We start from the raw sequence: 288358 nt of genomic DNA on the forward strand, positions 1-288358 counted from the left end.
CTGACCACAATAATTAGGACTCAGCAGCCATGATTACCGTTGTCAGCACACAGAGGGGGCACAGGAACAGGCAGGATCAACCAGGTTTTATTCAGCTTACAGAGGGACAGGTTAGACAGCACAAGCACTGTACGGTTTAACCTGCTATAAGGGAACAGGATCTTTTTTTTTTTTCTAGGGTTACAACAACTATTTTAAGTAAAAAAAAAATTCTTCCACCTCGTCCTTGTTAGTACAACTTAACTTGCCAGCTTTTTGTTTGCCTGTCCCAACTTTTTAGAGACATGGTGCTGCCATAAATTTCAAAATCACCTTTTTTCTTAAAATGGTAGAGATAGTGAGATTTGCAAATAACTGCATTTTGTTTTTATGTGGATTTTACACAGAATTACAATTTTTCTTTAATTTGGGGTTTTGTGTAATTTTATTATATATAAATACTGTACATACCAAGAATAACTGGAAAGATGGAGAGGAGATGGATGTCGAACAATTTCTTCATAGTCAATATCTATCCAACATGTTGATTTTCATTTTTGTTCCAAATTTTATGCATCACAACCCTAATGCATAGTATGTTGTATTGAACAACAGGATGTAAATGTCCACACTGTTGGTGCACCCTTTAGTACTGGTAAACATTAAAGAAAGGAGAGAAAATACACAAACTCCCATCTGCCACTTTAACATTCCAAACCCAAGAACACAAATTTAAAGCAGAATTCGAGTCCCTCCCCAACCTGTGACTAGACCGTGTAAGTGATTGACTTTTCCTTTCTGTCACTCTGCCATCTCATTTTTAGAGAACCGATTTTCTCTAGAAGCTGCTTCTTTCTCAAAAACTCCAGCTCTGCTCTCCCGGAACCGCAAAAGGCTAACACCAAGTCAAATGTGGGTACATACAGTGCTTGCACGTGAACATTTTGTTTAATATTGCAATGATTACAGAGTTCTGTTATCTTATTTCATATATACAGTGCCTTGAAAATGTATTCATACTCTCTGAAATTTTCCACATTTTGTCATATTCCGGTCAAAAAAGTTAATATATTTTATTGGGATTTTATGTGATAGACCAACACAAAGTGGCACATCATTGTGAAGTGGAAGGAAAAAAATTGTTTACAAATAAATGTGTGAAAAGTGTGGCATGCATTTGTATTCAGCCACCTTTACGCCGATAACCCCTAACTAAAATCTAGTGGAAACAATTGCCTTAGGAAGTCCCCAAATTAGTAAATATTCATAGTAAATATTCAGCCTGTGTGTAATTTAATCTCTATAAATACAGCTGTTCTGTGAAGCCCTCAGGGGTTTGTTAGAGAACCTTAGTAAACAAACAGCATCAAAAAGGCCAAGTTGTGGAGAAGTTTAAAGCAGGGTTAGGTTATAAAAAAGCCCAAGCTTTGAACATTTCACACAGCACTGATCAATCCATTATCTGAAAATGGAAAGAGTATGGCACAAATGCAAACCTACCAAGACATGCCCATCCACCTAAACTCACAGGCTGGGCAAGGAGAGCATTAATCAGAGAAGCAGCCAAGAGGCCCATGGTAACTCTGGCAGAGCCACAGAGATCCACAGCTCAGGTGGGAGAATCTGTCCACAGGACAATTATTAGTCGTGCCCTCCACAAATCTGGCCTTTATGAAAGCGTGGCAAGAAGAAAGCCATTGTTGAAAGAAAACCATAAGTCGTCCTGTTTACAGTTTGCGAGAAGCCATGTAGGGGACAGAGCAAACATGTGGAAGAAGGTGCACTGGTCAGATGAGACCAAAATTGAACTTTTTGGCATGAAAGCAAAACGCTATACGTGGAGGAAAACGAACACTGCACATCACCCTGAACACACCATCTCCACCGTGAAACATGGTGGAGGCAGCATCATGTTGTGGGGATGCTTTTCTTCAGCAGGGACAAGGAAGCTGGTCAGAGTTGATGGGAAGATGGATGGAGCCAAATACAGGACCAAACCTAGAAGAAACCTGTTAGAGTCTGTAAAAGACTCGAGACTGGGGTGGATGTTCACCTTCCAGCAGGACAACCTTAAACATACAGCCAGAGCTACATTGAAATTGTTTAGACAAAGCATATTCATGTATGAGTCAAAGTCCAGACCTAAAACCAATTGAGAATCTGGGGCACAGACACTCTCCAGCCAATCTGACAAAGCTGGTAGAGACATTCCCAGAAAGACTTGCCGCTATAATTGCGGTGAAAGGTGGTTCTACAAAGTATTGACTTTAAAATGTGGGTCAAACACCCTCCATTATTTTTGTTTCATGCATTATAAATAATAAAGTCCCCATTCACACCTGTGCGATTTTACATGTATTGGCCAATGCAGAATAACATTTTCTATGGCCCGTCCATACCTGTGCTTTTCATCTTCTGTGCATCTTGGGAAAAAAAAAAAAAAAAAGTACAGCATTTTTTTCCTTGAACAATGCATGTTTTTGGCTCTCTAAACTTGAATGGGAAAACATAAAAAATGCACACAGACAATTGTAAACCTTAAAGAAGAAATGTTTGACTACTCTGGTGGTATGCCGCTTTAAACATAGTATCTGTTTGTCTCATCTTTAAGCCCCATCCCAAATGTGTACAGCAAGGCAAAGCAAAGAAGAAAAAAAAAAAAAGGATGCAGGCTGCATTTCTGGTGAGACAATGCATGGTACAGATGTAAGCATCCGCCTAGCAACACTAGGGTTGTTAGTTCAAATCTCAACAACGGCACTACCTGGAGTTTGTATGTTCTCCCTGTGCCTACGTGGGTTTCCTCTGGGTACTCTGGTTAATGGCTCGTGTTTAAATTGGCCCTAGTATGTATGAATGCGAGTTAGGGACTTTAGGTTGTAAGCTCCTTGAGGGCAGGGACTGATGCGACTGTACAATATATATGTAAAGTGCTGCATAAATTGACAGCATATATAAGTACCTGTAATAAATAAATTAGCTTCCATTGTGACTGCTGCAGCTGTTATACTCTGGGGAACTTCTTAGATGTGAACTTGTTACCCTGAATGATATTCAACATTAAAAGGTGGGAATATTTTAGTCGTCTCCCAAAACTTGGTGACACAACCAAATACTAGGGGTGTATATGGAAGCATCACTGCACGTGTCACCAGCATCTATATCCTTTGTCTAGATCTTCTACAAGCATCTCTCCTCAGCTGCAATCAGCACTGTTCCAAGTTATATTACTTTGGTAATTTAGGGTAGCAAAGAGGGGTTGGCACTGAGGAGGCAAGGAACCCAGGTTTGGAATTTACATGAAAGCTTTTAAACTGGATAGCTACCATACTACAGTCAACAATGATCTAATTTCCGTCCATTCCACTGGGACCTTTAATACTTGTATATCATTGGATGTAGATAATAAAACGGCACAAACAAAAGTTCCAAGTGCAAGTTTTATTTGAGAACTACACATTCCAATCCTAGCTTACACGTCTTACAGACAGTTTTATTTCCAAGACCAAAGTATTCATCCGTGGCTTAGAACAAACACAAAACTTGTTTTTATATACTTACATAATTTACAATTGATACAGTAAAAAAAATACAAAAAATACTTTTCATTATATTACATCAATAGACAATACAAATACTTTACATGTTTTTGTTTTTTTTATTAAGCATTACACCCTGCTTATAAAATATATCCATAATTCAGTTCTGACAAAAATAAATATTTCTGAAAGTGCAGTCAGTTTATTTACAGCTATATACATCATTAACTATGAGTGGAGGGCTCACTTGGACATCGGATTATAACTATCTGCTGACCCTAAAGTGACAACTAGTATCCGGCTGCTTTTATTATCACCTCCACCATCTAGTTTTATTCAAAAAAATTATATTTTTTTATGTAAAGATTTATGCTCGCTATATGTGGCTCACTTTTCTCTTATTCAACCCATGGGCTAAAAAAGAGAAAAGCAATGGATTCCCCCCATCCATGCTAATAGTGTGGATATAGGAATTGCCACTGCCAGGCAATGGGGTTGAGTCAAATGGGGAGTGCAAAATCTGGTGGAGCTCTGCATAGAAACCAATCAGCTTCCATTTTTTTTTTGTCAAAGCTTAAAGTGATTGTAAAGTCAGTTTTTTTTACCTTAATGCATTCTATGCATTAAGATAAAATGCCTTCTTTGTACAGCAGCCCCCGTCAGCACCCCTAATACTTACCTGAGGTCCCTATAGATCCAGCGATGTTGCAGGAATGTCTCGGCTGCCCAGGACTCTCCTCCTCATTGGCTGACAGCAGCGCGGTGCAATTGGCTCCTGCCAATCAAAGTCAGTCAGCCAATGAGGAGAGAAAGGGGGCAGGGCCAGGCCGTAGCTCCGTGTCTAAATTGACACAGGGAGCTGTGACTCGGCTCAGGTGCACCCATAGCAAGCTGCTTGCTGTGGGGGCACTTGACAGGAGGGAGGGGCCTGGAACACCGAAGAGGAACCTGACAAGAGGAGGAGCCGGGCTGCTCTGTACAAATACACTGCACAGAGCAGGCGAGTATAACTATTTATTTTGTTCAAAATAACAGACAAGAGACTTTACAATCACTTTAATTTAACAAGCAGAAGTTAGAAGCTGATTGGCTACCATGCACAGGTGAACCAGTTTTGCATCCTCCAGTTTTAGTAAATCAACCCCAATGTATTTGGCAGCTATGAAACCTATGGCTTCCTAAATACAGTGGCACTGCCAAACTGCATCTAATAGTATACACCGTTCGGCTGATAATTTTCCATCCAGTTCAGATGATTATTAAATCAATGTTTATCAAGCCTGGAAGGTGCTTGCAGGACCCCCATGGTTGAAAGTTTGTTCAATTCAGTCAGAATAAATCAAAATATCAAATGCAGTCCTTTTCAGTCATGTAAAAAACAAACAAAAACAAAAAAAAAACAAAAAAACAAAAAAACACAGCAATATGCATAGTGTTGTACTGAAACCAATAAATCTGCCAGAAAATATTTCAGACCAGTATTGGTAACCTCCATATTTCTATCCTCTCAGGGTCTCTGCAGTGTAGGCTGCAGGAAGGTCTAGGATGAGGCTGTATTATTATCTGGCAGCACAGTCCGAATCACAAGACTGCCTCCAGAAACAGTTTGTGTGTTTCCAACAATGGATTTAGTGGTTTGCCCAGATTTCATTTATAGTACATTATATTCTGAGAACCAAGGTACCAGCAACCAGGACACCTAAAATTAGTATGCGCGCCCGACCAATTCCTTAGCAGCTGGCGGATGCAGATTAGTCACACCATCTCTAAATTACAGAAATAACATTTTTACAAACTTTTTCCATTTTTTAGAGACAAATACATATGCAGTCTTTCCATTGATAAAGAAAACAATAAAAGGGCTTCATGAAAAGAGCTGTATCAGTTTTCACCTGAATTAGTTATGACAGAGAAAAATGGAAACAAAAGACAACATGACGAAATGTGATCACATCCAAGTTTAAATCAAAGTTAAAGCGGACCTTCACCCTCCCCACCCACTTTCCAGTATTCCACTCCTAACCCCTTACTCCCCCACACAGTCTGAATTATTTTTTTTACTTTATTTTTCCCATTACCTTTTTTGGGGCCACATTCCGCACTTCCTAGCTTCTCATCTAGATGAGAAAGATGTATTCAATTGCCCGCAGCCTCCTGGGATACTTAAATCATGCATCCGAGGAGACTCCGGGGCACACCATGGCATCAATGGGTCTGATTATTGCAGTGCGCAAGAATCTGGAAGTAACAGCCAGCTCCCAATGACATAAGAGAAGATGGCGCGGGACCAGGTAAGCATGTGGTGGATTCACTGCAGAATATACCGGATTCACTAATCACGCAAGTTTTTGTGGATAAAGCCTCGTACACTCTTGTTCATTCAACTCAGCGGGCTGGATGATAAAAAAAACAAACACTTGACAGATCACTGTACTACACAACCAATGTTAGTACAGTGATCTCCCCCCAATGTGCCTCCCCCCTGCCAGAACATGCTGGTACAGCACTGGCAGCCATTGGCTGCAATCACTGATCGGATGCCAGTCGGCTGCTGATTTCCAAGAATGCTAGTTCGCCAGATGCCAGTCATGAGATCCGCTTCTGTCAGACAGGCAGCTGTACACAGGGGCCGAAAGCTCCTCTTTAAAATCCTTAACACAAACCTGTAATTTGCCCAGTCAGGGCACGCTAAGAGGTTCGCTATTCTGGTACTCACCTTCGGTTAGCTCCCTCAGTCACACAAACCTGAACCTCATCAGAATATTAATATTGTTCAGTAAATGTGACCCTGCCCCTTTACTCTAACAGTGCAGCATTGGTTACTTGCCAATGCAGTGGAACAGTCGTTAGTACTGTGCAAGCAATGCCCCAGAGCCAATGTGGAAATTACATGTGAATTTTTTAGTTGACTCTGGCAGGCGAATGGGGACACACAGACTCTTTAAGATGCTCTTTTTGTACCAAATTATGTTACTGACCTTTTTGTCAATTAACCCAATTAGTTAAATGTTCTTCCAGCTCTTCCTTGTTAGTACCAATTTTAATGTAGCTCTAAAAGCCTGAAAGTTTTTTTTTACCATCATGTATTCTATGCATGAAGGTAAAAAAAAAAAAAAAAACTTCAGTCCACAGCTCCCCCCTCAGCCCTCCCTTATACTCACCGATCCCAATTGAGCAATGTGCCTGAAAGCAGACGCTCTTCCGCTGTATCTCTCTCTCCTTATTGGTTTCTGATGCCATCAATCACACTCATTGAGGAGGGAGCAGGGGTGGGGCCAAGCAGGGCTCTGTGTATCCCTGACATGCAGGAGGTGGCTTGGGAGTGAGCATGCATGCGTGGCCCCAGAGCTTGCTCTGGGGGCACTCAGCAGGGGGGGGGGGGGGAGAGGCCAAGAGCGCCTACAGGGGACCTAAGAAGAGCAGGATCGGGGCTGCTCTGTGCAAAACTATTACATAGAACAGGTAGGTATAAGGTTTTTAAAAGAAAAATTTGAACCTTTAAAAACACTTAAATTTGCCAGCCTATCAATTTGCCAATCAATTTCAAAATGACCTTATGTTTTCCTTAAAATAGTACATTTCCTCAGTTTAAACATTTGATGTGTTTATTTATTGTGAATAAAAAAAAACTTTGTTTTTTGTTTTTTTAATATAACAAACATACTTACCTCCACTGTGCAGCTCACGTTGCATAGTGTGGCCCGATCCTCAATTTCTGGGGTCCCTGGGTGGCTCTCGCGGCTCCTCCCCACATCAGATAACCCCCTAAGAGAAGCGCTCTCCCTTTCGGGCACACCCCCAGAGTCCAGTATTTGCATCCATAGACACGAATGTCAGACTCGGCCCCACCCCCGTGTCATTGGATTTGATTGACAGCAGCGGGAGCCAATGGCTGCACTGCTATCAATCTATCCAAACAAGTGCCGAGAAGCCTAGGCAGAGGGACAGCGTGTCCTTGCTGTTGGAAATTCCAGGGCTCAGGTAAGAAAAACAGGGGGGTGATGACTGACAGAAGTTTTTTCACCTTAATGTGTACGATGCATTAAGGTGAAAAACCATGAGGTTTTACAACCCCTTTAAGCTCTTATGGGAAGACTGTTATAATGAATGGTCTGGTGACATTGTCTCTTTAAGAATAGTATGCACATTTACCTAGCAAGAGATTAATCATGCTTTAGCACAGTGGTCTCCAAACTGCAGCCCTGGGGCTGAATGTGGCCCTTTGCTTGCCAATATTTGACCCCTGAGGCATCATTCCTGCCACCAACAATGGGGCATAATTCCTGCCACTGACAGTAACAATAGGGCACTATTTCTTTCACTGATACAAACAATGGCATATATTTGCTTCCACTAACAAAAATGGGTTACTATTCCTCCCAATGACACCAACTATTTCTCCCCCTAATACCAAAGATCGGGCATTGTTTGCTCCCACTGGGTACAATCTGGTCCCCCTCAAGTCTGAAGAACAGTAAATTGGCCCTTTCTTAAGAAAGCTTGGAGACCCCTGCTTTAGCACAACAGGATCAAAAATGTATTTCAATAAAAAAAAAAAAAAAAAAACACAAAAAACAAAAACATACGAAAAGGGACTGAAAATATGTGCCTAGAGCTGATGCATTGACTCTCGTTTCATAATAAATAGAATTTTAGCTTTGCATTTCATCATTACTCAGAGGTTCCAGTAGCCATCAGAAAAATCAAAACCATTCCTGCTGGGCTTTGGCATTAAATTGTTCATTTTTGGAGGTATTTTGGAGGTCACTACGCATATCTCACCAGCACCAATAAGACGTACAAAATGTGTAAATTAGCTGTGTTTTTTTTTTTATGTGAGTACCGTATGTCAGGTTTTGCCATTCACCAGCACAGGCAGTGGGACCCGTTCGAAAAAGCACATGGCATAGCTCCCTAAAATTTGCAAATCACAAGAATGGGGTTGATACTTTCATATTTCTTTTACTTATCTTGCTTAAAACCTAAAACCATAGCTGGCACCCTCTTTATGCTATATATTTCTTGAAATATACACATGTAGTTGGCATTTAGAAGAAGCTACCTTCCAAATTACACTTTCATACAACAAATTGTTGTCAAAATGTTACTATAGCAAAATAATTATTTTACACATATTTTCATGTAAAGCCAGTGTATAGTCTGAAAAAGCAGCAATACTGTCTCGGTTCTAATCCTGAAGCACTTCACAATTCAGATTCTTTGTCGTTTTCATTCAAGTAATATTCATCATCAGTTGTTGTATCAGTATCAGATTCTGAATTGGGAGGGACCACGCCCTCATATATGTTTAGAGTCCCTTTCAGATCATCATCAGGTTTGCAGCCTGATTCATAAGAATCCTCATTCCTCAAGGAGTTTGGATTTTTTAGAAAACTTGGCCTCCATAACCTGCCTTCAGTAAGTGATCTCTTTACATTGTTTAAAAGTGCTTCCTGTTGTTCCTTTCCAAAAATTCCATAGTCAACAGCCTTAGCAGTGTATACAGGGTTTTTTTCATTGCCCATAATGCTATCTGGCCAATTATCATTCTCATCAATAATCTCAGCTGAATGTATCCTATTAAGTGTACCATTGTCACAGATGCCTGAAGGACTTCTGCCTTTCATATTTCCACCATAACTTTTTGAAGAAAAATTTCCATCACTTTTTCTTCTGATCTCAACCTCTTCCTCTTTGTAATCATGATTGATGCTTTTCAAACTTTTGGAGCGAAACATATTGGAAGATTGAGAAGTTCTGCCCTCAGCTAAGCGTCCCTGTTTATAATAATGTTTGTCTGCATATGAAGAATTGCCCTTTGGTGAATAGAATACAGATGGTGAATCAACGTCAGACTGCCCAATACTTTCACCAAATGATTCAATTGACCGAGAGTTGCTGTTTTCTCTTTGTCCATTGTTGTCGAAGGAAAAAGTAAATCTCTTGGCATTTATAGGTTTCATTTTCTTCTGAACAAACTCAGAGTTGTAAGATGGTCTAGTAGCATAAGGATTGCTTTGAGATTGGTTACCGAGTTTGGTTTCCATGCTTGGTGAGGTGTCTCTAGCATGGTGTGATTCACGTCTATTTAAAATTTTGGATTTATAGAATGACGGAATATCTTCTCTGTAAATTACTCCACCTTCAAAGGAATCTTTGTTGGACAAATTGTCTTCTTTTTCCACACAATTCTGGATATTATTCACCTGCCTTTCCTGAGTGTCAATTGAATTGCAACCTCCAGTAAAATGAAGATTATCGTAACCAAACGTTGGTGATAAAATTACATCCTGGAATTCTGGAGTTACAGGAAATGCGGCTTCTCTTTTTGAATATACGTTACATCTGTCACGTGCCATAGCAACATCATTCTCAAGAATACTTCTTTCCAAATCCTGGAGATTACATTTCCTATTTGGTAAGGTGTAGGAAGTATTTTGGTTATGCCGGGGTGAAGACCTTGTAGGACTATATTCATTTTGGTTTGTGGGATTTCTTTGTATCTGTAAGTCATTACCTCTGTGACCGCAACTACTCTGGGAGATATGCAATGAACTAAACTGGTCCTCCAAATTGAACTGATCTGTCAAATTGAAATCAGGTGGAGTAATGTCTGCACCAGGAAAGGGTGTGCTATTCTTATTTAGATTAGTTTGCAAAGGAATGAGATTGAAATTTAAAAGATGCTGTTGGCTTAAAGGAGTTTCTCCTGAATCCAGTTCTTTGGTCAATACATTTTCAGGCGTGCAATGGGACGGTGATATTTTTCCCTTATTTTGGTAACCAAAGTCATGGTTTTCTTCAGCTTCTGAGCACCTATTTAATATCCTCTCCAAAAGAGCGCTGGGAGCTCGACTAGTTTCAAGAGTCTGATCAATGTTTTTCAAGTTGTTCTGGGATACATTTGACAATCTTTTAGAAAATTTACGAGGTAAGGTGTAATAGATTGAAACAACCTTATGATATTCAACAGTATCAACATCAGGCTTTGAGGAATCTGTGTAACACGTTTCATAAATTTGAGTTCTTTCTGTCACTCCTTCAGAAGTGTATGTTTTAGATGTCTGTTGAATTTCAGAAATGGTGTTGTTGATTTCAACAGATCGGATATCAGACAGATTTTCACAAGTATAAATGTTTGGCTTCAGCCCGCCTCCAGAAAATGGGGGGTTGGTGTCCTCTTTGGTATTAACACTCTTTTTGTATGGCTGTGGTGCCAGACGCAACTGCTTTTTAAGCAGGTTTGAGGACTTTTTATCTGTGTTGTCCTTTCTTTGTAAATTCTCCTCCACAATCTGCCTGTTGGGAATGACGGTTATGCTTTGAATTCTGGGAGGCTCATTGATTTCAGTTATCTTGTCAGTTCTTTGTGGATTCAAATTGTTTTGGGACATTTCTTTTCCAGTTTCTAAATTTTGTGTTCCTCTATCAATATTTTGTTGATTTGTTACTGAAACAAACACACTGTTTGACCCATCAGCTTCCCTATGTTCCTTAGGAGTTTGCACTGTTTTGGGTAATGATCGATTATTATTTGTATCAGCTCCGCGCTGGACATAATTTGACCGATTATTAACATACAATGCTTTATACCTTTGATATATGTCTAAATTAGGAGGATCAGTTTCTGGCATATGTAAGGCTTTTGTACCATCAATTTCTGTTACGGTGTCTGTCAAGAATGATACCCTTTCCAGCAATGGGATATCTTTTTCATTTGACGTTCTGTCAATTGCTGGATCAAAAGAACATGTATTTAACATTTCTAGAGAATCCGAAGTTATTAAATTTGAATCTTCAATCTGGCTTGTGAAACTCTGGGAACTGAAGTTATTTCCTGAACTCATTATGTGTGCTTTATCAGACAGTTTTGTGTTGGACACAGTGGTTAAGGAGCCATTTTTGATTGTTGGGGAACTGTCATCTGTATAACAGCATTGCTCATTTTTCATATCAATTAAATCTGGAAGTGAAGATGCATTTCTTTTCTGATGCTTCAGCATATCTGACCTATACCCTTCAAAGTTATTGTCCTTTGAACCCCGTCTTGAGTTCAGCATTAAAAGTCTTTCAGCAATATCAGTGGAGAGATTTTTTGAAGTTGTATCATTCCCACCAATGGGTTTTGAAGATGTAAACACATTTGTAAAAGGAGAATAATCTCTCTTTAGATTAGGTTCAAATAAATGTTTAGAACTTTGAAATGAAAATGTTGCTTTGTCCTGGTTAGTGAACAAAGGTCCAGTGTCTTTTTGATTACTGTTGCCAACTTGTCTCAAGTCTTCAGCAGTGGATGAAAAACTCACTGTAGATGGAAGTGAAGCTTTCGGAACATCAACCTCCATGGGCTCCAATTCCGATAGGCCACCACAATGTGTCTCGACGGATTCTTTTGTTTTGTTTTCAATTTTATGTGTCATTGTGAAGCCTACTGGAATGTGCTGACCCACATCCAAATTCTCTCCAAAAGGTTCAGTGTCGACTGCTGACATATCTGATTTAGGAGAGATGTTCTCAGTTTGTGAATTCAAAGCATGTGGATCAGATATATTGCTTGTGAAAATAAAGTCTGCTACTTGATCCTGCAAGTTACAAACATTATCTAGTGCTGGATGTTCATGTAAAACTTCCATGGGTTCTGTATCCTTGTCTGTTTTAGTCCTAGCACAAGAAGGTGGCTGGCTTGTGACTTTGTTTAACATAATAGAATTTTCCTTGTTCTCTTCTTCCCAGTGACTGCTGGTTTTTGTTGCATATTTGGGTATGGATCCATGACCACCAGAGTTTGTTGTGTAATATCCAGTAGGGCATTGATCTGAACTGTTCTGAGATGATCTACCTGTCAAGTCAATTTGATGGTTGAGTTTATGGAAATCAGAGCCCAAAGAAGTAACTCTGTTTGAATTGTAAAGATCAAATATTCGATTTTGCCGAGAAGTGTTACCGCAATTTGTAAGATCCAGAGCAGACTGTGTTCGGAAAGGCCTTCCGGATACCTCAGGGTGGCTAGAAGGCGATGATGTATTCCATCTGATTGAGGTGATGGGTATCCTCCTTGGCTTGTGATGTTTGATCCTCTCTTGTTTTAAGCTCACTGATGGTAGATCCAAGCTGCTTGAAGAAAATTTCCCAGAGATGGGTACAAAACCTGGTGCTTTACTGTGGGTGTCAGAGCACAAAGAAGGGCTTTTATCATAGATACTCTTCCTGTAAGCCTCTGATTGTGATGTTGATTGATGCCTGATTGAGTACATTTCGTAAAACCTCCTTGGCTGGTATGTGGCGTGGGTGGTATGCATTTCTCCCAAAGAGACTTTTTTTCTTTCATTATGAGAGGATAAAGTGCTGTATTCTTTCCTTGAGTCTGATGTATGGTGATGTGAGCTTTCTGTGCTGTATGTTTTGCCATATTTATAAGTTGATGCTATGCTAGTCCTCAATGGGTGGCTGTAACTTTGTTCTTGGGCAAGTTTTTGGTCCAGATCTCCTAAAACTAAATATACAAGATGGTTAATGTGCATCCTACCATAATAATTTGATCATCATTTAGACAGTATCTATAATCTTCTATGCATTTTTTAGCTATATTTGTCATTCAGCTAATGTAACCAAGATCAGCTTAAGTTAAAGAGACCCTGTGATTAGAAACAAAATAAAAAAAACTGCAAAAAAGCATCATCTACATTCCTGCTTGCACAGCCTGACAGGCAAATCTTCAGCACTTTCAGGCAGTGTCTGAATATGCCACGACCAGGCCCGGACTTGCTATAGGGCAGACCGGGCATTTGCCCGGTGGGCCGGGGCCGCCCGCTCCATAGAATGTTGCTGTTTAGGCCGCACAGCGGGAGGTAAGCGGCGACTGCGGCCTGAACATTGTTAACACAGGCCGTGGCCGTCGCTACCGCTATGCGGCCGTTCCGTGTCTCCTCCGGCGGAACTGGCGGCTGCATGGGATGAGCTGTGTGTCTCTCACACACAGCTCAGCCTCAGCGCCGCACTGACAGTTCTGCTCTTTGCTCCCAGGGGCTGCTCCTCCTCCTCCAGCCAAGGTGTCCACACGGTGAGGCAAGGGGCGGGGCTGCTGTCAAGATGTTTCCCCCGCTCGTGCCCCCCCTTCTCTTGTCGGCAGCACATGTGAGGAGAAAGCTTCCCTCACCATTGGCCACAACAGAGGGCCAATCGGAGACCTAGAGGGGCATCATGGGAAATGTAGTCCCAGAGATAGGTAGCTCAACTGTTTTCAGCAGGGAGCTTACTACACTCCCCAGCATGCACACTGCTGGGGGTGGGGGGGAGGGAGAGAGAAACCTGGAAACAAGCAGAAGTGCCTGTAGCAGCTACTACAGAAGACATACAAAACGAAAGAGAGGACTGTGCTGGGGAACTAATAGCCCCAGCACCACCAGAGACAGAGCCACGCTGCACCGCACCACCAGAGACAGAGCCACGCTGCACCACCAGAGAGAGAGAGAGAGCCACGCTGCACCACCAGAGAGAGAGAGAGAGCCACGCTGCACCACCAGAGAGAGAGAGAGAGCCACGCTGCACCACCAGAGAGAGAGAGAGAGCCACGCTGCACCACCAGAGAGAGAGAGAGAGCCACGCTGCACCACCAGAGAGAGAGAGAGAGCCACGCTGCACCACCAGAGAGAGAGAGAGAGCCACGCTGCACCACCAGAGAGAGAGAGAGAGCCACGCTGCACCACCAGAGAGAGAGAGAGCCACGCTGCACCACCAGAGAGAGAGAGAGAGCCACGCTGCACCAGAGAGAGAGAGAGAGCCACGCTGCACCAGAGAGAGAGAGAGAGCCACGCTGCACCACCAGAGAGAGAGAGAGAGCCACGCTGCACCACCAGAGAGAGAGAGAGAGCCACTCTGCACCACCAGAGAGAGAGAGAGAGCCACGCTGCACCACCAGAGAGAGAGAGCCACGCTGCACCACCAGAGAGAGAGAGCCACGCTGCACCACCAGAGAGAGAGCCACGCTGCACCACCAGAGAGAGAGCCACGCTGCACCACCAGAGAGAGAGCCACGCTGCACCACCAGAGAGAGAGCCACGCTGCACCACCAGAGAGAGAGAGAGCCACGCTGCACCACCAGAGAGAGAGAGAGCCACGCTGCACCACCAGAGAGAGAGAGAGCCACGCTGCACCACCAGAGAGAGAGAGAGCCACGCTGCACCACCAGAGAGAGAGAGAGCCACGCTGCACCACCAGAGAGAGAGAGAGCCACGCTGCACCACCAGAGAGAGAGAGAGCCACGCTGCACCACCAGAGAGAGAGAGAGCCACGCTGCACCACCAGAGAGAGAGAGAGCCACGCTGCACCACCAGAGAGAGAGAGAGCCACGCTGCACCACCAGAGAGAGAGAGAGCCACGCTGCACCACCAGAGAGAGAGAGAGCCACGCTGCACCACCAGAGAGAGAGAGAGCCACGCTGCACCACCAGAGAGAGAGATAGCCACGCTGCACCACCAGAGAGAGAGAGAGCCACGCTGCACCACCAGAGAGAGAGAGCCACGCTGCACCACCAGAGAGAGAGCCACGTTGCACAACCAGAGAGAGAGCCACGTTGCACAACCAGAGAGAGAGCCACGTTGCACAACCAGAGAGAGAGCCACGTTGCACAACCAGAGAGAGAGCCACGTTGCACAACCAGAGAGAGAGCCACGTTGCACCACCAGAGAGAGAGCCACGCTGCACCACCAGAGAGAGAGAGCCACGCTGCACCACCAGAGAGAGAGAGCCACGCTGCACCACCAGAGAGAGAGAGCCACGCTGCACCACCAGAGAGAGAGAGCCACGCTGCACCACCAGAGAGAGAGAGCCACGCTGCACCACCAGAGAGAGAGAGCCACGCTGCACCACCAGAGAGAGAGAGCCACGCTGCACCACCAGAGAGAGAGAGAGCCACGCTGCACCACCAGAGAGAGAGAGCCACGCTGCACCACCAGAGAGAGAGAGCCACGCTGCACCACCAGAGAGAGAGCCACGCTGCACCACCAGAGAGAGAGCCACGCTGCACCACCAGAGAGAGAGAGCCACGCTGCACCACACCACCAGAGAGGGAGCGCCACACTGCACCTCACCACCAGAGAGAGCCACACTGTACCGCACCACGAGAGAGAGAGAGAGCCATGCTGTTCCCGCACCACCAGTGAGAGAGCCACGCTGCACCGCACCACCAAAAAGAGAGCAGGTCAGTGTCACTTGGGCAGTGGGGCACAATAGGAGACAGACAGTACTAGCGTTGTATGGCCACAGTAGGACTGGGACACTGTAATATAAAGGGGACTGCACTGTAAAGGGGCACTGTAATCATTGCAGTGCCCCTTTACAGTGCAGTTCTCTTTAGATCACCGTGTCCCTGCACATTACAGTGTGGAGGACCGACACCAGCCACCCCCCGCGAATGTCTACCAAATCCCCCCCCGGTCCCTGGAAAAGTTGGCTGCCCTGTATAAAATGCCGGGCCTATTTTTTTCCCAGTCCGGGCCTGGCCACTACCTCCTGTACTGCTCACATTGAAACTATCCCCATTGCTATGTTGGACTGTCAATGAAAATTGGCATGAAGCAGCGGACCAGCTTCATCACCATCAGGGAAGTTTTGCCTGATATACTGGCCAGGGATTTGGCCAAAATGGCAGATTTTTTTTTTTTTAAGGCTTAGCAGGTGCCAAGTTGGTGGCTGGAGCATTTTTTTTTTGACAGATTCTTTTCAAGGTATAAAAGAAACCCGATTTGGTTTTCAGTTTTTAAGTACATATTTTAAGCCATGTTTTATATTATAAACACAGGGCTGTGGCTCTGTAACAATGTGCACTGACTGGGTTTTACTGCTCTAACTATATCCATGCAAGTCAGATCACACCTATATAATCTGTTGGACATCCCATTAGAAAACCATGAGCATTTCTATACTGTCTGCCTCTTTAGGGATACAACATCCTCCATTCTTCTGGAAAGTCTTTACACAAGATTTTCAAAAGTTGTCTGTGGAAATTTGTGCCCATCCAGCCATAAGAGCATTTGTGAGGTCAGGTACTGATGTTGAACAACCAGATCTAGCCCTCAATATGCATTCCTATCTGACAAAATGATCAAATCGATGAATGATCAGAGACATGTATAGTCGATTTATTTTAAAGTGATATCGAAGTCATTTTGTTTTGTTTAAAATTAACAAACATGATATACTTACCTGCTCCGTGAATTCGTTTTGCACAGAGCAGCCCAGATCCTCCTCTTCTCATGCCCCCCATTGGCACTCCTGGCCCCTCCCTCCTGCAGAGTGCCCCAACGCCAATCGGCTTGTTATGGGAGTGCCCGAGCTGAGCCGTGGCTTTGTATGTACATTCAAACATTCAGGCCCCGCCCCCTTTCTTTCCTCTGTCTTTGATTGACAGCAGCAGAAGCCAATGACACACTGCTGCTGTCTCAGCCAATGAGGAGGAATAGTTCCGGACAGCCAAGACTTCTATGCAACATCGCTGGCTCTAGATGGGGCTCGGGTAAGTATTAGGGGGGCTGCTGTACACAGAAGGGTGTTTAAGATGTAAAAAAAAAAAAAAAACCTTCAGCCTTTAGAACTGCTTTAACTAAATCAATTGATTCAATCAAAATTGCTGATAGGTCTGGATGGAAAAACAGATTAAGCGTATGGCACATCAAACAATCTTTTTGATCTTCCAATCATATTTTTCTCCTAGACAGTAAATGGATTGACGATACAATTGTATACATAATCATTCTGTATTTGGTCTCTATTTGTATGCAGTACCCCTCACTGAAAACACAGAATTTTTACATCCACACACCCCTGTTAACATGTCAGGTTTCTGTGATGTAAAAAAATTATACAAAGATGAATAATCTTAGAACTTTTTCCACCGTTAATGTGACCTATAAACTATATAACTCAGTTGAACAACCAAACTGAAATCTTTTAGGTGGAGGGAAGTAAAGATGAAAAAATTAAAATAATATGGTTGCATAAGTGTGCACACCCTTAACCGCTTGCGGACCAGCCGTCACAGTTTTACTGCGGCAAGTTGGCTCTGCTGCGCAAAATCACATTATTGTACGTGATCTCGCAAGGCTTGGCTAGCAGTCGCACGTGCCCGCCACGACCTCTGCGAGTCCGACCACGGGTCCTACGGACTCTACGTCCGCAGGGATACCTGCGATCGTCTCACAGAGAGGAAGTACTCAGGTTGAACTGAATGGACTGGTGTCTTTATTCAACCTTACTAACTATGTAACTATGTAAGTTCTGCCTAGTGACACTGTCACTGATCACCGCTCCCTGTAATCGGGAGCGGTGATCAGTGATGTGTCACACACAGCCCCCCCCACAATTAAAATCACTACCTAGGACACACTTAAGCCCTACAGCTCTGCCTAGCGGTAAACCCCTTTCCTGCCACATTTACATAGTAATCAATGCATTTTTAATTGCACTGATCCCTGTATAAACGTGAATGGTCCCAAAATAGAGCCAAAAGTGTCCGATGTGTCCGCCATAATGTCGCAGTCACGATAAAAATGGCTGATCGCCGCCATTACTAGTAAAAAGAAAATATTAATAAAAAGGCCATAAAACTATCCCCTATTTTGTAGAAGCTATAACTTTTGCACAAACCAAATGTTTATGTGATTTTCTTTTACCAAAAATATGTAGAAGAATACATATAGGCCTAAACTGAGGAAAAAAATGTTTATACATTTTTTGGGGATATTATAGCAAAAAGTAAAGAATAATGCTTTTCTTTCAAAATTTACGCTTTTTTTTTTATTATAGCGCAAAAAATAAAAACCGCAGAGGTGATCAAATACCACAAAAAAGAAAGCTTTATTTATGGGGAAAAAAGGACCTCAATTTTGTTTGGGAGCCACATTGCATGGCGGCGCAATTGTCAGTTGAAGAGACGCAGTGCCGAATCGCAAAAAGTGCTCTGGTCTTTGACCAGCCAAATGCTCTGGGGCTGAAGTGGTTAAACGAATACTTTGTTAAAGCACCTTTTGATTTTATTACAGCGCTCACTCGATATTGGTGGGGGGTGTAAAATTCCCTGTTACATGGTGGTCAGTGCAAATTCCCACTCACATTGGTGGTCAGTGTAAATCCCCCCTCACTTTGGTGGCGATTGTAATTTTCCCATTACATTAGTGGTCAGTGTAGAATCCCCCACTATATTCTTGCCAAAGATTCCCAGCTTTGCTCTACATGATTCAGAATTTGTCAAAGTGTACTGCCTCCTAACTAATCCCATCACTGCCACCGATCCCATCAACCCCCCAGCATTGTCACTGATCCCAGGAGTCTTCTGTCTATTGATGGGTCCCCTCACCTGCTCAGTCCATGGTGTTCAGGCAGTGAGATGATGTGCACTAACCTCTTGAAACCAATCACTGAGCAGTAATAATGCTCAATAACTTCTAGCAACCAATTAGTGAACGGTAAGGATCTCTGGTAACATCTAGCAACCGATCAGTGATCAGTGTTGATGTACAGTAATCCCTAGCAACTGATCAACAACCACAAGTGCTGTAACTGCTATCAAATAATCAGTGAGCCATAATGTGTGCTTCAACCTCTAGTAGCCAGTCAGTGAGCGGCAATGATACACTGTAACCTCTGGCAACCAATCGCAATTTCTGCCTTATCTGATTCTTTAAAACGATTGAGTCTTGCTGCTATTTATTGTATGTCTAAGAGCAGGTGGAGAGTGAAATTGCATGAGGGGGAGCCAAGAAAAAAAAACACGTTTGCCCAGGGTCCAATCGTTATTATATAGTGTGTGTGTGTGTGTGTGTGTGGGGTGTGTGTGTGTGGTGTGTGTATATATATATATATATATATATATATATATATATATATATATATATATATATATATAAATTACACTTCATATTGGCTGAATGGTGGTGGGGCAGACTGTGGGCAAAAGAATAAACCTAATAAGGCTGGCATAAAGGTTGAGAATAATCGATGGATCTGTAGCTGTACTGGCAAGTTCAAGTTTTAATCACAGTACACGTGACCACCCAACACCCGAAACCTTAATAAAAAATGAAAACAATCCACAATGTGTAATAAAAAGAAAATGAGCAGCCAAGGAAAAGATGTGAAAATAATTATGTTCATGTGATGATGCTATAAATCACTGGTCATCAAACACATAATACAGAACGTTACACACCCCACAAGCACAGAGTTGTTCCATGCTCAGTACTGCAGAAAACATTTTTATTTGTTGCCGTTCAGCTGCTATTCTAATGGGACAGCGGTCCCTCCTAGACTAACCTAGATAAAAAGGAATGTATGAGTCACTGTCATAATATTGCTCTTGTACTATATTTACCAATTATAGCACAGAGCCTGGATTTGCAGAGGCTGAGAAATAGATTCATTCACGGGGGAATTACAAAAAAGTCGTGCAGGAGCTGCAAATGCAAAATATGCACTATTTTCTTGATTGAATCCAACTATCATTAATCGTATCCTTAGAGAAAAAAAAATGGAGATGTGATGGAAATTTTTTCCCATTACAAAAAAAATAAAAATAAAAGTGTATAACTATTAAAGCTGAATGCAAGGGAAACCTCAAAACACACGTGAGCAAATCTGCCAAAGGATGTGTAATTCTGTCCAGCCAATTTTGTACTCCTTTGCCATACAGCACAGCCAGAAATGTGATACTACTTCCCCCCCCCAAGGGTAAAACTGCACCTACAGCCCTCCACTCAACAGTTCCCGAACCAGCAAGATACATCATTATACGCACATGAACTTTAAAGACATCCCAGTCTCAGTCCATAGGGCTCAAAAATGAGTTGGCCTACCCTTTGCAGCTATAACAGCTTCAACTCTTCTGGGAAGGCTGTCAACAATGTTTAGGAGTGTGTCTATGGGAATGTTTGACCATTCTTCCAGAAGCGCATTTGTGAGGTCAGGCACTGATGTGGACGAGAAGGCCTGGCTCACAATCTCCACTCTAATTCATCCCAATGGTGTTCTATTGGGTTGAGGTCAGGTTGAGGTGCAGGCCGGTCAAGTTCCTTCACCCCAAACCTGCTCATCAATGTCTTTATGGACCTTGATTTTGTTGGAGAGGGATCATGGTGTGGGGTTGTTTAGGGGTTGCACTGGGCCCCTTAGTTCCAATGAAGGGAACTGTTAAGGTGTCAGGTGTCCATTTTGGACAATTTTATTCTCCCAACTTTGTGGGAACAGTTGGGGATGGCCCCTTCCTGTTCCAATATGACTGCACAATCAGTGCACAAAGCAAGGTTCATAAAGACATGGATGAGCGAGTTTTGGTTGGAGCAACTTTACTGGCCTGAGTCCTGACCTCCGCCCAATAGAACACCTTTGGGATAAATTAGAGCGGAGACTGTGAGCCAGACCTTCTTGTCCACATCAGTGCCTGACCTCACAAATACGGTTCTGGATGAATGGTCAAACATTGCCATAGACACACTCCTAAACCTTGTGGACAGCCTTCCTACATGAGCTGAAGCTGTTATAGCTGCAAAGGGTGGGCCAACACAATATTGAATCCTACAGACTAATGCAGCGTACATACGTTCCGTTTATGGTACGACGTATTGTTCGCATTTTGTTGCATAAAATGAATATCAAATACAACAATGCAAAATGTGCTCTACGAAAAGTACGATTTTTGTCGTAAGATTTTGGAAAAACATTCCGCTGTGCGTAGCTATGTATTTGAAATGATGTCAAATATACGTGTGACCCCTTTGTCCTTCTGGTTTATTTTCGTGTTTCCAATCATGCGTGGTGGTCGTCTATCCATTTTTAGCGGATGCATACTGTACTGATTAAACGAATGTCGTACCATGGGCTGACGTCTGAGCAAAGTTTTTCCTTTGGATTTTGCTGGACGGACTGTCGTGATCGGCTGTTGAAAGCGGTGTACTAATGATCATATTATCCAACAATCAATCCGAAAGCGATTTTTATCATCTGATAATTGGAACGTGCGTACGAGGTATAAGGCTGGGATGCCATTAAAGTGCGTGTAAACGCAGGCATCCCAATGCTTTTGGTAATATAGTGTATATACAATGAGGCTGCACATTGGCTTGTCAAAATCTCAACTGGCCCAAGGGTTCCTTAGCCCTTCTGAGTACAAGATCATACTTCAGACTAATGCCTAGTACACATGATGAGAAAAATCAATCAGATTGTCCTATAATCTGATCGGTAGTACACCTCTTTCGAGAGCCGATCATGACATTTCATCTGAATGTATTCAGGAGGCACAAACGCTAAAATTACAGTATTCATCCAAAAGAAAAAAAAAATCCGAAGACCAAGACCACCTATGCTCAGAAGGGAAAGAATGCATTACATTACAACACATTCCAAAGTTGTTTTTTGTCATAACCTATTGATTTTAAATATGAGACTAGCATGCAAAAAACAAACAATCATTTGTCCGATAGTCTCATTGTGTGTACAAAGCTTAATTTGTCATAGGAACACATGTGCTGGGTCAGCTGGTAAAATTTGGCCTCATTGCCTAGGGTTTGCCGATTCAGTGGCAGGTGAGTGTAAGACTGGCTGGGCAAGGAGGACTATAATAAGAATACAGTATTAGTCATCTCTGCACCTATAGAATTTGGATTGAATAATAATGGAGCAGCAACAAACTGTCAGAGCTGGCTTAGCCCTTCCTTCTCTGGGCTGGCTGCTCAGCTGTCGGCTAATTGCCAGCTCTCATCTCTCTCCAGTTACCAGCTGTTCCCGATCCTGGCTCATCTGACCTGCCTACTTAAAGCTGTCCATCTCACTTCATCTCTGCCTTTGCCTTGGTCACATCACAAGAAACCATCTCCTGCGGTTCTGTTTAAAGACTGGCTTACTGACATCCCTTCCGGCTCCTTATCCTGCTTGCTGTTGCTCCACTTGGATCCCTGGACTGGCTGACTACTCGATCCGGTCACTGGACTCTGGCTATGCTTTGACTACGCTTACTCTATTTACCTTTTTATCTTTTTATTAAATAACAAGTGTGATTTAAAGTGGAGGGCCACCCTGAAAAAAATACGTAAAAAATTAGAAAAAAAATCATAAAAAAAAAAAAAGAAAATTCTTTTATTTTTTTAACTTACCAGAAATGCCTGTTAATAGGCACATCATCCTAATCTGTCTCTTCCTCCTCCGCAGAGATCATCTTTCTTCTCTCCTCGTCGCATTGTCTTCTGGGTAATGGGTCGCGCTGTGTTCTGGGAACTGTGTGTCCCAGAACACAGCGCGTCCCATTCACAAAGCGCTGCACGACTCGCGCATGCACAGTAGGAAACGGGCAGTGAAGCCGCAAGGCTCCGGGACCCGAGACCGAGGGACGGGTCAGCCTCGGGCGGCCGACATCGCGGGCGCCCTGGAGAGGTAAGTGTGATTATTAAAAGTCAGCAGCTACAGTGTTTGCAGCTGCTGACTTTTAATTTTAGTTTTTTTTTTAAAACCGGCCCTCCTCTTTAATTGTACTTCTGTCTCGGTCTGGTTCATGATTTCTGACAAACACGTTTAAGTCTGTTTCTCCTGCTCTCTCCCTTTGTTGGCACCTACTGCTGCCCCTCTCTCTCCAAGTCTGATGGCTGCTTTGTAATGGATAGCGGGAGGTTCATGTCAAGGCAGATTTGTTTGAAGTGGTTATAAAGGCAGAAGGTTTATCTTAATGCATCCTATACATTTGTGTGCAGGAGCCTCCCTAATACTTGCATGAGGTCCATCTAGATCCATCGATGTTGCACAAACTCGGCTGTCTCTCTCATTGGCTGAGACAGCAGAGCAGCACCATTGGCTCCTGCTGCTGTTAAAGGCATTGAGCCAATGAGGAGAGAAAGCGGGCAGGCCGAGCCATGGCCAGGTTGTGGCTCTGTATTTGAATGGACACAGGGAGCTGTGGCTCGGCTCGGGTGCACGCAACAAGAGGGAGGGGCCAGGAGCATCAAAGAGCGACCTGAGAAGAGGAGGATCTGGGCTGCTCTGTGCAAAACCACTGCACAGAGCACGTAAGTATAACATGTTTGTTATTTTTAACGGAAAAAAAAAAACAGACTTTAATATCACTTTAACTTTATTATTATTATTAAATACTTTTACAACCATATTATAGTGTATTTTTTCTATCTGCCCAAAGTTGAGCATTAAATTGTTTGTAACCCCAAAAAAATAAAATAAAAATAAGATCCTTTTCCTTTAAGGCATGAACAGCAGCACAGTGCCTATGCTGTGCAATTCTTCTATTCCTAACTGGTAATAAACCTGGTTGATCCTGCCAGTCCCTGAGTCCCCCTGCCTCTGCTGATTACGATAATCATGGCTGCTGAGCCCAGACTACCGTGGTCAGTTTATGTGCCTTGTCCCCGTAGCTCTCTTCTCTCCTATGACAGTCTCTCTCTCTCCCCACCCCCCTGGCAGCATGAGATCGATTTACTCCTCACCCCTCCCACCTCTATTCAGCTTTATAATGCAGTACATATCAATATATGCCATGCAGATATGCAGCCATTAATAGTGTAAGCGTTTGTTAGAAATGAAAGGCGAAAATACCGTTTGAAACTGCAGCTGTGTGATCACGTGATTCCCCCTGTGCTGGCCGGCCTCAATCTATGGAGAGAAGCAGGAGGGGCAGAGATTCCCCTCTCTTTGTAGATCAAGGCTGGCCAGCACAGGGGGATCACGTGACCGCACAGCTGTGGTGTCAGAAATGGTATTAAGCCTTTTCATTTCTAACAAACACTTACACTATTGTTAATGGCTGCATATCTGCATGGCATACATGTAAAGTGACATAGTGACTTTACAAACACTTTAACACTGTTTAACACAGTGATGGCAAACCTTGGCAAGCCAGATGTTTTGGAACTACATTTCCCATGATGCTCATGCACTCTGCAGCGTAGTTGAGTATCATGGGAAATGTAGTTCCAAAACATCTGGGGTGCCAAGGTTCGCCATCATTGGTTTAACAGCTTAAGACAGGCCATGGATGATGCGGCTTTTCTTTCCAGCGATTACTGCTGTTGGCTGTAGCCGCTGGAAAGAATTGCGTATATAAAATCAGACAAGCGCTGGTTGGATGGATCGACTTATGTACAATCAGCCTGCCCATAGATGGTTTGAATATCTGCCGGTTAAGCAGAAAACTGCCAAGATTCTAACCATCTACGGTCGGCTTTAGAATGTTCCAAAGTATATTCAGACTAGCTTGTTTTTTTCATTAACAGTGTTTAATAGTGACTGGCTGAGAACAATTAGTTTACCTTGGTTGTAAAAATCTGTAAATGATAAAACTTTCAATAAGAAGATTTGGAAAAAATAAATTTACAAGCCAGTACTGTAATTTTTCCAGAGGGCGGATGTCCAAAAGATAATGTTGTGTGAAAATTGCTAAGCAGCATTATCCCTGGAAGTTGTTCCAATCTAAGCAGGTACAAGCTGATTTCTCTGGTTTGGTGTAAAATAATAAACGATTTGCAGTTTTCTAATGCAGAACTAGTTTCTTTATAACAGTAGATGTTAAAATGGCCCCTCCTTACCTTGGAAAGCTTCTCTCTGCAGCTGCACATCAGATGGGATATTTTGATTCACTTTTTTCTGATGGGACTCAAAAAAGCTGGCAATCTGTTTTACGCTTCTTGCTGACTGGTAGATTTCAAACTACACAGAAGAATATAAAAGGAAACATGATAAAATCAGTCAACTATTTATGCTCCGTTCACAATAGTGCCATTTCAGGTGCGACTTGAGTCGCACAGAATTACATGACAATGAAAATCACATTGTTTTTAATGATGCCCACTCGCATCAATAAAACTAAGCATTGCGCGATTTTGGAAAAGATTCCTGTACTACTTTGGTGTGATTTTGGCCTCATAGAATATGCAAGCCACATCCAATTTGCATAATACAATTGTACCTAAAACTGGATCAAAATCATATGGCACCAGTGTGAACTTAGCCTTAATGTTCAGAAACCAGTCTTATAGGCCCCAGATCTCTCCATAACCTGTTGCATGCCTATTGCCATCACAAAGATGTTTACATTCCTTGTGACAGCAATAAATGTGATAAAAAAATAAAATTACAGCAAAAGTGTAAAAATAAATAATTAAAAAAAAAATTGTAAAGTGCCCCTATCCTCCCATGCGCATAGGCGGACGCATGCGTCAGTCCCGCATGCATGAAGCGATGGTCCCACACAAGTGAGGCATCCCCGCGAACATTGGATCACGTGCAGTAATTCTAGCATTAGACCTCCTCTGTAATTCTAAAGTGGTAACCTATAAAGGCTTTTAAAGCATTGCTTATGGATAGTAAAATTTATGTTTGCCACTGTTGCACAGGTGTCCACAATTTTAAAGTTCGATATCTTTACTTGGCGTAACATATTTTACAAAAAAATTGGGTTATGTATTTTTTTTTGCATTAAAAAGTGAACTTTTTTCCCAAAAAATTGCATTTGAAAAACCGCTATATAAATACTGTGATATAAAAAAAACACCACCAATTTATTCTCTAGGGTCTCTGCTTCTCATTTATAAAAATATATATATATACTGTTTGGGGTTCTAAGAATTTCTCTAGTAAAAATACTGATTGTTACATGTAAACAATAAGTGCTAGAAAAGGCCTGGACCTGAAGTGGATATATTATTCACCAAGAACCTTTTTTATAGATTTATCATTCACAACGATAAGCTTGAAGAAGCTTGTGCTTTTTTGTGCTCTGGCATCTTTATTGCATTTTTTGTGAGCTTTTTCGAGCATAAGGGTTTGTGTTCCACAAACCCTCCCCTCATCTAATTTTTCCAATTATTTTTTGTGCTTTTTCATGTTTTTTTTTTTTTTCCAAAGCCCCTCTCAAAAACGCAAGTTTGGTGGGTTTTTTTTCTGCCTGCAAGCTCATATGCCTGTAAATTCCTGAAAACACCATAGTGTGCATGGACACATTGACTAACATGGAGGGGAGTTTCCAGGCAGAAATAATAAGAGCTCAAAAAAGCTTAAAAGCCTGTAGGAGCAGCTTATTTGAGATGCAGTGTGCATGAGCACCATGTCGGTTATGTGTTTTATAAACCCCAATTATTGGTTGTAGGCCCTATTGAACTCCACTGCCTTTGGGTAACCGTTCTGTCTTTTTGCCTTGCAGATGCAGAAGTCTCACAGGTTCCATAGTAGACTTCAATGGGACCTACTGGCTTCTGGGGAGCACAAACATTGAGAGTGTAGGCTATACATTGTGTGTCACATCTAGATCTCTAATTCCACCTATAATATAGAAATGCCTATCAATGACAGAGAGGCATTTCAAAACAAAGCAAACTGTAAAATCAGCCACCTTCCAATACTGGTCCTCGTGTATGAAGCACCTCTATGATGATATGTCCCTGTTTTTCCCCTATCAACAAGTCTCCCTTTCGTGTTCTTAGTGAAGAGAATAGATACCCGATGGCATGGAGGGTACTGAAACCCTTATTTAAAGCACTTGATATGTGAGGCCTACAACGATAGTTACAAATGCTTCAAATGATGGAATTCAGCCAATTGTGGTAGAATCTCTGGCAACCTCACCCACCTTCTTTTTCACTGGCTGAGTGTTCGGAGGCGGCCGGTTTAAGGTTGAGAAGATGTTGAATCTACAGGGAAAAAGAGACCTTATGATGATGATTTTTCAAATATCATACCAAGAACCTGGTACGAAATAAAGCAGTGTAACAAAAGCCAGTCAACATTATCAAATAGTACAAAGCAATTATAAAACACCAAGCTAACTTGCAGTTATATGTAGTAAGCATTTACTGTAAAAGACAATATTCTCCAATGAAGAAGCCAGTGCACTGGTGAATAAGGCTGAGTGCCCAAGTGTGGTGACCTAAATGGGCACCAGAAATTTTGTATTTGCAGAAATGTAAGTCCACATCAAGACAGTAAAGGCGTGTAACTCTTGAATATGGATATGCAGGAGGGAGGTCTATATAGTGATAGCAATACATGTGCAAATGCCTGCAAAGTACATGCATAGGTTTGAACTATGGGATACAGAAAACATACCACAAGCACCTCCATGCTGTTTGAATGTTGTACAGCCGAAGCTGAAAAATGCAGGATGAATAAAAGGAATACAGTGGGGAAATTATTTGATCCCCTGCAGATTTTGTAAGTTTGCCCACTTACAAAGAAATGAAGAGTCTATAATTTTAGCATACCGGTAGGTGTATTTTAAATGCTAGAGACAGATTATTAACAAAAAATCCAGAAAAAACACATAATACAAATATTATAAATGGAGTTGCAGTTCAGTGAGTAAAATTAGTATTACATACCCTACCAATCAACAATAATTCTGGCTCTCTCAGACTGGCTACAGTATGTGCTCATATGGTACACAGATTAGTCCTGTCAATTTAAAGCGGGGTTCCACCCTAAAGCGGAACTTCCGCTCATCGGAACCCCCCCCCCCCCCCCCGGTGTCACAGTTGCCACCTTTCAGGGGGGAGGGGAATGCAGATACCTGTCTAAGACAGGTATTTGCACCCACTTCTGGGCATAGACTCCCACGGGAGTCTATGCCTCTTCCTGTCCCAGCGTGCTGTCTGCTGGCACACACACTGGTCCCAGAAACAGCGCGGACCATTGCTATTGCGCTGTGCAACTTGCGCATGCGCAGTAGCGAACAGGGAAGTGAAGCCGCTGCGCTTCACTTCCCGATTCCCTCACCTAAAATGGCGGCGGCAGCAGCCGAGAGCCGAGCGATCGATCGGCCTCGGCTGCTGACTTCGCTGGATCCTGGGACAGGTAAGTGTCCATTTATTAAAAGTCAGCAGCTGCAGTATTTGTAGCTGCTGGCTTTTAATAATTTATTTTACAGTGAAATCCCTCTTTACAAATGTGCTCCTAACGTCAACCTGTTATGTGTATAATAAACACCTGTCCACAGAATCTCTTGTCCACGAACCTTGCGATCATGTGCAAGACCAAAAAGCTGTCAAAGAACATAAGGGACAAGATTTTAGACCTGCACAAGAATGGAATGGGCTACAAGACCATCGGCAAGAAGCTTGGTGAGAAAGACAACTGTTGGAGCGATGATTCAAATTAGAGACCCTTAATTTCTTTGTAAGTGGGCAAATATACAGAATCTGCAAGGCATCAAATAATTATTTTCCCCACTGTACATATGAACACACCATCTCCAAAAATTCACTTCTTTATCTCTTGCCTAAACTACCGCAACTCCCCTCCTTGTTGACCTACCTCTACACAGGCTCTCTCTCCTTCAATCAATCATGAATACTGTCAACAGACTCCCCTACCTTATTCTTACTCTGTTTCTGCCCTGAGCTACATCACCAACCTCACCTAAAAATAACACTTACACCATCCACTTTGCTCCTTCCAAGACCTCCTGCTCTCTAGCTTCCTTGTCAGCTCCCACATTTGTCTCCAGGACTTCTAAGGAGTCTCTCCCATCCTTTGGAACTCCCTACCCCAAATGTCTCCAGCTATCTTCTACTCCATCTGCCTTTATGCAATGCCTGAAAACACATTTTCTGGGAAGCTTATCCTGCCTCTACCAAACAACTGAATTTTTCCTTTTTTTCCATTAACTCATCCCCATTCAGTCATTACCCTTTTGCTCCCTTTGAGATTGTAAGCTCTCACGATCAGGATCCTCCCAACCCTTTTGTCTTGAACTGCAATGTATTTATACGGTCCGTCATATTTTTTGATTGCTGTGCCCTGCCATGGTGTGAAAAGCATTTTGTGTCACACAGGGTTCTCATCAGGGTAGGTTAAGGGGCTCCAGGGTGCTTGTCTTATATAAAGGAAACTGGATTTGCAGTTTCCTTAGAAGTTGGTAAAACCTGGCTTGGGACCTGAAATCTTGAGATTTCGTAGAGACTTGGATAATCCCTGTGAGGGAAACCCAAGAGTTAAACTGGAACTTTGCTGTATAAAAGCCTTAATTCTCTACTGTTTGAAACTGATAGAGATATATATATATATATAGATATATATATATATAGATATATACATATATATATATATATATATATATATATATATATATATATATATATATATAGATATATACACACATATACATACACACACACACAATTTTTTTTTTTTTACGTATATGAGAGAAGTGTCAAAACTGGCCTGCTAAGCAAGTGGTTAAACTAGTGACACTATATAAATCATATATAGTAACAGTCCAGCTAATTCAACAGGAGATATCAGAAGACAGTACGTGATTCTTACTAGCAATGAAGCATAATTTGCTTATTAGGGTGCAGCTAACCTTTAATAAACCATATATAAAATTGTTGAATTAAAAATCAAACATAAAAGGAGACAGTTTATAAGACCCTACTAACCTTGTTTGCAGCAAGGTACAACTAGCATATACAGAAAACCTTTTTATCCACAAATTAATCTGCAGGAAGTGAAGCCAAAGCCCAGACAACAAATCAGAGTGGATGGTAATACTGTCCTTCCCTGCCTTCCAGCACTCCACAACTTTATTTTTTTATAATTATTAAGTTTTTCTGGAGGGAAAGGCACAGCCGCTTTGCAGCCTGTCAGTCATCTTGGTGATCAGGTTCTTACTTGCTAAAGTGCGTCTTTATCGCCATGTGCATAGAAATCAAGAGACAAGTCATAGAGCAGATGACTGTGATCACCAGGCAACACAAACGCCCAAAACACAAAACATGTTCAATACACTGTGCGCACATTCCTTCATGTCTGCAGCAACAATAGGCACAACACTTCAGCTAACAGTAGGGGAGAGCAACTGCTTATGTCGGTGTTGGTACCCTTACCCCTAAAAAAAAATCCTATGGCTTCATTGTATTTTTTTTTTTTTTATTAGCTTAGTTTGATTACTATTGTTAATTTGAACCTCAGGTTCTTTATATGCGTCATTTACATGAAATGGTGGTGGTCGTTTTGAGGTCCGAATTCAGCCAAAAACTTGGGCTGAAATTGGACCCGAAACTGTAAATGGAGATGTACCGGACTCCTGCTGTGAGCTACATGCATTCTCCAGTATGAACCTAGCCTTAAAGTAGTTGTAACCCTTGCTGTTACCAACTGATAAAATCAAGCTGGAATGGACTGAGTTCTGTTTTTTTAAATACACTTGCCTATACAGCACTGTATCTTTAGCAGGATGACGCAAGATGTAAACTGACCACGGTAGCATGGATTGGCTGCCATGCTACCATGGTCAGTTTACTTGGAGTGGTGCAGGCAGGATCAACCAGGTAAATTAGAGCATCGGCAAACAGATAAACAATACAGACAGGAGAGATTACATAATTTTAAAAAGAGAATGCACCGTTTATTTTAACCTTTAAAAACACTTTAAAAACACATGCTCATTAATATGAATAGGTGGAGAGAGAACTATGGAGTTGCCCCTCAATACATAAGGTATGATGAAGAGGCTCAGCTGTTTGACCACACATTGAATAGGAAAAGACACAACCTGTAGGCACTCAATGGATACCCTTCTGCTAGGAACATCTATTTTGCAGAACGTAATAAACTATTGTAGGACAGCACATCGAGTAAAGTTTAAACAACTTCTTTATACATATAAAACCATAAAAATGGTTACACTAATGAAGACAGTGACCCCTGGTATATTTCAAGCTTAATCATTAAGCAACTTTACGATTATTTTGCTTTTTGGTGGTAAATATGTCAGAGGTCTCGGTTTTTCTTTGTATACCTTTAAGAATAGGCATATATGAAAAAAAAAAAAAAAAAAAAAAAACTTTACTGGAAGCGTGGTCATCTACTATTTTAATTCTGTTTCGCAGTAATGAGCTGGGTGTGCACCCAGGAGTAGTGTGAACAAAGGTGGACCAACCTGAAGAGGTTTCTTAATACAATTTGTATATTGTTGTTCTTACTTGGCTTAAAATATTGTGACTGTGTAAATGAGGGTGCATAAAATGGCTACGGAACCTATATACAATTCCTACTGATAAGATAAAGCACGTATGGTTGATAATAACAAAAAATGTTGACTCTCCTGCCTATAGGCACTTGCCTACCGTGCCGGGTGGTAAATCAGACCCTGCTAATGCAATGGCTCTAGCATTAAATCAGTTACATGGAACAAGTAAACACACATTTCCAAATGCAATTGACCCAGTTTCTGTTACCCCCTCACTGGTGATCACACTCTATGGTGGTCTGTGTAGCTTCTTCACTGTTCTATGGGAACGGGAGAGCCCAGCACTCCAACACGCAACAAGACTCTATCCCTCTGCATCCTCTAAACCAGGGGTCTCCAAACTGTGGCCCGAGGGCTAGATGTGGCCCTTTGGACACTATTCGTCCCACTGATACCAACAATGGTGCACTATTTCTTCCCCCAATACCAATAATGGGATACTATTCCTGCTACTAATTAGGAACACTACTCCTCCCATTGACCACCAAACCTAAGGCCATATTTATTCTCACTGATGCCGGGCCAGGGACATTTTCTGCCCCCGCTGGGCACAATCTGGCCCTCCTAAAGTCTGTAGACCAATAAACTGGCCCTTCATTTGAAAAGTTTGGAGACCCCTGCTCTAAACTGAAACAAAGCTCCATCCCAAAATCCTTTATTGTTCAATAACACAGGGATCAATTTACACACCAATGAAGTCTGTCCCTGCATCGGCTCATAGCAAGTGATGAGGAAGAGTACTAGACACCTTCTTACACGTATAGCTTAATCAGATAAGGCACAATCACAAACTTGCTGTCCCCTGCCAGGTGTTTTGGTGGAATGTACTTGATCTTTTTCAAGAGCCAAAAGACGAGTAAGGTGGAGACAGCTCTCCACCGGTTAAGTCAGGTCCCGGTTCATCTACATTTACTATTATGGTTCCACCTAGTGCCTAAGTGACTATATATATTACAAGAATGCAGAACTGCATAGGTGTATCAAACTGGGAATACAGGAGTGCAACAAACTCAACCATGCTCTAATGAATATGTCACTGAACATAAAATCAAAAAAGAGCTGGTAGTGAGCCAATCCTATGCTTATATAGCAATTAAACACGGAATAGACTATACAATTATCCAGCATTTGATGCTGCCGCATAACACAGAGCATTGTTTACAGTCCATGAATATTAAAAACAAATCTTTTTCCATGGCTTTTAAAGTAGCCTTATATCATAAACCCCCCACCCCCATCCCATCTACCCTGCTCCTGGAAAGACATAAAAGCCAACAAAAAGTCCTAAAAGGCTTACCTTGCTCACAGAAAGCAGTGCTGTGGTAGCCAATAATATGATGGCATCCCTTCAGCATAAAACATGTGGGTCTGGGGTCCAAAGTCACATGAATGCCCGCTATAGTGTCTTAGAGCAAAGGCTTTCTCATGTTTATTATTTTAATAGAGTGGACAGGAAATCAGGGGATGTATTATATGAGGAATGGGTTGCTTTAAAAGAGTCAGCCCATTCAAAAATAATAGTTTAGTTAGTTATGGGTAGAGCATGGTGATCTCCATCTACCCCAAGATTTTTTATAAGTCTCTAATATCCCAACAGCAATTTCTCCCTGCCAAAATTGCCAACTCTGTTGCTTTCTGCTTGGAAATTTTGGCTCTTTCCCCTCAATTTTGTGTGTTCCAATTCCTTCTGTTGCATTTTCTATCATTTAAAAAATATCCAATATCCACCACACCATGGCCACAGCAAGTGTGTATAGTCAGAAACTCAAGCGCAAATATCTCACCTAACGAGTTTCTGAAAGATACCCAAGCATAGCCACCTGCTACAATACTTACTTTCCTCCTCAAAACAGCAATCTTTCCTGCAACAAAGTCCTGACTGGCTCCTATTCTTACTGTGCCATGGCTCCATTCATTTTTAATTCCTATGCATAAGCCATACTCGTAGAGGTCTCTAGTGGTCCTATGCAAGACAGCTTACCAATGGACATGATCTATCCCAGAGTGCACATGAAGGATGAAGAGAACCTGGTGGGGACCTCAGAAGAAAGATCACTGACATGGGGAGGAAGGTAAATGTTATCCCAGGTCCCCCACAATTGGGGAAGTGGGGGAATTTCTGTGAAGTTGTTCTTTAAGCTAATCAAATGAATATATATGTTTGCTGAACCGGAATCTAAAAGTGTTTTTTTTAGCAAGGAACGCAAAATTGTGAAAAAGGTAGTACAAGGATGGTCATTTATTACAGCAGTACCAAACCAGGGCTCTGCACTCCAGAGAGTAGAAAACGATGGTCAATTCACCACACTCCATGACTGTCAAAGACTTGGAAAATCAGGTCTCACCATCAAGGTGAGCAATGATACTAAAGACTAAAAGTGATTGTAAAAGGTTTGTTTTTTTATTTTTAAATAACAAACATGTTATACTTAGCTCCTCTGTGCAAGCGTTTGGCACAGAGCAGCCGATCCTCCTTTTCTTTGGTCCCCTGGCAGAGCTCCTAGCGCCTCCTCTTCGAGTGCTCCCACGGAGAGCTGCTTTCCATGAGGGGCACACGTGCGGGCACGCTCCCAAGTCCTAGTGCTGTGTCCACTGACACAGACAGCAGGACTCGGCCCCGCCCCCTGGGTACGTGTCACTGGATTTGAATAACAGTGGGAGCCAATGGCCCCTGCTGCTATCAACCTATCCAATGAGGACCCGAGACAGCGGCTGGAGCTGCTGTGGTCGTCCCCATCACTAGAACGATCGGGTTCAGGTAAGAAAAAGGGGGGCTGCAGCACAGAAGGTTTTTCACTTTAATGTATAGAATGTATTAAGGTGAAAAACCTTGAGGGTTTACAACTCCTTTAAGCTGGGTACACACTAGGAGAAAATGCAAAAGAAACATTCTGTACAAGGCATGATCATTTGATTTTCGTATAGTGTTTACACAACTTTCAACATCTGATTCAGACTTTGCAAATTAAAATGTCCGAAGGGGCAAACAATTTCCATTTAATGTACACCGTTTTTGTATGAGAAAAATCAGATATGAAAGACTGCGCATGATCAGATACAATAAACGTATAAAAAAAAAAAAAAAAAGTGTCATACCAGAACTTTTGCACATTATTTCCTCCTTTGGACCCCACTTGCTGTGAAATAACGAGAAAAAAAAACAGAGGATAGTTTGCTCGATTATCTCATAGCGTGCACCCCGCTTTAGGCAAAGATTAAACCCAGCCTCATTCCACCCAAAACTAATACAGCTTTGGGCACATTTTATTTTTTTTTTTTAAATAAAGTGACCCTACTGCTGAACAATTACAGGTGACAGAGCACTTGCAGCACACAGATATAAATACAGACTTGGAATGTTAAGTATTTGCTGATGTTCTATTGTTCATTTTACAGCTCAGAAAATTTAGAGAATGAAAATTTAAAAAAAAGAAGACGACGATATTGGACTGAGGTCAATGGGTGTCAACCATGTTTTGTTTTGTCTGGGAGGAATTTAACTTAAAGGCTTTGATGACCCCTGCATCTCTACTGAAAGTACCAGTTAGCCAATTTGTGGTTTCTCTATAAAAAAAAACTTCTATGGTTGACCCGTACTGGCTGGTCAACAGCAGAATTCTTTAGATCTTTCATAGCTTCATAGTAGTTTCATAGTTAGTAAGGTTGAATAAAGACACCAGTCCATCCAGTTCAACCTGAGTGTCTACAATTGCCCCTGTACATTGCACACTCACATTGGACCCTACCCTCAAAGAGCCCACAATCCAAGGTCCCCATTCATATACTAGGGTGAATTTTTTGGACAGAAGTCAATTAACCTACCTGTATGTCTTTGGATTGTGGGAGGAAACCGGAGTACCTGGAGGAAACCCACAAAGGCACAGGGAGAACATGCAAACTCCAGGCAGGTAGTGTCGTGGTTGGGATTTGAACCAGCAACCCTTCTTACTGCTAGGTGAGAGTGCTAACCACTACACCACTGTGCCGCCTTTCGTAAATTGACATACATTTCTTTGTTGATAGCTGCCACACATAATAATCTGAGGTATTCCAGGCGATTTGATTTTTAATCTCCTAGTGGCATTATGGCCACAAATATCCCCATCAGTCACACTGCCAGAACGTCAGTTGATGAATCACTCCCTTTTAATGGGATATGCCATTAATCATTAGGATTAATCACAGCAGAGGGTAAAACGTATCCATATAGTGTGTCCCTGTTGTAAACGTCAGGCTTTCCTGATAGAAGTAATTACTCTTGTTTCCACGTTCCTCAGCGCTGTAATAACGTTAGATCCCCTAATGGTTCTGCCTGGTTTAGCAGAGGACACAGTTCCCACTAACAATGCATGTTCCATTTTAAAATGTTTGCTTTTCAGTGGAATTAAAAATATAGCTTACAAATTGACCTGTACTCAAATATTATCTTAAAGTGTAGCTGAAGGCACATAAAATGACAGCGGAATGGAAAAGCACACACTTCCCAGAATACCTATCAGCAGAGAAATATTTCCATTGCTTACCTCCATGACTGCCAGGTAACTACCGGTAGTATTTTCATTCTCCCAGGCAAGTCCCTTTCCAGGGTAGCCTGTACTGACAAAATACACAGGATACCATTTCCCTTTTGAAAATGGTAATTTGTTTTGAAGTTGATCCAAATGCTTTAATACTTTCGCAATCCCTGATCTAGAACAAGTCTACAGTTCTGACCACTAGCTGTATGCTTTTTCCAGCTCTGTGCCCCTTCTGCCCATTTTCCTACTCCATACAAAATATGAATGTAATTTTGATGATGAATAAAGAATAAGATCTTGGACTGGGGACAAACACAAGACTTGGGTTTCTTGCTTGGAAGGAAGAGGGTGGGCGTGTGCTTAAAGTATGACTAGTTGGAAGTATTATCGATCCATTATATGGGTTAGGTTTCATAGTAGGCAAGGTTGAATAAAGACAATAGTCCATCTAGTTAAACCTGTGTAGGTTAAAGTGATTGTAAAGGATCGCGTTTTTTTTTTAAAATAACAAACGTGGACTACTTACCTCCACTGTGCAGCTCATTTTGCACAGGGTCCTCCAGTGGCTCTTGCAGCTCCTCCCCACTACAGATAACACCCTAGGAGAAGGGTTACCTTGCGGGCAGCATTTGCATCCACAGACACGAATGCCTGGACTCGGACCCGCCCTCGGCACCTGCGTCATTGGATTTGATTGACAGCAGTGCAGCCATTGGCTCTCGTTTCTGTCAAATCAAGAGTGGAGAGAGGGAAAGTGCGTACCTGCTGGACATACGAAGGGGCTCAGGTAAGTAAAACAGGGGGCTGGTGACTGCCAGTTGTTTTTTCACCTTAATGCATAAGGTGAAAAAATACAAGGGTTTACAACCCCTTTAAGTGTAATTCTGGCTATTCACATAGCAATCTGACTGTTTTTCAATATATATCTTATTTTTCATTAAAAAACAGAAAGAAAAAAAAGAAAGAAAAGAATCATTGCTGGTCAATCAAGCTGAGGAAACATCTACCTGCTTTCTACCATACTGTTTTATGATAGTTCCTGTTGTGGATCAATTTATGTTTGATCTCAATTATTCTCTCGGTTTATTAAATCTGTTTCAATACATAAAAAAAAAAAATCTAAACTTGTCAGAGGTCAAATTTTGTAATAAATTTCCTTTGTATTTTCAAACAAACAATCTTGATTGTGTTAGCGATTTGAAATCTGGTTGAGAGTGGCTGAAATGTCCTGGAAATGGCTACATGTATGGGCAGCAATTATAGCGTGGGTAGGGAGTGCTGTTTTGAAGCAGTTTTTGGCAGTTGTCTACCTCCAAACACACACACAGGGGAGGCAATCTCCTCTCATGTGAAATATTGTCAATTAAAGGATTGACTGCTGGGTAGACCCGCATTATGTTTAGTATTCACTATGGTTTGAAGAACTCAAAAAGATACAGAACGCAAATTAAACTAACATCTTAAAGCAGAGCTCCACCCAAAAGGGGGGGGGGTCGCTCTGCTTGTTCGCACCCCCTCCACTGCCACATAGGATGAGATAGGCATTATTAATAATCCACCAATAAGGGGTACACGTTCAAGCAACACGTTTCCTTTATTTATTCAGTTAACCAATTATAATGATACATATATTTATTTACATATCTGGAGCTAAGAAAACTATTATGTCACTAAAATATATATATACACACACACAATAAATATTCAACACAAGCTTACTTGTTGAGCAGCAATATATTTAAAACTTACTGTTAAGCAAAATAATAAATTTAAAGGAGCAATCCAGCCTTAGGTTCCAATAACATTGCAAAACACAGTATAGACATTAGGGGGGCTTTTACAAGACCCTTTCAACCACCTCTTTTGTCACAAAAGAGACCATCACAAACCCCGTTGCCCCCAATATGCCCTTAACATTCACCTGAATTACTTTCGCATAAAAGTACCACTATCTCAAGCATTAAAAGCCCCTTAATTTCTTCACGTGAATGGGGCTGGCTAGGGTGGATACTACTCATCCAACATGAATAACATTAGTGATTTTAAATCTCGTTAAGAGTGGCTGAAATTGCCTGGAAATGGCTGCATGTATGGGCAGTAATTATAGCGTGGGTAGGGAGTGCCGTTTTGAAGCCGTTTTTGGCAGTTGTGTACCTCCAAACACACACAGGGGAGGCAATCTCCTCTCACGTAAGAAATATTGTCTATGAGGATTGACTGCTGGGTAGAATGGCATTATGTTTAGTGTTCACTATGGTTTAAAGAACGCAAAGCTACAGAATTCAAATTAAACTATCATCTTAAAGCAGAGCCCCACCCAAAAGGTGGAGCTCTCCACTTGTTCACACCCCCCCCTCCCTCCACTGCCACATTTGGCACTTTTTGGAGGGGGGAACCTGGATTTGACAGATACCTGCTCCCACTTCCAGGTAAGATTGCCGATATACGACATTTACGGCCCCTCCTCCTTGTCCCCAGAAGATGGGAGGATCATTCAGAAACCGCAGTACAACGAGTGCATGCGTGGTAGGAAATCGGCCCGAAGGCTTCACTGCAGATTTAACTTACAATTTACGATTAAAGAGTAGTCTCGGGGGGCCAACATTGCGGGGTCCCTTGACAGGTAAGTGTCCGTATATTAAAATCCTTTTAAATTTTTTTTTTTTTTATATTTATGTCAGATTTTATGTTTGACATTTTTGAAAATCTGTTTGAAAATTACAGACAGAATAAATATTAACAATTTCTCTTTAATTAGGCTCAGTAGTGTCCAACCAAAATGTTTTTGGATACAGTGTGGAAGGGTCAGAACCTCTCTCTGATTTTTACTGCTATCTGGAGCTGTGTTATAGAGAATTACGCTTTCTTCCTAACCTGCTGACAATGATTTACCAGGCAGCAAGTGAGGCAACAGCAGCACAGACAGAACTAAAAAATGATTTGCTTTAGTAGGAGTAGAGGAAGGCCAGGGCTTCTAAGAGACTTATTTCTGTCACTGTTGCAAAGCTACCCTTACATAGCATCTGGAGAAACCATTGCCAGCAGCACAGTGGGAAATCTCTCTAACAGAGTGGTGAATACCTGTAAAAACCCAATAGGAGTTCTAATCCTTCCCTTTCAAAACTAGAAAAAAACATTTTTGGCTTGGCATCAGCATGTCTAAATTAGACCTTCTCAACCTTTTTACCCCACAGCAACCCTTGAAATAATATTCAGTTTTTGTGGAACCATTGCAAAAATCAATTTATTGGTGGTCAGTGGGAAAAAACCCCTTTACATTGGATAGCTAGTGAGAATAGTGCCCCCCTTTTCAGTGGTGGCTAAAAGGTCACCCTACAAATAGCTAAAAAGATCACTGGTTTTATGCAGCTGACTCTTCCAAGTGGTGACCCCCAGAACTATGGCGAACCATCAAAATTGAAGGTCAATCAACCACAGCTCAAGGAACCCCTAGCAGTCTCTGGAGGAACCCTGGTTAAGAGAGGCTGGTCTAAATGATACAGCCGTTTCTGTCAAATGGGACAGAGATAACAAAAAGCTTGCACACTTTTATACATTTATGGCTAAATGTCATGATTTTTCTGACATCTCAGAAGTTCTTTCCGAAAACATTTTGGTATACAGTAGTACAACACAACTTGCATCCCCTTTGTTTCTAAAGACTACAAGTTCCGGGTGCCCTGTGGCCAGGTAGCAGCTGCCAGCACACGATGTGGCTTGTGGTTGCTTGCCAGCTGATGCCCCTCCCAATTTCAGTGAGACTTGGGAAAGGAAAATACAGATTATATAACCAGGATCATAACACATTCCTACCGGTAATTATAACAGCCGCACATTGTACAATACCCAGACAGATAAATGTCTTCCATTACCTCTCGTTTTGTGCTGGGAGTTTCACTTCATGCTTTGACTTCCTAAAGGAGAACAAAGATGCAAATGGAGAGCGGATCTTCAGGAAGGAAGGTCCAGAGTTAGAGCTCCTCGGGGACTGGTGAGTCCTAAATGAGGACATCCTGGACGTTTCCGAGTCTAAAACACAGTAGAATATTTTTTCATTAATAATTTATTCTCTGCCTATAAAAACATGTTGAACTTTTAGCAGAAGAATGTAGAATATATATTACACACACACACACGCGCTATACATACACAGTGATTTTTTTAAAATCAGAAGTTGAAGAAACAATTTAGCGGATACCTTGGTTTACGATTTGCACAAGTTTGGGCATACCTCTCATTTCCCCTTGTTCTGCTAAAGGAAGGTCCATGTATGAGGCGTCCTATATAGTATGGTGCCCTGTATCCAATTAATAGTGACGGATATCCATCACAAAATGTGTCCATCGGTGCAGAGGATCTCCATGGAGCCGTGAAAAGTCACATGCAGAGCAAGAGCAGCACATGCTACCTGAGCCAACTTATCAAATAATAATCACAAAGTGTACGATCAAAGTACAAAGTATCTGGCTATTGCTAGAATTGCTTTTTATGGGCAAACCCAGAGCCAAACAGATCTGAGCCTAGTTACAACACATACTCTAAATGTCAGTGTGTCTGAGGGAGTGGATGAGATTAATAAATGACTGCACCCGTCACTGAAATAAATCTTCCTGACGAAAATCACAAGACTGGGTACAGTACTATACAAATGCCTGGCTGCCATCAGGGACAATAAAGGATTTGTAAGTTATATATCTGCACTAATTTATGCTCTAAACCTACCCATAGGAATACACCAAACACCTACCTGGAAAACAGGAGTACAAAAGTATCTCTAGGAGTATTTTTAGAATGTAAATTAGTGAACAGACAACCCATACAATCAATGGACATGGTCTTCTGCTCTTCACTACAGACCTCAAATGCCTATGTGAAAAACTTCTGGTCACACAATTTGTACGGATGTTATGCACCTGTTTGATGGTATTCGAAAAGGAATCGTCAGATCAATCTGATGAGGAACAAGCTCTTAGAATTCAAGAAACCTAAAGACATCGTAAAGAAGGCACGTGACAGAATAATATGGTTTTGAACCAGATGTCACAAGATGGTGGTGTTGTTGGAGCTCCATTTGTTCAGATGTTTAACCACATCTGAATGGATTAAACTGATAAATCCATGGCAGTATTCTTTCCTGTGACAATACACACATTCAAAGTAAAAAAATCTTAGAGAGATTTACTGATCAGAGCTGACCAACGAGAACATAGTTCAAAGTTCCCTTTTTATTTCTGACAAGAAGAGTTGCTTTAGATGCCAAGAACTGCAATATTTGTAATTTGGCTATTTGTGGTTCAATTTAATTGCACCCTCACGCAGGCCACAGTTGTAGAGATGACAGCACTCAATAGGGATGCCGGCATTCAGGGGCTGGACGCCTAGGCAACCGTCAGAGGAGGAGTAAAGATTCATCAGGCTATGCACATTACCTGGGATACGCAACATTCTTAGGATATTCTATGGGCATAGCCAGATATTGTCTTTATTCTTCTAATTGTTATTCTTATAATTTGGCTGAAAAAATGGGCTGCTCAGTCTAAAATGTTGTGCCTATTTTTTGTTCCCGTGTGGGCCTGGGCCACACCCTTCAATTATGCCAATGCTACAACTAACACAGATTACAGTGTCTACTAATTAAAATGCCTGATCTCTGGTGTATGTTGACACAACTACAGGTATCTTCAACTGCAGATTTTCAAAAACACTGGAGCAACATTTGGATGGTCCTGGAGAATAGCCATCAAAACAAACCCATCAAGATAATCAAGATAAGCCAGTTTCAGACCACTTGTAATGCTCAGCATGAAATCCATAAACTAAAAAGGAATAGTAATTGATCACATTCCGGCCTAACCATGGTCATGACAAGAAAAACGTTCTACTACAGAAGAATTTCTTTTGGATTTACACCATACAAACCAGAATTCCTAGAGGCCAGTTTTGTACCGGAAAGTTATTTTGTACTATACCATATTTTGCTTTTTTGGAACAAGTGTAATTACATTAAGTATTTATGCTCTTTTTATTATACTAGAATGGGTGCTATTTGTTCTATTGCTTGCTCCTTCCTGGTGCTACCCCACTGCTGTTTTTCCTCAGACCTTTAGCTTTAGATCTTTGGCCCTTCCTTTTGCAATTCATACATGCACAGTATGGGCTTTCTGTGCTTGGAAAGCGCGTGCAATGGCAAAACTTATGGTGATATTTACAGGCATCAAATGGAACATTCAACGCTCACAGTCCTGAATCTGATTATATACACAAGTAGGAGGTGTCCTCTAAATGTAACCTCTCTGTTGATCAGGAGCACTTTGTCAAAGGGCCCTGAGCGCAGCATTTTATACTAAATTGTTGGAGTGGGTCTTTTTGGATCATACCGGACAGTAACTTAGATAGAACATAAAGAATCATTTGTTTGTTCTGTATGCTACATTGGGAAAGAAGGCCTCTCCTTCCCAAAAACATCATTTTGGCAGGGCCGGACTTACCATTGGGCTTGACTAGGCTCAAGCCCATGGGCCCCGCCGAGATACATAGCCGAGTGTACTCAGCTGCGCTCCACTCACAGTCATGCTCAGTTCCGCCCTATGATGGACATAACACAGGGACTGGGCATGACCGTGAGCCGAGCCAAGTACACTCGGGACTGCGAGAGGACCCGAGAGCCACCAAAATACACATGACTCTGTATATCGGCTGCGCCATTTTTAAACTTCAAGACTGCAATGACAAGGTTGCAAATGGCAAGGCCACACTGACAAGGCTGCAAATGTCACTGACAAGGCTGCAGATGGATGGGCAAGGCTGCAGATGGATGGGCAAGGCTGCAGATGGATGGGCAAGGCTGCAGATGGACACTGATAAAGGCTGCATTGATGGGCATTTAAGTGTAAGTTTTTTCCTTAAACTTCCCTCCTAAACATGGGGTGCGTCTTATACGCCGGCATGTGTTATGTGCCGATAAATACAGTGATGTATAGAAGGTAGGGCCCGAAAGTGACTCAAGCCCAGGGGCCTCCACCACTCTAAGTCCTGCCCTGCATGTCGGTCAGTATAGAACTCCAGTAAACTGCTTAGCTGGAACTAGGAGTGCTGACATTTTTCTTTAATGTATGAAGTACAGCCATGAGGGGGGTGTCTGAACATACCTGCATTGTGCTTCACACCAAAGCCTGGGCAATTCTCACAGGCCTTGGCTTGCAACACATCAAGGTAGTGTTGAAGCTATTCAGGTCTGTCACACCCTCCAAAACACATTCCTATTGGTTCATTGATATGATAGGCTACCGCTACTAGCCAACAGGAATGTTCTAGAAGTAGAAAGGGGCAGCTAAGCTTTAGCATTATAAGAAGGACCAAAGTTTTGCCTGACAGCCTCAGTCCCCATTGCAAAGAGATTCACCCTCTCGATTTGTCCTTGGCACCATTATTGACAGGATTAAAATTTACAGGATATCCAAAATATTACATTTGGCACTAGAAAAAGAACAGACACAAAATCTTACACATGTTCTGGTGATTACAGAACACAATAAGGATTTTCCCTTACTTTAGAAAGATTTCTTCTCTCCTTCTGGTGTGTTTCTGTGCCAGGAAGTGAAGGGAAGTCACCTTAGTGGGACACAGGTAGCAAAAAAATAAAAATGATCAAGCTTTTGTAATCATTCCCGCTCTACCCAAAAAATGTGCCTTGAGATATACTTTAAAGAGGAGTTTCAGGCAAACCCTTACTAGCCTTAACCACTTGCCCTCCAGAATATTTACCCGCCTTCATGACCAGGCCATTTTTTGAAATATGATACTGTCTTACTTTAACCATCTCAATACAAGGCACATACACCCCTTTCCTGCCTAGACCAATTTTCAGCTTTCAGCTCTCTCACACTTTGAATGACAATTACTCAAGTCATGCAACAAAAGTACCCATATGAAATGTGCATCCTTTTTTTTCCACACAAATAGAGCTTTCTTTTGGTGGTATTTAATCACTAGTGGGTTATTTATATTTTTGTGCTATAAATAAAATTAAAAAAAACAGATTTTGTGAAAAAATACCTCTGTTTCTGTCATAAAATTTTGCATTAGTAATTTTTCTTCGTAAATTTGGGCAAAATTTATACTGCTACATATCTTTGGTAAAATAACCCAAAATTAGTGTACATTATTTGGTCTTTGTGAAAGTTATAGAGTCTAATACCCTCCCCAAATGACCCCTTTTTCGAAATGAGGCATTCCAAGGTAAGTAGCATTGTGAGTTTTTTTAAGTTGTATTTTTCCCCCCACAATTCTTTGCAAAATAAAGATTTTTTTTTTTTTTTTACAAAATTGTCATAATGGGTTATTTCTCACACACAGCATATGCATACAACAAATTACACCCCAAAATACAATCTGCTACTCTTCCTGAGTATGGTGATACCACACATGTGAGACTTTTACACAGCCTAGCCACATACAAAGGCCCAACACTGAAGTAGCACCTTCAGGCATTATACGAGCATAAAAGACACATCTCATTTCTCAACCACCTATTACACTTCTGTAGGCCCTAGAACACCAGGACAATGACCCCATTTTGGAAAGCAAACACCAACGTATAATCTATGAGGCATAATAAGTCTTTTTTTGAATGGTTCATTTTTTCCAGAAGTTTTTCATACATTCTGCTACACTTCCTGAGTATGGCGATACCACATATGTGAGACTTTTACAGTCTGTCCACATACCGAGGCCCAACATCGTAGTACCACCTTCAGACATTCTAGGAGCATAAATTACACATCTCATTTCATTCCTACCTATCACACTGTAGAAGGTCCTTGAGCAACAGGACAGCGGAATTATCCACAAAATGACCCCATTTTGGAAAGCAAACACCCAACGTATATTTTATGAGGCATGGGCTGCAGATAGCTACTCAGATTGCACGGTTACAGGTACTCAGGTACTCTGATGGCCTAGGGACAGGTACGGGTAGACAGACAGGTACTCAGATGAACTATAACAGGTACTCGGTTATTCAGAAGAACTGTGACAGGTACTCGGGTACTCAGATGAAGTCACGGCTGATCACGTGGTAAACAGCCATGCCCAATGGCTATTCGCCCCCCTCGGTGGCGAGCGTGTCTCCGTGACACGCCGCCACCGAAGGTACAAGGCTGCGTGCACACAATCGCACGCATGCCCTATTTAATAGGACGGACATCATATGATGCCCGCCCAGAACAAGAGCTGTGCTGCCTGCCTGTCATATGACGGCCGGCAAGCGCGGTCATGCAACGCTGCTCCCAAATAAAATTATGTAATTTTTTTCACACAAATAAAGCTTTCTTTTGGTTGTATTTGATCACCACTTTATTTTTTGCGCTATAAAGAAAAAAAAATGAAATTTTTGGGAAAAAAAATCGATTTTTTTTACGGTTTAAATAAATAAATAAAATTAAATCAGATTTCTTCATGAACTTTGAAAAACGTTTTGACGTCTACAAACGATATGATATATTTATCAATTTATTTATACAAAACTCCATCCCAGTCTTACTCCGTAGGGTTCAATATTGAGTTGGCCAACCCTTTGCAGCTATAACAGCTTCAACTGTTCTGGGAAGGCTGTCCACAAGGTTTAGGAGTGTGTCTATGGGAATGTTTGACCATTCTTCAAGAAGCTCATTTGTGAGGTCACAAGGCTTCACTTCCTGATTACCTTACCGAAGATGGCGACGGTGGCACCAGAGAGCCGAGTGACAGATCGGCTTCGGGTGCCGACATCGCGGGTGCGCTGGACAGGTAAGTGTCCTTATTTTAAAAGTCAGCAGCTGCCGTATTTGTAGCTGCTGACTTTTAAAATAAAAAAAATTCCTGTACCTTTCTGTGATACCATAACCCTGCCATGTCTGTCAGTGCCCCAAGGCAAGGAATCCAGACAGCCATATATCACAGTTAAAGACCTTAAAGCGACAATAAACTTTGGTTTAACCATTTGACCTTCGGAAGATTTACTTCCTTCATCACCGGGCATTTTTTTGAGATATGGCACTGCGCTACTTTAACTGACAATTGCACACTGTAGCCAAATAAAAAGGTGGCATTTGGTCACCTCTGCGTGTTTTATTTTTTGCGCTATAAACAAAAAAAGCACAACATTTTGACAAAACAAACAAACAAACATTTTCTAACTTTTTGCTATAAAACACATCCAAAAAACAAAACAAAAAAACAAAACAAAAAAAAATAAAAAAATAAAAAATATCTAATTTCTTCAACAATTTAGGCCAATATGTATTCTACTACATATTTTTGTTAAAAAATAAATCCCAACAAGCCTATATTGATTGTAATTAATATAACTTTTGCGCAAACCAATCTAATCTATGGGATATTCTTATTCTTTTTTTTTTTTACTAGTAATGGCGGCAATCAGCGACTTATAGCAGTACTGCAATATTGCGGTGGACATTCTGACATGGACAGACATTTTGTGGACCAGTGAAACCAATACAGTGATCAGTGCTAAGAAATATGCATGGTCACTGTACTAATGACACTGGCTGAAAAGGGGTCATCAGGGGCGATCAAAGGGTTAACTGTGTGCCTTGCCTGTGTACTGTAGGGGAGGTGCCTTTAACAGGGGAAGGCATGGATCCATGACCCTGCTTTGCAGCAACACAGGATCCATGCCTTCCCTCCTGACACAATGGCAATCTGCTTTGTTTACATAGGCAGATCGCTGTTCTACTTCTCTACTGAGCTAACGGCGGGTGTCGGTGGACATCAAGTCTGCGATATCCGCCAATCAGCTCCTGCTGTGTATAATCACAGTGGGAGTTAACCATTGGCCGTGCACATTCACGCACCCTACATGGAAGAGCTGGATCACATATATATTTGTGATCCGGCACAGAGGTGCCACCATGTAACAGTAAAACTACTTTTTTTCCCCCTGACCTGCAAAGTAAAGGCATACTATTTTGTGAAACTTATCGGAAAACAAAGCCCTTGTTGGCACCGCTGGAGGGCGCATCCCTGTTCACCCATCTTCCTTTCGGGTCAGCGGACTCCGGCTGTGTGACAGGCCAGAGCCGCATGATGTCACTCCCGCGCACGCACGTGGGAGCGGGTGTTCACGGCATGGGGCTCTGAAGAAATGGCATGGGTGCACGTTACTTCGGAGAACATGTACCGATGACGTCATCGGAGGCATATACAGTAAACCTCTCGTAAACTGTGCACATTCAGGAGAGGTTTACAGTACCTATTGGTAAGCCTTATTATAAGCTTACCTATAGGTACAAACAAGCAATCGATAGAAGTTTACTTCCACTGCCTTAAAAAAAATAAAAAAATATTATAATATATATATATATATATATATATATATATATATATATATATATATATATATATATATATATATATATATATATATATATGTTGCAAGCGTGTATCCTTATTCCTGACTTCCTGTTAGAGGGTGGCTACGTTGGTTCTCCATGGCCCACTTTATGTAGCAAAGTAATCACTCTCTCTTGCTTGCTCCTAGGATGGACTAAGGGCTTTGTAGTGTGCATAAAGCAGTGCACAGGTTGTGGGTGGGATTGGGGTTCAGCAGCTCATGAAGGACATTACAAAGAGGCAGAAACACATTATGAATGAGAACTCAAATACTAGTCTGCAATGGCTAGTGCGGTCCTGAACATACCCAAAAGCCTTAAATCACAGGTACGATTTTGTTGTAGTTAATCAACACTTTAGTTTCCTGTAACTAAAAAGCAAAGAACAGACTCAGGTTAGTAGCTTTACCTTTAGCTTGTTTCCTCAGCAATAGAGGATTTCTACCAGTCTGTTTACAACCTTTTTGACAAAGTAAACCAAGCCGTGCCTGCGCAGCTCGGTGTACAATGCTGGTATCTGCAGGGAACAAACTCCTGTACACAAGCACAGTAGTTATATCATCCCGGCACAGCCAAACAAGATTGCCAATAATCCTGAACCCCAGAAGAAGACCAAGCAAAAAGATTTCAGCATTGGTAAGGGAACTCACAGGTGACACTTTTTTTTTTTTTTTTTTTTGGAATTCCATAACAACTTATAATTTCTGTCATTAAAAACATACAATTCTAGACAATAACAGGAAATAATGTAATTTAATGCTGGGGATATTCTGAGTATTGGATTTATAGAATGCTAATATATTACATGTAATCAAATTGGATAGTAGTTGTTAAAATATTAAAGATGACCTGTCAGGATCAAGCTTTGAAAGCTGCCGCTGCTGACAGAGCTGGAGGAAAAGTCGGCACTGGGGATAACATTAACTAGCGGTCGGGGCGGACTGACAACTCATGGGGCCCCTGGGCAATAGGAGATTATGGGGCCCCCAGGCAATCAGAGATTATGGGGCCCACACAGTAGACACACACATATTATACAATCACACAGTATACACAAACATGTTTCTATTGGCTGAGAAGGTACTGGAGAGGTGGGGCAGCTATAATTTCAGGATTTATAGACCAAAATGATGTCAGTAAGGGACATTTCAGAGACAGATGTTTTTTTTTTTTGTTTTTTTTTTACATTTTTACATACTGTCCCTGGTTTTACTGAGGCTGGCAACCCTGATGGGGCCCCCTAGTGGCATGGGGCCCTCAGGCAGTGCCCGAGTGGCCCAATGGCCAGTCCACCCCTGCTAGTGGTCTTCCTTTATTGAAATAACATGAATGGCATGGAGGCGCTCAGCTACGAGGAAAGATTAGAAGAACTGAATTCTGTTCACTCTTGATAAGAGGAGATTAAGGGGGGATATGATCAACATATACATAAGTGGTCCATATAGTGAACTTAGTGTGGAGTTATTCACTTTAAGGTCATCACAGAGGACAAGGGGGCATTCTATGTCTAGAGCAAAAGAGATTTTAATCTCCGAATACGGAAAGGTTTCTTCACAGTAAGAGTTGTGAAAATGTGGAATAGACTCCCTCAACTCAGTAGATTGTTTAAAAAGGCCTGGATTCTTTCCTAAACATATAATATAACTGGATATGAACATTTATAGGTAAAGTTGATCCAGGGAATATCCAATTGCATCTCGGAAGGTATCAGAAAGGAATTTTTTCCCCTGCTGGAGCAAATTGGATCATGCTTTGCTTCTTTTTTTTTGCCTTCCTCTAGATAAACTGTGGGTATAGGATTGTGTATATGGGATTGTATTTTTTTTCTCCCTTTTATTGGTTGAACTAGATGGACTGTCTTTTTTCAACCACACTGTGTAAATATGCATAACAGCTGTAAAAACAGCCAACGCATTTTGGCCGTCAGGCCTTAATCATGGTCATGTTATTTCAATAAAGGAAGACTGCTAGTTGATGTTATCCTGAGTGCTGACTGTTCCTCCAATGATTCATGACAGAGGCATCGACAGCCTGACAGTCTGAGCAACAGATGGAACTGGGAATTTGGAGAACTGCTGACAGAGCTGCCTTCCCTGTGGTCATCATCTTTATCCTTACCTCACTACTTAGTGAGTTACTGACCTAGAAGAAGATGGAAGGCAGTAAAGTGTAGACACTGGATATACCCATGCTTGTTCCAAGCCAGAAGGATAAGGATGACAGTGTGGGATTATATACCTTCAGAAACAGGTCCGTAAAATCTCCCATACTGCTGTCATGAATGGTTCCTTTTGATAACCCCAACCAAAGCATCATAACCATGTTGGGGTCTGTTAATCCTTTAAAAACAAAAAACAAATCAGGTTTCGAGGTGCTGAGTCGATGGTATCACACACCTGCCAAGCTTCATAAGATGTTCCCTGATGGCTCGGACTTACGCTGGAGGTGTGGGGAGGAGACTGGTTCCCTTCTCCATATCTTCTGGTTGTGCAGTCACCTGTAGTCATATTGGACAGACATATCGCATAACCCAACAATTCACGGACTACAATCTACAATCTACTGAGAGATCTTGTACTTTTCCCTTCTGCGTCACCACTGTTTTTCCGGTAGGGCCTACAGGCACTTTATCCTACCACTAGGATTTCCCCTCTTTTGGAAACAGACACGGGCACCATCTATAGCCGTTTGGTTGAAAAAAAAGTGAAGGAAATGAATGAGCTGGAGGACCTGGTGTCCACGGAAAGAGGCCTTCAGGAAAAAATGCTAAAAAAAAAAAAAAATGGTTCTACTGGCACAAATTTGTTTACTCTGAAGATTACAGGGCACCGCTGACTTGAATTATCCAAGCTGGAAGCAGCACTGCTGGGTCTTTCCTGTTCTGGGCGGGATGAATGAGTGGTTCCCTAATTTCTTTGCCCTGTTCCTTTCCTTACCCCCCTCTTTTTTTTTTGTCTTGTTTCAGTGACTTTTTTTCTTTTTGGCGCTCTTTCAGGTGCTTATCTGGTTTTTAAAACCATCAATGCTCCCTGCTGAAACCATTGCCTGTGGATTTGAACTCCACATCCTTGCCGCTCTTACAGTAAAGGACCCTCTACCTAGTTTAAGGTTAGACCTCTTTTCGTCTAATCTTATGTAGCGGATGACATTTTGGACAAAATGTCACTCATGTGTAAATTTAGTTTTTGCCTCAGAATCATAGGGGTTCTGAGGGTTAATTAGGTAGGTTGACCTTGGCATCAGTTTGGCTGGGCTGTGTTGGAAGTTCTGCTTGGTGATGCGTACAGTGAAGTGCACATTACAAGTCAGAACCAGGTCTGGTTGGACGTTTTGGGTATGAGCCTTCTCGGAACAAATCAGTGGGTGTGCCAGGCCTCGCTGAGGAGTCTGGGAAGGGGCACTCAAGATGTGGAGGTCACGTGTTAGGCAGAGTTCGTGAGGCCCGTGTGGTCTGTTCTGGTTCCAGGACCGGGGTAGCCCCGCGAGGGGTCCCGGTTACGGGGTGTTAGACATCCCGCAACATGCTTCTGTTGGTTACCCCCTATGGACCCGCCTGTTCCCGAGTCTTGGAACCGGCTGGTCGGAGGTGCAGTAACTGAGGGAGGATTCAAGGTGTCCATGTGTGCTCTTGGCTTGGAGGGGCACCCCAGCTCGTGAAAGTGACCGGGGGAGGACTCTTTGGAGGAGGGCCGGCAAGTGGCATCCTAAGAAGTGCCTGGTTTCTGAGTTGAGAAAGACATTGACAAATCCACACTTTTTCCAGTACTGTCAAGGAGACAGAGAACGTTGCAGGTACTGAAGAAAAAAGGTTCCTGTCCATTTCCAGTTATAGCTTGTACACGTTCAGAGGTTTTGACAAGTTCCGGATCAATGAGCTGATTGCCATGGTCTCTGGCTAGAGTTCTGTTCAGCCGTGAGGTACCCAGCTGCGAGTGGCTACCAGGGCCCTACCGTGCGGTTGGCGAGACTGGCGCCCACCAGGGGTGCAGGTCGAGGGGGGGCGCTGTCTCTCAGTCACTTGTTGTTAGGCCAGGCTTCAGCACAGCAGCGGTGGTGGGCTGGCGGCGCCACCAAGCACTGCTGCTGCTTGCTACTACTGTCTACTGGCACTGCCGCTAATAGGGGGGCGGGGGGAGTCTCGGTCTCCCTCCTGAGTCGCTTCAGCTGCTGGAGGGAGAGGGAGGAGAGGGATATACATCATGTGGCACTGGCACAGCGCTGCGAGTGGGCGGCGCCGGGCACACTGCACTGACCCTCCTCCTGTTCAGGCCACATAGCCTACACACACACTATAGGTCAGCAGGTCAGCTGAGCTCCCCCCCAGCGCTGCCTGTTTTTTCTGCAACAGGGGGCATTGCACACCACAGAGCACAGACAGGCACTTGTGCGAACTGCCCAGCCCAGGGGGTCCTAGGTAGGTCAGGTGTACGTACAACTTTCTGAGCAGGCAGTACGGTCATACAGGGGGTCTTTCCATACCGGCTGGTCCCTGCCTTGATGGTGTCCTGTGGGGTTGTATTTGGAATTTTGGATGAAAAGCTTTAAGCTACAGTGTGATCCCCATCTCCTTGTCCTTCCTGAGGTAACATGGCTTGTTGTAAAGTTCGCTATTTATTATTTTTCCAGTATTATGGAAGTATTATGGCAGTGGATGGAAACCCTAATAAATGACATTATGTTTGCCAAAGCACTCTGTTATAAACAGTTCCCACATTTTGTTCTTTGTTTATTTTTTAACCACTTGCTTACTGGGCACTTAAACTCCCCTCCTATCCAGACCAATTTTCAGCGCTGACGCACTTTGAATGACAATTACGCGGACATACAACACTGTACCCAAATGAAATTATTTAGCATTTTTTCCCCCCCAAATAAAGTTTTATTTTGGTGGTATTTGACCACCAGTTTTTGTTAAAAAAAATATAGAAAAAAAACAGAATTTTACGGGTAATTTTTGTCCATCATTGATGTATGCTGATGAGGCTGCACTGATGCGCATCGATGGGTGGCAGTGATGGGCACTGATTGGTTACACTGATAGGTGGCACTCGTGGGCACTTTCAGGGTGCAATTATGAGGCATAATTGCCTCTTCCGTTTCGGGACCGATGTCCCTTTAAGATAAGCCGGTGATCACCGAGCTTTTGTTTTGATCATGTGATCATCTGTCATTGTCTGACAGCTGATCACATGGTAAGGGGCCGGGACTGGATCGATGATCCCCCGATCGATGATCCCCCGAGTCTCAGTGACTCGGTGATCACAGCGCGCTCCGCACGCGCCCTGAGCGTGCACAGGGGAGGCCATCCTATGATGGCCTCCCGGGAATTCACATCCACGCTGTGGCCTTCATTCGGCCATAGCGCGGATGTCAGGTGGTTAAACTTTCTGCTGCTGATCTCCTGCAGCCTCTTTGTTTGCACACATTACAGCAATGACTGCATGGCCTGCCTCAGGGTCTAGTTTTCCCCAAGATGACAAGGGGTGGGGGGTGGGCATGTCTGTGCAATCAGTGTTGGCACATAGCTGCTTATTATCTCTGCTGAAAACAGAACTTGGAACATGGAGGAGAGGGAATTCAGCTTGTTCAGTTAGGCCCCTTTCACACTACGGGTGTCGGCGGTAAAGCAGTGCTATTTTTAGTGCCACTTTACTGTTGTTTTAGCGGCGGTATTTCAAAAGTCAAAACAACTGAAAAGTGACTGTATATTCTAAACATTATCTTTAATGGATATGCAGACAATTTAAAATGAAAGGAAATTGATGTAAAAAAATAAATAAATAAATAAAAAACACGACTGAAATTTGAAATCTTTAATGAAGGGGGGGGGGGGGGGGCGGCGCCGATACAGATTCTCGCAAAGGGTGCTGGAGACCCTAGGTATACCTCTGGTGGCTACTCTCTGGGTGGTGTTAGAGACTTTATCATGTCTGCAGTTCAAGGTGCCTGAGTTCTTCACCCTTGCCCTCTGTTCCTATACGAGACTGTGTTATTTGGATGTTACCCCTGCAAAATAAAACCTTTCAAAAGGACTTTATTGGTGTCAGCGTCCAAGTCGTTGGTTATCAACCCTGGGAACCCCTAAACGTGGAACAACAAGCCAAGCTGAGGTAACCGATAAGCCCAATAAGTCAAGACCGCCCTACAAAGGGTTATGGCCGCTACACTTAATGAGTGGCCACGTGTCTTATTAAACTCCCTTCCACGGAACAGTATTATCACTATTGTGGGGTCACCAGTACGGTATTTGTAAATTAAAATGATATCCCCTCTCAAGCGTCTCTTCTCCAGAGAGGATAAGTAAAGTTCTCGTAACCTTTCTTCATATTCAATATCATCCAGACCCTTTATTAGTATTGTTGCCCTTCTCTGTATTCACTCCATTTCCAGTACATCCCTCCTGAGGACTAGTGTCCAGAACTGGACAACATACTCCAGGTGAGGCCGGACCAGAGTCTTGTGGAGTGGGAGAGTTATCACTTTATCTCTGGAGTTAATCCCCTTTTTAATGCATGCCAATATTGTATTTGCTTTGTTAGCAGCAGCTTGGCATTGCATGCCATTGCTGAGCCTATCATCTACTAGGACCCCCAGGTCCTTTTCCATCCTAGATTCCCCCGAGGTTCTCTCCCCAGCGAGTAGATTGCATTCTAATTTTTGCCATACAAATAGTGAAGCAAAGAGGACTGTAACGATTAGTGTTAGGAACTGGTAAAGACTGTTGTCATAGGAGACAGCAATCCTGCACGTGCAGATGTGGCACCTTGCTGGGGGCCTTTCCCTGAACGGCTGTCCTCCTATTGAAGTCTGAGTTTGCTAAATTAAATTGCAACTGCCTAAGGGTGTCCTGGCCCTAACCCTCTTACCCTCTCAAAATATAAAACGCCTTTTACAACCAAGAGGTGTCTGCCGCCCAATAACTTTATCCACCTTGCACCCACTATGCCTCACAAACCACCACATACAGAAGGATGTCAGCTATCTTTGGTCCTGAGGGTCCTCATTAGACTGGAGGAGGTTAAAGACTTTTCTACAAATGTTAAAAAGGGAATTAAAGTTAAAAAAAAAAAAAAATAATAATAATAAAAATAAAAGCATGCCGTCCGCAATTCTTCAGCATTGCAGGGATCTGCAAGCTTATTGTGCAAAACAATGCGGAAATTGGTGGATATGCAAAGCATTATGACTGCTGATTATATGCTATGGGTCACTGTACTTTGCACCTCATTCTGCAAGCTATAATTTACTTGCAGGAAGTTTTCAACTGATTGTTCAGTTCTATATCTCAGTTCATGTGCTGTACAACAGAATGTGCCCCATAACCTACCTGTATATAAAAAATAAAAACAACAAAACAAAAAAGTGGCCCACCATACAAATACATTTATTGCTAGCATGGGAAAGGTGCACATGGGAAGGACAACACTAAAATTCCCCAACACTCCATTCAAACAGCCAGCATAAAAAGCCTGAAAAAAGTAATCTGGTTACTTAGGCAATTGATCAGACATTGACCGCACATGTTCTGCACGTTACTTTATGCCTATGCCTCTGTTCTTGGATGCATCTCTTATGCCCTGTACACACGGTTGGAAATTCAGATGGAAAAGGACCGATCGGATTATGTTGTCGCAAAATCCGATCGTGTGTGGGCTCTATCGGACTTTTTCCATCTGAAATTCCGACGGAAAAAGTTTGAGCGCTGAATCTCAAATTTTCCATCAACAAAGTCCGATCAGACTTTTCCCGATCGTTTGTAGAGAATTCCGACGGACAAAGTGCCACGCATGCTCAAATTAAATTACGAGACCAAAGCTATTGGCTACTAGCCTCTACATAGTCCCGTCGTACGTAATGAATGTCACCTCGTTTCGAATGATCGGATTTTCCGACAACTTGGTTCAACCGTGTATGGAACACCAGTTTTGGACAAAATCCGTCGGAAACAAAAAAATCTGACGGATTTTGTGGTTGGAATGTCCGACCGTGCGTACAAGGCATAACAGTTTTAATTATGACCCCACGTTTAATATAGAAACTTGTATTATTCTGCTGTTGTGTGAAATAAGATCCTTAAATAACAAAAAAGCCTTAAAAAAAAAAGGTTTAACAATTATCTTTCATACAGAGGCTTTTGTTGCACGCATTCAATTTTAAAAATACATGTAAAGTGAACCTTCGGTGTCAAGATCCCTCTGCAAAGTGCAGTCACCTACCTGGAATATATTCAGAATATAACCGTGTGTACACTAAAGGAAGGCTTACTTTAAAAAAAAAAAAAAAAAAAAAGACCCGAGGTTGGGGCTACCTATAATTTTTTATTCAAATGTTAAAAGTTTAATTACATTTTATATTTTGACTAGGTCCACTGAGTGAATTTTTGCATTGTTATAAACGTTAAATGGAAATAAACTTACAATTCTTAATGATTTTAGGATTTCCACCCCCAAAAAAATAATTAATAAACCACGTACTTAGCCCCGGGATTAGTATAATTTAATTCTTCGCTCCTTTGCTCCTATGGCTAATTCTCTTTGGACAAAAATCCTAGACCTCTTAACACGAATGTCAATCATTACATGTGCAGTCTGTCAATTCCTACTTTACAATTGGTGAAAGCCCTTCTTCCCCTTTGTTGTTGAAAGAGAACCCACCACCACCTCCCTTTCTGACTCACCTCCCTTAGGGGATTTCTTCTTAAGATGATGGGTCAGAGGAGGTCTCACCAAACTTCTGACGTCTGGGTCATCCTTAAACTTCTTTTTCTGGATCTCTTCGAACCACTCTCCAGACACGGCGTGCAGCCATTTCACATCTCGCTTGGAGGTCTCGAGTTTGCTGAAAAGACAGAAGAGGGTTTGTCTAGCAACTGCTCTCTGTCTGAGTTTTCCTCCCAATGCTGCATGTTTATTAGAATAATTAGACATTCTGCAGACGCGAAAGACACAAACCTGTTGGACCAGATGTTTTGTAACGTCACTGGCACAGCTCGTGAAGGTGACACTCCTGTTGGACGAGGACGATTGCAGATGTTGCAGGGGACAGGGATGTCACATAACACGGGTGATGCTAGTTAGGTGATCCATGGGGGAGTGTAGACAACTGGGAATATGTACACCGGGACGTACAGGTTAGCGCGAGGCACATCTGTCACTGTGGCAGATTATTTCAACTTTGTGTAATGTTTACAGCACAGATTGAGAAATCAGTTTGGTCATTGCCAATGCCAAAACAGATTTCTAAGGCTCTTTGCTGCTGATTGGGAGTATTGAGGCTCAAATACAATATTATACTGGGGGAATACCCAAAATTAAAAGGACTACTCAGATAAACACTGGGTGTTAGAATCAGGTTTTTTTTTTCAGCAGTAACGCGGGGGAAAACAGTTCCGACATCTCCAGAACTGATGCTATGTAATGGCATGGGGTGCGCTGGAGTGTCAATTGATGCTGGCTACTGGGTAAGCTATTGATGCTGGATGGGATCCATTTTTGCAGAGGAAGGGAGTCTATTGTTGCTGGGGAGGCCTTCTGTTGCTTGTGGGGATCTATTTTTGCTGGGGGGGGGTCAATCATTGCTGGGAGGGATCTACTGTTGAGGGAGGGGCCTTTGTCGCTGGCTGCTGGAAGGTCTATTGTTGCTGGTGGGGGATCTATTGTTGCGGGGGTCAATCATTGCTGGGAGGGATCTACTGTCGAGGGAGGGGCCTTTGTCGCTGGCTGCTGGAAGGTCTATTGTTGCTGGGGGTGGGTCTTCTGTTGCAGGGGGGTCAATCATTGCTGGGAGGGATCTACTGTTGAGGGATGGGTTCAATATTTGTGGCTGCTGGAAGGTCTATTGATGCTGGCTGTTAGGAGTCCATTGTTGCTGTGATGAATCTATTGTCTCCGAGTTTCCATTGTTGCTAGATCTATTTTACTGCCTTTCTTGTGATCAACAAATTACATACAAAATACTTCGCACTACAAAATGATACTTGGTTCTGCATTCAATAAAAAGGGGTTGTACTGGGAGATGGGTAAGGGGTAGAACTAAGGCATGGTGCTCGGAGCGGGGTAGAGGCAGAGTCAAGGGGTGACTCAGAAGGGAGGAGTTGCGGCACCCATTCTCCCGAATAAAAAAATCCCTGGTTAGAATAAAGAGATTTGTGGAGTTATGCTAAAAAGAAGGATTATGTATTAAAATTGTTTAAGAAACCCTTTGCATCCCTTTTGTAAAAAAATAAAATATTATATTTTAAACAGAAAAAAGCCATTGCCACCAAATCTGAAAAAAAACATTTACTAATTTGATTGCAGCAAACTAAAATGTGATGGTTGTCATGAACAAAAACATTTTATGCAGTTCAAAAAATACACATTTTTTATTTTTATTTTTAATAAAAAATAAAACATGCAGGGCTTTACCCACAGCTGTGTGTGAAATAGCAATGGCTGTGATCCCTAAACAAACGGAACGAATCCATTAGCGTAAAGAAAGTGAATGCCAGACGTCTGCACTTAGCCGTCAAGCTCTATTCAGTCACCACTTTGTGGGTGTGTTCACCATGACAGTCCCACGTGAATGCCCAGACTGTGAGCGAAACGCAGAGTATGAGCTGTCTGCACACAAATGAGTTTTCTGAGGTTTTCAGCAAAAGTACTTTATGCTTTGTCTTTCAGAAATGAGCTCTTCTAGCACACCCAGGAAAGATGTCTTTGTGGTTAATATGTTGTTGCTTAGTACTGTGCTAATCATATTTTCTCTGCTATCAGACACAGGTAGAATGTGTAGTAGACCATACCATTGTTTTAGCTGGATACTGATGAGTTGCATCTCACAGCTCCTTTTCTGTACTGGGGACTATAGCCGGCTATACCTGAATCAAATTTCAGCGGTGACTGTCCGAACTTCGATCTGTGTATGGACAGGCTGATTGTACCCAACCAGCCTGTCGGATTATTACTGCTGGTGGCTATAGCTGCTAGAAGTAAACATTGTGTTCTCGTGACGGGAAGGTTCCCTGTGCTGCCCCCCACTGGCAAAACACAATAGCGCTGCAAGGGCACAGACTGTGGTGTTGGTGGATTTTCTTTCCTTCTACCCAGCAGTGGAATTTTTACCGCCCTTTGACCACTCCCCCTCAAGCTGTAAAGCCAGAGAACAGGGTTGTACACATGATGCTTTGCTTTATGGTGTAGCTGTAGCAAAGCCCCGGGCCACTTTAGGCCTAATGGTGACCTCCAGAGTCAGGGATAGCTCACATCCTTCTGTGTAGAGTGGGTTACAATGTATGGTGGGTGTAATGCAAGATAAAACAGTGGGCTCCAGACACTTTTAAAATGCAAAAAGAGATGTATTGTCTCTTGAACTGAACTGAGAGAGAGGGTTAGGGCCAGGACACACTTAGGTAAATGCAATGTCAATTGGCAGATTCCGAGACTGTATGTATGTATGTATGTATGCATGCATGTATGTGCATGCATTATATTATGTATAGGTCAAGGTGTGTTGATCTATGTAATTTGTAAGCTGCAGTCTTACTGTACACTTGTTAATATGCAATGCATTCTTGTTTATTATTTGCAGATGTTTTTCTGCATGTTCTGCAACAAATCGCATATATCCCTGATGAAGAGAAAGTAGGTTTTGTAAATCTTGAAACGCGTCGGGTACTTCTGTGCTCACCATTAGCTCAACAGATTCTGTGCGATTATTGTCTCTACATTGACATTGTATCTGTGTGTTTACCAGGGCTGTCTTTAATATTGATTGGGCCCTGGGCCAAAATTCTCATGGGGCCCCCAACGCCAAAACTCAATCCGCCCCCCCCCCCATGCAATTTCGCTCTCCACCTGCTCTGAAATACACACACGACCTACATCTTTATCCACTCTGTCAGTACACCTTTGCATCATAAAACCTCGGCACCCCAAACCTCCCCCATCCTCTCCACACCAACCCTCCACCCCCTTTAACTCTACCTGCCTACTCTGCTCATCTTTGGACCCACCTATTCGCTTGCCTTTGCAGAACAGGCAGATGTTAGGCTTAATGACCACAGTTGTAGGCAGGACTTTCAAGCATGCCCCTTTACCTCCCCAGTGGGCAGCATTCAGTATAGGTGATGGTGGATTTGACCTGAGGGTGGCATGATATACATATGAATGCCGCCACTATTTACATGTAAACACAGGGTCTGCATGCGAGTCATCTGTACACAACAATAGGGCAGAGCTGGGCAGCATTAGTAGCAGCACTTCACACTGAGATATTGGGACATAGCACGGGACTAAAACTTCAAGGAACAAGGGAATTTAAACCAGGATAGTTGGCAAGTATGTGGCAGCAGCTTTGGGCCCCACAACAATGTCAGGGCCCAGGGCAGCTGCCCCTTTTGCCCTGCCTTAAAAATGGCCCTGGTGTTTACCAGTTTCCAGATTATCATATGATGTTTTTGTATATTATATACGTGCTGTATATTTTAAATATTTTTCATTAAAAGATTTATACTTTTTTATACTTTTTTTACATTTCATTAGCTATCTGTTCTATGCCAAAGTTCCCTTCAGAGAGGAAATCTGTTGTTCAATTGTCTATAGGCAGACAGCCATACAGGTGAAGGCCTCTAGCCAGACACAACTTCTGTATAGGAAGGACGCAGTCTCCTATGGCAACAGTCTTGTAGAAGTTACTAACTATAATTGTATCCAACCATTTGCAACACGAACAGTTCTCAACTTACTCCACAATCACTCACTGTTGGTCTTCGTTCAATGAGCTCCCAGTCTCTCTCACTAGACTTCAGATCCAATAGCCACTGGATCCCCAATTTCTTCTACTGTTAGCCCTCAGTATCTTCCTCACGCGTCACCCCCACTGCCCTGCTGGGTCCCTGGCTTGGCACTTAAAGATACTCTTCAAAATGTCACCCCTGCTGACACACTAGGTCCCTGGCTTGGCACTCACTGATGCTCCACAAGCATAACCTCTGCTGTCTCGCTGGGTCCCTGACTTGGCACTTGCTGAAGTTTTCCCACTTCACCGTCCCCGGCTGGTGAGAAGTCTGTTCTGGCCCCAGCTTACTCACAGTGGTCTCCAGTAGCAAGGTGGATGGTCCCTTAGTGGTGACAGTTTCCCCTCTACCTCCGACCAGGACTGATTTCCCAGCCGGAGGAACCGTTACTTCTGGTTGGACTACAAGCCTGCAGTCCCAACCCTATGCTGCTCTCCTGCTTCTGGATAGGTGCTCAGACAGCCTAGCAGCCAGATGCCCCAGTGATAGGCCTAAGGTTTACTTCCTAGCAACCCGGGGCAACATAACACACGTCCACCCAGACAGCCATCCAGGTGGCACAGAACCCCGATCACCTGACTCCACCCAAATAAATAGGCTCTCCCAGCGGGCCAAGGGACCAAAGAAAATCCCTGCCCATTGGCTGAGACACCCCCCCATTCATTCATACTCTGTCCTTGCTATACCCTTGTCTTATGCAATGTCACTAGATACCAGGCCACCTAGTGACAGAAGAGAGAAGTGCAGCAATTGCAGAATTAGGGGGAAATCAAATGATCTAACAATTGACCAAGGCAACTATCGCTTGGCAACTAAATCTTGTTTTAAGTTTTATTAATTTATGATATAGTTATTATACAAAAAATAAAATGAAATCCAAGAAATACAGCTTTACAATACCTAGTGTAATAATTTACAGTGCATATAGTGTCATTACCCTACCCACCCGCTTCCTCCCTCCCAACCCTCTGCCACCCGCACCTTTTCCTCACACCACCAAAACTTTTAACTAAACATCAGGGTGCTACGTAGCAAAAAATAATTCCCCCATCACGTTTGGTGAGCAATACCACCTGACCTGATGAATGCAACCCATTCAAATGAGCTCCCTGAAGATTAAAGCCTAGTACATACAGGCATAATGTCACATGACATCGGCTGGTTCAATAAAAACCGCCCGACATTCAGCCCATGTGTATGACAGCCGGTCCAACAGAAGCCGCCCTGCGGCTGGCTTCTGTCAGATGTACATGCTGGAAAAACAGCAGCCGACTCCCAATTGACGCTCTCAGCCAATGGCTGAGAGCGCTGACCGGAGTGTTCTGGCGGGGGTTGCCAAACCCCTGTCAGAACACAATAGAACAGCAGGGGAGATCACTGTACTAACATCGGATTGTTAGTACAGCGAGTGGTTTGTACTAAGCTTAACGGTTACATCCTTCTTTAATTAACCTTAGATTAATTTCCCCATGTGGGGATATGCCACAGATCACTTTTCTGAGGACGCAGCTTATGTAAACAAGCCCCTAGTTTATTTGAAATTCAGGTCAGTCTTATCATAAAAAAAGGGAGGGGGGGTGTTTGCATAAGAGTCAAGTAACAGAGGCAGCAACATTATTCCAGGTAAATATTGGAATAAAAGTATTTTAAAAACAGATTGTAGACTCTAAAATGATTCACATAAAAATGATAAACAGCTTTCTGCTTGTTGTAAAAAGTAATAATTGAAAAAAAAAAAAAAAAAAAAAAGAAAAAAAAAGTGCCCTAAAGAATGAGAGGTTTATTAGAGGAATCTCTGATAGGAAAGAGACTTCCTGGGCAGGAAGTATGACAGATCTGGCATTGCGCTCACCTTTCTTACCAGTGCATGTGGTGCAGAGCCAAATCAAACAGCACAGCACATTGTCCTATCTTTATATGCAACATAAAATTCTCACATCTCCTTCCCTCCATTCAGATTTTACCATGTTATCTGAAATTTTAAAAAGGAGCTGCCAGATTTTTTCAGGTATATATATCTCATCAAGTTGTTTTTTTCCCCATCAAAGTGTGCATATCCCTTACGTCTGATTAAAATATTCCTGGTGACAGATGTCAGTCCGGGAACACTTTATACAATATTGGTGGCACCAGATTTATGTCTGGCCAAAAAAAAAAAAAAAAGCAGCACAAACATTTTCTCATGTTGTACACACGGTCGGAGAATCCGTCGGAATGCGTCCAATCGGACCGTTTTGTCGGATAATCCGACTGCGTGTGGTATGCATCGGACTGTTTCTGTCGGAATATCCGTCGGACCAAATTTTCCAACTTGCTGGAAATATTTTGCCACAAACTGGTCCGATCGGACATACTCCGATCATGTGTAGAGAATTCCGATCGGACAAAGTGCCACACATGCTCAGATCAAATTCCTACATCAAAGCTATTGGCTACTAGCCTGAACGTAGTCCCATCGTAACGAAATTACGTCATCACGTTCTGAAAGATTGGATTTTCCGACAACTTTGTCCGACCGTGTGTATGCAACAGTTTCGGACAAGATCCGTCGGAACAAAATCGGACGGACAAAATCCGACGGATTTGGTTGTCGGAATCTCCGACCGTGTGTACAAGGGCTTATATGGGCATGGTCCATCCACAGATCTCCTTTCTATGATGTAATCGCTGGTCTTTTCTACTTAAATTCTGGATGCCTGGCCATAATGCAGATCCAACAGCTGCAATACTTTCACTGACTGGGAAACTACGCAGATCAGGAATTCTGATGCCACTCCTGACATGCATGCTGGTACTCGCTCAGCGACTCTGAAAATATGGCAGCTGGAGACTGATAAATAGTATTTTTAGCAGGTTAGCAATGGCAGCCTACATATTTATTTCAGTGTAGGCTTCCTTTAGCATTCCATTGTACTAGAACAAGGGTGTCATTCAATTTCATCATGGACTGCATCAGCATTGTGGATGCCCGCAAAGGGCTGGTTGTATCTGTAAGACTTTATCAAATGTATCTACTCTTATAAATGTATCTACTCTTATAAATGTATCTACTCTTATAAATGTATCTACTCTTATAAATGTATCTACTCTTATAAATGTATCTACTCTTATAAATGTATCTACTCTTATAAATGTATCTACTCTTATAAATGTATCTACTCTTATAAATGTATCTACTCTTATAAATGTATCTACTCTTATAAATGTATCTACTCTTATAAATGTATCTACTCTTATAAATGTATCTACTCTTATAAATGTATCTACTCTTAATCATATTAAGTAATTGCCTCTGTATTCAATTATTACTCATTTAGTAATAACTAAAGGCTCAAGCTGTGAAGGACAGGTGCAGCTCCTGTGGTCAAAAGTTTAGGTAAGCCTCTGCTGAGCACTAGCGAGACAGAGGACAGACACAGGCTCTAAGGCTGAGTTCACGCCCATGCAAATTGGATTCAGGTTTCATCGCATCCACTTCGCATGACAGGAGATTGTGACCAGTTTCTCTAGAGAGCTGGTTCACATACCACCGTTGTGGCTATTCCTCTGTTTCAGGGCCGAATTCCGGCCAAAATACACCCACCGATTCGTTCCTGAAATGAAGAACAGGGGTGCACCGGACCCCTGCTTCGAGATGCATTCGTCGGTGGTGTGAACCCAGCCTCAACAGGAGCTGGTTGAGATCTGCATTACAAAGCACCCTGGGTTTCAGTGCTCCAGAATGGGTTATCACATTTGAAAACTAAAGGTTATGTTGTTGTATATTGTGCTTTAAAAGGGGCTTATGCAGCATAAAGCTTAGATATATTCATGCATGATCATGCTCCCCTTGAGGGCAACCATTGCACAAAAATCAGCAAGAGAATGGGGAACTAGCTGTACTGGTAGATCAGATGAAATTGTTGCAAAATCTTTATTCTTAGGGGCATTTACATATTTTATCTAAATTCCAAAGAAATATAAAGAACCCTTGCCAAAAGAAAACATGATCACTAAAGCCATAGTTTTGTAGAAAATAGTACAAAAATATAGAACATCTCAGCAAAAGATGAAAAAATAAGGAAAGAATGGCTTTCTACAGCAATTCTGTGTAAATACATAACTCTGTGTAAATACATAACTCCATTGTAACCAGAGGTCCCTGAGAGCTTCAGCTAACCGCAAACCCTAAATCTAGCAATTTTTTTTGTACATATGTTGCTTATATGATTTATGTTTCATTATGCTGGTAAAGGGATCAGCGCAAGAACGTTCTGACAATGCCTCTATCATACAGACCAGAGTCTGGGTTGACAAACTGAAAGAAGACCTTGGAAAGAAAATGTAGTGAAAAGGAGGCCTGTAGTTGTGAGCTCAGTGGGTTGCAGATCGTACAAAACCCCTAACTGGCCAAAGAAATTGGTTAACACAACTTGAAGGAGGCCATAAGTACTAAAAAGCAGGAAGAGCTGGAAGCCACCAGCGCCACCGGACCTCTGTCCATATACAGTAATTTCTACATCAGTGGCTTTAGTACATGGAAGAGCACCAGAGTCCTGCTCGCCTTGCAAGACAGCCCTCGCATATCAAGTCAACATTTAAAAAAATAATAATTATATGTCGTCTTTCAAAACACTCGTATACCACGTTACTCGCAAACCAAGGTATTACTGTATTTAAAGTGGTTGTAAACCCTCCCCAACAACTTTGTACCATGTAAATCAGCATAAAAACCCTAATGAACACTGCTTGTAGATATCTCTTTACTTGCTTAGTATTGTTGTAATCCTTTTTGTTCTGTAGAATAAAGTCACTGAGCACGTCTATGACTATGTCCATCTGTTATCAGGACTTCCTACGGCACAACACTGAACTCCCAGGAGGCTGCTAATCACCCAGAGCTTCCTCCTACACACCATGTGACCTCACATACAGTCTAAACTTGGCCATTACTGCAGTCTTATCAGCTGAAGCTGATAAGTCTGACAAAGGCAAACATTAGACATCGGCACAAGTAAATACTATGAAATAAACAAGTAAGCTATGAACAGGGAAGCAGGGTTTCCATAGAAACTTTGGATTGGGAAGGAGGCTTGGTTACCAGTACAGGAAGTGCTCAATGTAAGGGCGGAAATACACTACACTGTGGACTCAGAAAACAATACTTGGAGCTGCCTAACCCCTGGAAACAAGTTTTTTTTTTTAAGTTTCTTTAAACAGTAATATGCGATTTGGCCTGGATTACAGTGGCTATAGTCTGATAATGACTTATTATAATAGACTAAATTAAAAGAAGCATCAGAGTGGGAGAGTTTACTTCCTCTTTAAAATCGATCAGTTACAAACAAGAAAATTTGAAGGAGCAGGTTGAAAATGTTTCCTCAGATTTCTAAAAGTAAATAATAATTTCGTTCAGGCACATACATTCCAAAATTGAATGTTAAAATTTCAGAATACCTTCAAATGACATTTGCCATGTTATTTGTTATTAAACATACTGATACTAAGAATTTTCCAATGAACATGGATTCATATGGCCAGCTTTTAGAAGCACCTAGCTAGCTACACAGGACAAAGTACTAAATATACTTTATAACATGGTCAAACAATGTAGAAAAAAAAATTGTAACAACAGTTCTTCTTTAAAGCAGAGTTCAACCCGGTCTTCGACAGGTATCCTGTTCCCATGTCCGGGAACCACAGCTACGGCTATTGACGTCACCGCTCTGCTCCCCCCTCCCCCCCCCCCCCCCGTCGCCAGGCCAGTAGGAGAGAGGAGTGGCGCATCCCACATGTGCAGCAGGGTTCCTGGCAAGAACAATGCCAGGTTCCCTTACCCCCAATGGTGGCAGCAGCACCCGACAGCTGATGGAAACATCAGCTGCGGTGCCAAAATCGCTGGACTACAGAACAGTTAAAGGGGAGGGCCAGCTGAAAACTTTTTTTTTTTTTTTAAAGTCAGCAGCTACAAACACCAGGGTGCCTGTGATGTCGGCTGCCCGAGGCCAACCCGTCCCTTGGCACTGCCATTCTATCTAAGGGAAACAGGCAGTGGAGCCTTGCGGCTTCACTAACCGTTTACTACTGCGCAAGTCGTGCAGTGCTTTGTGAATGGGTCACGCTGTGTTCTGGGAGAAACGCAGTTCCCAGAACACACCGCACCCCATTCCCCAGAAGACAACGCGTGTAGGAGAAGACCGAAGACCAGCGAAGATCACAGCGGGGTAGGAAGAGGCAGATTAGAAACGATCTGCCTAGCAACAGGCATTTCTGGCAAGTTTAAAAAATAATGTTTTTTTATATTTTTTTGGAACATTTTAATGTAGTTTTGTTTTTTAGGGTGGCCCTCCACTTTAAGTGTCCTATTAATAAAAGCCAGCAGCTGCAGTATGTATAGCTGCTGGCTTTTAATTTAATTTTGCAGCGGTGGGCGGACCTCCGCTTTAAAAGTGCTAATAAATTCATGGGCATAGGGCAGCAACATAGCACACATAGTTGCTGGATTGCTGTTCATTTTGTTTTTCAACCCTTTATTTTCTGCATGCTCACCCAACTAGGACTACAACTTTATGTGAAGATCAGTGAGCTAGAGTAGCTCGTGATGGCATAGATGGCTTCAACTGTAAAACAAATCCCCACTACACTCACCACCAGGATTGACAGCTGGTTCCCTTATATGGAATGTACATAGCAACATGTAGTTCCAATGCAGATAATCACATGATGATTTACCAATGTGCACAGACAGTGTGCCCGGACCAGATGTTCATGGAAAGAGTTTGGAAGCTTGGAGCCTTACAAAGCAGCAGAAAACTTCCAAACAGGTGAAATACAGGTGTTAGACAAAAATATGGAAACACCAGGTAAAAGACTGAAACAGTTAAGCAATATGGTGTTAGACCACCTTTGGTATCCAAGCCAGTCTGAATTCTCCTGGGAATAGACAAATTTAAATCTTGTATGGTGGATAGTGGAATTTTGCAATCGTGCAAAAAGTTCTCGCAGAGATGACGGAAGCAGAAAACGAGCCAGAACCATGTTCTCCAAAATTTACAATAGTGGCTCTATGATATTGAGGTCAGACGACTGCGGTGCCCAGGGAAGGTGTGAGATTTGTCTGCATGCTTGTCAATGCCAGATGTGTAAATCAGAGCATTTTCGTCTTGGTAAATGGCAGTCTTCATGAAAGACTGCACCATGGGTGCACATGGTAGCCAAACATTGGTATGTAGTTGCTGGCAGTGACTCTACCTTTCAAGGTCATGATGGGGCCTGTAGAACAGGGGTCCCCAACCACCGGGCCATGGCCTCTCTGCAGCCGGGCCACAAAAGAGGCAAGCAGCATGAGAGACCCGACAAGCCAGTGGGTGGGAGGGCAGCATGGCAGAGCTGGCGGGCAATATGACAGAGCCGGCAAGCATGCAGCCCAACAGAGCCGGTGGGCAGCATGAGAGAGATGAGAGAGCAGACAGAAGACACTTAAATCCCCGCTGTCCTGCCCTCACTGTGCAGCTGCGGGCAGTAGAAAGATTACATCATCTCTCACTGCCCGCCCTCTCTCTGGGACCCAACCAATTCACAGGTGCTGCATCAGGTGGCAGGTGATGTGGCAAGGGACAATCCGCATCTGGTGGCAGGCGACCTGGCAAGTGACAGTCCACATCTGGTGGCAGGCGACCTGGCAAGTGAAAGTCCACATCTGGTGGCAGGCGACCTGGCAAGTGACAAGCTGCATCTGGTGGCAAGTGACAAGCTGCATCTGGTGGCAAGTGACAAGCTGCATCTGGTGGTAAGTGACACACTCAGGGCTCCCACTGATCCTGAATTATGGTGACTTGAACCATTTCATTTTATATTACAATAAATTCATTCATCCTGACACCATATCAACCATGGTGCCGTGATGATTGAAGCGCCAATACCAGCCATTGCCCTGACAAATTACCCGCGAAAACCCACCACACTTTACCGTTGGGACAAGACAGTCCTGGTTGTAAGCTTGGGGCGGTGTTCACCACGTGTAAACATGTCCGGTGGTTGGGAAAAGTGTGAAGCTCGATTCATTGGACCATATTACAGTCTGACATTGATCGACAGTCCACAAAATTATGGGTGATGCACCACTCTCTCCTCTTGAGCATTACTATCGGTCACTAGTGGTTTGGCAATTGCAGCTTGCCTATGAATGTTTTTGTGGACACAGACTTTGGAAAACGTATATTGAGCTTTGCAGTCACTTATGCAGCGGTTGTTTTCGTATTCTGGGTCACAATCCTGCACAATGGCCTTTTGTCTGTTTCAGTCAGTTGACCATATCGACCTTGCTTATGCTGATCAGATAATGTTTTCCCAGAAACTGTATATACAGTCATAACCGTTAATACTGTACCTCGCAACACCACAAATAGATGGGCAACTTCATTCACAGAGGCACCAGCTAAGTGAGCAGTAACAATTTGCCCCCTTTGAAGCTCCGTAAGCTCTGACATGACTCCCTATTACTAGCAGGGCGCACAGCGAATGACGAAAGCGAGGGTTCCCACCTGTTAGCTAGGGGTCTCATCACACAGTGGAAGCAAAAGAATGTTACATCACTTCCGCTTACAACGCCAAACATGTCATCACTTTCACACCCGCAAATCATGTAGTCCTTCCATATTTTTAGCAAAACCCCTGTAAATGTTTGGGGCCTAAATAAACTAAAACAATGTGCAAATGCAGCTAAGCATATGAAGCTGGAGGAAATGTCTGGTTATTAGCTGAGGGTTTAAGGCAAGCTCCAGTAGTTTTGTGTTATATTAAAAGTCAGCAGCTGTCCCACGATCCAGCGAGGTTCTTAGCCAAACCGTCGCTTCTCTCCATTTCCTCTACCAACCATCGCCAGCATTTCAACTGTGGGCATCCAGGTGTGATAAATGGAGGCTTCACAGCCGGGTGAGAACTAGGCATCCCCGAGTCGAGCAGCACCTGCTGAATGGTCCGGCAGTCTTCTGGGACCGGATTGCAGAAGACTGCAGATAAGGAGGTGATCCGAGCAGAAGTGAAAGCGGGTACCTGTCAAAACTAGGTACCCGCTCCCCCGCAAAAAAATTACATTCCAAATGTTACACCGGGGGGGGGGGGGGGGGGGGATGGTGTTTAAAGAGGAACATCCCCTTTTGGCTGGAGCTTTGCTTCAAGTAATCTTGTTATGTATGAAATGGATGACCTACTCCTACATATGTTCATTCTTAGCTGTTGTGCTGCTCATCTGGCTTTATTATTTATCGAGTCACTGACCTCAAACAAATTTCCAGATGGAAAAAAGTCAGACTTTTATATCTGTATTCCTTCATAAGTGACACACTCATGAAGGAACGAACAATCAGCAATGGCTACCTCCATGTTTATTTCATGATGGGTATACTTTAAATAAAGACATTTGTTCAAAGTGCGATGTAAAAAGTATGCATACTCCTTGAAATTTTCCACATTTTGTCATGTTACATAAAATGTAAAAATAAATGTATTTTATTGGGATTTATATGATAGACCAACAGAAAGTAGCACATAATTGTGAAGTAAAAGGAAAATAAATGGTTTTCAAAATGTTTTACAAATAAATATGTGAAAAGTACGTTGTGCATTTGTATTCAGCCCCCTTTACTCCGATACCCCTAATTAAAATCTAGTGGAACCAATTACCTTCAATAGTCACCTAATTAGTAAACAGAGTCCATCTCTGTGTAATTTAATCTCAGTACAAATACAGTTGTGAAGCCCTCAGAGGTTTGTAGAGAACCTTACTGAACAAACAGCATCATGAAGGCCAAGGAACACACCATACGGGTCAGAGATAAAGTTGTGGAGAAGTGTGACCGCTTCCCGACCAACCGCTGCAGTTAGGCTGCGGCAGGTTGGCTCCTCTGCGCAAGCCGTTATAGCTATATGTCGGCTTGCCGGGTCGGGATAGCAGGCGCCCGCTGTCAAAATTGGCCGATGTGTCCGCCATAATGTCGCAGCCACGAAAAAAAAAAAATAAATAAAAATTTGCTGCCATTATTAGTAAAAAATAAATGAAAATGCTATAAATCTATCCCCTATTTTGTAGGCGCTATAACTTTTACGCAAAACAATTAATATACGCTTATTGTGATTTTTTTTTACCAAAAATATGTAAAAGAATACATATCGGCCTAAACTGAGAAAAAATTTGCTTTTTAAAAAAAAAAAAAAAAGGGGGATATTATGTTATAGCAAAAAGTACAAAATAGTGTTTTTTTTAAATTGTCGCTTTTTTTGTTTATAACGCAAAAAATAAAAACCGCAGATGCGATCAAATACCACCAAAAGAAAGCTCTATTTGTAGGGTGGAAAAAAAAGAATGCTAGTTTTGTTTGGGTGCAATGCTGCACAATTATCAGTTAAAGTGACGCAGTGCTGAATCGCAAAAAGTGCTCTGGTCAGGAAGGGGGTAAATTCTTCCAGGGCGGAAGTGGTTAACCACTTTCAGACCGGACCAATTTGCTGGTCAAAGACCAGACCCCTTTTTGCGATTCGGCACTGCGTCGCTTTAACTGACAATTGCGCGGTCGTGCGACGTGGCTCCCAAACAAAATTGACGTCCTTTTTTTCCCACAAATAGAGCTTTTTGGTGGTATTTGATTACCCCTGCAGTTTTTATTTTTTGCGCTATAAACAAAAATAGAGCGATAATTTTGAAAAAAATGCATTATTTTTTACTTTTTGTTATAATAAATATCCCCCAAAAATATATAAAAAAAACATTTTTTTCCCTCAGTTTAGGCCGATACGTATTCTTCTACATATTTTTGGTAAAAAAAACCGCAATAAGCGATTATTGATTGGTTTGCGCAAAAGTTATAGCGTTTACAAAATAGGGATAGTTTTATAGCATTTTTATTAATTAATTTTTATTTTATTTTTTTGCGAGTAATGGCGGCGATCAGCGATTTTTATTGTGACTGCGACATTGTGGGAGACCCATCGGACATTTTTGACACATTTTTAGGACCATTGTCATTTATACAGTAATCACTGCTATATAAATGCAGTGATTCCTGTGTAAATGACACTGGCAGTGAAAGGGTTAACCAGTGGGTGGCAGTGTAGGGGTTAAGTGTTCCTAGGGGCGTGTTACTAACTGTGGGGGGGTTGGGCTTTCATTTAGTGAACACTGATCTCTGCTCCAATCACATGGAGCAGAGATCAGCGTCACTAGTTGCTAGGCAGAATGGAGAAATGTTGTTTACAACGGCACTTCTCCATTCGGCCGCTCCGTGAGACGATCGCGGGGATGCCCGCGGCGATCGAGTCCGCGGGTTACGCGACCGGACTCACGGGGGTCCCGACCAGCGCGGGAGCGCGCCTCCGCCGGGGCGCTCCCGATGGCAGGGCGGCAAATTTAAAGGGACGTACATGTACGCCCATTTGCCTGCCCGTGCCATTCTGTCGACGTACATCGTCGTGCGCTGGTCGGCAAGTGGTTAAAGCACGATTAGGTTATGAAAAAATAAAATAAAAAATCCAGAGCTTTTAAACATCTCACAGAGCACTATTCAATCCATCAGCCAAGAGGCCCATGGTAACTCTGGAGGAGCCACAGAGATCCACAGCTCAGGTGGGAGAATCTGTCCACAGGACAACTATTAGTCGTGCACTTCACAAATCTGGCCTTTATAGAAGAGTGGTAAGAAGAGAGCCATTGTTGAAAGAAAGCCATAAGTCGTCCCATTTGCAATTTGCGAGAAGCCATGTGGGAGGACACAGCTTTTCTTCAGCAGGGACAGGGAAGCTGATCAGAGTTGATGGGAATATGGATAGAGCCAAATACAGGGCAATCTTAGAAGAAAACCGGTTAGAGCCTCCTAAAGACTTGAGACTGGGGCGGAGGTTTCCCCTCCAGCAGGATGACTCCTCTAAACATACAGCCAGAGCTACAATGTAATGGTTTAGATCAAAGCATATTCATGTGTTAGAATGGCCCAGTCAAAGTCCAGACCTAAATCCAATTAAGAATCTGTGGCAAGACTTAAAAATGGCTGTTCACAGACGCTCTCCATCCAACAGATGGACAGAGCTTGAGCTATTTTGCAAAGAAGAATGGTCACCCAGTTCCCCCCCCCCCCTCCCCCTTAACAAAAGGGAAGGTTAAGGAAGGGAAAGGGGGGAAAAAGGACCAATTCACTATATACAAATATTTAGGTGTTTTTGGTTTTTCACGTTTTTGCAATGGGGAGGATAACCGAGAATAAGCTAGGGAAATATGGGCCTTTTTTTATGAATAACTTTGAAGGCTTTGAAGACGATATATATTCTAGGAGTAATCCATTCCTATGTTTTTGAATGATTTGTATATATTTTTTTGATTGATATTGTTTTATGTGTATATAAATATTTAATAAAAAAATAAATAGAGACGAACGGTCAAAAAAGTCACTCTAGATGTGCAAAGCTAGTAGAGACATCCCCAAAAATACTTGCAGCTGTATTTGCAGTGAAAGGAGGTTCTACAAAGTATTGACTCTGGGGGTCGGAATACAAATACACGCCACACTTTTCACATGTTTATTTCTATAACATTTTGAAAACCATTTATCATTTTCCTTCCACTTCACAATTATGTGCCACTTTGTGTTGGCCTATCACATACTATAAAATCCCAATAAAACTCATTTACGTTTTTGGTTGTAACATACATGTATGAATAATTTTTCAAGGCACTGTATGATGAGATTGCTGAGGATAGTCACATTTTATACATAAACAAACTCGCAGGGAAATAAAAACGCATTCTTATTATTCATCCACCTTTCATAGGGAATGACTCATTACCTGTCGCCTGAATACAACACGCCAATCAAGCTATGAAGCATTAATTGTTGTTTTTCTCTAGCACGGTCATAAACTCCAGAAAATGATTAACTCACCCACACATACTGTATATATGACTCCGGCTTCCATGCCATCATTTACATCGCTCAATCAAACTTCACAAAAAATGTAAACTTTTAATGAGAAGGAGCCCTGGTTAAATGGACCAAGTCACATTTTAAATAAAGATTTAATAAGTGGTTTTACACTATGGAGAGGCTATTGTTAGTTTGCCTTAAATAAGCAATCTGGTACAAAATCGCACTTTAACAGTTTGAGTGTTGGTGTCCCTGATTGATTCAGGAGCGTCCTTAGTGCAGATTTGGGGTCCAATATTAATGCCCAAAAAAAAAAAAAAAACGCTTTATGACCACCCTTAAAAGGGGGAGGCAGGGAGTCAGTAAGCAAGCTTTCCAACTATTACTCTAGCTGAAGGTGTTATCACAAAGCCTTTGGGAAACCAGAAGAGACTTCACACTTATTAGTTTTGCACAGTGGATTGAATTTTCTGTGGACTCTTGCTTTATTCCCATTTGAACCTACTATTACCAAAAGTATTGTGACGCCTGCCTTTACAAACACATGCATTTTATTGGCATCCCAGTCTTCGTTTGTAGGGTTCAATATGGAGTTGGCCCACCCTTTGCAGCTATATAAAAGCTTCAACTCTTCTGGGAAGGCTGTCCGCAAGGTTTAGGAGTGTGTCTATGGGATTGTTTGACCATTCTTCCAGAAGTGCATTTGGGAGGTCAGGCACTAATGTGGACAGGAAGGCCTGACACTCAGTCTCTGCTCTATTTTATCCCAAAGGTTTTCTAAATCGGGTTGAGGTCAGGACTCTGTGCAAGCCAATCAAGTTCCTCCACCCCAAACTCGCTTATCCATGCCTTTATGGACCTTGCTTCTTGCACTGGTCCAAATAATATGGTGGGGGGGGGGGGGGCGTTATGGTGTAGGGTTGTTTTTCAGGGGTTGGATTGGCCCCTTAGTTCCAGTGAAGGAAACTCTTAAGGCGTCAACATACCAAGACATTTTGGACAATTTCATGCTTCCAACTTTGTGGGAACAGTTTGGGGATGGCCCCTTCCTGTTCCAACATGACAGTGCACAAAGCAAAGGCCATAAGGACCAGGATGAGCAAGTTTGGGGTGGAGGAAATTGACTGGCCTGCAGAGAGACCTGACCTCAACCCGAAAGAACACCTTTGGGATGAATTAGAGCGGACACTGCGAGCCAGGCCAGATCATCCACATCCAGCAAGTCTATAAGTATGTGGTCAACAATTTTTTACCAAAAACTGAGCTATAAGTGTAGTGTCAAAAACTGTGGCACATTCATGTACATGTGGCACAGGAAGAAGACTGTAGAAGGCAAAGATGGAAGGATCCACCAGCTAAAACAATTTATTAACTGTGCAACGGAATACGTGGTATATGGTATTATCTGTCTGTGTGGTCATCTTTATGTAGGCCGGACATCTCATCCTATGGGAGTAAGGATAGGTGAACGGAAATGTGACATCAATAACACAAGAGTTAGATATCCTGTGCCTTATCACTTCCAGGAAGTTCATCAGGGAGGTCCATCAGGCATGAGGGCATACGTTCCAGAGACAGGACAGGTCGTGAGGAGAGTCGCCAAATGGTGAAACGAAGGAGAATTCCTCCACATTCAGGCAGCTCATAGAGTGGATGATTGGCTTTGTGATGGCACAACGTCCCTAGCCCTCCTCCTTGGGGGTAGCAGTGATCAGTTGACTGGGCGAGTTCAAGATGCCTATTACTTTGCATTGAGCTTGCAGACCTCTCGTATAAATAACTAGGAAACCATTGCCATCAGCTGGCCCTGATCATTCTGACCATGCATATCAATTTCAGTATACTGTTTTCTATAGACATAGTTTATTGCCCTTTATTGCACATAAATGTACATGTAATGTTAGACAAATATCCCTCTGTGTATGAATTCTACTAAGTGTATGAGACATCTGTTTATTTACATAGATGTCATTTGGGTGGTGCCTCTAATTGCCTAGTGGGAGTTACCCTTTGGGCGTGAGCCACCCACTAATGTGTGTGGGGCCTCTGGATCTCTCTGGGAGGTGCCTCTCCAATAGCTCATTGGTGTATATGTATATATATTGGAAGCTGAAGGTGATAACACTGCTAGGCTCTGAAGAAGAAGGTATCCCTTCGAAACGCGTCAGCCAGCAGTGGCCTTTGAAATCTCCTCTGTTACCATCTGGAGTTTGTTAATAGACCAATTGCTGTCATCTGGAGATAATTTGTATGGTGAATCTTTTCCCACATGTTTGTGAGTATTTTTTTTACTTCCTTTTTAATAAAAATATGTCCAAGGATAGTGCACAAGGCTGGTGCGCCCTCTTTTTCTTCTTTTTTTTATCCACATCAATGCCTGACCTGACAAATGCGCTTCTGGAAGAATGGTCAAACATTCCCATAGACTCACTCCTAAACCTTGTGGACAGCTTTGCCAGATTAGTTGAAGCAGTTATAGCTGCAAAGGGGCCAACTCAATATTGAACCCTACGGACTAAGACTGGGATACTATTAAACTTCACGTGCGTGTAAAGACATAAAAATTATGGTTTATTTATGATAAGGTCCTAAGCACAGTCACTTTATAATTTATTTATCACTTGCCATTTTGGATTATTGGATGAGCACAACACAGTATTACCCCATTGGTATTCCTGGCTGAAATTTCTTGCATTTATTTTGCACATATGCATGTACGGGAGTACAATAAAAATTCTAGCTCCAAAATTCAATTTTTACCTCTTTAATTAACATTTTGCTTGCATATGCACATAAATTACTAACCAGCAACTGAAATTCTTATTTTTACTCATTTATACACAGTGCATGTGTACAGGCAGATTGAAAACAAGGGGCTACCTTTAGATCAATAAAAAACCCAAATAAACCTGTAGCACCCTGATGTTTAGGCAGGGTTGCTAGTACATTTACCTGCCAGGTATAATTGCCTTGGCCAATTGATGGGGTGGAAGCAGTTGATTCCACTCTAATTATGAAATTGCTGTGCTTCTCCCTTCCGTCACTAGATGGCCAGGTATCTGGTGGCATTAAACAGGACAAGGGCATTGCAAGGACAGACTAGGAGTAGATGGGGTATCTCAGCCAATGGGCAGGTATCTTCTTGGGTCCTTTGGCCTGCTGGGTGAGACTATTTGGGTGAGGTCAGGTAATCGGAGCTCTGTGCCACCTGGACAGCTGTCTGGGTGGATGTGTGTTGTGCTGTCCTGGGCTGATAGGCCAGAGCCGGAGGCCTATCCCGGGAACATCCGGCTGCTAGGCTGTCTGTCTGAGGGCCTATCCAGAAGCAAGAGAGCTGTGTAGGGTTGGGACTGGGGCTTGCTGTCCAACCAGAAGTGACGGTTCTGTCGGCTGGAGAACCAGTCATGGTCGGAGTTAGAGGGGGAAGCTGGCGCCACTAAGGGACCATCCACCTTATTACCAGGGACAACAGTGAGTAGCTAATGCAAGTACTGGAGCAGTATTGTCACCAACTCGGGATGCTGAAGAACTGGGAAACCTCAGCAGGTGTCAAGCAAGGGAACCAACCAGCAGAGGTGACACTTGCAGAGCAGCCATGTGTCAAGCCAGGGACCGAGCAGGCCAGTGAGGCGACGCTTGATAAGTATCTTGGATGCCAAGCTAGGGACCCAGCAGGGATGATGCTTGAGGAAGATACTGAACGAGAAGGTAGTAAGAGCTCAGGAGATTCAGTGGCAGTGGATCAGCAAGTCTAGTGAGAGAGACTGGGAGCTCAGTTGAGTGAAGATCTACAACAGGAGATTGTAGAGGAAGTAAAAGAGTTCCTTGTGACTTTTGTTAGGAACTGTTCAAGATTGTTGCAATAGGAGCGTGTTTACACATGCAGATGTGGTGTCCGGCTGGGTGCCTTTCCCTGCATGGCTGTCTACCTATAGAAAGTCTCCCAATGTGCCAATTAACATTGCAACTACTAAAAGGGTATCCTGGCCCTAAACCCTCTCCCCCACAGTTATGTTTAAGAGAAAATAATTCTCTCTGCATTCAATAAGTGTCTGGCGCCCATGAATCTACCGTGCATCACACACACCATGCCTCGTAACCCACTCTACATAGAAGGAGGTCAGCTATCCCCAACTGGAGAGGTTCACCTTAGACCAAAAGGAGACCCAGGACTTGGCTACAACCCAAAAAAAACAACAACAAAAAAAAATGCCTAAAAAAGCAGTTTTTTTTAGACAGCAGTGTGCACCAGGCCTAATATATAGGTTTTTCTGCAGACTTTATGCACAAGGATATCCTTTTCTTTTTTTGTTAGTTTTATGGCATGCTCCGATATGCTAAAACTTTATTTTTTAATAGGAGTAGATCTGAGGCAATTCCAGTGCTGCCCTGATCATGGGTGGTGTGAAAAAATAATATTGCAGATTGGACAGTTGTATCCACAGTAGCCAGGCTCAGAGAGGCTACTCCAAAAGCCCACCCCTACCTTACATTATCCTTACTTCGTCACTAGTAAAACATTATTAATGGGACAGGAAGTAAGGAGAAATCTCTCTCAAGGAACACCAGCTAAAAAATAAAAATAAATACCATATTTATCGGCGTATAACACGCACCCCAAGTTTAGGAGGGAATTTTAAGGAAAAAAAAACTTGAGGGAAGTCATGTCATGCAGCCTTGTCCACCATTGCAGCCTTATGCAGCCTTGTCCACCATTGAAGCCCTGTCTATTTAAATGGTCTCTTTATTTTTTTAAAATGCTGCCGCCTCAGGCCGCCTTCGGCTGTTCTTGGCAGCTTTCGGCTGTTCTCGGCCGCCTTCGGCTCTTCTCGGCGGCTTCCAGCCGCCGAGAAGAGCCGAAGGCGGCCGATAGCTGCCGAGAACGGCCGAAGGCGGCCCAAAGCCGCCGATAATGGCCGAAGGCGGCTGAAAGCCGCCCAGAGGCTCAGAACTGCGGGTGATCGGCGTATAACACGCATTTGCGATTTTCCCCTGCTTTTAAGGGGAAAAAAAGTGCGTGTTATACGCCGATAAATACGTAAAAAGCCCAACAGGAGTTCTAAGCCTTCCCAACTCTAGCCAAGAAAAAAAGGTTTGGCTGGACATAGGAGTACACTTTAAAACTTGATTGCGTTTGTTCTCTAATGGAACATACGCAGTCTCAAAACTATGATACGACAATGTAGACAAGTAATATTTTTCCTATAATGCAGCGTTGGAAGTGCTCTGACTAAAGCTGTGAGGCGTATATTTCACACACCCAGCTCTACTGGAGCCAACAACACTACATTGATGTGATTACTGTGTCTGAGCAAGTCTATCCAGTTCCCAATATTATAAAAGTCATTGCAAAATAAGAGATGGTAAAAAGTAAAAAACTGGAGCCTTGTCAGCAATCATATAGAAATGACATCTCTCTCTCACACACACACACACACACACACACACACACACACACACACTTGTTGCCTAGCTATGAGATAGAACAAAAAACCCAGACGGGGCAGAAATACAACCCCACACACCGATGGATTTTATTGTTTTTTAATTAAATATCTAGCTGGAGTTGCGCTTAAAACGTATTTTCCACTAGTTTACATCCTGTACTTTCTGGTGACTTTATGAGATGAACCATTATTCACCAACACTCCTAAGAAACAGACACAAGTGAAATGACCTGGACCAGGCCTCAGTCATGGCACTAGAAGCTGGTCAACTATGGGGCTGCATCTTCTGTAGAATGCTAAAATTGTCTACCACCATTTTACATATACCCCTTTTAGCTCAAATAAAAAAGCATTGAACACAGGTCAAGTAAGTTCTGGGAGGTATCAATAGAAAAAAGGTACACTCCATACAAACTTTATATCTAAACCTTGAGGTACATACAATGAGTACAGCCTACCTGCCAATTTTTACAGTAGAACTACCTGTATAGTCAATGCCTATGATATGCACCATAAGGAAATCCAGATTTCTTAATATCCCCTCATCACCCCAGCAAGCTCTCAGACCTGGCCTCTTATTTCCTGTAATTGGGCGACAGTGCTAACCTCCAGTTCTCAATTCAGGGCAGCGTTGACACCCTCATGTTGTGCCTGGAAGGACTTTAGCGGGACATACCAACATGGCGGGGTCATAATTATGAACACTGTCACTGTAAAGTTGTAAGAGGATGGAGGATGACCCGTAAGAGAAATCCAGCCACATTGTATGAAAAGGCCAATGAACTCAGAGCAGATGGTCGCCAAATTATTTGATGGGAAAATGACAGAATATGCCACTCCAGTATTATAAAATCCTTTATGATGTGTCTCGAGGAAGGTGAAATTAGGCAGAGACATGAGTGTAATGTGTGTAAATATCAAACTTGAAGTATACACTGTGTTCCAAAAATATACCAGCTACAGGATGTGATGCCACCAGAAGTGATGTAGGGACCGGAAGAACATGCCTAACAGCGTTTCGTCTGGATTGGACTTTTTCAAGAAGCTCCTGCCTTGCATGTGGTTTTGTTTTGGTATCATTAACACATTTGATGTATAGCCATTAAAAGGAGAAGTCCAGCCTGAGCTCATTTGGCTGGGCTGCTTCTGTGTGTCACAAAAGTGCAATTCGTTTGGCACTCCTGTGACCTGTTTTCAGTGGAGAGCGGTCTGAAGTCTGCTCTCCGCTGACGTCACTGCTGTCGAGGCAGCGAGTCATCCTGACTTCCAAAGTCTGGATCCGCCAGGTGCCTTGACCGATGGCAGTCTCAGTGAGCTGCTGAGGCGGCCGCTCTGCGCTCCTATGAGCACAGAGGAGCAGAGAGGAGAGATGCTGACTGACAATCAGCAGCTCTCCACTCAGGGAGGTGAGAGAACCGAGCCATCGGCGGTGTTCAGTGGCTCGGTTCTCAGTGCAGAGATGGCGGGGGACAGCTGCAGCATTGGTCTGATGCTGCATCCACCTAGATAAGTATGAATCTCAAAATAAAAAATAAAAACCCCATACGTTCCTTTTAAGAACACAGACACTTGTGGATATATGGACTGTTCATTTTATATCTCTGTATTATTTATTCATTATATAAAACAAGCACATAAATGAGTGGTATATTTTTGTTGTACATTATTGTTATAAAATACATTTTAGTACCAAACGTGCATTACAGGCACATTACTTAAGAGAAGTATGTTTTTTTCCTGAATCATATTTACCAAGGTGGATGCTGCATCTGTCCCCCGCCGGCTCTAACACTGAGAACCGAGCAATCAAACACTGCCGATCGCTCAGTTCTCAGAGCTCCTTGAGCAGAGAGCTGGTGACTAAGTTGATGCATTCCGGTGCGTTTTGGATGCAGTCCAGTGCATTTTTCCCCTCCTTTTTCTTAACCTTAACCACTTGCCAACTATGTAACGTACATGTACTGCGGCAAAGTTCCTCTATTAGGCGAAATCATGCACCTTTAAGCCATTTCGTGCAAAAGCCTCTAGGGGGCGCTCGCCCCCGGAGACCCTTTAGTGCACTGAATGGACAAAGGAGCAGCCAGTCAGCGGGTCTGACAGACCAAAAAAAAAAAAAAAAAAACGCTCATCGCCGCCATTACTAGCATAAGAAAAAAAAAATACAAATTCCATAAATCTACCCCATAGTTTTAGATGCAATAACTTTTGCGCAAACCAATCAATATACGCCTATTCAAATGATGGTGGGGCGGCTCTTAATCTGGGATGTCGTCATATGATGACGTCCCGAAACAGGCACTCAGCGCGGCAATCGCAGCCATACCATGTTGCTAGGACACGGCGAGACCCCGATCTCTCGCGTCCGCAGCTCTTTAACCATGTGCTCGGCTGTGTCCACTCTGTCCACTGACAGTGGCATCTCCTCACACGGGGACATGTAGGAATGTAATCAGGGCATTGATCATCAGGGCCCTGATTACAATAATGCAACAGTGTCACCAATCAGTGCCCACCATTACGCATCAATGTAAGCCATCAGTGGCAGCAGTGTCAACCACTGCTCAGAAGTGCCAACAGTGGACATTTGCGATGGCAATCAGTGTCTCCTATCAGTGCTGCCCATCACTGCTGTCAATGCCCATCAGCGCCACCCACCAGTTCCCATTAGGGATGAGCTTCGTGTTCGAGTCGAACATACGTTCAACTCCAACATCGGCAGTTCGCCGGCGAATTCCGAACGTTATGGGCCGTTCGCGCCAAATTCGTGTGGCGCTCACGGCCCACAATGCACTGCGTCATCGCAGTGCATTTCTGGCTCATGATTGACCAAGCATGCACTGTGACCCCGCATGCTTGGCCAATCACAGCGCCAGCAGCGAGGAGAGCCATGATTGGCCACAGGCAGGATGCCTGTGGCCAATCCTAGCTCAGGCTGTGTAGTACACGCCCCACACTAAATAAGGCCGCCAGCGCGGCGGCCTTGTGTAGTGTGTTGGCGTCTGAAGCAGTTAGTGGGTGTTCTGTGTACCTTCAACACAGTATACACCGATCGTTATCGGACGATTTTCGATCTTGCTCTTCTGTAGTGGTTGTTGTCTGCGTGCCCTGACCGCAGTATACACCGCTATATTCACCTCACCTATATAGCTAGTGATCTATCTTTTATAATAGAGCTTGCAGTCAGTAGTGTTAAGAGCTTGTGCGTGCTGTCTGCGTGCTCTGTACCCAGTACACACCGCTATATCCACCTACATAGCTCTTCTCTATTTGAGCCATCTGCAGGAGTTGTTAGAAGTTGTGTGTGCCTCCAGCACAGCACAGTATACATCTGTATATACCTCTTTATCTCTGGTGTTCTATAATAAAGGCATCTGCAGGAGTTAGTGGGTGTTTTGTGCCTCCAGCACAATATACACCTGTATCTACCCTTTATTGCTGTTCTCTAATAGAGCCATCTGCAGGGCTTAGTGGGTGTTGTGTGCCTCCAGCACAATATACACCTGTATCTACCCTTTATTGCTGTTCTCTAATAGAGCCATCTGCAGGGCTTAGTGGGTGTTGTGTGCCTCCAGCACAATATACACTACCCAACTGCTGTTTTACCCAACTCCCTTCAGGCTATTACCATGTCTGGAAGGCCAGCAAGGAGAGGCAGACAGGCGCGAGCCGATAAAAGAGGGCAAGCAGGCTCTGTGTCTAGAGACAACAGTGCTGGTCGTGGACGCGGTGCATTGTCATCAGCACGTGGCCATGGGACACGCTTGTCCTTTTTGGCAGCTGGACATGTTGAACCGCAACATGCCAACGACTTGGTAGAGTGGATGACCAAGCCCTCTTCATCCTCTCTCACCCAGTCTCAGGGTACTAGCAAAGCAGCTGCCAACGCATCGTCTTCCCTTGTCTCAATGTCATCATCAGTGACTCCTTCCCTAGACCCACCACGTCCTCCTGAGGAGTCTCCTGAACTCTTTGAGAACAGTGTTGGGTACATGCTCCAGGAGGATGCCCAGTGTTTTGTAGGCTCTGATGATGACACTCAGCTAGAGGAAGGCAGTAGCGTGAATGCAGAGAGAGGGGATGCTCAAGAAGGACAGCAATCTGGCAGTCATGTTCCACAAGCTGCAGCATACTGCCAGGTTTGCTACAGAGATGAAGAGGGAGGGGATGATGAGGGCACCGACTCCACGTGGGTGCCTTGCTTGGTAGGAGAGAGGAAGAGGAAGAGGAGGAGGAGGAGGAGGAGGAGGAGGAGGAGGAGGAGGAGGAGGAGGAGGAGGAGGAGGAGGAGGAGGAGGAGGAGGAGGAGGAGGAGGAGGAGGAAGAGGAGGAGGAGGAAGAGGAGGAGGAGGAAGAGGAGGAGGAAGAGGAGGAGGAGGAGGAGGCACATGTCCAACGAGGCAGGATGCCCTCCGGGGGCCAGCTTAGGGGCAGCACACCGACTGAATCATACCGCAGAGCTCCGCCTGTGCAGGGCGCTGCCTCTGCGCGTTATTCTAAAAGTTCTTTGGTGTGGGCCTTTTTTGAGACGAGTGCATCAGATCGCACCGCTGCTATCTGCAACATATGTCTCAAGCGTATCTCGCGTGGCCAAAACATCAGCCGCTTGGGCACCACATGCTTAACCAGACATATGTTGACCTGCCATGCAGCTCGTTGGCAAGCGTACCTCAAAGACCCACACCAAAGAACAAAGCGGACCTCTCCTTGCTCCTCATCAGCTGGCATCTCCAACCCCACTAGACCTTCAGTCCTCTCTGAAACCTGCTGAGAGGAATGAAGGTGTAGAATTAGGTGTGTCACAGCCAAGTGCTTCCGGGCACTCTGCTAGCGGTACACAACGTCCGATTATAGCAGGCAAATGTCCCTGCCCCAGCTGCTGGACCGGCGAAAGAAGTTCACTCCCAGCCATCCACATGCCCAGCGGTTGAATGCTAGCTTGGCTAAATTATTAGCACTTCAACTGCTGCCTTTTGAGTTGGTAGACTCGGCCCCCTTACGTGAGTTTGTACAATGTGCGGTTCCTCAGTGGCAGGTCCCCAAACACGCAAGGCGATTCCGGCTCTCTACCGGCATGTGGAAGGCAATGTCCTTGCCTCGCTGGACAGGCCGGTCAGCGGTAAGGTGCATATTACCGCTGACTCATGGTCCAGCAGGCATGGACAGGGACGTTACCTGTCTTTCACGGCCCATTGGGTCACTTCTGGCAGCTGGGAAGGATGCAGGACAAGGTGCAGTAGTGTTGGAGGTTGTTCCGCCACCACGCCTCCAAAATGCTACTATTGGTTGTGACACACCTCTCTCCTCCACCCCCTCCTCCTCTTCTTCCTCCATGGCCTCTTCCAGTGCTGTCCTCAGAACCAGCGGTGCTCCGTAGGCGTTCCAGGGGCTACGCAAGTACGCAGGCAAAACAATGCCATGCCGTGCTTGCGCTGGTTTGTTTGGCGGACAGGAGCCACACTGGGGTGGATGTTTTGTCAGCTCTGCAGGGGCAGGCCGAGAGGTGGTTGACACCACGCCAGCTTAAGCCAGGAATGGTGGTTTGCGACAATGGCACCAACCTCCTCTCCGCCCTTCGACAGGGACAACTGACCCATGTGCCCTGTGTAGCTCACGTCCTTAACCTGGTGGTGCAGCGGTTCTTGGGCAGGTACCCCGGCTTACAGGATGTCCTGAAGCAGGCCAGGAAAGTCTGTGTGCATTTCCGCCGATCATTTAATGCCTGTGCTCGGCTGGCTGAGCTCCAAAAAGGAGTTGAACCTGCCCAAGAACCACCTTATATGTGACATGCCCACCAGGTGGAACTCAACGTTGGCCATGCTGCAGCGGCTGCACACGCAGCAGAGGGCCATCAATGAGTACCTGTGCGTCTACGGCACCAGGACAGGGTCAGGGGAGCTCGGTTTTTTCTCACCACGCCAGTGGGGCATGATCAGGGATGCATGCACTGTCCTGTCACCGTTTGAGGAGGCCACAAGGATGGTGAGCAGTGACAGTGCATGCATCAGTGACACTGTACCTCTTGTCCACCTCTTGGAGCATACGCTGCGTGGAATAACGGACAGGGCACTTGAGGCAGAACAGAGGCAGGAAGAGGAGGCCTTCCTTCCCTCTCAAGGCCCCCTTTATCCAGACAGTGTTCCTGCTGTGCCACCCATCACACAGGAAGAGGATGAGGAGGAGGAAGAGGAGGAGGAGGATGATTGTGTCAGCATGGAGGTGGAGGCTGGCACTCAGCATCAGCAGTCTTGTAGGGATGATTTACAGTCCCAAGAAACACGTGGACTTGTACGTGGCTGGGAGGAGGTGGCTGCGGATCATGTTGTCCTTAGTGACCCAGAGGACTCCGGACCGAATGCCTCAGCTAACCTACGCTGCATGGCCTCCTTGATCCTGCAAAGCCTGCGGAAGGATCCTCGTATTCTTCGGATCAAGGAGAGGGACCATTACTGGCTGGCCATTCTCCTTGATCCACGGTACAAGGGTAAGGTTGCCGACCTTATCTTGCCATCGCAGAGGGAGCAGAGGATGAGACATCTCCGGGAGGCCTTGCAGAAAGGTCTGTTCAACGCGTTCCCAGAGACTGGGAGGTTACAAACTCCTGGTCCTGGACAACGTGTTGCTGAGGCATCGGTCAGAAGGAGCGGTGGAGAAGGTGGCCGTCTGACTGATGCTTTTTCAGACAATTTTTTAGTCCACAGCCACAAGGTATGATCGGTTCCAGCAACCATCGCCAGAGTCTGATTTACATGATGCAGGAATACCTAGGGGCAAGGTCAGACTTGGAGACCTTTCCCACCGAAAATCCTCTGGCTTACTGGGTCTTGAGGATGGATCACTGGCCAGAGCTTGCACAGTATGCAATTGAGCTACTGGCCTGTCCTGCATCCAGCGTTCTTTCGGAACGCACCTTCAGTGCTGCTGGTGGCTTTGTTACCGATCACAGGGTGCGCCTGTCCACCGAATCAGTTGATCGACTGACCTACATCAAGATGAATCAGTCTTGGATCACCCACAGCTACCAAGCACCTGAAGCTGATGTAACCAAATAATTTTTTTTTAAATATCACATCCCTTCAAGACTGCCTATGCTGATGCTGAGTGACTGTCCTGTTATGTTGATTGTCTATCCTCTTCCTCCTCCACTGATATGTTGGAAGAACATTTCTGGTTCTGGGTGATGCCATCAGCCCAATTTTTCTGCCCCTGTTTAACAGGGGCGTTTAATTACAATTTTTGATGCAATGCTTTGCAGCAGGGCTAATTCCTGCAATAAAACTAGAGTATATGGCAGAGGTTGCAGTGTCGTGGCACCAGCACCAGTGCCTAAGGCCCAATTTTTCTGCCCCTGTTGAACAGGGACATGTAATTACAATTCTTGATATAATATTTCACAGGAGGGCCCGTTCCTGTGCCCACCCAGAGTAACTGTGAGGACTTATAGTGTTGTGGCACCAGCACCACAACCACCAAAGGTCAATTTTTCTACCACTGTTCAACAATGGCATGTAATTACAATTCTTGATATAATCGTTCACAGCAGGGCGCTCCAGCGCCCACCAAGAGTCAGTTTGAGGGCTTACAATGTTGTGGCAAAACCAACACCTTGTTCCGCCATTTCTGCAGAGCATATAGGGCAGGCCCCTACTTTCAAAACATCCAACTTACAAACATCTCCTACTTGCAAACGGAAGGAGACAACAGCAAGTGAGATGAAAAAAGATGTGCGACAAAACAAATTATACAGGGTGATAACCCTTCCCTATGTTTTCCAAAAAGCTTAAAAATAGTTTTTTTGACTGGAGCTACACTTTAAAAATGTACCAGTTGAAAATTACAAACAGATTCAACTTAACACAACAAACATACACAGTCCCTGTCTTGTTTGCACCGCCTGTATACTGCTGTTCTGAGTATATAGGGCCTGGGGGCCACACGAATTTCCTTTTTTTAATATGGGTACGGGGTTCCCTTTAATATGCGTACAAGACCCAAAAGGGGCTGGTAATGGGCAGGGAGGGCTACCCATGCCATTTTTCTCAATGATTTTCAACCATATTGCAGGAAGCAGATATAACATTAAAACCTCAAGCAGTTTTAAATGATGTTATTTCCGTTTAATGTCATTTTGTGCAGGGACTGTTCTAAACACGGGAAACACATGGCACTTCACAGGCATACTACAGACACCCCCCAGGCACCATATTTAAAGGAATATTTCAAATTTTTTTTCACTTTAATCATTAAAATCAGTGCTCCCGTCAAAACGGCCATTTTTAAAAACATTTTAGGCATTGACCCATGTCCCCTGGGGCAGGAGCCAGGTCCCCAAACCCTTTTTAGGACAGTATCTTGCATATTAGCCGTTAAAATTAGCACTTTTAATTTCGAACGTTCGAGTCCCATAGACTTCAATGGGGTTCTAAAGTTCGTACGAATTTGGGGTCCGTTGGAAAGTTCTGGTGCGAACCGAACCGAGGGGTGTTCGGCTCATCCCTAGTGCCCATCAATGCCACATATCAGTGCTAATTATCAGTGCCCATAAGTGCAGCATATTAGTGCCTCATCAGTGCCCATAAGTGCCACCTCATCAATGTCTACCAGATCAGCCTATCAGTGCCTCATCAGCGCACATCAGTGAAGGAGAAAAATTACTTAGTCACAAAAAAAAGTAAAAAACAAACAAACATTTTCAAAATTTTTCCCTTTTTTTTGTAAACCCAGCAGTGATTAAATACCACCAAAAGAAAGCTCTATTTGTGTGAAGAAAATGATAAAAAGTTTGGGTACAGTGTAGCGTGACCACGCAATTGTCATTCATAGTGTGATAGCGCTGAAAGCTGAAAAATGGCTTGGGCAGGAAGGGGGTGTAAGTGCTTGGTAGGCAAGTGGTTAAAGTAACGCAGTGCCGTATCGCAAAAAAATGGCCTGGTCATTAAGAGGGGTAAAACTTTCCAGGGCTGAAATGGTTAAATAAGGCCACGTGCATTCTGGTTCGTTTTTTAAATAAATAAATAGACAGCTGCCACAGACTTTTACTAAATTGAGTTTACAACACAGGGATTTTTTGACCAGGAGCAAGCATGCACTCAAAGAAGTCCAAAGAAATCAAAATGTCACTGTGAATGTTTGTTCCAGGTCAGTGATATACCAGATAAAGCACACATGATCATATTACCAAGCCCTGGAGCCTACACCTTTAAAAACTATGTAGACAAAGGCAACTCCCATATCTCTGCTGTCACCAGTTCCCTTCAAAATAAATTCTGTTTAGGGAATAAAGTGCAGATATCGCTAACCACTCTCTGTTATATTGCGTAGAGTTATACACAGCCATGGCATGAAGCTCATAGCAACCCCAGGGTGTGGAGCTCTTGGCAACCCCAGGGTGTGGAGCTCTTGGCAACCCCAGGGTGTGGAGCTCTTGGCAACCTCAGGGTGTGGAGCTCTTGGCAACCCCAGGGTGTGGAGCTCATGGCAACCCCAGGGTGTGGAGCTCTTGGCAACCCCAGGGTGTGGAGCTCTTGGCAACCCCAGGGTGTGGAGCTCATGGCAACCCCAGGGTGTGGAGCTCATGGCAACCCCAGGGTGTGGAGCTCATGGCAACCCCAGGGTGTGGAGCTCATGGCAACCCTTGGGGTTCTCACTGTTAAATGCAGCAGAGAACACTACATAAGAGGGGACCTGGTCATGTAACTTCTCTTTTTTTGTCCCTCTACACATTTATTTTCACTTCACTACACCAGTTTCAAACTTCAGAAGCCAGTGGAGTGCAAAGTGGAAGGCACCCTGTTGTACTTTAAGCAGTATCAGCCACAGTATAGCCATGGTATGAGCATTTAATACTGCTTTTTAAACTGATCCATAAAAAATCTAAATGGCTTCTGCTTGGACCTGAGTTGATCTATAAAAGTAGTTCCTCGGAAATATTTGCATTGTGCTATGACGACATTGCTGGAGACAAGTTCAAGTACCTGTAATCTTCCAATTATCACACACTGGCTTATTGGGACAGGAATTCCCCTCTTATTCTGGCAAATTGAGCTCCAGGGACAAATCCAGTTAGACATTCTTGTCTGACATGCATTTCCTCAATCCTTACCAGGTTTAATCACAAACAATTATCCACTCCCAGTCACTGTCTTTCAGCTGGAAATGGCAAGAAAGCAAAAATGACTGTAAATGCCCAGGGATATAAAGCCCCTGGCTGTATTAACAGGATAACAAAGGCTAGGACTCAGGGTGGCAGAGCAATTTGCCCCTCTCTATGGGCATAGATACAGCTCAAAGTTGACCATCCCCAGTTGCACAAGCTCCATTTCTGTTTAATTCCCTGTTCTCTGTTCAGTCAATAGGAATGAAGAGGAGAAGTCCTGTGCAAGCTCCAACTGGATTTGCTTCTGGCAGTAGGCAATCACCAGAGCTGCCACATGGGAAGGAGGGGGGGGGGGGTATGTTACATGCTCCCCATACTCAGAAGTACCATATATTGCTCTTTGCTCCCTCTGGGTGCAAAATAGGTTATTTGTCAAGTGGGGTGGCCGTTTTTGATGCCCCTGCTCCCCAGGGCAACCAACATAACATAACATAATTAGATGCTGGGATGCAGGCAGCTGGGCCGTACATCATCATTAGTTGCAGTTGCCCCAACTTTACCAATGATCCTGTGTGGCCCATCTACTAGTGTCCTAGAAACCAGCTTAGGAATGCTGCCCTGTGTATACAGCACAACATTACTGGGCCACAAGTAAGGAGAGAGTGTCAGGTATGGACACGCCAGCCTTTAGCTGGTCATAGAGGGATTGTTACAAAAAATTATTAAAACAAACAAAACAAATAAAATGAAGGGATTCCCCAATCCACACAATCATGTTGGATGATTGAATCTTCCCCGCTGCACTATTGTATTGTGAAAGAAGGGACTCCTCCGCTGTCAGAATACACTGATCAACACGGCAGCCAATTGGCTGCAGCACTGATCGGACATGAATTTTTCAACATTCCAGTTCAAGAGGAGCCGATCATTAGATTGATTTCTCTCTCGTGAGAACGGCCACAGATGGATCAAAATTACACTGGTCCCTGCTGAACCGGCAAAATTTCTATCTATCTATGGTCAGCTTTAGTACCACCCCCAACAAAGTGCCACCTGATGCAGTCACCTCACTTGGCCTCATTGGCAGTACACCCAGGGCTGCTGTTAGAAATCATGGGGCTCCATACAGCCTAGCCGACAGGAACAGTGAATCATTCTTAGCAGGCGGCTTCAGCCATATGAACAAACCGCTCATTCCTGTAACCACAATACCTGTGAGAATGGGCCCTTCATTATAGTTTTTTTCTTACTTTTTACCCCCTCCCTACCCCCGGCACCCACTTTACCTTTTCTTACCTTCCAAGGACTATATGTTGCTCATACTGCATTTTATTTTTTACTGTGTTGTATTCCTAATTTTCTAGCTTTTTTTTCTGAAATCTGATATGACCTAATCCTGATTGCCTACCTGGGTCATGTGATGCTGCTACCCTTGTTGATCGAGGGGTACCAGAGCAGTGACTACAGTTGGGATGGTTTTATTATTTTATCTAGGATTTCTTTTTAGCAGGGGGGAATACCCAAATGCTCAGTTTTGTAACATACTTCTCTAAAACTAATAAACTCTTTGGAAAAACAATTCCTTATCTGTGCCTGTTGTACAGATTTTTGAACAAAAAAAAAAAAAAAAGTGCGTTATAAAATTTTGCAAACGGGTAATTTTTCTCCTTCATTGATATTCGCTGATGAGGCTGCACTGATGAGCACAGATAAGGCGACACTGATGGCTGTCACTGATGGGGACTGATAGGTGGTATTGGTAGGCAGCACTGGTGATGAGGCATCGAATGTTGACATTGATAGGTGGCACTGGCGGGCACTGGTGGGCACAGAAGCCTCTGCAGAGGCTCCTTACGACTGATGTCCCTCACAACCACCGGTTTTTAGAAAAAAAGGAATAGCAGATAACCGGCTCTGTTTACGTCACATAAACAGCCATCATTGGTTGACAGCTGATCACGTGGTAAGGGGTCGGGATCAACCCCTTGCTCCGATCTGTGATCAGCTGAGCATCACAGACTCGCTGGTCACAGAGCTCGTCGCGCGCAGGCACAGGAGGACATGTATGGAAGCCCTCCTGGCAAATTAAGTCCGCACTGCAGCCGTCTTTCGGATATAGCGTGCACAGGAGGTAAACTGAATGGGTTGTTTGACAAGGTGATCATTTACAGTAGGTCTTCAAATCTACTCCATCTGTAATGAAATATTTGCTTTTTGCTACTAGATTATTACATGAAGATCATAACATTTGAGTCGAGAACCATTTTATGTTTTGTTCTTCAGTCTCATCTCTAAAAGAAATACAGTGTTTGCAGACTGTAAATTACATCAATGCAATCCTTTGCTTTGAGAGAATGCAGCTGCATTACCATAACATTGAGGAAGAGGGCAATGTTGAGCAACATATAAATATTCTACACATCCACATACAGTTGTGCTCAAAAGTTTGCACACCCTGGCATTAATTGTGAAATTTTGTCTTTCATATTGAAAATATGAGTGATCATGCCAAAACACTGCCTTTTATTTAAGGATAGTGATCATATACAGCCATTTATTATCACATAGTTGTTTGGCTCCTTTTTAAATCATAACAACAGAAATCACCCAAATGGCACCGATCGAAAATTTCCATCCCCTCAACTGTTTGGCCTTGGTACAGACACACAAGGTGACACACACGTTAAAATAGCAATTGACCGCTTGCCGATCAGGCTTTTTGTTGGCACCTTTTGTTGTCACAAGTTTAAGTATTTTTTTTGCTAGAAAAATGACTTTTAACCTCCAAACATTATACATTTTTTAAGCAGAAACCCTAGGGAATAAAATGGTTATTGCAATTTTTTATGTTACACTGCATTTGGGCAGCGGTTTTGCAAACGCAATTTTTTTGGGAAAAAATACACCTTTAATGAATAAAAACAAAACAAAAAAACAACCAAACATGGAATGGCAACAAACTATGGTACTCAAAATCGCCATAGGCAGCACTTTCAAATTTTTTACAGGTTACCCGTTTAGAGCTACAGAGGAGAACTAGCACTAGAATTATTGCTCTTGCGCTAACGTTTGTGGCGATACCACACTGTTTACATATGTGTGCACAAATTACGAATGTGTTTGCTTCTGTGTGTGAGCACGGGGGATGGGGGTGCTTTAATTTTTTTTTTTTCTTTTTACACTGTCCCTTTAACCACTTGCCACCCAGGCCAATTCGGACATTTCTCTCCTATGTGTAAACCATTTTGTTTGCTAGAAAATTACATAGAACCCCCAAACATTTTGTTAGCAAAGACCCTAGAGAATACAACGGCAGTTGTTGCAACTTTTTATCTTGCACGGTATTTACGCAGCAGTTTTTAGAACTTTTTTTGGGGGGAAAAAAAAGTTTGTTTTGTTTTTAACACACAAAAAAAAAAAAAAAAAAAAGGAAAAGAACAGTGAAGTTAGCCCAATGTTTTTGCATATTGTGAAAGACGAAGTTACGCCGAGTAAATAGATACCAAACATGACACCCTTCAGAAAAGCACGCACTCGTGGAATGGCACCAAAGTTTGGTACTTTAAAATCCCCATAGGCGACGCTTGAAATTTTTTTACTGGTTACATGTTTTGAGTTACAGAGGAGTTCCACAGAAAAAAAAAATGATTGTTTTCGCTCCAACGTTTGCGTTGATACCTCGCATGTATGGTTTGAACACAGTTTGCATATGTGGGCAGGACTTACGTATGCATTCGCTTCTACGTGCGAGCGCACAGGGACAGGGGCACTTTACATTTTTTATGTTTTTTTATTGTCAATTATACTTTTTTTTCTTAGACACTTTTTTTGAAAAAAATAACATTTTTTTGATCACCTTTATTCCCATTACAAGGAATGTAAACATCCCTTGTAATAGGAATATGACAAGACAGGTCCTCTTTACAGTGAGATATGGGGTCAATAAGACCCAACATCTCACCAATAGACTGGGAAGCCTGAGAAGTCCCCTCTCACCTCCCGTAAGAACGTTTAAGCAGTGGAACAGCCGCTATGATCATTCTTATGGTGTAGGGAATCGCCGGCTGAAAACGCCCATATCTGAATGATGTCTGTAGCCACAGGCATCATTCAGATATCCCCGCTCAAAGTCCATGACAACATATGACGGGGGAGCGGCGGGCGGCAACAGGTTAATTTTCTTGTCTTTTTGATCACTTTTTTTTTTATTAGCCCTTGCAATAGAAAGGATGACAGGTCCTCTGTATGGAAAGATCTGGGATGAAAAAGACCCCAAATCTCTCCTTTACCTTTAAAAACAAAAAAGATGTCATGACGTTGCGTCAGTCCTTCAATGCCAATGAGTAGATCGTATTTGATCACTTCTGGGACCAACCGGCCGCACCGTCAGATTGTTTCCCAAAAGACACAGGTGAGCGGCAGGAAACGCCCCCCTCTGCCACTTCCGAGTGGCTCATGAGCCGGTCGGAACGCTTGCATTAGAAATCTATCCACCGGCTGTTAAAAAAAAGAAAAAAAAAAAAGTTATCGCGTCAACACCAGTAAACCACTTTAAAGCTGCAACGTATATCTATGTTTTGTGGGCTAAAAGTGGTTAATGGTTTATTTCCCACAACTGTGGCTTTTTAAATTGCAATTCGTGTCTGTGTATAGTCAATGAGTTTGTTAGCACTCACGCTGATGCACTGAGCAGGCTGGATAGGGAGCCTTGGAGAGCATCAAACTGTCAAAGGGCCTACGTAAAAAGGTAATGAAACTTTATTAAGATGGCAAAGGATATAAAGATATCCAAAGTCTGATCAATCACTTATTGAAAAGTGGAAAATTTGGGGATCCCTTGATACCAAACCAAAGTCAGGTAGACCAAGAAAGGTTGCCGCCACAATTGCCAGAAGAATTGTTCGGGATAATAAAAAAAAAAAAAAAACCACACACACACACACACACACACACACACACACACACACACCAGGTAACCTGAAGAAATACAGGCTTCTGTGGAACAAAGTTGTAAGGAGCACAATATGAGAACACGAACAAAAACAAGCTGCTTGGTTTAGTTGCCAGGAAGAAGCCTTCACATGCGCCAAGGCTACAAAAAAATAAATAAAAAAATGCCTGGTTACATTGAGTTGCATCTTGATATAGCGCGGCCCTTTATCCCGAAGGGTCCCGACGCGCTTACATACACATGCAACAATATGCCTGACAACAGCCTTAACACACCTCACAGCTTCCAGCACACTGTGAACTGGAGAGATGAGACCAAAATAAAGCTTTATGGTCACAACCATAAGCGCTATGTTTGGAGAGATGTAAACAAGGCCTGTAGCGTCAATACCACCATCCCCACTGTGAAGCTTGGTGGTAGATCTCTGATGTTTTCAGGGTGTGCGAGCTCGAAAGGCATGGGGAATCTCATGAAAATTGATGGCAAGGTGAATAAAGCATGTTATCAGGAAATATAGGCAGACAATTTGCATTCTTTTGAAGAAAGCTGCGCATGGGACCCTCTTGGAATTTCCAGCACCACAATGACCCTAAACACAAGGCCAAGCTGACCCTCCAGTGGTTACAGCAGAAAAAGTTGAAGGTTCTGGAGTGGCCATCACAGTCTCCTGACTAATATCATGAAGCCACTTTTGGGTGATGTCAAAAGTGTGGTTCATGCAAGACAACCAAAGGCTTTGTATGACTAGGAGACATTTTGCCAAGATGAATGGGCAGCTATACTACCTGCAAGAATTTGTGGCCTCATAGATAACAATTACAAAAAAGACTGCACATTGTCATTGATGCTAAAGTGCAATAAACAGTATTAAGAACGAAGGGTAGGCAGATTTTGAGCAAGGGTCATTTCATTTGTCTGCTTGCGATGTTTTGTTTTATGATTATGCCAGTCTGTTATGACCAAAAGTTACAGAATATGAATCCTATAAGAAATATAAAAAAAAAAAAAAAAAAAAAAAAAAAAATGGGTATATACTCTACATCAGGGTTTACTCCGTAACGAGCCTGCTCAGGGGAATGGTCAGATTCAACGTCTGCATCATATCTGGACCTTGTTGAGAAGGCTGCACATAGGGGTGAGTGGCCATCTTCTTTCTCAAGCCTGTCCAGAGTCAGTAATGGAAAATTTATGCAGCGGGTTGACGTGACCACTTCCATGCCGCACAATGAAAATGAACAAATGAAGTATGCAATAACAAGTTTGGATGACTAAGAAGTTCGGCAAGCCTACTATGGGAAAATATAGAATATGATAAAGCAATAAAAAAGAAAAAAAAATTAAAAACAGATTTATGAATTCTGCATCTAATTGATAAAAAAAATAAAAAAAAAACAATTTTTTTTGCTGTGTGCAGTCTGCACCCAGGCCAGACATGACAGCAGGCAGGGGATTACCTCCTCACACTCCTCCCAGCCACTCGTGTGGCTCTCCAGCATTTCGATGAACTGCTCCAGCCTCTTCTCTCCAACTCAGCTTCTCCTCCGTCCAGAGGGGCGGGGTGCTGTTGTGTCAGGAAACCCACCAACTTCGGAACTCCCATGTCCCTGAGCCGGGCCACTGCCTCCCTCAGCTGGGCCTGTGCCAGTAATACCCTGAGGGTGACAGCAGAGGGGGTGATGGGCCACCAGGGATCTCCAGCTGGACTGGGCTCAAATGACCACTTGCTCCTCCAGCCATGTCAGTGGCTGCCGGGCTGCTCTCTTACTGCTCTATCCCTGCTGCCGCCGCTAAACTGCATTCCCTGATGATGGCAGTGCAAAGCAGTGTTCTGTGTATGGAGGGCCTACAAGGCCCACCTTCATGGCCAAGACCCCACAGACCACCTGTAATAGCACCTGAGGCACTTGTCACTGACAAAAGCCCAGGTGCCAGGACGCAATTTCTAGTCGCCATGGCGATCTGGCGCCTGAGATTTGTCGAGCCCTGCTGTACATTACCAATTCTCCAAGGGTATGCAAATGTTTGAGTATAACTGTATATACATGCACACCAATAATGATTGTATTTCTACATTAGCCACGGTGGAGAACTCTGGCCAATGTGGTACTACAGGTACCTATGGAATCAAAAGATGAACCACATGAATTATTCTCTAGTATTATAATGATAGCAATCATGTGAATGCTACATTTTATTTGTTTATGGCACTAATGAATTAACTCTCAATGAATTACTCACAGCATACAAAATAGAAGACTCTTCAGTCTCTATTAAATCAGCTGTTCATTGATTAAATGACAAAGATGATTTGTTATACTAAAATTATTCAAAGTGCTACCAAAGCCAAATTCAGAACGGACTTACATGATTTAGTCTCCCAGTAGCATCCACAAAGCTGTCTATTTTTCTCAGACCCTTCCAAGAAAATAAAAACTCTCTAGCAATAAACACCAAACTGAGCATGTGCAGAGTGTACAATATGTAGTTCGCCAGAAGTCAGAGCATATACCTGGATTTGACAGGCATCTGCTCCCCTCTCCCCCCTGAAAGGTACCAAATGTGGCACAGGAAGCGGGTAGGGAAATCCAATCAGCGGAAGTTCCATTTATGGGTGGAACTTGGCTTTAAGGAGTCTTTCACTTGGGGGGGGGGGGGGGGGGCATTCATCTGAAGAGTGATCTGTGGAGTTGAGCTTTTGAGAGTTTGGCAGGTGATGAAGAAGTAACATTGCACATGGCTGGTGGGGTGTGTGTGGTGCAATACAATAGGCCAGGTTTGGCAGGTGGTAATGCTGTCCGAACATGATGAGATCATTTTTGTCCTCTCATGACACAAAGTGGCATGTGTGAGTGGCTTAAAGGGTTTATACTGGGCTTATGGCTGCAGCTGTGTGCCATAACCACAGTATTTTTTTTTTTGAGCTGGCAATGTGCTTTCATCTAAAAGCAATCCTAGTGGCAGATTTGCTGCTGGATTTCTTTTACAGATGGTGGGAGGGGACGTCAGCGTTTGTGGCCACTGATCCCAGCTCCACTTGCCTGCAGAATGCTAGCCCGCCTGGTGGCCACCAGCCATGCCTGGCTGCTCTTCCTCCCAGTCTTCCTGATTGACTCTCTGCCCCAGTACTGCCTGACTGGCGCACACACATGGAGATCTTCCAGGGCAAGGTTAGATGGAGACTTGGCACTACACGGTCTTCAAGAAAGCACTGTTACAGCCGACAGTCTTTCCCCTTGTCTTGTTCCTGCACTGTGCTGATCTACTGTCTCTGCTTGCGCCTTACCACCGCCTCATCCGGCATGAATCCCTCCCTTGCCTCCTGTGTTAGGAAAGCTGGCCTGGAAGGATCCTGAGCTCCCAGCCCGAGCTAAAAGCCATCTTCAGCAGGGGTCCCTCAAGGCACACTGATGGTCGCTCCTCAACAGTTTTCCACCTTGCAAACAAATTCCTGCAGGCATGGCCCATGTATATTTAAAGGCTCTGCCAGGCCCCTAACCTGGGGATTGGCAGCTCCTCCTCACCTCTGCCCGCTAGCTCCAGAACATTCTCCAATGTTCCAGATGCCAGGGGGAGGCCCCAGAGAGCTGCCAGGATGAGTCATCCAGCCCTGGCCTCTAGTTACCCTAACCCAGATCTCAGTAACTCAGGTTTATCCCTGGCCAGAAAAATGTTTTTACCTACTCCCTTCTAGTAACGCACACTAAAGGGTGCAACAGGTGTATAAAGGTCTTTCAAATCACTGTATCAGATAAGTGGTCAGGTAGCACATGCTTACTGTAAATCTTCGCCATTTATACCTATAGACCATGCAATGTATGTGCAGACATCACCATTACAACAGGAGGAAGCAGACATGACAGAACACATCGAAGTCTGGATGGCAAAGAACAGACACAAAAGAACATTTAGCTACTGTGTGATCTGTACACACAACAACTCGAGGAATCCACATTCATGTGTAAAATCCTTGAACGCTACAGTCTTGGCAGCACAGTTTTACATTTATAATTTAATAAAAGGAGCAAAAATTGTGCATGTCAGAACAAAATGTCAGTAAGCCTATTCATACCATCTCTCTATACAGAGTGCAACTTGTATCACTCAATGTAATACTACAGCTACGACTACTGAATCACAGCAAGCTCAGTTATCAAAAGAACCTGGTTACAATGGCTAGGAAATCGTCCATCCGCTCCACTTCAATTCATGTCAACACCTAACCACCTAGACAGACATTTCTACTGTGTGAAAATTACAAGGATCTTTGCAGATAAAGTGGCCAAATACACTGCAAAACTGGCATCATTGGGGACTGTAGGCACTCAATCAACAGACCTCCAAGCCCCATACTAGTTACTATACCACAAAAACCAGATGCCACCAAATGATTATCTCACATAATATATGAAACATACCAAAGAAAAAATCCTGACTAGTGGCTTAGGAGTCACATGTGGCTTGCATCCTGTACTTTATTACAACTGACGTTTCAGTGCAACACAGACCATTTACTGCTGTCTAGCCCTTTATTATTAAAAAATCTTTATCTTTATTATATGCCCACCCACCTCATTCTTAGTAAGTCCCCCTTTTGCCACCAAAACAGCCCTGATTCATTGAGCCATGAACTCCACTAGACCTCTGAAGATATGCTATGGTATTTGGCACCAAGCTGTCTGTAGCAGAGCTTTCAAAGCTCTAAGTTTTGAGGTGGGTCTTCCAATGATCAGACTTGTTTTCCAGCACATTACAGAGATGAGCAATGGAACCAAGAGCTAGAGAATTTGAAGCCCAAGTCTACACCTTGAACTCGATGCGTTTCTTGAACCATTTTTGCATTGTAGAAGGGTGCATTATCCTGCTAAAAGTGGCCAATGCCATCAGTTTCCATGAAGGGGGTGTACTTGGTCAGCAATTTTTAGGTAGGTGGTACATGTCAAAGTAACATGAATCGCAGGACCCAAAGTTTTCCCTGCAGAACATTGGCTAAAGCATTACACGCAAAAAATAAATAACGCACTAGGGGGGGAAAAAAAAAAAAATGCAAAATATATCCGTTTGCTGCAACCTAATATAGAGATATTACTATGTGAGTCAATCTAGTTAATGTATGCATATGACGAGGGTTGTGCTAACTTTATTTCCTATATTAATACCGTGCTTCCAAAAACAAAATCCATAAAGTCTAAACCATGCGTTTCAAATGCATTAATATCACTACCAAATAAACCACCACTTTTACAAACTATAAAACCAAAAAGGAAAGAAAATATGTGATGACACCACTGCAGTATGTGTCTGTTACCCAAACCACCAACTCCTGCACTGGTGTCAACAAATAAATAAAATTAAATGTAATTTATCTTGATCAGACCAAAACACAACTAAAGTGAACCAAAAGGCGAAAACACAGACTAGGTCTGGTGAGTGGCCATTCTATTCGGTGGTGGTGAAGCACTCGGTCGGTGTTTATATTAAGCACTTTGGGTTGAGATAGAAGCACTATCAAGAAAATTTCAAACACTGAAGAGACTGTTTACATTTATGCACTATATTTATGCACGTAGCACTTTTTCTTACAGGAGAAACTAAAGCACTTGTAATATTAATGTTATATTAGGGTATATCGTGGCTTATACTATATGTGGTATACAGAAAGTAATTTTTTCGTCACATTGTTGAAATCACTTATTGTGGATGATTTTTTTTTCACAGCAACCCTATATAAATTTGGGGGCTTGAGCACTTTAGTTGTTTGTGTTCTGATCAAGATAAACTATATTTAATTATATTTATTTATTTGTTGACACCAGTGCAGGAGTTGGTGGTTTGGGTAACAGACACATACTGCAGTGGTGTCAGCATATATTTTTTCCTTTTTGGTTTTATAGTTTGTAAAAGTGGTGGTTTATTTGGTAGCGATATTAATGCATTTGAAACACATGGTTTAGACTTTATGGATTTTGTTTTTGGAAGCACGGTATTACTATAGGAAATAAAGTTAGCATAACCCTCATCATATGCATAAAGCATTACACGGTCTTGCATTTCTCCCATAGTGAATCCTGGTGCCATCTATTCCCCAGGTAAGCAATGCACACGCACCCGACCATCCACATGATGTAAAAGAAAACATGATTCATCAAACCAGGCCACCATCTTCCACTCAGTGGCCCAGTTCCAATGTCCATGTACCCATTGTAGGTGCTTTTGTGAGAGTCAGAGTGAGAGAGCGAGAGAGTGAGAATCATACTTCGTATGAACACACAATCTGTCACTACTCCCCTGAAAGAGCTGGGATTTGAGCGTTTGCTCAGCCCTAGTGGCCAAAAGGTGAAGCAATGTAAGGCAACGTTTTGCCCCAGGCGTGCCATTCTGCGGCGGCTGGTCGGCAAGCAGTTAAAGTGCACTGCTAGGGTTGTATCGACTTACAGTTGTACAGTCGCCCCAGATTAAGCACTAAGTATACAGTATATAATCATGACTTGTCTGGCCACACAGTTCTCCAATAGTAAGCACTTACACTTCATTAGTATTTTGTCTGACAGCTTTCCTGAATACATCCGAATGAAGTCCATGATTCTAAAACAGAACTGACCAGACCTCCAAGTATGTACCAAGAGCACATGTATCACCACATTATTGACCACCACCTTACAGACACTGGCGAAAAAAAACCCTGAGGTCCTTCCTGTGTAGAAGGTGTTATATAGGGGAGTACTTCCTGTTTGACTAACTGCCAGTGTCCATCCATCAGTAGGTGGCGTATAACCCATATAGTCATTATTATGGTTTTCTGTGTCCCGTGATATATGATAAAGATTATTTTTATATAATATATATATATATACACATACATATATATACACATACACATATATATATATATATATATATATATATATATATATATATATATATATATATATATATATATATATATATATATATATACACACACACACACACACACACACACACAGTTTTTTTTTTCTAAGGCCATGCACTTCGCAGCCAAACAGTGCTGGTCCTGGGTGTCAAGAGCCCCCCAGGGTTGCATCTCAGGTGATTATAAAGGCAGATATGATGGGTGGGTGAAGGATAAACTCTGTTCTTTTGCATAAGTACATTTAATACCTATATAGTGTTCATTCTATCATAGTGATATGGGGGCATCAAGTATTTCAGAATACATCACAAAATCAAGCATAACTTTTGGAGACATTGTAAAAAAGTACAGGTGCCAAGTGCAGCAGGATACACGGGATGTTTATAGATTAAAGGATTAAATATTGCAAACTGTATGGTATACTTTGAAACATGAAAGCGGCCATAAGCATAGGGGGGTGGTCAGCTGTGCCATGTGACTTCCTCATAACTGCCATTTCCAAGAACAGAGGTGTTTGGCTATGCTATGTATAGTGTGGGGTGGAGAAGTCCCAAAATACTGCCAGCACCATCTATTCATGGGGTACAAGAGCAAACAAAGTTTCTCTGACCCATACAATCAATATTTACAACATCAGTCAGATGCCGGGCCTCTGCCTGACCTGGAAATATGAGTTTATTCCCATATCCGGCAACTCTTTTTTTAGTCTCTGGATACCCTAACACAATCACCGTTCCTACATACATTGCACAAAACCGAATTTACATCATGTATAGGTAGCGCCGTCTCCTGAAGAGCATGCGCTGTGTGTTTTTTCCTCCATTTAAAGTTCCTAGAACCACAGTTTGGTTTTGGGTTTAATGATATCAAATTATGGTTTCAGTACCAGTCCAGCTGGATTGCACTGTGTTCTGCTTGGCCACAGGTGGCGCTGTCATCACTGGCAAGTGTGAGAACGTGGTTCAGCTGGGCGCATTGAGTGCCACTTTTTCTCAGAGCCAGCCCAGTGGGTTTGTCATCCTGCTGTGCACTCTGGGAGAGGGTACTTAAGGTGCTGACATCACGTGCTTCGGGGTTCTAGTCCAGAAGAGCTTTCTGTCCGTTTGGTCCTGGTCCTCCTGACCAGCCCCCATAGCCCTCATGGCCTGGGGTGCGGATCCATCCAATTCCGAGTCTCTGGGCTGGCTAGCCCGAGGCAAAGTAACTGGGAGGAGGATTCAAAGGTGGTCCGGTGCCGTCTCATCTGTGGAAAGGCCCAGCAACTAAGGAAGCAACCAGGGGAAGACTCGTCGGGAGAAGGCCACGCTGAAGGCTGGCTTCTCAGAAAGAGCCTGGAGGCTTAGTTGAAAGACCCCAAGCGAATATACACTCGTACGGTATCGCCGGACCGGCTGCAAGATACTGGTACCGTATGAGGGCTCTCTAAATTTGTCTACATCCTTCAGTTACTACACGTGTTATACAACAAGTCTGTGGCAGAGACTTTACCCAAACGTTCTACATGCAAGTCTGTGGCAGAGGCTTTGCTTTATCTGAACACTATCGGCTGCTAGGCCTAGTGAGAGGAGGTCTATCCAGTAGCTGTGAGAATCCAGTTGCGAGTGGCTATTCTCTGGATTGCTATAGTGAGAGACTTCCTATATGAGCAGTTCCAAGAGTACCTGAACTTTCTACCTAAACCCTCTAAATCTCGTTGAGAGACTGTTTTGTCTACCCCTTTTTGCAAATAAAAATCCCAAAAGAGGATCCAGTGTCAGTTTCTACAATTCTTGGGCCATCTACCTCGGGAAAACCCTAGACGTACATGAGGTCAAGACGGTAACGGTAAGCCCAGCAAATCAGCTGCTCCTTCGGGGTTAAGAGCTACATATACTACACAAGACTCTGTGCTGATCTTCCAATGAAGATATAGGGAGCAGTAAAATCCAGACAGAGGACACAACTGCTGTGTCCTTAATGGAGAGATCTGTCTTCACTTCTTCTGCTGGAGAGCATGGTTGTCACCACTGTCTCCAATAAAAGAAATTAGATTAAATCCCCCTTGGGACAGCAAAAAGGAAATAACGATAACCTGTCATAGTTCTAAGCATTTTGGCCTGGATTTTCAAAACTCTGCACTCCGTGTATATATACAGTGCACTGCACCTGAGCTTCAGAGCACCGCAGCACACAGATGCAAATGTTCTGTGCATTGGGTTGTGCTTAAAAACACACCTATTTTTCCCATGCACTGATGTGCGTTTACAGCCCATTGAAAATTAAAATTAAACTAATGGAACATACCTCAAGGCACAAAAATCAGTATGCTGAAGTGCACTGTGCTGCGATTGGGCTCTTAAAAGGCAAACTGAAGACGTGCACACCTTTCTCTCTTCATGGCCTTGTATCCTTGCATATTATAATTTCTGACCGATTACTACTTGTGCATGCCTTTGGCTACCTTGCAGAACTGATGTCACTTATATGTTGTAGTACCTATCACATTCTATGGTGGCACTGTTGTGCCATATGTACACCTGAGGTCAGAAATGCAAACTCACATTACCTTCAAGGCAATACATAGAGAAGGGGTAGGCAACCCTTTGAGCACAGTGAGCCGAAAAAGGTTTCCAAAGAAATTGAAAGTGGCAATTTTATAAACAAAAAAACTGTAACCCCCTGCTCATCTGCCCCACCACTGTACCCCACTGCTCATCTGCCCCATCACTGTACCCCACTGCTCATCTGCCCCACCCATGTTCACCCTTTCTCATCTACCCCACCACTGTACCCCCCCTGCACATCTGCTCCACTGCCGTACCACCATGCTCTTCTGTGTCACAGCTGAACCATATTCTCATCTGTCCTAACACTGTAACCCCCTTTCTCATCTGCCCACCACTGTACCTCCTGCACATCTGTCCCACCACTGTTCCCTCTGCTCTTCTGCCCCACCACTGTAATCCCCTGCTCTTGTCTTCCTCCCATGTACCTCCTTTCATATCTGCCCAACCACTGTACCTCCCTGAACATCTGCTCCACCTCTGTATCCCCATGCTCCTCTGTCTCACTACTGAATCACCTTCTCATCTGGCCTAACACTGAATCCATCTGCTCATCTGCCCCACCACTGTAACCTGCTTTCTGATCTGCCTTACCAATGTAACTCCTGCACATCTGCCACCTCTGTACCCTCCTGCTCTTCTACCCCACCTCTGTTGTTCCTGCTCTCCTGCCCCACCACTGTAACCTGCTCATCTGGCCCACCAATACACCTCCTTTCACATCTGCCCCATTGCTGTGCCCCCCTGCTTTTCTGTCCCACCACATAACTTCCTTATTATCTGCTCTAACACTGAACCCCCCTGCTCCTCTGTCCCACCATTGTAACCCCCTGCTTATCTGCCCCAACACTGAACCCCCCTGCTTTTCTGTCCCACTGCTGAACCCACTTTACATCTCTTCCACCACCGTATCTCCATGCACATTTTCCACATCGCTGTACCCTCCTGCTCTTATGTCCTACCTCTGAACCCCTCTTGCTCATCTGCACCACCACTTTACCCTCTTCTCATCTATGACATGTGTGACATGCAGAGTGGTGAAAGGAAGCAGAGATGAGACACATCTACCTGTCCTGACACACTCATCCTACTGAGCCAACTCTCGCACCCAGCCCACGTGCTTGTATGTGATGTCACATACAAGCATCTGGAATGGATGCGCAATGATGAGCTCAGGTCAGGGGCATTTTCTGAAAGCAGTGGGCCTGTGTGCAGGATCATAAGTTGGGCCCCTGCAGCTGGGAAAAAAGTTTCTATGCTCCAGCAAAAGTTGGGTGCGATTTTCATTGAGCTGAATATTGGCTGTGGCTTAAAGGGACACAGAGTACAGGGGTTCAGTAGTAAGTGAAGCAAAAGTTCAAGAATAATTTTGACAAAGTTCCCAGAAGCTCAACAGTAATTCCACAAACTGTCACCCGATTGTGGTATTCCCCAATCACAGTGAAATCCCTTCTTTCCTGGATTGGTAGTGGCAATCAAGCAAGTCATCTTCCTCCAGGATGATGGACAGGGCTAGAAGGACTGTGATTGGCTTAAGCAGTGGGCAATGATAGTCCTCCTCCTTCTTGAAACGGGGACCGCCCCGCCCCCCCCCCATTCAGAACTGCACTCAAATCTCTTCCCCACCACAAAAGCAGATGATCGCAGCTAAAGCAAAGTTAGAGAATCAAACAATGTTTCCCATCTTTTACAATGTGTGGGGGCACAGTGCCTCCCCCTCAGTGCAGGTGCGGCATGGGGGGGGGGTTAGTCGAGCGCTGGCAAGAGGCTTTGCGTTACGGGGGTTTCCTACCCCTGACATAGAACATTAACTTGTGTATAGTGCAGCCCAACTGGCAACAAACAGATACATTGTTGTATATTTATATACATTCACTTTAGTATCATTAGATCCTCAAGAAAAAAATAATAGCTAAACCCAGAATGAACAGTGAATTTAAGTCTAAACAAAAACAAGTGATCTCAGCAATTTATGTGCTAAAAATCAGATAACACAAGAAAAAGTTACTCAGCTGTTGAGGATATCCTGCTCTCAGTCTTGCCTACTTAAGCTGTCCAGTCCAGAGGTTCTCTGCCTTCACCTTGGCCAACATCACAGAAACTATCTTCTGCGATCCTGTTCAAGACTTGCTTTGCTGACATTCCTTCTGACTTCAGATCCTGCTTGCTGTTCCACTACATTGATCCCTCACTTTTGGCTTGGCTGACTATCCATTCCAGGTTACTTAACTTTGGCTATGTTTTGACTAAGTTTGTTCTTTTTACTTTTATTATTAAACAAGAGTGATTTAACTGTACTTCTGTCTGTGTTTCTAGCCTGATTTCATGGTTTCTCAAAGTGTGGGAGTGATGTCACGCGGCTTCCGGCCAGTCACATTACCGAAGTCTACGGCCCTGGAAGGAAGGGGAGCAAAAATGGATGCTTACTGCAGCGGGGACAGCCCGGGCTTCGATTGCAAGAACACTTTTTAGTGCCAAGCAGCAACCAAATTATATATTTGCATTTCACTTTGTGAATTACTTATATTTATTACTTGTGGGATTTTTGTTGCACTGATCAAGGATGAGCTATTTGTAATAAATAGAACATTTTATTACTTTATATTCTGGGTCTCTTCTGGGTGTGAGACTTACCTTATACATTATGCCGATTTGTGCTTTTTTTCCCCCTCTACTTCCTTTACATATAGACAAAAAAAAAAAAAAAAAAAAAAACCTCAGACCTTGAACAGAGATGAGAAAAAAAAAAAAAAAAAAAAAAAAAAACACAACATTCCACTTGTGCATTACTGGACATTGATTTACAAAATTACTGAATGAAGATATCCATAGACATTAGATGCTTGTTATTCGCCTGAGCCAATAAAAGCTACTACATCTGTGACCACTTTGCAATGCTAACAAACACACTTGGCTGACTGGTTGGATTTTTATAGAGTTGGGTTTTCCTAGCTAATCTCACACCAGTTGTGCCTGTTGAATGGAAGGATATCTACCTAGAAGGATGATCAACAGATAAAATACCAAAACTACAGAAAGACACAGGCATTACTAGATGTTCAAAAAATATGGCAGTCCCAAGCACCACCTTGCCCCTGGACCCCACACCCATATCTGATCTGTAGTTAAAATACAGCTGCCACTAATCTGGGAAACGCAAACCAAGCCAAAGATGAAAAACTGCAATAGAGGTCACCTTCAATGAAAATGATCAGGACATCCAGAAATAAAAGGCTGCTGAAGTTATGAGTTATTTCCAAATCTTTACTTCACATGTCAGAGTCAACCTTGGTCTCCAACCCCCCAAAAATGTTTTAAAAACAAACAATGCAGTGGCACACCATATGAGGACCAATAGTCACAACATCTACCAGGTCGTCAAGATTTAGGCCTCTTTCAGACGAACAATCAGTTCAGGTCCGCCTGTCAGTTTTTTAGGCGGACCTGAACGCATGCTCCATAGACCTCTATGGAGCGTGCTCCATAGAGGTCTATGGAGCATGCGTTCAGGTCCGCCTAAAAAACTGACAGGCGGACCTGAACTGATTGTTCGTCTGAAAGAGGCCTAAATCTTGACGACCTGGTAGATGTTGTGACTATTGGTCCTCATATGGTGTGCCACTGCATTGTTTGTTTTTTAAAACATTTTTGGGGGGTTGGAGACCAAGGTTGACTCTGACATGTGAAGTAAAGAAAAAGCGTGACGGAGGAAAAACCTACTTTTCCATCCTTCTGCGGATCGGGTGACGGACTCTGTGGTTTGTCGTCATCCGATCTCCCATAGGGGAGAGCGGCGCCCTGACAGGTCCATCCCTGCGCAGTGTGCAGAGAGACCTGTCATCTTCCTGCTCAGCGTGGATCGATGGAGCGATCCCCGCTGAGCAAGCAGATGTTCACGGGGCGGATCATCACAGATCCGCCCCATGTGAAAGAGGCCTAAGATGTAACCTCATCTTCTATGTCCCTGGATGATCATTTCAACATGTGGCCTTACAGGTACTACCACTAAAGTTATACCTGTAGATTTATTTTTCATCACACAGCATGTATTTTTCATTAGTAACTAACATTTTCATATAAGGTGTATGTCTATTAAATGGAGGATCATGGCTTATACCCACTGTGGAGCAGTTTATGAAGTGGCAACGAGAAGCAGATAGAACATTCTCATTTCTATTAACGCACATATTCGCCAGCACACCATGGATCTTCAAATGCAGTCCAAAGCTTTTATTGTAGAGAGATCACATCATTAAAGAGCAAGTGCAACGTTTAAAAAGATGCGCAGGACAGCTTCAGAAGGCATATTGAAGGTACCTGTATGACTCCGAAACAATGCACTTGTTCTTTTGTGATGTGATCTCTTGGCAATAAAAGCTTTGGACTGCATTTGAAGATCCATGGTGCGCTGGCGAATATGTGCATTGATCTAGGATATCCAATGTCCAGCTGGTAGTCGCTACAGCACCCGCTACAGATGAGCCTAGTAATCCAGGAACATGTGCAACGGAATATATAGACAAGATTCTCATTTGGTTCTCACAATCCATTTTATTTTTTTATATACAACCCCGAATTTCAAAGAAGTCGATATGCTGTGTAAACTCTACATAACAGAATGCAATGATTTGCAAATCTCAAAAACCCAAACTCAACAAAGCCATGCTGCTGTCATAGATGCATTGTGCATTTTAGCATTGCTCTGCTGAAAAATGCAAGTCCTTCTCTTAAAGAGACATTGGGGGTTATTTACTGAAGGAAAATCCACTTCGCACTGCAAGTGCACTTGAAAGTAAAGTTGCTGTAGAGCCGAGGGGGACATGCAAGGAAAATAAAAAAATTGCATTTTAGCTTGCACATGATTGGATGATAAAATCAGCAGAGCTTCCACTCATTTCAGATCTACCCCTTAGATTTAGAGCGACTGCACCTGCAGTGCAAAGTGGATTTGCCTTTCGTAAATAAACCCCATTGTCTGTATGGGAGAATATGTTGCTCTAAAACCTGGATATATCTTTCAGCATTGATGGTGCCCTTCTAGATGTGCAAGCTGCCCATTTCATAAGCATTAATGCACCCCCATAGCATCAGAGATGCAGGCTTTTGAACTGAACATTGATAACAAGCTGGAAAGTCCCTCTCCTTTTTTTCAATTTGTCTGACCACAGAACAGTTTTCCACATTGCAACAGACCATTTTAAATGAACTTTGGCCAGGGAAGACGGTGGTGTTTCTGATCATGTTCAGATAAGGCTTCTTGTTTGCATGATAGAGGTTTAACTTTCATTTTTGGATGGCACTGTGAACTGTGTATTGCTGAGCTCATGCAGTGATGTTCATCACAGTATCATGCCTGTGTTTAAAAGGTAATGCTGTCTGAGGGTCTGAAGATCACAGGCATCCAATACTGCTCTTTGGCCTTGTGCCATGTGCACAGAGATTTCTCCAGTTTCTTGGAATCTTTTGATATTCTGTACTGTAGATGGTGATATATTTAAAGTCTTTGCAATTTTACATTGTGGAACATTATTCTGAAATTGCTCCACAATTTTTAGATGCAGCTTTTTACAGATCAGCGAACCTCTTGTCCTTCTGAGACAATCTGACTCTAAGATGCACTTTTTATACCCAGTCATATTACTGACCTGTTAAAAATAAACCTAATTAGTTGCTAAATGTTGTTCCAAACCTTCCTTGTTTGTGCCACTTTGCCAGCTTTTTGTTGCCCTGTGCACATGTGTTACGAGGGTGGCAACAGCTTAACCACTTGCCATACACTGAAAAATCTCTCTCGTTTAGAATCAGAGGACTCCTTAAATTCACCCTAAACAGAGTGAATGAAGGAATCTCTCCTGCCAGCTGGCACTGTTCCAATAACTTTATTCAACCTGGCCATCCAAGCCCAAATTGGGCATAATCTGAGGCATGTATGGCCAACTTTGTGTGTAATATTAATATATATGTGTATCTCTCTGACACACAAACGGGATGCCCAATTATGTTTTTTAGTAAGTTTTTTTTTTTTTTTTACAATGAGTAGATAAGAGAGCACTGTCTTCTTCCTAGGTTACATACACTTTAGAGGGGACTACAGTTCCTTAACTCTTGTCACTCTCCCAATCGGGCACAGACTGTTAGCAAATCTTTACACAATTTTATAATGGAAGCTCATCTGTATTCAATGTTCTACAAATCAGCTTGGCTGCGCATATATCCCTGGATCTAAGGATCATCTTGGCTGCATATACGAAATATCCCTGGATCTACGGATATTCTTGGCTGTGTATATATCCCTGGATCTACCGTTGATCTCAGCTGCTTAGGTCCATACATATATTTGGACACAGGTACAATTTTCATACTTTTGGCTGTATATGCAACCCAGAATAAAATAAAAACAAAACAATCCAAATGACTTTGAAGTTCAGACTTACAGCTTTAATTCAAGGGGTTGAACATAAAATATCAAGTACAAATTTTAGGAGCTGAAACCATTTTTTTTTTTTTTTTTTTTAAACACCGACCCCCCCCCCCCCCCACACACACACACACACACTTTGAGGGGATCAAATGTAATTGGACAAATTTATATCATCATAAATAAAATGTTAATTTTTAATATTTTGCTGAGAATCCTTTGCTGGCAATGACTGCCAAAGGTCTGGAACCCATGGACATTACCAAAGACTGGGTTTCCTCCTGATGCTTTGCCAGGCTCTAACTGCAGCCATCTTCATTTGTTCTTTGTTTGAAGGTCTTTCTGCCTTTGGTTTTGCCTTCAGCAAGTGAAATGCATGCTCAATTGGGTTGAGATCAAGTGATTAAGTTAGTCATTGCAGAATATTCCACTTATTTTCCTTCAAAAACTCCTGGGTTGCCTATGTTTTGCGTTTTGGATCATTATCAATCTGTACTGTGAAGTGTCGTCCAATCAACTTTGCTGCATTTGACTGAATCTGGGCTGACAGTATATCTCTAAACACTGTAGAATTCATCCAGCCGCTTCTGTCACATCAATTAACACCAATGACTCATTTCCACTGGAAGCCATGCATGCCCATGACATCACACTGCCTCCACCATGTTGTACAGATGCATTCTGTGCTTTGGGTCATGAGCTATTCCATGCCTTCTCTACACTTTTTCTTCCCGTCATTCTGGTACAGATTAATACTAGCACTTTATGACAATGCCTTGCAGGTTAAAAAACTCACCACACAACCTTTAACAAGCAGAAAATTTGTTTAGATTTCATTAAAGGGTTTGTAAAGGTAAATGTTTTTTCACCTTAATGCATTCTATGCATTAAGGTGAAAAAACATCTGACAGTGCCTGCGCTCCCAGCCCCCCGTTTTACTTACCTCACCCATCGAAAGTCCCGCGCTCGTCCCCCGACATCCTTTCCACCATTCAGCCTGGCAGCTGATTGGCTGGAGTGGATGGAAAGCAGCGCAGCCATTGGCTCGCGCTGCTGTCAATCACATCCACTGACGCGGAGCGCCGGGGGGTGGGGCTGTGTGATACAGCGAGCGGCTATAGCCGCCGGCTGTATCACGGGAGTGCGCCCTCAGATGCTTCAAACCATGCAAGGGAGCTTGCATAAATGTGACAAGTATCTGCGGGAGGAAGCAGAGACAGCCGCCGAGGGACCCCAGAAGAGCAAGTTCGGGGCCACTCTGCAAAACGAGCTGCACAGTGGAGGTAAGTATAACATGCTTGTTATTTTAAATAAAATAAAAATTTCACTTTACAATCCCTTTAACTTCTGTAGCTAGAGGCACCATGTAGCGATGAATTCTCATATGCATATTTTGAGGCACTGAGGTCTGAATCTAGTTTTTTTTCCTTTTTCTAAAGTTTTAACTTGGGGCCTTCACAATAGAATGCAATGCAGTAGAGCCATGTTCCCGTGCGGCTCCCTGCACCTCATTTCAAACACAATGCCCTTGCAATCTGCTGCGGGGGGGTCAGTGCAAAGCTAATGACACCCCAAACACAGGTCGCAAATGCAGTGCATTTGCCCACACCAGATCAAATGGTACAAATTACCATGCGATGTGCTTACTGTGCATGCACTACTTTTGGTGCGATGTGATTTCAGCCCATTCAAAATAAATAGGGCTGAAATCGCACTGCACAGAACTGCATGTGAACAGCACAAGGATCACAGTGTGAATTGGACCCTTATTCTCCTCCCTTTCCCTGCAGTAATCTGTCAGCTTTCCAGTGTAAGCATAGGGCACCTGTCCTGTGTTTACATTTGAAGGTTGGAAAGCTGCCCAGTCACCGCCCATTCACACGGCTGTTAAAAATGTAGCATTCAGATGCTTATCGTGCATGCATTTATATGTAACACCATACAAATATGACCCTTCAGACTTGTGTGCTTGTGGCTGCTACTTTGCATCTGAAAAAAAGAACGCAGAGTGGAGTCAATGCCCATGAAAATCCAGCGTTTTTAAACACATATAAAACCATCTGACTGCGTTTACATTCCAGCAGGTCCAACTAGATGTATACAGACGCAATATAGATGTAAACTTGTTAGGCACATGTAATTAGACACGTTTAAACACAATGGATGTAAGTACGTGTAAAAGTGTCAAAACGGATACATTTTTTTTTTAGCAGGAAGCTGCGTGCAGGACCAATACCTGTGTGAATGAAGCTGTATAGGAAAGCAAAAATACATAGTACTATTACCCTAACGCAGGGGTCAGCAACCTTTTTCCACTTAATGGGCGGATTCAATGTATGTGAATGCATGGAGGGCCGCATTCACCTGCTAATAAATTACATTACACAGCCCTCCCCCTCCAGTTCTGGACCCGTGCATGTTACACAGCCCCCCCCCCAGTTCTGGACCCCTGCATGTTACACAGACCCCCCCCCCCCAGTTCTGGACCCCTGCATGTTACACAGCCCTCCCCCCCCCCAGTTCTGGACCCCTGCATGTTACACAGCCCCCCCCCCCAGTTCTGGACCCCTGCATGTTACACAGCCCTCCCCCCCCAGTTCTGGACCCCTGCATGTTACACAGCCCTCCCCCCCCAGCTCTGAATCCTGACCAGATTTTCAACATGACACTCCAGAAAAGACTGTAGCCCATCTCACAGATTAACTATTTTAACAGAAAGGGTGCACTTGTGAGAGGGCAGGTAAGATTTGTGGGCACTAGCAGCTCATGAGGTTTAAATGATATGTAAAACTTTGTTTTAATAATTAAAAAAAAAAACACCGTGTCATACTTACCTCCTGTTTTGCACAGAGTGGCCTAGATCCTCCTCTTCTGGGGTCCCTCAGCGGCACTCCTGGCTCCTCCTCCTCTCGAGTGGCCCGTTGGAGAGACGCTCTCCCTCGGGGCACTTGTGTGGGCACGTTCCTGTGTCCTGCTGCATCCATTGCAACAGACAGCAGGACTTGATCCCTAGGTTTTATGGTCAACCCTGGGTACAATCTGTGTCTACTGGACTTTATGGTTAGCCCTGGGTACAATCTGTGTCTACTGGACTTTATTGTCAGCCCTGCAGTCAGTTACTGTTCCCTAGGCTTTATGGTCAGTCTTGGGTTCAGTTACTGTTCCCTAGGCTTTATGGTCAGTCTTGGGTTCAGTTACTGTTCCCTAGGCTTTATGGTCAGTCTTGGGTTCAGTTAATGTTCCCTAGGCTTTATGGTCAGTCTTGGGTTCAGTTACTGTTCCCTAGGCTTTATGGTCAGTCTTGGGTTCAGTTACTGTTCCCTAGGCTTTATGGTCAGTCTTGGGTTCAGTTACTGTTCCCTAGGCTTTATGGTCAGTCTTGGGTTCAGTTACTGTTCCCTAGGCTTTATGGTCAGTCTTGGGTTCAGTTACTGTTCCCTAGGCTTTATGGTCAGTCTTGGGTTCAATTACTGTTCCCTAGGTTTTATGGTCTGTCTTGGGTTCAGTCTGTGCCCCCTAGACTTTATGGTCAGCCCTGGGTTCAGTCTGTGTCCTCTAGGTGTTATGACCAGCCTGGAATTCTGTGCAAGCGCCCTAGGTTTTATGGCCAACCCCGGGTCTAGCCAGTCTCTTCTAGACTTTATGGCTCCATTATGAAGTTTAACAATCAGCGCTACCTGTTATCCTAAAACACAAACTAAATCAGTGACCTGTATACTAAAAACATACATAAATCTACATAATATTAATGAATAATAATATGAAATATGAAATATAAAATACGAAATAGCTGCTGTACACCCAGTGATTTCACTACACAAAACAAATAGAAAATTGCGCATATAAATGGTGCAGGCTTAAAAAAATGAAAGCCATTTTTTTTAAGCCTGCAACCGATGCTTCATCACTTTAACCACTTCTGGACCACCCCCCATCGTTATACGTCGGTACTTTGACGTTGAATAATGTTGTTACGGCAGCAGATAGCTTTGCAAAACTGCGGGGCGGTCCACTTTAGGATAAAAGTAGTCTCTGTGGCAGATTTGCAGCAAGATCACTTATTGGCTGCAGGAGAGGTGCCCACCCCCCTTCCATCACGTCTCGGTCATCTCTGCTGCTTAGCGGAGCTGTCAGTAATGGTGGAAACTATACGGTCCTTTCCCCTCTGAGGACGGAAGTGATGGCAAACATCACTTCCACCCAATGGTCTTAAATGCAATAATAAAAAAAAAAAAATTCCCCTTTTAAGTGTAAATATGAGATGTAAAGTCTTTTTGACCCTTGATCTCACATTAAAGAGGTCCCCGTCCTGCCGTACTCACGTGCAGAAGCGAAGCCATACGCAAGTTGCGCCCGCATATGTAAACGGTGTTCAAACCACACATGAGGTATTGCCGCGATCGTTAGAGCGAGATCAATAATTCTAGCAAGAGACCGCCTCTAACTCAAAATTGGTAACCTGCAGAACATTTTTAAACTTGACCTATAGAGATCTTTTAGGTGTCAAAGTTTGTTGGCATTCCACGAGCAGATGCAATTTTGAAGCACGTTTGGCATCAATTTACTCAGCGTAATAAAAAAAAAAAAAAAAAAAAAAAAAAAGTGCATCCCCGACCCCCCCCCCAAAATCAATTGCTTTTGTAAGATCGATGTGCAAATACGGTGTGACAAAGTATTGCAAAGACCGCCATTTTATTTTCTACGGTGTCTAACAAACCGGATTTTAAACTTGTAAATAACAAGTGTAAAAAAAATAGGCTTGGTCCTTAAGTGGTTAACACATGTCTGAACAATATCAACCCACTTCCAGCAATAAAAACCGACCTCCACCTAATCCAAAAGTAGAAAAAAAAGTTTTGGCTGGGTTGGGCTATCAAGTAGTGGGCAGTGAGGGTTTTGAATTTAAACAAGATCACATACAATTACACGTCGTACTGTTTAGCCTTTCTAACAATAAATGTACTTTTTAGCTACAACATGTCCGGAACAGTGCCATGCTGTAATATGCAGCCCTAGCATTTAAGCACGATAGCATCTATTTGCATGCATAAAGCAACTTCTTTTTTTACTGCGAGTGAACAATGTTGTTTATGTAAGGTGAATTCAGTACATTACTGGAGGCCAAATAGATACTTGACATAGGTTGCAGTGTTGTTTTGAAAGACTCAATTTAGTTTTGTAGACGAGTCCTACAATAGATTCATCTAGGGCTGCAACTAACGATTATTTTCATAATCGATTAGTTGGCCAATTAATAACCTTAAAAAAAAAAAAAAGTGTGGTGTATAATTTTGTTAATATGCAACGTTTAAAAAAAGGCAATTTATTCTTAAATATCTTGATGTAGTGGTAAATATAAATAACCAACTATATGGTTAGGGAGCAAAATATCGAATCCACGCTGAGAATAACAGACAAAAGAGATATACTGTATATACTGTTAGGGTATATACTATTAAAAGGGTGAATCTGGTAAATATCAGACCCAGAGATTAAAAAAAAAAAAAAAAAAAAAAAAACAAAGTCTTAAAAAATAAAAAATAAAAATATATATTTTTAAGAACATTAGTTCAATTTTCTAATCATTAGTGGGGTTAAACTGATGTTCATTTTCAACCAAAGTGACAGGAAACTTTGGAAATAGAAAACTTCTTGGTCAAAGGAATTTTCAGACAGTGTGGTTTTCGACCCGTGTGGCCAGCATAAGGCTCGATACCAGGGGCGGACTGACCATTCAGCCACTCGGCACTGCCCGAGTGCCCCGGGCCACTAGGGGGCCTCCCCATCAGGGTTGCCAGCCTTAGTAAAACCAGGGACAGTATGTAAAAATCTGTGTCTTTTTTTTTTTTTTTTTTTTTTTTAACATCTGCCTCTGAGATGTCCCTTACCGACATCTTTTGGTCTAAAAATCCAGAGATTATAGCTGCCCCACCACTCCAGTACCTTCTCAGTCAATAGAAAACATATCTGTGTACATGTATGTGTAACCCATGTGATTGTATACTGTGTGTGCGTTTGTGTATAGTGTGGCCCCATAATCTCTGATATTATGATATATCAGTCCGCCCCTGCTCAATACACACCTATGCAGTTAGCTTTTGATCTGTTTCTGCAGGGCGTTTTGATTTTGCTTCAATTTGCGTTTTTGCATTTTTTTGGCCAATTTGTTGTTGGGTAGATTTAAAAAAAAATTGCTGCAAAAATGCATTACATGCATTTCTGCAGCTTGACCGTTTCCAATACACAACGGCTAAATGAACCATAGTGCGTAACATAATGGGGTAAAAAAACAAACAAACAAAAAACAAACAAAAACTAAAAATTTGCTCTTTATAGTATAAAAAAAAAAAAAAAAAAAAAAAAGGAGGAAATAATCACTACAGTAAGGGGCTCATTATGTTACCGGCCGATTAATCGATTATGAAAATAGTAATCGATTAATATCATAATCGATTAGTTGTCGATTAATCGATTTGTTGTTTCAGCCCTGGATCCTTCGTATTTATAGCACAATTGAGCGCTGTAACGGCTCCCCTAATATAAAGGGGGTTAACGCCATTTGCGATGTTCCCTCTCCGAGACACACATCCAATCGGTACCAATATCCACAGTTAAACGACCCTTTCCTATAGGAGCCGATCTCTCTGGCAAAAAGACGAGACGCACTCTGTCTCTGCTGTAGCAGGAATGACTTTTATTAAAAACCAACATTGTATTTTTATACACACTTCAAGGGACATGCTTTAACATGAACAAGAGCCCAGCTCCACCCACACATCCCAAGACGTCTGCTATGCTTCAAACGATCCCACCCAATACACATCTTTTCACAGCCAGTCTGTCTGGCACTTTACACTACACACAAGGATAGACTTAAATGAACAATAGAAATGCAAAACAACTTAATTCCTCACAACAATGACACTTAACCCCCACATACAGTATACAATGTATTTGTAATATATGAAATAATACGATATTTCAAAGTCTTAAGTATATGTTGAAATCAATCAATCTTGTGCGACGAATTTCCTTAATTAGATCTGAGTCAGCGTAATTCAAAAAAATGTGTATTTATTTGTACACATTTAAATACAAAAGGATGCTTACAAAAATAGTACAATGATAATCATTTGTATAAAGTTATTGCATGTGTGGAATAACTCTTTGTCTGCTGTGTAAGAGAAAATGTATTAGCTTGCCTGTTTGGTCTTTCAAGAGTACATCTGCCTCGTGGCAAGAGCAGGAAACAACAGAACGTCTTCCTCCCAGGTTTACCATTATATTAACCAGGCTTCTAATTTTGCGCCAAAAAAACAGATCCTCCTTCCCAAAGGTGGGAGGGCTAAGAGTGGTTGTTATAACAGAGCTGACATGTGTTACCACTTAAAACGCAATTCTAGCTTCTAATGAACTGGCAGGAAATGGATATGAGAGAGGATTTCTGTCTAATACAAATATCGTCTCTTATTACATAGGAAAGACCTTCTAAAAACATATACATATATATATATATATATATATATATATATATATATATATAATGAACTAGATAAGTTTACATAAACAATATCACTTACATAGCCCTTAAAAGTATATATAAAATATACAATATTCATCAAAATCCTGACAGGTTTTAAATATTTACTTTTCCAGCTATGCAAGCCATAACACAGAATTAATTGACTCAAAGGTTCCTTTCACACAATATGAAAATATTATATTCTGAATAAAGTATAATAAAGCCAATTAAAATTTAGATATTAAGAATATAACAGTATTATACAGCCTTGAATATGGCTATCACAGACCATATCGGGGGTTTCTTTTATTCACCCTGTGTCCAAAGTGACCCCACTGTCACACATCTCCCCTTTCGGCAGGAGACTAACAGAGGAGGGGACCCCAGACGGGTTGACTCCGCAGTTGGTCCATGGGTCCATTCTTCCAATACTGGATAACCCATCAACATTGCACTAGGAGCCCGGGAGGGTGTCGGTTTGCCGGGACAACCCATCAGCATTGCCATTTTGCTTACCGGGTCGGTAGCTGATGGTGAAGTTGTAAGGTTGTAGGGCTAAGCTCCACCGCAACAACCTGCCATTATCTCCGGAGACCCGGTTAAGCCAGACCAATGGGTTGTGGTCGGTGACCAGTGAAAATTCCTGTCCGTATATGTAAGGGTTCAGCTTTTTAAGGGCCCCGACCAGGGCCAAACACTCCTTCTCCACTGCCGCATAGCTCACTTCCCGGGGTAATAGTTTTCTACTCAGGTATGCGACAGGGTGTTCTCCTCCATCCTCCCCAACTTGGCTCAGCACCGCCCCCAGCCCAAACATGGAAGCATCCGTGTGGACAAGAAAACGTTTGTTAGGTACTGGGGCAGCCAAGACAGGGGCATTTACAAGTGCTTGCTTGATGGCTAGAAACGCGGATTCACAAGCTGGAGACCAGAGGACTTGCCTAGGTAAATTCTTCGTCAGGTCAGTCATGGGTTTGGCGATAGCACTATAATTAGGGACAAAACGTCGGTAGTACCCTGCAGTTCCCAAGAAGGCCAATACCTGGGTCTTAGTACGGGGCGTGGGCCAGTTAGCTACTGCCTCTACCTTGGCTGGCTCGGGTCGCTGGTTCCCACACCCCACTCGGTGTCCCAGGTACTGCACCTCCGCCGTCCCTAGATGGCACTTGTCTGGTTTCAAGGTCAGGCCTGCGGCCCGAATTTTGTCCAGAACCACTCCTACGTGAACCAGGTGCTCCTCCCAAGACCCACTGTAGATCGCAATGTCATCCAGATATGCACATGCAAAATCCTGGAAGCCATCGAGGAGCCTATCCACCATACGTTGGAAGGTCGCCGGGGCATTTTTCATTCCAAATGGCATGACCTTAGACTGGTACAGGCCAAATGGGGTAACAAATGCCGACTTGGGGATAGCATCCTCGGCCAGGGGGGATCTGCCAATAACCTTTACACAGGTCTATTGTAGTTAAATAACGTCCCCTGGCTATACGATCTAGAAGTTCGTCTACCCTGGGCATCGGGTAGGCATCGGTGGTGGTCTTCTCGTTGAGTCGCCTGTAGTCCACGCAGAACCGGGTAGTCCCATCTTTCTTAGGCACCAGGACTACAGGCGAGGCCCAAGGGCTGTCAGAAGGCTCAATGACTCCTAACTGAATCATCTCCTGTATCTCCTTCCGCATTTCCTCTTGGACTGCTTCAGGGATACGGTAGGGGGACTGGCGGAGGGGTGCTTGTCCAGGGGTCTCTACCTTATGTACAGCCAAGGTCGTATAGCCCGGTCTTTGGGAGAACGTCGCCTGTTTCTCCCACAGAAGCCGCTTAGCCTGTTCCTTCTTTGTGGGGCTTAACCGGTCTCCTAGCTGTACAAGGCTAATGAGGTCGGTCTGGGGCTCTCTCTCTAGTAAGTCAGGGAGGGGTAAACCTTCTGAGTCGTCCGCAGCAGGGGCACATACTGCCGCAACATCCTCCTGCCGTTCCTGATACTCCTTCAGCATGTTCACATGAAAGGTTCGCTGGATTCTTTCATCTGCACAGCTGGCAATGACATAGGTAGTATCACATACCTGGGCTACTACTTTATACAGGCCCTGCCAAGATGCCTGCATCTTGTCAGTCTTCACAGGCTTGAGCACTAAGACCTTCTGCCCAACCTGGAAGACCCGCTGTCGGGCCCCCCGGTCGTACCATCTCTTCTGTCTTCCCTGGGCCGCCTGGAGATTCTCTCTTACCATCAGAGACAGTTGCTCCATGTGGTCCCTGAGTTCCAGAACATAGGGTACTATGGGGGTCCCTTCTTGCTCTGTCTCTCCCTCCCAGTGTCCTCTGATGAGATCGAGGGGTCCGCGGACCCTTCTCCCATAGAGTAACTCGAAGGGCGAGAACCCAGTAGATTCCTGGGGTACCTCTCTGTACGCAAATAACAGGTGAGGCAGGAATCTCTCCCAGTCTCTGCAAGAGTCCGAAAAGGTCCTCAGCATTTGCTTGAGGGTCCCGTTAAAGCGTTCGCAGAGACCATTAGTCTGGGGGTGGTAGGGGGAGCTCAGTAAGGGCTTAATATTGCACACCTTCCACAACTGCCGGGTGAGTACCGCGGTAAACTGGGTTCCCTGGTCAGAGAGAATCTCTTTAGGGAACCCCACTCTGGTAAAAATCTTAACCAGGGCATCAGCTACTGTCTCTGCTTCAATGTTGGACATAGCTACTGCCTCTGGGTAACGGGTGGCGTAGTCCACCACGGTGAGAATATACTTCTTTCCGGATGGACTAGGCCGGGCAAGGGGACCCACAATGTCAACGGCTATGCGGTAAAAGGGCTCCCCAATAATAGGCATGGACATGAGTTTAGCCTTAGGGTGGTCCCCCCTCTTCCCTATCCGTTGACATGTGTCACACGTTTTGCAGTATTGTCGCACATCCTGGCTAAAATTGGGCCAGAAGAAATTCTGTGTGATCCTATGGGCCGTGCGACGGAACCCTAGATGTCCCGCTAGCAGCACATCATGCCCGATTCGCAGAATCTCCAGCTGGTATTTCTTAGGTACCACCAGATGTCGTTTCTGCGAAGGGGCCTTACTTCTCTGAGATGGCTTAGGGATCCTATACAGTCTATCCCCATCCCATTCAAACAGCTCCCCATCTATTCCCCTTTCCTGAGTATCTGCCTTAGCCCTATACTTGTGTAAGGTCGGGTCCTCCCGAGTTTCCCTCCCGAATGCTTCTGGGGTATCCCAGCCTAGGCGCGCCTGATCTAAGGTACGTGTCGGGGAGGATAGTCCCACCTGGGTCTCTGCAGCAAGTGGGCCGGTTCCAGCAGTACGTGTCTGTGCACGGGTAGTCACAGGGTTGACTTCATCGGGGCCCATCGGGGTGTAAGCAGAAAACAGGGGGGCCAAATCATTCCCCAGTAGTACATCCGCAGGCAAGTCCTTCATCACCCCCACATTCACGTGTCCCGAACCAACCCCCCAATCCAGGTGAACACGGGCCACGGGTAGCCGGAAGATGGTACCTCCCGCTACTCTTACGGCTACAGTGTCTCCGGTGTGTTGGCTCTCTGGGATGAGGTTCTTCCGTAGTAGGGTCATGGTAGCGCCGCTATCACGTAAGCCATTGGCTACCGTTCCATTAACCCGGACCGTCTGCCTGTGTTGTTGCCTGTTGTCCCGGTTAGCTGCTTGTATTGGATCAGCCTCGTGCAGGACGCCCCTAAGTTCTTCCCCCTCAACGCAGTGGGCCGCAGGCATGGGTGTGCGGGGGCTCCCCCTTGCTGGTTGTCTCCATGACTGGGACTGGATGGCTGGATTTAATGGACAGTCTGGCTTTTTGTGCCCTGTTTACATCCGAAACACCTGATGGGTTGTGCATAGTCCTGGGCGTTGAACCTGGGCTGCTGAGGATAAGTGGCCGCTGGGGTTGGTGCTGAAGCTGTGTTAGAGGCTGATAAACTGGGCCGAGATGGTGGATAGCGCTCGCTTCCGCCTGACCTTCGAGAGTCCAGATATTCATCGGCCAAAGTAGCTGTACAGTCCGTGGTTGCTTATCTCGTACCCAATCCCGTAGTACCGGAGGGGTGTGGTTAAAGAATTGTTCTAAGAGTACTAGTTGGGTGATGTCTTCTATGGTATGAGCGTGGCTTCCCTGGATCCAGCCCTTAAGGTCTCGCTGCAGACGATGTGCCCACTCCACGTATGTTATGTGGGTTTGTTTCCGAGATTTTTGAAACTTAATCAGGCTGGCTTCGGGTGTAATGGCAAATCGGGCTAGCAGAGCTTCTTTTACCCGATCATAGTCTTTAGCGTCCTCATCCTCCAGGGCCCGATACGCATCCGCCGCTCTGCCAGTTAAATTACTTGCCAGTAAGACGACCCAATCTTGGGGCAGTACTTCATGTATCTGGCATAGTCTCTCAAAGTCCTGCAGGAATGCTTCAATTTCCTCCTCTCCCTCCTTAAATAGTTTGAACGCCCGAAAGGGCAACTTACGGACAGGCGCTGCATCTTTAAGTGTTGTCTCCGATTGCCGTATTTCTGCCATTCTCTGTTCATGTTGCCGCTCTAGTTCTCTCTCCTGTCGCTCATCCTGCCGCTGGATGTCTCTAATGGCATTCTGTATGGCGGTCTCTGATGGGTTAGCACCATATAATGCCAGCCGCTGTCGAACTCGTTGCTGAAACAAGTCTTCAACTGACCGGGGTCCTGCATCACCATCCCTCTGATCCATCTCGGTTAGTTCCCTGATCAAGGTGGCCTTGTTCTTTGTCCCACTGGTCCCTCCACGGCTCTCAAGTAAGTCTTTCAGTGCGGCTTTCCTGCAGGCTGCATAGCTGGTCATTTACTGTGGTGGTTTGAAGTGTCCCAGTAACTGGAGGGAAGATCCCGCTGCTGCCACCAATGTAACGGCTCCCCTAATATAAAGGGGGTTAACGCCGTTTGCGATGTTCCCTCTCCGAGACACACATCCAATCGGTACCAATATCCACAGTTAAACGACCCTTTCCTTTAGGAGCCGATCTCTTTGGCAAAAAGACGAGACGCACTCTGTCTCTGCTGTAGCAGGAATGACTTTTATTAAAAACCAACATTGTATTTTTATACACACTTCAAGGCACATGCTTTAACATGAACAAGAGCCCAGCTCCACCCACACATCCCAAGACGTCTGCTATGCTTCAAACGATCCCACCCAATACACATCTTTTCACAAAGGGTTAGCAGCCAGTCTGTCTGGCACTTTACACTACACACAAGGATAGACTCAAATGAACAATAGAAATGCAAAACAACTTAATTCCTCACAACAATGACACTTAACCCCCACATACAGTATACAATGTATTATACAGCCTTGAATATGGCTATCACAGACCATATCGGGGGTTTCTTTTATTCACCCTGTGTCCAAAGTGACCACACTGTCACAAGCGCCATGTACTGAGGTTTAATATTTATAAAAACAGTCATTGGTCACTGCAATGCTAAGCACGCTACGAACTTGCTTGCTGGGAGCAGAAGCACTCACAGGCGGAGCTCTGTGGAAACCGAACGTTCAAGAGGATAAACGTCGCTCCCTCACAGTGATATTGGCCATTTTTTCCCCTTTAGCCTCAAAGGTTTCTTTAAATTCTACAATTATTCCATGACCCTTTATCCTACACATGTACACAGTGTTTCAAATACGGATTACATTACAGATGGTATATCTTGCAGTGCTAAATGCTGGATTAATGCAGTTTGTCTCTCCAGAATTCAAGTGTAATAACATTAGAACTTGGCACAAAAGAAGAAGAACGCTAATCAGTACTCACTCTTAAGATATTTGCATGCAACTTCACTGGGCTGGACAGGATATTGGGAACTAAAAACAAAGATGGCACCAGCACTGAGATATCCTTTTAAAGTAAGAAGTGTGCTAAAGTAGCAATATAATGGAAATACGTTGACAACATTTTTTAATCATCTGTATTTTACATTCAACCGTTTCACCTTACTGTCAAATTATAGGGTTATCCGCCTTGAAACAGAAAACACAAGGTACACCTTTAGCTGACATTGCGAACAAACCAATAAATACTGAAGCACAAAAAAAAGGGAAAAAAAAAAAAAAAGAAAAAAACCCAACACTTGTAAAATCAGAAGCCTTTTGCTAAAGGCTCATGAAATGAATGTTGGAGGAAAAGGTCAGGCATTCCATGATTTGTAGGCGAGACGGGCATTTAAAGTGCAAGGCTGTCTAGACTTTTAAAAGGAAATATGCCTTCCATTTACAAAAACAACAATATTATACATATTATATACAGTATACAGAGAGAAGAGTCACTGTTCTCTTCAGTCTAATTTCTTGAACATTACATCACCAACATTACTATAAGCTATAAAATAGAAAGGCTTTGGTCAAACATAACATTTTTGCATTCATAGGAGTCCCTGAAAACTGAGTTTCTCAACACAGAAAATCCTCAATTAATCCCAGTTATTATTTATTAACACAAAGTTGTCAATTAAGAAGACGTTTCCAAGATATTTCTAACACACGTCACATGCAAGACATTTCATGGTCTACTCTAGACACAGAGGGCCCACAATCCAAGGAGCACCTTCAGTAGTTCCAGAGGCATAACTTACACATCTAAAATTTGCCGACTACCCATCACTTTTTTGAAGGTCCTGGAGCACCAGGACAGTGGAAATACACACAAAATTACCATATTTAGTAAAAAAACACCATAAGGTATTTTCAAAGAGGCATGTTAAGTCTTTTGAAGACTCAATTATTTTGCCACAAAAAAATGAAAATGCATGGGCATATTTAGAATTACTACCCCAAAAACATTCTCCTACTCCTACTGTGTATGACAAAATAACATGTGAGAGTTTCAATGTTTGGACCGATTATGTACTAGACACTGTATCTTGCACGTCACACAAATCAACCCCCCCCACCCCCCAAATCCATACCAGACCCTTATCCAAGCACGCAACCTGGCAGGCCGCAGGAAAAGAACTGTACCTGGCCACATGCACTCAACATGGGGGGGGGTGCTTTGGGGTAACCCACGTTTATGGGTACAAGGGCCAGCCACATCCCCACAACCCTTGCCCAGTGGTTGTGGGGGTCTGTGGGTGAGGCGCTTATCGGAATCTGGAAGCCCAATTTAACCCCTTAACCCCCCTTACGTACTAGACATTGCATCTTGCATGCCAGACAAATCAACCAATTGTATCAAAAACTATTTACTAGAACGTATACACATGTATGCGAGTGGTCAGGTAATATAGTTTAGGGTATCATCACCTATAGCATTCCCCATTTCCTTAAGCCAAGCAAGCATAGCCTACTGGTATGTAACTGCTTCTGGGAATGTCATGTTCACTGGCCGAGAAGTACAGGAGGATGAAGAAAGGAAGAACATAAGTGTTTCGGTGTTGTCCCCAGGGTATGGCTGGGACTGAGGTCTTGCAGCTAGTCATGGGATGTGCAGATGGGTCAGTTCAGGCAGCAGGCAGAGACATGGTCAGCAAACAGGCAAAGGAACAGTCAAGGCAGCAAGCAAAAATTAAGTCAAAATACAGACTAGGGTCATTATGGGTGGCAGGCAGAGGCAAAACTGCACTGGGATGGCAATGATCAGGAACACTATTGCTGTCTGCTAGGGATGGCCGAACTGTTCACCCGGCGGTTGGTTCGCGGCGAATTTCGGCTGTTCGCGGTCCGCCCGATCGGCGGACTATTGCCGCTGTTCGCCCGGTGGACTTAGGTGTTGACTGTGTAAAAAAACTTTGACCTATGATGACACATCCATCATGTGGTACAAGACAGCCAATTGAGACATTACAGCACATGGACATTCCCCCTAACTGATAAATAGACCCCATCCAGCGGCCATTTTACATTCTTTCTACTGTCACTATAGGGAGAGGTTGCTGTGTGGAGCAGGGAGAGACTGCAGTGACCCAAATCGCTAGCTATTAGGTCCACAAAAGTCCTTTTAAGGACTGGTATGGTATAGGTGTAGTTCAGGATATAGGTTTGAGGCACTGCTATTCAAGTGATTTTTGCAGCAGATTGTCTTTTCTCAGTGCAGATAGGGACAGACAGGACGCTGTATGTTGCAGAGAGGGACAGTCAGTTTAATCATTAGCTGTTACTATTGGGGCCACAAAGGTCCTTTTCAGGACTGGTATGGTAAAAGGGTTGTACACATATAATATTCTTTCTTCCAAATATAGAAAAAATATTATACTTGACTGCCGTCCTTCTGCTGCAGTAGTTCTTTATGAGTATAGGGACTGAGGTACAGTCTGCTAATCACAACCTACTAGTTCCACAAAGGTCCTTCTAAGGACTGGTAAGGTACAGCGTACTAGAGTATATAGGGTTGAGTGAGGTACAGTCTGCTAATCCTTAAGGACTGGTATAGGTCCACAATATATAGGGTTGAGGTGCACTACTGCTGACTGCTGCCCTATTCTGCAGCAGTCCTTTATCAGTATAGGGCAGTGATGGCGAACCTTGGCACCCCAGATGTTTTGGAACTACATTTCCCATGATGCTCAGCTACACTGCAGAGTGCATGAGCATCATGGGAAATGTAGTTCCAAAACATCTGGGGTGCCAAGGTTCGCCATCACTGGTATAGGGACTGAGGTACAGTCTGCTAATCACAACCTACTAGTTCCACAAAGGTCCTTATAAGGACAGGTAAGGTATAGCGTAGTACAGTATATAGGGTTGAGTGTGGTTCAGTCTGCTAATCCCTAGCTACTAGTTCCACAAAGGTCCTTAAGGACTGGTATAGGTGTACTATTTGGTGTGCAGTATATAGTTGTGCAATACATGTATAAAATACTTGCACATACTTGACTTCCTCCTGGGGCTGCTTATTATGAGGGCCTCCCACGATTCCTGTGCTGTGCTGTCTTCCTCCTGGGGCTGTACCTCTGCTGTGCATATTATGAGGGGCTCCCACCATCCCTGTGCTATGCTCATTATGAGGGGCTCCCACCATCCCTGTGCTATGCCTAATTCCTCCTGGGGCTGCTTATTATGAGGGGCTACCACCATCCCTGTGCTATGCTCATTATGAGTGGCTCCCACCATCCCTGTGCTATGCCAACTTCCTCCTGGGGCTGCTTATTATGAGGGGCTCCCACCATCCCTGTGCTATGCTGACTTCCTCCTGGGGCTGCTTATTATGAGGGGCTCTCACCATCCCTGTGCTGTGATCCTCCTGGGGCTGCTTATTATGAGGGGCTCCCACCATCCCTGTGCTGTGCCGACATCCTCCTGGGGCTGCTTATTATGAGGGGCTCCCACCATCCCTGTGCTGTGCTGACTTCCTCCTGGGGCTGTACCTCTGCTGTGCATATTATATTATGAGGGGCTCCCACCATCCCTGATATGCTGACTTCCTCCTGGGGCTGCTTACGGTGCAGGTGTCAGATCACTCTGTCACGGTGCAGGTGTCAGATCACTCTGTCACGGTGCAGGTGATCATCTCCTGCACCCTCTTCTTTGCCTACCCTGACCTTCCCTCTCCTCCATTGCCTTCACAGTCCTGAATGGTCACAACAATTTCACATAAAAAAAAAAAAAAAAAGAAGAATGCTTGTAGTTGTCGATCCCAGATTCACCTCATACATGTGTTATGCCATTGGCCATGTGGTGGGACTATGTGTGCACAGCTAGTAATTATTTTGTGACTGCAAATTTGACCTGTAGGTTTGTAAAGTTCGCCTCCCATTGAAGTCAATGGGGCCCGCCGCGAACGTTACGGTTCGCGAACTATCGGCCATGTTTGCGAAACGTCCCGTCGGAAGTACGTCCATCACTACTGGCTGCACTAGTCTGGTGAGATGGGGAAGAAGCGTGGTAGCAGAAGCGTGGTAGCAATCAGCAAAACTGTTGCTGACTTATAGGGATGAGCCTGATGGTTGAGTCGAATGCAAGTTCGGCTCGAACATCGGGTGTTCGCCAAACAATATGCGATGTTCGCAGCAAATTCAAAAACGTCTGGAACACCGTTAAAGTCTATGGGCCATTAACATGAAAAATCAAAAGTGCTAATTTTAAAGGCTTATATGCTTGGTATTGTCATAAAAAAAAAAAAAGTTTGGGGACCCGGGTCCTGCCCCAGGTGACATGTATCAATGCAATTTTTTTTTTTATTTAAACTGACTTTTTCAGGAGCAGAGATTTTTTTATTATTTTTTTTTTAATGCTTAAAGTGAAACAATAAAAGATGAAATATTACTTTAAATATATTGGGTCTGGGGGGTGTCTATAGAATGTCTGTAGATTGGCGCATTTTCCCCATGTTTAGAACATTACCACAGCAATATGTCATTTCTAAAAGGAAAAATTGTCATTTAAAACTGATCGCGGCTGTAATGAATTGTCGGGTCTCAGCAATATTGATACAGATAACACCTGAAAAAAAAAAATAAAAAAATAAATAAAGAAGGAGCATGGGATCTCCCCCATTACCAGGCCCTTTGGGTCGGATATGGAAATTAACGGGCTCTTGCGCAAAAAAATTTTGTTATAATATATATACAATTTATATTTTATTGTTTCACTTTAAGCATAAATAAAATCACTGCTCCTAAAAATAAAAAAAAATTAAATAAAAAAAGGCAGGTTAAAAAAAATAAAAAATAAAGTTAGTATTGATCCATTTCCCCTAGGGCAGGATCCAGGTCCCCAAACACTTTATGACAATAACTTGCATATAAGCCTTTAAAATTATCACTTTTGATTATTCATGTTTGTGTCCCATAGACTTTAAACGGTGTTAATGGGTTCTGCCAAATTTTTTGCCTGTTGGCATGTTCAGCTGCGAACCGAACAGGAGAGTGTTTGGCTCATCCCTACTGACTTGCACAGATCTGGTGACACTGGGACTGGTGTGGCAACAATCACATTTTGTACTGCCGTGGATGTGGATGGGGAGGGGGGTTTAATAATGGTTGCTTATACAGTCATGATGATTGTATAAGCAGATCACTTTGCTAATGTTTGACTGTACTCATGCAGTTTATGCTCACTACTGTGATCTGTATGAACGTCAGCGTTTCTTACTACTAATACTGTAATTAGTCACAGTGATCACATGGTACAGAACCAATGACAGTGGACCAAGGGACAAAGCATTCACAGATTGTACCACTGCACACACCCAAATGGGAAGATGTACCCATACATCCTCCCAGAACAATGCTGGTCTCACACCGCTATTTAACTTCTTCCAGCCCCAGCCACTATATATAGAGGTCAGAACCCCAGATCAAAAGGGGAAGGGAAGGGCTGTGGGAACCAGTCCTGTGCAGGTAAGTGAAAGGTGCTTTTGTGGACCCTCTAGACCTAAACAAGCATTTTGTTGCCCATTGAGTTCAACTTTAACTTGATTGTAAATGATCACCTTGTAAAAAACTACCCACTCAGTTTAAAAAAGAAATTAAATGCAAAATATTTTTGTATAGAAAAAAACAAAAAACAAAACAAAAAAAACAAAAAAAAAAAAAACACACACACACCACACCACACACACAGGAAGGGTTATATGGGGCGGAAGTTCCTGTCCAAGACTTTGTCTACCAGTGTCCATTCACCTCGAGATGGTGTATAACCCAGTATGTAATGAATATTAGCCTAACTCTGTGTATGAGAAAGTATTTTATCATACAAGCACATGGTACATTAGGCACGGATCAGGAATATGAAGTGTTGGGGTACCAAATGTTTTAGCCCCGGACCATTTTGCTGGCTTAAGACCAGAGCACTTTTTTTGCGATTCGGCACTGACGCTTTAACTGACAATTGCGTGGTCGTGCGACGTGGCTCCCATACTAAATTGGTGTCTTCCCCCCCCCCAAGTAGAGCTTTCTTTTGGTGGTATTTGATCACCTCTTCGGTTTTTATTTTTTGCGCTGTAAAACAAAAACAAGCAACAATTTTGAAAAAAAAAAAAATTTTTTTACCATAATATCCCCCAAAAATATATATAAAAAAAAGTTTTCCTCAGTTTAGACCGATACGTATTATTCTACATATTTTTTGGTAAAAAAAAAAAAAATAACAAAAAAATAAGCGATTATTGATTGGTTGGTGCAAAAGTTATAGCATTTACAAAATAGGGGATAGTTTTATGGCATTTTTATTCATTTTTTTTTTTTTTTTTACTAGTAATGGCGGCGATCAGCGATTTTTGTGACTGTGACATTATGGCTGACACATTGGACATTTTTGACACATTTTTGGGACCATTGTCATATATACAGCAATCAGTACTATACAAATGCACCGATTCCTGTGTAAATGACACTGGCAGTGAAGGGGTTAACAAGTAGGTGGCAATGTAGGGGTTAAGTGTATCCTAGGGGCGTGTTTCTAACTGTGGGGGGCATGGCTGTGATTTACAGATCACTGATCTCTGCTCCAATCACAGGGAGCAGAGATCAGTGTCACATCGGCATCTCCCCGTTCTCCCTCCCCGTGAGATGATCGCGGGTATCCCTGCAGCAATCGAGTCCACGGGACCCGCGGTCGGACTGACAGGGGGTCTCGACCGGTGCGCACGCGATGGCATGGCAGCAATTTTAAATGGACGTACCTGTATGCCAATTTGCCTGTCTGTGCCATTCTGCCGGATGTACATCGTCTTGTGCCAGTCGGGAAGCGGTTAATCACATACAGCAGATCCTATGTTCCCTCAAAGGAAATTTTTTCCATGACTATTCGGGGGGTTTCACTTTAGGAATGGTTAGGGAGTGCCTATGAGGACCTTAAAGCCTCAATAACTCCCCCCCCCCCCCCATACCCAAGTTATATGGTTGTAGAAAGCTGGCCTGAAACTCCAACCCAACTACCAAGTGTATAGATAGCAATACGTGTTCTTATCTCTCATCTCGGTCCTTTGAATTGCACAGTATTATGGGATTTACTTCCACAAGGTTTTCTACTTTACATCTCAAATGACTCAATACAACAGAAGTGTGCATTCCAAAAGGGTAAACTCAAACCAAAATAAACCTTTTTAATTGACCTTTAAACACGAACAAGAAGCAACATGTACTGCAGTATTATGAACATGAAGTTCAAACAGGTTTTATAATTAACCCGGATTGCACTCCTAGCAATTATCGCGGGAGCCATACAATGCAGTATGTCATTACAAAACCATCACAGTTGATATGTATGTTACTATAAATGGTTGGATAATGTATTTCTGTCAGTAGAAGTTCACCCATTAATGATATTTAGATCAGGGGGAGCTGCACCCACTGGCTTCTTATAACTCTACCTCTATTCCCCGTCGGCATTCCTATTTATGTTGTCTCATCTAAAAAGGAGGAGACTCTCTGCAAAGAAGTCACAACTCCTTCCACTGAACAGACCAAAGTCATCAAGCAACAACGGTGACACTGGAGCGTGGCATCACCTAGAATTCTACAAATCAGTTACAATAAAACTATCAGTGGAATTACAAATGTTGATGCTCGCAACGGGTTCATGTACCCATCGGAAACACGTACATAGTTTTGTCACAGGAATTGACCGGCACCAAGGCCGGAGTGTTCCGTCTTCAGTGCAGTTCACCAAGGCCAAGACCGATAAAGCCACAGGTTCAGTATTACTAACTTCCCTCCCCAGCCACTGTGCCCTTCATACAGACACAGTAGGTGCAGTCTACTTTCTCCACTGCAGGTAGTGCTCATCCACGGCAACCTTGCAGCTGGAGAGGCAGTCAAGAGGAACATAGTTCCCCTATGGTTCCAGGGTCACTAGGGAAGCTGTCCAGTTGGATGCTTGCACCCCATGTGAATCTATGACAGTCATCCTGGGTCAGGCAGAGCCTATTAAAACACCCTGGCTCCCAGGTTTGGTGCGCTATATGCTAGTGGGTAGCGTAGGGAAAGTTCCCCATCCGTCAGGGACAATACTGGCCGTAGAGAAATGTTCCTGACAAGTTGGGAAAACGTAGGGTTGCAAATCCTCTGGACACCCTCCCGTTTGGGCACAAGATGACTGGAATACAAATACGCATGTTTGTGAACACACATCAACTATTCAGGTTCCAACTGTTTGTTCTTCGTTCTATATTTGAAGGTTAAATTAACATGGAACCAAACCTAACTTTTAGAAAACTGAGTAGGCAGCATGCTATGTCTCTTCTGCTATAAAATACCTTATCTACCCATTTGCTGGCATTTTCTACTACTATGCTCAGCATGCCCTTCCAGCACACCTCAGCACTGCTAGAATGACTGCTGTGGGCACACATGGGATGACATCATCCCGCTGAAAACCTGCTACCCTGGGAGACGATGACAGCAGCCGGCGAGGGATAAACACCCACATTGCTGGGAAGTGTAGAGAAGTATACTGGGGAGTTCAGTCCTGCTTTAAAAGTCTGATTGGCTACAAGGGGAAACTAGTTTTCATACCTAGGTCTCTAAGATTTCATCATTAGGGAGTACATCCTCAAATTAAATCAAGAGGAGGATTGTAAAATGGTGAAGATGGAATATTCTTTGGATTACTTTAACCTTTTTTAACCACTACCAGACCGGCTCACACTGATATATGTTGGCACTTTGAAGAGGAATATCATTATGGCAGCAGCTAGCTGCCATAACCCCCTGTATTCTCTTCATCGAGTAGGTCAGGTTTCAGATAAAAGTGGTCTCTGCGGCGGATTCAAGATCACTTATCAGGGATGGGAAGAGGCCCCCCGGTGGCGCTCTGGTCATCTCCACCACTTACCAGAGCCGCCGGTAGCGGCGGAGATGATCGGGTCCTCTTTCCTGCTTGGCTGGCTGCTGAGTGAGGAGAAGATGGCCTCCAATGCATTAACTGGTGGAAGCGACGTCAAATGTCACTTTCGCCCAATGGTCCTAGAAAAGGAGAATTTTTTTCTCAAAATTACATTTTCTTTTTTTTTGCATTTTAGTGTATATATGAGAACAGAGGTCTTTTTAAACCCCAGATCTCATATTTAAGAAGTTTTGTCATGCTTTTTTTCTATTACAAGGGATGTTTACATTAGGTATTAGGAAAAAAAAAAAAAAAAAAAAAGTTAAACTAGATAAGAAAATAAATAAAAAATAAATAAAATAATGAAATAATTTAAAGCGCCCTGTCCTGCTGAGCTCGCAAGCAGAAGCAAAACGCATACATGAGTAGCGCCCACATATGAAAACTGTGTTCAAACCACACATGTGAGGTATCGCCACGATCGCTAGAGCAAGAGCAATAATTTTAGCCCTAGACCTCCTCTAACTCAAAAAACTGGTAACCTGTAGAAATTTTTAAATGTTGCCTATGCAGATTCTTAAGGGTAAAAGTTTGTCGCCATTCCACGAGCGGGTGCAATTTTGAAGAGTGACATGTTGGGTATCAATTTACTCGGTATAACATTATCTTTAACAATATCAAAAAAAAATAAAAAATTGGGCTAACTTTACTGTTATCTTATTTTTAAAATTAAAAATTTTTTTTTTTTGGGGGGGGGGGGGGGGGGAAATCATAGTGCGCTTGTAAGACTGCTGCGCAAATACAGTGACAGAAAGTATTGCAACGACCATTTTATTCTCCATTTATATAAGAAATGAACCATAAAGGAAAGCATCAAACTTTCCAATATCATTGCCGCCGGCATTCCCAAAATGTGTAAATAGAAAGATCCCCTAACAAGGAGATCACAGTCCCCCCGGTACAGTAAGACTTTTAAGGCAGCCCAAAATAGGAGTAAAAAATATATTACAAATTTATTCACAAAAATACACAAAATCGTTTTACAGGACAGTATAAAAATCCATACATATATCAATGCGTGGAATCATACATGTAAATATGTAGTCTGCACAACAGCAAAGGTTTCATATATGATTTTATAATGTCAACTCCAAAACGCCTGACATGTTTCAGGAAAACATTCCCTTCTTCAGAGGCTTATCTAAGGAGAACAAATAGCTGTAATCATTTATTTGTAAATGAACAAAACTACTGAGAATGAATCTCATATCAAGAGTAAATAGTTGTGTGTGAGTATATATATATATATATATATACATATATATATATACATCCCCACGGAGATGCACAGCCAGAAAGTGCTAGGGACCCACAGGTGGCCCGCATCAAACCCACACATAGGTCTTATATTGTGCTGCTGGGGGAACAGACTATCTCCATGTGTGGTATCCAGGCAGTTGAACAGCGCATTAACCATTTTATTCTCTAGGATGTTAAAAAAAAAAAAAAAAAAAACACAATATAATGGTTGGGAGTCATAAGTACAGTAATTTTCAAAAAAAAAAAATGATTTTAACTATTAAACACCAAATCTCATGAACTGGTAAATGAGGAAGAGGAGCCATTATTTTAAATTAAGTCATTAACAGTCCCGAGCGTTAAAAAGTCAATGTGTACTGCGTTAGGCAGCCTAATCATTTGAATGGGCCATCTAATGCACTATTTTCTGTGACGCAGCACACTGCAATTCATGGTAGAAAGAATGGCACCGCATTGACCCAACATACATAAACTGCAGAGCGATGGTGGTGTGAACAGGGTCTTAACCAGCATCTCCAAAGAGCATGACGACTATCTGCTGGAGAGCCAAGAAAAGGAACGCGTTTCTTGGGTGAAGAGCCATATGGGTGTCTATTAACCCAGCAAAAAACCTGGCTAGGCTCCACACTTTGGGGACAATTAACTAAAACTGGAGTGCAAAATCTGGTGGAGCTCTGTATAGAAACCAATCAGCTTCCAGGATTTTTTTCAAAGCTTAAATAAGATGAATTTAGAAGCCTATTGGCTACAATGCAGAGCTGTACTACGCTCCAGTTTTAGTAAATCAACCCCTTTGTGTAATTTGCACGAATGATGTTACTGGCTATTGTAATATTGGGATATAACTAACTATCTTGGTGGCTAACTTGACTTACACTGATTGGTAGAAGTCTTGCCTTTTTTTGTTGGGACATTTTATAAAGCTTCTGGACATGCCAATTTGAAATATGTTTAAAGTCACTGAATAAGTTATAAATTTTTTTGTGTATGTTAGGATCATTCATGTGGCATTATTCAATTAGATTAAATTGTTTAAAGTGCACCACATTAATCATTTATTTAATTGCAATAAGTAACAGTGGTACACAACAACCTTGAGCAGTGATGGCGAACCTTGGCACCCCAGATGTTTTGGAACTACATTTCCCATGATGCTTGTGTATTCTGCAGTGTAGTTGAGCATCATGGGAAATGTAGTTCCAAAACATCTGGGATGCCAAGGTTCGCAATCACCTAACTAGAGCCACCAATCGCTAATCATCTATTAAATGGAGTTGACTATAATAAACTCAAACCTGATTGCTTAGGGTTTCTGAACTTAGTAGGATTGGGCGTAGAAGCCATTAGCTCCCTGGGCCAGTCCTCAAAAATGTACATTGCACCAATAATCTACCATTAAGACATATTCTGTTCATTAGAGTGGAACCTCCAATCAGCTACTGGGTGCCATCTGCTCAGACCTACAGGACCTCCCAAAAGCGAGTACACCCCCTCACATTTTTGTAAATATTTAATTATCTTTTCATGTGACAACACTGAAGAAATGACACTTTGCTACAATGTAAAGTAGTGAGTGTACAGCTTGTATAAGGCCCCTGTCACACAGGCGCACTGCATGTCCGTTTTTTCATCCATCCATTTTCATGGGATATCTATGGGATAGTGGATGTCAGCACATGAACATCCGCTGACATCAGTCTCCGCCATGCTCCGAAACGGATGACGGAGGAAAACCCTATTTTTCCATCCGTCATTGCATGAAAAATGGACAGACGGTCCGTTTCATCCGATCCCCCCCCCCCCCATAGAGGAAAGCGGAAGTCTGACCGGTCCATTTTTGAACAGTGTGCAGAGACGGACTAGTCATCCGCCTGCTCAGCAGGGATCAATGGAGCGATCCCCGCCGAGCAATCAGATGCCCAAAAACGGATCCTCCCGAGATCTGCATGTGTGAAAGGAGCCCAAAAGTGTAAATTTGCGGTCACCTCAAAATAACACACAGCCATTAAATGTCTGAACAGCTGGCAACAAAAGTGAGTACACCCCTAAGTGAAAAGGTCCAAATTGGGCCCAAAGTGTCAATATTTTGTGTGGCCACCATTATTTTCCAGCACTGCCTTAACCCTCTTGGGCATGGAGTTCACCAGTTGCCACTAGAGTCCTCTTCCACTCCTCCATCATGACACTGCGACGCTGGTGGATGTTAGAGACCTTGCGCTCCTCCACCTTCAGTTTGAGGATGCCCCACAGATGCTCAATAGGGTTTAGGTCTGGGGACATGCTTGGCTAGTCCATCACCTTTACCATCAGCTTCTTTAGCAAGGCAGTGGTCATGTGGAGGTGTGTTTGGGGTAGTTATGTTGGAATATTGCCCTGAGGCCCAGTCTCCGAAGGGAGGGGAGGGGGATCATGCTCTGCTTCAGTATGTCACAGTACATGTTGCCATTCTTGGTTCCCTCAAACTGTTGCTCCCCAGTGCCAGCAGCACTCATGCAGCCCCATGACACTCCCGCCACCATGCTTGACTGTAGGCAAGACATACTTGTCTTTGTACTCCTCAACTGGTTGCCTCTATACACACTTGACACCATCGGAACCAAATAGGTTTATCTTGGTCTCATCAGACCACAGGACATGGTTCCAGTAATCCATGTCCTTAGTCTGCTTGTCTTTAGCAAACAATTTGTGGGCTTTCTTGAGTATCATCTTTAGAAGAGGCTTCCTTTTGGGAAGACAGCCATGCAGCCCAATTTGATGCAGTGTGTGGCCTATGGTCTGAGCACCAACAGGCTGACACGCCCCCCCCACCCCCTCAACCTCTGCAGAAATGCTGGCAGCACTCATACGTCTATTTCCCAAACACAACTACTGGGTATGATGCCGAGTACGTGCACTCCACTTCTTTGGTCGATCATGGCAAGGCCTGTTCCGAAATGGAAGCTGTCCTGTTAAATCACTGTATGGTCTTGGACACCGTGCCGCAGCTCATTTTCAGAGTCTTCGCAATCTTCATACAGACTAGGCCAGCTTCATGTAGATCAACAAATTTTTTTCTGAGCTTAAGAGAGTTCTTTGCCATGAGGTGCCATGTTGAACTTCCACTGATCAGTATGAGAGAGTTAGAGTGGCAATAACCATGGGTGTCCGCAGCATTGCCCCCCCCCTGGAAATTGTAGGAAGGTGTTAAAGTCAGTTGCCCTGTGTTGCAATGGCTGCCGTAGAGGCCGCTGTGAACTTTTTTTTTTTTGTCTGCTGGTCTGGGGATGCTCTCTTTTTTGGCTCATCACAGATACAGACATCTGTCCCTGCCTCCCTCACCCCCCAGCCCAATCATCGCATTGGCTCTGCCGCTCAGGCCTCTGCTAGACATCTGTACTATTCTGTGATTGACTGCCTACCTGTGTATGTACGTTGCCATGTAGATCTGGCCGGCGTGGTGCTGGCTCCTCCCACAGGTGCATGCAATCAGTCATCGGCCGTGAACTACGCTGCCAGTGCCTGGGCCTATCGCATCACAGGAGGAAATCCTGACGAACCACAGGTAACAGCAGTGCCAGTTAGGATAATTTAGATATATATTGCTTGGAAAGTTGGACAGCTGAGCTATTGCTGGAAAAGATTTGTGTGTGTTATATAAACTTTTTCACTATGTATGGAAGTTTTAGGCATACCATGCCCATATAAATATAGCCTAGAGAATGTAAATCTTTGTATATTGCAATACATCTGCTGTGGCCATATTTTGATCTTGATGAAAACAACCTATACTGTATTGCAATATAGAAAGATATACATTCTCTAGGCTATATTTATGGGCATGGACTGGTACTCTTGGCCTGAAAAACTTCCAATACAAAGTGAAGTGAATTATCTCAAGAGCCATTTCACACTGCCATCTGGCCATGTTATCGGTAAAGTTTTACCATTGTTTTAGCAGCACTATTCGGCTGCTAGGGGGGTGCCTTTAACCCCCACTATTGGTCGAAGAAAGGATTAAATGCGACTGTATCGCTGCTGCCGAAGCGCCCCCCCCCCAAAAAAAAGTTCTGTGGACGACCATGGCGCTAACACCAAATGTAACACACCTGGGACCTTGTATCACTAACAAGTCACATGACACCAGAAAGGAAAATAGCTTATTTGGCCAATTTTCCCTTAAGGGTGTACTCAGGTTTTGTTGCCAGCGGTTTAGACCTTAATGGCTTTGTGTTGAGTTATTTTGAGAGGACAGCAAATTTACACTGTTATAGAAGCTGTACACTCACTACTTTACATTGTAGAAAAGTGTCATTTCTTCAGTGTTGCCACATGAAAAGATACAAAATAATTACAAAAATTCGGAGGGGTGTACTCACTTTTTTATGATACTGTATAATCACAATGCCTGGCATTGCAAAAAATAAACACACCACACACACACACACACCACATTTATAATGCACAGCAGTGGGGTTAACATCTGTGGATTGCGCTCCACTGGCTTTGGTAGTCGAAAGAGTACAATAGCAATGAATGAAAGTTGTCGGGAGAAGAAAAAAATAAATAAATAAAAAGCCAGAAGGAAAGCCCAATCATTTGACCTATTGAAGTCACATGGCTGGCTCTCCTCCATTCACAGAGCTTTCTCTGCAGAGCTAAGCAGAAGGAACTCCATGGAGCTTGGCTTGCATTTTTTTGCCCAAAAAAATGCAGGCTGTGATGTGCGTAATTATGTTTGGGTCTTGTTCAGGTGCCAATTCAGGTAAAAATTTGGACCCGAATCACACCTGAACCTGTGGACATGCAACTGACCCCAGGCAGCAATCAGTGGCCACACATGTGTGACCCCAGCCTAACAGAGTGGACAGCGATATCCATTCTCCCGTATAAATGGACCGCCAAGTTTACTATTCTATATTCCAATTCAAACGTTTAACAATAAGTATAGGCCAGGGTAAAATAAAAAAAACACAATTATAAGAGGTGAATACTGTAGGCCTTTACTCATTCTAGCACACACCACATTACAACAGTTCAAACATGCCATTAATGGATCTGCTGTCTAGTGCAGCTGTTAAAGCCGCTTTCCCAGTAACAAAATGAGAGTCACACAAGTAATCCTTAAATTATAAGGTATATGCCTTTTCTTTCTTCATACTGTGGTGAACCAGATGGATCCATGTGACCCTATAAGTGGATGTTCTACATTCCATGGATGGTCACTACACCAGGAGGGGACACTTATGGAACGGAGAAACTGTGTGTTTGAGAAGTGTTCACTGCGTGTATGCCAAACATTCAAATAGCCTTGTATGGAGAAAATAAACCAAGAAGCCGATCTACACCCGATATTAAAGCCTGCTTCAGGGCAAACCCCCTTCACACTGCATATTCCCATTTACCCATTTGCCATTTTTTTAATAAATAAAAAACTTTATTGGTGGAGAATTTAGAGAGAGTGACCTGTCACAACCACGATAGAACAATGAAATGCTTTCATCCCTAAATGTTTTGTATAGAAATAGGATATAGAAATGGGACTTTAAATGAAACATGTCATTGTGGGTAGTGATATGTATGAATCGATAAAGTAAATTTTATTTTAATTTGATGTCATTAACCCCCGAGGGTAGTCTGATTTTTAGAGCAGAAAAAAAAAAAAAAGTATAATACAGATATAATCATAAAAGATTAATATATCATTTGTAATAATAATGAATTTAATGCAAACAAATCGATGAACAGGATTAAATGCTTCAGCCCCCAGAAGATTTGGCTGCTGAATGATCAAGCCATTTTTTTGCTATTCGGCACTGCGTCGCTTTAGCTGAAAAGTGCGTGAGCGTGCGGTGCTGCACCCAAACAAAATTCCCTTCCTCTTCGCCCCCCCGTAGAGCTTTCTTTTGGTGGCATTTGATCATCTCTGCAGTTTTTATTTTTTGTGCTATAAAAACAAAAAGGGGAGTGACAAATTTGAAAAAGAAAGAAAGAAAGAAAAAAAAAAATAAAAAAAACAACAACCCACATAATATTTTGTACTTTTTGCTATAATAAATATCCTCTTTTTTTTTTTTTTTTTTTTTTTTAAGAAGAAAAGCCAAATTTTTTCTCAGTTTAGGCCGATATTTATATATTTAAATACATTTTATTTATTTATTATTGCCAAAAATATCGTAATAAGCGTATATTGATTTGTTTGTGCAAAAGTTAAAGCATCTACAAAATAGGGGATATATATTTTTTTTTACTAGTAATAGCAGCGATCTGCGATTTTTACGGGGACTGCGGCATTATGGTGGACACATCGGATACTTTTGGGACCATTGGCATTTATACAGCGATGATCAGTGCTATAAAAATGCACAGATTACTGTAAAAATGTCACTGGCAGGAAAAGGGTTAACACTAGGTGGCGATCAACGGGTTAACCATGATCCTTCTCTGTGTTCTAACTGAAGGGGGGGATGGAACTGTCTAGGGGAGACGACAGATTGCTGTTCATACTTTGTATGAACAGACGATCTGTCTCTTCTCCCCTCAGAGAAATGGGATCTGTGTATACACACACACAGATTCCAGTTCTTGGTGTATCACAGGAGATTGCAGGATCCTGGTGGTCATTGTGCCAGCCGGGCCCTCGCAACGGCTCCGGAGGTGAGCAGTGGGCACTCGCGTGCCCCTAGTGGCCACTCGCGTGCCCCTAGTGGCCACAGGGAGAAGCGACATAACAATGTTGTTTTGCCCAGTCATGCAATTCTACGGCGGCTGGTTAATACAATTTACAAATACAAACATAAATCAGTAAAATCATAAACATAATACAGATACAGACAAGGAAGAGTAGTATTAATGGAATACATAATTAAAACAAGGCACCCTTAGTTGAAGACATGCCACATTTCTTGGCTTCCTACCAATCATCAGGGGTAAGATGCTCATGTTTACAAAAAAAATAAAAATCAAGTAAATAAGGTAACTATTAATAAATAGAAATTACCAGAGGCAGCCACTTAATAAAAAAAATATTTAGAGTAATCCGCAAATTAAGCTCAATTCCAGCAATGGGATTAAATGGTGGTCTGGAACAAAACATCTCACCCGGTGTTGAGGCAGAGTAATAAACCCTCCCCACAAAAGTAAGAGAAAGGGCGAAGGGAGAGGACGGCCATGGAGCAACCCAGATGCTCACACTACCTAACCAACGAGTGTTGTGTGTGCACATTTAGACCAAAATCTGTGAAAAAAGTTAATGAAAAACTAAACAAAAAAAATAAAAAATGTGACTACAAGGTCAAAAAGGGTATGCGTTTCACAGATTCGGGAATATAAATATAATGTGTGTGTGATTACAGTATATAATTTTTATTTTGTTTTTTATTAGTGTCTGTAATAAATGGGGTCTAAACACACCCAAAGAGTGATAAGTGCACTAAAAATTATGTTGCATACAATAAATGTGTGTAAAACCAAAAATATGTCTGCCATTACCCATATGATAACAAATACTGCTCAGAGTAGTCCCTTCCTTGTGAGAGAAAGTGGAGGAGTAAACTGCCAAATCGGTCCCGGCTGAAGTACCCCTGGTCCTGGGCGGGTCCCCACCAACGTCATGCATCGACGTCTAGGCATCAAATGTGAGGTGGGAGAACCTTCCAGCTAAGGTACACTGTACCCCAGTGGATGCCCGGCCACCTACCGTGTGGTATATGATGGAAATGCCAAAACAAGCTCCCGCCTTGCGGTGTCTCTCTGGGCTTTTGTGAACATGACGTTGATGCATCAAAACCCTGCCTCAACCCCGGTTGAGACGTTTTGTTCCAGACCACCATTTAATCCCATTGCTGGAATTGAGCATAACTTGCGGGTCACTCAGTATTTTTTATTAAGTGGCTGTCTCTGGTAATTTCTTTTCATTAGAAGGTTCTATTCATTAATAGTTAGCTTACTTACTTGATTTTTTAGTAAATATGGGCATCTTACCCCTGATGATTGTCAGGAAGCCAAGAAACGTGTCGGGTCTTCAACTAAAAGGTGCCTAGCTAAAGCTTGTTTTAATTATAAATTCCATTAATACTATTCTACTATTCTTCCTTGTCAGTATCATGTTATGTATTTTTGATTTGTAACTTTGTTGGATTTATGCATTTATTTGTAAGAATTGTATTAATCATGTCCATCGATTTGTTTGCATTAAATTCATTATTATTACAAATTATATATATTTTTTTATGAATATATCTGAATTATATTTTATTATGCTCTAAAAATCATGGACTACCCTCAGGGGTTAATGACATCAAATGAAAATGCACTTACTATTCATAAATATCATCACTACCCACAATGCCACGTTACATTTAAGGTCCCATTTCTATTTCCTATTTTTTTTTTTATTGGTGGAGAGTCAATAAGAAGTGTTCATGTCATGGATGTGTGTGTCTGAAGAAGGACTCTCCCATTGCGTAGTGAGGAAACTAGAAGACTGGGGGACCCCCCCCCCCCCCGGACATTCATATCGATGAAGCCTGCAAAACCCGAAAGAAGACTGGGTGAAAAGGGAAGCGCCTGCAGCTTTGACAGCGTGGCACTCAAGAGCTTTGCTTTCAGTTAAAGCTGTCATAATGTGCTAGTATGCGATTACACTAGCACATGACTTAAACTGCAATGGCACTTTTTTTTTTGTGTGTGGTTATTACAGCTTTAAAGATATAGTAAACTGTAAAGTAAAAAAGTGTGACCTGCAGGTTAAGCTCATAATAAAAGTCTTACTTGTAGGTCCCTTTAAATGGCCTAAATTTGCACGTTGTAGTAGTTAAAGTCATTGACTTCCGCAGGTGACATCACTGGCACCTGAGTAGTACACACTTCAGTGTGCCACGAATTTAGAGAAATGTGTGGTACTGGTGCACATTCGTGTAAGAATGATGCCATTGCTGCTTTGCCATTCAAATGGCGTAAACTCAAAAGAAAGACCGGATGAAGATGGAAGCACCAGGAGCAGTGCATACTAGCACACTGCGGTACAAACCTGCAAGGCGGCCAATAAAAAAAAATTAAAAACCCACTTTAACTCCTGCAGTTGTTTGAGCTCCCTTCTTTATAAATAATCCACCTTGACCCTCATTCCACAGCTGTCATGTGTCCCGCACAGGGTACAAGGAACCAGCTGGACACGGCCATAACTCTGCACACCCATTCTGTTTGTAGTGAGAGGTTTATGACTGCGTTTACACAATTCTCTGGTTGTACATTGTAATGCATTATGAACAGGATCCATTCCTGTTCTATGAGTCTCCAATTGGTATACAACACAAATATGATCTTCACTTTGATTTTTCACTGTCATTACTCAAGCTCCAAGGCGTTGATCGGTGTCACACTACAAGTGTTCATTGGGTTTGTGAATGATGTTTGCTAAGCAATCAAGTCTATTTACTAACTGCTTGTTCTGAAAGAGTGCTAAAATGAAGGCTGCCATGGGGGGGGGGACTTGGGGCATGCAGTAAGATCTAATGGGGATGACCAGTCCAGCACACACATAGATAGAGCTCTATCAAATCGCAGTCTAGGGGCTTGTTTACACTTGCGGTTGGGGGTGGTAAAAACAGGGAACTGAGCCACATTTTACTACCCTCCCCCATAAGCTGCAAAGACAGCCGAACAGGAGTGTACACATGTTGCAGTCAGTGTTGCCAACCGTCTGTATTTTTACTGACAGCCAGTAAGAAAAACAGGCAATTTTCTACTGCCAGTAAAAGTAACGCCCCGTACACACGAGCGGACATTTCAACATCCAAAGTCTGACGGAATGATTCCGGCAGACTATTCGATCGTGTGTGGGCTGCAGCGGACTTTTGATTCGCAAAAGTCTCACAGACTTTAGAAATGGAACATGCTTCCAATTTTTCCGCCAGAACTCTGCCGGACCCAGTTCCTACCGAAAAATTCGCTCGTGTGTATGCTATTCCGACGGACTAAAACCGACGCTAGGGCAGCTATTGGCTACTGGCTATGAACTTCCTTATTCGAGTCCAGTCGTACGTCATCACGTTCGAATCCGTCGGAGTTTGGTGTGATTGTGTGTGGCCAAGTCCGCTCATTCAAAAAGTCCGTCAGAACTCTGTCGGAACTCCGTCGAAAGTCTGCCGGACTTAAGTCCTGTCGTGTGTACGCGGCATAAAAGGTTGCCAGTAAAAAAACATGGCTGCGATGCTTGGCTTGGTCCAGAGCCAGCTGAGACCACCCCAGTGCCTGCTACAGTGTGATCGGGTGGCTCTGGCGGAGGCAGTGCCTTAGCATGTCGTGTGATGTCATGGTGCAATGGAGCCAAGCAGCGTGGCTAGAGCCTTTTGTCTGTGGTATGGGAGCAAGGCAGGCTGGGACCGGGACCATCAGTGCTGTTTAGACCAGAGTGGACTGGAGGAACCACTAGGCTTGGAGAGAGACTGACACTGACTCAGGAGGGGACATGTTGAGTCAGTGAGATATCATCATCTGTCAGTGTCACTGTGAGAGTCAATTTCAGGTGTGTACCACCCATTCTAATTTCTTTCCCTCCTGTCCCTGAGCTACTTAGTTACTATAACAAAAATAAATAAGAATTATATTTTTTGCATTTTTTGTCTGCCTTAAATCATATTGCTAATTGCATGTTCTACTTGTTTGTAGCCTAAATACTCAAATTTGCACTTAAAAACTGTCATTTTGTAACTTTTGGAAATGTCAGTAAAAATGTTACTGTGCCAGTAAATTTTGGGCGTTGTGTCAGGAAATTTCAATCTGGTAGGTTGGCAACACTGGTTGCAGTCACACCAAAAATGGCATCCCTGTTGTATTCGGTGGCCAGTACCACCACTGAATGTGACCTATTCAAGTGAATGAAGCTGCATCACAACTGTGCTGCAACAGCACATGATGCACTCAGTTGTGGCATAGTGGTGTAGCATTTACAGGGTTAAACCAGATGGTGACTGTCAAATGCCTCTGAAAAGCAGGACAATGAAAGCAGCACATCTAAACTTAGCTTTGGGGTTTGTACAATAGTTTGGATCGCATTGTTAGCGCTTCCTGATGGCCCATCAACAGCACTCCCAATTGTTAAAACAGGGAGCAGACATAGGTGTGCACTCGAAGCTGTGAGTACATGAGCGAGAACGTTGCCTTGCACCACTGCATGGCAAAAATAAGTCTACCTGCAGAGTTTGGCAGGCGTTAATGCTTTGCAACCTCTTCTATTTAAAAAAAATAATAATAATAATAAAAAACACACACACACACACACACACACACACACACACACACACACACACACACACTTAGCCCTCATTCACAATGAGCATGGCTTTGAAATTGTGCGATTTCATCTGAACTCGCACGATATCAAAGCCACATTTCAGTCCAACTTCAGGTCGACTTGAAAGACATCTGTGCGGGTCCATGCATAGATATCTATTAAAATCGCCCCTGAAGTCGCCAAAAGTAGTGCAGGAACTACTTCTGGAAATCGGTGGGGCTCTGCAGAGTTGGCGTCGCACCAATTTGGGATGCTTCTATTGCCAGCAATAGGCTGCAATTTGACCTATAAAAGCGTGCCGATGTGAATGGGGGCTTACAGCGTTTTTAAGGTACTGTTGCAAAGCATAAAAATTCTATATTTTAGTATTGTAATAAAGTTTTTAAAAATGTCACAGGGCATATGAAGAGCGCCACTTGAAAGTCTGCCCAACATGACCGAAACACATATTAATGTTATAGACGTATTCATGCGCATTATAGGCTGCTATAAAGTTCAATCCCCGTTAGATCTTATAGCCTTACTGGCAAATACCAGAGTTGCCAGTCCACACCTATATGTGTATGAAATTACCTTCACCGCTATGTCAGACTACTATAGCTAAACCACACAGGAGATTTTAAAGTTAGAGAGAAATGGAAGGATTTGTTTAGCAAAACACTAATCCTAACATGTATTGTTATTGTAACAATTTTTTTTGGCACAAATAGAGTTTTCTATTTGAGTACCACTGGGTTTTAATTTTTTGTGATATAAAATGAAAAAAGACTGAAGAGGGGAAAAAATAAATATATATATATATATATATATATATATATATATATATATATATATATATATATATATATATATATATATATATATATATATATATATATATATATATATATATATATATATATATATATATATATATATATATATATATATATATATAATTTTTTTTTTTTTTTTTTTTTTTTTTTTAAAGCATCTGCAAGCTATGGTATATACACAGGAATTTATACTGTAATGGCGGTGATCAGCAACTTATAGTGGCACTGATTGGGTGGTGGGCATTTTGGTGCTAACAGACACTGGGCGGGAGGGTCACCGACACTGATATCGCTAGTGACACTGATCAGATATAATAGTGTGCACCAACACTGTACTAATGACATCAGCTGGGAAGGGGTTAACATCAAGAGGCACTGAAGGGGTTAATCGTGTACCTAACAAGTGTAATGTGTGTTATGCGAGCTGCTATTACTAAGGCTTCATGTACCTGGGACGTTTTACAACCGCTCCTGAGCGATTTAACTTGACAGAGAAGTAACCGACGTTTAAAACATTTCAGAGCAGCTCTGTATAGCGTGGGAATGTGGATGGGACACGATTGTTTTCTGGGTGTCCTCGCAGTCGCACTGTGTGTGAATTTGCCCTAAAAAGCCACCTGTTGGTCACTCATGGCTGGCAATCATGATTCAGCAGCATTCGGGGCCAGTAAGTGAACCATTCCATAGAGGTGGATGGTACTCTGTGAGCAGCAAGTCACCCAGACATCAGCCTGAGAGGAGGGAGGGGCTTCACTGACCAATCAAACTTATCATTGATCGATAGTTTAGTAATAATCGTATGATACTGATCATCATACTTGTACACTGGGACAGCACAGGAATTGATTCACACACACATTTGTACAGTAACTGAATGATCTGCTTCACCCTCTACCCTAGCCTGCCCCCATCATTGCTCACCTGAATCTGCCCCCATCATTGCTCACCTGAATCTGCCCCCATCATTGCTCACCTGAATCTGCCCCCATCATTGCTCACCTGAATCTGCCCCCATCATTGCTCACCTGAATCTGCCCCCATCATTGCTCACCTGAATCTGCCCCCATCATTGCTCACCTGAATCCGCCCCCATCATTGCTCACCTGAATCCGCCCACACCTCCCCCCCCCCCATCATCATCGCTTACCTGAGTCTGCGCGCCCCCTCATCACTGCTCACCTGAGTCTGCGCCCCCCATCACTGCTCACCTGAGTCTGCGAGGCCCCCCATCACTGCTCACCTGAGTCTGCGAGGCCCCCCATCACTGCTCACCTGAGTCTGTGAGGCCCCCCATCACTGCTCACCTGAGTCTGCACGCCCCCCCCCCCCATCACTGCTTACCTGAGTCTGCACGCCCCCCCCCCCCAATCACTGCTCACCTGAGTCTGCACGCCCCCCCCCCCCCAATCACTGCTCACCTGAGTCTGCACGCCCCCCCCAATCACTGCTCACCTGAGTCTGCACGCCCCCCCCCAATCACTGCTCACCTGAGTCTGCACGCCCCCCCCCAATCACTGCTCACCTGAGTCTGCACGCCCCCCCCCAATCACTGCTCACCTGAGTCTGCACGCCCCCCCCCCCCAATCACTGCTCACCTGAGTCTGCACGCCCCCCCCCCCCATCTCTGCTCACCTGAGTCTGCACGCCCCCCCCCCCAATCACTGCTCACCTGAGTCTGCACGCCCCCCCCCCCCCCCCATCACTGCTCACCTGAGTCTGCACGCCCCCCCAATCACTGCTCACCTGAGTCTGCACGCCCCCCCAATCACTGCTCACCTGAGTCTGCACGCCCCCCCCAATCACTGCTCACCTGAGTCTGCACGCCCCCCCCAATCACTGCTCACCTGAGTCTGCACGCCCCCCCCCCAATCACTGCTCACCTGAGTCTGCACGCCCCCCCCAATCACTGCTCACCTGAGTCTGCACGCCCCCCCCCAATCACTGCTCACCTGAGTCTGCACGCCCCCCCCCCCCCCCAATCACTGCTCACCTGAGTCTGCACGCCCCCCCCCAATCACTGCTCACCTGAGTCTGCACGCCCCCCCCCCCCCCCATCACTGCTCACCTGAGTCTGCAAGCCCCCCCCCCCCCCCCATCACTGCTCACCTGAGTCTGCACGCCCCCCCAATCACTGCTCACCTGAGTCTGCACGCCCCCCCAATCACTGCTCACCTGAGTCTGCACGCTCCCCCAATCACTGCTCACCTGAGTCTGCACGCCCCCCCCCATCACTGCTCACCTGAGTCTGCACGCCCCCCCCCCATCACTGCTCACCCGAGTCTGCACGCCCCCCCCCCCCCCCATCACTGCTCACCTGAGTCTGCACGCCCCCCCCCCATCACTGCTCACCTGAGTCTGCACGCCCCCCCCCCCCATCACTGCTCACCTGAGTCTGCACGCCCCCCCCCCCCCATCACTGCTCACCTGAGTCTGCGCTCCCCCCCCCCCATCACTGCTCATCTGAGTCTGCGCCCCCCCCCCCCATCACTGCTCACCTGAGTCTGCGCCCCTCCCCCATCACTGCTCACCTGAGTCTGCGCCCCCCCATCACTGCTCACCTGAGTCTGCACGCCCCCCCCCCCATCACTGCTCACCTGAGTCTGCACGCCCCCCCCCCCCCCATCACTGCTCACCTGAGTCTGCACGCCCCCCCCCCCCCATCACTGCTCACCTGAGTCTGCACGCCCCCCCCCCATCACTGCTCACCTGAGTCTGCACGCCCCCCCCCCCATCACTGCTCACCTGAGTCTGCACGCCCCCCCCCCCCATCACTGCTCACCTGAGTCTGCGCCCCCCCCCCCCCCATCACTGCTCACCTGAGTCTGCGCCCCCCCCCCCATCACTGCTCACCTGAGTCTGCACGCCCCCCCCCCCATCACTGCTCACCTGAGTCTGCACGCCCCCCCCCCCCCACTGCTCACCTGAGTCTGCACGCCCCCCCCCCCCATCACTGCTCACCTGAGTCTGCACGCCCCCCCCCCCCCATCACTGCTCACCTGAGTCTGCGCCCCCCCCCCCCATCACTGCTCACCTGAGTCTGCGCCCCCCCCCCCATCACTGCTCACCTGAGTCTGCGCCCCCCCCCCCCCATCACTGCTCACCTGAGTCTGCGCCCCCCCCCCCCCATCACTGCTCACCTGAGTCTGCACGCCCCCCCATTCACTGCTCACCTGAGTCTGCACGCCCCCCCCCCCCCATCACTGCTCACCTGAGTCTGCACGCCCCCCCCCCCCCCATCACTGCTCACCTGAGTCTGCACCCCCCCCCCATCACTGCTCACTTGAGCCTGCGCCCCCCCCCCCCATCACTGCTCACCTGAGTCTGCGCCCCCCCCCCCCCCATCACTGCTCACCTGAGTCTGCGCCCCCCCCCCCATCACTGCTCACCTGAGTCTGCGCCCCCCCATCACTACTCACCCGAGTCTGCGCCCCCCCCATCACTGCTCACCCGAGTCTGCGCCCCCCCCATCACTGCTCACCTGAGTCTGCGACCCCCCCATCACTGCTCACCTGAGTCTGCACGCCCCCCCATCACTGCTCACCTGAGTCTGCACGCCCCCCCCATCACTGCTCACCTGAGTCTGCACGCCCCCCCCCCCCCCATCACTGCTCACCTGAGTCTGCACGCCCCCCCCCCATCACTGCTCACCTGAGTCTGCACGCCCCCCCCCCCCCCCCCAATCAGTGCTCACCTGAGTCTGCACGCCCCCCCCCCCCATCACTGCTCACCTGAGTCTGCGCCCCCCCCCCCATCACTGCTCACCTGAGTCTGCGCCCCCCCATCACTACTCACCCGAGTCTGCGCCCCCCCCATCACTGCTCACCCGAGTCTGCGCCCCCCCCATCACTGCTCACCTGAGTCTGCGACCCCCCCATCACTGCTCACCTGAGTCTGCACGCCCCCCCATCACTGCTCACCTGAGTCTGCACGCCCCCCCCATCACTGCTCACCTGAGTCTGCACGCCCCCCCCCCCCCATCACTGCTCACCTGAGTCTGCACGCCCCCCCCCCCCATCACTGCTCACCTGAGTCTGCACGCCCCCCCCCCCCCAATCAGTGCTCACCTGAGTCTGCACGCCCCCCCCCCATCACTGCTCACCTGAGTCTGCACGCCCCCCCATCACTGCTCACCTGAGTCTGCACGCCCCCCCATCACTGCTCAACTGAGTCTGCGCCCCCCCCATCACTGCTCACCTGAGTCTGTGCCCCCCCCCCATCACTGCTCACCTGAGTCTGCGCCCCCCCCCATCACTACTCACCTGAGTCTGCGCCCCCCCATCACTGCTCACCTGAGTCTGTGCCCCCCCCCATCACTGCTCACCTGAGTCTGCGCCCCCCCCCCCATCACTGCTCACCTGAGTCTGCGCCCCCCCCATCACTGCTCACCTGAGTCTGCGCCCCCCCCAATCACTGCTCACCTGAGTCTGTCCCTGTCCGTCCTCCTCAGCTCCTCGTCCCTCTCCAGCACCTGTAGGATCCTGCTGGCTTCTTCCTCCTGTAGGAAGCTGAGATCCAGGCGCTCTGTGGCCGGGCCGGTCATGTTTATGTCTGGGCTCCCCCGGCTCAATTCTCTGCTGATCTCGCTGTCATTCCCCCCGGTACAATCTTCCGATCACCGCCTCCTTCTCCAGTCTACACGGCTCCCTAATACTCCGCACCTGCAGCCGGGACACACCCGCACACTGACAGCGACCGCGGCCAATCCGTGTACAGCTCCGAGCACCAAGGTGGGAGGACCACCAATGAGCACGGGGCGGGGCGTGGCCTTCTCGCCTGTGTGAGTGGAAGGTGTTGGAGGTAATCGGCCAGGCAGTGACAAGGGACGAGAGAGTGAAGGTGTCAGTGAGTGGTGTCACCCTGTGCTGGGACAGTCCCCACCTCTCCCTACACACCTTGTGATCTCCAACCACTACACATCATGTGTGATCTCCAACCACTGCACACCTTGTGTGATCTCCAACCACTGCACACCATGTGTGATCTCCAACCACTGCACACCTTGTGTGATCTCCAACCACTGCACACCATGTGTGATCTCCAACCACTGCACACCTTGTGTGATCTCCAACCACTGCACACCTTGTGTGATCTCCAACCACTGCACACCTTGTGTGATCTCCAACCACTGCACACCATGTGTGATCTCCAACCACTGCACACCATGTGTGATCTCCAACCACTGCACACCTTACGTGATCTCCAACCACTACACACCATGTGTGATCTCCAACCACTACACACCTTGTGTGATCTCCAACCACTACACACCATGTGTGATCCCCAACCACTACACACCTTGTGTGATCTCCAACCACTACACACTATGTGTGATCTCCAACCACTACACACCATGTGTGATCTCCAACCACTACACACCTTGTGTGATCTCCAACCACTACACTCTACACACTATGTGTGATCTCCAACCACTACACACCATGTGTGATCTCCAACCGCTACACACCTTGTGTGATCTCCAACCACTACACACTATGTGTGATCTCCAACCACTGCACACCATACGTGATCTCCAACCACTACACACCTTGTGTGATCTCCACCCACTACACACCATGTGTGATCTCCAACCACTACACACCTTGTGTGATCTCCAACCACTACACACCTTGTGTGATCTCCAACCACTACACACCTTGTGTGATCTCCAACCACTACACATCATGTGTGATCTCCAATCACTACACACCATGTGTGATCTCCAACCACTACACACCTTGTGTGATCTCCAACCACTACACACCTTGTGTGATCTCCAACCACTAGACACTATGTGTGATCTCCAACCACTACACACTATGTGTGATCTCCAACCACTGCACACCTTACGTGATCTCCAACCCCTACACACCTTGTGTGATCTCCACCCACTACACACCATGTGTGATCTCCAACCACTACACACCTTGTGTGATCTCCAACCACTACACACCTTGTGTGATCTCCAACCACTACACACCTTGTGTGATCTCCAATCACTACACATCATGTGTGATCTCCAACCACTGCACATGATTCATCATCTACCACATCACACCACTCCATTCTTATTATTATTATTACTACGTGGGACATGAGTGATCCCTTTAGTTGTGCTTTCTTTATGTAATTCAAAGGGCTAAAACCTGCAAGAGCTAAATATTCTGCAACATTCTCCAGGGGCGTTTCTATGTCTGCAAAAGATCTGGGGCTAGAGCCTATAGCAGCGCTCTCCAACCTTTTTGCAGGCCTGTGGGGGGCGGGTCACGCCATATTTTGTGGGCAATGGCTGGTGTTGGCGCTACAATTATCATGGCACGATGGTTGATATGGTGTCAGGGTGCGTGCTGTCTGCGTGCTCTGAACGCAGAATACACCGCTATATCCACCTATATAGCTAACTATCTTGCTCGTTTTAAATAGAGCTTGCAGTCAGCGGTAGGAGATTGTGCGTGTAAAATGGACCCTCGCGCCACTATGTGCTAGATGTGAAATAGATCTACGTGCATAACAAAGTATAATGTAACAATCTGTGGAATAACAAAAGTGCAAGTGCTACTAAATAAAACAGAAAATGCAGCGGGACAAAATAGTAAACACAAACTATCACTTGAATAATTAAAAAAGAGTCCTGCGCAAATAATACCACAAAAAATGAATAATGTATAAAAATGTGAAAAAAACAAGAGTCAATGAAAATATTTCAAAATAAACACACCAATAGTGTAAGTGTGTAGTGAAAAAGCACTGGAGAAAGAACAGGACCAAATGTTAAAAAAGATCAGGCTCCCAGAACTCTCACCTCAGAGATGGAATAATAAGGCAAAAGAAAGTAATTCCAATGGACTTCTCCTTCACTTCTCTGTGCACAATCATCAAATGGTATAAACTTCTACCACTAGAGGGCCGATTCAACCTCTTATGAGTAATGCTGCAGCATATGTATCCTCGTGGTATGAAACTTAAAGAAAACACAGAGGGGAAGGGGGAAGGGAGAGAGAAAGGGGACTCCAATAGTGTAGTGGTTTCCAAAACTGAATAAATTTATTTAAGAGAAAGCAAATGGACTCTCACATTTAAAAAGAAAATATCAAACAGAAAGAGATCTGGCGTGTACAGCCAGTCTTACGCTTGTTCCGGTATTCCTACGGCCACTCCCTACGCGTTACGTCACCACGTGACTTCTTACACTTACACTATTGGTGTGTTTATTTTGAAATATTTTCATTGACTCTTGTTTTTTTCACATTTTTATACATTATTCATTTTTTGTGGTATTATTTGCGCAGGACTCTTTTTTAATTATTCAGGAGATTGTGCGTGCTGTCTGCCTGCTCTGAAAAAGACGGACGGCAAAACAAATTATACAGGGGTGATAACCCTTCCCTATGTTTTCCAAAAAGCTTAAAAATAGTTTTTTTGACTGGAGCTACACTTTAAAAATGTACCAGTTGAATATTACAAACAGATTCAACTTAACACAACAAACCTACACAGTCCCTGTCTTGTTTGCACCGCCTGTATACTGCTGTTCTGAGTATATAGGGCCTGGGGGCCACACGTATTTCCTTTTTTTAATATGGGTACGGGGTTCCCCTTAATATCCGTACAAGACCCAAAGGGGCTGGTAATGGGCAGGGAGGGCTACCCATGCCATTTTTCTCAATGATTTTCAACCATATTGCAGGAACCAGATATAACATTAAAACCGCAAGCAGTTTTAAATGACGTTATTTCCATTAAATGTCATTTTGTGCAGGGACTGTTCTAAACACGGGAAACACGTGGCACTTCACAGGCATACTACAGACACCCCCCAGGCACAATATTTAAAGGAATATTTCACTTTTTTTTTTCACTTTAATCGTCATTAAAATCAGTGCTCCCGCCAAAGCGGCCATTTTTAAAACTTTTTTTTGCATTGACCCATGTCCCCTGGGGCAGGAGCCAGGTCCCCAAACCCTTTTTAGGACAGTATCTTGCATATTAGCCGTTAAAATTAGCACTTTTAATTTTGAACGTTCGAGTCCCATAGACTTGAATGGGGTTCTAACGTTCGTACGAATTTGGGGTCCGTTCGAAAGTTCTGGTGCGAACCGAACCGGGGGGTGTTCGGCTCATCCCTAACGCCCACCTTACCACTTGACCCCTGGACCCTGTTCCCTCACAAATGCTACAGTTACCCTCTGGCTCTGTCCTACACTCTCTACACCCACACCCACATCTTCAATCTCTCCCTCTCTTCTGGCATCTTCCCCAACCCTCTACAACATGCATTAGTCACCCCCATACTTAAAAAGCCCTCACTAGACCCTAGCTATCTTAACAACCTACGCCCCATCTCCTTGCTCCCCTTTTTATCCAAACTCCTTGAACGTCTGGTCTACAACCGACTTAGCGACCACTTTGAAGAGAATAACCTTCTTGATCACCTGCAGTCTGGATTCCACCCCCAACACTGCATGCTCTTCTGAAATTCACAAACGATTTGCTAACAGCTAAATAGACATTATTCTGTACTCCTACTCCTTGACCTCTCTGCTGCCTGTGACACTGTGGACCACCCCATTCTCCTCAAAAAACTCCACTCCTTTGGCAGTGACAGCTGGTATTTTTTTTTTTTTGGGGGGGTGGGGCTGCAAAAAATCCATGCCAAAGTTCTAGGTGTAATTCTGGACGCCTTTTGGCCCCATGTCCAATCACTGCAATAAATACCCAATATCAGTCCATAAACCAGGCAATCCATACCCCATATTAATCCATACACCAGGCAATCCATACCCAATATTAATACAAACACTAGGCAATCCATACCCCCTATCCAACCATACACAAAGCAATCCATACCCAATATCAATCCATACACCGGGCAAGCCATAACCTATATCAATCTATACTTCAGGCAATTCATACCACATATCAATCCATATACTGGGCAATCCATACCCCATATCAATCTATACATCAACCAAGCTGGTCCAAATGAAAGATTTACTTGACTAAGACATGTAGCAGCTCTTAGCACTGTATGAACTGTCCTTTATGTAGACTTAGCTACATATAGTATACAGTGTTGTGTTCTGGCAATGGGATGGAGACTTCTCTTCCAACACCCGGAACAAAATCAAATTGGGCTGAGTGCTGCTCAGCCATTCACAGAAAGCTTTGCATTTTTTGAATGAACATAATGTGTGAACCAAACTTGCTTTAGGTGGAACCAGTTCACATATATGCATTGCGGCGGCAGTGCGAATTCACTGCAAATTTAAAAAGAGTCCTGTGTGTTTTCTGAGCACTGCATTGTGATTCATATGCAAATTCCAGGCTCATTGCCTTCTATGAGAATACATCTGAATTGCACATCTCATCTGTTTTGAACACAAATTAAATGAGGTAAAAAAAGCAGTGTCATGCCAAAATAAAAAAGGGGGATCTCCCCCTTAATCCATACCTGACCCCAGGGCTTGACTGGGACAAAAATTTGGCCCTGGACTTCATCCAGACCGGCCCACTTTAATTTTGCAAACACGCAAAAAACAGTATATAAACTGTATGCAATTGCACAAAAAAGCCCCTAGAGAGCCCCTCTTACATCAGGGTCCCCAGAGAGCCCCTCCTTACATTTGGGTCCCCAGAGAGCCTCCCCTTACATCAGGGTCCCCATATAGCCTTCCCCTTACATCAAGATCCCCAGAGAGCCCCTCTTACATCAGAGTCCCCAGAGATCATCAGCCTTACATCAGGGTCCCCATATAGCCTTCCCCTTACATCAGGGTCCCCAGAGAGCCCCTCTTACATCAGAGTCCCCAGAGATCATCAGCCTTACATCAGGGTCCCTAGAGAGCCAACCGCTTACATCCGAGTCCCTACAGAGCCCCCCCTTACATCCGGGGTCCACAGAGAGCCTCTCTCTTATATCAGGTTCCCCAGAGAGCCCCTGGCTTACATCAGGGTCCCCAGAGAGCCCCTCCTTACATCAGGGTCACCAGAAAGAGGGCAGGTAGTGGGTCGGGACCCTGTGGTTGGGGACTCCTGGACTGACTTGGGGCTATGGGCCCTAGATTCAGGGCTATAGCCCCAAAAGTCCCCCCCCCCAGCGATGCCACTGGCTGTCACTGAAACCGGCCCACTGAGCCATCGGCCCACCGGGAAACTCCCTATAGTCCCTATTGCCAGTACATGCCTGCCTGACCCTTAACCGAGTCCCTACAGAGCCCCCCCTTACATCCGGGGTCCACAGAGAGCCTCTCTCTTATATCAGGTTCCCCAGAGAGCCCCTGGCTTACATCAGGGTCCCCAGAGAGCCCCTCCTTACATCAGGGTCACCAGAAAGAGGGCAGGTAGTGGGTCGGGACCCTGTGGTTGGGGACTCCTGGACTGACTTGGGGCTATGGGCCCTAGATTCAGGGCTATAGCCCCAAAAGTCCCCCCCCCAGCGATGCCACTGGCTGTCACTGAAACCGGCCCACTGAGCCATCGGCCCACCGGGAAACTCCCTATAGTCCCTATTGCCAGTACATGCCTGCCTGACCCTTAACCGAGTATGCAGCCTGGCAGGTCAGGAGCCCCTCCCCCCCTCCTGAACCATACCAGGGCACATGGGAAGTGCTTTGGGGCAGGGGGCTGGTCCCCATGTTGATGGGGACCAGGTTCTCTTCCCCACAACCCTGGCCGGTGGTTGTGGGAGTCTATGGGCAGGGGGCTTATCGGAATCTAGAAGTTCCCTTTAACAAAGGGGCTCCCAGATCCTTCCCCCTCCTCTATGTGAATGAGTATGGGGTAGAAAAAAGTGTGAAAAAAAGGAAAAAAAACCACAGAGACAGTTTTTGACAATTCCTTTATTAAAAGAAACAAAAAACAATGTCCCCCGGGGTAGATCCAGTGTCAATCACAATGCATGCTACCGCCACCGACCTGAAAAAAAATAGCTCTGCAACCACTGCTGGCTGTTGCTGTCTGCCCGCTCCGCCATCTGACAGATCTTAAATAGCTTATATGCGGGGCCACCCAGCGACATGCATGTTGGGTCTATCACGTCGCAGGGAGTGGGGTCACCTGGTGACATCTCTGGGTGGCCCCGCCCATTAGCAATTTAACCAATTCGCGCCCGCACTATAGCCAAAAGACGGCTACAGTGTGGGCGCTATCTGCTGGGAGGGCGTCCCTGGACATCCTCCTATTTACTTTGTGTCGGCGATTGGCGTGTCCAATGGGAGATGATCTCATATGTAAACATATGAGATCATCTCTCATCGCCGGCTCTCCCTCCTCACACGCTGTCTGATGAACCGCAGCGGTTAGTGACAAAAAACAAAACAAAAATGAAAATAAAGTGCCCACCTGCCCCCACTGCCTCCTGCCCCCACTGCCACCTGTCAGTGCCATCTGCCCACACTGCCACCTGTCGTCAGTGCCATCTGCCCCCACTGCCACCTGTCGTCAGTGCCATCTGTCCCCAGTGCCACCTGTCGTCAGTGCCATCTGTCCCCAGTGCCATGTATAAGTGCCATCTGTCATCAGTGCCACCTGTCATCAGTGCCACATCAGTGCCACGTGTCATCGGTGCCACATAGTGCCATCTGTCATCAGTGCCATATCAGTGTCACGTGTCATCAGTGCCACATATTAGTGCCATCTGTCATCAGTGCCATGTATAAGTGCCATCTGTCATCAGTGCCACCTATCAGTGTCACGTGCCATCTGTTATCAGTATCACGTGTCATCAATACCAGGTATCAGTGCCATCTGTCATCAGTGTCACGTGTCATCAGTGCCACGTATTAGTGCCACCTGTCATCAGTGCCACGTATTAGTGCCACGTGTCACCAGTGCCACGTATTAGTGGCATCTGTCATCAGTGCCACATCACTGCCACGTATCAGTGCTATTTGTCATCAGTGCCACGTTGGTGTCACGTTTCATTGTCTTGGTGCTCCAGGGCCTTCAAAAGTGTAATAGGTAGTCAATAAGTTAGATGTGTCATTTATGCTCCTAGAACACGTGATGGTGCTCCCTGCATGTTGGGCCTCTCTAAGTGGCCAGGCTGTGGAAAAGTCCCACACATGTGGTACCGTAATACTCAGGAGTAGCAGAATTTATTTTGGGGCATTATTTGTGGTATACACATGCCACGTGAGAGAAATAACCTATTACAATGGCAATTTTGTGGAAAAAAATAAAATAAAATTAAAAATCTTAATTTTGCAAAGATTTGTGGGAAAAAATTACAACATCAAAAAGCTCACCATTCCTCTTACTAAATACCTTGGAATGTCTACTTTGAAAAAAGGAGTAATTTGGGGGGTATTTGTACTTTCCTGGCTTTTTCGGGTCGCAAGAAATTAGATAGGCCACCAGTACATCAGATGTGATCAATTTTGTATGATTCACACCACAGCTTGTAGACTCTCTAACTTTCACAAAGACCAAATAATATACACCAATTTGGGTTATTTTTACCAAAGATATGTAGCAGTATAAATTACGTTCGAGAACGCGAACTGCGAACGTGACCAAAAGTTTGTGAACCGCAAGGTTCGCAGCGGACCCCATTGACTTTAATGGCAGGCGAACCTTAAAAACCTCCAGGTCAGATTTTCAGCCACAAAATACTTACTAGCTGTGCACACATAGTCCCACAATATGGACACTGACATAACAAAAGTGTTAAGTGAATCTGGGATCGACAACGACAAGCATTATTTTTTTATCTGTGAAATTTTGACAATTCAGGAGCGCATGAAGGCCATGGAGGAGAGGCAAGGTCAGGCCAGGCTATGAAGGGGGTGCAGGAGATGATCAGTGCCACAGTCAGGGTAGCGCAGTCCTGTGCCAGTGTCCCAGTGTGCCAACCTGTGCTTGATCCCCTCCCTCTGCCTGGCCCTTACCCCCACCTACGCAGGGCTGCACTGCGGTGGTCCGGAGGTGCCAGTCCAGTGCTGATCCTCAGCCATGGTGCTGGCACTACCTGCTGATTGGCTTCTCCGCTGCTATCTCCCTCACTGTCTGAAACCAGCACCGCGATAGAGACTGAGCACTGACACCAGCACCGTGATATAGAGTGAGCACTGACACTAGCACCGAGATAGAGAGCACTGACACCAGCACCGTCATAGAGAGCACTGACACCAGCACCGAGATAGAGAGCACTGACACTAGCACTGTGATAGAGAGCACTGACACCAGTACCGAGATAGAGAGAGAGCACTGACATCAGCACCGAGATAGAGAGCACTGACACCAGCACCGTGATAGAGAGCACTGACACCAGCACCAAGATAGAGAGAGAGCACTGACACCAGCACCGAGATAGTGTCAGGGCTGGCTTAGCCCTTCCTCCTCTGGGCTGGCCGCTCAGCTGTCGGCTAATTGACAGCTCTTTTCTCTTTCCACAGTTACCAGCTGTTCCCGATGATACTCGTCTGACCTGCCTATTTGAAGCCTTCCTGCTCACTTTTTCATTTGCCTTTGCGTGGTCACATCACAAGGAACCATCTCCTGCTGTTTGTTTCAAGACTGGTTTGCTGACATCCCACCTGGCTTCTTATACTGCTTTCGGTTGCTCTCCTTGGATCCCTGACTTCTGGCCTGGCTGATTACCCGATCTGGTTGATGAACTTTGGACTGGCTGACTACCCGATCTGGCTACTGGACTCTGGCTATGCTTGACTACACTTTTTTTCTATTTACCTTTTATTTTTATTAATAAACAAGTGTGATTTGATTGTACTTCTGTCTCAGTCTGTTTCATGGTTTCTGACAGATAGAGAGCACTGACACCAGCACCGATATAGAGAGCACTGACAGCAGCACCGTGATAGAGAGCACTGACACCAGCACTGTGAGAGCACTGACACCAGTACCGTGATAGAGAGCACTGACACCAGCACCATGATAGAGAGCACTAAGACCACACCAGCACTGAGATAGAGAGCACTGACACCAGCACTGTGATAGAGAGCACTGACACCAGCAGCGTGAGAGCACTGACACCAGCACCGAGATAGAGAGCACTGACACCACACCAGCACCGAGATAGAGAGAGAGCACTGACACCAGCACAGAGATAGAGAGAGAGCGCTGACACCAGCACCATGATAGAGAGCACTGACACCACACCAGCACAGCGATAGAGAGCACTGACACTAGCACCAAGATAGAGAGCACTGACACCAGCACCGTGATAGAGAACACTGACACCAGCACCGAGATAGATAGCACTGACACCAGCACCGTGATAGAGAGCACTGGCACCAGCACCGAGATAGAGAGCACTGACACCAGCATCGAGATAGAGAGCACTGACACCAGCACCATGATAGAGAGCACTGACACCAGCAACGTGATAGAGAGCACTGACACCAGCACCATGATAGAGAGCAATGACACCAGCACTGAGATAGAGAGCACTGACACCAGCACTGAGATAGAGAGCACTTACACCACACCAGCACCGAGATAGAGAGCACTGACACCACACCAGCATCGAGATAGAGAGCACTGGCACCAGCACTGTGATAGAGAGCACTGATACCAGCACCGTGATAGAGAGCACTGACGCCAGCACCGATATAGAGAGCACTGACACCACACCAGCCCTGAGATAGAGAGAGAGCACTGACATCAGCACCGTGATAGAGAGCACTGACACCACACCAGCCCCGTGATAGAGAGCACTGACACCACACCAGCACCGAGATAGAGAGCACTGACACCAGCACTGATACCAGCAACTCGCTGCGGGACCCAAAAATATGACACCACTCAACCTCTTCAAACAGGAGGGTACGAGCATATAGTACGTGTGCTTTTTTTGTACAAGGAAGTGAGCCAAAGGTAGAAAAAAGGTCCGTGTGCTAGATTAAAAAAATAATTTATAGAGTTATGCATATACATGGTCTACTGGTCATATGTGTTGAATTCCTCCGAGATCCATGCCTCATTCATTTTTATAAATGTGAGGTAGTCAACACTGTCGTGAACTAGGCGAGTGCGCTTATCGGTCATGATCCCCCCTTCTGCACTGAACGTCCTTTTGGACAAGACACTGGACGAGGGGCAAGCCAACAGTTCCATTGCAAATTGGGCAAGCTCTGGCCAGAGGTCAAGCCTGTCCACCCAGTAGTCCAGGGGTTCATCACTTCTCAGAGCGTCCACATCGGCCGTTAACCCGATGTAGTCAGACACCTGTCGGTCTAGGCGTTCCCTGATGCTGGATCTGGATGAGACCTGTCGATGGGTCGGCTGCAAGAATGACCTCATATCAGAAGTCACCAACACATCTTCAAACCGCCCTCTTCTTGCAGGCGCTGTTGGATTGGTACCCGCAACTCTTTCTCTGGGAGTGGGAATTCCTCCTCTGCCAGTGCATGCAAAAGCAGAATGCAGCATTTCTCGAAGCAAGGCCTGGAATTGCTCCATTCTGACAGCCCTCTGTGATGGTGGTAACATTTACGCCATTTTGTGTTTGTACCGGGGGTCTAAGTACGTTGCCACCCAGTACTGGTCCTTGACCTTTATGCTTTTTATACGGGGGTCCCTGTTAAAACACTGGAGCATGAAGGCCCCCATTTGCACTAAACTGGAAGCGGTGTGGTGGCCTGGCTCCTGCAGATGCTGTGTCTTCCGGGAACGGGCTGGAATGAGCAGCGTTTCGGAGCATGCGTGCTCCTTCCTCAGGCTCTGGCACCTATCTCATGCGCCCTTTGGAATGCCCGCTCCATCTGTAACAAGCTAACATGTGTACATGACCACTTCATCTCTCATGGCTTTAACATACTCGCCATAACTGAAACCTGGCTTCAAAATTTGGACTCAGCTTCTCCTGCTGACCTCTCCCATGGTGGTTTCCATTGGACTCACTCCCCCAGACCCAATGGACAGAAAGGAGGTGGAGTTGAAATTCCTTCTATCCCCACAATACACCCTCCAAGTCCTTCCCATCCCTCGCTCTCTTTTCCTCTCTTTTGAGATGCACTGTATTCATCTGTTTTCTCCTATTTCTCTGAGAATTGCAGCAATTTATCAACCTCCTGGGCCGGTGTCATGCTTTCTTGTTGACTTTGCTGCTGGGCTACCCTACTTTCTCTCCTCTGAAATACCCACAATCATTCTTGGTGACTTTAATATTCCTGTCAATGTTAACAGCCTAACTACAGCTAAACTTCTCAACTTAACCTCATCTTTTGACCTAACCCAATGGACACATACTTCCACTCACTCCAATGGTAATACCCTTGACCTCGTATTTTCCCATATCTGCAACCCTGGCAACCTCACAAACACCCCCTTTCCTCTCTCCGATCACAACCTCATTCGTTTCACTGTATCCTTGCCTCCAACCACCCATCCCTCTAGGCAGCAAACAATTACTTGTAGGAAACTTTGCTACCTTTACCCTTCTCTTCTCTGTTCTGCTACTGACTACTAGGGATGAGTCAAACACCCCCCGGTTCGGTTCCCACCAGAACTTTCGAATGGACCGGAAATTTGTGCAAACTTTAGAACCCCATTAAAGTCTATGGAACTCGAACGTTCAAAATAAAAAGTGCTCATTTTAATGGCTAATATGCAAGATATTGTCCTAAAAAGGGTTTGGGGACCCGGCTCCTGCCCCAGGGGACATGGGTCAATGCCAATTATTTTTTTTAAAACTGCCGTTTTTTTGGGAGCACTGATTTTAATGACAAGTAAAGTGAAAGAAAAAGTGAAATATTCCTTTAAATATCGTGCCTGGGGGGTGTCTATAGTATGCCTGTGAAGTGGCACGTGTTTCCCGTGTTTAGAACAGTCCCTGCACAAAATGACATTTAACAGAAAAAAAGTCATTTAAAACTGCTTGCGGTTTTAATGTCATGTCTGGTTCCTGCAATACGGATGAAAATCATTGAGAAAATGATTTTCCCCCCTGCCCATTACCAGCCCCTTTGGGTCTTGTACGGATATTAAGGGGAACCCTGTACCCAAATTTAAAAAAGGAACGGCGTGGAAACCCCAGGCCCTATATACTCAGAACAGCAGTATACAGGTGGTGCAAACAAGACAGGGACTGTGTAGGTTTGTTGTGTTAAGTAGAATCTGTTTGTAATTTTGAACTGGTACATTTTGAAAGTGTAGCTCCAGTCAAAAAATCTATTTTTAAGCTTTTTGGAAAACATAGGGAAGGGTTATCACCCCTGTATAATTTGTTTGGCCATTTGTCTTTTTTCATCTCACTTCCTGTTGTCTCCTTCCATTTGCAAGTAGGAGACGTTTGTAAGTTGGATGTTTGAAAGTAGGGGCCTGCCCTATATGCTCTGCAGAAATGTGGGCCTAAGGTGTTGGTGTTGCCACAACAATGTAAGCCCTCAAAGTGACTGTTGGTGGGTGCTGGAGCGCCCTGCTGTGAACGATTAAATCAAGAATTGTAATTACATGCCATTGTTGAACAGTGGTAGAAAAATTGGGCCTTTGGTGGTTATGGTGGTGGTGCTAGTGCCACAACACTATAAGTCCTCACAGTTACTCTCGGTGGGCGCAGGAGCGGGCCCTGCTGTGAAATATTATATAAAGATTTGTAATTACATGCCCCTGTTAAATAGGGGCTGACAAATTGGGCTTTAGGCACTGCTTGCTGGTGCCACGACACTGCAACCTCTCCCAGATACTCTAGTTGGAGTGCAGGAATGAGCCCTGCTGCAAAACATTGCATCAAAAATTTTAATTACATGCCCCTGTTAAAGAGGGGCTGAAAAATTGGGCCTTAGGCACTGGTGCTGGTGCCATGACACTGCGACCTCTTCCATATACTCTAGTTGGAGTGCAGGAATGAGCCCTGCTGCAAAGAACTGCATCAAAAATTGTATTACATGCCCCTGTTAAACAGGGGCTGAAAAATTGGGCCTTAGGCACTGGTGATGGTGCCACGACACTGCAACTTCTCCCATATATTCTAGTTGGAGTGCAGGAATGAGCCCTGCTGCAAATCATTGCATCCAAAATTGTAATTGCATGCCCTGTTAAACAGGGGCTGAACAATTGGGCTGGTGGCGTCACCCAGAACCAAAAATGTTCTTCCAAGCTATCAGCAGGATCATTGAGGAAGAGGATAGTCAGTCAACATAACATCACAGTCACTCAGCATCAGCATAGGCATTTAAAAAAAAATGATTTTGTTACATCAGCTTCAGGTGCTTGGTAGCTAGTGGTGATCCAAGACTGATTCATCTTTATGAAGGTCAGTCGATCAACCGAGTCGGTGGACAGGCGCACCCTGTGATCAGTTACAAAGCCTCCAGCAGCACTGAAGGTGCATTCCGAAAGAGAGCTGGATGCAGGACAGGCCAGTAGCTCAGTTGCATACTGTGCAAGCTTTGGCCAATGATCTATCCTCAAGACCCAATAAGCCAGAGGATTTTCAGTGGGAAAGGTGTCCAAGTCTGACTTTGCCCCTAGGTATTCCTGCACCATGTAAATCAGACACTGGCGATGGTTGCTGGAACCGATCATACCTTGGGGCTGCGGACTAAAAAAATGTCTGAACGCATCGGTCAGACGGCCACCTTCTCCACCTCTCCTTCTGTGACTGACCGAAGCCTCAGAAACACGTTGTCCAGGACCAGGAGTGTTTAACCTCCTAGTCTCTGGGAACGCATTGCACAGCCCTTTCTGCAAGGCCTCCCGGAGATGTCTCATTCTCTGCTCCCTCTGCAACGGCAAGATAAGATCCGCAACCTTACCCTTGTACCGTGGATCAAGGAGAGTGGCCAGCCAGTAATGGTCCCTCTCCTTGATCCGAAGAATACGAGGATCCTTCCAGAAGCTTTGCAGGATCAGGGAGGCCATGCAGCATAGGTTAGCTGAGGCATTTGGTCCGGAGTCCTCTGGGTCACTAAGGACAACGTGATCCGCAGCCACCTCCTCCCAGCCACGTACAAGTCCACAGGTGTCTTAGGACTGTAAATCATCCCTAAAAGACTGCTGCTGCTGATGCTGAGTGCCAGGCTTCACCTCTATGCTGACACAAGCCTCCTCCTTCTTGTCCTCTTCCTGTGTGATGGGTGGGACAGCAGGAACACTTTCTGGATAAAGTCCTTCTCTTCCTGCCTCTGTTTTGCCTCAAGTGCCCTGTCCATTATTCCATGCAACGTGTGCTCCAAGAGGTGGACAAGAGGTACAGTGTCACTGATGCATGCACTGTCACTGCTCACCATCCTTGTGGCCTCCTCAAATGGTGACAGGACAGTGCATGCATCCCTGATCATGCCCCACTGGCATTGTGAAAAAAAGAGCTCCCCTGACCCTGTCCTGGTGCCATAGTCACACAGGTACTCATTGGTGGCCCTCTGCTGCGTGTGCAGCCACTGCAGAATGGCCAACGTTGAGTTCCACCTGGTGGGCATGTCACATAAAAAGCGGTTCTTGGGCAGGTTCAACTCCTTTTGGAGCTCAGCCAGCTGAGCACTGGCATTAAATGATCGGGGGAAATGCACACAGACTTTCCTGGCCTGCCTCAGGACATCATGTAAGCCCAGGTACCTGCCCAAGAACCGCTGCACCACCAGGTTAAGGACGTGAGCCACACAGGGCACATGGGTCAGTTGTCCCTGTCGGAGAGCGGAGAGGAGGTTGGTGCCATTGTCGCAAACCACCATTCCTGGCTTAAGCTGGTGTGGCTTCAAACACCTCTCGGCCTGCCCCTGCAGAGCTGACAAAATATCTGCCCCAGTGTGGCTCTTGTCTCCCAAACAAACCAGCGCAATCATGGCATGGCATCTTTTTGCCTGCGTACTTGCGTAGCCCCTTGAATGCCTACGGAGCACCGCTGGTTCCAAGGACAAAGCACTGGAAGAGGCCATGGAGGAAGAAGAAGAGGAGGGTGTGGAGGAGAGAGGTGTGTAACAACCAGTAGTAGCATTTTGGAAGCGTGGTGGCAGAACAACCTCCAACACTACTGCACCTTGTCCTGCATCCTTCCCAGCTGCCAGAAGAGTGACCCAATGGGCCGTGAAGTATAGGTAATGTCCCTGTCCATGCCTGCTGGACCATGAGTCAACGGTAATATACACCTTACCGCTGACCGCCCTGTCCAGCGAGGCATGGACATTGCCTTCCACATGCCGATAGAGAACCTGAATCGTCTTCCTTGAGAAAAAGTGGCATTTGTGGATCTGCCACTGAGAAACCGCACATTGCACAAACTCACGGAAGGGGGCCAAGTCTACCAACTGAATAGGCAGCAGTTGAAGTGCTAGCAATTTAGCCAAACTAGCATTCAACCACTGGGCATGTGGATGGCTGAGAGTGAACTTCTTTCAACGGTCCAGCAGCTGGGGCAGGGAAATTTGCCTGCTACAATCGGACGTGGGTGTACTGCTAGCAAAGTGCCCGCAAGTACTTGGCTGTGACACACCTAATTCTACACCTTCATTCCTCTCAGTGCAGGTTTCAGAGAGGACTGAAGGTCTAGTGGGGTTGGAGATCCCAGCTGATGAGGAGCAAGGAGAGGTCCGCTTTGTTCTTTGGTGTGGGTCTTTAAGGTACGCTTGCCAACGAGCTGCATGGCAGGTCATCATATGTCTGGTCAAGCATGTGGTCCCCAAGCGGCTGATGTTTTGGCCACACGAGATACGCTTGAGACATATGTTGCAAATAGCAGCGGTGCGATCTGATGCACTTGTCTCAAAAAAGGCCCACACCAAAGAACTTTTGGAATAACGCGCAGAGGCGGAGCTCTGCAGTGTTATTCAGTCGGTGTGCTGCCCCTAAGCTGGCCCCTGGAGGGCATCCTGCCTCGTTGGAGATGTGCCTCCTCCTCTCTCCTATCAGGCACCCACGTGGAGTCAGTGACCTCATCATCCCCTCCCTCTTCATCACTGGAGCAAACCTGGCAGTATGCTGCAGCTTGTGGAACATGACTACCAGATTGCTGTCCTTCTTGAGCATCCCCTCTCTCTGCGCTCACTCTACTGCCTTCCTCTAGCTGGGTATCATCATCAGAGCCTTCAAAACGCTGGGCATCCTCCTGGAGCATGTATCCAACACTATGCTCAAACAGTTCGGAGGACTCCTCAGGAGGACATGGTGGGTCTAGGGAAGGAGAGACTGATGACACTGAGACGATGGAAGAGGACGCGTTGGCAGCTGCTTTGCTAGTACCCTGAGCCTGGGTGAAAGAGGATGAGGAGGGCTTGGTCATCCACTCTACCAAGTCTTGGGCATGATGCGGCTCAACACATCCAGCTGCCGAAAATAAGGACAAGCGTGTCCCATGGCCACGTGCTGATGATGATGCACCGTGTCCACGACCAGCACTGTTGTCTCTAGACACAGAGCCTGTTTGCCCTCTTTTATTGGCTCGTGACTGTCTGCCTCTCCTTGTTGGCCTTCCAGACATAGTAATGACCTGCAGGGAGATGGGAAAACCAGCAATTGGGTAGGTTTAGGTGCACACTGAGCAGATGACAAAGTACACCGACTTTAATTACTGCAGCTGCCTGCCTGTGTTACAGAAACAGGACAACACCAGCAATAAGGGGTAGCTTTAGCTGTATACTGTGCAGGAGGCACACAACACCCACTGTAAATGCTGCAGATGCCTGTATTACAGAACACCAGCAATAAGGGGTATCTTCAGGTTTATACTGTGCTGGAGGCAAACAACACCCACTTTAACTCCTGCGGATGCCTGTATTAGAGAACACCAGCACTAAAGGGTAGCTACAGGTGTATACTGTGCTGGAGGCACACAACACCCACTTTAACTCCTGCAGATGCCTGTATTAGAGAACACCAGCAATAAAGGGTAGCTACAGGTGTATACTGTGCTGGAGGCACACAACACCCACTTTAACTCCTGCGGATGCCTGTATTAGAGAACACCAGCAATAAAGGGTAGCTACAGGTATATACTGTACTGGAGGCACACAACACCCACTTTAACTCCTGCAGATGCCTGTATTAGAGAACACCAGCAATAAAGGGTAGATACAGGTGTATACTGTGCTGGATGCACACAACACCCACTTTAACTCCTGCAGATGCCTGTATTAGAGAACACCAGCAATAAAGGGTAGCTACAGGTGTATACTGTGCTGGAGGCACACAACACCCACTTTAACTCCTGCAGATGCCTGTATTAAAGAACACCATCAATAAAGGGTAGCTACAGGTGTATACTGTGCTGGAGGCACACAACACCCACTTTAACTCCTGCGGATACCTGTATTAGAGAACACCAGCAATAAAGGGTAGCTACAGGTGTATACTGTGCTGGAGGCACACAACACCCACTTTAACTCCTGCGGATGCCTGTATTAGAGAACACCAGCAATAAAGGGTAGATACAGGTGTATACTGTGCTGGATGCACACAACACCCACTTTAACTCCTGCAGATGCCTGTATTAGAGAACACCAGCAATAAAGGGTAGCTACAGGTGTATACTGTGCTGGAGGCACACAACACCCACTTTAACTCCTGCGGATGCCTGTATTAGAGAACACCAGCAAAAAAGGTTAGCTACAGGTGTATACTGTGCTGGAGGCACACAACACCCACTTTAACTCCTGCGGATGCCTATATTAGAGAACACCAGCAATAAAGGGTAGATACAGGTGTGTACTGTGCTGGAGGCGCACAACACCCACTTTAACTCTTGCAGATGCCTGTATTAGAGAACACCAGCAATAAAGGGTAGCTACAGGTGTATACTGTGCTGGAGGCACACAACACCCACTTTAACTCCTGCAGATGCCTGTATTAGAGAACACCAGCAATAAAGGGTAGCTACAGGTGTATACTGTGCTGGAGGCGCACAACACCCACTTTAACTCCTGCAGATACCTGTATTAGAGAACACCAGCAATAAAGGGTAGATACAGGTGTATACTGTGCTGGAGGCACACAACACCCACTAACTCCTGCAGATGCCTGTATTAGAGAACACCATCAATAAAGGGTAGCTACAGGTGTATACTGTGCTGGAGGCTTTAACTTTAACTCCTGTAGATTCGCAATAAGAGAACACACTGTCCCTGCCTATCCTTCTCTCCCTGCACGCCGAAACACACTACACAAGGATGCCGCACTGGTGGCCTTATATAGTGTGGGGCGTGTACTAAACCCCCTAAACCCCCTACGACTAAGGCTTTTGCCGAAACACGTCAGCTTTATTGTTTTATTGTCACTCTGATGTACCAATAAACGACACTTCAAGGATTACAGCATTGCCGGACTTTCTTACTATTGTTACATTGAAGTGTGTTGGGACACATTGAGCCTTGGCACCTGTGAGTGGACCTGGTGTATGGATTGAGTTGTCCCTGCAGAGAGCGCTGTTACTTTTCTGCTTTTCCATCTCCTCACAGAGGACATCTAGGGATGTAATCAGAGCACTGTGTTGCATTTTTTAAAATATGATTTTTTTTTTAATTAATCAAACATAACATTACACAATAGTGGTTGGTCAGAGATACTGTCAGGTTTTTGGCTTGAGTAGATTTCTCAAACACGTGCTATTTCATACAATGGGTACATAGATAACATTGTTGTCATGGTTATGCAGTGATCTTCCTGTTTGCTTACCTCTCCTCATGTGTTCAGACTAAGAGGCCAGCCACTTCCACCTGGTGGTTTTTATAACCTCTCCTCTAAACATGGCTCCACCCCAGGCCCTATCAGGGAACCTTATATTAACCTGCGCACTGCAAGCCAAGAGTGCTGATCAACCATTGTGTATTCCTTTGTGTGTTTAGCTTCCTGTTACCTGCCGTGTGCTTTTCTGTAGTTCCGTTACCGACTTTGGCGTGTCTTTGACTATCCCTGTTTGCCTGTGATCCTGACCTTTTGGCGTGTCCCTGACTATTCCTGTCTGCTTGTGGCCCCGACCTTGGCTTTGTCCCTCACCATCCCTATCCTCCTGTTGCCTACTGTGGGTGTGAGCTGGGGGACCTGGAGCCAGTTGCAGCCAAGTCCATGCTCACCAATCGAGGCTCTGGTGAACACCTGCTGGCTCTTAGACTCCGCACCCCAGGGAATCTTACGCTCTAACCCCGGTGGGACCTGTCTCCCGTCCGCAGTAGTTAGCCGTAGGGTCCACAACCTTGTGGTGCACTCCTGATCCCTACGGTGTGCATCTGTCACCTCGCCTCAAGGTGACCTGACAATTTTTGTATTCAAATTGACAGTTTCAAAACGGCTATGGTCTCTATAGCTAGTCAGCAAGTAAGAGATTTACTTGTTTGATATTCTTTCAGCTCTCAAACTGAGAGAATAACTGTTAGATTACTGGCAGGTTTGGTTTGAGTAGACAATGGGTAGATAGCATTGTTGTATTCAACTAACAGTTTTCAACAGTCCATTGTTTCTACAGCTACAGAAAACAGGTATGTTTTCTGTTGTTTGGTAACTATGGTAAACAGCCTGACACATAAAAGGGGGATTCAGGCATAAGCTAGGACACACATCATCATCATGCTGTAACATCAGAACACACACATCATGTTGCTGTAAGATCAGAAGAAGCCACTCATGATAGAAGAACAGAACCTGGTCTCTAAGAAGAATCATTGCCAATGGAGATCACGAACATACCGTAACAGAAGATAAGTAACTTTTAAATGTATTTGTAGTTATAGACCATAAGCTAGGCATTTAGCTTATTATAGGAATCTGTCAGTCTTGTATTGTATTCCTAAGATTGTAATAGTTTTGTATGTACAGCAGCTTTTTATAGTAAAAGCGCATTTACACACTGCAGAAAGTCTCAGCTTCCTTGTTATACCACAGAGTAACCTTGCTAGATAGACGTAAAGCAAAACAGGCACTGATCATCAGTGCCCTGATTACAATTAAGTGCCAGCAATTCCACTGCCAGCAATCAGTACCAACCAGTGCCCACAATTGGCACCCATCTGTGCCCACACGTACCAGCAATCAGTGCCTACACATGCCAGCAATCAGTGGCCATCAGTGATGCCAGTCAGTGCTGGCTATCAGTGCTGTCCATCAATGCCCATCACTGATGCCCATCGATACTCATCACTGCTGCCCATCAATGCCACCCATCAATGCCTATCAGTGCCACCCATCAGTGCTGCCTATCTGCGCCCATCAGTGCCGCCTATCTGTGCCCACCAGTGTCGCCTATCTGTGCCCACACCCATCAGTACACCCATCAGTACCGCCTATCAGTGCTCATCAGTGCCACATATCAGTGCCACCTTATCAGTGCCCATAAGTGCCACCTCATCAGTGCCCATCATTGCTGCCTCATCAGCGCCCATCAGTGTCCATCAGTGAAGGAGAAAAATTACTTATTTACCAAATTTACTGACAGAAACTAAGAAAAACGTTTTTTTTCACAATTTTTGTTCTTTTTTTTTTCAGCTGAAAGCTGAAAAATGGACTGGGCAGGAGGGGGGTGTAAGTGCCCGGTATTGAGGTTGTTAAATAATAGGATGCACTAAGCTCTACTTTGGCACTGGCCTATAGAAAACATTCATGTTCCAGCATTTGTCGTCTGTGAACAGAACCTATAGGAGACCCCTAACCTCCTCCATCCAAACAGCAGAAGGAACTTTCATCCAAGTGCAGATTTATACGAATAATATACTTATATTATAATAATTTCTCTGTCAGTGTGAAGTAGGAAGTTATAAAATCAGTCACCATTGTAGTATGATCTCACTTCAGTTACTTAAAGCATCACACTTAAAATGTTCATTTTATTTAATGGTAATTATCCGTTTCCTTTAAAGTCACGTGAAAACTTTTACATAAAAGTGTCACAATAATGTTTTATATATTCTATGAGATACGGTCTGACCTGTTTAAAAGATTCTTTGCTAGCAGGAACTAGAATAGTCACTAAAAATAAATGAGTGAAGGCACAGTTCATCTCAAAATATAAAGCTATACGATTTCTGTTATAGGCAGGAGTACATTTACCATAAGGGACCCATGGATCTACATTATATTACCAAAATTATTGGGATGCCTGCCTTTACATGCACATTAAATTTAATGGCATCCCAGTCTCATTCCGTAGGGTTCAATATTGAGTTGGCCCACACTTTGCAGCTATAACAGCTTCAACTAATCTGGGAACGCTGTCCACAAAGTTTAGGAGTGTGTCTATTGGGATGTTTGACCAATCTTCCAGAAGTGCATTTGTGAGGTCAGGCACTGATGTGGACAAGAAGGCCTGGCTCACAGTCTCCGCTTTAATTCATCCCAAAGGTGTTCTATCAGGTTGAGGTCAGGACTTTGTGCAGGCCAGTCAAGTTCCTCCACCCCAAACTGACTCATCCATGTCTTTATGTACCTTGATTTGTGCACTGGTCCAAATCATTTGATGGAGGGGGGATTATGGTGAGAGAAAATATCAACCAAATCCCAAAAAGACTAGATATTGATCCAAGAGAGAGAGGGAAGAACAGGGTAGAAGAGAAGCATTGAGATATGAAGGGGGGGAAAAGAAAGAGTAATAATAGGGGGTAGAGCACAAATTCCCAGTTTCCCACTTAAAAATTCAGTAAAGCAAACAGTGCAGTGGTTACAGGGCACTAGCAGTAATATACCAAATTTCCCTCATTTACAACTTCAGATTTCTCGCCTCCATCCATGCCACCAAAAGTTTGGGGATATTTTTGGGACAGTTACATCCCAGGTAGGTGAATTTAAAAAACTGGTAATACCGTATTGATCATGGATCTTCAATGCTGTAGTGCAGGGGAGGTCAGAAGCTTCCACTTTGAAAGAATAGCCTTCCTAGCATAAGTTATATCCGCCATGTCACACCCCCCCCCCAACAATATTATTAGAGGGTCCATAGGAATTACCACTCCACTCACCACACAAATATCTTCAACCACTCTCCACCAAAAAGTCTTGTATATGTAAGCAGGACCACAGTATGTGGATAAATATAACAAAAGGCGAAAAACATAAATATATAACAGTGTATATATAATATAATCCACAGTAGCGCTCTTAAATGTGTTAAAAAAGGCAAAAAAAGTCCTTAATAATGAGAAATATATATAGATATAAATATACGGTGTCATCATATTGTTTATGCACTCTTCAATAAGGACTGTCTTTTTTGGTGTAGTCACCAGACTATTTTACGTTTACATTATATATATATATATATATATATATATATATATATATATATTTCTTGATCATACATCACGGGACACAGCAGCTTCATTACATAGTGGGGTATATAGGCACCTCTGGTGATTGGACACTGGTTAACCCCCAATTAAGGTGAATTGCTCCCCTATATAACCCCTCCCATATGGGAGGCACCTCAGTTTTTTCGCCAGTGTCTATGGTGGTTGGTCACGTAAAACATGTGCTATGAAGAAAGCTCTGTGCAGGTCCCTGCGGGGGCCTAAGGACTACAACAAACCGGATTCATATCTCGGGCCGATATTTTGACTCCCAAGATGATATGGTACCCGGGCCTCGTCATCCGAAGAAACAAGGTTTTGCCTGTAAGTCCTCTCCTATTGGAAGACTGGGCTCTGGGAAAACCAGACTTGGCGTTCTATTTACATAGTAGCACGAAAGTTTCTGGCAGAGTCTTTTACAAGGTCCAGGTAGGAGGTTCTTCTGAGAAAGAACCCCAAAAAAACCTGAAGGTTGGCACAACTGTGCCCGCCGTGATGGGTGAAGGCTGGAATCTGTCTGTTTTCAGCGATTCTTGCGGCGAGGACAGGTAAGGTAAGTTAATCCTATATTAATTATATTATGGATTTCTTCATTGAGTAGTAGTATGTCTTACCTGGTTTCCACCACTAGAGGGAGTAAGAGCAGCCTGATGCATACTTACATGCCTTTCAGATACACACGCTCAGTGAAGCCTGGTTCTCCCAGATGACTCACGTCTTCACTGCAATCCCTGCCACAATGAAGGTAATACAGGGGTCCCACGTAGTCTAGGGGTCCCACGCAGCTCCGATGGCAATTCCCTTCCCCCCCTGGATACCGGCGGTCCTCGTGCACGCGCTCCGGTGCTGGTGGAGGAGGGGGGAGTGTGGTTGCGAGCCGTGCACGTCGGTGTGCACGGCGCTGTACTGAGCAGGCGCCAAGCGGCAGTTTTAAAAAGCCCAGAGCGTCAGGGGGCTGTAAGTGGAGACACAGGAGCTGTGGGCAGTAAGCATCCCAAGGGATTGGATCCAGGCAAACCTTAGACACCTACTCAGCATCAGGTTGTGCAGTTTAAGCATATATATTTATTGTGAGACTTTAAGCACAACAGTGATTGCACTTTGTACTAGTACCTCTGCTTTGTAGCTTAGGACTATGTCTCCTCGTAAGAGGATCTCAGGGGGAGGTAACAAGGGCACTGGTAAGTCACCGCCTAGGTCTAGGGGTTCTAAAAATGCCTGTAGGTTACCATCCCCCCCTTCAAGACTGGAGCCAGCCTCACAGGATGAGTCAGTGCCCCTGTCAGGTTTTGCAGCCTCTCCTAATATTTCAGCCCCGGTATACGTCACTGAGGACTCCTTTAGGGCTACATTGGAGGGTTTTGAAGGGAGAATCATTAATTTTATTTCAGCTTCCCTTAAAGATAGCAGGAAAAGGGGTAGATCCCCTCCCTCTGCTGAAATTCCTCTCTCAGATGATTTTTCTGAAAATGAGGAGAGATCCCTGTCTGGGGACAGGGATCCTGAGCAGTCGGAGGAATCAGAGGAAGAGGAGAGAGTCCCCTCCTCCCAGGCGCTCAGAAAACAGGTGCAGTATTATACTGAATTGGTGCGTACCACATTCAGAATGCCTGCTGCTGAAGTCGCTATGTCCTCTGTTTCTTCCCTGGGAGTCAGGAAAGCCCCACAGACTGCCTATTCCTTTCCAATCCATCCCTTAATGGATGAATTGTTGTATGAGGATTGGGGACATCCCGATAAACTGTTTGCTCCTCCTAAAAGGTTTTCTATGCATTATCCTCTGGAGGAAAGTTTCACCAAGAAGTGGGGGGTCCCATCTGTTGATGCGGCTGTTTCTTGCGTGAATAAATGCCTGATTTGTCCCTTGGATAATGCACAGGTATTTAAAGATCCAACTGATAAGAAGCTGGAAACCTTATTAAAAGCCTCCTTTTCCATGACTGGCGCTGTAGTGCAACCTACAGTCGCAGCTGTGGGGTTGTGTCAGTTACTCAAGGAACAGGTTAAGCAAATGCTTGGCCTCCTTCCCAGTGAGGAAGTGGAGAATTATGCAGAAATACCTCAAATTCTGTGTTTCATGATTGATGCGATTTTGGATTCTGTCCAACAAGCATCTCGTTTGTCTCTCCTGTTGGTACACATGCGAAGGGCCCTATGGCTAAAGAATTGGGCAGCTGAGCTATCATGCAAGAAGCATTTGATTGGGTTCCCGTTTAAAGGGGAACGTTTGTTTGGGGAAGAATTAGACAAATTCGTCCAAAATTTTTCAGGGGGTAAATCTACTCTCCTTCCAGTCAAAAGGAGCAAACGTCCATCATTTAGGCGTTCCCTCTCTCCCGGAGCATCAATCTCTAAGTAGTGGCGACAGCCTTCTCAACCCTCCTCTACAGGAAAGGCTCAAGGCCGGGCCCAGGGGCAGAAGAAATCCTGGGGGCGAAAGCCTGCTAAGCAGAGCCCAAAAGCTTCCTTGTGAAGGGGCGCCCCCGCTCGGCCGAGTGGGGGGGAAGGCTCCTGCAGTTTGCGGAAGCCTGGCGGGAAGAGATCCGGGACAAGTGGGTGGTCTGTTTGGTATCTCTGGGCTACAAGCTAGAGTTTCAGGAGATTCCACCTTCGCGCTTTCTAAGGTCAAGGATCCCCAGGGACCCAGTAAAGCAAAGACCGCTATTTCTGGCCTTAGATCACTTACTATCCCAGGGGGTGATAGTAGAAGTGGACCCAAAAGAACAGGGTTCAGGGCTTTACTCGAATCTCTTCACTGTTCCAAAGCCAAATGGAAGTGTCAGACCTATCCTGGATCTGAAGGATCTGAACCGGTTTTTACCCATGCGGTCCTTCCGAATGCAGTCAATTTGCACTGTGGTCTCCTCCCTGCAAGGGGGAGAGTTTATGGCATCAATAGACATCAAGGATGCATATCTCCATGTGCCAATTTTCCCGCACACCAAAAGTATCTAAGGTTCGCGGTAGAGCGGCGCCATTTTCAATTTGTGGCCCTGCGGTTCGGGCTCGCTACGGCCCCTCGAGTCTTCACAAAGATTCTGGACCCTCTCTTGGCAAACCTAAGAGCTCAGGGTATAGCTGTCATGGCTTATCTAGACAATTTGCTTCTCATAGAGAAAACAGTAGTGCTCCTGAACCACAGTGTTACCAGAACGCTAGAACACCTGGAATGCCTAGGTTGGATTATAAACCTAGAAAAGTCGTCCCTACAGCCTGCTACCAGGTTGGAATACCTGGGTATGGTTATCGACACCGCTCAGGGCAAGGTGTTTCTACCAAGGCCAAAAGCCTTGGCCATTGGGGATCTGGTACACCTAATTCTGGGCAGAAGATCTTCCCCCATTCGGTTGTGCATGAGACTGTTAGGGAAAATGGTCGCCTCCTTCGAGGCCATTCCATTCGCCCAGTTCCACTCAAGGCCTCTGCAAAGATGCATCCTTGCGGCTTGAAACAGGAAGCCCCAGTCCTTGGATCTTCCTATGCGTCTATCCCCAGGGACACGCAAGACTCTCGTCTGGTGGTTACAAACCGAGAATTTGCTGAAAGGCAAAACTTTTCTTCCTCTTCCGTGGAAGATTATTACGATAGATGCCAGCCTGACAGGCTGGGGAGCAGTGTTGGAGAAGACATGCTCGCAGGGGAAATGGTCTGCGATCGAGAAGCTATTGCCCATAAATGTCTTGGCGATCCGGGCAGTTTATATGGCTCTCATAAACTGGTCTTAATTGGTGGCGCAGTGTACTGCAGGCTGCAGTTTAGGTCCTCCGGTCCATGGCGGTCTATAATTATGATCCGTGTCTCCCTCCCCTCAATCTGAGCATTGCTTTGGGACATCCCACTATGGAATGAAGCTCCTGTGTCCCGTGATGTATGATCAAGAAAATAGGATTTTTATATACAGCTTACCTGTAAAATCCTTTTCTTGAGAGTACATCACGGGACACAGGGCTCCTGCCCCTCTTGGGTTTTACGTGGTTTCCTATTGCTTTTCTACAAAACTGAGGTGCCTCCCATATGGGAGGGGTTATATAGGGGAGGAATTCTCCTTAATTGGTGGTTAACCAGTGTCCAATCACCAGAGGTGCCTATATAACCCACTATATAATGAAGCTCCTGTGTCCCGTGATGTACTCTCAAGAAAAGGATTTTACAGGTAAGCTGTATATAAAAATCCTATTATATATATATATATATATATATATATATATATATATATATATGGAACATTTTTCCAATGTATATTTATATCCATATATATACATATTTCTCACTATTAAGGAAATTTTTATCGACACCGCTCAGGGCAAGGTTTCGTATTGGACTTGGTTTCCTATTGCTTTTCTACAAAACTGAGGTGCCTCCCATATGGGAGGGGTTATATAGGGGAGGAATTCTCCTTAATTGGTGGTTAACCAGTGTCCAATCACCAGAGGTGCCTATATAACCCACTATGTAATGAAGCTCCTGTGTCCCGTGATGTACTCTCAAGAAAAGGATTTTACAGGTAAGCTGTATATAAAAATCCTATTATATATATATATATATATATATATATATATATATATATATATATATATATATATATATATATGGAACATTTTTCCAACGTATATTTATATCCATATATATACATATTTCTCACTATTAAGGAAATTTTTTTCGACACCGCTCAGGGCAAGGTGTTTCTACCAAGGCCAAAAGCCTTGGCCATTGGGGATCTGGTACGCCTAATTCTGGGCAGAAGATCTTCCCCCATTCGGTTGTGCATGAGACTGTTAGGGAAAATGGTCGCCTCCTTCGAGGCCATTCCATTCGCCCAGTTCCACTCAAGGCCTCTGCAAAGATGCATCCTTGCGGCTTGAAACAGGAAGCCCCAGTCCTTGGATCTTCCTATGCGTCTATCCCCAGGGACACGCAAGACTCTCGTCTGGTGGTTACAAACCGAGAATTTGCTGAAAGGCAAAACTTTTCTTCCTCTTCCATGGAAGATTATTACGATAGATGCCAGCCTGACAGGCTGGGGAGCAGTGTTGGAGAAGACATGCTCGCAGGGGAAATGGTCTGCGATCGAGAAGCTATTGCCCATAAATGTCTTGGCGATCCGGGCAGTTTATATGGCTCTCATAAACTGGTCTTTCAGGCTACGGAGTCTCCCTGTTCGGGTTCAGTCCGACAATGCCACAGCAGTGGCCTATATCAATCACCAGGGCGGTACCAGGAGTCGTTGCACAAAAAAGAGGTGAATTGCATACTTGTCTGGGCAGAAAGGCATGTTCCATGCCTTTCTGCAGTCTTCATTCCAGGAGGGGAAAATTGGCAGGCGGATTTTCTGAGCCGCCAGCAGTTGTGCCCAGGAGAATGGGCTCTGCACCCTGACGTGTTTTGGAACATATGTCGCAGGTGGGGTACTCCAGACGTAGATCTGTTTGAGTCCAGGTTCAACAGAAAACTGGACAAATTTGTGTCAAGGACAAGAGATACACTCGCTCAGGGGTCGGATGCTCTGACAGTTCCCTGGGATCAGTACAATTTGATTTATGCCTTCCCCCCGTGCCCGCTTCTGTCGCGGTTCCTGGGAAGAGTCAAGAGGGAGACAAAGTCGGTTCTTTTGGTATCCCCGGCTTGGCCCAGGCGACCGTGGTACGCAGAGATCAAGTTGGCATTAGGCAGGCCGTGGATCCTCCCTCTCCGGCCAGATCTGCTCTCACAGGGTCCAATTTACCATCCTGCTTTACACAGTCTGAATTTGACGGTTTGGCTGCTGAGACCCACATTCTGAGAGACCGTGGGCTTTCGGGGCCAGTCCTTTCTACTCTGGTCAGTGCCAGAAAGCTGGCCTCCAGGCTTATTTACTACAAAATCTGGAGGGCATATGTTTCCTGGTGTGAACTCAGGGAATGGCATCCTAGAAAGTATGTCATTAGAAGGATCTTGGCCTTCCTCCAGTCGGGCCTAGAAATGAATTTGGCCGTAAGCACTATCAAGGTGCAGATTTCGGCCTTGTCAGTGTTTTTGCAGAAGCCACTTGCATCGCATTCCCTGGTGCAGGCTTTCATCCAGGGGGCTATGCTGATAAGGCCGTCAGTCAAACCTCCGGTATGCCCATGGGATCTGAATTTGGTTCTCTCGGCTTTGCAGGGGCAACCTTTTGAACCTTTGCATCAGGCTTCGTTAGTTCTTTTGACTAAAAAATAGTTTTTCTTGGTAGCCATATCCACGGCTAGAAGAGTGTCGGAACTAGCAGCTCTCTCTAGCAAAGAGCCGTATTTAAGGACCGGGTGGTAATGCGTCCCAACAGGTCCTTTCTGCCTAAGGTGGTTTCAGGATTCCATTTCAATCAAGATGTAATCCTACCATCCTTTTTTCCGGACCCATAGTCCGCAGAAGAAGAATCTTTGCACACTTTGGATGTGGTAAGGGCAATCAGTATCTATCTTCAGGTAACTGCTCAGATAAGGAAAACTGATTGCTTATTTATTTTGCCGGAAGGCCCTAGGAAGGGCCATGCGGCATCAAAATCCACTCTCTCAAGGTGGATTAGACAAATTATTTCTCAGGCCTATAGTGTTAAAGGGAAGATCCCTCCTTTTCAAGTGAAAGCGCACTCAACTAGGGCTGTAAGTGCTTCTTGGGCAGTGCATCACCAGGCCTCCCTGGCTCAGATCTGTAAGGCTGCAACTTGGTCATCAGTCCACACATTCACCAGATTCTATCAGGTGGATGTCGGAGGGCAAGAGGATATCGCCTTTGGGCGCAGTGTACTGCAGGCTGCAGTTTAGGTCCTCCGGTCCATGGCGGTCTATAATTATGATCTGTGTCTCCCTCCCCTCAATCTGAGCATTGCTTTGGGACATCCCACTATGGAATGAAGCTCCTGTGTCCCGTGATGTATGATCAAGAAAATAGGATTTTTATATACAGCTTACCTGTAAAATCCTTTTCTTGAGAGTACATCACAGGACACAGGGCTCCTGCCCCTCTTGGGTTTTACGTGGTTTCCTATTGCTTTTCTACAAAACTGAGGTGCCTCCCATATGGGAGGGGTTATATAGGGGAGGAATTCTCCTTAATTGGTGGTTAACCAGTGTCCAATCACCAGAGGTGCCTATATAACCCGCTATGTAATGAAGCTCCTGTGTCCCGTGATGTACTCTCAAGAAAAGGATTTTACAGGTAAGCTGTATATAAAAATCCTATTATATATATATATATATATATATATATATATATATATATATATATATATATATATATATATGGAACATTTTTCCAACGTATATTTATATCCATATATATACATATTTCTCACTATTAAGGAAATTTTTTTGTCTTTTTTGGACACATTTAAGAGCTCTACTGTGGTTTATATTATATACACACTGTTTTATATATTTATGTTTTTTCACCTTTTGTTATGTTTATGATATTTAAGTAGCAGCACCACCATTAGGAATTTTGGCATTCTAAAGCCCATTGCTTTTGTTATACATATATGTGCATAAATATACCAGGTTTAGTACAACATTTAGGACAGGGCATCTACGGTATTAGAAATGGTATAGAGATGCTCTGATGAGTAATATACCCTATGTAAAAACTTTAGCTGCACCCATTTATCTCTTGCTAATATCATAAGTGGGAGGCATTGCTGAATACACTCCTCCCAGTCACCATCTGTCAGTGTGGGAATGTCCTGTTGCCATGTCTGAAAGAAAAAGGCAGGTAGAAGATGCCGGTGTCTTGTTGAATACTGTCCCCCCCAGCGTTTGCGCAGTACGGAGGACAAAGGAGACGCTGAAAGTCTCAGAAGATGAACAGCTGATCGTCAGCTCTACAGGGCGCCTGCGCACTTATTCTGCCCTGAGTCCAGGTTCAAGCCCCACCATCCAAGTGGACATAGAGTTAGAATAAAAATATGGCGAGCGAAGCAAGGCCGTGCCCGAAGCGTGGCGAGTGAAGCGTGGCGAGCGCAACGAGCCCGCGAGGGGCCCTGCTACAAATCGGTGACTATTAAGTGTGCAGGCGCCGTGTACAGCTGATGGTCAGCTGTTCAACTTTGGAGAGTTTCGGCATCTCCTTGTCCTCCGTACTGCACAAGCGCTGCACCTGCGCAGTACGGGGCGGACACTATCCAATGGGGGACCTTTATAGTCAGAACACCGGCTCTGGTGAGAGACATCGTACAGTTGAAGGATAGTTAAGTATCATGGAATTTTAGTTGTGGAGTTGCGCTTTAATGCTTATAAAGTGTTAGCTGGAGTTCAGCTTTAATTTGCTAGGCAAGTCCATCTAAATTTGCTAGTGTACCTAACACTACCCTCTCCACAGATTGACAATTCTGCTCACCAAATGTGTCACCATTGCTTCTTCATTCAGGGTGGAGACACCCTAAGACTGTAACTGTGTTACTGGGCAGATCACCAGGTAAAAATAAAGGAAAAAAAAGCCTAAAGAAGTTACATAGTTACATAGTAGGTAAGGTTGAAAAAAAACAATAGTCAATCCAGTTCAACCTGTGAAGGTGTACGTGTGTCAGTGTCGATAATCATTTCCCATATCCCTGTACGTTGTATTCTTTAACCACTTGCTTACTGGGCACTTAAACCCCCCTCATGCCCAGACCAATTTTCAGCTTTCAGTGCTCTCACACTTTGAATGACAATTACTCAGTCATGCAACACTGTAACCAAATTATTTTTTTGTCCTTTTCTTCATACCAATAGAGCTTTCTTTTGGTGGTATTTGATCACCTCTCGGCTTTTTATTTTCTGCGCTATAAATGAAAAAAGACCGAAAATTTTGAAAAAAAATGAATTTTTCTTTGTTTCTGTGATAAAATTTTGCAAATTAACAATTTTTCTTCATAAATTTTGGCCACAATTTATACTACTACACATCTTTGGTAAAAATAACCCAAATTATTGCATATTATATGATCTGTGTGAAATTTATAGAGTCTACAAGCTATGGTGCAAATCATAAAGATTTGCAAAAAAAGATCACATCTGATGTACTAAGGCCTATCTCCATTCTTGAGACCCTAACAAGCCAGGAAAGTACAAATGCCCCCCAAATGACCCCTTTTTGGAAAGTAGACATTTCCAATGTATTTACTAAGAGGCATGGTGAGTTATTTTAAGTTGTCATTTTTTCCCACTATTCTTTGCAAAATTAAGATTTTTTTTTTTCCACAAAATTTTCATTGTAATAGCTTATTTCTCCCACACGGAATGTGCATACCACAAATAACACCCCAAAATACATACTCCTACTCCTCCTGAGTGTCATAGGATGCGCACGGTTAAAGCACTCCGGCGCACAGCTGTGTGCAAGAGGAATAAACGAAAGCACACAAGCACACACACACAGGGTGTGACCCCTCGCTGACCTATAAAGGAAGTGAGGTCATCCAAACACACTGCTGGTTTGTCTTCAGCTTCCTGTGATTCCCATGTCTGCTTCTGTTATCTGTATTACCCGTTGTGACCCGGATTGCCTTATCGACCTCGCTGATCTTCTCCTGACCCGACCTCTGGCTTGATCTTGGACTCCTGCTTTCTAACGTGTTTGACCCTCAGCCTGCATCTGGACTTACCTGCTGTCTCCTGTGTTCGACCCCCGGCTTGTCTTGGATTATCCTTCTGTCTCAGCGTTCCTGGTACTTGTCTTCTGATCTGGACTGTGTTTGACCCCTGGCCTGTCTCCTGGATTCTGTCTTTGCCTTACGGACTTGCTACCATTGCTTTCGGACCTTCCCACGGGACATCACCTCTCAGCTCTGCTCAAGCTACCTGCTGATCTGCTAGCAAGTGACTGTCCTACTGGTAGCTTGTGCCTCTTGGTGCAACCACTCTCTGTGCCACTTTCAGGGGTGGTCTGCGCCGAGTCGCAACAGCGACCGCTCTCGGCATCTTGGCCTCGGTGAGTACATTTATATGATAGTACAAACCAGCCATGACAGAGGCCAACAGAGCGGGTTCGCCATTAGAAGTCCTGTGCCAACAAGTCTCTGCACTCACAGAAGCAGTACAGAGACTACAGGATGGCTATGCGCAGATCGACAGCAGGCTTCAGCGACTAGCCACAGCTCCGGCACCCACAAATCCTACGCAGGCCTCAGTCAGCGATGCCTCCACACCTCATGTCCAGCCTCCACCCGGTATGATGATGGCAGTACCCGAACCACGAGTACCCACGCCTGAGCGATTTTCAGGCGACCGAAAGAAATTCAGAGCCTTTAAAAATGCATGTTCCTTGTACTTGGCTTTGCAACCCAGGACCTTTTCTTCAGAGATTGTCAAGGTCGGGTTTATTATCTCTCTTCTGGCTGAGGAACCCCAGGCCTGGGCCCATAGCCTTATGGAACAGAGAAGCCCCTTGTTAAACTCCACGGACACCTTCTTTGAGGCTATGGGACAATTATATGATGACCCTCAGCGTACTGCCACGGCTGAGGCTACCCTGCATGCTCTCTCACAGGGGAGAAGACCGGTGGAGGATTACACCGTTGAGTTTCGCAAGTGGTCAGCTGACACCAGCTGGAACGAGGCGGCCCTGCGTTATCAATACCGGTTGGGGCTCTCCGAGAACCTAAAGGATGAGTTGGCCCGAGTAGAGACTCCTGCCTCCCTGGAGGAATTAATCCAGTTGGCTACAAAACTGGACAGACGGATGCGCGAGCGGCGCTCCGAACGCCTCCAGGCCCCTCGGCCTAGTTGGATGCTTCCTAAGGCCACTATCCCGTATCCGCCCATCCCGGTTCCTTCGGGTCCCTCAGCTTCGGAAGGGGAGCCCATGCAGCTAGGTTTGGTCCGTCCTCGTCTCACCCCAGAAGAGCGACAACGAAGACGCCAAGCCAATCTGTGCTTATACTGTGGGGGGCTTGGACATTTCATTCACAGCTGTCCCGTGAGACCCCGTAAGTTGCCCCCACGGTGTGTAATGAACTACCAGAGTGTTGGTCCTGCTCAAACTTATGTGACTCTCTCTGTTTCCCTACAGCTGGCAGAAGAGAAGATCCCACTCCCAGCCGTGATTGATTCAGGGGCATGTAGTTGCTTTTTGGACATCTCCCTCGCACAGCAACTACGCATTCCAAGCCAGAATAAAGCAACACATCTTCTAGTCCATTTAGCAGATGGATCTCTGCCACTCTCAGGTCCAGTAACACAGGAGACACTACCTTTGCTCACTATTACAGACTCTGGCCATAGAGAACTTCTACGCTTCGACCTAATATCATCTCCCATGTTCCCTATCATCCTGGGACTTCCTTGGTTGCAGGCTCATGATCCCCAGATCAGTTGGAACAAGAAGGAAGTGTCCTTTACATCCGCTTACTGTATGCAGCATTGTTTTGATTCTGTTCCAGCTCCTTGTATGACCGTGGCCCCCACCACTGATCACCTGCAGCACATTCCTCAGGTCTATTCCGAGTTTAAGGACGTCTTCGATAAAAAGAAGGCTGACCGTCTACCACCACACAGACCATATGACTGTCCCATTGAACTGTTACCTGGTTCTGAGATCCCTTTTGGACGAATTTTCCCCTTATCCGAGACTGAACTAAAGGCTCTCAAAGCCTACATTGATGAAAATCTTGAAAAGGGGTTCATTCGCCCATCTTCTTCGCCAGCAGGGGCAGGTATTTTCTTCGTGGGAAAAAAGGATGGATCCCTTAGGCCATGTGTTGACTACAGGGAACTTAATAAAGTCACAATCAAAAATCGCTACCCACTTCCACTCATCCCTGAGTTATTCCAGCGCTTAGGATCTGCCAAAGTGTTTTCCAAACTGGACTTGCGGGGGGCCTACAATCTCATTAGAATCCGTGCTGGGGATGAATGGAAGACAGCCTTCAGATCAAGATTTGGCCACTATGAATATCTTGTTATGCCCTTTGGCCTGTGCAATGCCCCGGCCACATTTCAGCATCTAGTAAATGACATCTTCAGAGACTATCTTGATAATTTTATAGTGGTATATTTAGATGATATCCTTATTTTCTCTGCTTCTCTTGAACTCCACAGGGTCCACGTGCGGAAAGTCCTCACCATCCTCCGACAACATCGGCTGTACCTTAAGGCGGAGAAATGTGAATTTGAGATAACTACAGTTCAGTTCTTAGGATTCATCATTTCTACTGAGGGCATCTCCATGGACCCCCAAAAGATCAAGGCAATCTTGGAATGGCCTGCTCCAAGGGATAAGAAAGCCGTGCAAAGGTTTATAGGCTTCGCTAACTTTTATCGCAGATTCATCGCCGGGTTCTCTTCAATAGTCGCCCCCATTACTCAGCTGACCCGCCAACATACCCGATTTCAGTGGTCTCAAGAAGCCCAAGTAGCCTTTACCAAACTAAAGACCTTGTTCACCTCAGCTCCTATTTTACGGCATCCCGATCCAGTATTACCATTCGTACTGGAAGTAGATGCCTCAGAGACAGCCACAGGAGCCATCCTCTCTCAACGACAAGGGCCTAAAGCTTTGTTACACCCGGTGGCTTTCGCATCTCGGAAGCTAACCCCACCGGAGAGGAATTATGACGTAGGCGACCGAGAACTATTGGCCATCAAGTTCGCCCTGGAGGAGTGGAGATACCTCTTGGAAGGAGCCACTCATCCCATCACAATATTCACAGATCACAAGAATCTTGAATATCTGCGGACTGCCAAATGCTTAAGACCCCGTCAAGCCCGTTGGGCGCTTTTCTTTTCAAGATTCCAGTTCCATATCTCGTACCGGCCCGGATCCAAGAACAACAAAGCGGATGCGCTCTCGCGCATGTTCCCTGAGTCTTCCCAGGTAACGGAGCCTAGTACGATCTTGTCTCCTCACAACTTCCTTCTACTCCCACAGCCTGACTTACTTACGGCCATCAAAACAGCTTCAGTCCATTGCAATGACCCAGTCCTATCTACCTTGGAAAAACGTGACAATCTGTTTTGGGCCCGAAACAAGGTCTTCGTTCCCCTTGAGATTAGGACTCAAGTTCTAAGGATTTGTCATGATCACAAATTGGCCGGCCACTTTGGGACACAGAAAACAGCGGAACTGATCTCTCGTTCTTTCTGGTGGCCATGTTGGAGACAGGACTGCCAGACTTACATTGCCTCTTGTGTACCGTGCCAGCGTAGCAAGGGTCCCAAGATCAAGCCCTGGGGTCTGTTAAGGCCTTTGCCCATTCCTGACCGACCTTGGGCAGACGTGTCAATGGATTTTATTGTGGAGCTACCGCCCTCGGAAGGTTTCACCACAATTCTGGTAGTAGTCGACCGTCTTTCAAAGATGGCCCATTTCCTACCTATGGTCGGTACTCCCTCTGCTCTGGAAACTGCCAATCTCTTTATTAAGGAGGTTGTCAGGCTCCATGGGGTTCCCAGCAGTATCACGTCTGATAGAGGTCCACAGTTTACCTCTAGATTTTGGAGAGAACTCCATACTGGAAATCAAGATCTGTTTGTCATCGGCATATCATCCCCAAAGTAACGGGTAAACGGAACGGACAAACCAAACCCTTGAGCAGTATCTTCGCTGCTTTTGTTCAGGATCTCAGAATGATTGGTCGGCCCTATTGCCATATGCAGAATTCGCCTACAATAATTCTATTCATACAACTACCAACCAGACTCCCTTTTGGATCAACTGTGGGTTTCACCCTTCTTTCCTCCCCAACTCCATCCCAGAATCCACTGTTCCTGCGGTCCAAGATCGGATAGCCGCCATCCAATCTAATTTCCAAAGGATCCAGGAGACCATACAGAAGGCCCAGGATGATTACAAAAAATACCATGATAGGGGAAGGAAGGAGAACCCTACCTTTAAAATTGGCGAGGAAGTCTGGCTATCTGCCACCAATCTCAAACTTCCTTGTCCCACACGCAAGCTGGGTCCCAGATTCATAGGACCATTCAAAATCAAAAGGGTAATAAATCCTGTAGCCTTTGAACTAGCCCTCCCTGAATCATACAGGATACACCCTGTTTTCCATGCCTCCCTTTTGAAGCCATTGGTTCCTAGTCCTTTTCCTGGAAGGGAAGTGCCTCCTCCTCCACCCATCAAGATCGATGGAGAAGATGAATTCGAAGTAGAAGCTTTACTAGGATGCAGGAAAGTCGGTAGACAAATACAATACCTGGTAAAATGGAAGGGGTATCCTTCAGAAAATAACTCCTGGGAACCATCCAAGAACCTTCACGCTCCCAAATTAATAAAGACATTCCATCAGCAACATCCGGAATTGATGGCTAGCTTGGGCGTCCGGAGGCCGCCCCTCGGGGGGGGCACTGTCATAGGATGCGCACGGTTAAAGCACTCCGGCGCACAGCTGTGTGCAAGAGGAATAAACGAAAGCACACAAGCACACACACACAGGGTGTGACCCCTCGCTGACCTATAAAGGAAGTGAGGTCATCCAAACACACTGCTGGTTTGTCTTCAGCTTCCTGTGATTCCCATGTCTGCTTCTGTTATCTGTATTACCCGTTGTGACCCGGATTGCCTTATCGACCTCGCTGATCTTCTCCTGACCCGACCTCTGGCTTGATCTTGGACTCCTGCTTTCTAACGTGTTTGACCCTCAGCCTGCATCTGGACTTACCTGCTGTCTCCTGTGTTCGACCCCCCGGCTTGTCTTGGATTATCCTTCTGTCTCAGCGTTCCTGGTACTTGTCTTCTGATCTGGACTGTGTTTGACCCCTGGCCTGTCTCCTGGATTCTGTCTTTGCCTTACGGACTTGCTACCATTGCTTTCGGACCTTCCCACGGGACATCACCTCTCAGCTCTGCTCAAGCTACCTGCTGATCTGCTAGCAAGTGACTGTCCTACTGGTAGCTTGTGCCTCTTGGTGCAACCACTCTCTGTGCCACTTTCAGGGGTGGTCTGCGCCGAGTCGCAACAGCGACCGCTCTCGGCATCTTGGCCTCGGTGAGTACATTTATATGATACTGAGTATAACGATACCACATGTGTGAGACTTTTACACAGCCTGACCACATACAGAGGCCTAATTTTGAAGTAGCACCTTCAGGCATTCTAGGAGCATAAATTACACATTTCATTTCTCAACCACCTATTACAGTTTTGAAGGCCCTGGAACACCAGGGCAATGGAAACGTCCAGAAAATTACCCCATTTTGGAAATCTAACACCCCAACGTATAATCTATGAGGCATAATGAGTCTTTTCAATGGTTTATTTTTTTCCAGAAGTTTTTGGAAAATGTGGAAAAAAATGAAAACGCATTTTTTTTTTACACAAAGTTGTCCGTTTATAAGATATTTCCAACACATAGCATTTACATAGCAAAAATAGCACCCCAAAATACATTCTCCTACTCCTCCTGAGTATAACGATACCACATGTGTGAGACTTTTACACAGCCTAACCACATACAGAGGCCTAATTTTAAAGTAGCACCTTCAGGCATTCTAGGAGCATAAATTACACATTTCATTTCTCAACCACCTATTACAGTTTTGAAGGCCCTGGAACATCAGGGCAATGGAAACGTCCAGAAAATTACCCCATTTTGGAAAGCTAACACCCCAACGTATAATCTATGAGGCATAATGAGTCTTTTCAATGGTTCATTTTTTTTCCAGAAGTTTTTGGAAAATGTGGAAAAAAATTAAAACGCATTTTTTTTTTACACAAAGTTATCCGTTTATAAGATATTTCCAACGCATAGCATTTACATAGCAAAAATAACACCCCAAAATACATTCTACTACTCCTCCTGAGTATGGCAATACCACATGTGTGAGACGTTTACACAGCCTGGCCACATACAGAGGCGCAACATGCAAGGAACAACGTCGGGCGTTCCAGGGACACATAGCCTGCACATACCAAGAATTACACCCCCAAATACATTATGCTGAGCAAAGGGTAAAGAAAAGATTACCTGTGGTTTTAGAAGCGCAGTTGTCCACAGGAGGATATCAATGGTCCAGGCAGCAGGCAGGGACTTGGTCAGCAACAGCGAACACAATTTTTCAGGCAGCAGGCAGGGATACTGTCCATATACAGTCCAGGGTCAGTGCAGAGATATTGTCAGCAGTGCCAAAAATATTGGTCCTGGTAGTAGGCAGGTCCATGTGGTGTGGTCAGTGCGGCATGACGGCAGTAAGTCTTACAGGCAGCAGACAGAAGTAGAGCCTTGTTCAGGACAGAATGGGGATAGGGGTTTCTCCCTCCCAAATCTCTTTGAAGCCTCCGAGTCTCCAGACCCTAATCTAGGAATAAGAAAACAAAGAAAATTGTTTTCTTCATCCAGAAAAACTATACTGGAGCCCCTCACATATGTGAGACCCCGTGTTGAATCCCACTAGGCAGGCAAATATCGTGGTCAAACAGTCCAAGGTCAGTTCCAAATCAGGCAGAGGTATGTACAGAATCGTTAGGCAGAAGCATGGTCGAATAACAGTCCAGGGTCAGTTCCAGATCAGGCAGAGGTATGTACAGAATCGTTAGGCAGAAGCATGGTCGAATAACAGTCCAGGGTCAGTTCCAGATCAGGCAGCGGTATGTACAGAATCGTCAGGCATAAGAGTGGTCAAATAACAAGCCAGGGTCAGTTACAGAGCTGGCAGTGGCATAAGGGGTGTGAAGGTGTATGAAGGCAGGAACTGAGGATTATGTTTACCATACTTCCCTAAAAATGTATTGAAGTATGGTAACGCCGAAAACAGTCACCTATGCAGAGGCCTGGTTGGGAAGGACATTGTGCACAATAATAAGATGTGTCTTTTCTGACTTCTGCTCTGGTACACACCTTACATCTTTTTTGACGTCTTTGGCCTGTTGGTTTGGGAGGGATTTTATCAGGAAAGTGGCGCTCGGAGAGTCGACTAACAACATCTGATCGGATATTTTCTGGTGGGCCGTTTGGGAAAATAAGGGCAGTGAAAACTTCCTCCTGGTAGCCAAAGAAACGTTTGGGGTTTTGGGTGGAGTTGCGGTAAATGACATAGGAATTGTAAATGGCCAATTGAAAAAAATAAATTGCTACTTTTTTGTACCAATGGTATGTCCGTCTTGTGGCAAGGTATAGTTCCATCATTTGGTCGTTGAAGTCGACTCCCCCCATGAACAAATTGTATTCATAAATGCATTTTGTTTTTTTTACGGGGCCATTTCTTCTGGGGATTTCCACGAACGTATCATTGTGGATAGAAGACAACATATATACATCTCTTCTGTCCCTCCACTTCACTGCCAGAACCTCCTTGTTTCTCAGACTTGCGGTTTCTCCTTTTCGCAGCTCCTTATTCACAAGACTTTGAGGAAAGCCCTTCCGATTCCTTTTTACGGTGCCACATGTTGGCGTCTTCTTCCGGTGAAGGTTGTGGAACAGGGGCAGAGATGTGTAGAAGTTGTTTACATACAGGTGGTAGCCTTTATCCAATAGGGGGTATATGAGGTCCCAAACAACTTTCCTGCTGGATCCCAAGTAGTCCGGACAATTAGGGGGCTGCAGCTGGGTGTCCTTCCCTTCGTACACTATGAAGGAATATGTGTACCCTGTGGCTCGGTCGCATCATTTGTAGATCTTCACCCCATAGCAGGCCCTTTTGCTGGGCATAAATTGCTTCCTTTTAAGCCTACCGCTAAATTTAATAAGGGACTCATCCACACATATGTGTTGGTCCGGGGTAAACAATTTGGGGAATGTTTGTGAAAAATAATGAAGTATTGGTCGAATTTTGTAAAGCCTGTCGTAATTTGGGTCATTTCGTGGAAGGCACTGGGTATTGTCGCTGAAATGTAAGAACCTCATGATCATCTGATACCTGGTTCTGGGCATTACCACGGAGAAGAGTGGTGTGTGGTGGAGGGGGTGGGTTGACCAATAGGTACGCAATAGATTTTTTTTGTTGAGTCCCATGTTAAATGTGAGGCCTAAAAAAACCTTGAACTCCTCCACCGTTAGGTCTCTCCATTCGTAGGGACGGGCATAATAAGATGTCGGATTTTTCAAAATAAATTGTTGTGCATACATGTTGCACTGGGCCACAATTGACGCCAACATATCCTCCGTAAAAATTAAATTACAAAAATCTATTGGGGTAAAATTCTCCGTGTCCACCTGGACTCCTGGCTGGGCAGTGAAAGGGGGAACATTGGCCTCTCCTGAATTAGGAGGAAGCCACAAGGGGTTCTGAAGGGCATAGGGAAGGCCGGCATGGCTCCTAACCCTTTGGGGCTGAGATGACACCCTACTGGTACTTGGCCTTTCTTGCCGGGGCACTGCGGTGCTGGTGGACGGCACTTCGGTGCTGGTGGACGGCACTTCGGTGCTGGTGGACGGCACTGCCTCACTAGAACGCCTTCATTTGATGGGCCGGATATCTTCCTCCTCGGATTCAGTCAGTGTTTCACTACTGAGGACTGGCTCATAATTTATGTCGGCTTCAGAATCCGAATCTGAAAGAGAATCTGAAGAGGAGAGCTCCCCGTTGCTCTCGTCGGCCGTGGAAAGAATTTTGTATGCCTCCTCGGCGGAAAAGACTCGTTTAGACATGGTTGCTGGTGTTGAGACTGCACAGGTGTGTGCTAAGCCTGCACTGATGGGCACTGATGAGGTGGCACTGATGTGCACTGATTGATGGCACAGATGTGCACTGATGAGGTGGCACAGATGTGTACTGTTGAAGCAGCACAGAGGTGGCACAGATGGGCACTGATGAGGTGGCACAGATGGGCACTGATGAGTCGGCACAGATGTGCACTGATTGTACAGATGTGCACTGTTTAGGTGGCACAGATGGGTGCTGTTTAGGTGGCACAGATGGGCGCTTTTGAGGTGGCACAGATGGGCGCTGTTGAGGCAGCACAAATGGGCACTGATGGGTCGGCACAGATGTGCACTGCTTTATTGCACAGATGTGCAGATTTATTGCACAGATGTGCACTGATGAGGCGGCAGATGGGCACATATGGGCACTGCTGAGGCGGCACAGATGGGCACTGCTGAGGTGACACAGATGGGCACTGATGGGTCGGCACAGATGTGCACTGATTTATTGCACAGATGTGCACTGATGAGGCAGCAGATGGGCACAGATGGGCACTGCTGAGGCGGCACAGATGGGCACTGCTGAGGCGGCACAGATGGGCACTGAGGCGGCACAGGATGGCACTGAGGCGGCACAGATGGGCACTGCTGAGGCGGCACAGATGGGCACTGCAGAGGTGGCACAGATGGTACAGATGGGCACCGATTGGCACTAGCGGGCACTGGCAGGCACTAGCGGTGCACAGATGGGCACTGACGTTGCACAGATGGTGCACAGATGGGCACAGGTGGCCACAGGTGGGCACTGGCGGGGTAGAGATGGGCACTGGCGGGGTAGAGATGGGCACTGGTGGGGTACAGATGGGCACTGGTGGGGTACAGATGGGCACTGGCGGGCACAGATGGCACTAATAACACTTGTAATAGTAACTCACAGAATCTCTCTCCTCACACGCTGTCTCTGTGTGAGGAGACAGATTCGGCAATGGGAGATGATCTCATTTGTTTACATTTGAGATCATCACCCATTGGAGGCGGCGATCGCGCTGTAAACGGCCGCTGTGATTGGCCGTTTACAGCGATCTGTGATTGGCTGTGTCCAGGGGACACGGCGAACACAGATTTTCCTTGATGCGTGCTCCCGGGAGCGCGCGGGGAGCCATTAAATAGGACGACGTCAATAGACGTAGTCCCGGCAATCGAGATCCGCGCTGTAGCCGTCATTTGACTATAGCGCGGATCTTAAGTGGTTAAGATGCACTTTAAAGTGGAAGTAAACTCTCATACATGAATTTTACCTATAGGTAGGCTTATAATAAGGCTTACTTATAGCTACTGTAAATATCTCCTTAACACGCAGCGTTTAGAAGATGTTTACTGTACATTCAGCTAGTGACATCACTGGCACATGCGCTCGAAAGTAACGGCCACCCGCGCCCTTCCTTCGGAATCCTGCACCGTAAATGGCAACTCCCAGTTGCATGCGCAGGAGTGACGTCAGTCACACAGTCGGAGTCTGCAAAACCGGAAGGAAGACGAGTGTGGGTGGAAGCCCCGTCAGTGGTGACAGCTTGCCGCTGGAAGGACTTTGTTCTAAGGTAAGTTTCACATAATGTGCTGGTATGCGATACTAGCACATTATAACTTTGCCTTGCAGGTTAAAAAAAAAATGCCGGTGGTATATTTACTGCTTTAAGGATTGGTGAACCGCAATATATTTTGTTTCTGGGTTAAATAATGCTTTAAAGGCTTTGTTCACACCATATCTGTTAAGCTGCGTAAGACCCCTTTCACACTGACAACGGGCCACGCTAGTGGTAAAGCGCCGATATTTTAGCAGCCCTTTACCATCGTTTTATCTGTGCTTTTTGGCTAATAGCAGGGCGCTTTTAATCCTGCTCGTGGCCGGAGAAAGGGTTAATAGCGTCCGAAAAGCGCCACGGCCGAATCACTTTGCAGGCACTTCGCGAGCGCCACCCATTCCTTTCAATAGGCAGGGGTTGTGGAGGAGCAGAGTAGACACCGCTCCTCCACCACCCAAAATACTTTTTCTAACGCCCTGCAAGCGCACCGGCCCAGTGTGAAAGCACTTGGCTCTCACACTGGGACTGCAGGGGAGGCGTTTTCTTAAGGCGCTTTTCAGGCGCTATTTTTAGCCAAAAAGTGCCTGAAAATGCCCCATTGTGAAAGGGGTCTTAGACCCTGTACACACGGTCGGAGATTTCCACAACAAAATCCATCGGATTTTGTCCAAAACTGTTGCATACACATGGTCGGACTAAGTTGTTGGAAAATCTGATCTTTCAGAACGTGATGACGTAATTTTGTTACAATGGGACTACATTCAGGCTAGTAGCCAATAGCTTTGATGTAGGAATTTGATCTGAGCATGCGTGGCACTTGGTCCGATCAAAATTCTCTACACATGATCGGAGTATGTCCCACCGGCCTAGTTGGTCGGGAAATATTTCCAACATGTTGGAAAATTGGGTCGGACAGAGATTCGGACGGAATCAGTCCGATGCATACCACACACAGTCGGATTATCTGACGACACGGTCCGATAAGACGCATTCCAACGGATTCTCCGACCGTGTGTACGTGGCTTTAGTCTGCATCAGCATAAGGACACATAGAAAACATTGATTTCTATGTGCTTTGTTCACACCATAATGCTTTGTTGCAGTGTGGTAAAAACATACTGCATGTCACCGCACCGCAGCGTGCATAGACTTAAATAATGTGTCAATTTGTGTCACTTCAATAAAGTTAATTTATTTTAATTTTTTTAAGTTAGCAGTGCCATTCGTTAAAGTGATGTATTGTACCAGCTCTCGCTACCCCTACACATTGTATACCAGTCGCACCCGTGTTTTAGTGTGTAAAGGAGTCCTAAGGGAGTGAAGTGGGCAGGGTAGCTGAGAGTCATGTCTTAACAATAGCTATGCGTCTTTACTCTAGATAAAAGTAATAAAAACAAAGCAAGGAGAAGTAAAATAAATGCCAAGTGCATAGCATCATGCATTTTTTATATTTCAAGGCAAGAAAAATATTTAGTATTAGTCATCTCCTTCAACATAACAATCAGCCTTCTGTACTGCCTACTATACATCTACAACATAATACACAGCACTAATCACTCTATGTAATTAAACTGCCAATATACAGTGCCTTGAAAAAGTATTCATACCCCTTTTCCGCATTTTGTCATGTTACAACCAAAAACGTAAATGTATTTTATTGGGATTTTATGTGATAGACCAACACAAAGTGGCTGATAATTGTGAAGTGGAAGGAAAATGAAAATTGGCTTTCAAAACATTTTGATAAATATGTGAAAAGTGTGGCGTGTATTTGTATTCAGCCCCCCTGAGTAAAACCACCTTTCGCTGCAATTACAGCTGGAAGTCTTTTTTGGGGATGTCTCTACCAGCTTTGCACATCTAGAGAGTGACATTTTTTCCCATTCATCTTTGCAAAATAGCTCAAGCTCTGTCAGATTGGATGGAGAGTGTCTGTGAACAGCAATATTCAAGTCTTGCTCCAGATTCTCAATTGGATTTATGTCTGGACTTTGACTAGGCCATTCTAAAGCCCCGTACACACGAGCGGACTTTTCAACATCCAAAGTCCGACGGACTGAGTCCGTCAGACTATTCGATCGTGTGTGGGCTGCAACGGACTTTTGACTCACCAAAGTCCGAAGGACTTTAGAATGTGGAACATGCTTCAAATTTTTCCGAAGGAACTCCGCCGGACCCGGTCCCTTCGAAAAATTCGCTCGTGTGTATGCTACTCCGACGGACTAAAACCGACGCTAGGGCAGCTATTGGCTACTGGCTATGAACTTCCTTATTCGAATCCAGTCGTACGTCATCACGTTCGAATCCGTCGGAGTTTAGTGTGATTGTGTGTGGCCAAGTCCGCTCAGCCGAAAAGTCTGTCAGAACTCCGTCGGAATTCCAGCAGAACTCCGACGGAACTCCTTCGGAAGTCTGTCGGACATAAGTCCTCTCGTGTGTACGGGGCTTAACACATGAATATGCTTTGATCTAAAAAAAAAGAAAATTGAGAAACTGCTGTCAATCTTTTGCTGGCACAAATTCAGCCAGCAAAATTCCGATGGAGCATACTCACGGTCACATTTTCAGACGAAAAGCTCTCATCGGTCTTTTGCTGGCCGATATTCCAACCGTGTGTATGTGGCATAACGGAAAATTGAATACTCGCCTTTCCGTAATTTTCCTTTCCTGGTGCCTACCCATGGGAGCATACCAATGGTTGATGGCTCTGCCCTCGATCAACACACAGGACCACGTAACTCTATATAAAAAAAGAGTTACTCCCCCCTCAGGTATTCTTTGTAACTAGTCTTCAGAACATTAAGGATTATTGAAGGGTGGGTGTATGCTGCCATGGGTAGGCACCAGGAAAGGAAAATTACGGAAAGGTGAGTATTCAATTTTCCATTTTCCTGGTGCCTCCATGGCAGTATACCAATGGTAAATAACTCTCTTACAGGGAGGGTACTGCAATAATGATTTTTAATGATTTTACAGAGTTTATAATTCTAAGGTTTTTTTCCCAAAATCTCGGGAGGTGAGGACTGCCGGATCTAGGCTATAGTGCGACATGAAGGTGTTGAAGGATGACCAACTAGCCGCTCTGCAAATTATCTCAGGGGAGACCCGCGCCAAGGCTGCCCAGGAAGAGGTCATTCCCCGCGTCGATTGAGCATTCACCACAACTGGGAATGGGAGCCCACTAAAACCGATATGCCCTCTGAATTCGTTTTACGATTCAGCTGGCTAAGGTCATCTTGGAGGCCACCATTCCTTTCCTTGCACCCTTGGGAATAATAAACAGACATTGATCCTTGCGTAATGTGTGTCAACTCTTAATAATGCCTCAGGGACCTGGCCACATCCAATTCATGTAGTTTTGAAGAGGTTGGATCTTCTCTGAAGGCCGGGAGAACCCATTCTTGATTAAGGTGGTAAACTGATGGTACCTTCGGGACAAACTGATGAATAGGCTGCAGAACCACCCTATCAGGAAAAAACGTGACGTAGGGTTCTCTAGCTCCCAAAGCTTGAATTTCCGACACCCTGCGCCCTGATGTGATGGCGATCAGAAATGCCGTTTTCCAGGTAATATCTTCCAGTGTACACTCTTCAGTGGGTGTAAAGGGTGGACTGGCTAAGATGTTAAGGACTGTCAGATCCCACTTGGGGTAAAGAGTTTTCCTAGGAGGACGCAACCTTAGTATCGCTTTTGGGAAGCAGTCTACGAGGGGCTCCAGTGCCCAGCGTGTGTCTGTTAAGGCTGATAAGGCCGAAACCTGAACTTTCAGCGTGTTAAGACCTAAGCCTAAGTCCAGGCTCGACTGCAAGAAGAGTAGAACATTATGAACTCCAGGATCCAGCAGATTGAAATGGCTGGATTCTGCCAGCTGGGTGAATTTTTTCGATACCCTGTAGTAAGTGGCATTGGTAGATGACTTCCTTGCTTGCAACAAAGTTTGTATAACTTCACGTGAGCACCCTAGACTGCCCAGTCTATACCGCTCAATTTCCAGGCCCTCAAGTCCAGGATCTCCGGATGCGGGTGGAAGAAGTCGCCTTGTGATAGGAGTTTGTCTGAGTGGGGAAGGGTAAGTGGATTGCACAAAACCATATTGATTAGAAGCAGAAACCATGGTCTCCTCGGCCAGTATGGGATGACCGCCAGGATAGTGACCTTCTTCGATGTCAGCCACTGGAGGAACCTCAGTATCAGGGGAACTGGAGGAAATGTATACCCCCTTCTGGAAATTCCAGGGCTGGATTAGGGCATCCACCCCAGCTGAACTCGGAGATGGGAACCTCGAAAAAAATAGAGGAGATTTGGCATTAAGCGGGGAGGCAAAAAGATCTATCTGGGGAGTACCCCACTGTTGGCATATCCAGCGGAAATCTTGTGGACTCAGTGACCACTCGATGTTGTTGTTAAAAGACCTTGAGAGACAATCGGCTAGTTGATTCTTGGGGGCTGGGATGTAAGCGGCCCGAAGGTTGATCAAGTTGTTCTCGGCCCAAGATATAATTGGGGCTACCTCGCTGGCTAGGGACCTGCTGCGTGTCCCCCCTTGGTTTCGAACATAGGCCACTGCCGCTCTGTTGTCCATCTGGAGCAATATGGCCTTGCCCTTGAGCAGTGGAGCCAGATGTTAGATTGCCATCCTTGCTACCCTTGGCTCTAGGATGTTGGAAATCATCCCTTCTGCATTGAATTGCCACCTCCCTTGTATTATCTGGTTTTGGAAGTGTGCCCCCCATCCTAGCTGGCTTGCATCCGAAGTAAGGATTGACCATGAGATGGGTCCCAGGGAACGGTGAGCCAGAAGGGGTCTTGTCCACCACCAGAGGCTGGACTTCTGTCATGGTTATGAAATAGAGTTTGTCTGCTTACCTGTTTCCATGTGTCCATCTCTAGCGACCAGCCGACCCTCACCTGACTGCTTTTCTTCTCTGGCATGACTCCACCCTAGCTCCTATCAGAGAACTCTATATTAACCTGTGCACTGCAGGCCAACCCTGCTGATCAACCATTGTGTAATCCTTTGTGTGTTTAGCTTCCTGTTACCTGCCGTGTGCTCATCTGTTGTTCCGTTACCGACTTTGGCGTGTCCTTGACTATCCCTGTTTGCCTGTGATCCTGACCTATTGGCATGTCCCTGACTATTCCTGTCTGCTTGTGGCCCCGACCTTGGCTTTATCCCTCACTATCCCTATCCTCCTATTGCCTACTGTGGGTGCGAGCTGGGGGACCCTTGGGGTCGCGACCTGGTGCCAGTCGCAGCCAAGTCCATCCTCACCACAAGAGGCTCTGGTGAACACCTGCTGGTTCTTAGACTCCGCGCCCCAGGGAATCTTACGCTCTAACCTCGGTGGGATCTGTCTCCGTCCGCAGCAGTCAGCCTTGGGGTCCACAACCTTGCGGTGCACTCCTGATCCCTACGGTGTGCATCTGTCACCTCGCCTCAAGGTGACCTGACAGTTTGATCAGCCATGGACCCAGCTGATGTGCCGCTATCCACAGATGACCCATTGCAGGGCTTAGTTCGCAGACGTGAGACCCAAGAATCGCATCAGACCCAGGTGATGCGATTCCTTCAGGATTTGGCATCCCATGTTGAACAAGTTCAGGCCTCATTAGGACCCTTGGTTCGACAACCTCAACCGCTATCTGCCGCTGCACCTATCGCATCCGTCGCAGCCACACATTCATTACAACTACCAGCTCCGGCCAGTTTCTCTGGGGACTCCAAGGTTTGCAGGGGGTTCCTTAGCCAGTGCACAATTCATTTTGAACTTCAGCCCCAAAACTTCCTGTCTGATCTGGCGAAAGTAGCATATAATATATCCCTCCTGTCCGGCGAGGCGCTAGCTTGGGCTGCCCCTCTGTGGGAACTGAATGATCCAGTGGTTTCTAGCCTGTCTGATTTCTTGAAACTTTTTCGGAATATCTTCGAGGAACCGGGTCATGTCTCCTCAGCGGCTAGCGCTCTTTTACGTCTCTGTCAAGAGTCCGCTTCTGTGGGACAGTATGCTCTTCAGTTCCGTATCCTTACAGCTGAATTGAGCTGGAATAATGAGGCCCTAGTTGGGCTAGGGTTGCAACCATTTTACATGGCCTCTCTGATAGAGTGAAGGATGAATTAGCAGGAAGATCCCTTCCTGCTGATCTGGACAGTGTCATCACCTTGTGTAACCAGATCGATATTCGCTTTCAGGAGAGGGCCCTGGAAAAAAGACGCCAGCACTCCCCGTTCTTTAGGCAGCCTGAGGCCCCAGTCCCTTCTCTTTGATCCGAGGAGCACCCCCTGCCTACTGAGGAACCTATGCAGTTGGGCTGGACTAAGTTATCCCCACGAAGAACGTGCTAGGCGCATAACTCTGGGCCTATGCCTCTATTGTGGGGCCAAAGGTAATTTCCGTGACACTTGTTCTCTTCGTCCGGAAAAACGCTCAGGGCTAATGCATCTGGAAGGTGCAGTATTAGACCCTGAAATATCACCTTCGCCTTCTCGTCTTCTCCTTTCTGTGTTGCTTCATGTCGGTGCTTCCTCTCGTTCGGTCTCAGCACATCTGGATTCCGGAGCCGCTGCCAATTTCATGGATTGGGAAACTGCATCCTCTATGAGACTTACCCTTTTGCCCCTTACAACGCCATTGGTGGTCTTTTGGCGATTGATGGCACGGTTCTCCCAGGGGGCCCTATCCGCTTCCAGACTCTTCCTGTTAAGATGTCAGTAGGGACACTCCACCAGGAGTGGATATCCTTCCTTGTCTTACCTAAGGCTTCATCTCCTGTCATATTAGGTAAACCTTGGTTACGGCTCCATTCTCCGCATGTTGACTGGTCTGCTGGACAGATTCTGGCTTGGAGTTCCTCCTGTTCCTCTTCCTGCCTACTCAAGGGTACCCCAAAAGAGAAACTTCCTGTTACCACCATCCCAGTATCTTCTGCTCTTCCCGCTGTATATAGCGATCTCTGGGATGCGTCCTGCAATAGTCGGACTGATGCACTCTCTTGGTCATGTGGTACTCTGGATGAGAGGCCCACCTATGAACCTGAGTCGATCATTCACTCCAGTTTGCATAACCATTTACCTTTGCCTGTCCCTAATCTCCCTTGGACGCACAGTCAGGCTAACTTGTCTGCAAATTCCACAATTGCTATGCCCTGTGATGCGATTGAGATGGTCGCTACACTTGACAATACTATTCAGGCAGCCTCTGCACCAGTTATGCCAGTCCAGCCCATGCCCAATGAGCTTCCTGCTTCTTGTTCAGGACCTTCGGTGACCCGGCCTCACCCTACTGCTACTATGTCCGTTCAAACCCGTTTAAGAGGCTCAATCCATCCTTTGGATAGACTGCCTCATTCGGCCAGATGGGGTTTTCAATCTTTTTCTCAAGGTTCTCTGCATTCTGTTTGTGTTTCAGCTATCCATCTTGACTCTTGTGACATGTCACCTTCTAACCAACCTGACTTCAGGGATCCACTGACCTCTGCCCAGTCTGGTGGTCCTGTTCTAGATGCCCAGCTCATCTTTAAGGGTCTGGGGGACCCTGCTCAGGCTCCTGATCTTCTCATGCCCTTACCCATTCCTAAAAAGCCTTTAGTCCTCAAGTCCTCTTGTCCTCTCCCTACGTCAGTTCCAGTCTCTGAGGATAATCTAAAATACGAGGTTAGTCAAGTTTTGGATTCCCGGGTCCGTAAAGGCATTCTTCAGTACCTCGTACATTGGAAAGGGTTTGATCCTGAGGAGAGGTCTTGGATCACTGCATCTGAGGTCTTTGCTCCTAGTCTGTTGAGGAGGTTCCATCTGGAGTTTCCCTTTAAGCCTGGACCCAGGCAGGGGAGGGGGAGGCCTCATAAGAGGGAGGGTACTGTTATGGTTATGCAATAGAGTTTGTCTGCTTACCTGTTTCCATGTGTTCATCTCTAGAGACCAGATGACCCTCACCTGACTGCTTTTGTAATCCATCCTCTGGCATGACTCCACCCTAGCTCCTATCAGAGAACTCTATATTAACCCGTGCACTGCAGGCCAACCCTGCTGATCAACCATTGCGTAATCCTTTGTGTGTTTAGCTTCCTGTTACCTGCCGCGTGCTCGTCTGTTGTTCCGTTACCGACTTTGGCATGTCCTTGACTATCCCTGTTTGCCTGTGATCCTGACCTATTGGCGTATCCCTGACTATTCCTGTCTGCTTGTGGCCCCGACCTTGGCTTTATCCCTCACTATCCCTATCCTCCTGTTGCCTACTGTGGGTGCGAGCTGGGGGACCCTGGGGGTCGCGACCTGGAGCCAGTTGCAGCCAAGTCCATCCTCACCACTAGAGGCTCTGGTGAACACCTGCTGGGTCTTACACTCCGTGCCCCAGGGAATCTTACGCTCTAACCTTGGTGGGATCTGTCTCCGTCCGCAGCAGTCAGCCTTAGGGTCCACAACCTTGCGGTGCACTCCTGATCCCTACGGTGTGCATCTGTCACCCCGCCTCAAGGTGACCTGACAACAGGATTAGTATGTCGTCCAGGTAGTGTAGGACCCTGACCCCTTTTTCCCGGAGGGGAGCTAGGATGGCCACTAAAACTTTGGTGAAAGTCCTGGGAGCTGATGAGATTCCAAATGGGAGACCTTAAAACTGGAGGCGCAGATTGCCCACTTTGAAACGGAGAAAAGCCTGAAAATGATGGTGGATGGGGATGTGGAGGTACGCATCCTGAAGATATATAGAGACCATCCAATGCCCTGGCTGTACTGACAGAATTACTGTATTCAGGGATTCCATCTTGAAATGCTCTACCCGTATGTAACAGTTTAGCCTCTTTAGGTCCAGAACAGGCCTCCAACATCCTGATTTCTTGGGAACTAAAAAGATTGGGGAATAGAACCCCTAGTGAACTTCTGAGTCGGGAACTGGGGCAAACCGCTTGTTGGTGAAGGAGTAATTGGATATATTAAAAGAGAACTTGTCTCTTTTCTCCAGAGGTCGGAATCTTGGTGGGTTGGAATGAAAAAGGCGGATGACGGCTTTTGAATCTCCAGAAATGTCCTTGCCAGACCGTGGAGACTGCCTATGAATCCGTGCAACTTTCCACCCAAAAAAGACCTGAGTCTTGCTCCTACTGGTTGGGGTGGGTAAGGAGTCAAAAAGACTTCTGGCTCTCAACCGTTGAAACTGAAGCCTTAGGCTTTCCCAACTTAAGGAAAGTGGCATGTGAGCCCTTCCAACCTCCTTTGTATTCCTTACCGAGACGGTATGATCTGGCATCCCTAGATCTTTGCTGGGTGGGTGGTTGCGAAGTGAACCTTCTTTTCCTATTCCTATCCTGAGGGATAAGGCCACTTTTGCCGCCTGTGACTCGGGTAATGACTGTATCCATCTTTTCGCCGAACAGGGCCTTACCATTGTATTGGGATGCGACACCATGACTGCTTTGAAGATGGGTCAGCTGACCATGGCTTTAGCCATAATGCTCTTCTGGCTGTGATAGAGTAAAGCATAGTCCTGGAGGAGCACCTCAAGATATCGATGGCCGCTTCTGCCATAAAATCACAGGCCAGTTTTAATTCATCCAGAGATTTGATGATTTCGTTTGGATCCAGGCCTCGCCTGAGGGCCATCTCGATATTGTCCGCCCATACTTTTGTAGCTCTGGAGACCGAAGACTGCCACTGCTGGTTTGCAGGCTCCCCCTGTTGCCTGATAAACGTTTTTAAGATCTGAGTCGATCCTGCGATCCAGGGGGTCCCTGAAAGAGACTGCATCTTCTAAAGGCAGCGTTGTGTTCCTGGCTAATCCCATGACTGAAGCGTCCACAGTTGGTACGGAGTCAAAGAGCTGGGCGTCTGCCTCTGCCAGCAGGTAAAGCTTGAGAAACCAGTTGTAGGCTATGGGTCTCTTGTCCACTTTCCGCCACTCCTCCATCACCACTTCCTTGATTTCATCCATTAGCGGGAAATTTGCAACCTTTTTGGTCAGGTGAGGAAAGTATTTTTTAGTTTTGGACGGAGGCTCCGGGTTTTCTTCCCACTGAATCGCATCCTTAACTGCGGTAATAAATGGATTCACTAAGGCAAAATCAAATGCTGATGAACTTTCGTCAGCTGTACCTGATTCCTTCTCTGAGTTAGCCTCCGAACTGGGTTGGTGAGAGGGCCCCTCCCCCGCTCTTTCTTTCACAGGCAGAACTAATTGATCTCGAGACAGGGCTAATTCCCGGATGAACTCTTTTATTAAATCTTTCATTGAACCCATGGATCCCTGTTTATCCGCTGTGGCTTCCAAGAGGCACTGACTGCATGACAATTTATCTGAGAGAGCCTTCTTCCCACAGACCCAGCAGGCCTTCTTCCCTAGATGTGCCAACCTGCCCTGGGAATTATGCCTGCTTGAGACATGTTGGGGTGAAGTGGACTGCTGTGGGAAGCATGCACAGAAGATGAGTGCGAATGTCCAGAGCTTCTGTGACTTCTTGACTTATCGACAGAATCTCTGTGGGAAGATCTGCAAGATGATTCTCGGTGCGGGGTGTGGAAATAAAAGAACAACGAGATATTTCCAAATGCCCGGAGAAAGCTCTTTTTTTTTGAGACTTACCTAAATGTTGCAGCCCTTACCTAGTAGGATGTTGAGGATCTTTTTTATTATGTGACATGATGATTTCAGGGGCAGCTAGGAATGGGAAGATATAATAATTGTAAAAAATAAATATATGCATTCGCACATATATACACACACATATATATATATATATATATGTGTATATATATATATATATATATATATATATATATATATATATATATATATATATATATATACACATACATGCATACATACACATACACATCAGGACTCTACCTTGGCCAGGGTCCATCTAGAGAGAGAGAAGGTGGATAAGACACTCGGAGATACCTTCCCACTGAAAGCCTGGCTAAAATGATACTTCAGGCTGTTTAAATAGGAAATTTCAGCTTGGGGGTACTAAGATGTCTGCTGCCTGGCTTCAGCAGGCTACTGGGCCTGCTCCGAATGTTCCGCTGTAGCCCAGCCCCCCCCCTGGGGGAAGCAGAAAGAGCACTGCAATGGCTGCTGGCCATCCCAGGGAGCCAGCCATGAGGAGGAAAAAGCAGCATATTGTCCTGGTTGATTAGAAACAGGTATCTTGTGCTAAAGGCTCCCCCGCCGGGGGAATTCTGTGATAGGCAGCCAGGAGACCGAGGAGAAGACATGCTCCTAGATCTCTCTGGCCCAAAAAGATCCACAGAAAAACGGGCTCCCATACTTATCTGGTGCATTTAGCAACCCAAGTAATGAGACTCCATACTGCAGGAGAGCATGAACCTGCAATGGTCGCACCATATGACGGTGAGGTAGGGCTGGACTGTGATCCTGCAGGGATGAGTACAGGAAAAAGAATACCTGTGGGGGGAGTAAGTCTTTTTTTTATAGAGTTACGTGGTCCTGTGAGTTGATCGAGGGCGGAGCCATCAACCATTGGTATGCTGCCATGGAGGCACCAGGAAAAAAGGTTTCCTTCTAAGATTGCCCTGAATGTGGCTCCATCCATCTTCTCATAAACTCTGAGCAGCTTCCCTGTCCCTGCTGAAGAAAAGCATCCCCACAACATGATGCTGTCTCCCCCATGTTTAACGGTGGGGATGGTGTGTTTTCCGCCACACATTGCGTTTTGCCAAAAAGTGCAATTTTGGTCTCATCTGACCAAAGCACCTTCTTCCCCATGTTTGCTGTGTCCCCCACATGGCTTCTCGCAAACTGCAAATGGGACTTCTTATGACTTTCTTTTAAAAATGTTTTTTTTTTTAATTCTTGCCACTCTTCCATAAAGGCCAGACTTGTGGAGTGCACGACTAATAGTTGTCCTGTGGACAGATTCCCACACTTGAGCTGTGGATCTCTGCAGGTCCTTCAGAGTTAACATGGGCCTCTTGGTTGCTTCTCTGATTAATGCTCTCCTTCTCCTGTCTATCAGTTTAGGTGGATGGACATGTCTTGGTAGATTTGCAGTTGTGCCCTACTCTTTCCATTTTCGGATGATGGATTGAACAGTACTCTTTGAAGTGTTCAAAGCTTGGGATTTTTTTTATAACCTAAACTTCCCCACAGCTTTATCCCTGACCTGTTTGGTGTGTTCCTTGGCCTTCATGATGCTGTTGTTCACTAAAGTTCTCTAACAAACATCTGAGGGCTTTACAGAACAGCTGTATTTATACTGAGAATAGATTACACACAGGTGGACTCTATTTACTAAGTAGGTGACTTCTGATGGCAATTGTTTCCACTAGATTTTAGTTAGGGGTATCAGAGTAAAGGGGGCTGAATACAAACATATGCTAAACTTTTCACATATTTATTTGTAAAATATTTTGAAACCATTTATCTTTTTCCTTCCACTTCACAATTATGTGCCACTTTGTTGGTCTATCACATAAAATTCCAATAAAAACACATTTAAGTTTTTGGTTGCAACATGACAAAATGTGGCAAATTTCAAGGGGTATGAATACTTTCTCAAGACTTGTAAAACTTCAATATCATTTCACAAAAACAACTTTACTTTTTCTACAAAAAAAAATTCTCTTCATATATAACAATTTAGTAAAAACCTAAGAGGGGTTCTACTCAATCTTTGAACATTCTCTTTACCTCTGGGCCATTAGGAAGCTTCCTTCTTTTATTAAGGGACAGACTAACTAAAATGTATAAATTTAAATCCCCTCATACCCCCTTGGCGCCATTGTTTCAATATCCAACATTCCCCCTTGGGCTCGATCCTCAAATATTTAACTGATGTACCAATCAGGGCTTTTTACGAATAGCTGATTTTCTTGATCATATGGGAATATTAACAAAACAATTACCAAAATCAGAATTCTCTCGATACTATCAGATAGAACATTTCATAATCCTTTAACATGTAATTCTGATATGACATTCATGACGCCTATGGAATATTTACGTGCTAATTTTGACAAGCTTTGAGGACACATTTAAATAATATATTCCATTCTAACATTCATTCCTGTGAAATTAGGTTATATGGAATGGTGGAAAAGAGATTTAAATGAATCTCTGGAACTAAAATATTGGCATATATTAGCTCAAAATGCTTTGCGATCCCTGGTTAATACTTCTATCATAGAAGCAAATTACAAAGTTATATTAAGATGGTAAATGGTCCCGAAGAGGATAGCTTCTTATGACATGGGGCTTCTCTATTATGCTTTAGAGGTTGTGGACATGAGGGGACAATGTTTTACACTTGGTGGCTATGCCCTACAGCGAAACGCTTTTGGAATTGAGTTTATGCTCTAATTATTCCCTCCCTGGTATTGATTTAAACAAGTCCCCAAAACAAGCATTATTATGCAGTCAAATGGAGAAGGTCCCAAGATTTCATTATTTGAGAAATCTTGGAATCCGTGGATTAAATATCAGATTGATAGTTCTAGACATATGGGAGAGAGAGAGAGATAAAGCAGCGCCGCTCTATGGGTAGTAAATCATTAAAAAACTAGGCTTTAATCATAAAAAGTTTGCATTCACATTTTGAGTAAATAAAAACAGGCAAGGAATGGTTCTCTTCAAGGAGTCCTTGGCTGGCTTCCTGTTTCCTGCTGGGCTGTGGTGAGGGGTCAGACCTCGGTCGTTTCCGGCGTGGTGAGTAGCTTCCACGAAGGACAACATCAGCAGGCACGTCAGTGGGAGGCGTCAGAGGCTTGAGAACGGGGGCGTGGCTATAGCGCTCGCGTTCGGAGCATGCATGCTCCTTCATCAGGCCCTGTGCTGAACACATGCACCCTCCCAAGAAAAAAAAAATACACAACAAACTGAGCATGTGCAGCTTGTCCCCTAGCCTCTGTTCATGAGATGTATTGGGGACAGTGGAAGAAGGAGAGTAGCAGAGAAGACAGGATCAAACAGCCTTTATACACAATGCAGAGGATTAGCCCCTTAGGTTCCACAGTGAGTATAACAAGCATGCTTTTCTGCATATACAGACTGATTTTACTGTTATGGGTTTAGTAACACTTTTAGTGTATTTGCTCTACTGTAGATCTAAGGGGAAGCTCTGAAATTAAGGGAAGCTCTGTTTCTATCATCCAATCGTGTACAATCAAAAATGCAGTTTTTGTTTTCCCTGCATGTGATTGGGTATTCTTTGCAAATTGAAACTTTACCTAATTTACTAAGCTCTGGAGCAAGTGCACTTGTAGTGCACAATCTAGTTTAGTTTAGTAAATCAACCCCATTACATTCTTTTAATTTACTGGCCAGTGCAGTTTCCCCTTATTGTTATTTTGTATTTTGCTGAGATATCAGCTGCCTAATGGCAGGTGATAAATAACCAATGTGTGTGTTCTTTAGTGAATTTACTTTAATGGTTTGATTTATCTCTTTTTTCTTGTGGTATTTACCTCACATTTGATATTTTACTTTGATAAATTGACTCCTAATATCTCATGTGATATTTCCAATAAAAAGGGTCACACGACCTTCATATCGCATGTGGTAACCTTTAGTCAATTGACCCCTTATGGGTTAATACACTGTGGTGTGTCTGCCATTTGACCTGTGGTGCTTCCTTTGGCTAGAGGCACTTAAGCAGGAAGGGGGTGGGGCTGGGGTTTTGTTGCTGGTGGACCATACTCAAGCAGATGTAGTGTTACACCTTGTGGGGGTCACCCCGTGGCGGTTCCCTAGAAATGTGATTGTTAGGGAGCCATGCTACCTTCAAATAAGAACTATTACAGGCTACTGTAAAGATACTACTAGCATCTGCTCCTGATGAGTGGAGAGTTTCACGAAATGCGTTGAGCCATTCTGATGCTTTTATGTTATACACCATATGGAATAATTTCATCATTTTTACCTTATTTTATTTTACAATCATGATCTTTTATTATGTGATATATGGATCACCTATTATGTGATATATGGATTTACGTGCCTGATTTTTTTTATAATATTATTATCATTTAATATTATGTTTCAAAGCTATTATGTATTATATATGGAATAAATACTATTTTCATGCAATTATTGTTCTGTGTTACTGTGACATTGAGATCCAGTATGTACAGTCATTATTAAAAAAAATTTGGTCAGACACCCATTGTCCATTATCCCCTTTAAGTTGCATTTTTCATATAAAGTATAGGCCAGTAGCCATAGTGCAGCATAGGTGGAGGGCCTACATGATGGGGTTTGGACAGGAAGGCTGAGGTAAAGAAGGGGTTAAAATAAGTTAGTTAAGAGTAGGAGGAGGTCAGTAAGGTGGAGGATTTTGAAGAGAAATGGTATTGGTGGAGAATAGGGTGTGGCAGGGTGGGGTAGGGTGGTCTTTAGAGGCTTGCTAGGTGGGGTGTGGGGAACCCTGGATCGGTCAGTTTGGGACAGAAACCAGTGACATTTTCCCGCCCGCCCGCCCTGGATTGGTGCAAGTAGAGGGGGGACTGGTGGTGGAAATTGTTTTGGAAAGTAATGTTCTGATGTCGTAGCAACTGGCAGTGTTCGTAAGGTTTTTGAAGGCGGGGGATGGTAAAGTTATTTGGAGAATGATGGGCTGGGCCCATCACAGAAATGAGTGGACCTGCCCTAATGAGGGCAGAAGTAAGCGGTGGCTGTATCAACTGGTTGAGTTTTGCCAAATGTCCCTGTGCTGGCATAAGTCATGGCTAGGGGCCAGATAAGAGGCAAGGTGGTGCCGAATACAGTGAGTGATGGCAATGGTGCCTTCAAAAACCCTCAGCAGTTATGTTACCAGATGATTAGAGATGTTTAACCACTTGCTTACTGGGCACTTAAACCCCCCTCAGTCCCAGACCAATTTTCAGCTTTCAGCGCTGATGCACTTTGAATGACAATTGCGCGGACATACAACACTGTACCCAAATGACATTTTTATCATTTTTTTCCCACAAATAGAGCTTTCTTTTGGTGGTATTTAGTTACAGCTCGGAGTTTTATTTTTTGCTAAACAAACAAAAAAAGATGCAAAAAAAAAAAAAAAAAAAATCATGTTTTAATAGTTTGTTATAAAATTTTGCAAACGGGTCATTTTTCTCCTTCATTGAAGTGCGCTGATTAGGCGGCACTGATAGGCTGCATTGGTGGGCACTGATGGGCTGCATTGGTGGGCACTGATAGGCTGCATTGGTGGGCACTGATAGGCTGTGCTGGTGGGCACTGATAGGCATAGTTAAGGCGGCACTAATAGGCACAGATAAGGCGGCACTGATGGGCACAGATAAGGCAGCACTGATGGGCAAAGATGGGCACAGATAAGATGGCATGGATGGGTGGCACGGATGGGCACTGATAGGTACCACTGATAGATGGGACTGATGGGCACTGATAGGTGGCACTGATAGGTGGCTCTGATAGGTGGCACTGCTGGGCACTGATGGGCGGCACTGCTGGGCACTGATGGGCGGCACTGCTGGGCACTGATGGGCGGCACTGGGGTGCAGCACCTTTGAGGCAGATTGTGGGCACTGTGGGTGGCACTGTGGGTGGCACTGTGGGCACTGCTGGGTGGCACTGTGGGCACTGCTGGGTGGCACTATGGGCACTGCTGGGTGGCACTGATGGGGGGCACTTACTTTTAATTAGGGTGGCACTGCAGGGGGCAGGTGGGCACTGGCAGGGGGCAGGTGGGCGCTTGCATTGCTGGCCGTGATCGGGACTGATGTCCCGTTCACGGCCGCCGGTGATCGGCTTTTTTTTTCTCCTCGCGCTGTCAGCGCGAGGAGGAATACTAGCCGATTACCGGCTCCGTTATATCACATGATCAGCTGTCATTGGCTGACAGCTGATCACGTGATAAGGGGTCGGGATCGACCCCTTGCATGGATCGGTGATCAGGCGAGTCTCATGGACTCGCCGATCACAGAGCGCGCCGCACGCGCCCCTCAGGGGGCGCGCAGGCCGCTCGTACACGGGACACGTCTATTGACGTCGTCCCGGAAAAGGAGATCCGCGCTGTAGCCGTCATTTGGCTATAGCGCGGATCTCAAGTGGTTAATGATTTAAAAGTGTTTTTTTGCTGTTATGTTTTGGTTAATAAAGGCTGCTATGGCCATTTAAAACTCAAGAGCAAGGTGTCTGGTCTTATTACAGATGGGTTATGGGTAACGGGAATTGGTTTAGCCTTGAGTTTGGACAATACCCCATACAAGTCCCAACCTTTCTTTCAGTCATATTGACAACCAGGGATGGAGGCATTATACCTACCTTCTTATGCTTCATGTAAAGCCTCAAATTCCCTATTTATCCCTTCCTTTCTATTTTCAAAGCTACTGTAAAGGCATGAGTACCACAGCATTGCCCTAGTCCAGCCTAATATTTCAAAAGGAACATTGTTCTGTTGTTAACTTGTTGCCACGCCAGGTGACTGATGGAGGAACTGTAATAAAAAGGTGAGGAGGGTTTGTACATTCTATCATTTTATTCAGAATTGTCTGGTCCGATTTAGTGTGAACAGAGAGTGAGCTCCTACAGTGAATGGGAATCAAAGTATAAATCTTCATGTTAAATTTTTGGGTGATGGACAGTAAAAAGGTAAGCCTGGGTTCACACTTGTGCGGTGAGGAACACCGCATGTGATTCAGATAGGAATTGAACCGCATTCCTTTTCAAATCACATGTGATTCTTTGCAGTGCGATTTGAGCCCATCAATTAAAAAAAAAAAAAGTGGAGGCTTTTTTTTTTTTTTTGCCGCATAGGTTCACAAACACGCATTCCGATTCTTGCAGTCACATTGTGTTTTGCAACCAGTTTTTGGGTGTCATTAATTTAACATTGACACTGGTGCTAGATTGCATGAACATAGTTAAATAGTTACATAGTTACATAGTTACATAGTTAGTCAGGTTGAAAAAAGACACAAGTCCATCCAGTTCAACCTTAAAAACAAATAAATAAAATAAAAAAATAATCGTACAATCCAAATACCCAATTTTATGCCCACAATTGATCCAGAGGAAGGCGAAAAAAACCCCCAGCAGAGCATGCTCCAATTTGCTACAGCAGGGGAAAAAAATTCCTTCCTGATCCCCCAAGAGGCAATCGGATTTTCCCTGGATCAACTTTACCTATGTTAGTACCCAGTTATATTATGTACATTCAGGAAAGTATCCAGGCCTTTCTTAAAGCAATCTACTGAGCTGGCCAGAACCACCTCTGGCCGGAGTCTATTCCACATTTTCACAGCTCTAACTGTGAAGAAACCTTTCCATACTTGAAGATGAAATCTCTTTTCCTCTAGACGTAAAGAGTGCCCCCTTGTCCTCTGGGTTGACTGTACAGAGAACAACTCAACACCAAGTTCACTATATGGACCCCTAATATATTTGAACATGTTGATCATATCCCCCCTTATTCTCCTTTTCTCAAGAGTGAATAAATTCAGTTCCTCTAATCTTTCCTCATAGCTGAGTTCCTCCATGCCTCTTATCAGTTTGGTTGCCCTTCTCTGCACTTTCTCCAGTTCCCCGATATCCTTTTTGAGAACTGGTGCCGAAAACTGAACTGCATATTCCAGGTGAAGTCTTACTAATGATTTGAACAGGGGCAAAATGATATCTCTCTCTCTGGAGTCCATACCTCTCTTAATACAAGAAAGGACTTTGCTCGCTTTGGAAACAGCAGCTTGGCATTGCATGCTATTATTGAGCTTATGATCTACCAAAACCCCCAGATCCTTCTCCACTATGGATCCCCCCAGTTGTACTCCCCCTAGCATGTATGATGCATGCATATTCTTAGCCCCCAAGTGCATAACTTTACATTTCTCAACATTAAACCTCATCTGCCACATAGTCAGATGAACGAAGTGTGATTTCAGTGCGGTGCAGGAAACGCTCAGGATTTGCTGCCTTTTCTGTACCGTATATACATTTATACAGTGTGTGAACCGGGGATAAAAGAAAGGCGGCGCAACCTGTTCAGGAGAGGAGGCAGTGGTTGCCAATGATGGAGGTTTTGTTAAAGGGGGGAACTGCTGGTTGTATGGTCTACCCCTCTAAGCAGCAGGGACCCTATGTTACGGCCCACTGTGTAATGAGACTCTCCTATGGACTGGTAGGGGCAGATCCAGGAAGGTAATGGGGCAATTGCCCCCCGAGAATGCGGGTAAGTAAGTGAGTGGGTAGGCAGGCTGCTCTGCGGTGAAAGAGTGGGCAGCTCTGTGGATGAGAGAGTGTGCTGCTCCTCGGGCAGCCAGGCTGTTGGCTGGGTCAGTTGGTGAGCGGATGGGATGCTCGCTGGGCCGGTGAGAGAGCAGGCAAGCAGCTGGGTGGCTCGGTGGGTGAGTGGACGGCTGGCCAATCAGGGAGCCAGCGGGGGAAACAGAAAGATGACATCATATCTCACCGCCCGACGACCGCCCTGCATCCCTGCAGTTCAGTTCCGCCCTCACTGTGCAGCAGAGAGATTACATCATCTCTCTGCTGCACAGTGGCAGGAAGCAGAGAGATGACATCATCTCTCTGCTGCCTGACTGGTAATTTGCTGCCTGACTCTGGGACACAGGAAGAGACCACCTTAGCAGGAAAGTGACACAGCAAGAGACAATCCACAATGTGTGGCAGGCAACGTGGCAAGTGACAGTCCTCATCGTGTGGCAGGTGACTTGCAAGTGACAATCCGCAACGTGTGGCAGGTGACTTGACAAGTGACAATCCGCAACGTGTGGCAGGTGACGTGGCAAGTGACAATCCGCAATGTGTGGCAGGTGACGTGGCAAGTGACAATCCGCAACGTGTGGCAGGTGACGTGGCAAGTGACAATCCGCATCTAGTGAGCAAGTGACACACTCGGAGCTCCCACTGATTCAGCATTATGGTGAGTTGAACTATTTAATTTCATATAACAATGTAATAATAGAAATAATGCGCTTCAATCATCCTGACACCAGATCAACCATGGTGCCGTGATGACTGAAGCGCCAACACCAGCCATTTCCCTGATAAATTGCACCCCCAAAAAAAGTATTTTCTGGCAGTGCCCCTCCCGAGACTAGACTCTGGATCCGCCCCTGTGGACTGGGCCTGGAGCACATACAGTATGTGCGAGGTCTTACAATGAATACAGCAGCTTCCCTCTATGCTTTCGGGCTGAAGAGTAGAGTGCATTGTGTAATGTGTGTCAAAGAACTGGTGGAGGAAAATCAGTGTTCAACACTAGTTCTGTCAAAATGACTTTGTGGTCATTGCTGGGACAAGTGTCGCTGGCAGGGGAAAAGACGTTCCAGTGTAAGGCCCAGTATAGTAGTTTTACCTCATAAGAGCAATTCCAACGTGCTAACACGTCGTCTAAGGCTGCTTTCTCACTGCCACGCTGCAGTTTGGAAGCAGAATGGGTGAAGGGCAGTGTACCCATGGTTTTCTTTTTCTAATATGTTTACTAGTTTTGCACATTTTTGAAAGTGCACAAAATTCCTGCATGCTGCATCTTTGGTGTACTTTCAGAAAACATGGCAAAAAGGCGGGACATAATAGAAATGGGAAACCGCAAAAATATGAGGGTACACTGGCACTGTAAAAGCAGTCTCAGTAATTCATTTAAACTGGCAGCACATAATTCCCCCATCCTGCCAGCATATATCGAGATGTAAATAGTTCTGCCATTGAGAACTGTGGAAAGGATTTTGAATTAGAATTCTTTATCATTTGTACCACAGCGACTAAAAATTGCATTTATATTTAATCAGTGGACACAGCAGCCTATCTGCTCAGGGAATTCCATTCGTATCCCATTATCCCTTCAGTTAGGGTTGCCACCTTTTCTACAAGTCAAACCCGAACACTTTTGTGGTGCACAGCAAATTTTTGTATAAACTATACATATATTTTGCTACTAAATAACATTTCTAATCATATGAAGTTAATAACAAGAGTCCCCCTTTACATCAGAGTCAACAGATTTCCCCTTTTACATCTGAGCTCGCAAAGTTCCCTTTCACTGTAAGGGGGGACTCTGCAGACTCTGATGTAAGGGAGACCTCTGGGGCTTCTAACATAAGGGATGCACTGGGAACCCTGATTTAAGGGTGAACACTGAGAACTCTGATGTATGAAGAGGACTCTGATGTAAGGGGAAACACTACAGCCGCTGGTGTAAAGGGGAACTCTGATGTAAGGGTGCTATGAGAACCCTAATTTGCCTTACTGTACTTACTCAGAAGCAAGAGAGAGAAGGGGGGATACTTCAGTTACAGACAGGGATGGATGGATGGTGAGCCCACTCACCCCTTAGCAGTCAGCACCAGATGGATCTGAGGCTGCTGGACTTCAAATTTCCGGCTCCCACTTTCCCTTTCTGAGGTACAGCACCCGGGGATTGGAATGTGGGCAGACACAGAGGGGTAGGGGTGGGGTGGAAGAGGTGCAGATCGAGCCCTCTCTCCTCTCCCATCTGTATGTGTTTGGGGGGGGGGGTGGTTTGTTAGTGCTGGCTTTAGGGGCTGTGAAAGAGTGTAACAGACACTCTCAGCTGAGACAACCACTGCCAGCAATCCTGCTGAAAAGCCATAGTCCAGTCTAAATAATGTGTCTGGGTTTCAGACAGTCTGAAACCCGGACACATGAACCCAAACCCGAACTGTCCGGGTGAATCCTGGACAGGTGGCAACCCTACCTTCAGTTGTGGTGTAGAGGTGGCAAGAATAAACAGAAAAAAAAGAGATGTCCTCTCTACATGAGACCTCATACAGTATCACTCTCTAGGTTTGTTTGAATGAGGCCATTTGTCACCTGGCATTTTTATATACTGTAGTTCCTTAGTGTGAAAAGAAACATGTCCAAGTAAAAAACACATCACCATTATAAAATGTTCTTGTCCCAGTAACTTATCAGTTCATGTGTATTAAGTTTTAGTTTATTTCATTTTAATTGCCAGGTTCTTGTAAACTATAAATGTCTTTATTTGATTTTATGTGACGTCTTATACAGATTAAGTGTCACAATTTTGTTGTGAATACTACATGAGGTTGTGTGTGTTTGCCATAAACTATTATAATTAGAAATGCCTAGAATCTTTATTGTTTTATTATATTTAGAATTGCATTCAATTGTTTTTATTTAGAATTGTGTCTTTTTAAGGCTGGGTTCACATCGCAGCAAGGAGCGGCTCACAGCAGAGGTCTGGGGTGTCCCTGTTCACTGTTTCAGGTCTGATTTCAGGCCGAACTTTTGGTTGAATTCAGACCTGAAACGGACCAAAAGACGTACAGGGATCCTGTGCAAATTCGCACCGGCTCCATAGAAATTGGGTGAAAATCTCCTGCTAATGTGAATTGGATGCAGGGAATTTGTTTTTCAGTATTTTTTTTTTTAATTTTTCAGTTTGTTTGCGCCCCACCCCCCAAAAAATTTTGAGCACCAGCCGCCATTGGTTACCACTCTAATTTATCCCAAATGTGTTCTGTTGTGTTGAGGTTAGGACTCTGTGCAAGCCAGTCAATCTTCTCCACCTCAAACTCACTCATCCATGTCTTTACAGACCTTCTATGTGCACTGGTGTGCAGTCATGTTGCAACGGGAAGGGGCCATCCCCAAACTGTTCCCACAAAGTTGGGACCATGAAATTGTCCAAAATGTCTTGTTATGCTGACACCTTAAAGTGGAGCTCCACCCGATTTTTAACACAATAGCTCATCATGATTATGTAGATGTACCAATTTAAAAACTGACCTTTTTTTTTTTTTTTTACTGTACCTTTTGTTATGCTGATCAGTCTGTCTACTTCCTGGATGTGGGGACTGCGTATATGGGTGGGGAGAGTGCAGCTAAAACATAATTTCCTCAATCTGCACTGACTCCTGGGAGCTTTTGTGATTGTGGCCTGGTGCGAGTTATCGCGTGATTTCCACGATCCATTGCCATCACAACGGGGCGGAACTTCCGACATCGCTGCCCGTTGTGATGGCAACCTGAGCTGTTGACGGCGCTCCTAATTAAAGTTACTGCGTCTACGTGGGAACTGGGATACGACGTGCGGTGCATGCTGGTCGATCAGCGGCACAGTATCCCGGAAGAGGATGCCTGTGGGCTTCACATGCCCACAGGCAAGATGACAGCAGTCTGTTTGGAGATTTTACAGTTTATTTTTACAGAGAAAACGGACATCCTAAAGACTGAAAAACGGGAACAAGTGAGTTAGAATTTTTAATCATATAATCTTTGTCATTGTCCCAAAAAAATAAGTTGTAGGCAGTGGAACCCCGCTTTAAGCGTACCTTAGTTCCCTAGACTGAAACTAAGGGGCCAAGCTCAACCCCTGAAAAACAACCCCACACCATAATCCCCCTCCACCAAATGATTAGGACCAGTTTACAAAGCAGTCACAAAAAAGACATGAATGACCAAGTTTGTGTTGGAGGAACTTTATTGGCCTGCACAAAGTCCTGACCTCAACCAGATAGAACACCTTTGGGATGAATTTGAGCAGAGACTGCGAGCCAGGCCTTCTCATCCACATCAGCATCTGACCTCACAAATATGCTCCTGGAAGAATGATCAAACATTCTCATAGACACACACCTAAACCTTGTGGACAGCCTTCCTAGAAGAGTTGAGGCTGTTCTAGCTGCAAAGGGTGGGCCAACGCAATATTGAACCCTACGGACTAAGACTGGGATGCCGTTAAAGTTCATGTGCGTGTAAAGGCAGGTGTCTCAATACTTTTGGCAATGTAGTGTATGAGATCCCATTGTTTTGGTTTAGATGCAGGGCACAAGTGCACCATCCTGCCCTGCTGCAGCAGCTTTCAGCCTCTAAAGCCCCATACACACTATCAGATCTTCTGCTGTTTTTTTCCTTCAGATTTACCAAAACCATGTAGTGCAAGGGCCTGCCTGATTGCATACAAATTGAAACTCCTAAGGTTTGACCTCATATTATATGGTTTTGGTAAATCTGAAGGAAAAAATCAGCATAAAATCTGATAGTGTGTATGGGCCTTTAGAGGCTGAAAGCTGCTGCAGCTGGATGAGGCTGGACAGCGCAATGAGCAGTGCTAGTGTTTAGGGCAGTACTATGCACACAGGGACAAATGCTCAGAATGCAGACTGCTTGTGATCAGAGCATTTGTCCCTGCTTGCACACTACTTTAAACACTCGTACTGCTCATTGCACTGCCCAGCCACAGCAGCTTTCAGCTTCTCATAGGGTTTTTTTTAGGCTGCCAGTATGTCTGTGCCTTAAAGCGGAGGTCCACCCTAAAGTGGACCTTCCGCTCATCGGAACCCTCCCCCCCTCCGGCGCCACAATTGGCACCTTTCAGGGGGGAGGGGGGTGCAGGTACCTGTACAGTACAGGTATCTGCACCCACTTCCGGGATAGCTCTCTGCGGAAACACACAGATCCCAGAGGCAGCGGGTCCATCCTTATTGCGCAGCGCGACTCGCGCATGCGCAGTAGGGAACCAGGAAATGAAGCCGAAAGGCTCCACTTCCTGATTCCCATACCCAAGATGGCGGCGGCAGCACCCGAGGGACGATCGAGAGATCGGCTTCGGGTGCCGACATCGCGGGCGCGCTGGACAGGTAAGTGTCACTATTTTAAAAGTCAGCAGCTGCAGTATTTGTAGCTGCTGGCTTTAAAAAAAAAAAAAAAACGCGGAGTCCCGGCGGACTCCCGCTTTAAGCCTGCACAAAAACACTAATAGTTACATGGTAGGTGAGGTTAAAAAAAGACACAAATCCATCAAGTCCAACCTATGTGTGTGATTATATGTCAGTATTACATTGTATATCCCTGTATGTTGTGGTCGTTCAGGTGCTTATCTACCGTATATACTCGAGTATAGGCCGACCCGAATATAAGCCGAGGCCCCCAATTTACCCCCAAAAAAACTGGCAAACTTATTGACTCGTGTATAAGCCGAGGGTGAGACATGCCTGTCCATCCCTGTGTGTGTGTCCGTCCATCCCTGTGTGTCCGTCCATCCCTGTGTGTCCGTCCATCCCTGTGTGTCCGTCCATCCCTGTGTGTCCGTCCATCCATCCCTGTGTGTGTGTGTGTCCATCCATCCATCCATCCCTGTGTGTGTGTGTCTCCATCCATCCATCCCTGTGTGTGTGTGTCTCCATCCATCCATCCATCCATCCCTGTGTGTGTGTGTGTCTCCATCCATCCATCCATCCATCCCTGTGTGTGTCTCCATCCGTGTGTGTGTGTGTGTGTGTGTGTGTGTGTGTGTGTGTGTGTGTGTGTGTGTGTGTGTGTCCAGCCTACCTTTGTCCCGAGCCTCCGTCCCGTGCCTTGCCTCCTTGCCTCCGTCCCGTGCCGTGACTTGCCTCCTTGCATCCGTCCCGTGTCGTGCCGTGCCTTGCCGCCGCCGTCCCGTCCCGTCCCGTGCCGTGCCTTCCCTTGCCTCCGTCCCGTGCCCTCTTCGTCGGCGGCCATTGTAAAGTTCAAAAGCTGCGCCGCCGCCTTCGCCTGTGATAGGCGGAACACTGAATTTCCCAGCAGCCTGTGTTCCGCCTATCACAGACGTCGTATCATCCTCGTCCGTAGTACGAGGATGATACGATGTCCGTGATAGGCGGAACACAGGCTGCTGGGAAATTCAGTGTTCCGCCTATCACAGGCGAAGGCGGAGCCGGAGGCGCGGCTTTTGAATAGAATGGCCGCTGTCTGTCTGCTCGACACGCTGATCGAGCGGGCAGACAGCGATGACTCGAGTATAAGCCGAGGGGGGCACTTTCAGCCTCAAAAAAGAGGCTGAAAATCTCGGCTTATACTCGAGTATATACGGTAATAGTTATTTTAAACTATCAATGCTCCCTGTTGAGACCACCGCCTGTGGAAGGGAATTTCACATCCTTGCCGCTGTTACAGTAAAGAATTCTCTACGTAGTTTAAGGTTAAATTGAATTTCTTCTAATTTTAATGGGTGGACACGTGTCTTATTCAACTCCCTTCCACGGAAACGTTTTGTCCCTATTGTGGAGTCACCAGTAAGGTATTTGTAAATTGAAATCATATCGCCTCTCAAGCGTCTTTTCTTAAGAGAGAATAAGTTCAGTGCTCGTAACTAATATTCTTAATTCCCCTTATTAGCTTTGTTGCCCTTCTTTGTACTCACTCCATTTCCAGTAGATCCTTCCTGTGGACTGGTGCCCAGAACTGGACAGCATACTCCAGGTGATACCGGGCCAGAGTCTTGTAGCATGGTAGAGTTATCGCTTTATCTCTTGAATTAACCCCCTTTTTAATGCATGCCAATATTCTGTTTGCTTTGTAAGCAGCAGCTTGGCATTGTATGCCATTGCCTGTCATCTACTAGGACCCCAGGTCCTTTTCCATCCTTGATTCCCCCAGCGGTTCTCCCCATAGTGGCATTTTTGCCACCCAAATGCATTATTTTACTTTTTTTTTTTAAAACCTCATTTGCAATGTAGTTGCCCACCCCATTAATTTGTTCAGATCTTCTTGCAAGCGTTCCGCGTCCTGCAGAGAAGTTATTGTCCTGCTTAGCTTAGTATCATCCACAAATACAGATATTGGACTGTTTACCCCATCCTCCAGGTCATTTATGAACAAATTAAATAGGATTGGTCCCAACACAGAACGCTAGGGGACCCCACTTTCCACCCCTGACCATTCTGAGTACTCCCCATTTATCACCACCCTCTGAACTCACCCTTGTAGCCAGTTTTCAATCTATTTACTCACCCTATGGTCCATGCCAATGGACCTTACTTTGTACAGTAAACGTTTATAGGGAACTGTGTCAAATGCTTTTGAAAAATCCAGATACACCACATCTATGGGCTGCTCATCTCCTCATAGAAGGTAAATAGATTGGTTTGGCAAGAACGATTCTTCATGAATCCATGCTGATTACTGCTAATGATACCATTTTCTTTACTAAAATCTTGTATATAGTCCCTTATCATCCCCTCCAGGAGCTTGCATACTATTGATGTTAGGCTAACTGGTCTGTAATTCCCAAGGATGTATTTTGCCCATTTTTTTAAATTCCCAAGGATGTATTTTGGCCCTTTTGGCCCTCGGCTTGGTGCTGCACATCATCCAGGCACACCTGACACTTCGGCTCCCATGGTCTTCGGTCCCGCTTCCCAGTTGGACTTGCCGAATTCCACGGCATCACATCTTTCCCGAATATGGCCCGTATCCTTCACTTCAGGGGTAAGTGCTGGTGGGAGGGCAGACGAACAAGCGACGGGGGGGAGTGGGAGGTGGCTTGTTTGATGCCCCTCAAAATGGAGCACCAGCTGCCACTGTGCCCAACATGTGCAGTATAATTCCGGCAGAGGGAGACAGTGAGACGAAACCCATAGCATGGAACAGTAAGTACACTGACCACTCCTTCTACACCCTGTATACTTCCTCAAGCTGGCCAAACATTGGTTGCGTTTCAGCCTATTCCTGCTGGCTTGGCTTATATTTTAGCAGTGTATGGCATTACTGGCACTGCTCTATTTGGCAAAAGTTTATTGTTCAATCGATTCTTGTTGAAGGAATTCGTCAGAATGTTGCCGGCTGAACTACACCTGAATCCAATCAGATGCAGTTATTATGTACTGTCAGAATACAGTAGCCCAGAAGGGGGGATTCATCCATCCGTGCCCTGGTAGATATCTTTTGTTCATCTATATGTATATGGGCAGCCCATTTCTCAGGACAAAACTCTGACAATCTACACAGCTAGGGATTTATTCCTAAACACTGTACATGCAAATATGTGCAGATGTAAATATTGTGTGCTCGGAAGGCTACAATTGTTCACGTTGTGTACTGTTGTCATAGCAACATCCATTAGTAGTACCCACTTTATTAGTAAAAGTCCATGAGACTTTAATGAAAGAGACTGTGAAGGAACCAGTTGTTGATGGTGGAAATCAAATCATAAAAATGTTAATGCCCAGCAACAGTGTACTGTTCATAGGGAAAAGAATAGCTTTTGTGGCTTTCTTCTGCATTACTAAAGCATGATATTTTGTGAACGTTTCTTAAAGTAGAATTCCAGCTAAAGCCTAACTAGTCAAAGAAATGCTCTTTCCTCTTCCTTTAACCTAAACAAATTAATTATTAAGGGGCCTGGATTGGAAAGTGGTTCACGCCAAGCTGTCCCAGGTCATGCACCTGTCTTTTAGGAGAAAACTCCATCATATTGTGTCACTCGCTCTCCTGGCCTGAGGTCTACCTTTGCACATATTCCTGGCCCAAGGCCTGTTACCTGTAATAAAAAATGTTCAGTCTAAAAGCATTTTTAACACTTTACTGCATCAACTTAGCTTGTTCATAGTACATAGTCACCATGCATACATGCAATCTTCCCAGTACCATATAGTACCATTGCATCCAGCCATCTTCCCAGATGTTACCAGTCAGTCCTCACAGATGGTTCCACATATAGGATATTCCTCAAATGTAGGCCCCAAGGTCATCCTGAACCAAGTCAAAGGACCTGCTAAACCAGGGGTAGGCAACCTCGGGCCTCCAGCTGTGGTGAAACTACAAGTCCCATGAGACATTATAAGACCCTGACAATCACAGACTTGACTCCTAGAGGCAGAGGCATGATGGAATTTGTAGTTTCACCACAGCTGGAGTGCCGAGCTTGCCTACCCTGTGCTAAACAAAGGTCAGGGGTGGCAAGGTTCCTCCACCTTCTCCTTATGTGCCCATTTCTGGTCCTCCTGCAGTTTGACCCTGTAAAGGCTCTCTTAGCCCCTGTACACACGGTCGGAGATTCCGACGGAATGTTTCCTATCGGACCGTATTGTCGGATAATACGACTGTGTGTGGTCTCCATCAGACTGTTTCCGTCGGAATATCCATAGGACCAACTTTTCCAACTTGTCTATAAAATTTTCCGACAACATGCTCCGATCAGACATACTCCGATCATGTGTAGCCTACTCCAACGGACAAAGTGCCATGCATGCTCAGATCAAATTCCTAGACCAAAGCTATTGGCTACTAGCCTGAATGTAGTCCCATCGTAACGAAATAACATCATCACGTTATGTACAAACTGATTTTCCGACAACTTTGTCCGACTGTGTGTATGCAACAGTTTTGGACAAAATCCGTCAGACAAAATCCGTTGGACAAAATCCAACAAATTTTGGTTGTCAGAATGTCCGACCGTGTGTACAAGGGCTTAGTCCCTTCAAATGACATAGAGCTATATGTTGGTCAGGGGTGTCCCATAACCCGAACTGCCAGATCCCACCCACAGCTTGCATAAAAAGGGTATAAACTCCACAAACTACATCATCAAGGAGGTGCTACAAATAAAAGGCACTGCTCTTGCCAACAAACCTGTGTAAAACGTATGTATATACTTATGGGCAGGGTCCAGGCCCAAAGTAATCAGTCAGGGAGAGATCACACACAGTCCTTGATTTTTATGAATTGTCTTGTATTATTATAGAGAGGTTAGTGGTAGTGATTGTTAACAATTCTTGAAGGCACAGATATAAGGCAATGCAATAGTGTGTTTAAACAGTATTACAAGGCTCTGGCCTGAGTTACTGGACGATAGTTTCTGCTGGAGGGATGGCGGTTTTTGGTCCACTGGGTTGGCACTCTGTAGCTGCTAGGGGGCCCCAAGTTGTTATTTCTGACCGTATTTGACAAGAACCTTGCCTTGCACTAATTCCTTTCCCTAACAAGCAGGTACCTGTCTCTGACCTACAACTTTCTATAGGTGTGCCCATATGATGCAGGAGACACTATATAGAGGGTTCCCCTTTCAAGATGGCTGCCTGGGATCTCGAGAGATTGCAGCATCCAATCAGACAGCTGGTTTCTTTCAGACACTGACGGGGTCCAAAAGGGGACAATTACCTTATTGAATTCCTCCCCACCTTTATCATTGGCACAGTGACACCTACAGGCTGCAGGAGAACCTGCACATATTTATTTTCAGACTGTTGCAATCTGGTCATGTGATCCCCTGTGTCAGCCAGCGAAAGCTGCAGGAAAATGAAGAGATTGCCTGACAATGGCTGTGAAAGTTGGGAGCAATGATGTCACCCATAGATTACCATGGTGCAGCTGTTGTTGGCGGTCCCTCCTCTCCCCTGCAGCCACTGCTGGCTGAACCAGGGGAGCCAAATCATGTGATCAGACTGGAGGGGGCTGAAAATAAGTAAGTACATACATCTTCTTTGCATAGATTAGTTAGTATAGGTGTTAGGTGTTAGGTTAGGTGTTTAAGAATAGTAAGGCTTTACCTGGAATATTACTTTAAGCTCTGATGACAGCAAACTCGTTTTACTGCTTTAATTTTCCCAGTAAATGAAACAGAAATCATGGTTGGTTAGAATAGGTATTCTTTACTTTGCTCCAGATTTCATAACAGAACGCCAGATTCCTTTTTTGTGTTGTCACTAAAATCTGGCAAACACCCAATGAAATGTCACATGGGAATTGCCAAGCATAATGGTGAATAAAACACAATGGGCTGAAAAGTTTGGGGTAGGTATTATGGAGATACCAAAAAAAAAAAACATTAACCATAAGCATGACATCTAAAATAACCACAAGTTGGCCTGGTCTCAGCAGCACAGGCCATAATCAAAGAAGAAAATATTATGAAACGAGGTCCATCCAGCATTATGCTGCATTACCATTCTTACTAATAAATCTACAACAGATGCAAACTCGGTGCACAGGAAGGAGAGAAACTCCATAGGGAGTCCTTTAATAAACCTCCCCCACTTCTTTGACTGGAGCCTGCTGTGTTATATATTTACCTTCTTCTTCCATTGATCTTCACTATTTGGCCCTGACCAATGTCTAAGTTTTTTTTCCTAAAATGTTCCTGCTGGTTCCTTTTTCTTTACAGTGCGTGTGAGCGGTGGCCATATTCATTTTCTTGAGCCATAATACAATGAACTGCTGGAATACAGCACATCAATAGGAATAAATGGTGCCGCACTGTGTATGTGCACAAAGAGGAGCCAGTGGGGAACTTTTTGGGAGGAAGGCTGTAAAATTGAAAAAGTATTCCCCCGAACAGCAATGATTCCCATGGACACCAATGTTCCAAACCTAACCTCACCAGGCAGAAATGTCCCCTTCTCCCATTACAAAGCATCAGTGCCCCCCCCCCCCCTCCCCTACAGAGTACCAATGACCACTGGTAAAGTCTCCCTCTCTACCCAGTGCCCCCTTTTACTGCCAGGGCATATTTACTCCTGTTGACCACTAATGCTGAGCATTTGCTTCCTCTCATTGGTCACTGACTGTCAATGCCAGGTGTTTTTCTTCCCCCCTCACCACCAACTCTGGGCATTTTCCTCCCCTGGCTATTAATACCAGATGTTCTATCCCCCTTCCCCAACCAATAATGGCATTAACTTTTTTCACTTGTAGACCTCTGACACCGGTCATCTTTCTCTCTTATCAACCACAGACACAGGCAAATGCTCCCTCTTGATGATCAACAATATAAGTCGCTGTAAATCTGAGGGGTATATCTGAAATGAGGGTAAGCTCTGCTTATTTTATCATCCAATCATGTGCAAGCTAAAATGCTGTTTTTTATTTTCTTTGCATGTCCCCCTCGGAACTACAGTGACTGCACTTCCAAATGCACTTTCAGTGCCATTTCAAGTGCACTTTGCACTTGTAGTTTGCACTTGTAGTGCAAAGTGGATTTGACTTTTGTAAATAACCCCCAATGTGTTGTACCTAACAAAGTGCTTACTGTTGTACATTACTCCTGACAAAAGTCTTTATTGTCCCAAAATCTTTATTGTCCCAAAATCTTTATTGTCCCAAAATCTATTTTATTGAAGTTCTTTTTTAAAGTAAGCTCAAAGTGTTAGCTCTTTGTCCTTGTTTTGTTTAATTTTTTTAAAGATAATCCTTTAGGTTTATGTGTGTCTGTAAACTTGTGGTACAGAGTATTTTGTGGGTACAAGGACTATGACATATGTGTGCTGCAAGTAGGTTTAGACTATATTTAAAAGAGAAGTTTGGGGTTTAAAAAAAACAAAAAACATTTATACTCACCTAGGTGGATGCAGCATCGATCTGGTGCTGCATTTGTCCCCCGCCAGCTCTGTAGTGAGAACTGAGTGATCAAATGCATGCAGCAAGGAAGCAGATATTGATAAATACAACTTGTTGAGTATCTGCAGTGGCTTGAGAACAGTGAGTGGTGGTGTTTCAAAGCATGGGCTTCTGTAAAAGTAGAAAAGTGCCTTGTTTTTTGTAAGTTACCCTGTAGTGACATGGTTACTTTAAATAATATCTAAAGCCAAAAATGATTGTAGTATTAGATCAGTACCGTCTCCTTATCCGGCACATACAGCAATAAAGACTTGGCCAACCCCCCTCCCCCCCCCCCCCCCACCACTCTATCCAAAATAAAAAATGATGGTTTAAATTAAACCAATCAGCACTGTTTATCTCAGGGGAAGGGTAGGAAGCAACAATAGTTCTTGGAATAGCTTTTTTACCTTGTCTGTGTTTAACCAGTGGGGTCTTGATCATTTCATGTTTATGGCAGTAGCAGCTGGTGGTTTTCTTTTTGGGAGGGGTGGGGGGTGGCAAACGATCCACCACCATCACCCCCCCACCCAGTCGGTCGGGTCAGGTCATGGACGGCACCCACCACCAACCCCGGTCGGTCAGGCTGTTCTCTCCGGCTGCTTCCTTGCTCCCAGTGCGTCTCCTCCCTCCTTCTACTGGTGGCCAATCTGATCGGATCTCCTTTCGGCCAATTGGGAGACAGGTTTCACGACCCCACTCCTGATTGGTCAGTAGGAGAATCAATGTTACAATAGCGTATATTTATTTGCTATTGTAACACAACTGAGTGGGCTCAGGGCACAGTGCTCTCCGCCCCAAGCCCACCCTTTTTTTGAAGCCTATTAGAGCCTCTGGCTCTAACCCTGTGCCTGTGCTTCAAACCCCCATTGAAATCCATGCATCTGGTGCCCTGCATGTAGATCAGAGGGCTGGATGCATGGATAGAGGGGTTGCGCTTGTGCGCTCCTAATGGACGGGCCACCACTGGTTTATCGACAGCTAAAAATAGAATACTTACCAGCACAGTTGGATATTTGATGTTGTATAGATGACAAACCTAATAAGTTCATGCTGCTTAGCTCATCTTTACAGTAGAATTATTTTCCTACCATATTGACTCACATGGATGCTTAATGATTCATTGAAAGGATAAACAACATATATTCAAGGTTAATTAAAATAGAAAAACAGTATACCAAATTACGCATTTCCTTTATAATTTGTCAATCATCAAAGTGAATAACCTTCATAAGTAGTTACAGGAGTTTTTTTTTTGTTTTTAGACATCTACTGACTCAGCCTCAAAAGTTTTCTGAATGGCCTAGACTTGCAAGCTGTCAACTGTGGCTTCTAACAGAAGGACTCATTTGTCTAAGGACTCGTTCATACAACCTGTGTTGAGGTTCGTTGCTCAACCCAGTTCCAATGCAAGGACAAGGCAAATAGCCTTTTGTTCCTTCCTTGGTTCCAGTTCACGGCTATGCCCTGCATTGGTATGTGCTGGGACATAAGATTGAACATGTGACATTGTATTGCAGGAAATATGTGCATTAAGGGCGGACTGACCATTTGGCCACTCGGGCACTGCCCGAGGGCCCGGGCCACTAGGGGGCCCCATTAGGGTTGCCAGCCTCAGTAAAACCAGGGAGAGTATGTAAAAATCTGTGTTTTTTTACATCTGTCTCTGAAATATCCCTTACCGACATCCTTTTGGTCTAAAAATCTCAAGATTATAGTTGCCCCACCTCTCCAGTACCTTCTCAGCTAATACAAAAATGTCTGTGTATACTGTGTGTACATTTATGTGTATACTGTGTGATTGTATACTGTGTGTGTGTGTATACTGTGTGGCCCCATAATCTCTGATTGCCTGGGGGCCTCATAATCTCCTATTGCCCGGAGGCCCCATGAGTTGTCAGTCCACCCCTATGTGCATAGGATAAGAAAAGTAAGCTCCTGTCAATAAGCCTGGAAAAAAAAAAATAAACATCAACATGTTAAAACAAAAAGCAGTGCATCACTACGAAAAAACACAGGTCAGCACTTAGCACGTGCGTTTTTTGTATATTAACATAAGAGCCGTGTAAATAGCCAGGGTTCATTGGTGGACAAGGTCATCGAAGGGCTCCCATGAAAGAACCATTTTTGGGCCTCCAGTCAAGTGTTCAGTAGACTTATGTAATGTGGATAGATATTGGCTGCTCCTCATGAACAGTATATGCTATGAATATGTACAGTGCTTTGAAAAAGTGTTCATACCCCTTAAAAGTTTCCACATTTTGTCATGTTACAACCAAAAACGTAAATTTATTTTATTGGGATTTTATGTGATAGACCAACAAAGTGGCACATAATTGTGAAGTGGAAGGGAAATGATAAATGGTTTTCCAAAATTTTTACACATGAATATCTGAAAAGTGTGGCCTGCATTTGTATTCAGCCTCCTTTACTCTGATACCTCTAACTATAAAATCTAATGGAACCAGTTGCCTTCAGAACTCACCTAATTAGTAAAAGGAGTCCACCTGTGTCTAATTTGATCTCAGTATAAATGCAGCTGTTCTGTGAAGCCCTTAGCGATTTGTTAGAGAACCTAAGGTAACAAACAGCATCATAAAGGCCAAGGAATACACCAAACAGGTCAGGCATAAAATTGTGGTGAAGTTTAAAGCAGAGTTAGATTATAAAAAAATCTCCCAAGCTTTGAACATCTCATGGAGCACTGTTCAATCCATCATCCAAAAATGGAAAGAGTATGGCACAACTGCAAACCTACCAAGACATGGCCGTTCACCTAAACTGACAGGCCGGGCAAGGAGAGCATTATTTCTGAGAAGCAGCCCATGGTAACTCTGGAGGAGCTGCAGAGATCCACAGCTCAGGTGGGCGAATATGTCCTTGGGACAACTATCAGTCGTGCATTCCACAAATCTGGCCTTTTCGAGAGTGGCAATAAGAATGCCATTGTTGAAAGAAAGCCATGAAAAGTCCAGTTTGCAGTTTGCGAGAAATGTGGAAGACACAGCAAACGTGACAGAAGATGCTCTGGTCAGATAAGACCAAAATTTACCTTTTTGGCCTAAAAGCAAACGTTAAGTGTGGCAGAAAGCTAACACTACATATCACCCTGAACACACCAGCCCTACTGTGAAACATGGTGGTGGCAGCATCATGTTGTGGGGATGCTTTTCTTCAGCGGGGAAGCTGGTCAGAGTTGATGGGAAGATGGATGGAGCCAAATACAGAGCAATCTTTGAAGACTTGAGACCGGGTTCACCTTCACGCAGGACAACGACCCTAAACATACAGCCAGAGCTACAATGGAATGGTTTACATCAAAGCATATTCATGTGTTAGAATGGCCCAGTCAAAGTCCAGACCAAATCCAATTGAGAATCTGTGACAACTGTTCACAATCTGACAGAGCTTAAGCTATTTTGCAAAGGAGAATGGGCAACAATTTCACTCTCTAGATATCCTCAGCTGGTAAAGACATCCCCAAAAACACTTGTAGCTGTAATTGCAGCAAAAGATGGTTCTACAAATTATTAAATGGGGGGGGGAGGTTCGGGGGTATGGCCGAATACAAATGTACCCCACACTTCTCACATATTTATTTGTAAAAAAATAATAAAAAAAATTAATTTTCCTTCCACTTCACAATTATGTGCCACTTTGTGTTGTTCTATCACATAAAATCCCAATACAATACATTTACATTTTTGGTTGTAACATGACAAAATGTGGAAAAGTTCAAGGGGTGTGAATACTTTTCCTGTTTCAATATGTTTGTTTATTAAATTTTGGGTAAACAAGAAAATATAACATGCTTGTTAAACGCCCTCGTAGGGGCTACAAAACATGTATAGAATTCCAAAGAGCAATATCCTTCACAAATAACACATAACATAGTGAAAGCAGGGGATGATATAAAAAAAATGACTACTGTAAAAGTGCCCTATCCCCAATTTCTTCGCCGAAGGGGAAGCCCTTCTCCAGCAACCCCCCTCCATGGGAGGCAGCAGTAAGAGTCAGAATAGTGAGAGACTAGAAAGAAGAAGCGTAAAGAGCTAAAAGGCAGAAAGAAGGAGGTCAGAGATAGGAGTGAGGGAAAGGGGACGGGGAATCTCGGACGCGGGCACCTCAAAGAGGGAGGTCAGACAAGGCCCAGACAGGATGCTTGGAGTGTGGGATACTCATAAGAGATCCATGGCTCCCAGATTTTGAGAAATTTGGTGTGTGAGTCATGCACAATGCTGGACATTCGTTCCTGAAGTAACATAGCAGTCATATGCGTCTTCACCCCTTGGAAATCCACTCGTTGGGTCTTCCAGGCTTGAGCTATAGTTCATTTGGCCGCTATAAAGAGGTAAGTGGCCAGCTTTTGCTGAGGAACGCGCAAACCAGGTATTGGACAATGTAGTAGGGCTAGCCTGGCATCCCTTCCGACTGTTAAATGGAAGAGTGTCTGCAGCAAACCAAAAACCCTAGACCAGTACCCCGCCAGTCCTGGGCAGGACCACCAGGTGTGTATGACATCACCCCGCTGTCCACAGTTGCGAAAGCATCTGTCAGTACTTTCTGGAAAGGCCTGAGCTGTGCGGGCCGGAACCCAGTGTATAAATGCTTTTTCAAGGCACTATAAGTAAGAAATAATACATTGTGCACATAAATACATATATCAATCAGAATTGATTAAAGATCTAATTTGGTAGTCTCTCAACTGAAATATTATTATTATTATTATATTATTATACAGGATTTTTTATAGCACCAACAGTTTGCGCAGTGCCTTACAACATGAGGACAGACAGTACAGTTACAATACAATTCAATACAGAAGGAATCAGAGGGCCCTGCTCGTTAGAGCTTACAATGTACTGTATATACTCGAGTATAAGCCGAGATTTTCAGCCCCTTTTTTAGGGCTGAAAGTGCCCCCCTCGCCTTATACTCGAGTCACCGCCGTCTGCCTACACGATCAGCGTGTCGTGCAGACAGACGGCGGCCATTCCACTATTCAAAAGCCGCGCCTCCCTGTCTGTGATAGGCGGAACACTCAATTTCCCAGCAGTCAGTGGTCCGCCTATCACGGACATCCGCTCATCCTCATACTACGGACGAGGATGAGAGGATGTCCGTGATAGGCGGAACACTGACTGCTGGGAAATTGAGTGTTCCGCCTATCACAGACGGAGGCACGGCTTTTGAACAGTGGAATGGCCGCCGTCTGTCACAGACGAGAAGAGGTGCGGCGATCCTGGCATGTTTTTACATGCAGATCGCTGCAGAAGGACAAAGGCACAGGACACAGGTAGGACGGACACACAGGGATGGACGGACACACAGGGATGGACGGACACACAGGGATGGACGGACACACCGGGATGGACGGAAACACAGGGATGGACGGACACACAGGGATGGACGGACACACAGGGATGGACGGACACACAGGGATGGACAGGCAAGTCTCACCCTCGGCTTATACACGAGTCAATACGTTTTCCCATTTTTTTTGTGGTAAATTAGGGGCCTCGGCTTATATTCGGATCGACCTATACTCGAGTATATACGGTAGAATACTTTCCTTATAGGCCTGATACTTTATTAAACAACATAGGCTTTCCCTGCTGGCATTGGATTTCCCTTATAATTCCCCTTCAGTCCTTAGGTGGGCAGGGTTTAGGCCTGGTCTTCGTTCCGCAGCAAACTTAGGGTTTAGCATTAGCAGCCTACTGTTTATCCTGATGAAGCTCATCAATTTGATTTAGAGTGCTCCCCCTACCCCATCTATGTTTCCAATGTTACATATGAGATTCTTTACTGAAACATACCCTCACTGGCCACTTTATTAGGTACACCTGTTTAATTGCTTGGTAACACAAATTGCTAATCAGCCAATTACAAGGCAGCCACTCAATACACGTAAGCATCTAGATGTGGTGAAGACAACTTGCTGAAGTTCAAACCGAGCACCAGAATGGGGAAGAAAGGGATTTAAATTACTTTGAACATAGCATGGTTGTTGGTGCTAGATGGGCTGGTCTGAGTATTTCAAAAACTGCTGATCTGCTTAGATTTTCACGCGCAACCATCTTTAGAGTGTAAAGAGAATGGTCTGAAAAATAGAAAATATGCAGTTGTGTGCATGAAAATGCCTTGTTGATGTCAGAGGTCTGGAGAATGGGCAGACTGGTTCAAGATGACAGAAAACACATCGAACGTTGAAGCAGATGGGCTACAGCAGTAGAAGACCACATGGGGTGCCACTCCTATCAGCTAAGAACAGGAAATGGAGGCTACAATTCGCACATGCTTACCAAAATTGGACAACAGAAGATTGGAAAAACATTGCCTGGTCTGAGGCTCAATTTCAGATGCAACATTCAGATCGTAGGGTCAGAATTTGGCGTAAACAATATGAAAGCATGGATCCATCCTGCCTTGTATCAATGATTCAGGCTGGTGGTGGTGATGTAATGGTGTGGAGGATATTTTCTTGGCACACTTTGGGCCCTTTGTACCCATTGATCATCGTTTAAATGCCTGAGTATTGTTGTTGACCATGTTCATCCCTTTATGACTGCAGTATACCCATCTTGTGATGGCTACTTCCAGTAGGATAATGCACCATGTCACAAACTCAAATCATGCTCAAACTCAAATGGCATCTGAAAGTTGGTGGGATATATTAGGCTGCAAGTAAATGTGTTGTCTCTGAAGTTGACATTTTGAATGTAGAAAAAATGGGCATCACAGTTTATTGTGCATGGGGCTGTGTAGCTGCAGACTGATCAGGATGCCCATGCTGACCCGTGTCCACAGCCAAAAGCAACTACAATGGACACAAAGATGGGCAGAACTGGACCATGGAGCAAAGGAATGGAGTGGCCTGATCTGAGGAATCACATTTTCTTTTACTTCACGTGGGTAGCTGGGTGCATGTGCTTTTGTTACCTGGGGAAGAGTTCGGGGGTACTTGAATGCAGTATGGGAAGAAGGCAAGCATGTGAAGGAAGTGTGATGTTCTGGGCAATATTCTGCTGGGAAACTTTGAGTCCTGCAATCTATGTGGATGTTACTTGACACATACCCCCTACCTAAACATTGTTTCTGCCCAAGTACACCCATTCATGAAAACCGTATTCCCTGCTGGCCATGGACTCACTATCAAAAATGATTCAAGAATGGTTTGAGGAACAATGAGTATGAGGTGCTAACTTGTCTCAATCCAAGCTAACATCTGTGGGATGTGCTGCAAAAACAAATCTGACCCATGGGATCCCCACCTCGCAACTTACAGGACTTAAAGGATCTGCTGCCAATGACTTGGTGCCAGATACCACAGCATACCTTCAGAGGTCTAGTGGCATCCATGCCTAAACAGGTCAGGGCTAAGTTATGGCTGACCGGTGTATGAGCTTGTAGTTGTACCCTGTAATGGTAATATGTGATAATCAAGCCTACTTAGAATAATTAATATTCCGTGGTTGTTTTTGAATATGTTTTTTTATAAAGAAGGAATTTTGTTGACTTCTGGAAGGTATGCTCATTATAGCACCTGAAAAGTTCTGAATGAGGGATGAGGTGGACCAAACATTCAAGTCCAAGTGGACAATTCCAACTTAAGAGATTGCTTCCCTTTACTTTAAATTGCAATGGTCATTATGGCATGAGCAGAGATGCAAGGTAAGTGCAGTTCATCCGGTTCTAGCAACCAATAGTTACTCATAAAGAACATCTAACACCATAATTGTTTTCTTTCTTCACAGGAGATTTACTCCACCTTCAATATACAATCCTGTGCTATTTTCTCCTTCATTAGGCACTTTTTCCTCTGAAACATTTTTAAAATACTTACTATGCATATCATTTAAGTCTTTTGTTTGTGGTTGGAATGTGCACCACCTGCCTTGGTATTATTGGAGTTATTGTACGACATTCTCTCTTTGACAGCCCCAGGCAATGGCGGCGTTCACTCTACCCTACAGATAATGTAAGCAATGCATAGGCTGCTTTCTACTTCTTCTCTGAATGCTTGTTTACACCTGTCTCATGTTCAAGCGTTCTCCAGACATTAGGCATTGTGTTTTGTTGTTGTAGAACATATGTTTTGTGAACACAGACAACTTATTTCTTTTATATTCAGATATAGGTGGTACCGATTTCCGTAGCTTATGTATGATTGTCATCTACAGGTCAGGTTACTCATCCTTATCAGATCAACATTAGTAGATAAAAGCACCCTTTTTAGTTTTCCTGCTGCGTAAGGGTTGGCTCCTTGTTACAGTCTGGTGCCCACAAAAGCCAGCGCACTTCACCTTTACCAACCACAAGAAGGACTTAAGAGACAGATATCCAAAAAGCCAAATTATTGGACCTTAACCCTTTCGCTGGCAGAACAGTTTTTGCACACACTTAAAAAATTAACTTTGCACAAATTTAGGCCTGAAGTTTAGGTAAAAACTCCAAACATTATAAATTTTTTGAAAGCAGAGACCTTGGAGGAAAAAAAAGTGGTAGCGTCTTTTGGTAAAATATTAAAGATGAGGCTGCGTCACGTAAATAGATACTCATTTTGGGGGGGGGGGGGGGGGGGGTTTAAGTGCTTGGGTGTAACTTTACTTTTTTTTTAAATTTTTACTTTCACAAAAACTTGTTTTATAATCACATAGAGGACAAAAGGTCCCCTATGCAATATAATATTTTTAAGACAGATTATCTTTAATGAGAACTTAAGAACTTAGAAGATTCCTGCTGCTGCAATTTGCATTGGCCTAGATGGCAGATGTGATTGTAGCCTAAGGCACAGTCTTTGATACCTCCTAACAGCATGTCCGTTTTCATCAGATCTCATCTGATCTGATCCGCCAGGACGGATGCGAATGTATCGCCATACGTCTGATTTTAGCGGATCGGATGTCAAGGGACATGGTAACCACTGACATCTGTCGCTCCATAGACCTGCATGGAGCATCCGTTCAGGTCCGCCTAAAAAACTGACAGGCGGACCTGAACGGTCCATTCGTGTGAAAGGGGCCTAAGGCTGACATCCGATCAGATCCTCTAAAATCAGACGTATGGCGGTATGTTTGCATCTGGCCTGGCGGATCAGATCGGATGAGATCGGCTCAGCAGAGAGCAAGGGAGAGATCTCCTGTTGAGCTGGCGGACTGAGCCGAGTGGATCCGCCTCGTGGCAATGAGGCCTTAAAGGTAGCAATTCATTTTTTGAGAGCGCCCTCTAGCTGCAGTGCCTAATGAGATGACTGAGAAAGGGATGACATGCAATCAACTGCTTTAGTCCTTGACAATAAAAATTTATTTACATTAACCAGCAGTTCTTCATTATCAGAACAATAATTCTGTTGAACTTCTCAAGTTGGTTTAACCAAGAGTTTACCTTATCTGCTTAGTTTCTGTTCTGGAAAGAATCCTGTTTCTTAAAGTGATATCAGAAACCCCACCTAAGGAAGACACGTGACCCTGTGTCGACACACGTTGGGGAGGGGCACAGACAATCACGGCATTAGGACCTAGCATGGAGCTAGCGTTTTTCCTGAGAAGTGCCAGCAGAGCTTGTGTGAAACGGAATAGGTGATTCCCCTACAGTCCGACAGACTTTCGGCGGAGTTAGGACGGAGTTCTGACAGACTTTCCGAATGAACGGACTTGGCCACACACAATCACACCAAAGTCTGACAGATTCGAATGTGATGACGTACGACCGGACTAGAATAAGGAAGTTCATAGCCAGTAGCCAATAGCTGCCCTCGCATCGGTTTTTGTCTGTCGGACTAGCACACACACGAGCGGATTTCTCGGTAGGAACTGGGTCCGGCGGAGTTCTGGCGGAAAAATTTGAAACGTGTTCCATTTCTAAAGTCTGTCAGACTTTTGCAAATCAAAAGTCTGCTGCAGCCCACACACGATCGAATAGTCTGCCGGAATCATCCCGTCGGACTTTTGATGTTGAAAAGTCTGGTCGTGTGTACGCGGCATTACAGGTCTCCTCAGACTGTCCAGGGCACTCTGTGTATTATAGGCCTCCTCAGACCATCCAGAGCACTGTGTGCAACATTACAGGCCTCTTCAGACCGTCCAGAGCACTCTGTGCATTCTAGGTCTCTTCTGACCACCTAGAGCACTGTGCATTACAGGCCTCCTCAGACCGTCCAGAGCACTGTGTGCATTACAGGCCTCCTCAGACCATCCAGAGCACTGTGCATTACAGGCCTCCTCAGACCGTCCAGAGCACTGTGCATTACAGGCCTCCTCAGACCATCCAGAGGAATGTGTGCATTACAGGTCTCCTCACACTGTCCAGAGCACTGTGTGCATTACAGGCCTCCTAAGACCATCCAGAGTAATGTGTGCATTACAGGTCTCCTCAGACTGTCCAGAGCATTGTGTGCATTATAGGCTTCCTCAGACCATCAAGAGCACTGTGCACTACAGGCCTCCTCAGACTGTCCAGAGCATTGTGTGCATTATAGGCTTCCTCAGACCGTCCAGAGCACTGTGCACTACAGGCCTCCTCAGACCATCCAGAGCACTGCGCATTTCAGGGAAGACAGGCTTTCCATGTAAGATCCCGGCATGCACGCATGCATATTAGAACTTTAAGACCCACACCTGTCACTAATACTGAAGTCAGGCAGGCTATTTAAACAGGACTCCTACAGAGGTTTATTGCTGTTTGGTCTGCAGCTTCTGTGTTGTATCCTGCTTCCTGTGTGACCTGTGAATCTGATCCAGCTTGTCGTTACCTGTGATTGTCTGCTTCCTGTTCTGATCCCCGCTTCCCTTAGATTCTGATCCTGCCTGCTGATTCTGTCTGCTGATCTTCCGGTACTACTTGGCTTGTGACCTGACCTCTCTTCTGCCTACCGTCTATATCTGATCTGCCTGATTATTACCGACCCGGCCTGTCTGACCCTGCATCTCGCTCATCCAGCTTAATCGAGGGGGGTGGTTTGTGGGGGGTCTATACTATTGAAGGGGGGGGTTTGTCCTGGGGGAATATACTAATGGAGAGGGGGTTGTCCTGGGGGGGTCTATACTAATGGAGGGGGGGTTTGTCCTGGGGGGGTCTATACTAATGGAGGGGGGGGGTTTCCTGGAGGGCGCTATACTAATAGAGGGGGGTTTGACCTGGGGGGTCTATGCTATTGAAGGGGGGAGTTTGTCCTGGGGGTCTATACTAATGGAGGAAGGGTCTATACTAATGGAGGGGGGGTTGTCCTGGGGGGTCTATACTACTGAAGGGGGGGTTTGTCCTGGGGGGGTCTATACTGTTGAAGGGGGTTTGCCCTGGGGGTGTATACTAATGGAGGGGACTTTGCCCTGGGGGGTCTATACTATTGAAGGGGGGCTTGCTCTTGGGGGTATATTCTAATGGAGGGTCTATACTAATGGAGGGGGGTTTGCCCTGAGGGGTCTATACTAATGGAGGGGGGGTTTGGCCTGAGGGGTCTATACTATTGAAGGGGGGGTTTGTCCTGGGGGGAATATACTAATGGAGGGGGGTTGTCCTGGGGGTCTATACTAATGGAGGAGGGGTTGTCCTGGGGGGTCTATACTATTGAAGGGGGGGATTTGTCCTGGGGGGGTCTATACTAATGAGGGGGCGGTTTGTTGGGGGTCTATACTAACGGAGGGGGTGTTTGTCCGGGGGTCTATACTAATGGAGGGGGGGTTTGGCCTGGGGGTCTATACTATTGAAGGGGGGGTTTGTCCTGGGGGGAATATACAAATGGAGGGGGGGGGGTTGTCCGGGGGGGGGGTCTATACTAATGAGGGGGTGGTTTGTTGGGGGTCTATACTAATGGAGGGGGGTTTGTCCTGGGGGGTCTATACTATTGAAGAGGGCTTTGTCCTGGGGGGTCTATACTAATGGAGGGGGGGTTTGGCCTGGGGGGTCTATACTATTGAAGGGGGGATTTGTCCTGGGGGGAATATACTAATGGAGGGGGGTTGTCCTGGGGGTCTATACTAATGGAGGAGGGGTTGTCCTGGGGGGTCTATACTAATGAGGGGGGCGGTTTGTCGGGGGTCTATACTAACGGAGGGGGGGTTTGTCCGGGGGTCTATACTAATGGAGGGGGGGTTTGGCCTGGGGGTCTATACTATTGAAGGGGGGGTTTGTCCTGGGGGGAATATACAAATGGAGGGGGGGTTGTCCGGGGGGGGGTCTATACTAATGAGGGGGTGGTTTGTCCTGGGGGTCTGTACTAATGGAGGGGGTGGTTTGTTCTGGGGGGGTCTGTACTAATGGAGGGGGGTGGTTTGTCCTGGGGGGTCTGTATTAATGGAGGGAGGTGATTAGTTTTGGGGGTCTGTACTAATGGAGGGGGTGGTTTGTTTTGGTGGGTCTGTACTAATGGAGGGGGGTGGTTCTGTACTAATGGGGGGGTGGTTTGTCCTGAGGGGGGTCTGTACTAAAGGAGGGGGGTTGTTTATTTTGGGGTCTGTACTAATGGAGGGGGGTGGTTCTGTAGTAATGGGGGGTGGTTTGTCCTGAGGGGGTCTGTACTAATGGATGGGGTGGTTTGTCTTGGGGGGGTCTGTACTAGTCTCTGACCATCTCCTGTAATATGTCTGCAGTCTCTGACTATCTCTTGTACTATGCCTGCAGTCTCTGACCATCTCTTGTAACATGCCTGCAGTCTCTGACCATCTCTTGTAACATGTCTGCAGTCTCTGACCATCTCCTGTAGTATGGCTGTAGTCTCTGACCATCTCTTGTATTTTGTCTGCAGTCTCTGACCATCTCCTCTATTATGTCTGCCGTCTCTGACCATCTCTTGTATTATGTCTGCAGTCTCTGACCATCTCCTGTATTATATCTCCAGTCTCTGACTGTCTCCTGTATTATGTCTGCTGTCTCTGACCATCTCCTGTAGTATGTCTGCAGTCTCTGACCATCTCCTGTACTATTATTGCAGTAGTAGGTAGGGCAGTGTACAGAGGTCAGTAGTAGGTAGGGCAGCATAAAGAGGTCAGTAGTATGTAGGGCAGTGTGCAGAGGTCAATAGTAGGTGGGATAGCACACAGAGGTCAGTAGTATATAGGGCAGCGTAGAAGGGTCACTAGTAGGTAGGGCAGTGTGCAGAGGTCAGTAGTATGTAGAGCAGTGTACAGAGGTCAGTAGTATGTAGAGCAGTGTACAGAGGTCAGTAGTATGTAGGGCAGTGTACAGAAGTCAGTAGGATGTAGAGATGTTTACAGAGGTCAGTAGGATGTAGAGCAGTGAACAGAGGTCAGTAATAGGTGGGGCAGCTTCCAGAGGGCGGTAGTATGCAGGTGCCAGCAGGCAGGGCATGGGATTGAGAGTCAGCAAGGCATGGTACAGGGGGGTCGGGAGGGCACGGTACAGGGGGGTCGGGAGAACACGGTACACGGGGAGGGGCTGGAGGGCACTGTACATGGGGGTGCCGTCTATGGTACAGAAGTAGTTTCCTTTTCCTGGGGTGAGGGGGTGGGTGTGGGGGGGCAGGGGGGTGAGAGTGGGGGGGGTGCAATAGAGAAGGGGGAGAAAGAGGGGTGGAGAGCACGTTAGGGGGATAGAGGGAGGGGGAATAGAGAGTGGCAGAGGAGGGAGACAGAGAGGGAATAAGGAGAAGGAGAGAGAGAGAGAGAGAGAGAAAAGGGGGAGAAAAGAGGGTAAAAGGGATGAGATTGAAAATGCCTGGAGGGAGTTAAAGGGACTGTGCAACAGAGAAAGAGGTGATAGAAACAGAGGGATCCCTGTGATCACTGTCAGGCTCCGTTCACATTTAGTGATTTTGGATCTTGAGCAGAATTGCTGAGATTCTGCCCACAAATTCAAATTGTACTGCAATAATGGCAAAACACATGTATAGGTGTCATTCATTTTAAATAGCCCCTAAATGCTATGCAGCTTTTCTGGGCTAAATCACGCAGCGAACCACAATGTTTAAAGACTGTTGCAAAAAATAAGCTCCTCCTTTTTGGGTGACAACCTTTGCACGTTGCAAATTGCTGTGCAAAAATCAAGGCAAAACCGGGAAAATCCGTTTTTCTTTTCTTTTTATGACTGGTACATGTATATGTGTTTTGCAATTGCGGTGCAATTTGAGATTGCAGGCAGAAATGCTGCGATTCTGCCCGAGGTCCCAAAATGTCACATGTGAACAGAGCCTTAGGGAAAGCCCCCTTTTTGGGTGTTGCAGGTGTTTATGACAAGCATATACTGTAGATTGGTGGGGTATAAAGTCTTACCCCATTGCTGTCTGCACACACCCTTCCTCTCCCCCATGAGTTCTGGGCCCCACAATACAAAGTAAGGAGAAGCTGCTCCTTCCTCACCCGCCAAATAAGTGTTCCCTTCCAGCTGTTACAATTTCTTGCCCCTTATGTCCTGAGGTCTATGATCTCCCCCATTGATTTCAACAGAGATCCGCCCTGCACTGGTAACATGTCCCTCTTCCGGTGTCCTATCACATTGTGTCCTCCATTGGATAGTGTCCACTGTGTACTGCGCATGCGCAGTACACCGGACACACAGATTCCGAAAATAGCCGAAGATGAACGGCGCCTGCGCCGTGAGTCCAGGTTCTAGCCCCACCATCCAAGTGGGCATAGATTAGGAACGAAAAGAGCCGAGCGCATTCATTCAGTGGAGCTCTGCTGTCATTATGACAGCTGGCGCCAAGCTATATCACAGGAGTAGGAAAACCAGTAGCCCTTCAGCTGTTGTGGAACTACATTTCCCATGAGGCATTGCAAGGCTGGCAGTTAAAATTACTCCCAGAGGCATGATGGGACTTGTAGTTCTGTAACAGCTAGAGGTCCCCAGTTTGCCTACCCCCTGCTATCAGATGCACTGATAGTGGCTCCTCACACATAGAGCTTTGGGGGTTCAGCTGTCAAAGTGCCAGTGAAACCCAGCAGATTAACCGTGTAGCCACTCTCCTGATGTATTATGCAGCTCAGCCCTGCTGTTTATTGCAGTATGAATGAAGGTTGTAGTTGTAGCCTTCATTCATAAATTAGTATTATGTGTAAATTGCACATAAAAAAAGTATTTTTAACCACTTGAGGTCCAGGCCATAGCCGAATGACAGCTACAGCGCGGACCTCAATTTCCGGGAGGCCCGTCATAGGACATCCTCCCTTGTGCACGCGCCCCGTGTGCGCCCTGCAGGGCGTGCGGGGAGCGCACTGTGATCACCAAGTCACTGAGACTCGGCTGATCACCGATCCTAGTAAGGGGTCGGTCCCGGCCCCTTACCATGTGATCAGCTGTCAGCCAATGACAGCTGATCACATGATGTAAACAAAACCTCTGTGATCGTTTTTTTTTCTCTTCGCGCTGATAGCGTGAGGAGAAAAAAAAGCCGAGCACCGGCTTATGTTAAAGGGACATTGGTCCTGAAGAGGAAGGAGGCACATCTGCCTCCTCTGTGCCATTCAGTAGCCCCTGCCAGTGCCACCTGTCATTGTCACCTGCCACTGTCCACAGTGCCCACCAGTGCCACCTATCAATGCCCATAAGTGCCACCTATCAATGCCCACCAGTGCTGCCAATCAGTGCCACCTAGCAGTGCTGCCTATCAGTGTAAGCAATCAGTGCCCATCACTGCCCCCCATCAATGTCCATCACTGCCACCTCATCAGTGTACATCAATGAAGGAGAAAAATTACCTGTTTTCAAAGTTTTATAACAAAATATAAAAATATATACTTTTTTTTATTTTTTAAGTTCGGTCTTTTTAATTTATTTAATAAAAAATAAAAACCGCAGAGGTGATCAAATAGCATCAAAAGAAAGCTCTATTTGTGGGGAGAAAAATTACAAAAATGTAATTTGGGTACAGTGTAAAGGTTTTGAGTTGGCATTTATTTGTTATTTTTTTCAGTGCTACATTTAAAAATACATTGAGGTTTATTTACCAAAACTGGAGAGTGCAAAACCTAGTGCAGATTCCAGGTTTTTTATTTTTTATTTTTTGCAAAACTTATTTGAACAATCTGAACTTGGAAGCTGATTGGTTTATATGCACAGCTGCACCAGTTTTTGCACTCTCCAGTTTAGTAAATACACCCCATTGCATCAGAAACATGATTTTATTACTTTTGATTGACGATGTGCAGAAAAAAAAATGTGCACTTTTTGAAATGGCAAAACTTTACAGAAATCTTCAGATTTCCGCTAAAATATCAGTGAAATAAAAACTCTGTTTTATTCATGTTTACACAATGTGGTTGGTTTACTAAAGAAAAACGGGCTGTTTATTTTGCAAGATAACTTCCCCCAGGGCTCAGTAAATGTGCTGAAGTTCCATCTTGAAAAGAATAACCAGGCATCATCATGTGCAAGGAAAATAAAAAAACAGCATATTTGCTTGCACATGGAAGTCAGAAGAGCTTCATCGTATTCACTAAGCACTGGGGCACCTTGCCTTGCATTCCCTGCATTTAGATAAAAAATGTTAAGGTAAAAGTATTGCCCGATCTCAATCCAGCGCTGTGCCTGTCTGTAACAGCTCTCCCCGCTCTCACAGGCTTTGACTTGTCAATTAGCAAATCTTTTTCAAGCTCACATGTGATAGTATTGCATATTGCATAGCTCCCAACTGTCCCTGATTTCAAGAGACTGTCCCTGATTTGGAGCAATGTCCCTCTGTCCCTTATTCCTCCTCATTTGTCCCTCAGTTTGGTCTGATCTATATAGTTGTATATAAAATGCACTTTTTATCTTTCAAAAAGTGTTTTCCAGTGCTAAACCTTTCATTTAATTTTTAAATTGCTGCATTTGTAAATTTCAAAAGCCAGTATAAAGGAATAGTAGTGGTATAAAAAGCACTTGTTGGTATAACCAATCTTGTTTTGTTTTTTTGTACAATTCTCCTTTAAGGGGGCGTGGCAAGGGGTGTGTCCTATGCCTGCATACTTTTGCTGATAGGTGTCCCTCATTCCCATCTCAAAAAGTTGGGGGGTATGCATATTGTATTGTATTTTTAATTGTATGCAAAGTCAAAACTTTTTTTTAGTATGGAGAGGTTAATGTGTCTATTTTTGCTGCCTGAGTTCTGCTGGAGAGACTTCTCATTTCTTGTCCTGAAGATGCGACAATAACAAGAAATCTCTCCAAAGTAAACAGGAATTCCATCCTAGAGAGGTGTCACGGGAACAGGTGTCCCCACTGAAAGAGTCACTCTCATCTCTTGCTCTGGTGCCAACACAATTTGCATTTCCTCTCCCTTTCTGTATGTTTGTCAATGGTCACCAGGAAAAATAGAGTTGTGAATTTCAAGGGGAAACAGACTGCAATAAAAACAGTCTGCAGAACAAGACTTTTAACCCTTCCCCACTCTATCTGAAACAAAAAAAGAACTCCTTTACATACACTTTTATGTGAAAGTCCAGGCTCTGACTAAAGCTTAGTACACGCGTTAAAGCGGAACGTCAGTCATTTTTTCATCTTTCCATCTAGTAAATCTTCTGCCCTTGTTGTTTTAACTTTTGGTAGTAAAACATTTTTTTCTGCCAGTAAATACTATATTTATTGGGGTATAACACTCACTTTTGTGCGTGTTCATGTTATATGCCAATACTTCAATTTTAGCTGCCTCGGAGGGGACAGGGAGGGGGGCGGGACGAGCGCCGTCAGATTACATACAGTGAGAATCTCCTGATTACTTGGCGGCCTCTGTAATAGGAAGCCCTGTCTCCTGGGCCACCATTGGACCACTGTTCTTTCTATCATAGGAGATTCTCACTGTATTGTAATCTGTCTGCGAACATCCCGCCCCCCTCCCTGTCCCCTCTAGGCTGCAAATGGGCATCGATCAGGCTGCATTGATGGCAATGGTGAGGCTGCTGCATTGATGGCAATGGTGAGGCTGCTGCATTGTTGGCAATGTGAGGCTGCATTGATGTGGACTGATGAGGCTGCATTGATGGTACCGGTGAGGATGCAGATGGGCATTGATCAGGCTGCATTGATGGCAAAGGTGAGACTGCAGATGGGCACAGACCCTTATTTTGCTTCAAAGTTTCTTATTTAAAATTACATTTTCTTTCCTGAAAATTCCCTCTTAAAATGAATGTGCGTGTTATAAGCCTGTGTGTGTTATAAGCCTATGTGTGTTATACGCCTGTGTGTGTTCTACGCCAATAAATACGGTACCTTCTATAGCCCACTTCCTGTTTCTTGTCTGGTAAAAAGCTTAGGCTTATGACATCATACGCAGCTCTCCCTATCTAACTCTTGTAAGAGTTTGCCAGGAAGGGAGGGGGGATGAGTCATAAGAGGGCCAATGAGAGCTGCAGAGCTGGAGGTGTGTTTCTGTAAGAATCCAGGAAGTGAACAGGCAACAGCTTCAGTTGCCCACAGTTAAAATGGATGTCAGACTCAGTAGAGGGAGATTTCTGCAGCATATTTGGCACGTACAGAATCACAGTATATATAAAATAATATGCTAAGTGGTTGGGAAGCTTCAGAATAGCAAAGATGTTTTTATTACACATTATGTGAGCAGACTGCAGATACTCTTTAATGTTTTTTGATTCAACAAAGCGGGCTAAACGAAAAAAAAAACCTGTGGGGTTGCTGTGCTATCTATGTAATGTTAGTACAACGATCTCCCCCGCTGCACTATTGTGCTCTGACAGGGGGACCACCCCTCGCCAGGGCACTCCTGTCAGCATTTGCAGCCATTGGCTGCAAGGGCTGATCGGCTGCTGTTTTTTAAGCATGGGTCGGTCATGAGATTGGCTTCTGTTGGACAGGCAGCTGTACACACGGGCCAAAAGTCAGACGCTTTCTACTGTAACTGCTGATTTCGGCCGATATTTGGCCCATGTGTATGGGGCTTTACATTTGTGCAATTGGCACAATGGGACAAATGGCTTGAGGAAGTAAAGAAAAAAGCACACAGCTTGATATTTACACACACACACATTCATTATTGTTAGGACATATTCCCAGTGCTAAGCAAACTGCACCTAGTTACCAGCCCTATTGTTATAGGCCGTGTGAAGTCGTACCTGGATATAACCACAATGTAAATATGTGTGCAGCACTGAAAGGAATACATTAATCAATAGGCTCTGAAAGCATAAGAGTTGCTTATGTATATCATCTCATTGCATCTGTAGTAATAAGTATATGAGGCTAAAGGCCTATTCATGTGTTAATTAAAGGTCATATTTTCTTTTATTGATAGGAAGACCTTATTTGTTACCCCTTTCTAAAATGAGAGAGAAGAAGAAATACTGTTTTCACATCTAAGCTATTCTGCAAAACTATAACGTAACCACACATGTTCTGTCTGACCCCCCCTTAGTCAGCATAAAATCCTGTCCCATGGTTGCCAAATTAGGCCAGATTAGGCCAGCTGAACCACTGGCAATTGGCTTTGTATTATGTAATACGAAAGCAGTTCCCTGCAATTCCATTGGCTGGGCACTGCTCAGCTTGCAGGAAAAAGCAAAAATAAAGGTGCAAATAACTCTAAACTCAAAAACTGCTGAAACATAAACTGGCCAGCAGAATGGAAATTCGTTAGCACTGATAATGATCCTAAGGAGGTATATATAATGAAGGCAAAATTAACAAAATCACGCAACTCTGTGTAATAACAGTAGATTGGCTCCTGGTGCTGGGTGGAGAGCAAGCAGTAAGGCTGCTTTCACACTGGGGCGGTATTCAGGCGTTACAGTGCTAAAAATAGCGCCTGTGTAACGCCTGAAAAAAACCGGCCCCTTTAACTCCAGTGTGAAAGCCGGAGGGCTTTCACACTGGAGCGATGCGCTGGCAGGACGGTGAAAAAAGTCCTGCTAGCCGCATCTTTGCAGCGGTGAAGGAGCGGTGTATTCACCGCTCCTATACCGCTCCTACCCATTGAAATCAATGGGACACCGCGGCAATACCGCCGGCAAAGCGCCGCTGCAGCGGCGCTTTGCAGGCGGGTTTAACCCCTTTTCGGCCGCTAGCGGGGGTTAAAACCACCCCGCTAGCGCCCGCACACCGCCGCTAAAACGACGGTAAAGCGCCGCTAAAAATAGCGGCGCTTTACCGCCGACGCTGCTCCCGCCCCAGTGTGAAAGCAGCCTAAAGGAACCAGGAAGCCGATACACACTTGCTCAATCTGACAGACCTACAGCATAGCCGCACGCAGCCACTTGTAGCATGTGAACTTGTAGAGAGTGGTTCCTTCACCCTCTCCTAAAGCCACAGAATCAACGCGCTTCTTAAGTCGAGCAAGCTTCAGCAGGCCTTCAACAAGCGCTGAAGCCTGCTAGCAGGTTGTTTAAAGTTGCCATCAGCACTCCCATTAGGATCTGTACTTAGCATTTACAAACTGGAGTTGAATGGTAATTTAAAAACATCAACAAAGCTCTGCAAATGCTTTGTCAAAGCTTGCTGTTCACACTGCTCTTATACAAGCTAAAGCCTGTGCGAAACAGGTCTTATTGCTTCCCCTGTAGGGAGTGTTTCATAGCCTAAGCCTAACTGAGCCTGGAAATAATAATGGAATGTTCAGTTAAACCTTTACCACATATCTGCTGTATAATGTGCCAATTATGTTTACTTTGTTGCAAAGCTACATTCCTTTACATGAAATGGTAGACAGCTAACCTGCTTTTAAACAAACATATTGGTAATCTTGGTTATCTATTTGGTCATGCAAAGAGAAATGTCCAACTATATTCAGCTAATGTTTTTCTACTTTTTCTGTAGGTTGACACCTCATGCTTTTGAAGATCTTGATAATGAAAAGGTGAACTCTTGCAGACTGGTGCTTTTCATGCTACATTCCCACCACAATGGAGGCCCCATTCAGTATTGCATGTGGGTGGGTACCTCAAACAGACTTAAAGGTGCAGAGACACACCACAAGCCTATCAAAGTACCATGGCAGCGGAAGGTATTCAATAAGGAGGAATGGCCTGCTTCCAGGCATTGTTCAACATGGAGGTTCTTAAAGATTAGACTTGGTCTAGACATGTGTGGTTCATTTCGTTCCGAATTAATATTCAGACAAATTTTTCATTATTCGGAGATTTGGATATATTCGAACATATATTATATATATATATATATATATATATATATATATATATATATATATATATATATATATATATAATATATAATAATAATTTAATAATTACAATATAAACACATTTCACCAAATGCTCCGAATAACTTAAATTGAATTTGTCCGAATTTTGGAAATTTGGACTGAAATTCGAATCAGATTTTACATTGAACTCCAGTCGAGTTCTAACTACACATATTGCTGAAATCAAAGACTGTGTGTGGTATTAGAGTACCTTTTTGAAATAATGCTGTTTTTGTTAAGCCAAAGGGGATTTTTGAAAGTATCACTGTAATCATTCGATGAAGATTTTTCTTTCGTTTGTTCACTTTGCTGCGTTCAAATAGAAAACAATATAAGATTTTTGATTTGAACGCTTCAAATAGAAAAAAACAGTGAATCCAAAGAAAATGCTAAATTTCCGAATACGAATTGAACTAAACAAAATAACTAGATTAACGAATCAAAACAAAAAGGAAACAAAACTCATTTTTTCATCATGCACATGTCTAGATTTGACAGGGCGGGGTGGCTTCCACATATATTTGCAAATTTGCAATTAAGGCATCTGTTTTTACGCAAATTGTTAGATAGTGAAAATTGTTTTTTTTTTGCAGCTTGGCAGATAAGGCTGGGTTCACACTGGAGAACGCAGAGGCTCACAGCAGGAGTCCGGTGCTCCTCCATTCACCGATCGTTGACAGGAGAGGCAGGGGGTGAAACCTTCTGGGGTTGAAGTGGTTAAAAGCTAGTTATAAATTGGGGTGGTTGTCATTTTTGTGTAGCTGGCAACTCCAACAGAGCTCCCGAAGTCTGTATAGGCCAAAACATGTGAGCATTTATAATTGGTAAGTGCTTATATGATATTTTAATTAATTGTTTTACACAATCAGATTTCTTTTGGTCTGTGAAATGTTCCACATTGGAAAATTGTGGAACCATTGTGGAAAAAAAATACTATTACTCAAGGCAGTGACTCATAAGCAGGTGAAAGAAAGGCTCACATTGAGAGCAGACTAGTAGTGGTGCATAAGAAGCCTTTGTGATTGACCCTCGCTGAATGTTGCTCTTCTGGCCTAGTCTTCCGGTGCCCATGCAGTGGTTTGGCCGCTTTTATGGATGCGCTAATTGACTCCTAGGATTCCCCTGAGAGATCCCTTACCAATCTGAGTTTCTGCATTCTCTCCTCTTTGCTCCTATCTTTTTTCCCTTTTCTGTGTCTCTTGTTTCTATTGCCTACCAAGCTCATTTTCCCAGCAACCCCATTTATCTGTCACACATATCCAGCCATCTTATGGCCATAAGCTTTACTTGAATATTTCTCCTTTCTTGGACCTAATAAAAAAAATTTTCTTGCATGACACCATAGTCACAGGAGCACTCAGAATCGGGGGCATGGTAGCCAATTTAGCTTTTAACTTCAGCTTGTTCATTAAAGCTGTGGCAGTAAAACCTGGAAGCTGATTTCTATGCAGAGCTGCACCAGATTTTGGACTCTCTAGTCCTATTTGAAAACTCCGCATGTCTTTGTTAATGGTTGTATTCCTTAACAACTTCAGATCCGGAAGGCTTTACCCACTACCTGAACAAAGCCATTTTTTGCGATACGACACTGCGTCATTTAACTGACAATTGCTCGGTCGTGCGAAGCTGTACCCAAATAAAATTGATGTTCTTTTTTTCCCACAAATAGAGCTTTCTTTTGGTGGTATTTGAACACCTCTGCAGTTTTTTTATTTTTTGCGCTATAAACAAAAAAAGACCGTCAATTTTGAATAAAAAATCAATATTTTTTAATTTAGGCTATAAAACATTCTCAATAAAAAAAATGTAAAAAATCTAATTTCTTCATCAATTTAGGCAAATATGTATTCTGCTACATATTTTTGGTAAAAAAAATCCCAATAAGTGTTCATTGATTGGTTTGCACAAAGGTTATAGCGTCTACAACTATGGGATAGATTTAGGAACTTTTTCTCTTTTTTTATTGTTTTTACTAGTAATGGTGGCGATCAGCGTTTTTTAGCAGGACTGCGACATTGCGGCGGACAAATTGGACACTAAGTGACACCAATATGTGTCAATCAGTGCTAATCACAGTGTAAATGACACTGGCAGGGAAGGGGTTAACACCAGGCGTGATTAAGCGTGTCCCTGGGAGTTGCTTACTAAGGCTACTTTCCCACTAAGGCGCCTTACAGGCACTACAGCGCTAAAAATAGCACCTGCATAGCGCCTGTAAAGAGCCTCTCCTGTCTCCTTCGGACTTTCACACTACAGCGGTGCGCTTGCAGGAAAGTAAAAAAAGTCCTGCAAGCCGCATCTTTGCAGCGCTGTAGGAGGCTCCTAAAGCGTCCCTGCCCATTGAAAACAATGGGGCAACGCCGCCAGACCGTTGGCAAACCACCCCTGTAGCTGCGCTTTGTGGGAGGTTTTAACCCTTTTTTGACTGCTAGTGGGGGTTAAAACCGCCGCACTATTGGCCGAATATCATCACTAAAGCGACGATAAAGCTGCGCCTGGCGGTCACGGATGCTCTCGAGTGTGTGCCCCAGGGGGCGCGCGAGAGCGGAATTCTGGGAGGACGTACTATAAAGTCCTCCCAGAGTTAAGCAGCTGTCCTGTAGCTGTCATTCGGCTATGGGCCGGTTGTTAAGTGGTTAATGTATCCATGGTATTTTATTGAACCCATCTCTTTATTGTTTTTGTTTTCCTGTTCAAACTCAATAAATATGTATTTGTCGAAAAAAGAACAAAAAGAAAAAGAACAAGAAAAGAACAAGTTTAAAGCAGAACTAAAAGACTTTCATTGGAATATATCCCTCAATATACACACAATATATAAACTCACTTTATAGAGCAGAGCTGTGGGAGGGACGCCTAGCAGGTATTTCCACTAAAGGCTGTCTAGAGAAAAAACGAGAAAGGGGGCGGATACAAGACCAGTCAACCTGCACAAGGAGAGACAGCAACAATGACAGGTCTTTATGATAGGAAACTCCCATATAGAGAGAGACCACATTTCACGCTGGATTAAATCTGGAACATACAAAGTACACCAATATTCAAGACAGAATACACACGGCTCTTACACTTAGACAAGATTTTATTCTCCCAGAATTCAGCTTTATTTTAAACATTTTCTCTGAAAAATGACTAGTTTTTAACCAGTGATTCTTTTATTGATGTCCCCAGTGTGATTTTTTTTTCTTCACCAAAAATACCAATGTAAGAAGTGTTGGTCACACTGTGTATATTACAGGCGTGTTTTATAACTTTCTATGAAGTTGCCTGAATGATATCCGCCATCTCCACCCAGCGAGTACACAGCTTGTTTTACACCATGTTAGGTAAACGGAGAAAGTAAATAGAGGTCAGGGCGTCTTGTTGTTCATTGCCTTATCTATACACTGAAAATTCCTCAATACCTCTCAGTGGAATGTTATACCAAATCTTTAAAGAGCATGTAAACCTAACAATTCATTTTTCTTATTTGCTCACTTGTTTTCTATTTATACTTTTAAGATAATTTTGTTTTGCTCTGTTCAGTAAATGCAAAAAAACTCTTGATTCTGTCAATAATTGTATCATTTAGCATTGTACCCAGTTCCATACCTCCCAACTTTTTGAGATGGGAATGAGGGACACCTATCAGCAAAAGTATGCAGGCATAGGACACACCCCTGGCCACGCCCCCTTAAAGGAGAATTGTACAAAAAAACAAGATTGGTTAAACCCAAGTGCTTTTTTTTTTTTACCACTGCTACCTTTATATTGGCTTTTAGTACATTTTTTTTTACTCTTGGCCACTGTACTCTGCTGGGATGTATGCTATTTTTACTTCTAACTGCTACCGGTCCTGCTTTGTACATGATGATGTCAGAAAGCTGCAACTGGCTGTTGTGCTAAACTTGTTAGCTCTGGGAGAGAGGCCTTGCTGTTTTTTTGTTTAATATAAAAAATGCCATTTAGACCCTCAGTTCTAAAACTATCATATCATATTATATTATATGTACTTATATAGCATCGTCAATTTACATTATATTATATTTTATTATCAGAAAGTTTTGAGGCTAGCTCTGTTTATAATTAAGTACTTTATTTATCTGCATTTACACACTATCACCTTCAAAATAGTCCTCTTGCACAGCAATAAAAAGCAAAACCAATAAAAAATAAAAAAGAGCTCCCAGCATTCCTGCCACTTCTGGAATGTCTCCTAGAAGTCTTCTTTTCGAAGTGTGTCAAGCACCTTCTGCGAATCGGGCTGGATCTCCTCAATGGTGTCAAAACTGCGACCTTTGAGCTGGATCTTCAGGAAGAGGGCGAAGCCCGCAGGAGCCAAATCTGGCGAGTAGGGTGGGTGCGGAAGTGAGCTCACGATGTTCCTGGCAAGAAACTCACGTGTGAGGAGAGCTCGGTGACAGGGTGCATTGTCGTCATGGAGCAGACGCGATAAAGCAGGTGGTCAGAATGGCACCAGTTGCACAGCTCCCGATGTACACAGGATGATGTTTTTTGGCACACTGACTTATGAAGGTTGGTGCTCCCTGTGACTGTGTGTGCAGCCTTATGCTGCCATCTGTTGGCATGTTACAAAACTAGTCTCAAAATGTTTTGATACTACCTTGTATTATACACACTATTTCGAGCAATTGCCGGTGGATATGGTGTATGTGACTGTAGAATGCAGGTCAAATGCCATTGAATCTTATTATTATTAATTATTTACTGGGCAAATTGATTAATACACTCTGTAGTCTTCTTTATGCCCCCCGTTGTTTGTGATACCATATGAAGAGAGAAGGATCCTGCGGGAAGTATACTGTTTTATGGTAATGAAAATAAAAATCTGTATTTCTAACTTTAAACTGGGTGATAGATTTTAATTTTTTTTTTTGTTTTTGTTTGGTCATAAAAGGGTTATATATCCCTACCCCATAACTCTGAGGAGTCCTGGAAGTATGATTGAACAGTAGGAAAGGTGAGAAGTACAGTAATTGACAAATAATGTGGAATAAAACAGTTTTTGGCATGTTCTTTGTTTAAAATCTTCTGTTATAATCGCATTGTATGTAGTCTTGTACTGTATGTCATAACTTTATTGTTTTAAATATATTTTATGTCAGTTAGGAGACTGCAGACATTCTAACTATATAGATATGAATATTAGAGGAAACGTGCTATGAAAGCCACGGATGTTGTCTGGGTATTTTCTTATCAGTCATTATATGCGGCCTCCACCCATCAACTCTGAATACATGGACCTGAGCTATACCAGCTCCCTTCACAGGGTGTGTACCAGCAATAGGAAAAGTCAGCAATCAGGTCATCAGAATGGCATATGTCACTGAACATTTTTTTTTTTTATCCTGACACAAAACTGAATTTGCCCGCCTTCAAGCACACAGACCATAAAGTCAATTTTCTTATCAGTGTCTGCAGCCTGTCAATTTTATGTATGCGCTTTAATCAACGACTGGATTTAAAAATATATATTCTGTCTGGGCTTTTGTAAAAAAAAAAAAAAAAAAAAAAAAATTCTTGTGCTTATATTATCAACTGATTTGGAAGAATTATCACATTCTATCATATCCTATCATCTATATACTATTTAAAGGGGATTACAACTTTCAGTTTTTACTAAGGCCTCTTTCACATGGGACAGATCCGTGCTGATCCACCCCGTGAACATCCGCTTGCCCAGTGGGGATCACTCCATTGATCCCCGCTGAGCAGGAAGATGACAAGTCTGTCTCTGCACACTGCGCAGGGACAGACCCGTCAGATCGCCACTGGAGCTTCTCTTGCATGTCCACTGCTGTCCACACTATGGGGGTGATTTACTAAGAAGAAGGCACTGCACCAGTTCATACATTAATAGGTACGCCGGAAAAGTCATTAGTTGAACGTGCGAACCGGCGCACATTGAAGAGCAAATAAAGATAATAAATACGGTACCCGCATATGTAAACTGCAACTGTTGCTCCGGTTTTCTCACTGATAATAGCGCACGCCCAATACAATTTGTTAATTTCATCTCACTGGATGTGTCTTGTTAGGCAATTAGTAGGTGTACCCAGTAATTAACCCTTTTGATACTAATCTCATTCCTATCACTTGTAGTTAGATCTTAAATTAGATTTAGTGCAAGAACCTGTTTGATTTCCTATCATTTGAATGAATTGTTCAAGTGCGTCTTCTTATTACCTATTTTGCCTAAATATCGAGTTGTACAGAGATTAGCCAATCAGATTGCATAGTGCATGACCATCTTAAGTGCCAAATTTGGAATGTAGATGTGCCATGACCCACTTGTATTTTCCAAACGATAATTCTTGGGTATTATACAAGGCACATGAACAAACAACTTTATTCAAGACATGCTTGAGTGATCAGGAATCTTCAAACTACAGCTCACGAGGCTTTGTAAAATTCTGACATTCACAGACATGACTAGGCATGATGGGAATTGTAGTTCCTGAACAAATGGGCCCATGTGCAGAGCCTGCCAGGAAGTCGGCACAGAGCTGCGCTAATCACAGGCAGTTAGACATTGCCCGATCGCTGCAGCCGCACATCGGAGCAATGCCTCCCTGCCTGTGATTAGCGCAGCCCTGCGCCGACATCCTGGCGGGCGCTACACGAGCTCATCCTTACTGAAGGGCAGTAGTTTGAAGACTCCTGTGCTGGACCATTATTATGCCTCCAGAATTGGGAGTGTGGCATCTACCCAACTTCTCTCTGCTGGTGGACACAAGAACCTACATCTATAGATATATCTATATATACACACACACACTGAAGCAGGAAGCAATATACATTGGCCTGGAAGGGAATCTGTACACAGGAAGTAGGTGTGTGTTTTGAGGTAAAATCATTTAGACATACACACATGACCCACACAAACACCACCCCATGTAAATCAGTGGCGGTGCGTCCATAAAGGGCGCAGGAGCGCTGCACCCCTCTCTCCTGGCACCGCTCTATCACCATAGATAGATTCATGCATTGCATGAATCCATCTATGGTTGCTGTTGACACCACCTATTCAGGTGTCCGGCCCCTTTTCAAGCGCTGGGCACCTGAATTACAGCAGCGGGGGTGTCTTTTGGAAGCACCTGATTAGAGCCGTAGGCTACCAAAAAGGTGAACAGCCGACGCAATGCTGTGCGTTCACTGTTCACTCAGCTGTGTGTTAGCAAAGCGAAGGAATTCGCTTTGCTAACACTGAACCGCCTCTCAGCCAATCAGGTGCTCGGGTCTGTGCTGTGATTGGACGCCTGTTCGAGAGGACGGAAGAAGACATCGAGCAGCATGCAGGACACCTTCTCTGACCTGCTGCGAGACAGGTAAGCGTCGGGCGATGTACACTGGCAGAATTTAATGTGGCAGAGTAGCGACTATTGATGAACACACTGGCAGCATTTGATTTGGCACAGTAGTGGCTATTGATGGGCACACTGGAAGCATTTGATGGGGCACAGTAGCAGCAATTGATGGGCACACTGGCAGCAATTAAAGGGGACACTGGCAGCAATTGATGGGCACAGTGGCAGCAATTGATGGGTACAGTAGTTGTGTTTGATGGCACAGTGGCTGCGTTTGATGGCACAGTGGCTAGGCTTGATGGGCACAGTGGCTGCGTTTGATGGCACAGTGGCTGTGATTAATGGGCATAGTGGCTGCGTTTGGTGGGCACAGTGGTGGCGTTTGATGGCACAGTGGCGGCAATTGATGGGCACAGTAGTTGCGTTTGATGGCACAGTGGCTGCAATACATATATATATATTATTTTTTTTCAATTTGTTTGCAGCCCCCCCCCCCCCCAAAGAATTGGAGCACCAGCCGGGATACTCCCTGACCTGTGTGTGTGTAGCTCAGTGTTCATTTAATAGAAGACTGCAATCAGGCCGGTACATGTTTGTTGTTGTAGAAGAGACATATCATATCTCTTCTGCAATAGAGAGCTGCCTGCTTGCAGTTTTTAATTAGCCAAGTTTAGTTCCACTTTAAAGCCCTTGCCAGGTTTATTTTTGCTGTTTATGTCCCATTGGGTTGCTGTTCTTTCACGTCCTGACCTGTAGACACAACAGGAAATCTATCCAATGAAAGGAAAAATTCCCTTCTTCCCCGAAAAGTGTCCCCGTTGGAAGATTTCCTCTCTATACCTGTTATGATGACAACTTAAAATTTTCACTTTCAGTACCAATGACAATACTGCAGGACACATTGAGGGGGTGAATCTCCCCAGAGAGGACCTAGAAAACAATACAAAACTGACAGAGATAATAACATTTCCTACTCTATTCAACATGATCCAAATTAATAAGAAAAAAACAACTTTAAATACATTTTACATAACCAAACATCCCTTTTTACATTAGCCAATATATATATGTATATCTTCTGTAGTGTGCCCATCTAAGGGTTACTTTTATAAAGCAGTGAATGTGACATCTTCCAAAGCAGGTGAATCTTTCTGGAGCATGTGCATTTAATTACAGTGGTTGATTCACCTGCAGTGAATGTTTTGTGCATATCACATGCAGTACTTTGCATACTTAGTGACACCTAGTGGTGAAAGCTTTAACGTGCACCAACAACTATGAACAAGATTTACATAAAAACTGGCCATCACTGTGTTTCCTGGCTTTGAAAGCCACACACTTTAACTTCCTTCTGATGTTGGCCAATGTATTATGCATTTGTTTAGAAAAAAATCTTAGTTTAGATGTACATTTATTCAATTCTCCTTAACCAATATGGGACAATTTACCCCCTTCCTGTCCAGGCCAATTTTCAGCTTTCAGCGCTGTCACACTTTGAATAAAGCTAAATAAATAAAAAAAGACTTGAAAATTTAGAAAAAAAAAAGAAGTTTTTGTTTGTTTCTGTTATAAGATTTTGCAAATAAATAATCTTTCTTCATGAATTTAGGCCAAAATGTATTCTGCAACATTTCTTTGGTGAAAAACCCCAAATCAGTGTATATTATTTAGGAAAGTAGGAAAGTTAGGGAGTTCACAAACTATGGTATATATATCTGAAAATTGATCAATCCTGATGTACTGACGTTCTAATTTCTTGAGGCCCAAAAATGTCAGGACAGTACAAATATCCTCCGAATGAACCCTTTTTTTGAATGTAGACAGTCCAAGGTATTTAGTAAGAGGCATGGCAGGTTTTTTGAAGTTGTCTTTTTTGTCCTAATGCTTTGGCAATAAAATTATTATATATTTTTTTATACATACTGTCACCAGTGCAGTAGAACGTTCTTATGTAATAAGTGTGGCAGTGATCAGAGACACCTACTGGTGACAGTACAAAAAAAAAAAAAAAAAAAAATCATTTTTTTATTTTTTTTAGATATTTTTGTTTTTACAATTGTTTTTAACACACTTTGAGCAGAGCAATATAATAATACCATAGTAACATTGTACAACTCTTGTGAAGTGATTAGCATTTTTTTTTTACACATTATGTTTGCACATAGCAATAAATTTCATTGCTATATGCAAGCATTTTCCTGAATGAAAGCTACTTATTCATCTGGATCTTCAGATGAAGTCACAAGGATAGTGACGTAACGTGTAGAGGTGGAGCCTGGCAGTGGGAGTATCAATGCAATATGTGAGATCTGCTGGATTTTGTTATATGCTATATCTTTTATTCAATAAATGTTATCTTGGAGTTGCCTGTGACCAATATGGAGCTACCCTTAAAGGGGAATCGTACAGTGACTAAAGGAACTGGAAAGGGATGAGCTTTATGTTCGGGTCGAACATGAGTTCGACTCGAACATTGGCTGTTTGAGAATTAGTTGAAATACGAACATTATGGGGCATTTGCACCAAATATGTCCCATAATGCACTGCGACATTGCAGTGCATTGCCGCCTGATGATTAGTCAAGCATGCACTATGACCGGCATGCTTTGGCCAATCACAGCGTCATCAGTAAAGAGAGCCATAATTGGCCAAATTCAGGGTGCCTTTGGCCAATTTTGGCTCAGGGGGTTAAGTCGACACCCCACACTACATAAGGCCGCCTGTACGTCGGCCCTGTGTAGTATGTTGTTGGTGTTGACCGAGAGAGTGTTATTTCATTTAGATTGAGCAGGCAGGCGAGTTAGCAAGTTATTCAGTTAGCTGCAGTGTATTTAATATATATATAGTCAGTCTTGTGTATATATATACATACATACATACATATATATATATATATATATATATATATATATATATCCACTGTATCCAGGCAGGTGATTCAGTTAGCTGCAGTGTATTTAATATATATACAGTCTCCTACATATATATATATATCCACTGCATTCTAGTCTAGCCAAGCCTATTTCTGACTGTAGGCCATTCCTGGTGTACATTTTCAAATATACTTTCAGGCCGGCAGGTAATTCAGTGATCTGCAGTGCATAAAATATATATATACACAGTCTCCTACATATATATCCACTGCAGTGTAGTTTAGCCAAGCCTATATCTGACTGCAGGCCATTCCTGGGGTACGTTTTCAAATACACTTTCAGGCAGGTGATTCAGTGATCTACAGTGCATTAAATATATATATATATATATATATATATATATATATATATATATATATACAGTCGCCTACATATATATATATCCACTGCATTCCAGTCTAGCCAAGCTTTATATCTGACTGTAGGCCATGCCTGGTGTACGTTTTCAAATACACTTTCAGGCAGGCAGGTGATTCAGTGATCTGCAGTGCATTAAATATATATACAGTCGCCTACATATACAGTTGCAAAAAAAGTATGAGAACCCTTTTGGAATGATATGGATTTCTGCACAAATTGGTCATAAAATGTGATCTGATCTTCATCTAAGTCACAACAATAGACAATCACAGTGTGCTTAAACTAATAACACACAAAGGATTAAATGTTACCATGTTTTGATTGAACACACCATGTAAACATTCACGGTGCATGTGGAAAAGGTGTGTGAACCCCTAGACTAATGAGATCTCCAAGAGCTAATTGGAGTGAGGTGTCAGCCAACTGGAGTCCAATCAATGAGATGATATTGGAGGTGTTGGTTACATCTGCCCTGCCCTATAAAAAACACACCAGTTCTAGGTTTGCTTTTCACAAGAAGCATTGCCTGATGTGAATGATGCCTCACACAAAAGAGCTCTCAGAAGACCTATGATTAAGAATTGTTGACGTGCATAAAGCTGGAAAGGGTTATAAAAGTATCTCCAAAAGCCTTGCTGTTCATCAGTCCACGGTAAGACAAATTGTCTATAAATGGAGAAAGTTCAGCACTGCTGCTACTCTCCCTAGGAGTGGGTGTTCTGTAAAGATGACTGCAAGAGCACAGCGCAGACTGCTCAATGAGGTGAAGAAGAATCCTTGAGTGTCAGCTAAAGACTTACAAAAGTCTCTGGCATATGCTAACATCCATGCTAGCGAATCTATGATACGTAAAACACTAAACAAGAATGGATTTCATGGGAGGATATCACAGAGAAAGCCACTGCTGTTAAAAAAAAACAATGCTGCACGTTTACAGTTTGCACAAGAACACCTGGATGTTCCACAGCAGTACTGGCAAAATATTCTGTAGACAGATGAAACCAAAGTTGAGTTGTTTGGAAGAAACACACAACACTATGTGTGGAGAAAAAGAGGCACAGCACACCAACATCAAAACCTCATCCCAACCGTGAAGTATGGTTGTGGGTGCATCATGATTTGGGGCTGCTTTGCTGCGTCAGGGCCTGGACGGATTGCTATCATCAAAGGAAAAATGAATTCCCAAGCTTATCAAGACATTTTGCAGGAGAACTATAGGCAATCTGTCCACCAGCTGAAGCTCAACAGAAGATGGGTGTTGCAACAGGACAACGAACCAAAGCATAGAAGTAAATCAACAACAAAATGGCTTAAACAGAAGAAAATACGCCTTCTGGAGTGGCCCAGTCAGAGTCCTGACCTCAACCTGATTGAGATGATGTGGCATAACCTCAAGAAAGCAATTCACACCAGACTTCCCAGGAATATTGCTGAACTGAAACAGTTCTGTAAAGAGGAATGGTGAAGAATTACTCCTGACCATTGTGCACGTCTGATCTGCAACTACAGGAAACGTTTGGTTTAAGTTATTGCTGCCAAAGGAGGTTCAACCAGTTATTAACCCCTTCCCGCCGAGCGTACGCAGATATGCATACTCGGCTTCCGGGGGGTATACCGGGATGATGCCCGCACCTGCAGGCATCATCCCGGTACCGTTTTTTCCAGCGGGCGATTGGCTATCCAGCCATAACAACCGATGCGGCTAAAAGCCGCTCGGCTGTTATGCCGGAGGAGCGGGAGGGGACGCCCCCCTCCTGCTGCCTCCCGCCGCTGTTACCGGTGATCCTGCTCGATCGGGAGCACCGATTCCACATCCGCTGCCTCCGGCTGCTGGGGAGGAACTGGAATGAAGCCGTAATCGGCTTCATTCCAGTATCCTAATAGTAAACACGGAAGCAACGTCATGACGTCACTTCCCGTTTACTCGGCTGCCAATGGCGCCGGTTTAAAAAAAATATACGGTATTCAGAATCGCCGTTTTCGGCGATCTGAATACATTGAAGTGTAAAGGAGGGATGGGGGGTCTTTTAGACCCCCCATCCCTCCATAAAGAGTACCTGTCACCACCTATTACTGTCACAAGGGATGTTTACATTCCTTGTGACAGCAATAAAAGTGATCAATTTTTATTTTATTTTTTTAAAACAATTTAGTCATTTTAAAATAAATAAAATAAATAAAAAAAAATTTAAATTATTTAAAGCGCCCGCCATTCCCGCGAGCTCGCAAAGCAAAGAAAACGCATACGGAAGTCGCGCCCGCATATGTAAACGGTGTTCAAATCACACATGTGAGGTATCGCCGCGATCGTCAGAGCGAGAGCAATAATTCTAGCACTAGACCTCCTCTGTAACGCTAACCTGGTAACCGTAAAAAAAAATGTAAAGCGTCGCCTATTGAGATTTTTAGGTACCGTACTTTGTCGTCAATCCACGAGTGCATGCAATTATAAAGTGTGACATGTTTGGTATCTATTTACTCGGCGTAACATTATCTTTCACATTATGCAAAAAAATTGGGCTAATTTTAATGTTTAATTTTTTTTTTAATTCATGAAAGTGTCCCTTTTCCCAAAAAGTTGCGTTTAAAACACCACTGCGCAAATACCGTGTGACATAAAATATTGCAACAACCGCCGTTTTATTCTCTAGAGTCTCTGCTAAAAAAATATATATAATGTTTGGGGGTTCCAAGTAATTTTCTAGCAAAAAATATGGATTTTAACTTGTAAACACCAAATGCCAAAAATAGGCTTAGTCATGAAAGGGTTAAATTCAAGGGTTCCCATACTTTTTCCACATGCACTGTGAATGTTTACATGGTATGTTCAATAAAAACACGGTGACATTTAATTCTCTGTGTGCTATTAGTTTAAGCAGACTGTGAATGTCTATTGTTGTGACTTAGCTGAAGATCAGATCACATTTTATGACCAATTTGTGCAGAAATCCATATCATTCCAAAACGGTTCACATACTTTTGCAACTGTATATATCCACTGCATTCAAGTCTAGCCAAGCCTATATCTGACTGCAGGTCATTCCTGGTGTATGTTTTCAAATATAATTTCAGGCAAGCGATTCAGTGATCTGCATGCATTAAATATATATAGTCTCCTACATATATATATCCATTGGATTCCAGTCTAGCCAAGCCTATATCTGACTGCAGGCCATTCCTGGTGTATGTTTTTAAATATATTTTCAGGCAGGCAGGCAGGTGATTCATTGATCTGCAGTACATTAAATATATATACAGTCTCCTACATATATATATCCACTGCATTCCAGTCTAGCCAAGCCTATATCTGACTGCAGGCCATTCCTGGTGTACGTGTTCAAATATACTTTCAGGCAGGCAGGCAGGCAGGTGATTCATTGATCTGCAGTGCATTAAATATATATAGAGTCTCTTACACACATTATTATATGCAGACCCAAGGGCCAGAGTTCGCACCAACAAGGATATCTCTAGACCATTTTCCTTGAAGAGGGGTACCAGGCAGGGGTGCCCTCTCTCTCCACTTCTGTTTGCATTGGCCATTGAGCCATTGGCCCTGGTGGTATGACAAATAGGGGTATGCGATCTGGTCCATTAGAGAAGATCTCTCTCTATGCGGACAATGCCCTTATATATTTGGACGGTAGAGAGAGCTCATTTAATAAATTGTTGTGGAGGGGTTCGGTGCGGTTTTGGGGCTTCAGGTGGGTTGGGAAAAGTCTCAGGCCTTTCTCGTAGTCCCCCCCCCTTTCCCATTGATTATCTACAAAGGTCACATATACAATCAACGTCCTTTAAATACCTAGGTATTCAAATACATGCTAATCTCTCTAAATACGAAGAACTTAATGTCACTCCTATAGTGAAAAAACAGATGATGGATAGGTTCCATGCCTGGTCGTCATTGCCCCTTACTCTAATTGGCCGCATAAACATATTTAACCACATCAATACAGTGCACTTACACCCCCTTCCTGACCAGATCATTTTTCAGCTTTCAGCGCTCTCACAGTTTGAATGACGATTACTTAGTCATGCAACACTGTACCCATATGAAACTTGGGTCCTTTTTTCCACACAGAGCTTTCTTTTAGTGGTATTTAATCACTAGTGGGTTTTTTTTTTGTGCTATAAATAAAATAAAACGTACATTTTGTGAAAAAAATGCCCTTTTCTTTGTTTCTGTCATAAATTTTTGCTAATTAGTAATTTTTCTTCATACATTTTGGCCAAAATGTATACTGCTACATATCTTTGGTAAAAATAACCCACATTAGTATATATTATTTGGTCTTTGTGAAAGTTATAGAGTCTACAAACTATGGTGCCAATATCTGAAAATTGATCACATCTGATCAAGCCTTCAGTACATCAGGTGTACCTCATTTCTTGAGACACTAACGAGTCAGGAAAATACAAATACCCCCCAAACGACCCCTTTTTACAAAGTAGACATTCCAAGGTATTAAGTAAGTAGCATGGTGAGTTTTTTTAAGTTGTAATTTTTTCCCACAATTCTTTGCAAAATTAAGATTTTTTTTATTATTATTTTTTTTTACAAAATTGTCATATTATCCGGTTATTTCTCACACACAGCATATGCATACAACAAATTACACCCCAAAATACATTCTGCTACACTTCCTGAGTACGGCGATACCACATGTGTGAGACTTTTACACAGCCTGGCCACATATAGAACACCAACATTATAACACATCTAATTTCATTCCTACCAATCACACTTTTGAAGGTCCTGGAGCACCAGGACAGCGCAATTACCCACAAAATGACCCCATTTTGGAAAGCAAACACCCCAACGTAAATTCTATGAGGCATGGGCTGCAAATAGGTACTTGTGTACTCTGATGGGCTGCAGATAGGTACTCTGATGGCCTGGTGACAGGTACTCTGATGGCCTGGTGACAGGTACTCGGGTACTCTGATGGCTTGGTGACAGGTATTTGGGTACTCTGAAGGGCGGTGATAGGTACTCAGGTACTCATATGGACTGTGACAGGTACTCGGGTACTCAGATGAACTGTGACAGGTACTCAGATGGACTGGGACAGGTACTCAGATGAACTGTGACAGGTACTCGGGTACTCTGATGGACTGGGACTCGGGTACTCTGATGGACTGGGACAGGTACTCGGGTACTCTGATGGACTGGGACAGGTACTCGGGTACTCTGATGGACTGGGACCGGTACTCGGGTACTCTGATGGACTGGGACAGGTACCCGGGTACTCTGATGGGCTGTGACAGGTACTCTGTACTTTGATGGGCCGTGACAGGTACTTGGGTACTCTGATGGGCCGTGACAGGTACTCGGGTACTCTGATGGACTGTGACAGGTACTCTGATGGACTGTAAATGACATGTACTATGAGGGGTGGTGACAGGTCCTCTTTATTCAGGGGGGCAATCAGTGTGATTGGTGTACACTGTAAGCGGTAACGAGATGTTACCGCAATCTCCTCCTCACACACGATCGGTGTGTGAGGAGGAGAACCCGGTAACATCTCGTTACCGTGGGTTGTTAACATTTTAGTGATCGGCTGTGAAACGATCACAGCCGATCACGTGGGTAAACAGCCGGCCAATGGCTGTTTACCAGCGTCGGTGACGAGCAGTGTTCCCAAGGAACACGCCGCCAATGACATGCACGCGCAACGCGTTCGCGCGCATGCGCTGTGCAGAGTGGGGGTGTGACCATCTGTGATCGGCCGATCACGTAGTAAATAGCCATACCCAATGGCTGTTCACCCCCTTCGGTGGCGAGCGGTGTCTCTGTGACACGCCGCCACCGAAGAAACAGGGATGCTCGCGCACGATCGCGCACATTCCCTGTTTAAATGGGAGGACGTCATATGACGCCCTCCCGCCACAATAGGTCCACCGCCTGGCCGTCATTTGACAGCCGGCGTTCGGAAAGTAGTTAAAATGATTTTTCTACCAAATTTCCTCTATTGTTTCTGAGCTGCCCCAGTTTTTTTCACTAAAAAGTTTTTTCAAAAATAGACACCACCCTTTCCTCCTTTGTCTGGAATGGTTGCCTACCTTGTATAGCCAGGTCTTCCTTACAGGCGGCGAAGGCCACGGGTGGCCTGGCTTGCCCAAACTTAAGAAATTACTTCCTTGCTTCCCAGCTCACCTATGTTCATGCTTGGTTATACTCTGACCCCTAGAATCCTGCCACAGCACTTTTATTGACCCTCTTTGGACCTTCCACCTCTCTAAGGGACGAACTCCATAGATAGAGGAGATCAGGTGGTTCCAGATTCTCCGCTGTTGAGGTTAGCTTTATGGCCTGGAGAGAAGGGGGAGACAACTCTGACACAGACTGCTCTGTGGCGGAACCCCAGCATCCCTGAGCTCCTTGGCCACCCGGACTCGGCATTGTGGAGTCGATTTGGAATTACACACCTATCCCATATAGTTGAGAAGAATGCCTTACCACCTTTTGATGTACTCAGACTTAAATATGGCCTGGACAATAAATTCTTTTTCAAATATCTTTTATTAAGACACGCCACCCGGGCACAGTTTGGGTCATTGACCATTGAGCTCACGGAATCGTCTATTGAAAACCTCCTGTCGTTCCCGGAAATTGCAAAACTGGTGACCACCTTCTATGGTCACCTCCAGCTGGTGGGAGCACATCCTTTCCAGAACTCTCACCACAAATGGCTGTTGTTTATGCCCGAGCTTTCTGAAGAGGACTGGGAAGAAGCAACCAAGATATGTTTTCAGGATATAATTAGCACTGCTGACCTACTGATACAATTTAAGTTTATACACCACCTGCACTACAACCCAGCTAGGCTGGCTCGGATGGGTCTGGGACGGGATATTGCATGTGCTAGATGTGATATGATTGCTACTGATTTTTTTCACATGTTCTGGACGTGTTCTGGATTATCAACCTTCTGGAATGATTTATTTGCTTTTTTCAACCATAAACTTCACCTACTTATACCTCGCACTCTAGAAGTTGGACTTTCAGGAATTCTTAATGACCATGTCCCCCGTACACACGCCAGGACTTTGCTACCTATACTCTTATTCTATGCACGTAAAACCATCCTATTTCACTGGAAGGATGTGGGACCACTTTCAGCCCATGCCTTCTTCCACATTGTTCATGGGGTCCTCCCCAAATTCAAATTGATATATAAGAGTAGGGCCAAAATATAGCAACCATGGTTAGATGTCTCAGAGGATTTCTGGGGGGATGTCCTTTCTTCACAGCTCTGCCTGTAGGTTCTGCACTAATGTACTCGAACAACACTGATCGGCAGGATGCCAAAGCTAATATTTGCAGATTGTCTTATATGAAACATTTAATGTCTGGGAGGATCCCAGACCTCTACTGTGTTTAGAGGTCCGGGATCCCCCCGGACCTCTAAACACCTCTAAAGACATAGAGGTATGTCTTGTGGGCTTGCGTGAGTGTAAGTATGAATGAATGCATGAATGTTTGTTGTTGGGGTATTTCTGTTTCTAAATGGACTGTTAAAATTGATCCACTCTCCATACTATGTGATTGGTTCTGTTGTTTGCACATCTGTAATTGCATTCCATCTTTGTTGTTTTTGTGTTATAAAACCAAAATAAACACCTTTAAAGGCCTAAACATTTGTATCTTAATACATTCTTTGCATTAAGGTAAAAGCCATGGCAAAATCCCATGACAAGCAAAAAGGGGGAGAGGCAGAGTCGCGCTGTTGGTGGACAGAAAAAGTTCTATGACTGAGTAAGTGTCAGTCAAACTATCAGGGAACTGAAAACTAAAATGTATTGGTGTGAAAGGGCTCTAAAGGCTGGAGAAAAGGCAAAGAGACCAAGTCGCTGCGGCATCATATGACCATTTAGAAAATGTAAGTATATATAAAAAAAAAAAAAAAAAAAAAAAAAAGCATAGCAAACAGCTTGGAGGACCTTCAGGGTAGGGAGAGAGGGTGACTGATAGAAAGTGCTTAGAGTGGAGTTGAACATTTTCTGGGAATGTGTTCTAGTCATAAGAAGACAAATAGCAGGAGAGACATTTTCCTACATATAGCTAACTTCCTGTCTAGTAAAGCTTCTGATAACGTAGTAAGTCCTTCCTTCTACAATAACTCTAATGAAAAGTGATAAAGTGATATTAAACCCACAAACAATAACTGAAGATATTGCAGCTTACCAATTCCTAGATGTGGTGGCTGTATTCATTTTTTTGGATTTTTTTTTCCTTTTTTTGCATCCACTGACACCATTCCTGGGAGCTATTGTGGTTGCTGGCACCAATCCTGGGGCTTATAATTGTGGTCACTGACACCAATGCTGGGGACTATTATTGTGGTCACTGACATCAATGCTGGGGACTATTATTGTGGTAACTGAAGCCAATGCTGGGGACTATTATTGTGGTAACTGAAGCCAATGCTGGGGGCTATTATTGTGGTCACTGAAGCCAATGCTGGGTACTATTATTGTGGTCACTGAAGCCAATGCTGGGAACTATTATTGTTATCACTGACATCAATGCTGGAGACTATTATTGTGGTCACCGGCATCGATACTGAGGACTATTACTGTGGTCCCTGACATCAATGCTGGGGGCTATTATTGTGGTCACTGAAGCCAATGCTGGGGACTATTATTGTGGTCACTGACACCAATGCTGGGGACTATTATTGTGGTCACTGAAGCCAATGCTGGGGACTATTATTGTGGTCACTGACATCAATGCTGGGGACTATTATTGTGGTCACTGAAGCCAATGCTGGGGACTATTATTGTGGTCACTGGCATTAATGCTGGGGACTATTATTATGGTCACTGACACCGATGCTGGGGGTTATTGTTGTGGTCACAGACACTAATGCTGGGTGTTATTGTTGTGGTCACAGACACTAATGCTGGGGATTATTATTGTGCTCACAGACACCAATGCTGGGGGTCATTGTTGGGCTCACAGACACCAATTCTGGGGGTCATTGTTGTGCTCACAGACACCAATGCTGGGGTTCATTGCTGTGCTCACATACACCAATGCTGGGGGTTATTGTGGTCACAGACACCAATGCTGGGGGTTATTGTTGTGGTCACAGACACCAGTGCTGGAGGTTATTGTTGTGCTCACAGACACCAATGCTGGGGGTTATTATTGCGCTCACAGACACCAACGCTGGGGGGTTATTATTGCGCTCACAGACACCAACGCTGGGAGGCTATTATTGAGCTCACAGACACCAATGCTGGGGGTTATTGTTGTGCTCACAGACACCAATGCTGGGGGTTATTGTTGTGCTCACAGACACCAGTGCTGGAGGTTATTGTTGTGCTCACAGACACCAATGCTGGGGGTTATTATTGCGCTCACAGACACCAACGCTGGGGGGTTATTATTGCGCTCACAGACACCAACGCTGGGAGGCTATTATTGAGCTCACAGACACCAATGCTGGGGGTTATTGTTGTGCTCACAGACACCAATGCTGGGGGTTGTTGTGGCCACGGACACTAATGCTGGGGGGTTATTACTGCGCTCACAGACACCAACGCTGGGAGGCTATTATTGAGCTCACAGACACCAATGCTGGGGGTTATTGTTGTGCTCACAGACACCAATGCTGGGGGTTGTTGTGGCCACGGACACTAATGCTGGGGGGTTATTACTGCGCTCACAGACACCAATGCTGGGGGTTATTGCTGTGGTCACAGACAGCAGCAGTGGACTTCATGGCAGGAAGACAGTGCTGCTATAGTTCAGCCCTCTGGATGTGTTGAAGCTGACCACCACTGCATCACCTTCTGTCTTTACTAATCATTGCTATGCATTGGATGTAGACAGGACAGGGATCAGCAGGCTCCTCTGACAGACACATTCTTTTCCGGTCACGTGCTCAGTACGAGTCCAGCACTTTGAGGACGTCATCAGTGTGCGCCTCACCCATGTGTCTGTGTGTACAGGAAGACGAAGGGAGATCAGCATGGGGGAGCCAGGCAGCCTGCAGGAGAAGAAGAAGCAGCCGTCGCTGTTTAATAATAGGAATGACCCGGTGAAGAACTTCGAGAAGTGGAAGAAGAAATACACCAAGAAGAAGGAGAAGTGTAAGGTCATCAGGAAACAGAATAAGACGCCTGAATGGCAGACAGAGAGGGAGATCATCAGCCGGCTGGTGCAGCGCTACAGCGAGGTAATGTGTACAGAGTAGGATGAGGAGGATACATGGACCATCAGAGCTCCTTCCCTCTGGGGGCACCTCATCACCACATCTAGTTCTGGTCCACTGTCTGCACTCACCAGTTAAAGGAGTTCTCCACATTAAACCTTCATTTAGTTGATCACCTGAAAGAGAAACTCCAAATAAAGTAATAAGCTATTCATTTTTGGAAGGAGGGGCTAAAATAAAAAAAAGGTGTCATACTTACCTGCACAGTGCTATGATATTACACAGAGCAGTCTTTTACCTCCTATTTAGAACTCACCTGCTGGCACTGCCCCCTTCTCCTTTCTTTCACCGGCAGCATGCCCTTTGCTATGGAGTCCCCCCTGTGGGTGCTCCTGATTTAGCTTATGTGTGTCCATAGACACACAGCACCGGTGAGCCACACCTCCACTCTCTTCACAGGAGTTTCACTAACAGACGCAGGAGCCTATGGCTGGCAGTGTGTTTTGTGAGACCAGGAAAAGGGGAGAGTGGCGCCGGAGCGGTCAGGAGTCAGGTAAGTGTTTAGAGATGGGGGCGAGATAGGTAGAAAGGATTTTTTTTTTTTTTTTTTTACCTTAAAGCATCTTGGTATGAGAATTGGGAAGTGAAGCCGCAAGGCTTCACTTCTCGGTTCCCTACTGCACATGCGCGCTGCGCAATACGGACGGTCCCTGCTGTCTCTGGGACTTGTGTATTTCCCAGTAGACATCGGGGAAGGGATAGGAAGTGGCGTAAATACCCGCAGATTCTGCAGCTATCTATGCCCGAAAGTGGATTCAAATACCTGTTCTGATGAGCGGAAGTTCCACTTTAGGGTGGAGCTCCGCTTTAATGCAGAGAATGCATTAAAGTGTAAATTCACCTTTTATAGAAAAGATCGAAAGTAACCTAATGCCGCGTACACACGACCAGACTTTTCAACATCAAAAGTCAGACGGAATGATTCCGGCAGACCATTCGATCGTGTGTGGGCTGCAGCGGACTTAAATTTTTCCGACATTACTCCGCCGGACCCAGTTCCTACTGAGAAATCCGCTCGTGTGTATGCTAGTCCGACGGACAAAAACTGACGAGAGGGCAGCTATTGGCTACTGGCTATGAACTTCCTTATTCTAGTCCAGTCATACGTCATCACGTTCGAATCCGTCGGACTTTGGTGTGATTGTGTGTGGCCAAGTCCGTTCATTCGGAAAGTCCGTCAGAACTCAGTCGAAAGTCTGTTGGACCTAAGTCCGGTCGTGTGTACGCGGCATTACACTGGCCCTGCGCCCCACCCCTGGCCCCTCCCACAATCCTGAGATTTCAAGACTCCTGCAAGCCACCTTAAGGTCCAGGGATTTGAAATCCTTACTGCTTTCTCTTCTCTCTGTGCAGCGCTGCAAGTACAGACCATGTGATGGTGCTGACCAATTAAAATCCATCTGGTCCTTGCTTGCAGCACTGTACGGAGAGGAGCAGCAGCAGCCGGGATGGAGCAAGAAGAGAGTGGCGCAAGCAGCCGCTGACATGGTGGGAGAAGTGAGCAGCCCCCAGATTGAATTCTAGCTGGGGATCCCCAGTGGTCTGTCATCCTCGCTGCTGCCCTCCCCCAGGATATTGCAGGAGGTGGCAGCAGACTGGCTCAAGAACACGGGGGATCCAGAGTCGGTGGCTTCCTAGCACCCTGCTCCTCTGGCTGGACGAGAGGCTGAACCCAAGAGAAGAGGTGCTGAGCCAGAAGCAGTTCATAGAAATGCTGGCAGGAATGTGAGGAGGTAATCCCCTGCCTGCCAGCATGTCCAGCGCGGGCATACACTGCACAGCAATTTTTTTCTTCTATCAATTGGATGTAGAATTTAGAAATCAACATTTTTTTATTTATTTTTTTAAATTCGTTTTTTTTAGATTTTTTTCCCTGCTTTATCATGCTCTATATTTTCCCATAGCATGTTTGTTGAGTCTAGTAGTTCTATAGACGTTCTATTGCATAGTTAATTTGTTGATTTTCCATTTGTGGCAAGGAAATGGATACAGCTAATTTTGATGTTTGCCCCATAATGAAAAAAAGGGGGAAGCGCTAATCCCATGTGCAAAATATCAAGTCCTGCAAGTCCTTAATGGGATTAAGGTCCCCCCCCCCCCCCTTTCATTTTTGATGTTATCAAAAACAAGACGATAGCAGCTATTCCCTCATTTATCAATTTTTTTTACATTTGTATCTCTTCACAGGGTTGTTGATAACCAAAATAGTCCAGTGGCGCAGGTTTTTTTTCTTTTACCACAATGTTGCCCACATTTTATGACAGCGCGGCGTGCATCCCTGTACATAAATTGTCAGATTCTGGGCAGGCTTGAGATAGAAGGCGCTTCCCACAAAAGGTACCGCTGCCCGCCCCTATTTGCAGCCTTCTCCACAAGGACAATATATGACTGCAGATTTTGAATCTGACCGTTCTCCCGAGCTCGTCAGTCATACAAAAAAAAAAAAAACCCTGGCTCCTAACTTTTTTTTTTAGTTGGCTCCTAGTTTCAAAGCAAATTTGTACTAGAACAGGGCTTGACATCTAACACTCCCCTGCTCCCCAGACTGACAATGCTGCTGTCCAAATGTGCCCCTTGTGCTCATTCATTCAGAGTGGGGACTCTAATACTGGAGGTGTGTTACTGACCAGATAACCCAGTGAAAACAGAGGGAAAAAGTTTACAAATAAAGCTAATGCAGCCACCACATCTAAGGATTGCTAAACTGCACATTATTACATTTTTGGTTTAAGGTTTAAGATTGTCATACCAACACAAGCGATGTGTTATTGTATTCTGACAGGGGACTCCCCCTTTCCCCACCAGAATACAATGATCAGTGCTTACAGCCATTGGCTGAAAGGGCTGATTGGATGTTGGTTTTTCCAGCATGTCCATTTGGCAATGGCTGGTTGTTAGTCTGGCTTCTGCCAGATAGATAGACAGCTGTACACACTGTCCAGCTGAACCGGCCAATTTCCGACCAGCGTGTACCCAGCCTAAGTATCTGTTGTGGAGCTGCCAGTAAGTGTGATTTTTAGGGAAGGTTCACCAGTTTCATCTCTGATACTTGCTGAATGTTTTTGCCAGAGTGGTCGTAATTGGATGCTCCTGATTCCAGAGAATCCAGAATTTGCAACATAATGATTTATGTCGCAAAAAGTTAAAACATTAAGATGGATCCGTAACCGCTAACTGGTGAAGCTACAAATGCTGTAACCTCATCCGGTCAGTTACTATTCCCCATAAAACAGTTGCCATTTTCTTTTTTGAAAGATGAAAGCTTCTTTGAGTGTTTTATTAAGAAAGATGCAACAGCTGCATGGACACAGCCACATGTCAGTTTGACAGCCATGCAGGAGCTGCTGTACAGCCCTTAAAACAGAAGTATGTTTTTTTTTTTTTTGGGTTTCTTTTTTTTTTCCATAATCGTACTTGCCTAGGTGGATGCAGCATCGGTCCCCTGCCGCCTCTGCACTGAGAACTGAGCAGTCAAACATCGCGGATGGCTCTGTTCTCTCAGCTTCCTTAGCAGAGAGCTGCTGACTGCTACACTCTGCCCCAGCGCTCAATTGAGTGCTGAGCTGTGAGGGGTGAGTGGCCATCTCGGGTTAACAACTCGCTGAGACAGGTGTTAGTCCAGACTTTATTGTGTTGATGATGCAGTGCCTGGACTGATATCCTTGACGTTAGCAGAGAGCGGACTTTAGGCCACTCTCAGCTGAAAGCGTGTCACCGGAGTGCAAAACGGATTGCACTCCTGTGACCCTTAGGAGAAGCTCAGGCTGGACTTCTCCTTTAATGCAGACAGTGTGCATTCAGGTCCATGCAGCCACTACTTCATGCCTGTCCAATTTTAACATGTAGTTACTGTCTGAACAAATCCTTTGTGTTGAAAGATGATAATATGGAAATGTTTTGATTGTGTTATTCTTTTCTTGTTTTTATATTTCTTTTAGATAAACAACAGTGAGATTAATAGATTCTCGGACTTTCCCTTGTCCAAAAAAACTATTCGTGGTGAGTACAGCTACTGTTAATTATTTTACTGTTCTCTACAAAGTACGCATTCTGTTTGGTCCATATCAGACCCTTATCTGAGCACACTACCCGGCCGGCCAGGAAAGGGGGGGGGACAAGCGCCCCCCCCCCCCCCCCCCGAGCCATACCAGTCCACATGCCCTCAACATGGGGGGTGCCTTGGGGGAGGGGGTTCTTCGTGAGTCTAATATTAGCCTCCCTGGCGGTATGATTATGTTAGATTTTTGCGTCTCAAAGCGGTACAATTATTTTGCATAGAAATTTGGTGTTTTATATTGTAGGCCTGTAATTCTTATGCCGCGTACACACGATCAGACTATCCGGCGGACTTAGTCTGGTGGACAAACCGCCGTAAAGTCCACCGTACTGTCCGAACGAGCGGACCTGCCCACACACAGGACTTTTCCTTTGGACTATCCGCCGTACTTTTCAAATGAACGGACTTGCCCACACACTGGTCCCGTCACCTGGTATGGACTTAAAGGGGAAGCCCTACGCGTGGGGGTCCCCCTCTAGGTTCATATCAGACCCTTATCCGAGCACGCTACCCGGCCGGCCGGGAAAGGGGGTGGGGACGAGCGAGCGCCCTCCTCCCCCTCCTGAGCCATGTCTTCAAATTGGGGGGGGGGGTGCTTTGGGGAAGGGGGAGCTGTGCGCCCCCCCCCACCCCAAAGCACCTTGTCCCCATGTTGATGAGGACAAGGGCCTCTTCCCGACAACCCTGGCCATTGGTTGTCGGGGTCTGCGGGTGGGGATCTTATCCATGAGCCCTCTTTAATAAGGGGGCCTCCGGATCCCGGCCCCCCACCCTATGTGAATGAGTATGGGGTACAATGTACCCCTACCCATTCACCTGTGAAAAAAAAAGTTAAAAAAAAATACAACACACAAGGGTTAAAATAGTTTATTGCACAGCTCCGGGGGTCTTCTTCCATCTTCGGGGGGTCTTCTCGCCGGACTCCTCCGCTATCTTCTGCTCTTTTGCTAGTGGAGGAGCCTGGCTTTCTTCTTCGCCGCCGCCCTCTTCTTCCGACATCGGGGGTCTTGTCCCCCTCTTCGGTTCTTCTTGCCGGGCCACCGCGCCTTCTTCTAGCTCTTTTGCAAGCGGTGGCCCGGTCTTCTGTTGTCGTCTTCTTTTCTTCTCTTCTGGAGATGTTGCCTCGTCGCTGTTTCCGGTCACTATGACAGGACACGCGGCGTGCGGCGACTTACATAGGGACATCACTGGATGATGTCCCCGCCCATTATGATGTCATAGTCCCAGAGGATGCCTAAAGCGTCGTCTATGGAGATTTTTAGGTACCACTGTTTGTCTCCATTCCACGAGTGCATGCAGTTATAAAGCGTGACATGTTTGGTATCTATTTACTCGGTGTAACATCATCTTTCACATTATACAAACAAATTGGGCTAACTTTACTGTTTTGTTCCCTTTTCCCAAAAAGTTGCATTCAAAACACCACTGCACAAATACTGTGTGACATAAAATATTGCAACAATCGCCATTTTATTCTCTAGATTCTCTGCTAAAAAATATACAATGTTTGGGGGTTCTAAGTAATGTTCTAGCAAAAAATAGGGATTTTAACTTGTAAACACCAACTGTCAGAAATAGGCTTAGTCATGAAAGGGTTAAGCAAAATTCTCACATGGCTATTGAATGTTGAGGTCGACTGATATATTGGCGGCGGATTTTTGGCATTTTTTTATTTAATCAGCATTGGACAATTGTGCTGATAAAAAGTCTGATTTAAAATTTCAGCACCACTTGAAAATTACTTCTGTAATAGAAGTCAATGTAAGTTGCCTGAAGTCTTCCAGTGGAAGCCTGAGAGGAAGCAAAGAGATACAATGTTTATACTTCTAAATAGACTGAACTCCCTGTGTAGGAGTTTTTAGTTTAACCATTTAACCTCCCTAGCGGTGATCCCGAGTCTGGCTCGGGCTGGGATTTCAGTACCACAAGCGGTAACCCCGAGCCAGACTCGGGATCGCATCGCTGGATACAGGGAGAAGTTACTTACCTTGTCCCCTGGATCCAGCAAAATCCTCCACGCTGTGTGTGCGAGCCGTCCTCTGCTCGATTCACATAGTGCCCAAGTGCTGCCGAGCTCCTTTCCCTGCGACGTTACGGTGCATGGGAGCGGAGATCGGCGCCAAATTCAAAAAAGTAAAAACACACAGTACTGTAATCTTACAGATTACAGTACTGTATAGAAAAAATACACACCTCCTTTGTCCCTAGTGGTCTGTGCAGTGCGCTGCATGCACTTTTATATTATAAATACAGTTTTTTCTGCCTGGAACTTGGAGATTGTCCATAGCAACCAAAAACTGTCCCTTTATGTTAAAAGTGATTTTAGACCAAATAGAAAACGGCGATAATAAATTATAATCACTTGCAGAATTGAGCGATAGCAATTTGTGGGGAAATTCATCATCAAACACTAAATCTAATGACAGCGACAATTCTGCAAATGAGCAAATTTCAGTGTTTTTGGATTTGATTACATTATTGAATAATTTTTATTATTATTTATTATCATTATTATATTATAAACTTTATCATACCCGGGATGTCTGCTACACTCTGGTTTGAACAGATTTAACCACTTGCTTATTGGGCACTTAAACCCCCTCCTGCCCAGACAATTTTTCTGCTTTTAGCGCTGATGCACTTTGACAATTACGCGGCCATACTACACTGTACCCAAATGAAATTTTTATCATTTTTTTCCCACAAATCGAGCTTTCTTTTGGTGGTATTTAATTACAGCTGGGAGTTTTATTTTTTAGTAAACAAACAAAAAAATGATGCAAAAAAAATAAAAAATCATGTTTAATAGTTTGTTATAAAATTTTGCAAACGGGTCATTTTTCTCCTTCATTGAAATGCGCTTATGAGGTGGCGCTGGTGGGCACTGATAAGGTGGCACTGGGCACAAATAAGATGGCATGGATGGGTGGCATGGATGGGCACTGATGGGTACCACTGATAGATGGGACTGATGGGCACTGCTAGGTGGCACTGCTAAGTGGCACTGATGGCCGGCACTGCTGGGCACTGGTAGATGACACTGATGGGCACGGATATGTGGCACTGGGGTACAGCACTGTTTTTGCGGCAGATTGTGGGCATTGATAGGTGGCACTGTGGGCACTAATGGGTGGCACTGTGGGCACTAATTTGTGGCACTGATAAGTTTCACTTTTTCCCCTACTTAAATGGCACTGGCAGGGGGCAGGTGGGCACTGATGATCTGGCCGTGATCGGGACTGAAGTCCCTCTCACAGCTGCCGGCGATCGGCTTTTTTTCTCTCCTCGCGCTGACAGCGCGAGGAGGAAAAATAGCCGATTACCGGCTCTGTTGTGATCACATGATCAGCTGTCATTGGCTGACAGCTGATCACGTGGTAAGGGGTCGGGATCGACCCCTTGCTCCGATCCGTGATCAGGCGAGTCTCATAGACTCGCTGATCACAGAGCGCGCCACACGCGCCCCTCAGGGGGCGCGCAGGCCGCTCGTGCACGGGACAACGTCAATAGACGTCATCCCGGCAAAGCAGGTCCGCGCTGTAGCCGTCACTCTAGAGGTTAAGAGAGTTATTCCTAAGAATTGCAGGCCTATAATATAAAACCCCAAATTTCCATGGAAAAAAAAATTCTACCGCTTTCAGCACCTAAAATCGGAACTAATCATACCGCCAGGGAGGTTAAAGACTAAATCTTTTCTGACACATGTCCTGTATTTTCTGCTAGAAAATCACTTAGAACGCCCAAACATTAGATATGCATATATATATTTTTTTTTTAGCAGAGACCCTAGGGAATAAAATAGCGGTTGTTGTAATATTTTATGTCACATGGTATTTGCGCAGCAGTCTTTCAAACGCAATTTTTTTGGAAAAAATATAGTTTAATGAATTAAAAAAAAAAAAAACTAAACATTAAAGTTTTTATTACCTGTTTTTGTAAAATTTTTAAAACCGGCCCTCCTCTTTAAATATTATTTTTTTTAAAAGTCAGCAGCTGCAAACACTGTAGCTGCTGACTTTTAATAAGCAGACTTGCCTGTCCAGGGCGCCCGCGATGTCGGCCGCCCGAGGCTGACTCGTCCCTCGGCTCTCGGGTGCGGGCGCCGCCATTTTAGCTAAGGGAAACACTGCCCATTTCCTACTGCGCTTGCGCGAGTCGCGCAGCGCTTTGTGAATGGGGCACGCTGTGTTCTGGGACCCACAGTTCCCAGAACACAGCGCGACCTATTACCCAGGAGACGCCGCATGGAGAGAGAAGACAGAAGATCACCGCGGAGGAGGAAGAGGCAGATTAGGACGATGTGCCTAGCAACAGACATTTCTGGTAAGTTTAAAAAAAAAAAAATTTTTTTCATTTTTTTTTTTTTTTTTCTGATCTTTTTCTAAATTTTAATGTATTTTTGTTTTTCAGGGTGGCCCTCCACTTTATGATATCGTTGCGTGTTTTTTTTTTTTTTTTTAAATCTAAATTATACATACAAGTGAACTGATTGGAGGTTTGTTTTGTTTAATGTTTAAATGTAAGACATTTTCTGTATTGCTTATTACTTAAGGCCGCTTTCACACAGGAGCGGGCAGGCGTTGACGGTAGTTTTAGCAGCGCTTTACTGTGATTTTAGCGGCACTATTAGGCCGCTAGCGGGGCGCTTATAACCCAGCTAGTGGCCGATGAAGGAGTTAAATGCGCCCCGTGTAGCACCGCTGCCGAAGCTCTTTGTAGACGCTTCGGCAGTGGTGCCCATTAATTTCAATGGGCAGGAGTGGTGGAGGAGCGGTATACACTGCTCCAAAGATGCTGCTTGCAGGACTTTTTTTTTTTTTTTTTTACATCCTGCCAGCGCATCCCCTCAGTGTGAATTCACTCGGGCTTTCACACCTAGATTCCAGGGGAGCCGTTTTGCAGGCACTATTTTTAGTCCAAAAGGGGTCTAACTATTAGATTTTATGAGATGAAGGGGAAAAAATAAAAAATAAACTGGCCTAACATATTGGCCCAAAAAAGTCGTCATTATATATCGGCCATCGGCCGACGCGATTTCTAAGCATTGGCCAGAGAAACATCCATATCGGTCGACCTCTAATTGAATGTAATTTGTAATAAAATTTAGGATTAAAATGTAGTTGTGGAGAAGAGCTGCAATGTCCCAGTCAACACCAATCCCTTTTGTTGGTGTTCTGAAAACCCCTTTGTTCTTTGTAATGCAGGGTAGGTAGTCCCAAATATACTCCCTCTAGGTTCAATTCTGTAGCATATGTATAGCTTGATGTAGCAGAGTGTCCATGCAAATTTTGAGTGAAACTGCCTTATCACAGCCACCGATCACATTCAGACTTTCCGTGAAACTTGAAATCTGGTGATGTGCCAGGTAGAGACATTTCACAGCAAGCAGAGCTCTCTGTATTCTGGCAGCATTCAGAACTCGGAGTAAGGTGACTATCTGACAGTTCAGTTTGTTGCCTGGGACATAGTTCACACAATGAATTAAGGCATTTTGTAAAGTAATGAACAATCAGGTATTTGTTTATCTCTCATATAGGTTTGGTTGAGGCTCAATACCGGTTACCTACTGAGATCCAGAAACAGACGATCGGATTGGCCTTACAAGGGAAAGATGTTCTTGGAGCGGCTAAAACTGGGTCTGGAAAAACCCTGGCTTTTCTTATTCCTGTAAGCTATTATTTTGCCTTTTTAACGTGCTGTTCATAGTTGCTTTTTAAAGCGGACCTTCCTCCTTAGTGGCAAGGTTCACTTATTCAAAGTGCCTCTTTCCTCTCCAATCCCTAAAATTCTGATTAAAAGTACGTGTGCAGGTAAGTTAGTTAATATACTCTCCTTTCTCCCACTTCTACTCATGCAGGAGATGTCATTCTCCTGCAGACAAGATCCCTGGGAATGCTGAGTAGTCCATATCTTTAAGACGAATCTGCAACACAGAGCAAAATCATATTTTCCCACAATATTTGAGCAACTAGGTGGGCAGGTGTGGTGTTAATGTCACGCTCTCCACCCTGCCCAATCAGAGAATGCTTTGCATCTATGGAGAGAATGCAATGCATTTCCTAAGTCTTCCATGCCAAACAAGTGACCTCCTGTAAGGAAGTTTGGAACTAGAAAGCTAATGAAGATCGCTGTAGTAGTGGTGCCTACTACAGTTATTTCCAGCCTCCCAGGGGATCAGACAGGTGTGGAACAAGAATACTTACACTGGTCCAAGCTGAACCAAAGTTACTATGCAAAAATATCCATACCTTTCATCTTTTAATTTGCTTCTCATGTGCATCTGGAAAACCTCCAAAGTAGGATACTCAGTTTCTTGAGTTTCTCATTTTTGCTCCAATGTAAATCTTTTGGCTTTCCTTCCTGGTTGTATCACAATGCAACAGAATGTTTGTTTTTGGCCATGTTGAGTTTTTTAGAATGTGTACCCGGAGAGGCCAAATGGAAGGTTTGGTAGAATTACAAGGTACATGCAAATACCTTGTGGTGCCTTACTGATATTGTATTAATTCTGATAACCGGGCCAGATTTATTAGAGCCTTGTGTTTTTTGTTTATCCAGCAACAGCATCCAAACTTGCAGTCTATAGTTGTTGTTTTTTTCAGACCAGGGTTGGGTCTAGTTGGTTGGTCAAATGGAACACAGACAAGGTCTTGTTTATCAAATTGTGTTCCATATATAGTGACTGCTTTGCAACTAAACATATTCAAACCTAAAGTGAAAAATGACAGGTAAGTAATCCTGTAGATAAACTAAAAAGGGTTCCTCTTAATAGAGCATGGTTTCCAGACTAGGAGTAATGGTGGCAGTATGTTATCCATAGAGAATGTCATCCTCAGCTCATAGTTCACCAGTGCTGGGCGTAAAGCGTTTAACACATTTCTCAACTGTATCTTGCAGGCTGTGGAATGTTTGTACCGGCAGCAGTGGACATCGGATGATGGCCTTGGGATCCTGATCATCTCTCCCACCAGAGAGTTGGCTTATCAGACGTTTGAGGTTCTGCGAAAAGTGGGCCGGAACCATGAATTCTCTGCTGGGCTCATCATTGGAGGAAAGGTGTGTGAGATTGGTTATAATGCTGAACGTTGTACTGCTGATTCACTTATAGTCTTCTGATAACAAGCCCATATATTACCAGTCATTCCATGTCTTGTCTTGCATTTTTGTTTCCTTTGCAGTCACCTTGGCTTTTCCTTACACAAATAGTTCTACTTAATGTAGTCCTAGACATCCAGCATCCTTCAAACAATGTCAAAAAATGATAGCACTTACAGTAGGTGTTTTACACTTGACTAGTCTCCAGCGGTGGCACAAATCTTCCCACAGACCGACAGCCTGCTGCCGAGAACAACTGCCCTCTGTGTCTCTTTGCGGCGACTTGACAGTCCTCTGCTGAGTCAGAACTAGCACTCTCCAGTAAGCATGGTCCCTGCTGATTGCACAGCTTAAGCGCTAATTCAGCTGGGGGCACTATGCATTTAATATTACATTTCATCTTGGCTTTAATGTAGATAAATATGAAATTCAAATTGATGCAATCTGGAAACACATTGGGGATTTTCTAAATTAAAATCTGGGAACCTTGAATTTCATATGCTTTTACTTTGGGGGCTACTACTCCTTTTTTGCTTTGTGAATTGTAGCTTCAGACGATGAATATTTTTCATATTATGTTTTTTTTTTATACCAGGAAAATGATTATCGGGTGTGTTGTTTTCGTTTTTGTACTTGTTCTTTTGTATATGTTCTCTTCTTTTTTTTTTTTTCCTCCACTCGCTCTATGCGGAATAAAGCTGGCAATACACTAGAAGGATTTTTTGTTTGGAATCTTACATTTCAGTACCGTTTGTTTTGAACTTTTTTTTTTTAATCCTCAAGGAGGTCAATTCAACATTCATTATTAACTGCAGTGATTATAAAATGTGAAGGAGCAGGATGGAAGTTTTTGTTTGAATAAACAAACATTGAATGTGGCCTTTGTTCAGACAGTTCCAATCATTCCACAATCGAATGTTAACCGCAAATAAAATTAAAGTGTTACTAAAGCCACAACAGTAAATCTTTTACACAATGTGGGGTTAATCCTCCACATTGTGTAAAAAGGCTGTTTTGACCCTGTCCTCTGATCCTCCCTTTCTTCCACAGTCCCCAATCCATCTCCTGATAGTACAGAGCCTTGGAGGTCACTCTGCACATGCTCAGTTTGGTGCGTAATGCTAGAGAGTTTTTTTTTTTTTCTTGGGAGGGTGCATTTGATCAGCACAGGGCCAATCGGAATTGTCCAGCCAGGTCACACATCTCCTGGACGGCTGTGGAGTGAGTTGCACAGGAGTCTTCTGGGCCGTTTCAGGTCCGAATACATTCCAAAATTTGGACAGAAATCAGACCTGAGACCAAACCTCACCTGCTGTGAGCCGCTCCGCACGGAGGTGTAAACACAGCCTTAGGGTGCGTTCACACCTTTAAATGCCTGTGACTGTATGTGAGAACACCTGCGGGGGTTCCCGCGATAAGTTGTGAGTAGGCAGCCCCATTGAAAGCAACAGGAGGCTGCCAACTCTCGCAGCTAATCGAGCCCACTCACATATAATCTTCAAGCCATTATCACTTGCATCCTCCCCAGCATTTTCCGGTTCTCACAAGGTGACTTCCTGTGCCCTGCGCTGGCTTGAGGAGTCCCGGCCCTGGGGCCGTCAATTGGAACTCCATCAACTCCCTAAGCTTGCATGTGGAGTCTTTTCTTCTATCGGAGCCACAACATGATGATGACAGTCTGCCATATCTGATGCAACTATCACCAGCATTTCAGTAACTTAGTATTTTAGGTTTCTTTTAATTGTGGCTTGCTACTCCAAGTGACTTTCTACAGCAGCTGTGGTTCATATGTACAGTTGGGGGGAAATGCTATTGGAGACTCAGAGGCAGACTGGTATTTGTGAAAAAAGTTTGTTAAAATCCTTACAATGTACATTGGTCACCCAAAAAGGGACTTTTTTTCCTTAATAAAAGTGCAGTTACTCTTTAAAGCCTAAACAAAACTGTAACACATTGCAAATTACCAATCCTTGGATATGGTGACTGTGTGTGTTTTTTTTATTTTATTTTTTTATTTATTTATTTTTTTAAATCCTAAAAAATTCCTGTCCCTGTTTATGCCTTCACTGTATCTTTGTAAGGAACCAGTATTGCCAACCATGCTTGACTACTAATTTGCCTGACTTTGTGCATCTCCATTACATAGTGAGTGGTTATTTAAAAAAAAAAAGTACTCTGTTTAGCTCAGAGAGTGACAAGCAGGGCAGGACTTACCATTGGGCTTGACTGGGCTCAAGCCCATGGGCCCCGCCCAATAGGGGGCCCTGCAGAGATACATAGCCAAGTGTGCTCGGCTCCGCTCACAGTCCCGCCCTATGATGGACTGGGCGTGACTGTGAGCCGAACCGAGTATTCTCGGCTCCGCTCGGGACTGCGAGAGGACCCGCGAGCCTCCAAGATAAACAGAAATCTGTATCTCGGTGGTGCCATTTTTAAACTTCAGGACTACAATGACAAGGCTGCAAATGACAAGGCTACACTGACAAGGCTGCAGATGTTCAGTTTTTTTCCCCTTAAACTTCCCTAAAAGTTTTTTTCCTTAAAATTCCCTCCTAAACTTGGGGCGTGTTATACACTGATAAATACGGTAATGTATAGACGGTAGGGCCCGAAAGTGACTCAAGCCCAGGGGTCCCCACCATCCTAAGTCCTGCCCTGGTGACAAGGACACTGCATTTCTGTCAAAATCAGCAAGTATGCTGAAAATGTTCTTAGCATGAAAGATTAAAATTCATGCAGCTACCACGTTTAGGTATTGGTAAGCAATTTATCAAATTTTTGTTCTTTGGTTTAGTTATGTTCTTTCTTTTACTTGGCATACACAATTTTGAATGCATTAGTTTAACTTTCAGTTCTATAGGCACTGAGCCTTTGGAACAATTGAAGTTTATTGAATGCGGGTTTGAAAGCTGATAGTTTTCCTTTGCTTTGTTGCAGGATCTGAAACAAGAATCGGCCCGTATCCATCGCACAAACATTCTCATCTGTACCCCTGGTCGTCTGTTACAACACATGGATGAAACCTCTTTTTTCCATACTAGTAATCTGCAGATGCTCGGTGAGTTCCTGGCTGTAGGGAAATAAAAGCAATTATTAACAGCGGTTTACATCATCCTGATCATTGTGTGTTCTGATTTCTTGATCTTTTCTAAAATGTAAAGTCATCCTTGCCCCATGTGTAAGCATTCCTCCCTAAGACTAAATAAATACATCATCTTCCCCCATTTGACATCATCACAGAGACTGCAGAGGTCTTCACTATGCTGTCCATTTATGAAACTGAACAGCAGTGATCCAGACGATCGCCGCTGATCTCAGCTCATAAACGGTTTGTGAAAAACAGATGACCAGGATAGAACATGTTCTCCGCCGATGATCTCTGCACTCTGAGAATCTTTCATCATCTGACACATAAATGGCCAGTTTATGAAGTTGCAATCTCAGCACTTCCCTGGCAGTCTGTGTCAGAATTCACCCTCCCCGATTTACCAGCTCGGAGGTGGAGAATTTGGGGAGTGAAGAGAGAATCCTGGGGGAACTAAGATTATTAACTTCTGCGTCGATCAGACCCCCCCCAAGACAGTAAACATGCCTTCCCATCATATTTATTTATATGTGTGTGTTTACATACCCTGGCAGAATTTATGATATCTTGGCCATATTTTTTGAGAATATGAATAACACAAAAACATTTCTTATCAATAAACTAAGTTTACTCTTTTTAAATCATAATGACAACAGAAACTAGCCAAATGACCCTGAACAAAAGTTTACATACCCCAGTTCTTAAATGCCGTGTATTGCCCCCTTTAACATCAATGACAGCTTGATGTCTTTTGTGGTATTTGTGGATGAGGCTCTTTATCTTCTCAGATGGTAAAGCTGCCCATTCCTCTTGGCAAAAAGCCTCCGGTTCTTGTAATTTCTTGGGCTGTCTTGCATGAATTGCACGTTTTGAGATCTCCTCAGAGTGGCTCAATGATATTGAGGTCAGGAGACTGAGATGGCCACTCCAGAACCTTCACTTTATTCTGTTGTAGCCAATGACAGGTTGACTTAGCCTTGTGTTTTGGATCATTGTCATGTTGGGATGTCCAAGTATGTGCCATGTGCAGCTTCCTGGCTGATGAATGCAAATGTTCCTCCAGTATTTTTTGATAACATACTGTATTCATCTTGCCATCAATTTTGACCACATTTCCTGTGCCTTTGTAGCTCACACATCCCTAAAACATCAGCGTTTTACAGTCGGAATGGTGTACTTTTCATAATAGGCCTTGTTGACTCCTCTCAAGAATGTAAAGTTTTTATGGTTGTGGCCAAAAAGCACGATTTTGGTCTCATCACTCCAAATAACTTTGTGCCAGAAGGTTTAAAGGCTTGTCTCTGTGCTGTTTGGTGTATTGTAAGCGGGATGCTTTGTAACATTTGCGTGGTAATGGCTTTCTTGCGACTCGGCCATCCAGCCCATCTTTCAAGTGCCTCCTTGTTGTGCATCTTGAAACAGCCACACCACATGACATTTTAGTTGGTCTACCTGACCGTGGTTTGGCTTCAACAGGACCCCTCATTTTCCACTCCTTGATTAGAATTTGAGCACTGCTGATTGGCATTCTCAATTCCTTGGATATTGTTTTATATCTCTTTACTGTTTTATACAGTTCAACTAGCTATTTCCTTTGACAATTATTTTACTTTCCCCATGACTCAGGATTGTCAGTGCAGCACTGGATGAAAGATGTAAGGGTCTGCCAGGAGGCCAGAAACTCATTGACATATAGATATAGAGAGAGAAACAGATCACAGGTGAGGATGGTTACTATTAATAGCCATTCAAACCCCTTTGTGTCAACTTGTGTGCATGTTATCAGGCCAAAATCACCAGGGTATGTAAACTTTTGATTGGGGTCATTTGGGTAGTTAATGTTGTGATTATGATTTTAAAAGGGTAAACACAGTTGATTGATAAATGGCAAAAGAATGTGTATGTGTGTGCGTGTGGCGATCTACACCGCTTTATAAACTGGCACCCACCCGGAGAGAGATCTCCTCTGTGATTGCCAGTGAATGGCGCAGTGGATATTTTCCACTGCTTCATAAATGGACACCTGTGTGGGATTGTGGGGGAGATCACTGGCAACAATGCTGATGATTGTGTATAATATCACAACCCTGTAGTCAAAAGTGGTTTTAGTGGCTGCACTGTGGCCCTTAAAGCGGAATTCCACCCTCCAGTGGAAATTCCGCTCATCAGAACCCCCCACCCTCCGGTGCCACAATAGGCACCTTTCAGGGGGGAGGGGGGTGCAGATACCTGTATAATACAGGTATCTGCACCCACTTATGGGACAAGTTAGCCGCTGCTGTATTTGTAGCTGCTGGCTTTTAATATTTTTTTTCAAGTGGCACTCCTCTTTAAAGCTGGATACACACTATAGAATTGTCTTTAGATTTTTTTTTTTTTTTTTCCCTTTTAGATTTACCAATTCCATATAATATGAGGTAAACCCTAAACACTTTCAATGTGTATGCAATCAGGCAGACTCTTGCACTATATAGTTGAAGGTAAATATAAAGGAAATCGAACAAGAGTTGTATAATGTGTATCCAGCTTAAGAGTTATAACCCTGTGGGGAGAAGGTCCTTACATTGGCAGGATCACTAAGTGTTTATTCTTTTGGAGGGAAGAGCTAAAAATAAATCATTGTTTACTTCCGCTTTAGGTTAGCAGTTTCAAAAAACGGTTACATTCCCATATGTGTCCGGCATGTAACTGTCGCATACGTTGTACTCTCAACCACACGGTCATACCATCCAATGGCTGGTGTCATAATGGATCTCATGTGCAGCATCATGGCAGTTAATTAAACAGAGGCCAAGATGATAGGAGGGTTCACTTCCACTTTAAATGATGCACTGAAAGGACCACTGTCTCAAAAACATTTGTTTTTGGTAGCTGTGTGGTTTGAGCATGTCCCAGGGTTGTGTACAACTTTCACCCTTTCAGTCACATTGATTAAATTTTCTGTTTTCCTTGAAATTGCTCGAGCATCTTTGACGTTGTTGTGGTTTGTCCTAATCTTTGTCACTGCTACCGGCCAGCTTGATCTGCTTTTAAATGTGGGGAAATAATAAATTGCATTAGAAATAAAAGGTAATTCTTATACTGAATAGTATTATTTATTAGCTTCATCAGCATCTCTTCATCATCATCTGCAGTTTTCACAGCAGTATATTTTTCATGATTGTGGTTTGTTTTGTAGCAAAGTCTCACCAGCCTTAAAGTGGTTGTAAACCCTTACAACACACTTTGACCTACAGGTAAGCCTAGATTAAGGCTTACCTGTAGGTCCAAGAAATATCTCCTAAACCTACACGGTTTAGGAGATATTTGCCTGAAGACAGGCACCGCTGTCTACGGCGCATGCGCCGCAAGCGCGGCATCGTCAACGACGAAGATGCCATGCGAGTCGGCTCCCGTGCGCATGCGTGGGAGTGACGTCATCGTGGCTTCGCCGAATGACAGCGGTGGACCTGTGAGACCCCACTGAGAAGATGGATGCGGCGGACTACAGGGGACAGCGGTAACTTCGCTGGCTCCTGTGTCAGGTAAGTGACACATAATGGACTACTATGCGATGCATAGTAGTCCATTAGGCTTTGCCTTTGCAGGGAATGAAAGAGGAAGTAACCCCTCAGGGTTTACTTCCTCTTTAAGTCCCATGTCCAGTGTGAGGGCCTTTTTTTTTTTTTTTTCTTTTACCAGTGAATCATTAACTACTTGACCACCAGAATGTTTTATCCCCTTCATGACCAGACTACTTTTTGCTATTCAGCACTGAGCTACTTTAACTGGTAATTGCACAGTCATGTAACATTGTACCCAAATAAAATTTTATATCTTTTTTTTTTTTTTTTTTCTTGCACAAATCTTTCTTTTAGTAGCTTTTGATCACCACTGATTGAAAATTTTGAAAAAAAAAAATATATATATTTTCTAATTTGTTATATAACACATCCAATAAAAATATTCAATCACACCTTTTGTAAATTTAGGCCAAAACATATTCTGCTACATGTCCTTGGTAAAAATAAATAAAAATCCCACTAAGTGTATATTGTTTTTTGTGAAAGTTATAGCATCTACAAACTATGGTGTGTGTGTATACAGTGGTGTGAAAAAGTGTTTGCCCCCCTTCCTCATTTCCTGTTCCTTTGCATGTTTGTCACACTTAAGTGTTTCGGAACATCAAACCAATTTAAACAATAGTCAAGGACAACACAAGTAAACACAAAATGCAATTTGTAAATGAAGGTGTTTATTATTAAAGGTGAAAAAAAATCCAAACCATCATGGCCCTGTGTGAAAAAGTGATTGCCCCCCTTGTTAAAACATACTATAACTGTGGTTGTCCACACCTGAGTTCAATTTCTCTAGCCACACCCAGGCCTGATTATTGCCACACCTGTTCACAATCAAGGCATCACTTAAATAGGAGCTGCTTGACACAGTAAGGTCCACCAGAAGATCCTTAAAAGCTACACATCATGCCGAGACCCAAAGAAATTCAGGAACAATTGAGAAAGAAAGTAATTGAGATCTATCAGTCTGGAAAGGGTTATAAAGCCATTTACAAAGCTTTGGGAATCCAGCGAACCACAGTGAGAGCCATTATCCACAAATGGCGAAGACATGGAACAGTGGTGAACCTTCCCAGGAGTGGCCGGCCGCCCAAAATTACCCCAAGAGCGCAGCGACGACTCATCCAAGAGGTCACAAAAGACCCCACAACAACGTCCAAGGAACTGCAGGCCTCACTTGCCTCAGTTAAGGTCAGCGTTCATGCCTCCACCATCAGGAAAAGACTGGGCAAAAATGGCCTGCATGGCAGAGTTCCAAGGAGAAAACCACTGCTGAGCAAAAAGAACATCAAAGCTCGTCTCAATTTCTCCACAACACATCTTGATGATCCCCAAGACTTTTGGGACAACATTCTGTGGACCGATGAGACAAAAGTGGAACTCTTTGGAAGGTGTGTGTCCAAGTATATCTGGCGTAGAAGGAACACTGCATTTCATAAAAAGAACATTATACCAACAGTAAAATATGGTGGTGGTAGTGTGATGGTCTGGGGCTGTTTTGCTGCTTCAGGGCCTGGAAGACTTGCCGTGATAAAAGGAACTATGAATTCTGCTGTCTACCAAGAGATCCTGAAGGAGAATGTCCGACCATCTGTTCGTGTACTCAAGCTGAAACGAACTTGGGTTCTGCAGCAGGACAATGATCCTAAACACACCAGCAAGTCCACCACCGAATGGCTGAAGAAAAACAAAATGAAGACTTTGGAGTGGCCTAGCCAAAGTCCTGACCTGAATCTTATTGAGATGTTGTGGTATGACCTTAAAAAGGCCGTTCATGCTCGAAAACCCTCTAATGTAACTGAATTAGGACAATTCTGCAAAGATGAGTGGGCCAAAATTCCTCCAGGACGCTGTAAAAGCCTCATTGCACGTTATCGCAAACGCTTGGTTGCAGTTGTTGCTGCTAAGGGTGGCCCAACCAGTTATTAGGTTTAGGGGGCAATCACTTTTTCACACAGGGCCATGATGGTTTGGATTTTTTTTCACCTTTAATAATAAACACCTTCATTTACAAATTGCATTTTGTGTTTACTTGTGTTGTCCTTGACTATTGTTTAAATTGGTTTGATGTTCCGAAACACTTAAGTGTGACAAACATGCAAAGGAACAGGAAATGGGGAAGGGGGCAAACACTTTTTCACACCACTGTATGTGTGTAAAAAAAAAAAAAAAAAATATATATATATATATATATATATATATATATATATATATATATATATATATATATATATAAACACTAGAACATAAATGTGAAGTCAGAAGGTTTTTTTTTTTTTTTTTTTTTTATCTTAATGCATTAAGATAAAAAGTCTTCTGTGTGCAGCAGCCCCATCTCTTGTCCGCGATGTCCAGATTGGCTGAGATAGCAGCGGGGCCATTGGTTCCCACTGCTGCCAATTGGGAGAGAAAGGGGGCAGGGCTGGGCCACGGCTCTGTGTCTGAATAGACACAGGGTGCAGCGGCTCGGGTGCTTTCATGACAAGCTGCTTGCTGTGGGGGCACCCAACAGGAGGGAGGGGCCAGGAGCTCAGAAGAGGATCCCGAGAAGAGGATCTGGGCTGCTCTGTGCAAAACCCCTTGCACAGAGCAGGTATGTATAACATGCTTGTTATTTCTATAGAAATAAAAATGAGACTTTAAATTGTGTGCCTAACAAGTGTAATGTGTTTTTTTTATTTTTTTATTTTTTTTCTCTGCTTTTTACGGAGAATAAGCCAAATCTCTGTTCACTGTACAGAGTTTTGTGTGTTTGTAAACACAGAACTGTGTATGATTGGACTAAGCCAATCGGCAGGTTTCAGCCAAAATCATTGGCTAAAATCTACTGCCAAACTTGTGCTGTATCTAGTCACAGCAAGGTTCGACAGGGGGCAGAGGAAAGCCAGCAACATACATGTGCGTTGCCGAGCCTGCATCTGCTGCCCGCTCGCATTATATTTACTGCGAGCGATCTATAGGTGGTTAAACAGGTGATACCTGTCTCCTGGAAAGTTAGGTAGCAGCCAAAATTAAAACTTCCTTTTTGCTTTCTGTTCTGGTAAACCCCAACTAAAACGGAAAACAAAACCTGATGAAAGCTTCATTTTTGTCTATTTTATGCCAAGCGAACATAAGAAAGCTTTATCTTGCATTCCACTCTAATATTGGTCTTGTTTCAGTGCTTGATGAAGCTGACCGGATCCTGGACATGGGTTTTGCCGATACAATGAATGCAATTGTGGAAAACCTGCCAAAGAAACGACAGACTCTCCTCTTCTCCGCAACTCAGACTAAATCTGTGAAGGACCTTGCTCGTCTCAGCTTGAAAGATCCAGAATATGTGTGGGTTCACGAGAAGGCGAAATTCAGGTGAGGTTTGTTGGCTTCTACTCTGCAGGCCATTTTACTTTTAAGAGTATGTGAATGTATAGTCTGCCATTGCTCTCTTTTTGCCTTTTAAATGTGCACAACATGTTTAGATGCTTAGATCTTTGATACCAAGTGGCTGCAAAACTTCACTGACTACTGAAAGAAGTATATGGAAATGTATTTCTGACTGTACATGCTACATATATTCTGTGTCAGCCAATCGGAAAGTTGAAGGCAAGACATGCAATCAGCATTTTTTAACGGGGCCAGTGATGGAACAGAAAAGGTAATCCATTCTTGCGCTAGTGAGACATCCCATCAATCCACTGTTATAAATAAGATCCACCAGGTGCAGCTGCTTAACGATGGATTGCTGACAAGGTCTTCAGAGCAATGTGTTTCTAATACAAAGAGAAGAGGGAGAAAAACAAGAAAAGCTCTCCTCTAGTGAATTTTTTTATTTTATTACAATGATTGTAAAGTTTCAAACTTTCTTTGCTGCAGCTACCCCCAGAGCCCCCCCCCCCTTTTTTTTTTTTTGTTTTTTTTTTTACCTGAGCCCATCCAATCCAGCAATGTGCATGAGCCCAGCAGCTTCAGCCACTGTCTCTGTCCTCGTTGGACAGATTGATATCAGCAGGAGCCATTGGCTCCCGCTGCTGTCAATCAAATCCAGTGATGCATGGGGTGCGGCTGAGTCCTGTCTGTGTCAATGAATGCAGCAGCGGGACTCTTGAACAAGCCTGCATGGGTACCCCCATGGAAAGCTTTTTTTCTGAATCAGGAGCACCGGCGGGGGACCCCAGAAGGGGAGGATTGGGTTCGCTTTGTGCCCAAACCCTTGCACAGAGCAGGTAAGTATGACGTTATTTAAAAAAAAAAAAAA

General features: G+C 44.5%; 2 protein-coding genes across 3 annotated transcripts in view; one reads left to right on the forward strand and one right to left on the reverse strand.

Moving 5' to 3' along the window:
• Window positions 1-3401: 3401 nt before the first annotated feature.
• EXPH5 (exophilin 5) lies at window positions 3402-149801 on the reverse strand. Of its 2 annotated transcripts, XM_077483963.1 has the most exons (6): window positions 149545-149801; window positions 56115-56275; window positions 39920-40076; window positions 27133-27193; window positions 25094-25214; window positions 3402-13011 (listed from the first exon to the last, which is right to left on the reverse strand). In XM_077483963.1, the coding sequence occupies exons 1-6, from the start codon at window positions 149664-149666 to the stop codon at window positions 8723-8725; spliced, it is 4911 nt and encodes a 1636-aa protein (XP_077340089.1). In that variant the 5' UTR covers window positions 149667-149801; the 3' UTR covers window positions 3402-8722. The 2 variants fall into 2 exon arrangements, with proteins under 2 accessions (XP_077340089.1, XP_077340090.1); XM_077483964.1 differs by lacking the exons at window positions 56115-56275; window positions 149545-149801 and adding an exon at window positions 40279-40545.
• Window positions 149802-266030: 116229 nt separating this feature from the next.
• The window catches only part of DDX10 (DEAD-box helicase 10), a 420816-nt gene continuing 398488 nt past the window's right edge, over window positions 266031-288358 (forward strand). The window contains exons 1-6 of the mRNA XM_077483966.1: window positions 266031-266291; window positions 270266-270326; window positions 275921-276051; window positions 277282-277440; window positions 280417-280537; window positions 287283-287472. Of these exons, the coding sequence (XP_077340092.1) occupies window positions 266085-266291; window positions 270266-270326; window positions 275921-276051; window positions 277282-277440; window positions 280417-280537; window positions 287283-287472 (869 nt within the window). The 5' untranslated portion in view covers window positions 266031-266084. The remainder of the gene's footprint in view (window positions 266292-270265; window positions 270327-275920; window positions 276052-277281; window positions 277441-280416; window positions 280538-287282; window positions 287473-288358) is intronic.

The sequence above is a fragment of the Lithobates pipiens genome, unplaced genomic scaffold (assembly GCF_037356315.1).
Source record: "Lithobates pipiens isolate NorthernLeopardFrog02 unplaced genomic scaffold, aLitPip1_a1.2 Scaffold_16, whole genome shotgun sequence".
Taxonomy (NCBI): domain Eukaryota; kingdom Metazoa; phylum Chordata; class Amphibia; order Anura; family Ranidae; genus Lithobates; species Lithobates pipiens.

Coding starts and splice junctions, on each gene's coding strand:
- EXPH5 (XM_077483963.1), bottom strand. CDS start 149,666: ATGACCGGCCCGGCCACAGAGCGCCTGGATCTCAGCTTCCTACAGGAG. Junction 25,215..27,132: donor CTCAGCCAGTGAAAAAGAAG/GTGGGTGAGGTT, acceptor TCTTCTGTGTAG/TTTGAAATCTACCAGTCAGC. Junction 13,012..25,093: donor GCAGAGAGAAGCTTTCCAAG/GTAAGGAGGGGC, acceptor TTGTATATTTAG/TTTTAGGAGATCTGGACCAA.